Consider the following 243,462-nt stretch of genomic DNA (forward strand, 5'->3'; position numbering starts at 1 on the left):
CTATTTAGAAAAGACTAAGCTGTGGAAATTGCTCATCTTTTTTTTTTTTAAATCAAATTATGGTATAAGAGGTATGATCAAAAATGACTGCATTGTGTTATATATAAAAGTACAGGCAAACTACAAACTGATTCAGAGGAACACAGTCCATGGAATTACTCCTCCTTCTTGAACTATATGGTCACCACATAAAATATTGGATGAAAATTTAACATATCACTGAAGCACATGCCACTTTTGACATTATGTAAAACCCTAATGAGCTTCACTGCCTTGGATGATTGAGAGCATTGTGGCCTTGCTTTTTCCAAGGCCTAGAAGCAGAATCCTTAGTGATCTGGTATGTATTACATAAAGCAAGCATGTGATCAGATGAATTCAATTCCTTAAGTCAAAGCCCTAAGAAATTCCAGATATTTTTACAATATCTTTTGCTTTACATATGTTTGAGTGGAAGTTGGTGAAACCAGAGAGGTGTGATACATGTATGTCTGTGTTTATCAGCCCCACATTTTTGTGGTTTACAAATTAATATGCCTATACTTCCACACATTTAACAATACAATGCCATTTTTAGAACCAAAGTGCCTATAATGAAAGACAAGACACTGAACATTTGAGATGCTTCTACAATTAGAAGATGATAGGGTCTCAAAATGGCATTTTCTAGGGCAATGGTCCCCATATCTGTCATATATACTATAGATTCATTCTGGGAACCCAAGTAAGTGAAAATAGCCAACACGATGATTACAGGCAGACTGGTCATTAGCCATATAACCAATTAAATATTTTACATTTTCATCATCACTTGTGGCATGGAGAAGTAAAAGATGTACAGTAAGGCTTAACACTGAGTACCTGAATATTTTTAATATTGCCAAGGTTTATATTTCATGGTTGATCATATACGGCTTCAAGGACTGTATTATTGTCTAGGGTATGAGACAAGCTGAAGCAATTGTGCTGCTCTAAGGATTCCTAACCATGTCTGTCACACATTGTTAAGAGCAACTATTAATACCTACACGTTTTTATTTCAGATATTTTTGCTTTTCAAAAAGCTATTTAACAGAACTACAAAATACTCCTTTTGAAATCTGCATGTTGAGGATATACTGAATTCAAATGGCTTGCCTGCTCTCTAATAAACTCCCATTAATGACCAGTAGATTAGGACGTGATTGTCATGCTTGTTTTCTAATCTTTTTATAGGTCTCCAGGTGGCTGAAACATGAACTGAAACATCCTGGTTTTCTTGGGAATAAACAATCTAGAGGTTAAAAGGAAAAAGTTATGATTTCCCACATATTCGGATCAGACATATTCCATAAATGCAAATCCATCAGGTTTGTCACTAGTATTTAGAACACCTCTCTGAATCCTACTCAGACCACTGCAGAGTACATACAGGATTGGCACATCACACAAATCCCCTTTTAATATTTGGTTTGTATGATTCTCATGCCTGTAAACCACAGTCCACTAATATAGTCAAGGCTACCATTTCCTACATAAGAGCCATTTAATTGCAGCGATTCATATAGTTCAGGCAAGGTACTTGACTGGTTTACTTTCTAATAAAAGTGTCTTATTGTTCTTTCTATATTCCAAATTTCTCTTTTTATAAGCCGCTACATGTTATGTTTGTGTTACGCTTGATACATAACATGCAAAGACTACCTACAGGCAAAAAAACCTACACATATGAAAACTTAGATTTTTCTGGAATTCCATTTATTGCATGAACTGGGAGGTTTGCAATACACTGCAGGCCTACCACCAAGCAAATAATATTCTAATTCGATTTTGTGCATGATTTTGATTTTATCAAATGTAAATTTGAAAATTACCTTTGGTTAGTTGGACTGTCTATTCATTTTATGCTTCTTTGTAGTCTCATCTGAAAAATAGTCAAAAAAACAAATGATTACAGTTTCAATATATATAATCATGTCTAGATTTGGTTTCATCTAAAGTATTGCAATTGCCATGATTTCTTAAAATGCCAAGAGATTCCATAAAACCCAAGTACAATGTATCCTGGGCTTCAGCACCCACAGGGTTAAATATGCTAATTTGCATTTAAATGGAGACATGCCTGATAATGGGAATGCAAAATATGCAGAATCTGGAGGGGTTTGGGAAATTAATATTTTCTTTCTTCTTTTATTTTTAGCTTGGAAGGAAGAGGGACTCTTAAGAAACATTAGGGATTTGAACATTGTAACCTGCCATACAAAAGAGCAAGAAGAGTCTTTCCATGTAAAGATTTTAAGACTAGAACCAAGTCTTATTTTCTAAATGTTGAAGAGACTGAATTTCCAGGCCTTTCAAACAATGGGAATCCCTAGACAAATATCTAATCCATTAGAAAGATGCAAATAGTTTACTGTAAGGCCACAGCACGGTGAGATGTGCATTCATATCTATGGCTCCTGATTGGTCCTTTCCTCTAGTAAATCAATGAATAATGTAAAACCTGATTGCTGTAAAGTGGTAGATTTTTTTCCTTCCCTTCCCCCATCCCCTCGCAACCCAATATTCAAGAAGTCTTAAAAAAAAAAAAAAGAAGAAGAAGAAGAAGAAGTCTTACACCCCCTAAAATAGGTTGCTTTTCTTTTACGATTTTTTTGATGTTTATTGTTATTTTGGAGTGGTGGGGTGGGGCTAGTGGTTTTGCAAAATTAAAGTACTGTACTGGCTCAGTTATGCTGACTATGGGAGCTAGCTTCCTGAGACAGCGCCCTAATTACTGGTGCCAAGGTGGGGAAGGAGGGTGTCGAGCAGAGGTGGGCACTGGAAGAGGAAGGAAACTGGATCCGGCCTCGCCGTTCCGGGCCCAAGGCAGCTAGAGGGGCCCCCGGCCGTGGCCGTGACTTGACAAGGCCTCTGGTCTAACTTCTGATCAATTTCTCCGCCGAGCTGACCCCTCAGAATGGTCCCCTATTCAAGCACCGAGGGTACATTTGCAAGAGAAAACGCTGCAGGCACCAACGCAAATACGTTGCCCCTGTTCACACCGCCCCGAGTTACCGCTGACAATTCCGGGCCACGGAGGGGAGATCTGGCCTCCCTCGGCCAGGTCTGAGTTCCTAGCAAGCCGTAGAACCCGGCTCCACTCACATACCAGAAGCGTCTGAGGCTAAAACGCTCCAAGTACCGATAACTAACCGCAATGGTTGCATCTTGATGAATCTGAACTTCGGATAACCCCGTAAACCGGCCTCTCTCGTCTTCCAGAATCCAAAATGCAAAGAGAAAAAGGAAGTGGAAGTCCACGAAACCTAGTGAGCTACTATATATAAGTTTTCCACCAGGATCCAATCAGACCCTCACTTCATTGCCAGGTAATTGGAACTTTGGGGCGGTAAAGAGGAGACGAGTTCGTCAAAATGCGAATCTTGAATCCAGGAACGCAAAATACAACTGTATTTGGCTCTAGGTTTAAGAGGAGAAAGCCCCACCACAAACAACATAAAATTACATACAAAATTCTCCTTTCCAATGAGAAATTTTCCGGGCATTTCTCTGCGATTGGAAGTCAGGTCGCTGGATAATTAACAGTCCCGGCCCAGACAACTCACGAGATCAACAGGTTTAGCACCCGAGGCACACAATCAATTAGCTGCAGCAAAGCCCCGGACTGGCCCTCGGAGCGGCCCGCGGCGGGGTTCCGCCAGCAGTGGCTCGAGGGCGAGGTGGGGGGCTAGGGCGTGGGGCCGCGGTGAGCACGGTTGGCCCCGCGCCGCGGGTCGAGCTGCTGCCTGCGGGCCGCCACGATACTCACTTGCTGTCCTCCCTGCTCCAAGCAGTGATGTCCCCTAAATCCAGCTGGGCAGGATTGGAGGCACCGGCCAGTAGACAAGATCCAGAGTCACAGCGCGGCTGCAGCACACAAACAGGCTCTTGTCGGCGTCTCAAAAAAAAAAAAAAAAAAAAATTTTTTTTTTTTCTTCAGGTCATCCCTCTCCTTAGCACATTTAAAACTGCCGCTCAATTCCACATGGTGATTCCTGCTTGATTGCGTCTAAAATAGTTTAAACGGGCCTTCCCTTCTGGGGAGAGGGAGAAGGGCGCAAAAGACGAAAGGGGAAAAAAAGCCAACTTTCCCCCTCCCCCCCCGCATGCCAGGCACTTGCTCCCTGAGCCTCAGAGTGAAGAGTGAAGTGGTGTGTGCGAGGCTTGGCAAGTTTTTGGGGGGGCTGTCCAAGGTCTAGTCCAGCCCCCTCTGCCGAGGAGGACGTGCTCTGAAACTCAACCAATTTCCCCACTGCTTTTGTTACTGATGAACTGAAGCCCTATTGTTCATCCATTGCCACGGTCTTTTTCAGTCCCCACACTACGTTCTGCGTTGCCAGAGATAATGAATTTGCACCCAAACCTCTCATGGTCTCCTCCTGACAGACGGAACAAATTAGAAATGTCTCGTCTGAAGAAGGGCAATGGCTACATTTTCCTATTGTAGAATGCACAGCACACATTTCTTTGGAAACTTCTTTTGCCTTTTCTATCTTTTATTTTCTTCTCCCTCTTTTTCTTTTTTTTTACCCAGTTTTTTCTCTTGATTACTTTAGCCTCCTTTTTTTTCCCTAAGAATAGCCTAGTCTTGTTTTTCCAGTGCACCATTTTATGTAACTTGTCTTTTCTGCCTTCCGTCCTTCTTTCCTCTCCTTAAAGACTCCTTTCGCAATTTTATTTACAAACTCGGAGGATGACCTTTTGACAGTCGAGTTTTTTTCTTTCTTTTTTTTTTTTTTAAAGAAAGGTCTTTTGGTTCAAGCTTGCTTCCTCACTCCTCCCCCTTTTTGTTGTGGTTGTTGAAAGTGTTTGGCTAAAGACAAGCAACACATCATAAAGATTTTTATTCTCTAAACTTCAGAGGTATTCAAAAGGCACCAAGGACCCGCCATAGGGGTTATCTATTTGAGGAGGAAGAAAAAGCGTGCGTGTGCGTGTGCGTGTGTTCCAGGGAGACAGAGGGGAGATGTGGGAGGGTGGGGGCGAGAGTGTGCAGAGAGGGAAGGGTGGGGGCCTTAGGGGGAAGGTGGGCTTTCTGGAACACCGGGAGTGGAGACTCTGTCAAGGGTGTGGGCGCAGGAGGTGGGGTGCAGGAATCAACCCGCTGAGTACGGCCTGCGCCCCTGGGCCTGTTGGCGCGCCGCGGGCCGGCTGCCGCCTGGGCGCGGATGTCTGCGCGTGCGGGCGGTTGCTCAGAGCCTGCGCGAGTGCTACTGGGGGCGGGGGTGGGGGGCTGTAAAAATTAAGACGAGTGGCCCGTATGTAAATATCGCGGGAGGGGGAGGTAATGAGAGCCGCAGGCGTGCAGCCCAGCCAGCGGCCCCCCGCTTTCCCGCCAAGTGCAGTCTGAGGACAGGACAGACAGCCATGCGTGTCCTTGGCGGGTGAGCCCCAGCCTACTGCGCGCGCCCACCCCCCCCCCCCAAGCATGCACTCCCCTCGGCGGCGTGGGGCCGGGTGGCCAAGAGCATGCCAGGAAAACAAAGCTAGGGCTGCGAGGTGTAACGGAGAAGCGGCAGCCCTGGCAGTCCAGGCAAGGGCTGGGAAGCCGACACCGCGGCCTCTGGCGCCCCTTCCTTGCCTGCCCACAGCTCTGCCCTCCCTCCGCTCCCGGCTTCCCACGGCCCCGGCCCAGAGAAGGCCGAAGACCGTTTCTTAGCTATTTTGGACAGGGTGGCGAGTAGAGGCGGGGGCAGATGGGCATAGGGTGGTGCCAGCGCTCTCCCCGCCCGAGGCGCGGGCACGCACACGCACACGCTGGTGCGCGGGGCTGCCAGGGGGGTAAATCTGAAGGCCTCCCTGCTCCAAGAGCGGCCACCTCTCTGAAGCTGCTTAGCTCCAAGTAAAAAACACACCAGGCCAAATCCCTCAAGGCAGCGCCCCGGGCCGCGGCCCCAGAACAGCTTGCATCTCGAGCCTCTTCCCTGACAATGCAGTCGGGAGGGCCTTGCTGTTCCGGGGGAGCCTTCTGTGACCTCCCCCCTTTAAAGGGGTGGAACTAGAACCCCAGCCCAAGAGCTCTGGCCTGGATGGCCCAGGAGATAAGCCCCAGACGGGAGAGACACCGATCTCTCTAATCTCACTCACAGCGCCTGCTTCGATGCTCACCAGCCCAGGCAGCTTCCCAACACACACGCGACACTCCCATCGTATTAAAACGTGCGCTAATGGCCCGGCTGTTAATGAAGCCCACGCGCAGAATGAGTGCACAGGTAAATAGGTACAGAAACAAGAAACCCCCACCAGTCAGCTGGGCGATTTACCTCTCCCTACTGGGAACACATGTAGCTTATCGTGTTTTAAGAGTGATTTGCTGTCGTCTGAGGTCTCCCCCTCCTCTTCTTGTGGAGAGAAGCCATACCAAAAAAAAAAAAAAAAATGTTCCATTGTCAGTCTTCTTTCTGATAAACTACCCAAGCAATGGTTTAAAACAGTTGAGGGTTTGGTTTGTTTTGTTATCTGTTGCTGTTGTTTTTGGTTTGTTGGGGTTATTTTTGGTGTTTTTTTTTTTTTTTTTCCTGGGGGAAGCAAAAGAACGTGTATTTGGTGGGGCTGGAGGCGCAAGACAAGAGCCGGTACGGCCGGAAGAATGGCGAGACTGGGAGCCCGGCGGTGGAGAAAGAAGAAGGCGGCTCGCTCTCCCCGGGGGCCGGCGCAAGCCCCTTCGGTCCCCTCGGGCCTGGGCTCAGCCGCCGCCGCCGCCGCTGCTTGCGCTCTGGGGCTCCGCGGGCTGCCGCTCCGTGTTTTCCCCCATCCCGGCTTCACGTTCAAGGTTTAGCTGCGAGGTCACGTCCATTGACGTCAGCGCCCTGTCTCCCTCTACGTCCGGCTACATTTACATACATCAAGGAAATTAGGGCATTAAAAAAATATGCAAATCCTGCGCGAAGAGGAGCCGGTGCATTCCGGGCGCGATCGCCTTTTATTGAAGCTTTTAATTAAAGGGGCTAGTTGGCGAGCCCCTGAAACAACCGCCAAAACCCCCCAAAAGAGAAAAATAAACGCTGTAGCCTTCGGAAACGGTTGTTTCGGCTCCTGTTCTGTGGGCGGCTGAGGACCGCCGGCTGCCGGGCTCGGAGAAGAACAGGTTAGAGGAGGCAGCTCCAGCCCATGCATAATCAGGGCTCCGCGGCGCCTCCATTCTTTTCTCCTCCTCCTCTCCTCCTCCTCCTCCTCCTCCTCCTTCTTTCCTCCTCCTCCTCCTCCTCCTGCTCCCGCTCCTGTTGGTTCCAGCGTGTATTATTTTTAATACTGATGCATATGTAAAGATATATTTGCATTTTTTAATTCGCGAAAAGTTCAGGCTATATCCTTTTGTTGACCCCCCCCTTTTTTTTTTTTTTTGCTATTTTACTATGTGTATCTGTCTCTCTTGTCCTTTTCTGTCTTTATTTTTTGGCGAGTGTCTGCTGCTGTCTTTTGCCAGATAATATGCAGTTGCCTCCCTGCTTCTGTTTATTTAAGCCTCCAAATATGCACATCTGTCATGTATGCAATGCCAGCTGTATTACCTCCTGGTTTGGTTATAAAAGAAAAGACACAGTTTTTCTTTCCTGACATACTCCTCGATTAGCTGTAATGTCCATTGCTCAAGGCTCCAAGTTTGATTATCTAATTAACGTCATTTTAGCAAAAACACAGTTTGGGACCAGTGTATATGAAATAATGTATGTATAAGGGAAAGTGATTCCAAAGATTTCTGAAGAATTTTTAGATTCTGATTAACTGAAAGGTTTGGCATTCACAGCCCTATTTCTTCCTAGCATTTCTTATTGCAAAAAAAAAAAAAAACCTACTTGAAAATGTGTAGACACAGCAATGGACAGCCTTCTGCTAGGAAGACATTTTCAACCATGTTGTGTGTTGTGCCTTATCTGCTACATTCAAATTTTATTGAGTTTCTTTTTTTTATCTTAATATGGCTAGAAACAAGGTACGTTATCTGGATTGAAAAGGTTCTTAATTCCTGACTTTGCAATGAAAACAAACAAACAAAACAGTATAATATATTAAGCCAGCTGATTTGTCCTAAAATATACAGGCCTTGAGTTAGATTTCAAGCAATGGTAATCTTGTTTATAAGACTGCATTTTCCTTCCTGGTAATATATGTTGAGCATGAAGGCTTTCGAAAAATAGAGAGAGAGAGAGAAAGCCCACTTTAAAAATTCCCCCCAAGCTATCATTTTAAAAAGTCTGAATCCGTAATTTCATACCCACAAATATGCACAGATGCAGATTATTCAATTACATAAGTCGGAGTACATGCACAGGTAATTAGTTTTCTTATGAATGACTTACCTGCGCAGATACTCAGGGCAAGACTCAGCCCACTCCAAAGGCTTTCATGATAAATATTCACATGTATTTACCCCCATTTCAAACATACAGCTGTGTGCCATCTTTCATGCTGGAACATCCAGCATCCATTTTTAGCACCTTAATTCTTACCAGCATTTGCAGTCTTACCTCTGGCTGTAGTTTTTCCAAGCCTACCCCAAGTGCTCATATGATATGTCACCCAATAAAAAGTGGTCAGATGGCTACAGGTAAAACATTAAAAACAGAAATACACACTCATTCTTTAGGTTCATCCTTACCTTGCCATATATAGCAAGATTATGTTTCCTAAAGTACATTTTCAGCACGTTTTATGAATAATTGCAGAATTCCACATCTGGGTGCAGAATTATCCGTTCCTGGGGGGGTACCTGGCTGAGTGAAACAATTCGGCAGGCTAAGTGTCTCTTCGAGTTTGGCTGCAATTAAATCGTGCGTGGTGGTTTGTTCCTTCCTGGACTCTTGCACACACCTGCACGCCTTTATGCAGGGATCAGAACAAACACATTGGCCACGATGCAGGGCATAGAGTGTCGGTGCATATATTTAGATGGCAGTAGCCAGGAGTGTGTGCAGTATATAGGAGTGTGTGCATGTATGGGTGTCTGTGCATGCATGTCCGTACAGACGCATGTATGTGCGCGCGCTGTGTGACAGGGGACACAGAGAGGTACACCTCTTCTCTCTTATCTCTCTGTAATCTCCTTTTCTGTTTCTAATCTCCCTTATTGGCGCATGGTAGTAAACCGAAGCGTCGGAACCGTCACCTTCGCTGCCGTGTGCGCGCTGTGGCTTACCCCGGGGGCCCGTGGCTGGGTGGTTCGCTGGCTCGGTGGTTGTGACAGAGGGTGGGGAGCGCCGCTGCCGCCGCCGCCGCCGCCGCCGCGGATCCGGGTGCTCTGTCCCAGCCCAGCAGCGAAGCGCGCGGTGCGGGAGCCCCCTCCCACCTCGCCCTCACCCCCACCCTCCCCTTCCCTCCCCTCTGCGCCTCCCCCCCCCCGCCGCACATTACCATATGGAGGCCAAGTCCCTGCGAATCCCAGCAGCAGCGGACGGTATTTGAATAAGCCCCGCAACCCCTCTCAGACCCCAACTCCTCCGCAAGCAGCGTGACCTGCACTAAGGGCCACCCTCGGGCCGGGAACCTGGCAGTCCCCAGCACCTCCCCCAAAGTGCCCTAGGCCTGCGGGGAGAGGGCCAGCTACGGGTGCGTGTTCTTCCACTCGCTACTTTTATACTAAGTTGACAGATAAGATCAGAACAATAAATGAGAGAGCGAGAGACAGACGGAGAGGAGAGTAGCTGTAGGGAGGAGAAGACAGAGGCTGAGAAACGGGGAGAAGGAAGCCCAAAGAGTTGAGTGAAAGGGAGGGTAAAATGGGGAGGGGGTGGTGAAAGGATAGGAGGGGGGCGAGATACCCAAATATCTGAATTTCCAAGCTAAAAATACCATCTCACTGAACTTAACAACCTCCAATTAGACACGTGTTTCTCTCTCACACACCTCCCCCCCCCCCACGTCACCGAATGATTAATTCGCGGTCTCAATCAGAAATAATTATTTAGAATTGTATAACAGATATAAGATTTAACGGAAAGGAGCCAATTTTGTGGAGAATGGCAAAATGGCATTTAGGATGATGTTAGCCAGCCTCACGTTAAAAAAAATTAGGGCTTGCCTTGAAGAAGACCTGGCCACTTGTCCCACCGTGTCCTCCGGATAGCAAGACCGCGGTCCAGAGTAAGGAACGAGATATGTACCGAAATATTTTGGACTTTAAGTGAGAATTTTTCTTTCTTTCGGTTTAATATTGGTTACGTTTGATTTGTTACGCTTTTCTTCTTTAAGAATTGATCACTTTTACAAAAAATATACAGATGAAGTGTAGACTTCTTAAAATTTGACCGCAGAATGTCCCCACATTTTGACGGAAGGTATTCTTCTTAAACTGAATTTAAATTCCGAGCCATTTTCATTTTGTAAACGAACTCTTTCAATAGCACGATGTTCTGAATTTAGTCTTTTCAATGCGGTCCCTCCCCATCTTTCAAATTGGAGCAGTGATTTCCGCGTACAAAACAATCAGAATCATCGTAAAATTTCTAGTCACCTATTAGGATGTACCTATTGTAAATGTCCTTCTCAGTATTCATAAACCAAACCCCCTGCTTTTGAAACGCACACAAAAAGAACGCCGCTGATTAATAATCTCTTACGCTGCACACTGAGGCCGAGGCTGGGAGCCGCAGGACGCCAGAGAAGGGCGCAGAATTCTCAATACCTAGAATTTCAATAAAGACTCCAAAGAGGTGCTAACTGCTAGATTTCCGAAGGGGAATAATACTTGGCCACCAGTGCTTTCGGGGAAGACGGCCACAGTCCAAATACTGACTCCCTCCTGGGGCGGGGCGGAACGGGGGATGGAGATGTAGGGAAGAGCGCCATGCTACCCAGCATTTCCGAGGGCTAACGTGGGTTTAACGTGGGTACAAGACAGTATGTAGCTCACGCCTGCGGCCAGGCCTAGGTTTCTTTTCTTCCTTACTTGTTTTTCTTTTCGTTGGGGGGGGGGCGGGAAGAGAGAGGCAAGAAAATTGAAACCAATTCAACTCTTTCTGAGGCTAGCTCCCACGAAGCTGAAATTTCAACCTCTAATTTATTTTCAAAGACAATGTGAGACCCTAGTTTAATCTCCCGACTCGGGATTTTACCAGGATGCTCCTAAAGCCCCACCGCTGTCCAGCAGCAAGTGAGGAGAAAGAAGGTAGAATTAGTAGCTGCAAGAGTAGAGGGCTTTGAGCCGCTCACGTCGGGGCTCGGAGTTTCGCCCCAACTGCCCCTTTCCTTCCTCTCCCCGAAGGCGCTGCCCTAGGCTGGCCTGTGTCTCTGTGGTCGGGGCCAGGTGAGCGAGGGGATGGTTCCCAGAAGGCAGCGGCCCTCTCTCTGGGGAGTTCTGGTGGGTCTGTGAACAGACCTGGTGCAGGCTCTGGGGGCCAGCGCGGGCTCCTGGCTCCGGCCGGCAGGGGAACAGCGACACCTACCGGCCGCGCGGCACGCCCACCCGGGCCGTCGAGGCGGCCCTGGGTGGGGGGGGGGGCAGTCTCTGGCTCCCTGGACTTTGAAGGCTTTGGGAACCTGCGCCCATGCCTCCGCTGGCCTCTCCAGGCCTCGCTCGCCTAGAGGAAGGCAAAGCCACAGCTTCTAAAGATCCTAGGGGACTGTATACACACACACACACACACGTGCACACACACACACTCCGGCCCGAGGCTCTTTCTTTTGGAGAAACTTAGGGACCAGCAGATGCAGTTGGCCACTGTCTCCTGGTTTTAGGAGAGACCCAAGCAGAGATTGGAGCCCTGGCCTCTTCGGGTTCGTGACCGAGGCCTCTTCACCACCACCCCTATTTCAGTACTGACTAAAGATGATTATCTTTGCAAATTAGGAACCAAGGAGAGTTCATTATTCTGCCTTAAGAGGGGAAATGTGCAGTCAAGGACGGATTCACACAGTAGCTGGTGCCAGGCACTTGGACCCGAGAGCTCGCCTGCCCACCAGCCTCCCGCACCTTTAGCGGTCCCTCACAGCAGTCAGAGATTGAGATATGATAGCTTTTTAGTTTTTTTTAATTATGAAAAAATTATGATCTTGTTAATTACATTGGAAATAAAGGCAAATTTTGGGGGGAGTGATATTTTCAAATAGTTTTATACCTTTTGGCTACCAGCGGTAGCGCTTAACCACTATGCCACCAGGGTTTTCTTTTTTTGAGACCTAAGGATAGATAGATACCACCTACCACTCCCATAGAATGGATCCGGACCCCTATAGGACAGGTTAGAATTGCCCCCATAGAGTTCCCAAGGCTGTAGGTCTTCACTGAAGCAGACTGCCACACCTTTCTTTCTCCCTCAGACGGGGCTGGTGGATTCCAATCGCTGACATTCTGTAAGCATCCCAGCGCTGAACTACTGCGCCACCAGGGCTCCGAAGGATATATATATCTCCTTTTAAATGGCTCCGATTGTTAGCTTCTGTTGGAAAATATGGGAAAGGATGCCAAGGAACGGTGAGGGCCTGTGAAAACCTAGCAAGGAAGGATGAAGATGGAAAGAAGCCAATTCGAGTATCCCAGATTTACTTTCTCTTATCAGTCTTCTCAGTAGAAGCAAATCGCCCTTTCACATAAAAAGGAAATGTAGGTGGTCCTAGCAACGGGTGGAGAAGGGACCCACCTCAACCACCCTCACTCCCCCAGGTGCCTACTTTCTTCCAACCTGGTTCTGAGACTCACCTGGGCCTAAGAAACCTGATGGAGTGTGATTCCAGCATTAACCTGCTCAAATATTAAAACATCTTCCTTTTCTTAGATAGATTAGGGGTATTTAAACTAATTTGAATTCTTGAGCTTTCCATTTAAAAATTCCAGAATTAAAACAAACAAAAAAACAGTTCATTGAAAGTGCAACCTTGGAAATTATTTTTCTTAGTTTTGGATACTGGTTGAAACTAGAGTCTAAAGTGTTTTGAGGTGAGGGTGAGTCTTGTGAGGGCTAAGTTTTTGTCTGCAGTCTCTTAAATTACAAAAGTTTGCTAATTCTGTTTTATTTAAATAAAATTGAAAATTTTTAGTGTCCCCAAAACCAAGAGTTTTAGGTCAGGCCTTTTTCTCTTTCTTTTAATTAAAACACACACACTACACACTTAATTCTAAAATGTTTTTAAAGCCTACTCCTCAACTTGGTTTTGCAAGTGTTTTCTTTTCTTTTTCTGCTTGTGCATCCACATATGTTCTGTTCCTGTATGAATTCGTACCCCAGAACAGGCCCTTAAGCAGCTTGTACAGATAAAGCTGTAATACTAATAATGAATAAAATAAATCTATATCCTAATGACATTTCTCTCAATTAATCCTGAACCCCACTGCATATCAAAATTAACTTTCTCCTTGTAAAATGGAAACCTTCAAAGGAAAAGGAAATGATTACAGAAGAATTAGATTTCACTGGGCATACAACAAGCACCTATTAGCCAAACCCAGAGGTGCCTTTGGGTATTGAAAGCCCTTGAAAAATGCAGAGGTGGAAATTTCTTTTCTTTCCTAGGAAGCATTGGGACTCTAGAATGTAGCTTTATTTTAAGTGACTCCGAAATATCAGCTAGAATGGATTCCCATTGTTGTTTAATATCCTTTGGTTTTATTGACTCTAAGAATTATTGATGTAGTATTAAGAAGATAGATACATAAGCAGGATTTAAGTGTCAAAAATGGTGGAATTTCTCTGTATACCTAATCACCTCCCCAAACATTAGCATATTGAACCCTTACTAAAGGAATATTTCTTGATTTACAACAGAAAATTAGGCCAGTGAAGTTGTTTTTTAGTTCAAAAATGAGCATACATATATATATATATGTATTTCTCCATGGTTTTTATAGTGATGCCTATGTAAAGGTGAAGACAGGCTTTTCGTTCTGTTTAGGTTTCCCTCAATAAATTTCTCTTTTAATCCCTCTTTTTTAGCAAGAAAATTAAGGAATGAAGACAGGCTGAACTGTCATTAGGCTGTGCCTGTGTTCCTTTGTCACACGTGCCCTCCCTCTGGGCGCTCCTTTCAGGGTGTGAATCTCATCTTCTCCTGTTGTTGAGGACCATGAAAGAAAGAAGGGATGCATCAATGGAAATATTGAACAGAAAGGCACATCATTGCTTGTGAAAATGAAACATACATTTGAAACCCGCTAACTCTTTTTTTTTTTTTTTTCTAACTCTTAGCAGCTAGGCAGGTGTCTGGGGAGAGGGGAAGCTCCCAGGCTGATTGCATAAAGCAGTTGGTGAGCCGGTAGAGGCTCTGTGCGTCTGGGTGGCCTCTGTTTTAGCTGCGGTGAAATCCATGAGGGCCCACTGACGTTTGGCTTCAGGGAATAAAGCTCCAAGGACACCTGTGTGCATCTGGTTGGAGATACGTGCGTGTGAAGGGAGAGGTGGACGCTTCATCAAAACTACATTTGAAGAAACACTGGTCCTAACATTCTGCCATGTCATCAGTTGGAACTAGGCACCAAGTCACTAATGGGTCCCAGGTTCACTCATGGACGGCGGCAACATTATTGCATTTGGTGGTTCGAATATGGCTTCTTTCTTGTCTTTAGTTCTTTATGGTACTTCCTTAGAGTAGGGCGAGGCTCTAGCCTCTCTCTTCTCCCTTCTTGATACTCGCAAACAAAACCATTCTACCACTTGAGCCATCTGCCGCAGGTGTAATGGATGGCAGGGGGCCGACCTAACCGCACTTCAGTCTCTTCTAGGTCGTCACCGCTCTGCACCAAACAAATGAGTCCTGTTTCGCCACTAGGGTGCCGAGGTGGATGGTAGATGCCGGCCCCCGCCCTTGGCAGCACTCAGTGCTTAGAAACCAGAGCCAGCTGACAACACACGAAACACACAGGCACAGAGAAAACGCCGAGCCAACGCGCGCTCTCCCTGCCCCCTCCCTCTGCTCCGGAGGACACGTACACAGCCTTTACGCTTTTAAAAGCCCTCGCGACTCCCTCTGAGTTCTTGGTTACATACGACGGCCGCTGCACATAGCCCACAGTGTGTGTGTGTGTGTGTGTGTGTGTGTGTGTGTGTGTGTGTGTGCGCGTGTGCGCGTGTGCATGTGCGTGTGTGTTTAAAACGCTTACTGATAGGTCAGCATCAGCTGATCAGACACGGCGATACAATAGTCATTTTTGAATACATTCAATTTTTCGTTAAAGGTAATTTTTTTTCTAAGGAAAAAGGGGAACCTGCCAGTTTCCTGAGCAAATCTCAGGTTCCCAGTTTAGGTTCCAGAGAGCGGCAGAGCTGTGTAGCCCCCGCCTTGCCAAACTTTCTCTTTCCACGGTTTGGGCGAAACGCGCATTCTCACGTCAAGACAGAGCAAGGGTTCATTTGCACGCGGATGTGTAAAGGAGAGGAGCTATGGGGACTCGCTGCATGGGGAGAGAAACCCGGTAGCTGAAGGCCCTCCTCCACCCCCCTGCCCCCCGCCAGTTTGGAACCCGGGCAAAAAGCAAAGGGTGCCCAGGGGCAAGAGCCTGGGGCCCAAGATCCCAGGCGTACAGCGTCCGGTCGACCCCCGGCCCTCTCTCTGGAGTCCCCCAACCCCCGCACGCACCCCATCTCCTACTTTCTTCATGATTTTAGTAGCCCCGGGCAATAGTGCCCGCCACTCGGGCCCCGGCTGTGCGCGGTGACCGGACTGTGTCAGGTACGGAGCTCCGCGGCCCCCAGGTTACTTACCTTGAGCGAGGCCCTGGCAAATGGTGGCGTCAAGTTCCCTCTCCTTGCCAGTGTGCCAGATTCCCCTCCTGTCTGCCGCTCTTCTCTGCAGGCTCGCCTCATCTCTCTCTCTCTCTCTCTCTCTCTGTGTCACACATGAGGATTACTTGTGACTTTTAGAAGCAAAAGCTTGCTTATTCAGAGGAAGAGAGGGAGGGGAGAGGGAGAGAGAAGGGAGGAGGGAAGGAGGAGAGAGAGGAGGAGAGAGAAGTAGAAGGGGATAGAGGAAGAAGAGGAGGTGGAGAATCAGAAGGTAATGAAGGCGGTGGAAGAGAAAGAGGAGAAGGCGGGGTGGCCGGGCTAGGGTGGAGTAACCGAGGATGGGCTGGGATGCGACGGCGAGGAATAAATTGCTCCCCACCCAGCTGCAGTGCGACGCCCCCAGCGTCCCGGGGGAACCGGTGCGTCAGCTCACGGCTGGCCAAGGCGGGGCCGTACAAAAGCTTGAGCTGCGGGACCCCCTTCGCGGGCTTCTATCCGGGCGGACTAGCGCCCGCGGCCGCTCCACGCGCGAGCTCGGACAGCGGAAGTCTGTATGCCCGGAGAGGGGCGGCTGTCTAGGGGCTCCAAGCTCCATGGAACTTTGATTTCATTCCCGGGCGCCTGACCATGCTTGCTTGCCTCTCAGTCAAGAGCCGGAGGCCCGCGCAGCCCCCGCGCGTCCTCACCCTGGCCGCCGGCGCCCACCTTAGCATAGCACCCCGGTGTTGACGCCGGCCAGTTCCCCACCTCCTAGGCTTAGCCTGAGTCCAGCTCTACTGTGCACATTGGGGCATCCGGCTGCTTGTTTTTACGGAGCATGGTGTGTGTGTGTGTGTGTGTGTGTGTGTGTGTGTGCGCGCAGCGCGCGCGCTCCAGGCTAGAAAGAAGGTAAAATCCCGGCACGAAAAAGTACCTTCGGTTTCTTGCATCTCGGAGCCTAGGACCAAGTCGGATCATATCCAATATTTGAGATTAGAGTTCGCACCAATATCAAGGCGGGAATTCACCAGATCATTTCAACTGAGCTTCTATACAGCAAGGGTTGTTTGTGGTTATTATTATTATTAAGTAGGATGAAAACAGGCTAAAAATAAAGAATAGTTGCAGAGAAAAAAGGGGGAGGCATTCTAGGAAATGTTCAGGAGCCAAGAGTGGTTGGAATTGTTTTCTGGAAAAAGCATCTAGGGTGGATAAAGGTGGAAGCCTCAGACTCGCACAAAACCGCTTTATTACGTGAGGGGATTAAAAAACAGGAGCATGCTTTCCAACACAGAGGACCCATTAGTTCTCCGTTAAATGCATTAAACCAGCCTCACGGAATGATTACACGGCAGCCTTTAATGTACAAATATGGGGATACTACAGACGGTGCGCACAATCCGTTTATAGAATTCTCTGTATGAACACACACACATTCCTAAAGAGAAAAAGTTTGAACATCAGACCCCAAACACATCAAGATACACATTTTCTCAAACAGCTATCCCGTAAATGTGGTACTTTCTCTCCGTATGTCCTTGCTAACCTGTAGATGAGACATTATAGTTACACAGTAGGCTACCAGGATCAACATAATTCTGCTTACATTCACTGTGGATGGCACATCATAAAATGCCGGAGGGGACGGGAAACCTTGATGGGCGGAGAAGAGAAGGCTTCTATTAACAATTCTATTCTCCCACAGCAGTTTAACTGAAATGATACCAATGGCTTCCTGGTAACCATCTTCTTTCTTTTACTCCAGTGAAACTACTAGATGGTTTGGTGAACAACGCATTTGTATATTTAGTCAAGCGATTGTCATTCCTGTAGTGTTCTACATCTATCCTGTGGCATAAAGAATCTATGAACGTTAACTTGTTGAACATTGGACATGTTTTAGAACCCGTTTACTGTCAAATCCTATTTCAGGATAAGGAAGATAAAATGTTGTTTGCTTGTGCCCACCATAGTTTTGAAAGAAAATGGAAGAAACGAAGTTGTTCTTTGAAAATGATCTTAGTCATAAGCAAATAAAATTATATCCTCTCAACTGAACAAGCAGGTTGTGTAATCTATTTATTAACTGAGGACCGTATTTTACCAATCCAAAGGGGAGTTCAAAAAATTCTTTTGGGAAGCGTGATAGGAGAGGAAGTAGGAAGCACGAAGACCCCAACCCAGCCTGCACCTGGTGGGTCACAGCGCTAGGAGCGCCCACTCTACGCACTACCGCAGCCTCCCACCCCCGCCCCGCGCATTCACGCAGTTTGGGCTCGGGTTTCCGAAGTTGAGACGGCTGTCTCTCTAGGTCAGCCAGACGTGTGGCTCTGGTACAATGGCATGGTGGAAATGGAACCCTTATTTTTTCATTGTTTAGGAATCGCTTACTAATTAAACCGTCGCGTTTATTGAATACAATTTTAGGCAATTTGCCTATCTTTCTTTGAAATTATTAGCCAGGGTTTGGTTCCAACGAGGCCACAGGATTGGGTTCTCTTGGGGAGAGACTTAAGAAGGTATAGCTCTGAGGTACATAAAATTAATGTAAAAGTAATAGTTTGATTATCTGATAGGTCAAGGGGGGAAAAGGAAATTTTGGGTTATGCTTAAGTAGGGATCAGCAGTTTGGAAACGCTTTCTTTATATTTTGAACAGCCAACTTTATGTATTACATTCTCCCCCCCGTCCCACACACCCCTTTTAAATCCTCTACAACCTGGGAGATTTCATCTTCCTTACTGGCCAAATGCCTGGAAGGCTTGAATTAGACACCAAGCAGCCAATGATGCCCCAAGGACTTACAACCTGGCTTTCTGAAAGGTTTGGAATCCTTTATGAGGACCCAAGAAAAGCCAAAAAACACAAACAGCTGTATGGGGCAGGCACTGAGGGGTTTGTTTTAAGTTTATCAGTTTTTTTTAAGCACCACATGATTAGACAGAAAAGGTAATTTGAAAACACAACTGATTCTGGTCAAATCATTTTGACCTGTTGGTATGAAAATGTAGTTACAGCTCCAAGTTCCTCCCTGGAGCAGACTGCTACATGTCTGGGCTGGTCTCTACCCAGATCACTACCGGTCCTTCAGCTGACAAACGCAATCCAACAAATAGGATTCAGGAAGAAACTCATGTGGGTTTCAAAAAAGGGCGTAGTGAGGGTGTGCTGCTTTCTGATTCTTTCCTTCACCAAGAGCTCTTGTGGTAACAGTCAATGGCCCCAGTAGCAGGAAGGAAATCAAGAATAATTCACTGTCAAACAGTTTTGGTGACAAGGTATTTCAGGAAGCCAGTTTAAACTGTGTTTTAAAATTTTCTCCCTTAGATGTTACTTTTCTCCCTGCTTATCCCTTAATAAGATTTTGAAGTCCTCATTTATATGTAATCACTGCGTGGGATTGTGCTGCAATCAACAGGGACACAGAAGCAGTTGGGGGGGGGGGTCATGTGAATATCAGGGTAAAGGATCTGGTCAGCTTTCCTGTCTGTGCCTTTGCCAAAGGGAGATAGTCCAGAGAGAGACATGTTTACTTACTACTTCAGTATTTATAGGTATGAGTATTCACCTGAATCCATCAGTCCCACACTTGCCCTTATCTCCTGTTACTCCTTGGACACCCAGCCACTGGTCATTGCCGTCACAGTTCCCGTCATAACTCTCCCAGCCGCTGCTTTCATTCTTCTGATCACCTTTAATGGGCACTGCCTCAGGACTAAACGCGGCGATTCAAAAAGCCTTCGAGTTGGTCTTAAAAAAAAAATCCCTATTTCATAAAAAAATTTAGACTACTTCCCCAGATTGAGCATTTTTGACTGTTTAAGGATCAAACCCTTCTTTTGGTTTCTAAGGGTGCAAACCAGCCCTAGGTGTCGAATTCCAGAACAGCGTTTATTTGCTGTCCACAAATAAACTGACGGTCTGGAGAGGGGGACATCACCATTTCTAATTTTTGTTTGTTTCTGCATAATAAAATGGAGGCTGACAACGTATGCAATCCTTTCTGCTGTTTACCAGAATTGGTAATATTTTCAACATTCTGCTTGGGCAAGAGTCCCATAGCCTGGACTGTTAGAAAGGGTGCTGGACCGGCTCCTTTTGGCTGAATTTTAGAGACCTACGCCGGCGGAGGCTGCGCCAAGGTAACGCTCCCGAGATGAAGGCGGGGCTCCCTGTCGCCTGCGAGGGGGTTTTATCCAGAGTCTCCTGACTTTGTGTCCAAACTCACACCCAGCCACACTTGCGAAAGATCACTAGATTAATAAAAGGCAAAAAGTCATCGGGGTGGAACCCCACAATTTGTACCAAGGCGCTTTGACCAGAAACCCGAGAGCATGCGGGGGTAGCCCTCTCCCCGCCCCTCGCGCCTGGACTTCAGAGCTCCGGCGGCTGCGGCAGGCGGCCTCAGGTGTGCAGCCGGCAAAGGAGACCCAGAGGTTCGTCCCAGAGCCCCCAGGCCTGCCTCGGGCCCCTCTTGGGAGCGCTTTGACCCCTTCACCGCCATTCCTCTTGGTCTTTTCCAACAAATAATACCTGCTGCCGCGGATCGAGTACACCTGATACCAGATACAGTCAAAAGGAAAAGAAAAGAGAAAACCCCACCCTCCTTAATTCCGTTTGGTAAGAGCCCAGGCTGCCAAATCCATTACACAATGCCAGCTCAAGCTGACACCTGTGCCCGCGCTGGAGGTGGATCGGGTTCTCGCGGGGCCTCCAGCTTGGAACACTGGCTCGGCGGCGCCGGGCCAAAGGCAAAAAGGAGAAGCAAAAGGAACGAACTTTGGACTTCAGGGCCGCGCCTCGTTCCAGGTGGCGAGGTGGGGCCGCGCAGCGAAAAATCAAAGCCGCGGCTTCGACGTCTCAGACTCCTAAAGGGACACCCCGGTTTCCCTCGCTGCTCCAGGCTGGGGTGGGCTCCTCTGAGGCGCCCCCTCCGGCCTCAATAAGGGCCGGCTACTCCAGAGAATGACTAGGAGAAGCGTCTCACCTGCTGCGTGGCCTCTGGGAGTCCTCACTCCCGGCCCGCGCCTGCCCCCTGGGTGCCATTGATGCCGACCTTGGAGGTGCCCACGGCGTGATCTGACACGTAGACGTCCTCAGAGACCCACCTGGGCTGCGCCTTTCCATCTGGGGCGGACAATGGTTTCGATGATGGGCCATCATTGAGCCAACCCAAGAGAAGCCCAATCCCGCAACTAGTGCGCTTCAGGAGTCTTTTGCCTGTAACTGAGCAGTTAAGGCAAACAGTGGTTAACCCACTGGACCCCGCTGCCCCAAAGGCCTGAGTGTCCAGATCTTTGGAGTCCGCACTACTGATCCTGTGTAAAGAGGTCAGCCTCCAAAGGAAAGGGCAGGTCCCCTATAAACACCCAAACTACTAGGAAATCCACAATCCCCATGCCCAAATCTCCTGCTCCCCGGCTAAGACGAAAGACCCCGGGCGGTGTACACCCCGCTGTCAGAACCCGAGTTGTTTCCAAGATTTTCCTCCAAAAGAATTATGGGTTCCTGAGGTGACGGTCACCCACCAGGACATCGTGTCAAAGAAACTTGTCATGAAGGTTTACAAATACCACGAACTTGGACGGTGCTGTTGGACTAAAGTCAGGCTTCGTTTCATGCAGTTCTTAGGGATTTAGTTGAGACCCTGGAGACGTGACTCAGTCTCCCCAGCGCACAGTGGAAAATATTTGTTGGTCTTTGATTGAAAAACAAATAAAAGCTAGACCTCAACCTCCATGTGGGTCTTTCACAAAACACACGCATACTCAGCAAGAGGCAGGGAACTTCCCTGGACATCTTAGGCACCCTCTTCCTCCCCGGTTAAAATCACCGGGATCGATTTCTGGCGTCCACCCCCGTCCCCTCCCCTCTGCCCCATTCCGCCTCAGTAGGCATTCAGAAACATCGTCGTTTCTATTTCTTTCCTCTACCAATTTTAGACACCCGGGTAGTTTCTTGTACAACACGCAATAAATATTCTCCTTTTACATTCGTGTACGCCTAGGACGGTGTGAACCTGTGCCCTCGCCCCTGCAGCGGCCGAATTCGAGAAATCGGCCAGGAAGACCAACGTGCTGGAGGGCCCGGAACGCGCCCTGCCCAGCCTCCGAGAGCTCCGGGCTCCGGAGAACCTGCGCTCACTGAGTATGTTCTCTCCTCGGCAATTAGCAAGCCCCACCGAACAAAAGTTAAAGCGTGATGGCACTATACCTTTCCCTGGGTTACTCAGGCGCCTGTTTCCCATTTTGGACATGCTGGAAGTGTTGGGTTTGGGGAGGTTTGCTTGGGCTGGGTTTGGGTTCCCTATATAAGCCCTGCTGGGGTACTGTACTGAGGAACGCGCTTTGATGGACTCGGGTGTTAATTAACGCGCGGCTAATTTGAGCGCCAGGAGCTGTAGGCGGCGGGCCGCGCCGACAGCTGCGAGGGGCCAGTGACCTCTAGTGGACACGAGCGGATATGCAGCTCGGGAGAGACTGCACTCGGTCTCCGTAACTCAGCAAACTTCAGCCTGTCCCACCGACCGGCGATCTTCTCGGAATCCAGAGAAAGAGAGGGACGTGAGCTCCCAGTTTAAGGGAGAAAGAGCCCTCAGTAAGCGACGTCGAGCAAGGACCTTAATTCTTCTAATGTTTCTGAAATCTAAACCCAACACAGTTTTTAAAAAACGCAAATCGTTCTTTACCGTTCTTTTAGGCAAGAGAGGGAGCGTCAGTGCAAAAGGTTTGGGAAGTTAGCGTCAAGAACTTTGATTACTGAACCTAGAGAAAACCCTGCCATTCAAAGCTCTGGGGGGCTCCAGCCAGTCAGGGGAAGAAGTCGGAATGTAATTCAGTAAACAAAGTTCACCAGTCGTCCTAAGATCTATTTTTGCTTTAAAAAAAAAAAAAGGAGAAAATGCCTAGTTGCATGTACAGGGAACGCAAGAGAACAAATGATGCGTTTAACAGCCCAGATGCCTTGGAGTTCACACCCCTCAGGCAAAGAAGACAACACCGCAAAAATGCGAATAACAATAACACAAAAGAAACCCTACACTTAATAAAAATAAAGTTAAAAGACCGGGAGGATAAAATTACCCTATTTTTTCCCCTCCGCTTTATTTCATTAGTAAGCCAAACTAGTGCAGATGTGGTTTTGGAAAAGATGGTCCTGCCCCTGCGCGCCTCAAAAACAAAACATGGACCATTCAGACCGAATGCTCCTTTTTTGAATAAATATAAATCTGCATTTTATCCTCCCCTCATCTGGCAGACCGCAGCAGAACCCTGACGCTGTGGAACCCTCAATAAAATTCCACAACCCCTCGCCCCAGAGCGCAGAGTCCCAAGGTCTGGTTGGGATGAGCTAACACGCCTCTGCGGCGCCCCTCAGGCCCCTTCCTCCCAGGCTCTGCCCTATGGGCGTTTGAGGATTTCCTGGTCTCCATTTTTTTTATTCCTCACCGGCACCCTTCCCTGAGAGCCCAAGCCCAAAGAACCGGCCGCTCAGAGTCGGAACGTGGAGCCGGCCGGTCCCGGGCCCTCCTCCCTCTGTGCCAGGCTGCTCAGCAGGTACCCAAATCTGTCCTCAGGGGCTGGGGTCAGGTATAGCAGACCCGAGGCACTGCATTTCCCCAGACCGTAAATACACCCGCCGGGGGCTGGTTTCACACAGCTCAGGATTGGGAATCGCGCTTGGAGCGCAGTTGTCGGGTAGCGTCCGCGCGGACGCCAGGAAGCGCGTCTGGGGCCCTAAGTCAGGGGACAACCGCGTTAGCGAGGGACTGCGGGATTGGCAGGACAGTCACCTCCGGTGGATGGAATAACGTTTAGACTGCGAGAGGGAAGACGGGAGTAGGGCGCTGGGCTGGGGAGAAAGGTGGTTTTCTCCTTCCAAACTTTCGCCTCTGGTCTTTGCGCCTTCAGACGTGGCCTGGGAGGAAGTTTCCGAGGACCTGAGGCTATGTATGGAGCGAAGGTTCGCTCCGCAGAGCGGTGGCGGGGTCTCCTGGTGGGCGCAGGGCACTGGGGGAGAGGGGGTCAGCTCCGTGAAGAGAGGGAGCTCCCATCTCTTCTATTCTTGGCCAGAGACGTTGAGGTTCCCTCTGTGAATAGGACTGTCCAGAGTCCGAAGTGGCTACACTTGGCTCAAGGCTGTCGGATCGCAGTACTGGAAAAACAGTACCCTGGCACTGCGAGAAATGCGCGATGAAAATGAACCTACCCTGGCCGAATACTTCAAAGAGCTGTATTTCATTGTAAACCAAAGAGAAAAGATTGAGAGCTGCTTAAGTGACATTATAAGCCCTAAACATAAAATATATATCACACAGGCAAAAAAGAAAAAAAAAATAGAACTTTCATAGATTAAAGCCAATTGTAAGCTTTTAAGAAATTATCTCCTGAGTAAGCTAACCAGTAAAACAATTTTCAACTTTAAAACGCCCAGAGGCGACCCGTACAGCAACAGAGCGTGGGGTGGGCTAGGCGTCTTCTTTGACCTTCTCTCCACTGTGCCCCAGGAGTACCTTATAACCCCAGGGCAGAAAACCTCAGCAATTTCGGAATGAAATCAGAGAAATACTCGCGGCGCCCCGAGCAAAGATCGACTCACGTTACTGTCCCCCTTGCTGAACCTCCCTGGCCCAGGAAGTGGCGCGAGTCACCCTTGGCACCACTTGGGGCGCACAGAGCAGAATCACCGCCTGTTGGGCAAGCGACCCGGTACTGGGGCCAGGGAATGAGCTATGCCCAGGTCCTCCTCGGCTTGGGTTTTTCCAAACTTGGGAACTCACTTTTGATCACTTAGCTGCCCTTCTCACCTTGCCATTAGGGCAAAGAAAGTGCTCTCCTTAACCATTCCTTTCTCCTGTAAACTGGGACTTACTTAGGGCAGACCTGAGCCCACCAGGCCCCGGGAACCCCACCGCAAGCCCAAGCAGGCTAGTTTCACCCTTGCCGGTGGCGCTCACAGCGTTCTTGGCCAGCCAAATTCTCGGTGGGCGCAGAAGAAGAACAGCATGGAACTTGGCCTGAAGAGCATCAAAGCAGGAGCTGCGGGAGCTCTCTGTGTGGCCCTGGTACCCCAGGCCCTCTCCCCTCTCCGCCAGGGTAGAGTGACAAGGTTTATTTCCCTGTTGATGATATCCAGCAGCCGGGCACTGCTGTTAAAAGGGGTTGCATTCTTCTCAAATGTTTCAGATTCAAAAAATTTTTCGCAGAAAGATTTAGAAAAGACTGGACCTGAATCGTGGGCCCCAGAGCCTCTGACTACCTAGCCTGCGAGCGCGCCCACCAACCCCGGCCCTTGGCGGGGGTGAAAAGACTAAAAGGCTGGACAATCCCTAAAGCACCAGTTCCCCGGGGTATCTCCACGCTGGGAATAGGAATGACGATCTTGCCCAAGCAGTTTCTTTCGAAAATTTGCACCAGATTTGGAGGCCAGGATAATAGGTGACGAGCGTGGCCCTGGGAGGGTGTCGCAAGCTGAGGACTTTCAAAGCCGGGTTAACCCCTGGGTTGGAGGAGTGGGTGGGTATCCTGGGGCCCCGCGCCCATAGCCACGCCCGGGTTCTGCGCGGAGGTCGGGCTGGCACTGTCTTGGGGATTCTGGCTTCTTCCTTCCTTCTGCCTGGCTAGCTTTATAAATTTCATCTCCGGAGAGTTTTAAAAAAGTTAATTTGGACAATTTGAAATAGTCCATATAAAAAAGAAACCTGAAAAGCCTTGAGCTCTTTTTCCCTTGTTTTTCCAAATTGGACATTTTAAGCGCCCGGACGGAGGGGGAGAAGGACAGACAGGAGACTTAGGCAGGGGACCGAGGTCTGAAAGTGAATTTTCACTGTTTACCCTCAATGTTTCATCCGGTCATAAAAGACGACGATGATGAAAATCGTAATAATACGTAATCCGAGTGGTAATAGAAGTCTATTTTACTGTTCCTTGGTGTGTGGAAATCAAACGACACAGAACGTAGATTCCAGTTCTGAAACTTTTGAACGGAAGAGGCGGATACCCTGTGCCTCGCTTAGACTGAGGTAATGGGACCTGGCAGCTCTGCCCCTAAACCCCCTGAGTCCGGTCAGAAATTCTTGAGAGCATTTCATCTCAACCCTGGCGCTACCCTCCGGACGGACTTTCCAACTATGTCCTGTTCCATTTCCTCTACGGTCTCTCTTTTTTTTAAATCGCATCCTTGGAGTTGCTCTCTCAGGAGAACAGTCAGAGTGGAATTCCACAGTTTGGTTCAAAGATACATTTAGGACTCTCGCGGGAGGGCAAGGACTGAATTTTGAGCCGGGATTGCGGGAGAAGACACGGGCTTATGACCTTGAAGGGGCACTGAGTACTCAATACTCTTCCAGACAAAGTTATCTGGGTCGAGGGGTGGGTGGGACTCGTCGCCAGCAAGGGCGAGGCCCTAGAGAATGACGCTCCACCGCCAATGTGAGCGTGGACAGGTGATAATCTCCTCCTGGCCTCAGTTTCCACATCTGCATTAGAGGAACTTTAAGTTGCCTTATGATTTTAAAGCTAGTTTTCTGACATATATCTCTTGTCCGTCCACCTCTCCCAAAATGCCGTCATCTTTCTTTAGGGTTAATTTAAAAGAACCACAAAATTGTGAATAAGACAGAATCTACTTGCTCATGTATTTCTGTTGATTAAAGAAATGTTTTTTACTTGACTTAATTTTCATTTCTTTTCATGTTTAAAAAGCATATCTGAGAAGTTTTTGGCTGTTGAGCCACGTAATGTAATTGCCATTTATTTAATAAATTTTAAGTAGTAGACAATGAGCTAAATGCTTTGTGTGTTTCTTCTCCTTAAGCCTCACAACAACCTTATACAATTGATTTCTTCTTTCTCTTCCTTCCTCCCTCCTTCTCTTCTTTCCTTCCAATTTGAAAACTAATGCTGAGACATTAAATGGCTTTCACAAATGTTCAGAGTCAGTAAGTGGCAGAGACAAAATTTGAACACATCTGCCTCTAAGCAGAAATTCTGAGCAGAGGTCCACAGGGTTTTCAGCTGAGGCCATACTCCTCTGATACCCTCCCAACTATAGTTCTGGGCTGCCTTTTAAAAGGGGAACCTATGGTTAAGAAGCAGGAGAAGAGGTTGTTACCACTAGCTAAGATGGAGCTGACTTCCAGTACAGAAAGCCTGAGGCAGGTTTGCATTTCCACCATTCAGTGCTCATCACAAGGGCAGGGAGTCCAATCCTGTGTGACGTTAACTCTGTCAGTCTCCATCTCTTCTTGGTCATCCCTTCAAACTTTTGCAAGAAACTCAAATATTTTACTCCTCTGCTTAGTGGGTTATTTTTAAAAATCTGAGTTTAGAATTGTGGAAGGCATAGTAAAAAGATATAAAAAAGGTAAAAAAGGGAAAATCAAGCAGTAGGAATAAGGATCATGAAGGAGTTAGATCCTTAAAAGTTATTGTACTGGCCATAATGCTAACAGATAGAGAAAATTAAATTACAGTTTAATGCGATTTCATGTTTTTAAAGTTACTTTTAATTTTGGTACGGAGAATTTTGTATTTAAGACAAATGAGATAGAATTATAAAGAAAGACATTTACCCTCCATTTATACATTATGATAATAAAGTAAATAAAGTTTTTTTTTCTCAAATGTGTCAAAGTATTAGGGAGATTATATACGTACTTGAATAAAGTCACTCCCTATGACATAGATTATTCTTTCTCCTCTTCCTCCTGCCTTTTCTTCTCTTCTATCTTTCCCATCCTCTGCCTCCCTTTTTTCTCCTCCTCTTCTGCCCTTTATTTCTGAGACATGCATCCTTTATTTCTGAGACACACAAGAAAACAAACCTCATTAGTTTATTTTTTCCTCAAATCGGTGTTTTTGGAAAAAAAAGATCATCTTCAACTGAAGAAGGCATGACAGTTTATTTTTTATTTTATTGTGGTAAGTACATATCTGTATATAATAAAATATTTGCCATTTCAACATTTTTTACTTGAAGGCATGCCAACTTGAATGCCATTTCTCCTGTGACAGATACTCAGAACAATATGTAATATATTCCGAGTGTTTTAAGCAAATTCCAGAGGAATTAGGCTATTGCTTTATGCACACTTTAGATTTGCTATTAGGTTGTCATTGAATTAAGATAGATGAGACTTTAATATTAATAAAATTAATATTAATTATATTAATTATATATATTTAACATTGCAACCACTTTTAAAATTGAGGAAAGCACAAAGTCTGGTAAGACATGGCACACACACACACACGCACAAGAAAAAGGCAATTTATGTTAGTCCTAGAAAAAATTGTTTGTGTGCTCTCTCCTTTCATATATTCTGTTGTAGCAAGGAAACGTTTATACTTTCAGGTCAAAGTACTCTGGAACCACTATTTAGGATGGCCAAAATTTTTAGCATGAAAGAACTTTCCTCTGCCCTTCATACCTTTTTGTGTATTGTACTTTTCCTGCTTCTCTCTTTCATCAACAAACATACCGCTACATTCTTCAGGCCTTTTAGGGTCCTGTCCTTTGCCTTCAAAGGTGATGATTGGCTGATTTGATAAAATAAATCCACACTCATGGACTGATGGTTATAAATGTGTTAGTGTACAAATTTTAGGTCATAATCCCTTCACGCTTCCTGGCTCAAGATGTGAAATTTAATGACCGTGTTTGGAGGGAATACTCTTGCTTTGGTTGTCAAACTTATAACCACCAAGAAATGGGTACTTAGTCATACCACACAAAAACACTATACTAAGGCTGGCCTGTCTCAATGCTTAAACTGATCAGTGCAATTACAGAGAAACACATCAGGGAAAGAATTGGAACCTAGTATCACTGGAACACTAAAAAAAAAAAAAAAAAGGCAGAGGCGGAATTAAAATTTAGATGGTTTGGAAGATCAGTTTCTAACTTTTAGACATTATTTTTAAAAGAAAGCTCAATGTTAGTTTAAAAGTTTTTTTTAGTGTTAGAAGACTACTCTTCTCCTATGCTACAATCACACTTACCTTCTTTCTGTCCCTAGAACACTTGCCTCGTAGTGAAGTGGTTAAGAGCTCAGGCTGCTAACCAAAAGGTCAACGGTTTGAATCCGTCAGCCACTCCTTGGAAACCCTGTCTTATAGGGTTGCTATAAGTTGGAATCCACTCAGTGGCAACGGGCTTGTTTTTGGTTTTTGTACCTGGAATAGAATGGGGAAATTATCAAACAATATTATTAATATGACACGTAAGTAAAATTTTGCTGAAGATAATTAAAAAATGGTTGCTGCAGTACATTTACAGGGAACTGCCAGAAATTCAAGCCAGATTCGGAAGAGATTCATCCTGGCTGAAAGCAGAGATACCAGAAAGATGTTTACCTGTGTTTTATTGACTATGCAAAGGCATTTGACTGTGTGAGTCATAACAAATTTTGGATAACTTTGCAAAGAATGGGAATTCCAGAACACTTATTTGTGCTCATGAGGAACCTGTACATAGATCAAGAGGCAGTCTTTCAAACAGAACAAGAGAACACTTCTTGGTTTAAAATCAGGAAAGGTGTGCATCAGGGTTGTATTCTTTCACCATACTTAATCTGTATGCTGAGCAAATAATTGGAGAAGCTGGACTATGTGAGGAAGAACACGGCATCAGAATTGGTGGAAAACTCATTAACAACCTACAATATGCAGGTGATACAACCTTGCTTGCTGGAAGTGAAGAGGATTTGAAACACTTATTGATGAAGATCAAAGACCACAGCCTTCAGTATGGATTACACCTCAACATAAAGAAAATCAGAATCTTCACAACTGGACCAGTAAGCAACATCATGATAAATGGAGAAAATATTGAAGTTGTCAAGGATTTCATTTTACTTGGCTCCACAATCAACGCCCATGGAAATAGTGAAGAAATCAAATGATGGATTGTGTTGGGAAAATCTGCTGCAAAAGATGTCACATTAAGGACTAAGGTGTACCAGACCCAAGCCATGGTATTTTCAATAGCCTCTTATGCATGCAAAAGCTGAACAACGAATAAGGAACATCTACAAAGAACTGATGCCTTTGAATTATGGTGCTGGTGAAGAATACTGAATATACCATGGACTACTAGAAGAAGGAACTAATCTGTCTTGGGAGAAGTGCAGCCAGAATGCTCCTTAGAAGCAAGGGTGGCAAGACTATCTCGTGTACTTTGGATATGTCATCAGGAGGGACCAGTCCCTGGAGAAGGACATTAAGCTTGGTAAAGTAGAGGATCAGCAACAAGGGGAAGACCCTCAATAAGATGTATTGACCCAGTGGCTGCAACAATGGGCTCAAACATAGCAACGGATGTGAGGATAGCACAGGACTGGGCGATGTTTTGTTCTATTGTGCATAGGGTCGGTATGAATTGGAACCAACTCAACGGCACCTAACAATAACAACAATGCCTGGAACATTTCCCCAGAAAATAACATGACTGCATTTCTCTTATCACACTCTCAGGGAGACATTCCCAGGCCACCCTGGCTCAATAACCCACCACCTCAGTTATTCTCTATCATATTCATATTTTTAAAATAGAATCTTTAACAATCTGAAAGAGCTTTGTTTCCATGTTTGTTTGCACTTTTTTGTCTACCTCATTTTATTAGACTATAAGCACCAAGAGTTCAGGGACTCTGCTTCCCTTGCTCTCCATATGATAACCAAAACCCATAGCTGTTGAGTCAATTCCGACTCATAGTGACCCTATAGGACAGAGTAGAACTCCCGCATAGGGTTTTCAAGGAGCAGCTGGTGGATTTGAACCGCTGACCTTTTGTTTAGAAGCCAAGCTCTTAACCACTGCACCACCAGGGCTCTCATCATATGATAAAAACCAAAAAAACCTGTTGCGGTTGAGTTGATTCCAACTCATAGCGACCCTATAGGACAGAGTAGAACTGCCCCATAGAGTTTCCAAGGAGCACCTGATGGATCTGAACTGCTGACATTTTGGTTAACAGCTGTACAGTTAACCACTATGCCACCAGGGTTTCCTACCATATGATAGGTGTTCAGTAAATATTGAATAAATAGCTAAATAGGTTTACCTGAAATGTAGGTCATCTTTTAGAAGTCTCTATCATTAACTATCCTTCACTATAACATAGTGAACTATAACATAACCAGAAACTGTAACGGTATGGGGGAAGGCAGAATTTGGTTTAAAAATTTGTGCACAGGAATGACTAGTTGGAAAGAATATTTGCTGTATATTCCATATCTCCCTAAAGACAATTTCCTAGAGGTGAGAGGTCATGTTGTGTATAGATGCTACAAAATATCAAGGATATATTGATCACTGAATACTTGCATGCATTTATTCATCAATTCAGCAAACATTTATGGGGTGGTTATTGTAAAAAAAATTTTTTTTTAAATTTTTATTGTAAGGTTGGTGCTATATGTACAAAGACAGTTGACATGGTTCCTTCTCTCACAGGTTAGAGTTGTACAGCGATAGTCACCATCCTCTTAGGCAAAATTACAAAGTCAGGAAAAATTAACAGAAGTGCATTCAATCCTTTCTATTTCTCTTCTCCACTTGATTTCACTTTTTCCTTTAGGAATCTTTTGCATCTGGTTCTTCCTACCTCTTCAATCATTTGTAGAAAAGTATTTTTATCGGATGAAGTTTCATACTAAAGTGTAAAAGATTTACACTGGCTATCTCTTAGAGAGATTTATATTTTATCAAATTAGAAAGCAAAGGAATGAATCTGTAATTATGGACTTTCCCAACCAGAACAGAGAAAATGGATAAAATTATTTTCAAAGCCAGGGTTTCTTAAGTCACACCACCTAGGAACCTATTTAATTTATTTACTCATAAACTTTGAGAACCTAACATTAAGCAACAATAGGTGTTTTTTGTAGGGTCTAATAAGTAAGACCCCAAGCTACCAAGTATAAGTTTAATACCAAGCATAATATCAAGTATTACCAAGTATAAGTTTCTTCAACACATTTGACATTCAGAGATGGTGTACTTTTAGTATGCTCCCTTCTTCTTCTTTTAAATTCCTTTTCCTTTCTTCCCTTTCTCTCCTCCCTTCCTTCTTTCTCCTTTCTTTCCTTCTTCCCTTTCTGCTCTTCATCCTCCTCATTCTCCTTTTATCTATCTATCTATCCATCTATCATCTATCCATCCATCCATCCATCTATCCATCTATCCATCTATCTGTCTGTCTATCTATCTATGTATCTATCCATTCATCCATCGGTCTACCCACCTATCTATCTGTCTCAGGAATCTAGAAGGGATAGGAGCTGGTGTAAGAAAGTTGCTTTTGCCAAAACAAACATCCTTCGCCACAAAACAAATAAGTAAACAAATAAAAGTATTATCAGAATATTTCTAAAACTTACTATAGAAAAGATATATTATAGAAAGTGAATAAAAAAAGAGAAAGTGAATAGTTGACTTTTATTCCATAAAGTTCATTTAGAGTCATTTAATTTAAACATTAATTTAGAGTAATTTAAAATGTCATACAGACTCTTCATTGAGGAAAATAAGAAGTGTAAAAGCTTACCATTCAAATCTACTTAAAGTGGTAACTTTGGGCCTATTCTTTTTTTTTTTTTTACATAATAGAACTTCTTGGAAGGTGATGTCCTCACACCTTTCATTTGGGAATGCTGGTGGTAGTAACCTCTCTGATCGACCAGTGTTTTTGTTGATCTTAAAATAATTTCTACAACAGCACTCCTGATGCTTTACATTTTTTGAAACACAAGCTTGCCGGGAAACAGAATAAACAACATTTCTGAGTGCTGTTGAGATGATTTCTTCCTCTAACTTGCCAAGCAGATTATTCCTTTGTATTTTTTTTCTCGAAGTCTTGCACATTATATACATTAAATCCTTTAAGTGTTTGCAAACTTGAGGGTTATAAGCCATTTTTTAATTCAGACTTCAGAGATGAACAAGATAATCAAACTCGGATGGGAGGTGGGGTGGGGAGAGAGAGAGAGACAGAGAAAGAGACGAAGAGATTCTAGGCCTTAGTGTGATCAGGTAGTCAGTGCCAATGAAGGAATTTCTTGTGAGGAATAGGCCAGTCTGGGGTCTATTCAGTTGCTTTCTCCCTGACTGGGTACTGGCTAGTGACAACAGCAGGGTCTGTCCTAAGCTTAAAACGAAAAAAAAACCCACTGCCATCGAGTCAATTTCAACTCAAAGTGACCCTATAGGATGGAGTAGAACTGTCCCATAGGGTTTCCAAGGCTGTAAATCTTTACAGAAGCAGACCGTCACACTTTTCTCCTGTGGAGGGGTTGGTAGGTTCCAATCGCAGAGCTTGCAGTTAGCAGCTGAGCGCTTTAACCACTGTACCACCAGGGCTCCTCATCCTAAGCTTAGGGACTTGAATTATTCATAAGCAAAAGTAAACTACCGTTTAGAGGCAGGTGACACACATGTTTTCTGGAACAATTATTATCACTAATCATAATTTTCCACAGTAATTTGTATGCTCTTGTTATTAGCTCTTGATTTCTATGTAAATCCTTCTTGTGAAACTGCCACAAGACAGAAGTTTTATTTATTGGCTCTCTTTACCTCTTGATATGTTTCTTGGCATTTTTGCACTCCTCATCTGGCACGTGATGGTTGGGTTTTCAGATTAGGCTAACTGTTGACATGCCCATATAAAACATTCTTTCGTTGAGCATATTGCGTTTGTAAAGGAGGCCACCTTCTTCCACCTTCTGCCATATTGTACCCATATTTTTTTTTATATCAATTTGTCCAAACATTGATTCTCACATTTTCCCCTTTTTGAATTTCATTGTGTACCATATTTGACACTTTAACTATTTTACTAGTTGTCCATGCCTTGTCACAAAGACTGAAACTGACACAGACTTCACCCAAACAGTTGCCTTGGACAAGTACATTTGCCATATGGATTTCCCCTTCAAATCCTGTAGAATCGCCTTGGATATTTTCCTGCTTCTCTTTTATTATTTATATGGGCCCAGGACTTAGTTATGGGAAAAGAACTGTCCTTCTGTGTAACATTAATGTCATACCTCCTAGAGTCTTTTTTTTTTTTTTGAGTCATATTTTAAATGAACTTCAGAAAGAATTCTCAAGACTAGCTAGTTTATGGCAGCATGGGTCTGTGTCTGGCTCTTGAGGCAATAATGTAGTCTGATTGGAGATGTGCTTATAATGCTACTGACTTGGTACAGTTCCACTTTGGTCAAATATGATGATGCTTAAAATTCTTACCTTTAGAAGGAACCTTGTTAAGCTGATGAGGGAGGAGAAGACGCTCTAGAAGGGGTCACACATTAAGTCCCAGTATTTACAAGTTAGAGGTCAAGGTAGACTCAGACCATTTCATTTAAGTCCAGTTTACCAACTGTGTGACCTCTTGGCAAGTTACTTAACCCCTCTGTGCCTTAATATTTCTCATCTATAAAATAGGTTTAAGTACAAAGTAGTTGTGAGGATTCAGTGAGTTAACATATAAAGCACTTAGAGTACAACTGTGCCATATGGTTTTTAAGGAGCACCTGGTGGATTTGAACTGCCAACCTTTTGATTAGCAGCCGTAGCTGTTAACCACTATGCCACCAGGGTTTCCACTTAGTGTCTAGCATATATAAGTACTCAGGTAGTGTCAGCCATTATTATTATTATAATTATATATTTAATAATAATTTATACTTACACATTATAATGTATATTATAATAATATGTCACCATATATTATTATAATTACTACTGTCATGGAATGAATTTGTTTCTTGGGACAATATTGGGTAGAGTCTTGATGCAATGGGCATAAGATATATAGGTTTCCTAGAAGTCAGGTGAGAATGACCTAAAACACAGGCATTTGCTGTGGAAAGCAGGTTTAGGTAGGAATCTCCAAGAGAAAGTGCTGAGTGGCTCCAACATCATGACATCATTGCTGCCAAATGTTTTGTGCCTGATGCTTTGCAAGTGTTCTAATCAAACTCTTCCATGAAGCACTGCCTCTTCAAGACTCTAAGGAGAGAAAGATTTACAGAAGGAGTCGGGTGACTTTTGTCTAAAACATTTTATGGCCTTAAGAGAACTCTATTTTTCACTACCTCTTTCTGAGACCAGTTGTATGGACATTTCTAGTTGATTGACAATGTTCCGCTGCTATTCATAAGGTTTTCAGTGGCCAGTTTTTTCAGAAGTAGACTTCCAGGTCTTCTTCCTAGTCTGTCCTAGTCTGGAAGCGCCACCAAACCCTGTCCACCATGAGTGACTCTGCTGGTATTTGAAATACCAGTGGCATAGCTTCTAGCATAACAGCAACACCCAAGCCAGCACAGTACGATAAACTGACAGATGCCTGGGGTCGGTCAGTTTCCATATGAAAAAAATACTGTCTGAGTTTTTAGTTTTATTGCAAGGCTGGTTACACCAGGCTCTTGCCTGCCACGTTTTTAATACGTTAAAACTGTGTTCTGGCTGGTTGTTGATTCTTGTCATTTTTGTCAGGAGACGTAACCATAGTGCTATTGACATTGTCCTTTTTTTTTTTTTTTTTTACAAGTGTCTTTACATAAAATGCAATTTCTTAAATAAGGAAGAGAAAGGGCTGTAAGATTAGTGATACCAAGACTGTAAAATGAAGGTTTTAACTTCAAGACTTATGCAAACAGTTATCTGTGTCGCCGCACACATGCATGGGCACACACACAGACTTCAAAAACCACAGGTGGAGGAAAACATAGGATACATTCCACATTGTTATGGAGCTCCCAGAAAAATGAAGCCTAGGGACTCAATATTACAACAATGTTGAATAGTGTCACAATATCCAGTCTACCCCTCCTCCTTTTGACATTTCTGAAGAAGAAAAGGAGCTCCTGCTGTTCACCTAGGAGCTGAAGGAGAGGAACACAATGCTAGGTATGCCCAAAGGAATTCAGATTGCGCTCTGGGTTGAAATAATTTGCCTACCTTCACTTGGCAAATTATTTTTTTTCTATATAAACACAACAGAGAAACATGTCATTTCAGGAAAGCAGTGTTTCACGGACCCCTTAATCATTGCCATTGAAAACAAAAACAAAACGGAAAATAGCCATTTAAAGAGGTGTATAAATACAATAAGGAGGCCCTGGGTAGTGCAAATAGTTAAAAGCTCTGCAGAAAATTGGTGGCTCGCCTCCATTCAGAGGATCCTCAGAAGAAAGGTCTGGCGGTCTTCCAATAGACCCTCCACTGAAAACCCTACGGAGCGCAATTCTACTCTCACACACATGGGATCACCATGGGTCACAACTGGCTTGATGACAACTGGTTTATAAACACAAAGTTTAAACATCAGAAACAATAATAGCCCGCTCATTAATAGCCAGCAAGCACTTTTTTCTTTATTCCGAGGCTCTCGTGTTCGGAAAAATGTTGCTCAATCTAATTGAAGTGAAAAAAAATTACCTGTAGTGTTTTGCACATGAAAAAGTTTCCATGTGTCGTCATCATGTTTCTTTTCTTGCTTAACTTTGTAGCGTATATTTTATTTTTACCTAGAATTCCACTAATGGTATTATTTATGATAAAATCTGTGTGCGACTACATTGCCACCACACAGAACACTTAGTTCAGCTGGCAGAGAATGGGAATAAACTAGCCAAGATGTTTGGTTGGATTCCCTGTCCAGTAGGGACTTGTTGGCTTGGCTCTTTGCCACAGCCACAGATGATATTCCTAACTCTTCATGATATTCTAGTTAAAAAATGCCTTGAAAACTGGGGCTATACTTGAAAAAAAAAAAAATTTTTCAAAGCACTTAAAATAACGTTGTTCTGTACCCAGGATTTATTAACTATTTGTTTGGTGACAGGAGGAACAAAGAGCTGGGCAGCCATCTCTCAGTCATGTCCTTTGGTTGCAAATGACTGAAAAGACCACCTTCTCCTACTCAGTCATCATCTTCCTCAATGAAGAAAAATACATGGTTAAAGTCTAATTGAACTCACATATTCAGTTGCCTGAGGACTTGGTAAAAACTACTTCAGACTTTTTCATGATGTTGGCCTGTATTTCCTGCATATATGTAATTTTGTAAGGAACGGATAAGAAATCCATTAGCCCACTATTCCAAATTCCAGGTTCCAGATGATTTTAATCTGTAGGAAAAAATCCTAATGAATACACAATGCCTGCATGAGGACATGTAACTGCTTCTTCCTCTTACTCCTTTATTTAGCCTTCACATTTATATATAGTAACAGAGCACAAAATTATAAGAATTATGGAGATAGCACCTGGCCCTTCAAGTTAGAACTTGTTCAAGATTCTAACATGCTTTGACTAATTTTTTTTTTTAACCAACTTAAAGAACTCTGGCTTCTTTCGTCCTTTAAACACAAGTTCCTGCTGGCATAGCAGACTTACATTATTAAATTAGCTGGAAATCTCTCAGACAAGTTCCCTAAGGGGTCCTGTGAAATAAGATATAACATACAGGAGACTGGATTTGTGAGTAGACTACAACTCCTGATATATAAATGATTTGGGTTATGTGTAAGGTGGTATCAGTAACAAGGAACGTTTCTGTAGAATTATTCATTATTATGAGTGGGGTGATCACCTAGGTAACCTTTAAGTATCTACACATAATTAAGTTTGTTTGGAAATGCTGCAGAAATTAACTAGGAATGGGACAGTATTAGCCTCCCAAATAATAAGAAATGATCTTTTATAATAATGATACTAATAAAGCTTATAGGACTACAAATAAAATGGTAAAAGATGATAGTATTTCTCCTTAAAATCAACTTAATTTCGTTTTATTGCTAGGCATATAAAACTAAACAAACACTGTGGTATTAGAAATTCCTAGTTTTGAGCATAAGCGAAAATATTACGTTAGTGTACTAATCTTTGGTTGATCTTAAGTCCTTTTGTTTACAACAGTAATCAAGAAAACTTATTCAAAGCCAGAATATGTTATCATATTTAAAAATTATTATTTTATTTTTTAGTAGGAAAGATTTCAAATGTGCAGAAACAAAATAACAGAAATTCTTATAACCTCCATCCATGTTTAAAAATCTTAGTTTTTGCCTAATTTCCTATTTTTTTAGAAAAAAAGAATAAAAAGTTAAAGATTAGCTAACCCCTATCTTCTAATCCCTTCTCTTTCATTTCCAGAAGTAACCACTATTTAGAAGTTACTGTGTGTTTTCCCTGTGCGTTTTGAAAACCTTTTACTACATATTTATGTACCCAGAAATTTGCTTTATCGCTAAGCATTTTGTTTTTGTGATTTGTCCATGTTGATACATGCAAACTAACTGTCCATCAACAGAGGAAATGAAAAAGTGTGGTTTACTGTTGAAATGACTAGCATCAAGAGTTAAAATATCAAGAGTTAAAATGAATATACTAGATCTGACTGTATCAATACGTTAAGCTATTTTTAACCAATTAAAAGAATTCAAAAGTTATGGAATACTTTATTTTACTCATATCATTTATTCACTAATTCAAAAAATATCTTCAAGAGCTGATTCTATGCCAGGTACCATTCCAGCAGGTTAGGGTGCCACAGTGAACCAAATAGAAGAAAATCTCTGCCCGTAACCTAAAGAGGGGAAATAAATAATGTATAACATTGTAAATAATTAAATTATATTAGGTTAGAAGGGGGTGCATACTATAAGAAAAAAGCAACAGGGCTACTAAGATTGGGAGTAATAGGGGTTTGTTGCAATTTTAAACAGGGTGGTCAAGCAACATCTCAGTAAGAAGTGGAGAGTTAAGCAAAGACTTGGGTGGGGGTGAAGAAGTTAACCACAGGGATATCAGAGGAAAAAACTTTTTTTTCAGGCAGAAGGAATAACCAGCATTATGGCCCAAAGGTAAGAAAAGCAAAAGGCTAGACTGGCTAGAGCAGTGTTATCGATGAGATGCAGAGAGCAGCAAGAGATGAAATCAGAGAGGAAAGGTGGGGGAAAGGAGATTAAGGTGTAGTTAATCAAATCATTTTAGGCTGATTTAGGGACTTTGGCTTTGACCCTTTGTAAAATGGAGTAGCATTTGAAAGGTTTTGACTTGGCCCAACTTATATTTTAAAGGTTTACTTTGCCTGTTCTTTTGTGTTTATTGCAGCATTGCTTGTAATAGCAAAAAAGAGAATGTAACCTAAATGATCATTGATTGGGGATTTAAAACCTAGTCATGTACACACATTAGAATACAATGAAGCCATTAATATGAATAAGCTAAATCAACATGTACTGACCTGGAAAAAAAATGACAAAAATATAGTGTGAAAAAAGCTCCTGGCCAAGATGGATTGGCACAGACTAGGTTTACCCTTTGCCTTCATTATCTAGTGCTGCTTCAACAGAAATACCACAAGTGGGTGTCTTTAACAGAAATTTATTTTCTCACGTTTAGGTAAGCTGGAAGTCCGAATTCAGGGCATAAGGCAGTGAAGGACAATGAGCCCTGAGAGATGGGAAACAAATGAGGTGAGCCTTATGATTGCTCCAGTTTACTACCTTGAGAAAGTTTTGGGTCACAGTGCAAAGAGGAGGATCGCAGGCAGAGCCCATAGACCCTCTGAGTTAAGAAGATGGTGTTGAGTGTCTGGGAGACCCAGGTGGCTAGAGTTTGCAGTAAGAGTATAGAAGAGGAGGAAGCTGCATAGAGAACGATCCTCAGATATCTGCAGATGGTTGCCCAGAGTATTCAGTATAGTATTGATCAGCACAAATCTGTGAGAAAACTATCCAAGGCTAGGGAAAGAACCATCTGAAACGATTAGTAGGAACAGTGCTGGACTGGGAATAGTGCCTGTTATCACGAGCCAAACTAGTGAACACCATAATTCACAGGCCGTTCTGTACAGTACTCAGAATTATCCCCTATTAAAAAAAAAAAAAATAGTGAAGGACAATTAGCCCTAGACTAAGTGCTACTCTGGTCTTGTCTAACAAATCTTAAAGGCAAGATCTGAAACAGTTAAACTGCTTGCAAGTAACTTAAATGTATCCCAGAACAAAGATCAGGAATATTGACAGGAATACAAAATATCCATCACTCAGCAAAGTGAAATTCACAAAGTCTGGCATCCAACCAAAGATAACCAGGAGTGCAAAGAATCAAGAAGACATGACCCATGATAAGAAGAAAAATGAGTCAATAGAAATCAATCCACTGCTGACATAGATGTTTTAATTAGCAGACAAGGATATTAAAAGTTATTATAACTGTATTCCATATATTCCAAAAGTTAAGTGGAAGAATGAACAATAAAAAAATTCAAACTGAAATTCTAGAAATAAAAATTACAATGTCTGAGCTGAAAAACACTCTTAATGGGTGTCTTGGGTTTCTAGTGCTGCTATAACTGAAATACCACAAATGAATGGCTTTAACAAACAGAAATTTATTCACTCACAGTTTAGGAGACTAGAAGTCTGAACTTAGGGTGCCATTTCTAGTGGAAGATTTTCTCTCTCTGTTGGCTCTGGGGGAAGGTCCTTGTCTTCTTGCGACATTTGTGATCCCAGTGTTCCTTGGGGATATCCATGTGTCTTAGCATCAATCTTCCCCTGAGTCTAGGAGGTTCTCAGCCTAGATACCCTGGGTCCAAAGGACATACTTCAGTCCTGGCTCTTTTTTCTTGGTGGCAGTGAGGTCCCTCTCCTTTGCTCACTTCTCTCTCTTTTTATCTCTTGTAAATAACTAAGCAAGGGTGTGACTCGAGTAAGGGTGTGACTCGAGTAAGGGTGTGACTCAAGTAAGGGTGTGACCTGAGTCACACTCTCTTGTAAGGTGGTGACTCAAGATGCACCCCATACTGATCCTGCTTCATTAACACATAAAAGTCAGGATTTACAGTACATAACAAAATGAGGAATAATTACATCAGGTCACAAAATGGAGAATAATTACATGAGATCACAAAATAGAAGACAATTATATAATTCTGGGAATCATGGCCTAGCTAAGTTGGTACATATTTTTGGAAGACATAATTCAATCCATGACATTCCACACTTTGGCCCCCCAAAATTCATGCCCTTGCCACTTATATAATACATTTACCCAATCATATTATGCCAAAAGTCTTAAATTGACTCCAAGCCCAAAAATCTCATTTTCTAAGTCATCTAAATCAAATATGATTGAGACTTTAGGCATATTCCATCCTGGGGCAAAATTCTTCTTCATCTGTGAAACTGTGAAATTCAGATTACAAGTTATCTGTTTTCAAAGTACAATGGCAGAACAGGCACAAGGTAGACATTTCTATCACAAATGGGAGAAAATGGAGGAAAAAAAAGGGGTAACAGGCAACAAGCTAGTCCAAAACCCAGCAGAACAATTTACATTAACTCTCAAGTCTTGAAAATAATCCTCTGTTCTCTGAGACCATTTAGACAATGGCCCTGCCTTCCAGACTCTGGGTGTTCACCATGCTTTCTGGATTCTGAGTGGAAGCCCCTCAGTTCTGGGCTTCAAATCCACCTTCCAGACACACTGGGACAGCAGTTATGCTCCCTCAGCTTTCACTGACCCCATTTTCTAGTCTCAGGCAAACCCCATTCCTCTGTCCCTTGTACATGGCAGCCCAGCCCCCTCTACTTTGGCCGGCGGCCCCATATCCCTGTCGCACCTTAGTGGCGATCCCACACTCTGGAATTGAGTTGGTGAAAATCTAACTTTTTGAAATCTAGGAGGCTGTGACCCCCTTTTGGAGACCCAGGAGACCATGGTCTCACCTGTTGAAACCCCAGAGCACATGGGTCCACCCTTTGAGAATGAGGAAGCTCTGCTTCCTGTGCTCCCACACTCTGGAACCAAGCTGGCAAAGATCTGACTCTTTGAAACCAGGAGACTGTAGCCCCACCCTTTGAGATCCAGGACACAATGGCCCCACCCTTTGAAACCAAGAAGGCCTGCTTCCTGTGCTCCACCCAATGATTCTGCTGATCTCTGAGCTACTCCAGGGTTGGCCCTTTTCTCAGAGGACAACAGATGTAGATACTTTGGCCTGTTTCCTCCCTGAGGATTCCAAAAGGCATAAAGTGTTCTCTCCTTTAGTATTTCTCTGTCCTCTTCAGTCTAAGCTGATGGGTTTTCTGCTGTGGTAATTGGTTAGATTCATCAGTTACAGGTTTAATTTCTTTGACAAAGGATTGCATAGCCATGTTCTTAATGAAAATTCTAGGACATGTGTCCTTAGTTTGTACAAAAGAATTTTCCAAATCTTTAAGTTTTGTTTTTATTTTGCACAGTTCATTTATAAGTCCATCTCTTTCCTCTCTCATTTTAATATAAGCAGCAAGGAGAAACCACACGGTCCTTTTAAGACATTGCTTAGAAATATTCTCAGCCAAATATTGCATTTATCACTTACAAGTTCTACCTTCCACCAAACATTTGAACAAAATTCTGACAAGTTCTTTGCCACTGCATGAGAGTGTTACCCTTCTTCCATTGTTCAATCACATGTTCATCATTTTCTTTTAAAAGCCTCACTAGAATCACATTTAATTTCCACATTTCTAGCAATATTCTGTTGCTGGCACCGTATATATTCTCTAAGATGATAGAAACTTTATAGCTGTCCTCACTTCCTTCTGAGGACTCGCAGAATTACCTTTAACATCCATAATTCTACCAGCAGTCTCTTCAAAGCAATCTAGGCTTTTACCATTAGACACCTTAAAACTCTCCAAGCCTCTACCCATTACCCAATTCCAAAATTGCTTTCCCATTTGAGGTATCTGTTAGACCAGCACACAGGTCCCAGTACCAAATTCTGTCTTAGTTATCTAGTGCTGCTGTAACAGAAATACCACAAAAGAATGGCTTTAACAAAGGCAAATTTATTCTTTCACAATTTAGGAGGTTGGGAGTCTAAATTCAGGGCACCAACCCTAGGGGAAGGCTTTCTCTCTCTGTTGGCTCTGGGTAAAAGTCCTTATCTCCTTTCAACATTTGTGGGCCCAGCATTCCTTGGAGATCTCCATGTGTCTTGGCATCAATCTTCCCTTGGGTCTAGGAGGTTCTCTTTGGACCCTGGGTCCAAAGGACAGGTTCTGCTCCTGGCTCATCTTTCTTGGTGGTAATGAGGTCCCTCTCCTCTGTGCTTGCTTCTCTGTCTTTTTATCTCTTGTAAGATAAAGGACATGACTTAAGTAAGGGTGTGACTTGAGTAAGGGTATGACTTGATTCATACCCTCTTATAAGGCCGCTTCACACTGATACACCCCACACTGATCCTGCTTCATGAACATATAGAGGTTAGGATTTACAACACATCACAAAATGGGGGATAATTACATCAGATCACAATATGGAGGACAACTACACAGTACTGGGAATCATGTCTTAGTCCAGTAGACACATATTTTTGGGAGACACAATTCAATCCATGACAATGGGACTAGTGGAAGATTAAAATGCTGTCATTAATTAATTGTACTGCACAAGAAAATGCAGAAGAAAACATTGGTGAACTTGAAGATATATCATTAGAAATTATCCAAAATAAAGCAAACATAGATGACGTATGTTTTGTTGTTTATATTTTCACCATTAAAAAACAAAAACAAAACACACATACATATAGAAAAAGGAATTTGAAAAATAAAAAGAGCATCAATGACCTGTGGGGCAACTTCAAGCAGCCCAATATATATAGCCCAAAATTAGAGTCCCCAAAGAAGGAAAACAAAACAAAACAAAACAAAACACAAACCTGTTTCTGTCAAGTTGATTCCGACCCATAGAGACCCTATAAGACAAAGTAGAACTGCACTGTAGGGTTTCCAAGGAGTAGCTGGTGGATTTGAACTGCCAAACTTTTGGTTAGCAGCTGTAGTTCTGTGCCACCAGGGGTACAGAAAAATGTTTGGCAAGATAATGGCAGAAAATTATTCAAATTTGAAGAAAATTATAAATGTGTAGAACAAGAAACTCAACACATCTAAAGCACAAGAAACAAAGAAAAACACACCAAAGCACGTCATAATCAAATTGCTCAAAACCAGAGATAAATAGAAAATTACAAAAGCAGGCAGAGGAAAAAAGACATGTTACGTACAAAGGAATAAAGATAAAGATAATAGTAGATGTTTTTGCTGGAAATGGTACAAGCAAGGAGACAGAGGATCAACATATTAGAAGGACTGAGAAAAGAAATTTGTCAATTCTATGCCCAGTGAAAATATCTTTCAACAATGAAGGAACAATAAAGGTGTTTTCAGACATATAAAAGCTGGAAGGATTAATCACCAACAGAGCAGCAGTACAAGAAATATTAAAGGAAATATATTAGTTTTCTAGGGCAAGTGAGACAAAATACAACAAATTGGGTGGCTTTACACAACAATTTATTGCCTCACAGTTCTGGAGCCCGAGAGTCCAAACTCATGGTGTAGATTATGCTGAATACTTCTGAGGCTTTGAGGGAGAATCTTCTCCATGCTTCTCCTCTAGCTTCTAATAGCTCCAGCTGGCTTCCTCTTGGCTTGCAGCTACAGTGTCACATGGCATCCTTCCTCTCTCTCCCTGTCTCTGTGTATCTTCTTCTCTTTTTTAAGGACAGAAGTCATACAGGACTAGTTCCAGCCTACTTGAGTATGACATCATGTAAAACTAACTGATAACATCTTCGAACACCCTATTTCCAAATAAGGTAACATTCACTGGTACAGGGGTTAAGCTTTCAACTTATCTTTTTTGGGGACACACTTCAATCCATGACAGGAGGATCTTCAGGGAGAAGAAAAATAAACCCAGACAGGTCTACATTAATGAATGAAAAAAAATGTATAATAGTTTTTCTTATTATTTAGGTCTCTGATTATTTAAACAAAAAATCAACAATATATTTTGGGGCTTATAACATATGTAAAGGTAAAATGTATGACAACAATAGCATAAAAACAGGGAGAGGAGAAATGGGAATAAACAATAGTAAGGTTCTTATACTAAATATGAAGAGGTATAATATTATTTTTAGGTAGACTGTGGAAAGTTAAAGATGTATAGTATAAACCCAAAACATCCACTAAAAAACAAAACATGAAGGTTATAGCCAATAAAGCCAACAAAGTAGGGGAAGGGAAATAATAAAAAATACTAAACCCAAAAGAAGGCAGAAATAAACCAAAACCAAACCAAACCTGTTGCTGTTGATTCCAATTCATAGCAACCCTATAGGACAGAGTAGAACCCCCCTATAGAGTTTCCAAGAAGTGCCTGGTGGGCTCGAACTGAAGACCTTTCGGTTAGCAGCCGTAGCACTTAACCACAATGCCATCAGGATTTCCGAAGGCAGCAATGTTGTCCTTGTTAGGTGCCATTGAGTCGGTTCTGACTTATCGCTGCCCGGTCCTGTGCCATACTTACAGTCATTATTATGCTCGAGCCCATTGTTGCAGCCACTGCATCAATCCATCTCATTGAGGGTCTTCCTCTTTCCCACTGACCCCGTACTTTACCAAGCGTGATGTCCTTCTCTAGGGACTGATCTCTCCTGACAACATGCCCAAAGTATGTAAGATGTAGTCTCACCATCCTTGCCTCTAAGGAGCATTCTGGTTGTAGTTCTTCCAAGACAGATTTGTTTGTTCTTTTGGCAGTACCTGGTGTATTCAATATTGTTCACCAACACCATAATTCAAAGGCATCAATTCTTCCTTGGTTTTCCTTATTCATTGTCCAGCTTTCACATGCATATGAGGCTATTGAAAATACCATGGGTTGGGTCAGGTACACCTTAGTTTTCAAGGTGGCATCTTTGCTTTTCAACACTTTAAAGAGGTCCTTTGCAGCACATTTACCCAATGAAATGTGTCTTTTGATTTCTTGACTGCTGCTTCCGCAGGTGTTGATTGTGGATCCAAGTAAAATGAAATCTTCGACAACTTCAATGTTTTCTCCATTCATCATGATATGGCTTATTGATCTGATTGTGAGGATTATTGTTTTCTTTATGTTGAGGTGTAGAAATAGGGAAAATGAAACAAAAACAAGCAGAGGAATACAGAAAAAACAGCAAGATGGTGGACTTAAACCTAACCATATCAATAAAGACATTAAATGTAAATGGTCTAAAAAAAACCCTGATTAAGAAAACAGAAATTGTCAGATTGAAAAAAAGAAAGACCGAACTATATGCTGCCTACAAGTAACGTTCTTCAAATGTAAAGGTACAAAGGTTAAATGTAAAAAAATGGTGACAGTTATATCTCTTGACATTAATCAAAAGAAAGTAGGTATGGCTATTTTAATAGCAGACAAAGTAAATTTCAGAGCAAAGAATGCTGCCAGGGATAAAGCATGCAATTTCCTAAGGATAAAGGGGTTAATCAATCAAGAGGACATGACTGTTCTTAATTTTTACATCCCTAATAATAGAGCTCCAAGATACAAGAAGCAGGTACTGATAAAAGTGTAAAAAGAAATAGACAAATACACAATTATAGTCAGAATTTCAATACCCCTGTCTCAATAATTGATAGAACGAGTAAACAGAAAATCAGTAAGGATGTGGTAGACTGGAACAACACTATAAACCAACTTGATCTGATAAATACTTCTACAGCCTTCCACCCAACAAGAGCAAAGTACATATTCTCAAGTGCACATAGAACATTTATCAATAGAGTCATGTGTAGCATAATGTTCATTCAGGCAACATCAGATCACATACATGTCTGTGGTCCTATAAAGTTACAATAGGGTTCAGAAATCTTTTTATCAGAGAACAGGAAGCAGCAGACATAACTGGACGTAGCAATCACAGCAGCTTCTCACACACAACACGTGTATCTCATGCTCTTGTATACAAAGCAATTGCATTGCCAGATGTATAATATTACAGTCCACATAGAACCTATAACACATGTCTTGATAGTAATAATAAATGCCATGTTATTGGCCTATGTATCTATTGTACGGTACTTTCTATAATTATTTTACTGTGAACTTTCCTTACTTATGAATAAAAAGTTTTCCGTATAACAGTGTATACTTTGGCTTACAGGCAGCAGCATTCAATCTTGTGCATCAGGCATCTCTTCAATGTTGTTTAATTTTCTTTCAAAAACATTACTGTGAAGTGCACCATGGCTCCCAAATGCAGCAAAACCAGTGCTAGTGATAGCAGAAGCAAGAAGCACAGAAGTACTGATTTGGAAGTGAAACAAAATGCATCCCATATAGCCTTGCTAAGTATGTCCTGTGTTTGCACAATGTCCAAATCACATAATGTCCTATTTCACAGAAAGTATCACGGTTATTAAGCAATGTGTGACTGTATAGACCATATTCTGGGGCCGTAAAATAAGTCTTAGTAAATTTAAAAGGACTCAAGTCATAAAAGTATGTTCTCTGACCACAGTGGAATTAAATTAAAATTAATAACATAAATATCTCTGAAAAATTTCCAAATACCTGGAAAGAACACATGTTTAAATTACACTTGAGTCAAAGAACAAAAAATCACAAGGGAAATTAAAAAGTATTTTTAACTTAAAAAAAAAGTCAGAATTTTTAAAAAATAATATTTTATTGTGTTTTTGATGAAAGTTTACACAGCAGATTAGGTTCCCATTCAACAATTTCTACACAAATTATTCAGTGATACTGGTTACATTCTTCGCACTGCTCGAATATTGTCATTTCTTCCATTCTGGTTGTTTCATTTCCAGTAATCTAGTTTCCCTGCCCCCTTACCTTCTCAACTTTGTTTTAAAGTAATTGTTGACCATTTAGGAAATGCTTGTGGCGTAGTGGTTAAGTGCTATGGCTGCTAACCAAAGGATTGGCAGTTTGAATCCACCAGGTGCTCTTTGGAAACTCTATAGGGCAGTTCTACTCTGTCCTATAGTGTCGCTATGAGTCGGAATCGACTCGACAGCACTGGGTTTGGTTTGGCTTTTGGTTGACCGTTTGGTCTTATATAGATGATTTTTTAAAGGATTGCAGTGCACATGGGTGATATTCTTTATTTTGTGAGCTGATGTATTATTTAGCTAAAAGATGACCTCAGGGGATACTTTTGGTTCAAGTTTTAAAGATTAGTCTCGGGGGGTCCTCTAGTCTCAACTTGTCCAATAAGTCTGGACTTCTTAAGAATTTGAGGTTCTGTTCCATATTTTTCCTCCCATTTTACCAGGGAGGGAAGTATTGCGGCCCTGATTGGAAGGATTGTAGTGGTGGCTGGGTACCATCTAGTTCTACTAGTCACAGGGTCGATGAGATTGTGGTTCGTGTGGACTATCAGTCCTGTAGAATAGTTTCTTCTCTTTGAATCTTTGGTTTCCTTCTTTCTCTTTTGTTCCTGATGAGTACAGATCAATAGCTGTATCTTAGACAGACACTGCTCATCAGACTAAGAAGTAGAACATAAACTTTATGAACTATATTATGCCAATTGACTGAGTTGCCCCAGAAAACCAATTCCACAAGGTGTTTGGTTATGTCAGTAAAGTTTCCATATCTGTGCCCCCTATGTGCTTTATTATGTAAATGAATATATATGCATGCACGCACATATATGCATGTATATATACATATACACACTCATATACATACACACATTGATACTCTTCTGATGTAGTGTTTAAGTGCTCAGCTGCTAACCAGAAGGTCTGGTTCAAACATGCCAGTTGCTTTGCAGGAGAAAGATGTGGTAGTCTGCTTCTGTAAGGATTTACAGCATTGGAAAGCTTATGGGGGCAGTTCTACTCTGTCCTATAGGGTCGCTATGAGTCGGAATCGACTCTACGACAATGGTTTTTTTTTTTTTTGGTGTATATGCACACATATATACTCCATATAAATACCTATACACATATACACATACATACATACTTTTATACTCACACATATATTTTTTGTTTGTTGCAAAATTATATATGCCATAGCATTTACCAACAGGTCCTTTTTTTCTTGTGCACACCTTAGTGACATTGTTTACCTTGGTTAAACCGCTCGCATTTCATCCACATTTGATGTTACATTTCCCATAAACAAAAATAATAAGTGTTTACCATCTAGAGAGTGATGTTCCTCTTCCCCAAATCCCCTGTCCATGGTAACCATCAATGAACATTGGTCTCTGTATATATACCTATTCTTCTCTTTTTATAAAAGTAAGAATATACAATATTTGTCCTTTTGCAATTGGCTTAATCCACTCGGTATAATGTCTTCCAGATTCATCCACATTATAAGATGTTTTGAGGACTCACCATTCTTTAAGACCACATAGTATTCCATTGTACGTATGGGCCATATTTTTTTTATCCATTGATGGACGCTTAGGTTGTTCCCATCTTTTTGCTATTGTGAAAAGTGCTGCAGTGAACATATGTGTGAATATGCCTGTTTGTGTCTTTTCTATTATATCTCTAGGACATACCTGGAAGTGGGATTGAAGGATCATAAGGTAGTCTTATTTCTAGTATTTTGAGGAAGTGCCAGACTGTTTTCCACAGTGACTGTACAATTTATAATCCTACCAGCAGTGGATAAGGGCTCCAACCTCCCCAAATCCTCACTAGCATTTGCTGTTTTCTGTTTTTTTAATCAGTGCCGTTTTAGCAGGAGTGAGATAATATCTCACTGCAGTTTTGATTTGCATCCCTCTAATGGCTAACTGGAAATGCTGGTAGTGCAGTGATTAAGTGCAATGGCTGCTAACCAAAAGGTCAGCAGTTCGAATCCACCAGGTGCTCCTTGGAAACTCTGTGGAGCAGCTCTATTCTGTCCTGTAGGGTTGCTATAAGTCGGAATCGACTTGACGGCACTGGGTTTGGTTTGGTTTAATGGCTAATTATCTGCAAACATCTTTTTGTGTGTTTGTTGGATCCTTGAATGTCCTTTTTTCTGAAGTGCCTGTTCATATCCTTTGCTCATTTTTTAATTGGGTTGTTGGTCTTTTTATTGCTGAGTTTTTGAAGTTTTCCATATATTTAAAGATTGGGGCATAACTGAATTTGTGGAATGCTGCTAAATCCGTACTAAGGGGGAAATTTATAGCACCAAATGTCTATTTTAGAAAATAAATACGATCTCAAATCAATATCTTCAGCTTTCATGTTAGGAAACTAGAAAAATAAAGGTAAATTTAAGACAGAATATGCAGAAGAAAGGAAATACTATAGATCAAAACAGAAATCAAAGAAATAGAAGAATAATAGAGAAAAATCAGTGAAACCAAAAGCAGTCACATATCTGGCTTGCAGTGGTGGTATCTTCATCAGAAACATATTATTCTTTAATTTGTGCCTAGTCCGTGATGATGGCTATGTTGTCATGTCTGATAGGATGACAGGTGACATTAGTGGCTATCTGGAGAGCGTAAGCTTGATCAGCAGCTTGATTCCAGTCAGTCTTATTAAAGAATGAACCCTCACCATGGCATCTGTCTGAGTGACCCAGGTTATCTGATAAAACCAAAAAAACAAACCTCTTGCCATCGAGTTGATTCCGACTCATAGTGACCCTATAGGACAGAGTAGAACTGCCCCATAGGGTTTCCAAGGGGCAGCTGGTGGATTCAAACTGCTGATCCTTTGGTTAGCAGCCAAACACTTAACTACTGTGTCACCAGCGCCCTGATTAGCTGATAGGCAGCCACAATTTGTATTCACAGCTTGCTGCTCCAGAGAGGGCTGTCTTTACTCGGCCAGCCTGTAGTCTTCCAAATGGCAGACTAGAAGCCTAGGCCGTTGGCTACAGATCAAGAGTCAGTAAAAATTTAACATGCCTAGCCCTTAGAAATATTGATCAAAGCAAGGGTTATGGCTTTTAATTCATCCCATTGTGGTGACTGGCCCTCACCATAGTCAGTTTTTACTGAGGCTGGATAGTTGCTGCCTCCCAATGCATACTATCAGCTTTTAAGTTAGCCAAATCATCAGTGAGCTAAGTTCAAGCATTTGGAGAAACCTCTGTGAAATGGAGAGCCCTATTGAGATAGTGGTTTTTCTTCACATTGTGGAGTGTGCAATAAGGTGGTCCCCAGGGGTAGCTGCTGCCTTTTCATGTAAAGCCAAAATGCTGCTAGATCCAGGCTGCCTGCACTTTTGAATATACCATTTTCATTTGACTAAGTGAGGTCTGTTAGGCCTTGGTACCTTGTTAGTCATCAAATTACAGTTGACTCACCCCAAAATAAGAATGGCAGATAGAAAATCAAAAGCCTTCCATGGGCTATGCATTCAGTTTCAACAAGAGTTGCTGGCAGGTTATACTAGGTGACCATGTCAGTGACCTGATGCTGTTGTACTGAGAAATGATCTCTCTGAGTACCTGGCAGCCATTAGGTCTTTAACTAAGGTTGTGATTTCTTTTCCTCCTCCTGGAATTTTATTGTTCTTTACCACCTGGAGAAGGTAGTACATACAATGATCTTTGTACAGATCCTATCTGTCATTTATGGGACAGGGAAGGGCAGGGATAAAACACATCAATTCCATCATTGTGAGGCGTGGAATCACCTTGCAGAAAGCAGTTTGGCCTTTGCTCTTGGTTCTTTCAAGCTGGACCACATCTGAGGCTAATGATTGGGGGCTGATCAGACCAAGAGGGACCTGATGGCCTAATGTTGACTAGTCTCAGAAGGCATAATATAATCTATCATGACTGTGTGGCAAGGCCAATAAGACATTGAATATGAAACTCAGGGAGCTCCCCGATTGGTGATGGCTTCCCAGTTGGTAAGAATATCTGCTCTCAGGATGGTATTGCTCCCTTGGAATATGGAAGCTTCATGTTGGAAATCCTCTCAGACCTCACTCTATGCCTCTCTTCATTTTTATCCTTTTTGGCTCTAATGAATCTGTAGCTGTAAGTATGGTATACTCTCTGTGAGATTCTTTGAGTTGTTCCAGTGAATTATGGAAGCCAAAGGGGCAGTGGGAGCCATTAGATCAGGAAGTAAGGGTGTTGTGTGGACTACAGAGCTTGCAGCTGACTTCCTGAAGGAGTAGTGGGAAACCAACCCAGAATTTGTGGCCAGCAGGGCAGAAGGTTGGGTTGTCGTGTGGACTCCCCAAACTGTGGTCTGTGTCTGCCTATTTGGCAGTGTGAAGGACTGTGTCCTTCTAACTTGTGAGCTCTGACCCAGCTCTGGGTGGCTAGGGTTGCAAAGAGAGTGGCACATGGTGGCTAGTGATAAAGATGGAGAAGTGAAAAGGTGGGAACTAGATCAATCTCCACATTTAGGGATTGGATTTATGATAATCCTTACCACACAGTTGGCAATTCTGGTGGGATTTGCCCCATATTTAGGCCAACCATATATTTGAATGTGGAAGCCACAACAGTACATAGTATCAATCTAAAGACTCCACCTACAAGGCCACTTTAGTTTAACTTTCCCACTCTAAATCTTACCCAAAATGTGTCAGTTGAATTTGGATGCATCCATTCTCTATGGAATCCTGACCAGGGAGTCAAACACATGCACAACAGGGGCTATAGTGACTGCCACCAGAAGATCATGTATTCGCCATCTTGGAGCTTGGGGAGTGCAAAGTGGCAGGGGAGGCTAGTCCACTAGCATTGTTGGAGATGATGAAGAAGAAACTTAATTGCTGGGTTTTGTATCTCTCTTGATACCTTAGTGCCACAGTTCCGTCCTTCCCTGTGCACCTTCCAGCAACTGGTGAGTGCCTGAGTCCAGGGAACCCTTTCTTTCTGCAGTCTTTTATTATCTCAGCATCCAGCACCTCGTCCTTGTCTCTGGTCAGTTCAGGCTATGGCAGAAGCCAGGTACACAAGCAGAGCTGGCTCTGCACAATTAGGTAAAGCTTTTTCACTTCTGCTTTTGAGGGGTTATCTGCTTATTGCTCAACCAGACAAACTTCTGATGTTTTTCAGTTCACTCACTGCTCTATATTGATTTAAAAAAAAAAAAAAAACCCTTTTTGTGGAGTTGATTTTGACTTATAGTGATCCTATAGGATAAAGGAGAACTGCCCCACAGGGTTTCCAAGGAAAGCCTGGTGGATTTGAACTGCTGACCTTTTGGTTAAAAGCTTAACCACCAGGGTTTCCTGATGTGTATATATACACACATACACACAAAATGTAAATCAGGATTATATACATGTGTTTGGTTAAACCGCACACATCTGTCAGTTTGTTGTATTGTCAGTTTCTAGTACATGGACAGGGAACAGTCAGCTATTCAAGCTGGATTCAGAAGAGATTGTTGAATGAGGGATATCATTACTGATGTCAGATGGATCTTGGCTGAAAGCAGAAAATACCAGAAAGATGTTTACCTGTGGATTATTTACTATGCAAGGGCATTTGTCTGTGTGGATCATAACAAGCTATGGATAACATTGTGAAGAATGGGAATTTCAGAACACTTGGCTGTGCTCATGAGGAACCTGTACAGAGACCAAAAGGCAGTCATGCGAACAGAACAAGGGGATAATGCATGATTTAAAGTCAGGAAAGATGTGTGCCAGGGTTGTATCCTTCCACCATACTTATTAAATCTGTATGCTGGGCAAATAATCTGAGAAGATGGACTATAGAAAGAAGAACAGGGCATCAGGATTGAAAGAATACTCATTAGCAACCTGTGTTATGCAGATGACAACCTTGAAATGCTGATGAAGATCAAAGACCACAGGCTTCATTATGAATTACACCTCAACATAAAGAAATAAAAAAATCCTCACAACTGGACTAATAAACTACATCATGATAAATGGTGAAAATATTGAAGTTGTCATAGGTTTCATTTTACTTGGATCCACAATCAGTGCCCATGGAAGCAACAGTCAAGAAATCAAATGACGTATTGCAAATCTGCTGCAAAAGACCTCTTTAAAGTGTTAAAAAGCAAAGATGTCACTCTGGGGACTAAGGTACTCCTGACCTAAGCCATGGAATTTTCAATCGTGTGAGAGCTGGACAATGAATAAGGAACACTGAAGAAGAACTGACACCTTTGAATTACGGTGTTGGTGAAGAATGTTGAATGTATCATGGACTGCCAGAAGAACAAACAAATTTGTTTTGGAAGAAGTACAGCCAGAATGCTCCTTAGAGGCAAGGGTGGCGAGACCTTGTCTCACATACCTTGGACATGTTATCAGGAGGGACCAGTCCTTGGAGAAGGACATTATGCTTTGTAAAGTAGAGGATCAGAGAAAAGAGGAAGACCCTCAACGAGATGTACTGCCACAGTGGCTGCAATAATGGCCTCAAGCATAACAATGATCATGAGGATGGCACAGGTCTGGGCAGTATTTTGTTCTGTTGTACAGAGGGTCGCTATGAGTCAGAACCTACTTGATGGCACCTAACAAAAATATTTTGTTAAATGTATAAAACAAAGAATCCCTAATACTTCATGAAAAATATTTTGTGTTTTAACGCTTTGGGATCTTTTTTCCCTAATAATTAAGAGAAGAATGCAGTGTCCCCCATCCCACGTTCTACATTCCAGTATTCCTTATACTGGTCATTTGTTCCTACATGCTACATGTACTTTTCTCTGAAATTCATATAATCATGAATTTCCACTGGTAGCTTCAGAGTACTTAAGCAGATAGGCTTTGCACTTAATTTCACTAAGTGCACCTCAAAATGCAACTGGGCCTTTTGTTTTCATTTGTGCTGTCCTTTATTTAACCCTCAAGGGATAGGCGGATGGATGATCAGTTTGGCTTAATATTATTGGTTACACTGACTATCATTTTTGCAACTACAGATATCACAGGCTTCAAATTGTTTCCCTGGAGAGGGGAAGTAAATACAATCTTTTTTTTTTTTTTTGGACTGTCTAGAGACAGATGGTAAACATTCTAGCTTTCTTATTCTGTCTTATCTTCTGAGGTTTAATGTTATGTTCGGAAGAATATAGTATAAGACCCTCAATAGCGAAATCGTCAAGCCATTTAACATCCGGAATAAATAATTCCTTCATCCTTGAAGTAGTCAATTTATTTGATGTGTGTTGCTACATTACATGATCAGTCTTAAAGTAATCACATTGATTTCCCTCTGCTACCTTAGCATTTGTGATAATTTGATCAGGACTGAACTGAAGTTTACGTCCCCTTAACTACGGTAAATGAATAGTACAACAGACATTGTAGGTGAGTATGTTCAAAGTGTTTAAGAGAACTAATGCTTTTTGCGCAGCTTGTCTTGATTTGAATCGTGGCTCAGAGGAAGTAGGATGGTTATCTGTACTGCAGCAGGAGCGCCTACACTTCAACAGGAACCACCTTGAAGTATTAGTCCCTACTGCTATTTCTTGCGTAATATTCTGAATTTGAGATTTCTCTTTGCATAAACGTTTTATTGAGGTAAAATTCACACACAGTTAAATGCATAAATCTTAGATGGACAGTTTGATGAGTTTTAACAAGTAAATATACTCGTAATCCCTATTCTAATCAAGATATAGAACATTTTCATCACTCCAGAGAGCCCTTTGTGGCCCCTTCCATTCATTTCCCACCCCTCAATGGTGAGCACTATTCTAATTTCTACCTTCATTAATTAATTTTGTCTGTTCTCAAACTGCACATAAATGGAATTACCCAGTATGCTCTCTTTTGTGCTCAGCTTCTTTCACTCAACATAATCCTCACATGTACTTCGATGAGTCATGTTTTAATAATCGTTATCACAATTAACACCCAAATTGGTTACATTCTGGTTTACCTAATAACTAGTCCTATTTAATGTTCTAAATACAGATGTTCAATGCATCATGTCCCTTATTTCCTGATTCTGTTTTTCCCAGTAACTTTCTGTTCTATTCTCAGCTTTTACAAAATGCATCGTTAAGGGCAAGAAGAAAACTGGGTAGGTAAGCTCTCATGAACTGTCCCCACATTGTTGTCAGGATCTGTAAAGTGGATTCTGGAAAGGATGCACTGTTTAAATAGTTTTTCTGAGTTCTTTCTTAGTCATTCAACTCAAAGGACAAATACTATTACTAGCTGGAGATTTGGGGGAGTTGCTGTCAAGTTGACTCTGACTCATGGCAACCTGATGTGTAACAGAACAAAATATTGTCTAGTCCTGTGCCATTTTCACGATCTTTGATATGTTTGAACCCATTTTGGGGGAGAGATGGTAGAAACTATTATTCTTTTATCATCAACAGAACTCTGAAGTAAAGAATATGCCTTTTGATTTGGCCAAATACTTTCTTCAACGTGTTTTAAAGGTATTACCTTGTGTGTGTAAAGCACATAAACCAGGATATAAATACAGAGAAGGACAGAAAGATGGGGAATAGTGAACAAGCTGTATTATTTTGAGCCTTACAAAATTCACTTGGAAACTTACCTGATGAATTAGTAAGTACCAAAAAGTAACATAATCTCCCTGTCATTTCCCCTGATTGTTACGGACAGGGAAGTTGGTAAGGATGATATGTTTCTGTGTTCTAATACTATATCTGGGTTGATCACATGTGGGAGCAGGTTACAAAGACAATGAGCAAAGAAGCTGTGAGCTCAATGAAAATCCAGCCAGGACCCTTAGATTTTGCCATCTTAAAATTAGATGACTCAACAGGACAAACTGATTCCTTGATTAGGCAGAGTAAATTATATCTTAGAGAATGAATTTTGAATTCAGGGAAAAATGCAGGTAAATGTCTGGGAAAATGGGAAAGAAAACCCAAAATTGTCAGGAAATAATATGTGTGATTTAATTATTGGACATGGCTTGCTTTAGTAAGGCTCGTTGGCAGGCTAGGGTAGTCAACAGAGAAGCAAACTCCTAATCTTAAAGTTGTGGCCTCGTCATCCAGAGGTGACAGATGAGGGTTTCTGTCCCTGCAGAATCCTAGAGGCAGATCCACCAAGCTTAAGTTTTGCTCTACGCACTGGCATTTTACAAAGATCTCTTTGGTCAGTGGGAGCTGTCTATAGATCCACTTCTCTGTGGCGTTTACATGTTTTTGGAAGACCTGTTGGTAAACTAAAAACTTTTTCTTGAATAATCAGCATATTCATATGGTTCAAAATTCAAAGCAATATTAAAAAGCATACATTGTCGAGTTTTGCTTCCAACTCTGTCCCTGTTCACTCCTTGACCCAAGCCCCTAATGCTTTGGTGACTACTTTATTAGTTTCTTAGTATATGCTTCCAGTGTTTCTTTATGTAAACATAAGGAAATATATTGTTGTTATCACCCCCTTTCCTTATGTGAAAGGTGGTGTACTCTATGAATGGCTCTGTTTTTACTTTTTTATCTAACCATATATTCTGGAAATTTTGCATATTACTACATAATGGGTTTTTCTTTTTTTTAAACAGTTGCATAGTATTCCATTGTGTTGATGCACCATAATTTACTTAAACACTCCTTTATGGCTTGGCACCTCCCCAGTACTTTAGTGATAAATGCTACATATATAAATCTTTGCGTACAAACAGGTTGGTATGTTCAAGCAGGGCTCTTACTTGTAAAGAGAAACGAAGAACAGCATATGGAGTGTTTATGGTATAAATGACTTGCTTGAAGGAGGTTTTTCTTTTCCTGTAACTATTGCTTCTAGAAAAGTCTGTGTTGATATATTTAGCACCACTAGTGGGAGGCTTTGCTTTCTCCAATAAGTAATGTGCTTTGGGCATCAGGAAAGAAGGAGTCTATCAAATTTTCTTCTGGGGAAGAATGCAATACTGCAAAAGAAATTTAAAAAGCATATTATAGTCATCATAGAAAAAGCAGAGCTTTGTTGACTTCTTTACCATTACTTCAAGTGTAGGCTTGCAATTATTTTGAGTAACTTGTAGGGGAGTAGGGATCCCAAACTTTTCAGTGACTAGCACCTAAAAAAAAAAAAAGGGTCTTAATTGGGCCTTTTTCTCAGCTCATTAACTAAAGAGAAGCTTAAAATCTATGATTTTAGGGGACTTATGTTTTTTTTTTTATGGGTCTGGGTTGGGCAGAAAAAAATGAAACTTAAGGAAGAATAAGAACGTTTAGCTAAATGGTGGCTTTGTCTGTTTCTATTGTTAATCAGACTACAAAAGTCTGATTCTAGAGCACCAAATTCCACTAGTAAAGGACGTTGATGTCTCTGAAACCTGGTTTCCCCATCTGCCAAAATGTGGATAATAATATAAAGAATATTTCCTGAGAGTTTACCATATGCCAAACGCTTTACACATTACTTCATTTAATCCTCAGAGCAACCTTGTGAGTTACTGATAAATGAAAAAATGGATATTTAGAGAGGATAAGTAACTTGGAAAATGTTACTTTGCTTGTCAGAGGCAGAGTTTGTCTGATTCAGAGCCTGAACTCTCAACCAGGACACCAGATGGCCTCTGGGAAAAACTGCCCCCTTCTGACAGTGTCAATGAGGAGGTTAAATAGGATAATGTAGGTCAAGTCCATCGCAGGGAAGGTACTCAGTACATGCTAAGTGTCTTGCCCTCACTCACACACCAGGTTTGGCTTCTGTTTTCTTAGGTTGCCCTTGCCATTTGTAACCTTCCAGGTACTGGCACTCTCTTTGTGGTGGACAGGGAAGGGCAAAGGATCTGACATAGACCCTGCATTTCTGGTCTTGGAGTATTTGCTAAAGTGCTTTCTTAACTACTTTCTATTCAGTACAGAATTGTCCCACTGATAGTTCCTAGTTTCTCCTTTTCAGCCTGGTCCTTGTACTGAGATACCAGATCCAAAGGGTGATTCCAACTTCCATTTGGCCTTGAGCAGAAGTTGACTGCTATGGATGGGTACACCAGAGCCGGTGGTTCTTAAGCCTGAGGCCATTAAGACTGGAAATGTGATGAAGCTGATGATCTGGCAGGCAAGGGTGCTGCCAAAATCAGAAACCATTTTAGGGCTAGAAACTATAAAAAATTTCCCATGTTATTTTCTTAACTGCTCTCTTAGGCAAAAGTCCTCTCAGAAAGAGGTCACACCTGGGAGAGGAGAGGTGAAAGGAATAGTCTCATTCTCAGTGATGGAGACATTTGCTTTCAGGAAATAGGGACAGTGGAAACTCAAAGCACTAGCTAATGACACACAGTGAGGAAGTAAACTTGGCTTTCCTCTTTCATCATTGCATCTTGTTTAGAAATCAATCTGTAAGGGTAACACATGGGAAAGATGCCTCAGGAATATGCAAACAAAATGGAAAAAGGATTTTCCCAATTCACAAAATGGAAGATTCAGATACTCTGTTCTGGATAGTTTTCCTTTGTCAAACTCAATAACTCTATTTAATCTAGACTCCCAAATGCCACTCAAATAGAAGGACCACATCCAAATTGGGCCTCTGGGGCACAAAGTGTAATCCTCTAGCCATTGGTTAGGATGGTTCATGTCGGTATTCTGCTTACGTGGGTCTTCCCAGCCTACAAACACATTCAGGAACCACCTGTCCTTTAAAATCCCCCCTCTTGACCCTTGATCACACAAGTCCTTCAAGCCAGCTCTCTTCTTTAAATCACTAATTAGTCCATACTTGCTGTCTTGAAATTTCAGCAACGCCTATTACCCAGCCTCTGAGGTCTCTCCTTTCTCCCACATCACTTCATGAAATGATTCTATCAGGCTCTCCTTCCTCCCACATCATTTCATGAAATGATTCTATCAGGTAACACCAAAAGCCAAAGTTCGTTCCTCTATCTTCCCACTCTGTGTTCCAAAAAAAGCATTTGATACTGTTGAATGCTTTCATTTTTCCCCACCTGAAACCTCTACTTATCATGACAGCACTCTTTGGTTTTCCCTCTGTCTGACTTCACTGGTTCTTTTACCTCTGTAGGCGCTCTGTCAAATTCTGTTCTATATCTACTTCTTTCCTCTCCCTTCACCCTTCTCATGATAAGCTCATTCACTGGCATGGCTTATGTCTACTATCTCTGTGTTAGTTACACCCAAAACTTTATCTTCAGCATTAACTGGTGCCCTGAGTTCAAGTCTGTATTTACGACACTCTCGTATTCTACGTGGATATACATCAACCTCAACATGCCTAAAACTGAATTCATCACCTGCTCCACAAAGCAGTAACCTCTCCATTTCTAGTTTGAGCATTAAAAAAACCCTAAGTACTTGCCGTCAAATGGCTTCCAACTCATGGCGACCCCTTGTGATTCAGAGTAGAACTGCGCTACATAGGGTTTTCAATGGCTGATTTTTTAGTAGATTGCCAGGCCTTTCTTCCAAGGTGCCTTTGGGTGAAATTGAACCTCTAATCTTTCAGTTAGTAGCCGAATATGTTAACTGTTTGCACCGCCCACGGACTCCTCTGCCAATAGGTCTTATGAAATTGTTAACACCATTTTAATCTTGTTTACAATCTTTTCAGGCTATGACATTGGATAGGCTTTTAGTTTTCTGCCTTATTTTTTTCTGATAGGTTGGTGAATGGTTAACTGTTTGCCCTACCACTTTAACAATTTCTTATCTACGATCACTCCTATCTTTAACCTAATCATTTGCTGAATTCTGACAATTCCATCTCCACTGTATCTTTCAATTAATTGCTAAAACCTAAACCGCAGGCTTCTCAATTTGAAGTTACATAATCAAACCTGAGGCAACTCTTCCAATCTTTTCTCATGCTCCTCTACAAATTAGTATGTTGAACAAAATGGTCCACCTTCCCTGCAAATTTATCTCTTGCTTTCCCATTCCGGTGTCTTGGTACCCACTATGTCCTCTTATAGAATGTCTTCACCAAGGGCCAGCATCATCACTTGTGTGGTCCAGTGCAAAGTGAACATGTGGGACTCTTTGTTCAAAACACAAGGGAAAAGTGCCGCTAAAGGTATTAAAATACAAAGCTTCCCCCCTTTTTTGGTGTTTCTCTCCTCCTCACATGCATGCTCATTGTCCCATTGGACTTCACTTACAAAACACAAGTTCAAAGATAAAACTATTAACAATTTCAAGACAGTGGCAGCAGACGACTGAACCAAATACAGGGCCATGTACAATCACAGAGGTCGCATGCCCACGCAGCCAACCCTGCCCTCATCCATCCGGGCCTTTCTCAATCCTACCCACCCTTCCACGACAAATCAGATGTTCCTCTGCTGGACAGATAATGATGGTTCACCCCGAGTCTCTGTTCTGCTCCACAGATGGCCAACGTGGCTCCCTCTAGCACTCTGCATAACTTCTCTGAGAACATCTTTCAGTCATTTCATCTCCTGTTAGTTTATAAGGAGTCCCTGGGTGGCACAAACAATTAAATGCTCCACAACCTGAAAGGCTGGTGGTTTGAACCCACCCAGGGGTAACGCCAAAGAAATGACTGGGACCTGCTTCCAAAAGCTCACAGCCTTGAAAACCCTAAGGAGCAATTGCTGTCAGTCAGAATCGACTTGAGCACAGTCAACAATTAGTTTATAAGATTCTTAAGGGCGAGGGTTAAATATCTTCATTCATTCTGGATTCTACCACACAAGTTGCATATACTAGTTGATTAATGAACGCTTGCTGAAAATGAAAAAAAGAAAACAAAGAAAAAAGCATTGCTGTTTAGAAGCCATATGCAGCATTTCCCCTGAGGTGCACTCCTTTTTTTCAGAGCAGGAATCGCCGCTGATGCAAAAGCATACGTTCCTCCGTTGGCGAGCTGGGGCCATCTTGTTTTCCTTGTCAGTTTCCAAATTAGTCCTTATGAGAACATCCCCTTTCAAAATTATAATTGGATTTCAATAATGGATCTATTTTTAGTTTCTAAAATTGTATGAATTCACTAATTTACTCAGATAAAGCTAGATATAAGCCTGTATTTTCAACCTTTTTTAAAGTTAAACTATTTTGATGAAAAAAGAAAACTCAGGGAACAGTTTCTTCATATTTTAGTTTAAAAAATAATTGAACTTGTTTCATGGTAGTGCCTTTCCTGCTGACTTCTGGAAAATTCTGCGTATGAAACAGCTTATCAAAAATGCTTCACGTAACCACTTTGATAATGAAGTAAAGCCACTCAATAAAATCCTCGGACCACCCACACTATCTTGCCCCAAGAATCGTAAAACAATTCACCACCCAACACAGATATCCCCATCCCCTCTTTTTATAGTATTCTGAGTTGGAAACTGAGACAGTTTATCTGTGCTTGTAGCAGAAGCCACCTTTACAAAACACGATGAAGTGGAATAAATTTGAACATCAGGGTATTAATTAAAAAAATGCACCACGGACACTGCATCACTAAGAAAGCCAGTAACTTTACTGAATTGTCTGCAAAATACAAATTATACCTTATTTCCAGCAGGAGAAACTTTTGAAAATTTCCCACTTTTATTCACTACAGACAGCTGAATTAAGTCCCTTGAGATACACAGATGTGGTTTAACTTAGTTATAACATCTTGTCATCTAGTGGCGACAAAGTCCAGCTTATGCCGCTGTGAGCCTCTATTTGAGTATTTGTTGCAAATGCTTGTATGCCCTCATTTACAAGCTATTTTAATTACTGTCATTTATTGGAAACAAGTCCCCAGAAAAAGAAAAAGAAGAAAAATGATAGAGCAAACCATCTGAAGCAATCCAAGTCCTATGCCTACAGTGACCCAGGTCTATGTTTCTCCAGGCGAACACGGGTACTGCACTCACACCACAGCAAAATGCATCGCGTAGCTGACCTCTCTGAATTAAACTGAGGTATGAATCAATTTGAGGTATGAACAGGGAAGGCAAAATGCAATACTCGATTGTGAAAATAACCAAAATGGACAAATTTAATGTAAAAGATATGTGGTTTGGATTGCTTCACATCTTTGGTTAAAACATATTAAGAAAACCCTTTAATTACATCTGTAGTCTGAAGCATTCTAACAGACACCAGTATTCCATCAATCTTCAAAAGATCTGCAGTGGCAGGAAACTAACGCCATATAAGTGACGACATCACAGCAGATGGCACAAACGGGAACAGATGAAGGATGCCATGCTAAGGCAACAGCCTTTATTGAGGGTTCAAGTGGCTTCTTCTTCTTAAAAAAAAAATTTTTTTTTTTTTAAAGAAAGAAATACAAAGCATTTACTCTCTGGAAAAACAAACAGAAGGATAAAAGGGGCAAAAAAAAAAATGCTAAGTTAAAAGATGCATATTTAAGGAACACAAATACATAAAAGTGTGAGAGGGCAGATATTCTTTGAAAAATTGTATTGGATTTTTTTTTTTTTAAATTCTCTCATTTTAGTTAACCTTAAAATGATCTGAGCATGACAGGAATTTTCATATTCATCATTACAAAATGTTAAATTCCATCTTTGGGAAAAAAATAAGCCATTTTTATACTAAAAAACACAGTTTTTAAAAAGGTTGAAATGAACAGCTTCCACGCACCAATGCATACAATATACGGGTTGTACAGCTTGCGTATATTGCATCACTGTTTTCAGTATTTTAGCTTCATATTGTTACCAAAAATCTTGTAAAACAGGATTAGATAAAATAACAGGTAGTTATGGGAAATGCCACTTACGGTTTTTTACTTGCAAAGAAGAATGTTGCCTAAAATGTTACTCTAGGTCGGGTTGGTAAAGTAATAATACTCCCCTGGGGCTCTGCCCTAAACTCCTGACTACAAACGATTTACTGTGATAAAACCCAAAAACCAAACTAGCTTTGCAAATACAATAAATGGTAAATTACAAAGAAGGTGTAAGGGTAAAGATAGACGAAGTCTGTTTACAGAAAGTGACTCACCACAATCAAAATTGTGCTTCTTCTCATTAAATCATTACATTAAAAAAAAAATCTCAGATTATCCCTTCACTATCTTGCCACCACTCTATACGAACTCAGCAGTGGGAACAAGAGATGACTGGCATCCATTTTCAAGTGATTCTATTCTTTTCACGTTCTTATAAAACTATTGTCAGAACTGCTATAAATAGCCAAGGCTTCTGCTGGCAAGCTAGCTTACTTTATCTTCAGCTTTAGAAATTCACCTTTTCTTTGTTGCTGAGGCAAATTGCAGGTAGAAAATTAATATGGCTATTTCTTCATATTTTCATATAATGACCCTATCCCACCCACCGGTAAGTTTCTACTGATACTGATAAACTCAAGTGTTTTGAAATGACAAAGAACGTTTGTGACATGTTTGCATATTTTATATACATCAAGTTATAACGATGGGTTATAAAGATGAGATCAAGTTTATGGTAAGGAAGATGATTTTCTTAGCTTTTTTTCCCGTGTGCATGAGTTAACATGCGTGTGTGTGTGTATTTTTAGGGATGATATTCTGTTTTTCCTCCGCATAAATGTTCTTCTTTCATGTTCCATGGATACCTTGAGTAGTGGGATATATGAAATGGTTGATCTTTTTTTTTTTTTTCTTTTTAGTATATAAAACGTTAGTACAAGGCAGGCTAGCATCCTATATGGATACAATCAAAGGTGCATTGTGGTCTAATTGTGGATTTCAGATCAAGTTAAGAAAAATATAGCCCCGTTAATAAGATCTATTGGCTTCTGCCACCCAGCGGCAGCCTTTTACAACGAGAAACACATAGCAACTATGCAAGTGAAAGAAAAAAATGGATAAGAAATAGCTTAAACATGATCTAGCAGTGCTGACATTACTGTCTATATCTTTTTTTGCTGTGTATGTCAATGCATATGACTGGAGACAAATCGACAGATCTTCACATTCCAAGAGAAGGAAAATTATTCCTGGACTGAAACATCTTTTTAACGATACGTATCAACTTTTTTTTTTTTTTATGGCACTCACTTTTTAAAGGGTCTGAAAATTAATCCCTATTGATGAATATTAGACAAGAGTCATCATATTTTCTTGAAAAATTAAAAAAGGGACATAGAGAGGTTCTTCAATGGGATTTTTTTTGAAACAGCTATTAAATCTCTTTATTGAAGAAGAAAATAGATGACATACATGCTTTATGCAGAAGTGACATTTGGGGGTCCTGACACATCAGGATTGTTCAACAGTCCTATATTGCTGACAAGATGGTTGAGGGTCAGTTAAAATAATTGGCAATGGATGACGAAGCAACTATCCCTTTACCTGCTTCCTTCTTGTCTAGCACCCAGTCTTGCACATTTTTCTTCTGTGGGAATTTATAACCTATTCACCAAGTAAACTCCATATCACTTGTTTCTAGGGCCATATTTGCAGGACATGTGCCACAACAGAGCTTCTCTACTCTGGGCGTATCTCTAAAAAGCATATCAAATTCTAGGCTGAAAACCAACCTAATGGTTTAGGATATGGGCAAGTTGTGATATGCACTTACTGAATTCCAAGATGCATGGTGAAATGGTGAGATCAGAAAGGGGCCCTGCATTTGAAAAAAATGCAAAAAAAAAAAAAAGTAACAAAAAGAAAGCATGAAAGAAACCAATCAGTATATACAATGGATGTCAGGTGACCCAATAGATTGCTAATGTATTAAAAACAATTTAGGGTGTTGCAATGTGATATGTTCTAACCCCACAGGTTATCCTTTTAACAGCTGACCTTGAACTTATAAAATGTATGCAGAGTAAAAGAAAACAGAAAGAAAATAGTTACTTAAATGTGCAACTGCACAAATATACCCCCCTCCCGCTATTAAGATAACAAAACTTCTGCTATTACCATAATATTATATATATTAGAAAGCTATACACAAGCATGTTAATTTCACAGATTTTTTAAAAGATTCTTAATATTTTATATAATTAGAAATACACATTTCAAAAACAAAACTTCTACAAAGAGAAAACAGTTATCTTGGTTAGCAAAGCATGGAGTTCTTCATGGCTTAGGGTAGTGCTTTCTATACAAAAAGTCCTTTTTGGTTTTTTTCAGGACTGTTTAAAATATTAGCGAAGCTATCAAGGGGGAAAAAAAAAACACATTTTGGCTTAAGTAAACTACAAAAAGCCACAAATGCTTTGCAAACTCTGTCTTACCTTTTATATGAAAATAAGCAAAATGTAATGTACATATTTTTATATTTTTATTTAATAAGAGATGCAGACCCCGATTTATTTATTTATTTAATTAAATACGTTAGCCCTCAAACTCCACATTTTTTTTTTTTTTAAATAGGTATGGTCCTCTTTTAATGGTCTTTGATTCTTTTTAATGAGTGCCATACGCCAATGATATGCCTGCAGGTTTGTGAGCATTCTTGGGATGTTAGGTGACCTGGCCTGTTCCTAACATTTATTTACCCATGGCCACCCATTGCCGGGTCTGTCCAAAACATCTATACATTTTTCTATATGTTGCATAACAGCTGCTCTCTCTTTCAGTAAAGATCTGCCGCTTTTGGCAAATGTTTCCTTTTGTCTATTTACAAAATAACGTTGAACCTGCAACATGACACTATCTATTGTAACATACATTTTGCAAAGGAGCACAACAGTGAAAAGAAGTTAGCCTTAAAATCTATTTTGTACAAGTGTTCTGTTGTACAACTCAAGTGCTAAGCTTATCTCAGCATTTCTGTTTATCTTTATACTGTATCACTGAGGCAATTTAAAAGTACTTTTACAAAACAGAGTACCTGACTTTTTTTTTTTTCCACACACGGCACATATAATGCATATCGACCCCCCTTCCCCGTTAAGGTATAGCACACACACACACTGCAAGAAAAAAAAAAAAAAAACTATTAAGTAATAATCTGATCATGTTGCCCATCCTTCAGAGAGTCGCATGCGCTTGACTGAGGGACTTTCCCTTTCGTCCGGCGAAGGTCTGGTGAGTCCAATGGGGGAGTGGAATTCGTTCCGGTGATCCTCTCGGTCGCTCCCATCATACGAACTGCTACAGCTGCTCAAGCTGTCAACAGGAGATCTCCCCGCCTCGTGGCGCGTGTGTTGTGGGTATCTCGAAGGGGTGGTGGTACGGTCTCTAGGAGGAGAAACAGGTTCTGACTTGATGTTGAGGCTTTGAGTAGAAGGCAGGGAGAGATTTGAACTCTGAGATAAATGAGTGCTAGTGCAAGCTCTGTAGGAGGAAAGGAAACCCAGTTACAGATGGAGGAGGCCTGGAGCCCCCAGGAACTCACAATTACATAAAACATCAGCTTAAAGACTCGCGTAGACACCAGAGCACACCCAGAGGCAGGACAGTGTACTTGGAAGCACTCAGGGCATCGCCTTCTTAGAGTGATTTAGGATGCCTTTATTGATATGGCTGGTAGTGATTACAGTATTTAACAGGTCCAGGCCTCATGAATCATAGCTCTCGTCTCTGACAGGCTCCCCAAACACATAGGCTACCATTTCAGAAAGGTTTAACATGACACGCAGGGAAAAATCATTTTGTGTGTCCATGGAGTTTCTCTCTACACTAGTTCCAAAATTAATGCTGTAATCCTTTACATATAGTATTCAGCTTTTGAATCAGAGTTCTTTGATTTATTAATACCTGTGCTTGATAATTATTTCCAAATGCTCATTATGGATATAAATATTTCCCTCAAGCTAATAAGCATGTAAAAATTAAGTTACATATTCTTCAGAGAAAACGAAGAGAGTTCAAATGTCAAATGAACAGTCCCATAAAATGTTACATAATAACTGTCTGTTGAAAAGTCTGGGAGAAGGGAAGGAAGGGAGAGGAAGAAGGAGGTTGAAATTTATCTGTAAAAAGGGCAAACCTTGGTTTAAAAACAGACATTCATTTCCACTAAGAGTGATAAAAATGTGACTATCTTCATCCTTCCTTAGTTACACTGGATAAAAATACTGTCCATTTCCACTACCATCTCAACTTTGCTATTGTTGGTCACCCCCTGCTGGTTACTTGAGATACCATTCCTCTTATTTTTAATTGGCATTAGTTGATGAACTGGGGTTGCCTAAGAAAAGGCTGCTGCAAAGGAAAGCCTCCTGTGATTTTGCTGTGTTTATAATCCTTAACCCTCTGGTTTTTATTCCTAGAGAGTTTAATTTGCCCTTCTTCCAAAATGTGGGAGAACTTGGATACCTGAAATTCTGGAGGGAAAAAGTGTGAAGCCCTTAAGTGTAGATTAGCAAGCCAACCTCAATGACTTTGATCAGGACAAACCAGAGTAACACTGCCACATCAGTGTTACTGTCCTCGCATCCTGGTTGCACTAACATCCATGGCTAGGGTCACGATAACTTGACCATATTGTCAAGAGAGTACAGAAACTTCTTTTAGCGAGGAAGAGTCAAAGAATTACCCGTACAGACGCACCCATTTTAAACAAAGGGAAGCAAGCCCATCTACTAATGTTTGTAAATATGTTACTTTCCAGTGGAGAGGAGTAGGTGGCATTAAAAACATGATTATGCGGAGGGAGAGAACGATTATATATTCCAGAGGAGAAAGTGGGGTAACTTGAAGCTGGTGTTTTGGCAGATGCAATAAAGGCTAAAGATGTATACAGATATAAAATTAGTCAGAAATGAGTTTATCTTTGAGTGATGTTTTATACAAAAGCACCACCTACTGGCAAAGAATTACTTTCCTCTTATTAATCGACAAGCTAATATAGAGAACGATATAAAGGAAAATTATTTGTTTCCCTAAAAGCCTTGCTTTTTCTGGCTTTTATAATCTTATAGACTCAAACCAGTCTTGACATTTAAATCAAGATACTACGTTGAGCATATATAATTTTCAATCACCTATTTATATTTATTTATATTTGGAGCTAATTATTTGTAGTTCATTCTTTTCTAGTCTACATTAGTATACTAATTTCTAAGAGTTTTAATTAAATTATCTTTAAATCAAGAAGACATTAAAATGGGGGGGTCACCTGTATTTCAAAAGAACCTATAAGGGTAGGCTATTTTCTCTTGGTTCAAAGTTACTTAATGATTCATTTTGATGTCAGAGGAAATCATCTTTTGATTTCTGGAAGAAAGAATTTTCCTGGCCCTGGATAAGAGAGACTATTTCACTAAGATTTAATTAAATGCTTCTATCATGAAGCACATAACTGTTTCATAATGAGTGTCAATTAGGAGACTGAAAATAAAGTAGCAAATAAACGCTTTTGTCTGCCCTTTGACATTTAGATTGTGTCTTCACAGGCAGGGTGACATGGAAAATGAGAAAAAAATATTTGGTCAGCCAGACCAGTAAAGGCAGTTAATCTAGATAAACTGAGCAAAAAACAATATATTCAACATGGCTGCTTCTTTAACAAAGGTTTTAGAAGCTGAATTATATCTTGGTTTTAAAATTCCAATGTCAACTGGCTATATAGGTTTAGCTGCATCTTCTCCTTATAGAAGATACAACAATTATTGGTTATCCCTTTCTATAAATAAATAAGTCAGTCCCTAAGTTTATCTTTCAGTGGCACTTCATTTGACACTGAAAGCACATATTAAACTTTTTGAGTAGTTCAGGGGGCTAAATCCACAGTAATGAAATGTCAATAATATCATAGATTAGCTTCACTATACCAGGATATAATGGGATATGGGACACAAAATAGAATGGAAATTTAGTTGTCCACTCGGTTATCAAAGAAACATTGTCTTGAAAAGAAAAAGTAGTATTAAAAGAATTTCTTTTTTTTTTTATTTTTTATACATGCTAGAATCAGATATAAGCATGTCGGTCTACTTGTTCTCGAGAACAACATTTTATAGTCCTAAGTAATCGTCAAATACTTCATATGTGTATGTGATAAAGAGGCAAATGGGCAAGATTAAGAGCCAGGCATGCAAGTTGTCTGTATCAAGTCCTCTGTGCAAGTTTTCATCTACTACAGATATGTGCTTTAGAACTGGGCAAACACTTGTCCTTCCCCATAATGGTCCAGAAATTAAACATGACTAGATAGTTTATTCAAATTCCTTACTGCCCCTGCCTGGAAATTAAGACTGTCAGACTATACTTAATCCAGCCTTTTAAGAAACATCTCTAGTCCAGGTTATCTCTCTCAGTATGTACTGAACGTCCACATCAACGAAGGCGACGCACAGAAACGCTTTCAGAAAACAGATTGCCTTTTTGTTTAGGTAATAAAAAAAAAACAAAATACTTAAAACTTGAGGGTCATTTCCTCAAATATTAGTATTCAAATGAATGTCACTAGCCCTTATTGACAAGTTCCTGCTGTCAGTTCTCTCTGCTCCCCACCTCAAACCAGTTTATGTTACTGGGCTTAGCATATTATTAGGCAAGTGAATCATCCCCAAACTTGGTTAGATAAAATCAGATACTAGAGCATTTTAAAAGTATAGCTTTGAAGACTTAAAGGAATTTCCAAAGTACCAAGAGCTCTATTATACTATTTTATTTGAGAAAGAAGTATGGTAAACCTCTTGGGAAACCGGGAATATATACTTAGTAAAAGGGAAATATATTCTACTCTTTTAGAGGGGAAATATATTCTACTCTTTACTTTTGAATATTGTATCTATCTGAAATAATTTGAAACCACCACAGAAGTATATAAGAACACTTTGGCTTTGAAAACTGTTTAGTTCTTTTAATTGATTTACATGGAAAGAAATTATCCATATAACTTATTTAACATAAATGTTATACCTTAGAGTTTTTTTTTTTTTTTACAGGTTAGCATTTAATTGTGTGAGCATGAGTAGTTCATTTGAGGAATTTTCTTTTTAAAAGCTACTGTGCATGTGTGAGATTAAAAAAAAAAAACCCAAACCCATTGTTGTTGAGTCAATTCCAACTCCTAGTTGGCCCTATAGGACAGAGTAGAACTGCCCCAGAGTGTTTCCAAGGAGTAACCGGTAGATCTGAACTGCTGACCTTCAATTAGCAGCCATAGCACTTAACTACTACACCAGATGAAGGAGGGCCAAAATTGGAAGGACTAGGAGGGCTATCCATTCTAGCATTAAGGGAAGAGATTAAGTACAATCAAAACTCATAGGCCAACTTCAGAGTTAAATTATACACCATGAGAATCAGTGTTGAAATAAACCCAGTGCCAAACAAAACGTTTTATCCTTTGCTGTTGTAATTCAGTTCCTCTCTAGTGCAGGGCTGTCTCATTTTCTGAAACCTGTTAGGGGCAACAGAGAACTGGATTCTTCTCATGTAACAGAAGACAGTTTTAAAAGTATGGCATAGTTAAAATATGTAAATAAATATGGATTTTTATGTACAAATGCATATTATCAGGTATTACTGAAAACAAAAGAAAGCCACGTTCAAAGAGAATATGGCTTTTTACATATCATTGATAGTTTTTAAGAAAATCTAGTCCTATAAAGGACAGGTTTTGTGAAAAATAAGAAAAAGTAAGAATGAAAAAGTTAACCTTTTTTTTGACAAGCAGCATGGACACTGGATTTGCCACTGAACCACAACAGTATAACGCCACATGTCAATAAAATCACCTGGATGGTATTATGTGCTTAGTGATAATTCCTTGGAAAGGTTATTACTGTGGTTCATATCTACTTGGATGGTCAAAATTCCGGAGAAATTTTGAACGTCCTAAAAGGTGAAACTATCGCTGATGAATTTTTACTGTATTTTCAAAGTTAACGGTTTTCTCAAGAAAGTAGGTCAACAATGTCATGTAGAATTTATTATTTACACGAAAGGTTAGGTTTCCAATGACAGTGATTAGTGAGTAAGATGTACATAACCAAACTGTGAAGGGGTGAAGATCCCATAATCAGACCACTAATCTCTGCTAAATCAATGAAAGCTAGCAGGGGGCTGGGAGTGGGGAGCACTAAGGGACATGAGCTTGTGCTATCAATCAGTGGTTTTTATTCTAAGAAATGTTTTTTTTCTCCTTAGACATATGAATACAGACCTAGCTGCCTATTCTAAACAAATGGACTAGGTTTATAGAATGTTTCTAAAATCTAAAACCTTGTTACTGTCAAATATTTTATATCTTCCTAGTATTTTCTTTTGATGATGAATTGAAGTTTTGGAGTCATTAGTTAAAGTCAAGTCCTAGGTCCATGTTAAATTTCTCTCTTTTTTTTTTTTCTTTTCAAGATTCCTCTGATTTACAAGAAGGAGTGTGAGTTGTGAATTCAGGGCTTCCTAAAGTTTGAATGTTTCCGTAGACAAATGACAGCAGCCATGTCTATGATAAAAACGTATCTCAAAGCTACCACAAGAGGGCAGAAATTCATATCCACTGACTTCAGAAAACAAAAAAAATTATTTTTATATCCAAATTTGGTAACTGATATATATATATATGTATGTAAAAAAAAAATCAATACAATATCTGCAAATACACAAATATACTAAGAATCCATTATAACTATATGAAGCCTTTATGTTGATTAAATAGCTTTTCCTATGAGTATTTGGTTAATATTAGCATAAACTCTACGGTTTATGTTAACTGAGAAGGATTCTCAAACATTTAAAAGACTTGTAACTATAAATGCCTTCTTGTTCCCCAAATGAACTACATGAAAACTAAACCAAATGAAAATTCTACCCTTTATGGATAGAAGTGGAAACAAATATAGCCTAAAATATAAGGAAAAGAATATGCCTTATTACCACAAAGCTCCCTGTCCTCTTAAAGAATAAGGAGAATATGTTTAAGCTCCTTGAAAGGTATTGATCTGATAATTACTTTCAGATTTTGATAACATAAGTAGAATTTTACACCCTCTGTGGGACATTCAAGCACATATTTGGAGATTGTCATTTATTCTTTAAAAATACACTGGAACTTTATATTATAAGAAGAATAATATTGCTTACCCCAGTTGACTGAGGGCGGATGGTGGCATGTTATGTAGGTGTTGCTGTTGCCAGCCAGTTACTGAGCCAAGGTGAAGTGCGCTGGCAGTGTTAAACCCAGAGAGAGATGACAGGTCTGCGCTACTCAGAGAATACTCTAGATTAAAGAACAAAACAACAAAGGAAAATTATTTCATTTGGAAAATTCTCAAATGTTGAACCATTCAATTTCTAACATATTCTATTCATATTATTTATGATTGCTATTGTATATTTTTTGACTCTTTTAGGGGAAGAGGATAAAACAGCAGGGACAATTTTAATGTAGAAAGAACAGATTACAGCAAAAGTAAGTGTTCCATGATGGCTTCTAAGTAGAACAGCCTGCAATTTCTAGTTTATTAGAACTACACTCTGGTATTATAGTACATAGGCATTTGATGATGGAGAAATATTTAACTATCTCCAGAAAGTAATCTTTCTATTACACCAAAGAAATAACAGCTCAATTTCCTTGACCTGGTGCTTCTATTTTGAACTTACGTTGGGTTAATTAAACTTCCAGTCACTTAAGAAAGACAAGATATGGATACCACACTTTGTCTTCCTAAGGAACCGGTAATGGTACACTGACTGCTCTGGATACCACAGCCACTAAATAAAGCTTCCAAACAGACTAAAGAGATAATATTGCTTTATCTTGCTTTTTAATAAAAAAAATATTTAATGTACTATTTACACATGGTGAAGCTACTCACCGGTACCATATGTTGTTGAAATGGCTGATGGATATCCTCCCATTCCTTGTCCTGGTAAAGTAGGAGTTGCTACGGAAACCACTGGGGTAGCCAATGACTGAGCAGACTGGGAGTTATTTATCCTTTGATTCTTTTAAAGCAAATAAAAAAGACATTATTGATTGATTTTTTAAAAAAGTTAAAAATACTGTATTTCTGTATTAGTTTTGCACATAAAGAGATAACTTGGTATAAATCTCATGAAATTAATCATTTAACATGTGTCTCTATGAACTCTGCCAACCCTATCATTTACAATCCTTCAAGAGACCAGTTGTTGCCATAGTAACCCATTACATCAGTATCTCCTAGGCAACTGAACTAGTAAAAGTACCATAGCTTTATTATGGGTAAAAACAGACTATGTTGAAAACTGATGAAATATGTATACTGTACTTCCATTGTTTCAGCTTTTATTCAAATGCAAATTAAAAAATTAAAATCAACCATGGTGGTTTTTATGTTCAGTTGTACGTACAGCAGAGAGCAGATGGGTAGAAGTTCATGCTGTACTCTGACCAGCAGGTGGTGCTCTGACCACTTTTTTCAGATTCTTTTAAACTCTCAAACTAGATGGCAAAGCAGCTAAGGCTTATATTTAACTCCTTACAGCAAGGAGATTAGAGATCCACAAATACATAAAGATCATAAAAATCTAATTACTAGAAAAAAAAGTATCTTCAAAAGTTTTTTAAAAAAAGTGTTATTTTTGTATTCAAATTTTACTCTAAGTGCTAAAATACTGAAAACAAGGCTATCCCTTACAGAGGCTGAGCCAGAAAAATAAATAACCTGACGTTCTTTTCACTTGTGAGTTACACTAGAAATTAATAGCACCGAAACATTTAGCAATATTGGCATAATCTTGTAACTTCCAGAATTTTACACTTTTTTTTTTACCACCTCCACCTAAAAGTCGCTTTAGATTTTTCCCTTGTACTCGTCATTTTAACAGAAGCACTCTCGCCACTTACCAAAAGCAGGTCGACATCCTCAGACTGAGAGCATGAGGAAGGAGTTTTATTCATTAGTGTCTGTAAATATTTAGAATTGGGCAATATCTTTTCAACAAAAGGAAAAGCATCTTCTGATAGTTGCACGAGTTTAAACAGTTTTAAAACTCAGGCTGTAAAGATAGCTCCCTACAAAGACATCCTTTGTCTCCTTTAATGAGCTGTTTGTCTCCAATGTGAAGACACTCTATCCAGTTTTCAGCACAGGTCAGTGTCTCAACATTCATTATGTCACCACCACATTTTGAAAATAAGATTGTACTTGGAAACCCCACTTGCTGGAGGAGGGGGAGCTGCACCTGGCTGCTGGGGACCTGACCACTCACAGAATCCCTGGGAAAGCATCAGTTTTAAGGGACCTGGAATAAATCTCCCGATTGCAACAGCATGCCACGGCCCACACTGGTTGGCTGTGGCCCTGTGGGAGGTTTTATTTATTAGACCTAGTCTTTTCCGAAGGGAATGTTGCATATTATGTGATTTTTTTTGGTCGATATTCAAAATTAATCTGCACTGTGCCATAATAAACTAATCAGCTTGCAGGACTGTTTTACCCTGAAGCTTGCCACAGAGCACAAAAAGAAAAAAAAAAATGTATTTGCAGAATGATCTAAATTTGTCTGCTGAATCTTGGTTTTAAATGTACTCTCTCCTAAGCAAAGCTAATCTGGAGAACACTGATGTAAGTCTCTTTGTTGTTGAATTTGGCCTCAATATTATTTTAATCTTAGGCATGCAGGCCCAGGAGAAGGACAGGTCGATGAATATTATGTATATATTTATCTTTTATATTTTTTCTTAGAAGGGCCCACAACTCTTTTTTTTTTTTTTTGATGTAAAATATAACCCTTGTTCTCAGAATGCCTAGGATTTTAAAACAATTTGCTTTTGAGAGCTAGGTATATGCAATAAGTACGTATGCGCAAAGATGAGTTGAAGTCATGCATAGGAATGTGATATATAAAATTATCACAATATACCTAAAAAAGGATTTTCAAATTAATAGGGGAAAGTACATCAGGAAATTATAGAAAACATTTTTTATTTTTGCACCTTTAGGACATAAAAAATTGTAAAAATCTAGTATGTAGTATCTCATTCATGAGTCCGATTCTACCACTGGTCAAACCATATGTCCCACAAGCAGGGTAAGAGATACTTTTTTTTTTCCTAACGGTAAATTGGAGGCTTTAAAAAGAAATGTTTTCTTTGTCCCAGAACACCAGATCATCTACAGGAGTTCACTGGATCTTGGTTATTTTTAACATGGAAAAAGCAAAAGCTAACCAATTATCAGAAATCATAGCTACATACAAACAGGGCTCCAGCAATACCATTGAGGTGTTACTTTTCTGGGAGAACTTAGGTAGTTCATAAAGTTAGACAAATACAGGAATGACAAAACATATAACAAAATATTGTCAACATTTATTTAAAATGTAGTTTTGCATTTACCACTGATGGCATCGTATTCTTGCTGCCTGGTGGAATAAGAACTCGGAGATCTGGTTTACGGTTGTTCATCCCTAAATTCATGGGTGGGGGAGATTTTGCTTGCATATTCTTGTTCAAGTTGCCAGGTGAGACCAGCAGACCTGGCGAGTTTCGGGGATTGCCATACCCATTCCCTGTTCGAACAAAACAAAGAAAGCATTCAGGGAGAAATTTAGACTCAAATATGGCCCTAGAGAATACACTACATGGGATTAAAAATAAAAGCTTCACAGGGTAAGCTGTACAATAAACACATATGGGAAGATCATAAGATGACTGGCAACTTCCATGGAAGAGTAACCAAAACAGTTAATTATTTAGTATCCCTCTGAAGAAAGATTAAAAACTTTTAATGAGGAGAGACCTAATAATATTCATCAACATGCTCAGAAGTCAGTATATACTTCTTTTCTGTTTAAAAACAAAACAAAACAAAAAACAACAGGAAGAAAGTCAGACAGTTGCTCAGGGTCTAAGAAAAGCACAGAATTGGTCCTGCGCTTTCATCGACTTGCTCGGCGGAGGCCTGGCTGGTGTGACTCACTCTTTCAGTCAATTGGTTTGGGTTTTATTTTCTCTGTCTGTGTGTCCTTAAATGAAAAGGGGCATACCAGCAAGACTGTAATTTCTAGGACATGCAGGAGGAGGGGAAGCTTCAGACACATTCGCTGTTCAGTGTTCCTTTTCTCTGCGCGAACTCTCTCTCTAGTTTTCCTTTAGTCAGGTTAACCCTCCTCACTAAGTTCAGCATGTAGCCCCAAATGAAGCTTTGCTTTCCTGCTCACACAGAACTTCAAGAAGCAGGACTCCTTCTCAGGAGCTCAAATGAAGTGATGCCGCCCCCAGGAAACTGCTGACTCACCAAGGTACAGGAATAGCCATTGATTGAGAATACTGCAAAGGTTTTCTTAGGCCTCTGATGTTTAGCACCCTACTAACAGAAACATGGATATCTGAAGGTCTCCATTTCTCATGCTCCAAAATATGCTGCTGCCTGACAGGGAGTTATAGGGGGAGTCCATGGGAAACGTGACCTGAGCTGGAAGGAGAGCCGACTCAGAAAGTCCTGGGCTGCCTTCCTCCCCTGCCTTTGATTTGGAGAGTGACGGAAACCAACCACCAGGTTCAACAATCCTTGCTAGAAAACCAGACAGTTGTTTGCAGAGGCTCTCTGAAGGAGGCAGTTAAACCTCATTGTTATTATCATCATTATCATTATCACAAAACACAAGTATCTATTACCCTTGGATCTATGATACTGTGGGGATGCAAAGCCAAGGCCCTGGCCTCGAACGCCCTGCAGTCCCTTCTGGTAGTGCATAGACATGTAAAAGGTACAGATAATACCAGACAGCCCAGGGTGAGGTGCCTACAGAACGCTCCAGATGAGTGTTGCTGAGTTCATAGGAAGGAAGAGATTATCTGATAAATATCCAGGGAGGAGGCAGGCCTTGGGCGGGGGCAGGGGGGGTGCTTTGAAAAAGGACAAGAGACAGAGATATATGCTAGGTTTGTGACTAAGTACTGGGAAAGGACCGCGGTCACAGTCTGGGAAGGAGCCCTGATGGTGCAGTGGTTAAGCACTGCGCTCATAATTGAAAGGTTGGCAATTCTAACCCACTAGCTGCTCCATGGGAGAAAGAGGTGGCAGTCTGCTTCCACAAAGATTTACAGCTTTGGAAACCCTATGGGGCAGTTCTAGCCTGTCCTATAGGGTCACTAGAGGGTCACTATGAGTTGGAATTGACTGATGGCAATGGGTTTGGTTTGGTTTTGCTTGGAAGGGAGCTAGAGAAAAGAGAGGGGTGGTGGAGGCCCTGGAGGACATGGAGGCCAGGTTGTAGAAGAGATACTGAATTCTAGGCTAAAATGTCTTGTGCTTACATGATGGAAATATAGAACCATGAAGGTTTCAGAGCAGAGGTATAACACAGGTCTACAGATGGTCTTTGGGATACTGAGGAATTACAGAGTCCTGGCAGTGTGGACGGAGCCCTGAAGGCCCAGTGGTTAAGAGCTCAGCTGCTAACCAAAAGTTCAGCAGTTCAAACTCACCAGCTGCTCCTTGGAAACCCCATGGGGCAGTTTTATTCTGTCCTAAAGGGTATCTGAATTGGAATCAACTTGACAGCAACGGGTTTGGTTTTTTTGCTTTTGATAGTGTAGACAGAGAACTATCTGGAGACCACGGTGCTGGTCTGAGATAGAGGCAATGAGGAACTGGGAAGGCAAAGCACAAGTATATTTTAGCAGATATTTTTGGGAACATCTTTTGAATTAGGATATATTTGAGGTACACTGTGTAGAGCATATTTGTTCTTCATATCCCATTCATTTACCTGTCTCATTTTATGCATGAATAAACAGGCTGAATATGTAACAAATAACTACAAAATTAAATCTGTCAGTTGGATTAGGCGTAAAATTCTCCAAGTTATTGGGGGCGGGGGCACTCAAAAAATAAAACAAACGAAACGCCTCTAAAGCATGTATCTCGTACATAGTAGTTGTTAAAGGTATGCTGGTTGAATCTGAATAGAAATTACTCTTCTACAATAAAACTTGGAGAAAATTAGTTACATTCTCTGAAGCCAGCTAAATATGTCAGAAGCCAAATTTTTCTTTTTACAGTTAATTTGGACAGTTTTCTGTGGCAAAAGTTATTACATGAAACATATTTACCTTCTCTCAGCAGGAGAAATATAAAACAAAGAATACACTCATTTTGAAAAATGCTTGATAAAATGGAGTGCTCAGAGAAGTCCTGTATTTACTGTGTCTTACTGAATCATTATTGTAAATATGTCAGAGCCTTAGTTTTAATTAATAGATTTTGTTAGATAAAAAGGGAATTGAGGAAACGAAGGCAAAATCGCACTAGACTTTCCCGTCAGCTGAAGTTCAGACTGACATGCTGAATACATACGTCACTTATCCATTAAGCCTGTATGTGATCTGGTTTAAATAAACAATCAAATGGAAAATTAGCTGGGTAATTTCAAAAGAAGGGGGAAAAAGAAGTCAGTTAAGCGGTGCAATGAAGCTTGAATAGATCAGAAGAAACTAAAACCCCGGCTCGGTAGATGCCGATACTGGTTTGCATGGAGGAGTAATTTTGCTAAAAGGAAGTAAAACCGCTTCGTGAAATGTGTTGTCCTATGATATGACAAGCCCTGGGCCAGTGTGCGAAAATGGAAATGCTTCACAGAGGCTCTGCGAAAAGGGTTTTTTAAAAAAAAAAAATCTACAGTAAACTTTCTGAGAAATTCCAACAAAGCCTACGTCGTTTTGCCCACATTTTAAACAACGATCTGGGGAAGACGCATTAAAAAAAAAAAAAGAAAAAAGTAAACAGACATTGTAGTTTTCCACCCAATAAATCCATCAAAAGGTAAAAAAAAAAAAAAAAAATGATTTCAAGAGCCTTCTGCTTTTCTCTTGGAATATGTCTTGTTATTTAGAAACGAAGCCGTTTTAGAAGATTAGTCACATATTTTAAGGTGTTTACATATTGAATGTAAAATATTTTGAACCATGATGACACTTCTTAAATTCATATTTTTAGAGCCTCAAGTTATTTTTAAGAACAAATAAATTTTGCTTTTTTACTGGTGAATTTCTGCTGTTTTTAGCATATTGTGCCAGCTAGCATTTTGGAGCCGTATAATAACCATTTCTGTTTCCAGCCACCAAATTGTTATTCTTTTGGCATAATACAGATTCAGGAATGCAAGACTGTGGATTCTAAGCCAGCGATATAGAAACCTATCATTTGAAAATCAATGATGAATACATGCGTGTGGTTTACTGCTAAGAAGAGCCTGCATTTAAACCAGCTCAGAAACCGCAGTCTCCTCCTCACTCAGAACGCTGTGGCCTGGGCTGAGCCTGCTGTCCCACCTTAAGATAAATTCACCAAAGAGAATGGTCTCATTTAAATTCAGGGGTTGCGAGGGGGCTGGGCAACACCACCCCTCAACAACCTTCTAATATACAGATTAAGCCTTTCTTCATGCTATGTTTTAAAATTACGGTCCGCCTGGACAATTACCAATTTAGATGTGACGGCATGCAGATGTCACATTCCCCGACCACTTAAAAGCACAAAAATTATATAGCACGAGTGAATGGATTTCCTGATTATAGATTATAAGAAAATGAAGAACAGACCAACTTTAGAGTCAGTTTGTTTTACAGTTGCAGTTGATTAAAAATATTGTTTCATTAGAAAAATAAAACAATTTAGGCATTCCTAATTTAATTTGTATAAAGGAATAATAGAATCTACCTCTACTGGTTGCAAATTTCTAAACACTCATGTTAAAATTAGTGTAAATACACTGACTTGAAATGCGGTGTTAGGAGAAAAAAATATATGTATTTTTTTGCCTTCCCAGTTAACTTGCAAACACTTGCTGCTGGTCTTTTTTTTTTTTTTTTTGGCTCCTATTTTAAGAAGTTGTAAATTCAAAGAACATATTCCTGGCTTAAGATGTTATGAGGAGGACATTTTGCCTTGTCTCACAGAGCTCAATTGAGCATGTAGCTCTCTTTGAGCCCAAAGTTCTGGAACTTTGTCTTATTTGGGTGTTTAGACATTATGAGACTTCTTACTTTTTTTTTTTTTGGCACTTTTCTGGACTCTCAATTATAAATACAAGCATACAAAACTAATAAGCACAAAACAGAAACTAGTCCCTATAAACCAAGGCCGATTTCTTCACTGGACTTATCTTTTTTTTTCAATTTCCCAAATTAACCTTCACCCTTCCCTCCTCCTTTTCAACTGCGTATCCACTCAGATAACAAATCTTGTTAAATGTTCTTCAAAAATGCCTTCTGGCTACACCTATTCTTTCCATCTCCACTACCACCATCCTACTTTAGATTTTCCTCCTCATTTGACTAGGATCTTTCAATACCTCCCCATCTGGGTCCCTAGTATCTAGTTGAAGGCTTCTTCACCAGGCCTGAAGATGGGTTTCAGGAAGGCTGTGAATTCCTGAAAGCTGCATGCAAACTTTTGTGTGTACGTGTGATGATGCCAAATTTAATGTACAGTCCCAATCCACCCAGGGGAATCTCTCTCAACCGCCACTTCCATTATGTTCCTTTTTCATATATTGCTTAACCCTGCTGGGTCAGTGCCCTGCGCCTGGCTCTCAGGACTGTCTATAGTTTGACCCCCTCTATCAACCTAACTTAATTTCCAAAGTCCACAGCCAGGCTCAGTGTCCTCTTAATATGCCCGAGTCTCTTCTCTAGCAGTTCCCCAACAGGGAGTGCTCTCTCTCCTGTCTAATTGAATTCATCCTTTAAGGAACAGCTAAAAGTCTCAACTGTTTCATGAAGCCTTTCAGACAACTTCAGCCCGTGCTGAACTCACGTTCCTCTCAATTCCTGCCACAACTGGAGGTGGTGATAGAAAGTAAAGCGCTAGTTTAAATGTTTCAGGTGCTCACGAAACAGATACATAGAATATGTTGGAATTATTCTGGAACGACACTAAAAGTTACTGAGGGAATGTGGGGTAAGAACTGAAAACGTAATGAGTAATTTGTTAATTTCAAACAAGACTCTCTCTTCTTCATAGGCTGCTTTTGACAATTTTCTGTATCAGATAATGATTGCATAGTGATGACCAGGTATACGATTGAGACAAGCTGCTTATCAACCGTATACTGTAAAAGCCAAGAAATCATGCAAGGACCCACTTACTAAATTTGTTTATAGAGAGGTAATTTGAAGAGTCTTTTCACCTGTTGCATTTCACAGCACATTACCTTAGCGTAAGGGGAAGTGGTAGAATCAAACAAAGTGGAAATATTCCCTAATGGAAATGAAAACTTTAATAAGACACTAGATCTTTTCTTCCACACTGACAACTGTTTATTGTCATGGGTTCTCTTTATATTAAGACAAATCTCAGTGATACTCTATTCATACAGAACGTTCCACAAAAAGGTGGGCTGCATGGTATCCTAAAAAAAGAATGATGGGAAGGTGGCCATGAAAGGTGAGTAGAATTTTATTCCATGGTTTAGGGACAGAGACTTCCCGGAGACAGGGAGTGCACGATGGAGAAACCTCAGAGTCCCTACTGTATTTGAGAAGGAGTCGCTTCTTGATGCAATGAGATCATTCTTCTCGAATGAAGATGAAATACCAGCTATTCTAGAGTATGCAGTTTCCAGAGGTTGGAGAAGTTGACTTGGCCAACATCTGGGCCTCCTAAACCATGTTAATGTTACACTAAACTTTTACCAAACTTTATACTATAGAATATGAGTAGCCAAAGATAGCTTCTGAGTGGTGGGTGACATCATTAACTCTGTGTGTTGGCAATGGAAAGGTGATGAAAGGGGTTAGACTGCTCTTCGGAAAGCAAGTTAGCATGCTCCTGCCACAGAGCACATGAGAAACGGATCCGGATGAGGCTGCAGGGTGAAAAGATTTACAAAACAGTCAGGAGTTGAGGGCAAGGGAGGATAAAGATGTTGAATCTAGGTTTCTGTTAGAGTTCCTTCAACACTACCGAGCCCTAGTTTTCTCAATGCTAAGTAATGATTTCATTAGTGTGAGAGAAGCATAAAAGTAGTCATCTGAATCAGAGGCCCCCAGATATGTCTAAGGCAGTCATTACCAATATGGCCATGCAATAAAAATATTAATAACAGCAAACACTATATGTGTTATACTACACCAGGCACCTGGTAAATGCTATATAAGTGTTCATTATTATATGTGGATTTAAAAAATCTTTAATCCTCGGAGGTACAACCTTATAAGGTACAAATAGTATCCATATGTTACATAATGATAAAAGTGAAGAACAGAGAGGTCAACTAACTTGCCCAACATCAAACAGCTAACAACTGGAGGAGCCATGATTTGCAACTAAGCAGTGTCCAGAGTCCATGCCCTGAAGTCAACACTGCCCTGATCCTCAAGAATCAGTCATGCTGTGAGATTTTGCAAAATTCTTGTGAGTCAAATCTCATTCTAAAATTACAGGAACAAAAAGGAGGAGGGGAAACAAATGTGAGAACAGCAACAGGAGACTCAAAGGTCCTCCTAAACCAAAGGCAATATAGAAGCTCGAGGGGCACATTACATGGTCAACTCAGGATCATAAATACAAGTTCAGGTTCAGAAGATGCTGAATGTACATGAAAAGGCACAGAAGGTGATGTTCCAAGTCATATTTCTGATATCCTTCTGGATAAATATTTACTAATAGGGAATATTGGGTTTAGCTACATTAAATACCAGAGCAGCTATTTAACTTTCAACGTGCTATTTTAAATGGATGATCGAATATGCTCTTAAAGGTAGATTTCATAATATTTTAGCCAACAATCTTCTTTTCTGCAATAGACTCAGGAGGTGAAGATACTTAACTATCTACTATCAATTTAGGAGACCAGCTTTTATCAGAACCACTCAACATGATAACAAAATGTCCAGTAGTATACAGTATCTGCTATTAGTTGTTATCTGTAAAACAGTTTCTAATGTACGGGTGAATACAATTGCTTTCTTTAGTAATTTGTTAATGGTATCTGATTTTGGGGAGCAAACTGCCACAGGAAAGCATTAAGCTCCCTATAGTTGAAACTCTGATGGTATTGATTTGCTTGCTTTTACTTCAGCCAAGTGTTTTACCCTCTTAGATTTTTTTTTTTTTAAGAACAATTTTGAAAACCTTTATAGCATATTGTCTTGGTAAAGCAAAGGTGTTATATGCATAACAATGCTCACAACTATCAATTAATTTTATATTTGACTTTTAAAATGTTTTTAAAATTAAAAGTTAGTTTCCATATCAGGACACTGTTTTGTGTCTCAAATGAACATGTCTTTTCCTAGGGAATTCCCTCAAATCTTACGTGATAAACTTGCACATTAAACCCATTACTAGCAGTGATTCTTTTAAAATATTTTTTTTTTCGTCGAAAAATATTATGACTTTCTAGACTTCAGTCCCGTAGTCATTCTCCCCTGACTGCCTGAAAGCCCATTAAAAGCTGGAGGAACGACATGTGATTCAGCTGGTGTGAACCATCATTAGTGTTTTTTTTTGGAGAAAAAAGGAGATCTTCTTCATGGGATGGCTCTGAGGGAAAAGGCAACCACAAAACACTTGGGGTCAGAAATCTGGGAATGATGAAAATTTCAATATGCTTAATGTAGAATGGGGGCAAATCAGATTTCTGATTCGTATCCTGCTAAAGACTTCTGATTTCAGATTCTTAAACATAAAATCAAGTCTCTACTCTTTCTGGGGGTTTCTTAGGGAGCTAATAATATAATTGCATATAATTCTATACTCTGAAGAAAATCCTGTGAAACCTCAGCGACTGCTGTGGTGTATTCTTAGAAAAATACCCCAAGAATACACCAATGCCAAGACTATTCTTGGCTGTACCAGTTAGAGGGCAGCAGACATTCTAAAAAAGGACTTGTCTCTTCTGCTTGACCAGGTCATCCTGGATGCTGAGCCAGAACTTTGTGAATTCAACATCTAGCCTACTTGTTCTGCGCTTTGTTTAGTGATCTTCAGTGAAATTAACAGTGTACCTGCCAACTAGATACAAAACTTTAAATATACAGCATATATTATAAACTCTGGACTGTGAGGCAGAAGTAAACAATTTTTACTTATACTCAACTGGTTTTCCAAAGATTGAGAATGTCTCTGCTAGTTTACCACTCTCATTCGTCCGAATAGTCATGCGAGTCAGGCATTCTTGCTCCAGCTTTTGAGAGTTGAGGAAATTGAGTTTCAGGAGAGTTCTGTGACTTGCCTGAGTTCTCCCCGTCAGTGGGCGGGAGAGCTCTGATTTGAATCCAAAACCCAGGCTACTTCCACTACGTTATTATAAGAGCCAGCTGTTTCAGATTTAGAATGCATCCTTGAATTCCACTCCCTAAATAAAGGCTCCATTTGCACATAAGGAAGAAATGGGCAAGCTGACATTTCTAGTACATGAAAGCACTTGAAATATATTGCTCCACCCTGGGTACTGATTTACTGAAGGGATAGTTTTAATTGCACAATAAAAGTGATATTGAACCTTCCTATCTTTAAAAATTCCACTTAACAATGAATGATAGATTTATGACTCATTTAATTGTTCACTTCTTGTGAGTTTGGGACTGTCTCTTTGCTAAAAATGAGGGGGTGTCTTCATTATTGACACAGTCGCTCACTCTTTCAGTCATTTTTATAAACAAAAATATTGAGACAGCATAAATTAGAGAGAACGTGACAGAAGAGAAAGAATAATTACTTGTGGTTTTAACATTTACACAACTGCTGCGAACACATCAGAAGTTCATAATGCTCAAAGTGAAATGCGTTGCACTGCGCTGTGCTGCGCTGCTTTCACATTCTGCCTCAGATTTATTACCCTATCTGCTTCACTCCCGCCCGTGAGTATGGGGGCCATGCTGGACAGCTCCGTGAAGCCTACAAGAGAGCCACTCACTCGCCAGTCGCTCACTTACTGCACATTTGATACTGATTACGGGAACTGCATTGAATTACCTTTTTTTCGGGGGGTTAGAAAATCAAGGATATAGGTAATATAATATTAACAACAGCTAATATTTACTAAAAGCAGGGATTATGCCCTGGGTGGTACAAACTGTTAAGCGATTGGCTACTAACCAAAAGATTGGTAGTTCGAATCTACCTAGAGGTGCCTTGCAAGAAAGGCCTGGCAATCTACTTTTGAACGGTAACAGCTCTTGAAAACTCTGTGGAGCACAGTTATACTCTGACACATATGGGGTTGCCATGAGTTGGAATCGACTCAATGGCAACTGCTTTTTTTTTTTTAAACTCTGTGGTCTGTAGTGGGATCTATGGTAGATGCCTTGCATAGATATTCTGGCATAGTTCTTACAATGATCCTTCAAAATGGAAATTCACAGAACTTCCAAGGGCAATATGTTGTCCGGCAATATGTTGTCCCTAAAGGAGCTGGTATGTCATGCATTTCCCTTACTTATTTCAGTATTCTGAATAGCTATCTCTGGAATATTTTTCCAAATTATAGCTTGAGCAAAAAATTCTCCATGATTTTATAATTTTCTCTGAGTTGCTTAACATTAGAGTAAATCAAAGATTCCCTTATCATGATTATTATGTAAATTACTGTTACGTTCAAATATGTAAATTAACCATAGATTTAGATTTGCTATTTTACTATACTATTTTTTTTTTTTTATAGTAACCTCTATCAGTATGAAAAAAAACCAAACTCATTGCCGCTGAGTTGATTCCGACTCATAGTGACTCTCTAAGACAGGGCAGAGCTGCCCCACAGGGTTTCTAAGGAGCAGCTGGTGGATTCGAACTGCTGACCTTTTGGTTAGCAGCCATAGCTCTTAACCACTGTGCCACCAGGGCTCCTATATAAGTATAGCAGAGCTTTTTTTTTTTTTTCTTATACTACAAACACAACGTAATCAGTTCTTTACCACAACTAGAGGCTTTAAGAGGGGTCTAAGGTCCTGGAATTGTGACATGAAGGCATGGTGTTTAGAAAAAGTTAGCTAGTAAATACTGAGTCCAGTTTAAACACTTAAAATGGAACACTAATAAAGAAATGCCGGGGCTACTTGGCACTTTATGGACATGTCTACAGATTAGGAATTGAAACAAACTATCCAAGGTTTTGGTACAATATAGTTTCCTTTAAAGTAGCAAAGGACCTTTCAAATATGGCACTGTAACATTACTCTCTCTGAATTGAGATTCTAGTGAAATATATACTCTGTAAGTCTAACTACAAAATCTAAGAGATTTTGGACAGTTGTTGACTAAAAACAACAAATTATCCTCCTAGCTGAAAATCTTGAAGCACCAAGCGAGAAAGTCCCTGGTAGGTAAAAACTGATTTCCAAAAAAGGGGGTTTTTAACCACACCCCTCCTTTAGCATCTGCTGTCTGTTGATGTACAATTTCATATCACTGGTAATTATGAAGAACGCTTTTCTTTCCGTATCATCTCCAAATAGAATCTTATGCAGATGCCAAAAATACGGAATAGAGAAATAGCAAAAGTGTATAAAGGAAAAAGATTGGCTGGAGGGAAAAAAAAAATTGAGTAGAACTAATATTTCAGGGGAAAACATTAACTGTTTGAATTTAATATTAAAAATGGTTAAATCAATGGGGGTATGAGTGGATTTTCACATTGCTTTACTGAATATAATCGAATAGTTAGAAAAAAAAGGGACACAATTTGTGAAGTCAGAAACCATGATAAACTAAAGGACTCTAAAATCTGCTAAAACACTCTGTTGCTGTGTGCAATCAGGCGATTTCAACTCATAGCAACCCCATGGGACAGAGTAGAACTGCCCCACAGAGTTTTCTAGGCTGTAATCTTTATAGGAGCAGATCACTCAGTCTTTCTCCCGTGGAGCTGCTGGGTGAGTTTGAACGGTCAACCTTTCTGTTAGCAGACAAGAAATTAACTGTTGTGCCATCAGGGCTCCTTAAACACTATCTAGGAAGTTGTAATTTGAAATGCTTTTCCCTCTCAAAATCAAACTCCTGAAGAGTTAAATCAAGCCAAAGGGGTTGAAAGCAGATTTTATGATATCCCGACTTAACCTGTAACATTCTTGTCTGTCTTCTCTTTGACTCACCTCTCCCTCTTCAACATTAGCCCACAGAGAATGGTGTCAAGGTACTGCTTTATCTATAATTTGTCAGCTCTTGTATATGGGAAGTGGGTACTGATTTTCTTGGCAGCGGCTACATATCACATGGTGTAGATCATCCAATTAGAGGGCTAAATTTTTTCTTCCTTTAATAAATTTTTTTTTTTGTGTGTGTTTTTTTTTTAATAAATCTAGATAGCCTTGGCTTTAGTTAAAATATAATTGTTACTTAATTTCATAGGATAATAAAAATAAAGCAATGTCACTGGAGCTTTATTTATGCCTTGGGTCAACTCCCAAGGCAAAACTATGAATGAATGGAGAGTCTTCACTCAGAACAATTCAAACCAACAGAATACTACTTTTAAAATGAAAACAACTATTAACCTAGGTATTCCTTTTTTTATTTGATGCTTAAAGATATTTCAAGGAGTCATATAAAAATTATATCTTTATACTGATAAAAAAACGTAGTTTTCTTATTTGAGAATAATTAAATACTATCCTTCCCCCTTTCTTGAATACTGCCATCTGAATTTGTGTTTTGTTAGGCAACAAAAACACAAACTCATTAAAGCCAATTTTTTAGACTGAATTTTTAACCACTTTACCAACATTTTAAATTTTCAGGTAAGAACTGCAGAGAAGTCTTTATGCCTGATAAGAAAGTCAGCCAAAGTTTTTTTGATAAGTATTCCTAAAAACAAATACTTAGAAAACAATGACACTGGTGGCGAATAACTAAATATCCTTGGCCTTTTCCTCTTTCCACTTAGTCCTATTTTGTAATATGATAGTTTTTCCTTTTCCAATGCTAAATGAATTACAAAATCATGATGTAAGTAAAGTTTATGATTATATGATCATAAAATATTTGGATGTGAATGGACCCTAAAGGTATTTGTGTGTTATCCCCAATATGAGTACTAAATTCAAAGGTGCTAAGTCACTGCCCATGGTCTGACTGGATGGAGTCCTTTCTGGGTCTGAAAAGCAGGTCTCCTCATTCACTCCTCAGTAATTTATCCAAAGCAGTACATTGCCACCATCAAGTCTCCATGTATTTAGCTGATATAAATTAAGCATTCCAGAAGTGACAATGCTTGACAACCAAATGCATAAAATAGTAAACAATTAACAATCAAAATAAGGAAACAGCTGTTGGTTTCTTTTTATATAAAATTATATCTAATTTACAATAAATGCCAATTAAATTAACCAATATACATAAATCTCTTCTGCCTTGTTGTCAAATAGCTATGTAGAGTGTAAAATTCTCCTAAATTTTCAAAGGGATTCCTAAAGGCTTTTTTGGGGGGAGAAGGGGGCTCTCAATCATGCGTCAGTTGCTCCTTGAGCATACTGGTAGTGTCTACTCAATAAATGTCAAACCATGTTATCAAAGTGAAAATAAAGGGCACTAATATGGTAGTTTTTTTTTGTTTAATATGATAGTGAATAATTTCCACACAAGGCATTGCTGTGCTAATGGTTATTTCCATTAAATTTAATGATTAAAAAAAACTCAACTGAACATGATCTTACAGTCATCAATAACCATTAAGATTAGCACATTAAAAGCTTTAATGTACAAAGATGTGACAAAATGTAGTTTTAAAAGCAGTGACTTTCATTTTGGTTGTTGAGAGAAAAGGATTAAGTGGTGGATGAATAACTGTCAATTGAAAACCCTGGAAATGTCACTATTACTAACATATTATAATGCCTCGCTGTATGTTTTCCTTATACTGAGAGTACAACCCCATCCTGTTACTTCTTTACCATTTGCCTTCGTCTTTGAAGTTATTTCACCTTAAGCGGCGGTAAGAGGTTCATTATTTTAAAAGGTGATCTGTGTTGATCTGAGATACCAATTTCATTTCATTTACTTCCATATGTCAGTGTTTTAGGTTTTGCACGTTAGAAAAGTTAGAGTATCTTTGAGTCAGTAAAACTTTGCTTTATGGGCCCACGGTGCTCAGTCATTTAATTGGATGGTTAATTAGATATTCACTGTATGTAATATAGCAGAACTCAACTTTTGTGAGGTCAAAAGTATATATTTTCCTATTTAAAATTACATTAATTTCCTTGAAATACTCTCTCCATTTTTTTACATCAACACTATTAAAATTTTATGTCTAGAAAATCAACTTTTCCTTTATTCAGGTAACATACATTGAGTATCTTCCAAGCCGTAACTATTGGGCTTTGGGTTGGGAATACAAACTGAATAAGACTTGTTTGTGCTCAGAGAGCTGAATATACAGGAGAGAGACATGTGCCCAGACACTGCAGTGACGAGACAATAAGATAAGTAAACGTAGGTACAGGCTGCCATGGGAAGAGCCTAGAAGAGTCAGAAAGGGCTTTCCTGAATGGCTGCACTGAATTCTGACAGATGATAACGGGTGCTCAGAAGTAGGGAGAGGGAAAGACGCCCTAAGAATGCATATACAAAGGCAAGTGGCCTTGACTCTGGAAAGTGGCAGCATAGTGTAGCGTCTAAAAGCACAGACTCTGGAGCCAGACTGGCTGGGTTCTACCTTGAGTAACTACTTGTGCCTCAGTCTCGCCTGCTGTGGAAAGGGCATAACATGAGTATCTACTTTAAAGGACTATTATGAGGATGAATGAGTTACCTTTTAAAGCATGAATTTACCAAGACTGAAGAGACTAACTTGATTGCCGAGTCCTGCTATTTGGCCTTGTCATTCCTAACTTTATCTAAGACCTTGGATTTCAGTGACAATATTCAAAATTCAGAAGATTTCTTTTGGCTATTTTGCTTTAGTTTTCTTTTCAGAAAATGTAGAGACATTCTGGCTGGCCTCATTTTCCCCTGGTGTTATGTGATTCTCTGACATCACCAGAGATATATTCAACTTCGACATATGATACTGGCTGGCATGAGAAAGAAGGGGAAGACGGCTGAGCTTGTGAGCAGGACGTGACAGCTAAGCTCAAGACTAAGTGGCATCGGCAACAGGTGTTCCTTGGAACCAGAGTTAGAAATGGCTTCTTTCTCTATTTTTAAAACAAGGGGTAAGAAACTATTTCACAACTACATAGAAACTGAAAATTACATGGTCACTGCTATAAGATACAATCATCAAGATATGGTATTTGTTATCTTCAGGGTGGAGCAAGTGAATCTCTATTTTTTTTTTCTTCTCTATATTTGAAGTAGAAGATTCTCACGCCTATGGCAGTGGTCCCGAGGTAGGAGGATGGATTAGCCAAGCTCTTAAAATATTTTTAGCTCTATGATGCTATATCCTATATGTGGCCAACTTTTATGCTTACAAGACTGTCTTCTCTGTCCCTGGAGGGCCATTAAACTTAGTGGCCTGTCAGGGAATTGACAATAATAGCATAATTGAACAACCAAATGTTTATTTTCAATATAGGATTCTAAAGTATTATAGCTCTTAAGCAGTAACAAGAGGCCACTTCCATCAATGTTGAGCAATCCATTTCACCCCCACATGTTTTTTACTACTTCTAATAACTTTTTTTTTTTTTTTTTTTTACTACTTCTAATAACTTTCACCACCACTATTGGCTGTTCCCACAACAGCAAACCAACTGGTGCAGTGAGATACTGGATAAAATACCAAAAAATTGAAATCATTTTCTTATATTATGTTTTGTTCTTTGTGACAATCTAATTCTTAGTCCTCACAATTCTCTCTAACCATGTATTTGGCAGGGACTTGAATCCAAGAAACACTGTTCTGGCTTTGACCTGGTTTGATTAGTAATTTTGGGGCAACTAACCACAAAGTATTTTTTGAGGGAGAAGAAATGAGCATTTGATTTTAGAGTCCAGCAAAATAAGGTATTAAGTTTACTTATTAATTTAATCCTACTTAATTTGCTGTGTTCTGAATTTTCCAGAGATAGATAATACAGGGTTAGTGCCATTCATTCTGTTTGTTAATTCATTGTGTAATTCTAATATTTTTCTTTGTTATTCACTGAATTAGTGAGAAGCCTAAATCAGAAGTGAGAAACATCATCCCTAAATGGATATATTTACAAAATGTTTTTGTAAGCCAATTTTCTTCACCTTCTTTCTTATAATCAGCAAGCTATTATATTTGACCCTGGAAAAATATTTTAATTAGGCTGTCCATGGATATTTCAATGCACTTGAATTTTTTTTTTGACATTTCAAATATAGCCTTCTGTCATTCATGCTTGCCTTCTACTATTTGAAATGTATAGCATGTTCCAGCTGCAAAAATTACCATGGTTACTTCTTATGCCAATAGTAAACTGCAGTTGGCATTGAAAAATATTGTGTTGTCTTGCCTCTGCATTAAAAATGACATGAATATCTCAATAATTGAAATATTATTAATTGATATGAACCCCTGAAGAAGTGTGACTATGAGACAACTGGCCATAGTGTAAGGAGTTCTTAAGAAATGAAATATATTTAAGGGGCTTTAATATGGGTACATTACATTTACACTCTCTAAGAGCTCATCTTAATACCAAATATGGCTGTACTTTATTAGCAGTATTATTGAATGGTTATAAGTATTTCACTCTCTCCTTCATGTACTCTCTTTTAGAAACACGCACAAGAAATATGCACTTTCTTTGGGTGGAAAGTGACTCACATGTAATGTGAAATGATGAACAGGGAACACAAATGGTATGGCTTGCTAAAGGTATTGTTATGTCCAGGGCTGGTACGCAGGATTTATTTGATCGGAACCCTCAATTCTCTGATTATGTTAACTAGTTGAAGTTTTATTAAGGAAGGTTCTAGTCAATAAATAGTCTTCTTCTAAGTTCTAGTTAGCCATTCGTACTTCAGAAAAGTGCTTTAGAAATTCTCGGGGCCGTTTTTCCATGCTTCTCACAGACCTCTCAACTTTATTTTGTTCAAAAGACTTACTTCCTGCCAATCACCTGGTAGAGGAACCCTGAACTATGGTACTGCAGTAGTCAAGTCTCTGCTTACCTGCACTGGTGCCCGCACCGGATGTGAGGTCTCCACCCATCAGACCACCTATGGATTAAAGAGAAAGATCAAAAGGAGACAGGCTAAAGACCCACTAAACAAAACACTTTGCCTTTAGCAACCTTAGTATTTTGTCCTTTCCCAAGAGTCACAAAACTGTAAAGTACTGCCTAAGTCAGACGTAACAGCTGACATTTGTTTTATTGTGGCATGCTGTGCTCAAACATTAAAAATACATTCAATCACTGACATCTAGCAAGATTTTTTCTTTTAAGAAAGATTACATTTAAAAAATAGTCTTTGAAAGGTCTCTGCATTTTTATTATCTTGAAGTTTAGTTTTTCCTAAGAAGGTATTTTATAGTCAGTAAAACAAACAAACAAACAAACAAAAAAGTCTACCATACGCTTAGATAACAGTTTGTGTTCTTTGTAGATATGCTTTACACAATTAATTCTGTGTAATGCTCTTTATCCTGGTGTTTCGCCATTTCATGAATCTAACAACAATGAATTCAAGTACTACTTACTACCTGAATTTTACCGACTGACAAGATAAAACAAGTTTTCACTGGCCACAAATTTATAAACATATGCTTATTTACCGCTAACTTAAAGAAGCACATTTAAAATTTGGCAATGTTTAACCACGAATGTCAGAATGTTCTAATAAGATATTGACTATAATAATTATTTTTAGTTTTGAAGGAATAAAGTTTAGCAGAAAGAATAACAGTGAGACTATCATCTAGGTTAATTTCTACTTGCTTTTAATTGATACTCTCTAATTATTTGTTGATTTTTGAAATGTTCACTACATTTTAAGAAAATGTTTATTTCCAAAGAATATTTTGAAAATAAAACATCAAGCTTAAAAAATTAAATAAGCATGAATTCATCAAATGTGAAATTCAACTGAATCTAAGTATTATTTGAAACAAATACATATGGCTATTGAAAATTATGAAAATTTCAAAAATATTCAAAATCAGAGAGGGAATGGCGCAACAACTCCTTTATGTGCATCAACTAGATTCAAGATTTATCAAGATTTATTTATTTGGCTGATTTGGACTGTATTTTCTACATAAAGGCAGATATTTAAGCATTCTAAAGGAAAAATTCATCTATGAATAAACACTCTTAATATAGCTATGTGCCTAAGTAATATTAAAAACTTTCTATGAAGTGATTTCTTAAAAATACAATGTAAATACATAATGGTTTGCTATATAAGATTTAGAAATACAATTATTTTTGATGCTTCTTTTGGATATATGATGGAATAATTTAGTGATATTCCATCAACATTTACTTAGTTCCTATGGCAAGCCTGGCAAATCAACGGGACACTCTTCTTCTCTTCAAGGATCTTTAAAATGCAGTAGTGGAAATAGACATGTTCTATAAAGTACACCATTATATGTTTTCACTTCATTTGAGTACTTTATAATAATCAAATTTCTCTGGAACAATGATTTACTTTCTCTGGGACACTGCTGAATTATATAACAGTAAGGATCTCCTCGAAGTGTAGAGCCAAATTTGTGGCAGGTGTCCATGCGTTTATCAGGTGCTCTTTACTTCACTTGTGACTCAATTTTTTTAAATCTCACACTTACACATTATGCTACTGGCGTGCCTTTGTGCCTTAAATCCTTTCTGGGATAAGTTAGCATGTAAATAAATTAAAAGCTGACCAAAATAATAACTAAGTGGGATAAATGCTATCAATGTTAAGAACCAAGAATACAGAGGGAGGCTTCCCAGGAGCGGTGGTATGATGTTCCAGGCAGGGGAGGAGCATAAACCAAGCATGGAGCCAGCATATTTAGCATGCAGCTTGAGAAAGTAAGTGGTTTAAATGTAGCCACGTGAGGGACTGGTGAAAGACAGGCTGAAAAGATAAATTGCAGATTATGAAAGATTTAGAAAAATATGCTAAAGGGATTAGGCTTTATCATGTACAAGACCTAGCAGTGGGTAGACGGTAAGCAATGGAGAAACGTGAATGGAAGACTGGAAAAGTTGACATTTCATTGATAGAACAGTCTTGGCTCCTTCTAACGATTTAACATGAGCTCCTTATGAGGACATACCTGTGTTACCCGCACTCGGAGGTCGATGTGTTACACCAGGAGACATACTATTCCTCTGCAGAGAAGGGTGGGCCAGTGGCAAAAGGTTGGGGTTTCCCAGTGAGCTGACGGGGTTGCTGTATACCAAACTGTTGTGGCTGGACACTGGGATGGAGACTGGCATCTCAAAGTTGGGAGGTGGAACAGCCTGTGAAGCAGGAAGAAACACGGGTGAAACAAAAGGATAATAACAGAAACCGTCAAGTATGGACAGCTTTTACTTTTTCAAGAAAAATTCCAAATTCAAAACCACTTGGTGTCTAGAAGACCATAAAGAAAACTCTCAAGATGTTGTAAATTGATTTCTTTAATATGCTTAGAACACTTTCTTTGCAACTATTAGAAAATGTTTCAATTTTGTTTAAGACTAAGCCCTGTTTCATTAGACTCCATTGTCTTTGAATTCCATTCTATTAAGTAATAATTGTTCATTTGTGATAACCTGAATCTGATGCCAGAAATGACTGCAAGATCAAAGGTGCACGATTGTGATGACTTCACAGAGAAAAAGGAGGATTAAAATGCAAACTGGAGCCTTTGGTTTTAATTGCTTATTGAAGCATATTTATACAGAAGTTTAATGATATAAAATCATTTCCAGGCATGTGAATAGCACATATACCTTAATTACTACTTTTTAAAGTCTGTCTTTAAAAGTAACTCTAAAGATAACAGACATTTTAAGATACCAGATTCAACAGAGCATGTATCATTCAATAATTCACATTTTAAAATGATAGCTCATAATATATGTTACTTTTCACATTTTGGGATATACTGCCCTAACAAATGACGAGAATTTTCTCTCAAAATGAGAGTTGGCAAACATTTAGTGAACTGAAGATGTCTAATGAAACTAATTCAGGTCCCCATTACTGAATTTTTTCAATTTTATTTTGACAATTTAAGCAAGATCATGTTTATTTTCTGCTTGTACTAACTGATCATAGTTGTAACTCCCTACCCCCATTTTTTTTAACATTAAAAATGAAAATATTGGTTGAATACTTCCAGAGGACTCATAGAGTCAGAGCATGCAGCATTCTTAATATGAATGTATGATAAATACACTAGAAATGGGGTTTACATAGAGCATTCCCTTGGGGGTTCTCAGGTCATTATACAAATTTAAACACATACGTACATGTGGCCCAAAGACGTCTGTTTTAGTATTCTCTCTCTCTAGCCCTAACATGGACCTCCTGTTACTGAAGGGTTGGCTGGCCTGCATCATATACAACACTTTGCAATAATTCTGTTTATGCTGGTGACGATTACGCTATGAGTTATGCTCCCTTATTCTCTGTTTTTCTTTTCTTCCATGATTTGGACATGTCAATACTGCCAAGAGCAGATGTTTCATATTTCTTTTCTTTCATATGTTTTTGATTTTTCATCGTTTTAGAGGGGAATTAAAGAAGTTCAGGTAATACGTTAATACAGTCATTCTTTATTAGGCTTTACCTGATGTAAACGGGAACAAAAGATAATTTCTGGATAGAAACAGTGGTATAATGAAACATAAATGTTGATAAAATACAAGGAATATATCATATGTTCTGTGTAAAATATAAAAGATTATACCAGCAAATTTCTAGAGCCTTTCTGAACAATAAAAAATATTAGTGTAAACTGTAGAATAAGTATCTAAAGAGTGAATACAATATTTTATTCTTTTGTTAGAAGGCCAGATAGGAATTACCCTAACACCTAAGAAAACAAAGTAAAGTAACTACGCTAGGTGTTCTCCATTTGCCTCTCCAGATGCACTCTCACTCCTCTCCACTCTGCGCTCAGGAGGCTGACCCCTCCAGACCGCATCAACCAGGCTCCCCTTGCCCTCTGGCTTCAGCTTGGCCAATGGAGGCACCAGCAGAAGTTCAGAGGATGGGAGAAGAGAGATATCAGATTATTATTTTATAATAACAACCTAATCTTCCTGCTGGGCACAGATTGGCAGAGTCTGGATTCCCCTAGTGAAGACCATGGCTCTTTCTGAGTTGCTCTCTCCTACCTACAGACATACACCTTGATATGTTCTGGTAATTTCTCCTTCCCCTTGTTCCTTCAGGCCTAGGGTGGTAAAGGCTTCTTGGTTTCAAGCACTGACATACTTCATTACTCATTTGGGCTTCCTTCAACTCTGTCCATTCATAAACAGTCCTTTTTAATAAACTCTCTTCTGTTATTCTTTTGAGTATGCCATCTGTTTCCTGCTAGAGCCTTGAGCCATACAGCCACTCTCTAGATCCAGAATAGTGGTACTCTGTGGCACTCTACCAAAAAACCAAACCCATTGCCGCCAAGTCCATTTCGACTCATATCGACCCTATAGGACAGAGTAGAACTGCCCCATAGAGTTTCCAAGGAGCAGCTGGTAGATTCAAACTGCTGACTTTTTTGGTTAGCAGTCCAACTCCTAACCACCGCCCTACCAGGACTCCATGGTACTCTACAGAGGAGTAACTATCTCCTTACAAGTTTACTATTTGTAAACCACACAATGAACTGAATGGGTTCTCATGGAAGGTGGATAATCGTCCATGCTGGAGTGGAGTCTATGCTCACTAACTGCCAGGGTATGACTTCAATTTAGGAAAAAAAAAAAAAAAGCCTAAAGATTCCCTTCTTCCATATTTACTCAGAGTTGGTTTTTTAAAGATATTTACAAATGTCTGATTTGTTTAAATGTTTAACTATTTCGGGGTACCTAAGGATCTTTGTGAGAAAAAAACTCGATTTGGCCCTTTTCTTTGGTTCCTGAAAGATCCAAACCTACTGATAGCGACCCTACAGGACAGAGTAGAACTGCCTCATAGCATTTCCAAGGCTGTAAATCTTTATGGAAGCAGACTGCCACACCTTTCTCCCCTGGAGCAGCTGGTGGGTTTGAACCGTCAACCATCTCATTAGCTGCGGAGCTCTTAACCACTGCTCCACCAGGGTTCCTTTCCTGAAAGATAGCTCCTGAAATTTCCCAAGTAATCAAGGTGTCTTTGTATCTAAAAGAGTCAGGCAACACTTACAAATTTGTGCAAATAAGTGGGGGTTACACAGACCATACCTGGACAGCTAACCTCAGGAAGAATGCAGGGGGTTGGGGGGGGGGACATGATTCAATTAATCATGCATTATCTATGATTGAGTAGATCTTGTCTACACAACAAGGCTCCAATTATGACTATGGAATAAAGGCAATAAAAGGTTTTGAACACAGATGTCCTTGGCCTTCCTGATTGGAGAAAGACATCCATGTATGGGACAGGGAAGCCCGGTTGGGACCACTCCCGTACTTTTTTCTCTGTGCCTCTGTGTTTGTATCCTTTCTGGTTATAATAAATCAGTAGCTATATATATGTATACCCCTCAAAACCAAACCCACTGCCACCGAGTAGATTCCAACCCATAGCAACCCTATAGGACAGAGTAGAACTGCCTCAAAGGGTTTCTAAAGAGCAGCTGGTGGATTCGAACTGCTGACCTTTTGATTAGCAGCTGAGTTCTTAACAATTGTAGCACTAGGGCTCCGCTGTAAGTATCCCAGAAAAACCCAGTGCTGTCAAGCCGACTATGCTGTAAGTATAGATACTCTTTTTGAATTCTGTGAGTCATTCAGGCAATTAAGGAACCCACAAGGGCAGTGAGAGCCAGGGAGGGCCTGGCGTCTGCCTATTTGGCAGTCTGAAGGACTGTGTCCTTTTAATTTGTGTCTGGTGACCTAGCTTGGGGTGACCAGGTTCAGAGAAGAGGCCAGCTGTTCTGAAGTGGAGAGAATCATGTGGATTTCTGAACTTTCGGCCAATGCCCAAAGACCTCATCTATGGTGGCTAGGGATGAAAGAGAGAGAGCATTGGCTGGTCTAAGGTAGAGAGAGTCATGTGGACCCCTAGACTTGTAAATGGTGCCCTAGTGACCTAGCCCTGGTGGCTGGGAATAAGACAGGGCTTCTTGGAGTGGCTTACAAGGAGGATGGAGAAGTAGGAAGGTGGGGACTGGATCCATTTCCAGTTGAGAACTGGATTCACGCTGATCTTTACCATGCAGTTAGCAGTGAAGGTGGGATTTGCCCACCGTGCTCCTTGCTTAGCGCAATCCCCTATAAAACTACTTATCCCCTGAATATTCTATAGAATGTTGACTGTATCTCATTAGGGAGCAAAACTCATTTTTTTCCCTTGAGTGAATACATGCACAACCAAAATAAAAAGAATGATTAATAATCATGTAATGAATTCTTAACCATTCTAACAACCAGTTCAGTGAAAGTCTCTCTACTTCTCCTCTCTTCCTCAGACTGTCGCCCCCCCAAATTATTTCGTTTCCAGTGTTCTGGACTGTAAGTAATTTGGTGACGATTGTTACAAAACTCATCTGTGACTGGCTAAACAGCAGTCAGATATAATTCTGTTATCAAGAGTATACATTAAAAATTTAGAATTCATAAAATATGCTAATATTCTTTGGATTCTTTTTACCTCTTTATTTTCTTATCAGTATCATAAACTAGCCATAATACTTTTGAAAGCAAGTTGTAAGTTTAAAAAATGATCACACTGAGAAGATATCTCAGCAAATCAGAAAGAACGTCACCTTTTATATTAGAAACCCCAGTCACAGTCCAGGCTGTGTAATAAACTGCCACTTAACCGGGCAGGTCATCTCATTTCCTTGGACCTTGATTTCCTTAGGTGAGAAATGAAGTGGTTGCAGCCATGAAGAGACCAAATGGCTCTAAACATTTTTGTGAATGCAAAGGGGCTAAATTGTTGTTGTTGGGGGCCACTAACTCAATTCTGACTCATAGCAACCCCATGTGACAGAGGAGAACTGCCCCTTAGGTTTTTCTTGGCTGTAATCTTTATGGAAGCAGATCACCAGGTCCTTCTCCCCCAGAGCCGCTGGTGGGTTTGAATTGCCGCCTTTTCGGTTAGCAGCTGAGTGCTTAACTACTGCATCACCAGGGCTCCTTAACAGACTACAATAACGTATAAATGTTAACAAGAAATTTGTGTTATTCATTTTCTTCTTGCCTTTTCAAAATTAGGAATTGTGAAAGTATCTAAATTAATTTTGTTTCCTAAAAAACCGAAAGCCAAGAAGTAGTGAAAAATTCCACACTTGCAAAGGTCTTAGAGCCAGGCTCCAAATCTTTGGAACACTCAAGAGAGGAAGGAAGAAGGAATTTGGGGTGATTAAATAAAACGCTGTAGGCAAGACTAACTACATAATTTGCAAGGCCCAGTGCAAAATGAAAATGTGGGGCCCTGTGTTAACAATTATTAAGAATTCCAAGATGGTGAGAAGAGAGCACTGAACTAAGTGTTGGCCCACTGAGAGCAGGGCCCTGTGCAACTGCACCGGCCTCAGGCCCATGAAGCTGGCCCTGGCTTTAAAGAGATACAGGTATGATAGCTAAAAAGCTGGTAATTTCTGTCCCTGAACAAAGAAATCATGGTTACTGACGTGAGTCATCATGGCTAGGAGTCATCGTGGTTAGAAAGGTATCTGAACTCTTACCCAAAACCCACTATTTTCCCAAACTTACCACAAGGAAAAGTCCAATAAAAAGTCCAATAAAATATTTTTAATAAAATATTTGTAGTTAATGAGCCTTCTTTCATTTAACGTGAATGACTGATCTGAATCCATTTCTTCACCACTAATGACACCCTTAACGTCTGAGCGACCACTGCCAGGCTGGTGAGCACTAGCAGGGAAAGCAATCACGTATCTCTGACAACTACCAATTTCTGATATCCAAATGTCCTCAAGGCTGCCTACAACTCTCTGGCCTATACTTGCTCCTTCCCCCTCCATCTCTAATTCCTCCCAACTTCCAAACCTTCATCATTCTCAAGACCTCTTTCAAGCACCTGATACCTTCTGTCCTGTAGACGCTAAATTAAATATAAAAAATAGGGGCCACTAGTTGGTCCTCAACCCAAGTGGTGCAAGCAATTTGTGACTGGCTACTAACCCAAAGTTTAGTGGTTCCAACCTACCCAGCGGCTCTGTGGAAGAAGGGCCTGGCAAACCGCTTCTGTAAAGATTACAGCCAAGAAAACCCTGATGAGCGGTTCTATTCTGTATAATATATTGGGTCGCCATGAGTTGGAACTGACTTGACTGCAAAGCATTTGTTTGTCTCTTTGTTCTGGGTGGTCCCCCACTCAACTTCACTCTATCTACTTAGCACCTTAATTGCTCTTGGGCCCATCTGCAACTCCCTCCTGTTTACATTCCATCCCTCTCTCCTCTTTCTTGGTCCTTGAGGCACCTTCTTCATTTCATCCCCATTGTATATACATTTTCAAAGTTTTCCTTTCTTCAAGCCTTCTTCCTCTGCACAAATAATCTCAAGAGCTTTTCATCTGAATGCTTCCCTCTATTCTAGTTACAGCATTATTTCTCTCCTCACAGTCTTGTTACTTTGAAGAACATATACACTGTTCCTTTCCACTTCCTCCCTCCCTGCTCACTCTCAATCAGTCTTGCATTTGCTGCTCCTTCCTTCAGCCTATTTCCTAATTCCTGGTTCCTCAAACGGAGCTGCTTTTTCTTGCTGTGCAGCCCAATGTGAACCATGCATGGCAAACCCCACATGAGGAAATGCTGGTCGACAAGATTCCACATCATCCATGAATTATTTCATGTAATTGAGGAATATGGGCATAAATTATATTACACCAACAGGTGACTGCAATATTAAATTTTCTATTTTAAAAAGGAAACTCTCTAAACTGGGTCTCTGAAACAGAAAAATAATCTTGTAATGTTTTTAAAGAGGTGGAGACACTCTCTTCCACACAAAGGGCAGAGTGTCCTTGCCCTGCTGTAAATGTTTTAGCAGCTGTGGAAACTTTCAACAAAATTTACTTCCAGCAACTGAAAGCAATGTGCAAAAACTGGGCTTTTCATCGTGGAGGCCGAAGCACTTACTGACGAGATGAAGACTCTGAGGGTGCAGGAAGGAGCTGTGTGGCTCCTTCTCCCAGCTCGGCTTGTGCACTCTAATGTGGTTTTCATCTTCTACCACACACCGCTGTACCTCTTAAGAAATCATGTTTCTTGATTTTGAACTCTTTACATGACAGGGTAAAATAGTGTGAGGGAATCCAGGTATGCATCACACCTCTTTTCCGGAAAGCATAGGGGATAATGATCTAATGTGCAAATATGTGCATTCCCCCAGAAATCTGGGGGTGAAAGCTCCACCTACATTTGGCGTGGCTTCCATCCGAGAGTGATCAGCAGTATTGTATGTATTTGCCCTTTTGCTGACGTGCGGGCGGGGGAGAGGGGGGATTCCTCCTACCTGAGACATTTAAGGGCTTTCACCTTAAAATCCCACGTTCACAGACCTCTGTGTAAAGTTGATCCGAACCAGTGTATTACATAGCAAGAGAAACTCAGGTTATCGGAACTAAAAATAAGCTCAGAGGTGCTACTTTTTTCCTTCTTTTGAGCAAAATAAAATCCCAATGGATATTTTACCATTTAAGAATTTTGGGGGTAACAAGTATGCATTGTGCATATGATAGGAAATATTACATTTGATCAAGTGCTCATGGTCAATGTGCTGTACATAGTACTCGGTCTGATGAAACCTTTAAGAATTCACAGCACTTAGTTTTCCCTCATGGTTTAAAGTCAGGAAGGGTGTATGTTGTATCCTTTCACCATACTTATTCAATCTGTATGCTAAACAAATAATATGCTGAAGCTGGATTACATGAAGAAGAATGCAGTATCAGGATTGGAGAAAGACTCATTAACAATCTGCAATATGCAGATGACACAGTCTTGTTTGCTCAAAGGGAAGAGGACTTGATGCACTTACTGATGAAGATCAAATACTACAACCTTTGGTATGGATTACACCTCCACATAAAGGAAACAAAAATCCTCACAACTAGACCAATAAGCAACATCATGATAGACAGAAAATATTGAGGTCGTCAAGAATTTCATTTTACTTGGATCAATAATCAATGCCCATGGAAGCAGCAGTCAAGAAATCAAAGGACATACTGCATTGGACAAATCTGATGCAAAAGACTTCTTTAAAGTGTTAAAAAAAAAAAAGCAAAGAAGTTACTTTGGCGGCTAAGGTGTGTCTGACCCAAGCCATGGTATTTTCAATCGCCTCATATGCATGCAACAGCTGAACAATGAATAAGAAAGACTGAAGAAGAATTGATGCCTTTGAATTGCGGTGTTGGTGAAGAATACTGAATATACCATGGACTGCCAGAAAAACAAATAAATCTGTCTTGGAAGAAGCACAGCCAGAATGTTGTTAGAAGTGAGGATGTTGAGACTATGTCTCACATACTTTGGACATATTATCAGGAGGGACCAGTCCCTGGAGAAGGACATCATGCTTGGTAAAGTAGAGGGTCAACAAAAAACAGGAAGACCCTTGATGAGATGGGCTGACACAGTGAGTTGCAACAATGGGCTCTAACACAGTAATGACTGTGAGGATGGCGTAGGACTGGGCAGTGTTTTGTCCTGTTGTACACAGGGTCCCTATGAGTCGGAACCACTCAACGGAACCTAATGACAAGAGCCTTTCCTCAAGATACAGTGTATTAATAATTCTGATTCAACAAAAGCTCTATTTCTGGCATGATTTCACTTAACAAAAGAAGCGGACATGTATTTATGAAGATAGAAAGTTGAATTATGCATATATTTTTTAAAAATAAGTTTTAAAGTGTTCAGTTTAATTTGATACAGGCTGATTGTGTACCTACTAAGTATAAAACATCAATTTATCTTGTGAGTTCAGTTGTGGACTGACTTAGAGCTTTTGTCCCCAAATAGCTGCACTTGTCATTGGAAAGCACATTTTCACTGCACAGTCTCTCTAAATCTCAGGCTCACGTTGTTTTGCTACCTTACAAAAACATTCCTTTTTGCGGAAGGAATTAATTACCTCTTAAGGAGCTTATATACAACGAGGCTTCAGACACTAATATTAGTTATTCAGAAAACATGTACGTCTTGAGTTTCATCACTTTAGGTCACAACATTAACATCTCTTGGTTGGTGATAGAATATAACAAAGGGCATATAGTTTTTTTCTCTATTGAGGTGGGCAAACAAAATAATACATGCAGAGTTATTTCTCTTAAATATCTGGCAAGGCATATGACCGATTGTTAGAAAAAAATTTTTTTGACTTGGTTAAGACAAAATTGAGCCAAATGTTAAAGCATGGAAAATGTTGGTGTAGGCAAAGCGAATATTCTGATAAAGCTTTACAATCACCCCAGCACACAAACATGTTGAAATCTTACCATTAGGTTTTCATGCAGTCTGTCTCCCTGCAGCGAGCGTTAGCTTTAACCCTTCAGTGCTGTTGCGGGATTGCATGGACAGGGAAAGGGCTGAGGTTTATTCAGAACTGAGTTTTTATTTAGGGGATGACTCTCAGCTTATATGAGACGATTTCAGTTCCACTCGTGCGTCTGGTCTCAGGACAATATATATACGTGTAACAGGGCATCTTTAAACCTATTCAGAAGGAGATTCTAGTGCTTTCATTTGTATGGGCTTTGCATTTAAAAGATTGTGCAAATTCAGGGTGTGTCACAAACTCTCTTCCTCTTCCTCCTGTGAATTTTCGACCTCGGAATGCATTTCATGATGGCAACTCTTTTAGATGACATAATTTAAGCATCCCCTGGGATTGCTTTTCAAATGAACTGCCTGTAGGGTGAGATGGCTCTTTTATCTGTTTGACTTTCCAATGCTTCTTAGAGAAAGCCATCACTGAAAGGGTTAAGGTATGTTACTGCAGCAGTTATCAGCAGACCAGCCATCTACCTTCGGTACTTACAGGAATTTTATGACTCTTGATCATATTATCAAATTCTTCATTAATTTTTTTGTATTTTTCTTCAGTGCGTGGGGTGAGTGCATAAGAGGAGTCGGGATCGGGGCTTTCACAGCCTTTGTTTTCCTTCTTGTTCAATGCCTGCCAGGTTCAGAGAAATATCAAGAGTAAAAAAAACGAAGGGTGTGCTGAGTACTTACACACAATCTTTGCCTGCTGATCATTAGATCAATATCTTCGTTAATTTTCCTGTACTTGTCCTCAGACTCAGGGCTGTGACCTACTGAATCGTCTGCATCAGGGTCTGGACTGTCACAGCCATTAAGGCCCTTCTTTCTCAACGTCTGAAATACATAATTTGGAAAGTTCAAACCTAGACAAAGGCTGCAAGAAACATTCAGGGGTGTTACAGAAGTTCAAGCTGTCCAGCACTTCAGGTGGTTATTACATTGCTATATTAAAGAAAGCACAGAGAGAAACCATGAGTCATTTCAATTGCACGCTCATTAAATAAATTAAATAATTAAATATTAAGAGAAATATTCATCTTGCAACTAAATTAAGTCCATGAACAAAGAGGGTCCGAGGGCAGCAGTTTCGTGATAGGGAGTTCCTATGTGCTTCTGAGATCTGGGGAGAGACAATTGCAGCAGAACACAATGAAGGAGGCAAACTGCAACACTCTTCCCACAGAAAAATTAGAAGTCAGGGCATTTCACAATGAATTTAGAATCTGTGATCGTGACAAAAGCAGAAACACTGAAAACAGATCCCTGATTTGAACTGAACACAATGGTTGGCACGAAGGTGGCCTGCGACCCCATTCTGATGTGGCCTTCACAGCAAAGGGACATAAGAGGGCCTCGCTAACATGCACCCAACGCTGATGAAGGGTGTTCAGGTATTGCACCCATTGGGAGAATTACTTTTGTTTAGTCTGGTTAGAGTTCTATGCTTTGTGAAAATCCGTACTGAAATTTATCATACTGAGAAGATACCTGCCTAAACATAGGCTGAAAGAAAAGTCAAAACAGCTGAGCTTAGGGCTTCATTATCAGGAGCTGAGTAAGGAAGCCAAAGAACACTGAAAATAGGTAACCAAGTCAGTAACGACCCAACTAGCAAAAGTTCCTCCTGGTTTCAGCTGAGCAGGAATCACCCAGAGACTGTCTCCAGACACATGAAAGTGAAAAGTCAGTACCTTATCTTGAACCTCCTCTCTCCTGAATGCAGGTCTGGTCTAGTCTCAGCTGTCACAGAAGGGTAAATACTAATGTAATGCTGTAACAGCTAGAAAAAGTATGAGTCAGGAATCCTGAGTTTTACTTTCTCTTTTTTGAAACTAATGGTTGTCAATTTAATTGTACACAATCTGATTTATGGAGAAAATGTTAAGTTTTACAGATTATAAAACTTATTAATCATGTAGCTTGCCATGTTAATTATTAATAGACTAGCAACATTTCTGAATTTTCCTGGTACTCCCCCAAATTGTTGTATAAAGAGATGTGACCCAAAGTGCCTCTCATTAATGGAAAGTTCTGCAGAGCTCATCTTTATTAAAGACAGAATTCACGTACAAATACAGCAAAAGCTGTGACATCAAGCTAAGGGATTCAAAGCTGAGATAACACCCCATCTTTAACTCATGCAATTGGGGAAAATAAATAAAACAACATGGGTTAAAAAGGGGGTGTCATTCTTAAAAATTTAAGCTCCTTGGCTCTTATTAACGTGTAACAAATGTAACATCATTTAAAATTAGTTTCTGAGGCACTGATGATTTTCACTTAAAATCAAACTAAGAGAGCTACCATTTCTAATACATCTATGATGCACTGCAGCTCTGTAAATATTTATTAATGTTATAGCGGTATAATATAACAAATAAACATATGGTTACAGCTTATTATGTGGTAAAATGTTTGAATATTAAAATGAATATTTTGACACAAGATGATAAAATATACATTTACAATCTTGGGGAATTTGTAATTGGTGGGGCCACCTGTCCCCCTATCATGGATCTAGAGGCATCAGTTTCAACCAAAGTACTTCTAGAGGGTTCCTACAATAATGCTATAAAAGATGTCACAATATAGTATAATAATAATTTTACTGGCTAACTTAATTTCCTATGTTTTTAAGTCCTTTGTTAGTATTATCTCAACCACAGAAGCATTCTTCTGGATGATAACTACTTGTATTATGATGTGTTTTTGCTTTGATCTCTGCATGTCCTTGAGCTTTTAAGAATGATTTCTGAGTGTCTTGCATCATACACCATAATTTTTTTTTTAATAAGAATTATGTAAGGAAGAATATGTACAAACAAGAAAACATTATCTGATAGTTTTCAAAATGTACTTCTCTATATTTCCATAAAGCATGCTAAAACATTCTTATATAAACCTTTAAAGTCTTATATATAATATTAATTTATAGTCTTATCTAGACAGATTTTTTTTAATGTGAACTCAAATCTTTTATCCAATAAATCTCATTGTAAAAATTATAGTTGTTTTGATGTACAGATTTTTGACAACAGAACGCAAGGGTTAGGAGAGGCCTATCAACTGTCATTACCATCCATCTGGCACATGCATGTGTGCTAAATATTCTTACAAAGCTTTTGGGGGTAGATGTTGTGTTTGGCTTATAAAAATTCAAACATCAATTACACTTTACTGAAAGATCCCTGCAAATATTAACTCATTATCTCTCATAGGTCTCCTATGAAGATTTTAGGGAAACCTTACGCCCAGTTTCAGCATAGACAAGCATCAGGCAACATGTTTTCTCCTCCCCCTGGGAGCAATACGGGGCCTGCCTTTCCCTTGTCCAAGCTGTCACATCTGTGAAGTCGGGGAGCGGAGACTGTGGACTAGATCCCTCTCGCTTATATTCAACCACAGTAGTAGACTGAGGAGTCCTTGGGTGGTTCAAACAGTTAGCATGCTTGGCTGCTAACTGAAAGGTTGGTGATTTGAGTCCACCCAGAGATGGCTCAGAAGAAGGCCTGGTGATCTACTTCTGAAAAATCAGCCATTGAAAACCCTATGGAGCCCAGTTCTACTTTGACACACATGCGGTCTCATAAGTCAGACTCAACTTGCCAATAACTGGCTTAGCAGACTGAAGCATGAAATAAATTAGGTAGAATTTTTTAGAAATTAGGCTTTGGGAAAATTTTGAGTATGAAAATATGGCTAAAATATCAATACTTCTTAGATGTCAAATTTTAGTTCGAGTGGAAATGGCTATTAGTCAATAAAACACTTAGAAGTTACGGATTAAGAAATCAATTAGATCAACAGCTCACTTTGTACCTGAAGAATTATATCAACTATTAAGCACACAAAGGAGGTGGCATGAAATCACAAAGGAAATGGCGAAGACGAGGGAAAAAACAACAGTGGCTCATTTTCTTCTAATAAACTCTTCTTGTATTTGACTACTCTATCCCGTAAAGAATATCACCATTAAGTAATGAAATATCCCTGCCAGTTAATGATACGCTCTTGTCTTACTTTAAGTTAAACTGTATTATTTAAAGAAAGAGCATTTTGAGATACACAGACACGAAACCCAAGAGCAAATTAATATTGGGTTCCAAATTCTCTTAACCACATAATCAGAACATTGAAAAAAAATGTTCAAAAATATTATCTTCAGCTGAGAGCTTCTATAATACGTTCCTGCCAAGAACAAATGATTATGGCAGAATTATAAAGCTCTGAAAATGGAAGTGATGGCACAAACTTGAATACTGCAGTGTGAATGTGGAGCTCTAAGAACTGTTCTATCTTTATTATATTAAAAATCTACAGCTGTTTAATGATGACAAAGGGATTACTGTTAGATTAGCCAAGTCTGTCTTTATCACAGTAATGAACATTCGATATAAACTAAAGGGATTACTAAATGAATAAATAAGCATTATTCCTTCAGGCTTTTTCTAGCAAAATCAAAACCTCTGCTGCTGGCCTCCAAAAGCTCTTCTGATCTTTTACAAGTTTCACTGGTCAGGTAATGTTGACACTTAAATCATTATTCTTTTGCAGAGGCTAGAGTCCTGGATATATATGTATAAAGTGTCTCTCAGCGGACTGACTCTGTTTTGAGAAGATTTATCCTGTATGTCAAGATACAGCAAGAGGTCTACTGAAACCACCAGCTTCTCTTGCTTCATATCCAAAGACACTCTTCACTTAGAGAACTCTGCAAATCTTCAGTAAGCCTGTATACTGAAGTCAGCTTTCCGGGTGAGAGTGACACTTTCGGGATACATCAATTGACTGCAGAGGCTTCTGGGATGTTTTCACAAGGCAGCAATTGTCACACAGTGAGCTGAGAACAGCCGCTTCTTAGAGAAGTAATTAGATTGACAGAAGGTGACATATTCCATACAGTAAACGGGAAAAGAAGTCCAGACAGGTAACTTAAAAACCACGTGGAATTTCCCCTCCCAGGCATGTGGACATATGGACCCTGTGTTATTACATTTGTTCATCAGAAAAACTTGAAATATGTATAAACTGACGATGATTGGTGACAGGTGCTTCAAAAATTCTAATGAAATAGATGTAGGGGAACAGATTCTGTTTCATTACTGGAAAGAATATAAATGAAGAAAAAAAGCCACATGGAGCTCTCATTTCTGGTCTCAGGCATTATGTTATTAACTAGAAAATCCTTTCCACGTAAAACCAAACCAAACCCATCGCTGTTGAGTCGAATTCCAACTAATAGCGACCCTATAGGACAGAGTAGAACTGCCCCACAGGGTTTCCAAGGCTGTAAATCTTTTCAAAAGCAGACTGCCACATCTTTCTCCCATGGAGCGCCTGGTGGGTTTGAACTGCCAACCCTCTGGTTAGCAGCTCAGCGGTTAGCCATTGTACCACTAGGGCTCCTTCCTTTCCACAAACAGGAGTTAAAACTAGTTTCCCCTTCTTAATTATTTCCTTGGTCTTTTCCAATTGTATGTAGCTATGTATTTTTTATTAATGCTACCTAAGTAAAATTCAATTTCTTTCAGAGAACAACCATCACAGATTAAAAAACTTCCAATCTCAATTCCTATATATTTTCTGTGTGTGTGTGTACCTACCCATTATACAACAGAAATCTCAAATCCCTTTGTGAAAAACCCCAAAATACTCTTATTAATCTTGGTTGAAATGCAAAAAAATTCACCCTTTCTTGCACGGCTAGTGCTATCCTTACTTTGGATTGCTGATTTGTCAAGAAAACGCATACTAGAATCATTAGTATTAGTTGCTGATTGTTGTGCTAACAAAAAAGCCAGAAATAAGGAAAACAACTTAGAAAAATAATTTCTTTTCCTCTGATCCTAAAGGAGCCCTGCTGGCACAGTGATTAAGATCTCCACTGTTGACCAAAAGGTCAGTGGTTTGAATCCACCAGCTGCTCCTTGGAAACTCTATGGGGGCAGTTCTACCCTGTCCTATCTGATCTGTATGGTTGCTATAATTTGGAATCGACTCAACAGCAATGGATTTAGGGTTTTTCTTTTTGTGTGTGTGTGGCCTGATCCTAAAACTTATTTTTCCTAATCTTTTACACAGTTTTATGAAGAAAAGCACCTACTCTAACAGGTAGAATAATCTTCAGAAAGTAGCAAATCCACACAGGAATAAGAGGTGCAGCTGAAACGGATACTGCCTATAAACGAAGTTTCTGCGACTGTTTCATAAACATTCTACCACACTGGTGTGCTGATACACATGATGCTGCTGGTTCCAGTCCCTTTGCTATCTGGGGAGTGGCCACCCTGAAGACTGCGACCAATGACTTATTTCATTTAAAACATATTCAGCAAACAATTGTTGGAAACCTACTCTACACCAGATACTGTTCTGTGTGGTTGTTTTTTTTAAAAATAATTTTTATTGTGCTTTACGTGAAAGTTTGCAAATCAAGTCAGTCTGTCACACATAAGCCTGTATACACCTTACTACATACTCCCTTTTACTCTCCCCCTAATGAGTCAGCCTGCTCCCTCCCTCCAGGCAGTTGTTTTTTAGTGAAGCAGGCAATACAAATTCAAACTATAAAGCTCCGAACTGACCTATAATATTGTACTGTCTCTGTGATTTCCAGCTAAGATTACTTAGGCTGGGAAATGATGAGGTGCCAAGAAATTTCTCCACAGGTTTAAATAATCAACACTGTAAGCACTGTTCATACTATTTCTCCCTGTACTTTAGCTCTTCTCTTTGTTCTTAATATAGAAATGAAAAAAACATTAAAATACTGTGAACTTAGTACAATCAGGAGGTAGATTTTAATTAGACAAGCAAATCATATGAAGTACAGAGTATGAAAAAAGGAATTTTACCAAAAATTATTCTTCTGTGGTAAAATGTTTAATAAAAAATTGAAAGTATAAACCTATCAACAATATTGCATTACACTAGGATATTACTGCTTCTTCTAGCCAGATATGAGCTCTTACTGGCAGGGAGTAGCTAGAGATTTTCATTTTTTTCCAATTCCTCAAAAGACAATCTAAATATTGGATTCGGAATTGTCTGCATTGAGTTTTTTTTCTTTCCTCTTCGAACAATGAGAATAAAAGACACTGAAGAGTTGAAAGGCTTTTAATTCATAGAACATAAGGAAACATCTACCAACTGCTTCCTAATGGCCACAGATTATTTCATATAAACATTCAGATGGTGATAGCATGGAATTATTGGTATTCTAAGTCCCAGAGCTCCTGGGTGGTGCAAATGGTTAAGCCATTGGCTACTAACCAAAAAGTTGAAGATTCATATCCACCTGGAGGTGCCGTGGTAAGAAAGGTCTGGTGATCTACTTCCAAAAGATCACAACCATTGAAAACCCTATGGAGCCTAATTCTACTCTGAAACATATGGGGTTGCCATGAGTCAAAACTGACTCATGGCAACTGAGATAATCTTAGAAGAAACCATAAAAAATAATCTGGTCCTTCTTCATGCCTTCTGGAAGGGGAGGAATAATGGTGCGTAAGCAACATGCTCTTTCATACCTGGTGGTCTTGCTCAAGCTGGGCTCTCCTTTGAGAATGAGCCCACTGGTATTTGTCCCCCAGATAAGGACCGTCATCCTTCAAGGCAGAGCTGACCTATCAACTCCTCTCTGCAGGCTTCTCTGATCACGCAGGCTGAATTAATTTCTCCCTCAGTTATGCACTCATTTTATTCTAGGTATTTTTCTTTATCACATATTAATGATACTTTATGTGTCCGCCTCCTCCATGAGATTAAGAAGTTCTTAACATAGCACCTTCCTTTATTCACTATATAGTTTCAGTATATAGCACAGCCTGACACACTATAGCTGCTCAAGTAAAGCTTGCTGAATGAACAAAGCAAGCATTTCCACTTAGTGTTAATGAATGTAGATGTCTGCAGTTTGACTGAGGTTGTCTGTTTGGTTGGAGGCAGAGAGGGGAGTGGAACCCAGATTTCTTGATACACCTTTATATTAACTACTTACTCTGTGTTGGGTGTTGTCTGTGGTCCTCTGTTTGGATGTAAAGATGCTATCACCAAAATAATTTGTTTACATGCTTTTCTTCCTATAACTATGAGCTCCTGGATGCTAGGGATTGCTTGCTGGTCATCATTTATTACTAAACCCTAGTACAGGGCCTGGCACGTGATAGGAACTAAATGTTTGAGGCATGAATGATTGGCTGACAGAATGGGTGAATGAACAAAACAGGAAAAAATGTTTGGATGCTAGAAGGAGAAAGAGAAGTCTCAGTTCAGTATTTTTTTCAGCTGCAATTTCTTTTTCACCATTGTATTACTATTTAACATTATATTAAAACCTACTTACTATTTTATTCTTCCTAAGCTATTGTCATAAATTTATTATTTTTGAAATGTACAGTTTTTAAGTTAGAAAGCAACACAGTAAAGACATAATTTGTACCAAGTATGAAACTGATTATAACTTGGGAGTTTTATATCATCAAATGCTTAAAAACTGAGGTATTGGTCTAAATATACAGGTCCCTGGGTTGGAAACCCTGGTATCATAGTGGTTAAGAGCTACGGCTACTAACCAATAGGTCAGCAGTTCAAATCCACCAGGCACTCCTTGGAAACCGTATGGGGCAGTTCTACGGCAGCAGGTTTGGTTTTTGGTTTTGGGGTGGTGCAAACAGTTTACGCTCAACTACTAGCCTAAAGGTTGATGGTTCGAGACCACCCAGTACATGGTACCAAGGAAGAAAGGCCTGGCAAACTGCTTCCATAAAGATTATAGCCAAGAAAATCCTAAAAGCCATTCTACTCTGTAACTTCTGTAACACATGGAGTCACCATAAGTCAGGGTCAACTCAATAGCAACAAGTTTGTTTTTCCCACCTTTGGTCTAAATATGGAACGTCAGAAAAACTGTGAGCATTCAAGAAATCTTTACAGCAAAAAAGTAATATGCAAATAACCTCAGTGATTTAAAGGGTGGGAAGAAATGGCACAGAATTCAGCATGGAAGGAGAAAAAGGGAGTGAATTTTAGGCAGAATATTCAGAGGTAGCAAAGGGAAAACAGAAACTATGTAGGAAAGTGCATGGGGAAAACTTCTGTGAAGGTGAGTCAGATACTATAAATTTAAACAAGCATTCTTTACAGTTCTTGGAGAAAGTTCACCTTTGTTCCCCATTCTTGGATGCTAGTCCACTACTCCATTATTCTCCTGGGCTGTGGCTTCAGTCTTATCCTAGGTCAACCTTAGCCTGGGGGGAATTCATGGAAAATCAGGGTGATTCGAGGGCCAATCAGATGATTCAGGCTTTCTCGGGCTGCGTCAGTGGTTTGGCTTTTTAAAGGATTCTTCCACCACCCCTCTTCTGGAATCTGGACAAGACATGCATCATAAAGCTGGCCTAGAACAGGACTGAGATGGGGGTGTTTGGCAAACTTTAGCCATGAAACACTTTCTGACATCCTGAATCCAGGAGAGATCTGAAGGGAAAAGGGAACATTTCAATATACAATTGAAATTCATTACAATACATGCAGTTAATCTTAATAATCTAGGTAAAGCAAGTTAAGTGAATAAAGGCTGGGAGACAAGATAAACAGCTGGAATACAAAGGCTAAAACTGTACAGATGGTTTGGAAAAATGGATGATGTTGGCCAGTACTTAAACAAAGGAGGAAACGACAAGACAGAATGAGAAATTAAATAAAGGTTGAGAGACAGAGGAGATGAGTAAATTAACCAAGACCAGGAAGCAGAATTGTTGAAAGTATAAAATGTGCATGGTACGTCACATACGAACTTTTATAGACTCTGGCATTTTACGTGCAGATGGGTTACAGGGACAAAAAGGCAGAATCTTGGGGCAGTGATGCTTTAAATGTAACTCTCTGAAGCATCTTTTATAAACCATTAATGACTTATTTTAAGAAAAGAAGAATATGTTATCTTAGATAACTAGAGTAGGGTAAAACCATTATTTTTGTTTCCATGTAGGCTCTTAAATCTGGTTGTAAAAGCCTTTTTATTCAAGTTAAGTCAATGCATGATTAGTCATTTGAAATGAGAGAAATCTAAACTCTATAAAAACCAGTTGCCATGCAGTCGACTCCAATTCATAGCCACCCTAGAGGACAGAGTAGAACCGTCCCATACAGTTTCTTCGGCTGTAGTCCTTATGGGAGCAGATAGCCAGGTCCTTTTCCCATGGAGCAGCTGGTGGGTTCAAACCACTGACCTTTAGGTTAGTAGCCAAGCGCTTAACTACTGCACAACCAGGGCTCCTTCAATTTCCTCTACTACATTATTTATTTTTCGTTTTATTTTCTTGAGTCCAATCTTTCCCTTGTTCATTTCCTTCTTATCTTTCCCTTTAGTTGTTCAAGTCTGAAATGCAGAAATCATTCTTGATTCCATCCACTCTAGATTCAACTATCGTATCAACTATCGTTACTTTCTATTTGGTCTCCCATCCTTGGTCTGTTTGGCCCCTGACCCTACTTTCCTGTGAATCATCCTTCCGCTATTGGCAAGGTCTCATTAGAATATAAATCTAATAGTATTACTACTGCCCTTATAAATCACGGGGGCTTCCAACAGCCACATCTACTACAGCCACACCCACCAGCTTGGATAGCAAGCCATCTGCCTGCCTCTCCAGCCTCATCTCCCCCAGCACTCCGTGTTTTGGCCAAGAGGGAACTTCTTACCATTTCCCAAATGAGGTATGTCCTCTAATAACATACTTTGACATGTGCCATTCATTTCTGTCTGGAATATCCTTGTTTATGCCTCCTCTCTGCTATACAAACCTTGTCATCCTAGAACACCTATTACTAATGCCATCACTTGCTTGGTGAAGCTTTTTCTTCACTCTCCTAGATACTCAGGGCTCCCTTCTCTGTACCCCTACAGTCCCTGACCTTTTTTTAAAATCGTATTTACATATAATATAGTAAGTTATAAGTGGATTCCCTGAGTGGTGCAAATGGTTATTGCACTCAGCTGCTAACTAAAAGGTTAGAGGTTCAAGTCCACTCAGAGGCACTTGAGAAGAAAGGTCTGTCCTGTCAATTTAGTTCTGAAATATCTGCCATTGCAAACTCTAGAAACACAGTTCTACTCTGACATATATGGGATGACATGAGTTATAATCAACTTGATGGCAACCAGTTATATATCATTTTATATATCTGCCTTACCACCAGATGTGAATTCCATTAGGATTGGATGTCTCTGGTCCCTAGCATGGGCCTGGCTAACATATGTGGGCTCAACATGGGTTTCTGGTAACTGTTCACTGGATAAATGAATAACCAAACAAACTGTACAGTCCTACTTTCTGACAGTGACAGATTAATTGAAATGAGTTGGGTGGTCTCCTAAGATGACCACTTTATTTGTTTTAGTCAGATTGCTCTGTCCACATGTAAGGAGTACAAGTTCCGGTAGGTTAAGGCAATGTCATCACTTCACTGTGTGGGAATGGAGGGAATGATGCAGGTGATGCTGTCTACTCTACCTGGGCAAAATGGCTGGATTTCTCTCTGTTAGGAGCTACTCAGAGCCCTGGGCATGGTAGACTGCTCCTTTCCAGCTCCCAAGCCTTCTGTAGTTAGGAAAGTGCTGAATGACCAGCAGGAGGACAAAAACATCTTGAAAACCAAACTTAGCAAGAGATGCCTTCGTGCATTCTCTCCTGTATCTAAGGTTTCACTCTGAAGCAAGGGCATTACCCTCGAAGTAACTTGAAGAATCTCTGTTAGTTAGGATCTCCAATTTATCACCAGCTTATCAGAAAAGCAGAGTGCACAAAGAATAGTCTATAAGGTAAAAAAGAAAGTGGAGTTGGAAAATGACAGACTTATGAAAATTTTGATCATATCTGAGGATGGGACTAAAGATACCAAAATCTTAATTTCTGACACAGCCATGGACTTCTGAGATGAAGGTTAAATCATTTCCTTCTAACTGCCCTCTCCCACTGTGGGGCCCCTGCCTGGCTGAACAGAGGTGAAGAGCTACAAAGGGCTTGACCCTGGCCCACTTCTCTCCTGGGATGTTCACGGCCTCAGAGAGAAACCCGCTCTTTGCTGTTCATCCTTGACACTGTAGTTTCCATGTCTTATGTCACAGAACCAACATGCATCTATGGAAGATTTCAGTCTGGGAGAGCATCACCACTGCATCTACAGCAACTTGAATGTACTCAGTGCACAGATGACACTCACCAATACTGTAGTTAACGAAAGAATAATGATATCCAAGGCTGCAGTGACACAGATTCTTACTTAAAATGGAATTACAATGGCATCTGAAAACACGTAGGGAGTAGTACTAGGTCTGTTGTTGATATTGTTGTTGTTAGGTGCCATTGAGTCTGCCCCTGGCTCATGACGATCCCATGACACGAGGCTTTACGCATAAAAGCCAAACCCATTGCCGTCGAGTCAATTCCGACTCACAGCGACCCTATATATGCAGCTTTAACTCCTAGCAATTCCCCCAGCCCTGCCCCCATCCTCCACTCATTCTATAATATAAATTATAAAAGGAAAGAATTACGTGGCCTAGAGAGTTAATATGTCCCTCTTTAGTGCTCCCCAGAACTCTGTGATTAACATTTACTTCATGTTTTTGCTATTGGTATTCTTGGTTTTATCTCATTTTCTAGATTATAAGATTCTTGCAGACAGGAAGTGTCTCTTGTGGGCTTTCTAACCTTGGCAACTAGCATAGTCCAATGGAAACAAATGAGTTAACTATTCTGGACAGGTGTCCTATAGGAGAATACCGCTAAGTATGGCTTAATGACATAGGAAAAAGAGGCTCAGAAATATTAAGCAAAAGTTAGTGGTTAGAAATCCAAGCTTTCCCCCCTTTTATGCTGAACCTTCTCTTTCTCCTTTTAGCATTAGTAATTTTTGCAACGTCTGTCAAAAGCTAGCAGCCTTGGTCTCTACCCTTACTCGTATTATTTGTCTCTTTTCATATAAAATCCCTCCTGGGACTTGGTTAATGCAGTATTAATGGTTTCATTTTAGTGGTTGATCCATTGGTAAACTTTCTGCTTAACAGTGTCCAATATATAACAGGTGAGATGCTCACTGGCCAGGGGCCAGGCCAGGTAAGCCAGTAAACTGAATACACCAAGGTGTTCGTCAGGCCTGGTCCGTGGACAGGAAACCAGACAAGCACTACCCAGTGAACAAGGGGCCAGAAAGCTGGCAGGAAACCAGAGATCTGGTTGACCTCAACATACAGGATGCTATACTGGACGTTCTGTTCGTAGGCTGTTGTTAACTGATCAGGGAACAAACCTCCACCCACAATCACATCAGGCATGAAGAAAGTTCCACTGGCTGCATCTCCAAAATACACAGCAGCACACTTAAAATGACCACTCCTTTCTTTTCTGCAAATAAGTTTATACTGGTTTACACCTATCTCCTTCTCTCCCATCACACACTATAAACTACTTGAGGGGAAGGATTGAGTTTAATTTATCCTCTACAGCTGTTATCTCATTACCACAAACCTAATATGTGAATTGGTAAGAGATAGTGGGTATTATATTGAGTTGCACTGGGTGGGTGTCCAATGAAGGAAGTTTGATAGGATTGTATTTTTTTTTTTAATAATCAACAATCTTCAGGTTAAAAAGAAAAGATGCTTAAACATAAAAGTGCTTCAAAATTCTCTGTCAGGGAGTCACTCAGTCTCAGCCCTCCTTTTAGGCTTCTGCTGTGTTTACAAAGTACACTGACATCATTCTGGTGATGGTCTTTATTCTAAACTAGCCCTCTCTGTAGTCCTACCACAGTTCTTCACACTGCACTGTGGCAGTGTGTCCACCTGTGTCTCCACACAAGATCAAGCTCCTTGAGGGCAGGGGGTAGGCCTTCTATCTGGGTATCCCTAGGACCTAGCATAGAACCTGGCCCTTAGAATTCCATAAATGAATGTGAATTTTGAGTTCATTAATCAAAAAGCCTCTGTTTGCTTTCCTAACTGTATAATTATTTCCAGCTGGTGCCAGAAAAATAACCAAAGAGAGTGTTTATAGGACAGACATCAAAAGTGCCAGTAGAATTTCAGAGTAAGGAGCCTTAGCTTCACTTTCCACAGGGATTTGCCCTCTGGTTTCCTGGCTCGTTTGTTATTGGGGCCGCCGTCTCCTGGACTCACATTGTAGTTTCTGCTATTTTATAGTATTGATGTGAACGGTCCTTTCTCATTAGTGTAGGCAATTGTGAACTGAGTGTAATGATTAGCAATAAAAAGGATGCGAGCCATGTGCAAAACAGATACCGAAAATACCAAATATACATTCCATTATGGCAAACTGGGATCTTCTAGATTAAACACTTATAAATAAAATATAATTCATAAGAAATGTTTCATAAAGCCTAGTATCATTAAAATCAATTTAAAATAAAATAAACTCATTTCAATTTATTTTCCTTACACCTTGAATATTATCCACATATGGGTCCGTGGTCCCAAAATCTTGGACCAGCTCATAGTTCACAAAATCATATTTTCCATGAGTTCATATATTATAAAGATAGTAATGCTGTATTCTTAGATTCTACATTCAATTGCCTTGGATTTCATACAATGCTACAAAAGCTAGAGAGTTCTGAGAAATGAAAAATGGAAAGGTATAGAGAGGGTCACTGTGATGAGGAATCAAGTTGAAAGCAATGGGTTTTTATGTAACAGAGAGTAAAAGTTGGAGAAAAGGAATGATGAGAGAGAGAGACAGAGAGACAGAAAGACAGAAAGAGACAGAGACGGCATGAGAATAAATTGGTGAGAGAAGTTGAGGGAGTTGTGAAAGAGAGGAAGGGGACAAATAATCAAGTGAGCACATTAGGTGATCCCTGGGTATGTGAGCCGGCCTGTCATCATGTCCAGGCTCAGCACTTTATGCTCTAACAAGAAGCTTTATCACAAGCTATCAGCATTTTTGTTCATCTTGATACCCACCCATACCCCGCAAAGTGGCTCGGCACCTGTTGTCCGCCTCAGTGAGGCCAAACAATGGCTGGCATCTGGCCGTAAATGGTCTTCTCTGTGGAGTCCGTGAATTTGGGCTCCTGGCCCCATGTCGTTTAGCTGCCTACTTTTGTAGTCGTGCTGTCTTCAACATTTCAGACATTATCAGTGGAATTGTACTGCAAACTGATTTTTAAGTTCGACAGTTCAACTACCACACCTTAAGAAACCTTAGTGAGTTTGTTAAGTTTAATTGTGAACTTAGCTTTTTCATTTGCACAATAATTTCTTCAATATTCCTCAGTAGGTAATTTTAAAAACAACATCTCCTCTTCTATGGCAAGAAAAGGAAATTAAACTCATTTCCTGCACCATCAAAATATTGATCCCCCCCTCCCCTTAGTTGAACACATCCCTCAGCAGTAACAACTACGATTTATCGAGCATTTACTACATGCCAGGATCTGAGCCTGGGGCTTTTCTCGGGTCTTTTTAAAAAAGTCCTCACAACTACTTTTCCACTATGGCTGCCATTCTACAGATGAAAAGAGGCCCAAAGTGGTTCAGGAACTTGCTGAAGTTCACAAAGTTAGTGATAGAACCAAGTTAGTGAACCCACATCCTCAAGCTCCAGAGTTTACTCTCTTAGCTAATGCACTGTTTTGCCTCTGCAAGTCTGTCCAATTACAAAGACTGCCTCAACTTCGCCTACTTCTCCTTTGAACACTCACCTGTCAGGTGGAATCAGTGAAATGCTTGACAAATCTTATTTTCTTCACAAAAAGATATTCTGTAATAGAATTCATTCTCTAACAAATAATGGTATCTACAAATGTCTGTTTTCTTGTATTATAATACCTGCTGATATCACCTAGGCACAATGAAGAACATGTTGTTGAAAACTGAAGGAAGAGAAAGGCACACAACAACAACAACATATTCTCAAGACAAGGAAGGAGGTCCTTTGCAATAACCTTTAGGCTGTGTCTACCTGAGTAACATGAAGTGTAGGTTTGTTGCATTATTAAAATAATAGCAGCAAGAACCTTAAGTCTCTGTTATTAAGAGAAAAAAAAAAAGGTTGCTTAATTTTTTTTCCAGTGCTTATATTCTTTAGATTCAGAAGCTAATTGCTCAGCTCTTCACTTCAATTTGCTTGAGCAAATGAGGGATGCAAAATTACATTTTTACTGAGGCTGAGGGGGTGGGCTGAGGAAAAGAGATAAATGTATTTTTTTATGGAGAAACTGTTGTTTCTCTCTGGGTAAAGCTAGGGGATCATGGAGAAATATTGCATCAACTATAAATGCTCTTTTAATCATGGGGGCATAAATTCTTTTTTCCTTTCTTTTCAAAATGATGTGGATAACACTATTACTATATACGCTGGAAGAGAAAGAAAGAAAGAAAAAAAAAAAAGACTGTAGAAGTCCCAATTTCTTTCTAACAGCTATAAGGGAGACACAGCAAGATGTCATTTCCTTCAGTGAAAATTTCCCAAGGTCCCAAGGAAAAGGGGAAAACTGCAGGAGAGTTTCAAGAACAACAAAGACTTGGGTTTTTCATCTCATCAGAAAATCCACACTGCTAGTAAGAGCCTGGGGAAGGGCTGGCGTGGACCTGACTCAGCAGAGAAAATGCCACCCAAGGAGTCACTGACTTGGCTTGGCTTCCGCAGTAGCCCAGCTCCCCTGTTTTCTCTGCAGGCTTCCCACAGCCAGGCCAATACACGATTCTCTCAGATGGGAAACTGGAGTATTCTGAAAATTAAAAATCGACCAAGTTGCACATTTTCTAAAAAGAAGTTTGCAATTATGATACTTGGCTTCTTTACATGGGTTTAAAGTCAACTTTCTGTTGAATAAATAATATTAACCACATATCAACCACCTAAGAGTTTTAGAACGCCTCAAACGGCCATCACCACCATTCTGAGTAGAATCTCACTTCTTTTTAAAGATCACTGTTAACAGATGAGGGGAAACAGTACCATTAAAAGAGGAAGCAAAACATGGTTCAAAGTCTGTTTCCATGAGGTAATGCACACTATTGACTAATTGTCAAAGTAATCCAATCTATACCGAGATGAAGAATGAGGTTAAGGCAGGTGGCTGGGAGAAGTTAGAAAACCCCTTTTCCCTCTTATCGCATTACTTTATTGCTGAAGCCCAGGGATAGATAGAAATCAATGGCAGTTTTGTTGGTCTGACGCAGGCACTTGTGCACGGTGAGGTGGAAGTCAGATATCTGAGGTTCATCTGCTGGAAAATGTGCCGATTTCACATTAACTCTGTGTGTGTATGGGTGTATATGTGCTAGCAAGTGTGTGTGTGTGTGTGTGTGTGTGTTGCAAAAAGCTACCAACTTTGAAAGAAACTTCCAAATTATTTCTGAGTAGACGTATTTCTGCATAGCTGTTTTTACTTTTCCTCCGGAAGGAAAGTTTTCAATTTAGGAATTTGGACCCCAGAAATGTTAGGTTGTTTTATTTTAGTGTATTTGCAAACAGAGTGCTGATTTCTAATGGAAAACAAATCTCTCCTCCTAATCATATTATAACAAATAATTTGCTCTCATATAATTTGCTACATTTCTGTCTAGCATAAATCAAATCTTTCATATAGGTAAGACATCAACGGTGGGAAACTCTGAGATGCTTCCCTATCCCCTCTAATGTTTATCACCATGCTCTGACCTCAGCAGACAGACACAGGTGATACAAGCAATGGGCTATGTTTTTTTTTTTTTTTTTTAATATGCAGGGACACAGACCAAAACTATAAATTTGTTGCAATTTTTATTGGTAAAAGTAAGGCTCTGATGGCCGTCTTTCTCCAAATAAACAGTTCATCTTTGCTAATTCTTCACAGTGCAAAAGAGGTGTGGTTCAGAACAGAGTGTCAAACAAACATCAGTGGTTCAGAAATGATATCTTTTCCCAGTAGCAATATACATTGTGGGTATGTGACTGGAATATTTAAAACACCTGTTCACCTGGAACTGAGCCAAATGTGTAATACGTGAGAGCATGTTTGGCTCATTTCCAAGAATATGCAGTGTTACTGCTATCAAAGTACTGAGGAAACCAGGGCAAAGATAACTTAGACTCACACTAGAAGCAAGATACATAGTTTTTATTGTTAACAATACCATGACACTAAACACTACTGACTGGCTAGTATTTTAATGAAATCGATTATTCATTTTTGTGGAAAGGAATGGAATTAGCAGTACAGGGACACTTGTTTTAGCTTTGCTAAATCCTTTCAATCTCAATCTCTCCTTCCTTCTCAGTCTTACCGTGTTCTTCCCTGGACACATTGTAGTTCAAAGAGGACATCAGAGAATAAATTATATCCTAACTCTATCTACCAGAGTTCACCAACAGAACGTGGGTGAGTCCCTCTATTTGACAGGACGCCACCTATTTTTTTTTTCAATTCTGTTTTGACTTAACAGAGTTACTTTATGACTCCTAGCTTCTCATTTCTGTACCTTTATTTAAAAACTGTACCTCATTGTAAAATCTGTACTGTCAGGATCTTATCTCTGAAGAATTTCATAATTTTGTGACACAGACACACAGAAATAGTTATATGTGTTACATATAACAATTTATAAAATGTGATATTTTGCTTGAGTGTGAGCACAAAATACATCTACATGGAGAATCCTATTTCTTTTTTGTTTTGCATACTGACGATTTCTATGTCCAAGGAATGTATGTTAGTAGAAGATAAAGAAAATGGTAAAAATTTTGCCTAAGTGTTAATGTGAAGAAAGGAGTAGCAGGAAAGAAATAACATGTTTATCATCACCATGTGCCCAGAAACGTGCTAGTTGCTATGTATGTACATTACACAAGTTAATTCTTATAATGAACTAAAAGTGAGATTTATTATCCCTATTTTATTGCTTAGGTAGCTGAAGTTCAGTGGAGGTTTAGAAACTTTGCCCAGCAGAGTTTTTGAAAGTGGTAGAGCCAGCATTCAAAACCAGGTTTGTCTGACTCTAAAGTTTGCGTCTGTCCCATATGCTATACAACCCTGTCTTTAACAATGCAAAGGCTGAGCTTTTAGGTTACAGATGGGGAAGTGTACAAGAAGAGTTTTTACACCTGGCAGTATTGTATTCAGAATTCTGACTTGTTACTGTGGTCATTGAAAGTGCATGTACTTCATTAGGAATTTTTAAATTTGTAGATTTTTTGATTTTTTCTTTGGTTTAATCTAGATAAGCTTATATGGTTTAAAATACACCTTCTGATGTCTCAATCATTTGCTTCTTTTGCACATTACATATGATAAATAGTCCTCAGTCAAAGAAATGGATGTGTACATTACTGGTGCAAATGGAAATTGTATGCATATTAAAAACAACTTGTTTTATATTATAATCATATTTACAGGGTGATATAAATGGCTTAAAATATATAAGCATAGCACGAAAGGTGTTGGGCTTTTAGCACACACATATGTATTTTACTTATGAAAATTACAATGATACATTGTCATATCCTTTTTACAACTAAATTGTTTCTCTCTAGAGATACTTATGTATTTAGAGATAGCTACATTTTTTGGTAGAACCTTTCTCAAGAATTGGTTGTCACACATACGTATTTTATCTAATCCCACACCAAACATTTAGAACGCTTATTTTCCTGTCTCCCTTTCTCCATTTATCTTGCCATTGTTGTAAAAGGTCTTTCTGTATGTGACACTTCTATTCAGATCAAGCTAATTTTTTTCCCTCTTGCTCATTCCTCCTTGTGGACCTTTGCAAAATTGGTATTTTGAAAAAAGTTTGTCCATATTCTTTACCAATTCATAGCCATCTCTCTGAACTTGTTTGGGGCTAAAAATAACTGTCTATCACACTTTCCTTTCCTGATTCTTTTATGTTCTACTCTAGTGGTTATCACTTGATTATATAGTGGCACCATCATCATCATTATAAACCTTACTATGTCAGACCCTGTTCCAAGCATTTTACAAATGTTCAATCATTTAATTTTCATAGTGACCCAATGAGGTAGGCACTATTATTCCCATTGCCATTGAGTCAATTCCAAATCATAGTGACCCTACAGGACAGAGCAGACCTGTCCCATAGGGTTTCCAAGGAGTGGCTGGTGGATTCAAACTCCCGACCTATTGGTTAGCGCCAAGCTCTTAACCACTGCACCACGAGAGCTCCAGTACTATTTGTAATGGTGAGGAAATTAAGGCACACAAAGTAACTTGTGCAGGGTAATATAAGTAGCAAGTAGTGGAGTTGGAATAGTCTCAGGCAGTCTATCTTCAAAACTGATTCTCCCAAACGCTACACGATGCTGCCCCCCCACCAAATGTCTCACAGTTCTTGTTATGTTGTTTTACACACGTATTTTTTAGCTTAGAGCTAGACTTTTAAGTTTTGTGAGATCATAGACCATCTCTTTCAAGCTTATATGTTTTCTGGAATCATTACAGAGTTCTGTACACACTTCTTGTTCTTACGTTAAGTGCCATCCAGTTGGTTCTGACTCATAGCGACCCTATATACAGGATTGAAACATTGGCCAGTCCTGTGCCATTCTAACGATTGTTGATATGTTTGAGCCCATTGTTGCAGCCATTGCGTCAATCCATCTTGTTGAGAGTTTTCCTCTTTTTCACTGACCTTCTACTTTAACAAGCATTCCCCAGGGACTGGTTCCTCCTGATAACATATACAAAGTACGAGATGAAGTCTCATCATTCTCCCTTCTAAGGGGCGTTCTGGCTGTACTTCCTCCAAGACGAATTTGTTCATTCTTTTGGCAGTCCATGCTATATTCAATATTCTTCACCAACACCACAATTCAAAGGCGTCAATTTTTCTTCGGTCTTCCTTATTCATTGTTTAGCTTTTGCGAGTGTATGCGGTGATTGAAAATACCATGGCATGGGTCAGGCGCACCTTAGCCCTCAAGGGGTTATCTTCGCTTTTTAAAACTTTAAAGAGGTCTTTTGCAGTAGACGTGCCCAATGCAATGCATCGTTTGATTTCTTGACTGTTGCTTCCATGGCATTGATTGTGGATCCAAGTAAAACGAAATCCTTGACAACTTCAGTATTTTCTCCATTTATCATGATGTTACTTATTGGTCCAGTTGTGAGGATTTTTGTTTTATGTTGAGGTGAAATCCATAATGAAGGCTGTCGTATCTGGTCTTCATCAGTAAGTGTTTCAAGTCCTCTTCATTTTCAGTGAGCAAGGTTGTGTTATCTGTGTAACTGATACACAGGTTGTTAATGAGTCTTTCTCCAATCCTGATGCCACATTTGTTCTTTATATAGACCAGCTTCTCGGACTATTCGTTCAGCATACAGATTGAATAAGTATGATGAAAGGAGACAACCTTGATGCACACCTTTCCTGATTTTAAACCAAGCAATATCCCCTTATTCTGTTCGAAAGACTGCCTCTTGGTCTACGTACAGGTTCCACATGAGCATAGTCAAGTGTTCTGGAATTCCCATTCTTCACAAAGTTATCCATAATTTCTCATGAGCCACTCAGTTGAATGCCTTTGCACAGTCGATAAAACACAGGTAAACATCTTTCTGGTATTCTCCGCTTTCAGCCAAGATTCATTTGACATCACCAGTGATATCTCTTATTCCATGTCCTTTCTGAGTTCAGTGTGAATTTCTGGCAGTCCTTGTTGATGTACTGTTGCAACTGTTTTTGAATTATCTTCACTATAATTTTACTTGCCTGTGATATTAATCATATTGTTCAATAATTTCCACATTCTATTGTATCAACTTTCTCTGGAATTGGCACATATATGGATCTCTTCCAGATTTCTTGGCACAGATGAGTGAGCTCTTCCAGTGTTGCATCCATTTGTTGAAACATCTCAATTGGTACTCTGTCAATTCCTGGAGCCTGTTTTTCACCAATGCCTTCAGTGCAGCTTGGACTTCTTCCCTGAGTATCATTGGTTCTTGATCATATGCTACCTCCTGAACATTTGAACACTGACCAATTCTTTTTGGTATAGTAACTCTGTGCATTCCGTTATCTTCTTTTGATGCTTCTTGCATCATTCAATTTCTTGCCCACAGAATCCTTCAGTATTGCAACTTGAGACTTGAATTTTTTCTTCAGTTCTTTCAGCTTGAGAAATGCCAAATGTGTTCTTTCCTTTTGGTTTTCCAACTCAGGTCTTTGCACATTTCAATATAATACTTTACTTTTTTTTCTGGAGCTACCCTTTGAAATCTTCTGCTCAGCTCTTTTACTTCATCATTTCTTCCATTTGCTTTAGCATTCAAGAACAAGTTTCACAGTCTCTTCTGGTATCCTTTTTTTTTTCTTTTCTGTGTTTTTAATGACCTTTTGCTTTCTTCATGTATGATGCCCTTGATGTCATCCCACAACCTGCCTGGTCTTTTGGTCATTAGTGCTCAATGCATCAAATCTATTCTTGAGATGTTTCTAAATTCAGGTGGAATATATTCAAGGTTGTACTTTGGCTCTTGTGGAATTGTTTTAAATTTCTTCAGCTTTGACTTGAACTTGAATGTGAGCAACTGATATACATCCTCTACATCTTAGGAATCGAATAATTGTTGCCTGAATACAAATAACTGCCAATGAAAGTGGAAGTAAGTTTCTAAAATACACACGTTGGAAGGACACTTTTAGATCTGAAGGTAAAAATGAAATGAAAATCTTTCATGCTTTAAACAATAATTCAGAAAATACATCTAATTATACTAATTATCACTAATGCAAAGGCCATATTAATTTATTTGCTATTTAATTTAATAGTTTTAATTGCCATTATAAACATTTTTGCATAAAATAAATGTACTGTCTCTTGCTTAAGTCAGCCTTCGTGCACTGTTTTGAGTTCTATTACAGATAAATAATATTGTAGACATTTTTAAATCCATGATTAGGAGATAGTCAAATCGATATCAGCTGCATAATACATAAAGGATGGATGCAAATTTTATAGCAAAGAAATTAATAATTAATTCTGTTTACTGTAACAAAATGTTGTTGTCAGCTTTTTCTGAAGTTTAACAATGCTTAACACCAGATCAATAAATTGTATAAGAAAATATCACTATTTAAAGTAAAAATGCTATGAAAATAATTAATGTTTCTGAATGTAATTAACGTACTATATTCTCTCGATATAATAGTCTAGCATAGTTAATACAGCTCGTATCACTATTATATCTAGCAATATTAAAATAATTTTATTTCAGCAAATAAAAATAGCCAACATTTTCTATATGACAAAGGTTTTGTTTAAGAGTCAGAAATGTGTAATATGAAAGGTAATTATTTCCAAAATGGAATGTATACTGCATAGTACAAGAGACTTAACAATGAAAATTTTGTTTAAAAAGTGTGCATATAAAAGGCTTTGTCCCTGGATTACAGCTCTAAGTGGTTTACTATCTAGGTTGAAAATGGTTCTGCAGGGTTGTATGTCCTATTTTTCCATGCCTGCAGTAAAGATACAATATGGGAATTCAGCTTGGTAATTACTAATACACCACACAGACACAATTATACCCTGTACACTGCATAAAGGAATCACTTGTGGTCTGCATCCATTACAAAAAGCAGTAGGGGGCCAACATGCAAGATGACAAAATGCTTTACAAGACGGAAGGAGACCAGAAGAGTCGATGTACATAGATACAAGGACCTTGATTCTTCTAGCAATGATTTAAGTCTCTTTCCATCAATTATCGTCCTTTGTCTCAAGACTCTTATCACAAGCAGCTTTACAGGAACTGAACATAACAATGCTCAGACCCGTGTCACCCCATGAACTGTGCTGACATTTCCACACCCTGTTGCTATGTTTGACCTGGTTATTCAGATTACTTAAGCAAAACAAAGTAGAAAAAAAAAGTCACCATTGTAAAACTGGCCTATATATACATACATGAGTCAGAATCAACTCGACAGCAATGGGTTTTATATATATATATATATATATATATAATACATATATATATTATGGCTTACTCATAATTCCATTTCTCTAAACTGAAAGCCATCCTCTTCTCAGTGTTATTTTTCCAAGTAGTTTTTACTCTATTTTAAAAATTAAAAGTGAAAATCAGCTTGGGTGAAAATTATCATATTAAAAAGAAACTAAATATTGGCATATCAAAAGGGGGGGATATATATTCAACAAAGGATTTTATGTTTCAGGGAGCTAAACTAAGTCATCTGCTCTCTCAAGCTACAATGAGTCACAGGAATAATCTTTCTGTGAAGCTTTTTAAAGTTTTAAGAGTTTAATCACAAGCAGTAAGCAGTTATTATAACAAAGTTTCCTCTGAATTATTACATGATGTACGCAATTTCATAATACTTTCATTTAAGATGCTTTTTTAAAATGCATCTTACAATTATGAATTTTTTTTTAAGACCTTCGAAAAGTTAGTTAGTTATGGCAGTTTGTCAGGGTCTGTGAAACAAAGCCTTGTCTTTCAGAAAATGTTTACAATCTATGAGGAAAAAAAAAAAAAAATTCCCTGAGGCTAAAATGTTTATTGGCACCTAGAAGTCTGAAAAGAGAGAGTCAGGCCTGTGGTTTTTTGAGGGCACTTTATCATCGCCCGCATTCTCAAAGGTTTCTCTGAATGAATAGAACTGGATTACTCAGCCTTCTACTCCACGCCTATTCCTCTCCATTTTCCTTGGCACGACTGGGAGCCAAGCTATTTTTAGTTAGGCAGTTTTCTATTTTTAGACAACTACCAGTTTAGAAGACATTTGTTAGGGAAAAATTAAAACACACACACACACACACACACACGGGAGGAGGGAATGAAGCTTCCCTCCACATATTGTAAAGCAGTCTTCAACCTGTAACTCCAGGCATTTCAGCTGCTTTCAATCTTGGAAAAATAAAGAAAAATTCAGAGTTCAGGGTTTTAAAAATAAACCTACCCTCTGGCAAACAGACCCAAATACAACAAGCTGTTACTATGTGAAACAGTGACTACAAAAACAAAGAACATTTGCCAATGATTAAATTTTGAGAAAACTTGTAGAACTATTAGGTTATAAGAATGTTACACAGGCATGTACCAATTTTCCAGCCTCTCAGCCAGATGTATCATGTTTTAGAATTTAAAGGGGGGAAGATAACAACAACAAAATTCATTTGTAAAGTTAAACCAAGGATGTGGGATGCAGTTTTAAGGTTTTCATTCACAGCACAAGAGAATTTTATATCAAACTTAAAGGCAATTATATTCCTTGCATTTTTCTAACATTTGCATTCTATAGGATTTCTCTAGAAATTATAACCACATGTTTACAAAGAAACTATGTATTAAAAAATCCAATGCCAATGGGAAACCAGAATAAAGGCTGCTACATATATTACATGAGTCATATATTTTTGGGTGTGTCTATACCTACATACTGTATATACACACATATGCATTTATGTATCTATATATCATTACTTTTATTTAGTCTCACTTTTACTTTAAATGGGACTGTATGGCTCATGGACTGATTTATCATGATCAACTTATTCTACTTATTGTTCAAGGTCATATGTTCCTCTAAAATCCACCATGAGGTGTTTCAGATGCATACACGTAAAATTACTTTTGTTCTGTTATGCCAACTGCACCTTGTCTGTGTCCTATTATGATTCAGATTATTGGGTATCACGATCATAGATGCATCACGAGCAACCAGCAAAATACGTGGCACGTGGTCTTCATGCTCACCACTATCTTCCAAATGAAAGGACAAATACTGCGTATGTTTTGTCCACCCTGGACTATTGGCCTTGGAGGGCAGTGAAAAAGTCATAATCATTGTATCTGCTGTGGCATTGGGCGTAATGCCTTGCATGTACAAAGCATTTCATAAATGCTTGTGGAAAGAGGGGAAAAAAAAAATCAATTCATTGACCCTGATAGATTGTCTTAATTTGTATAAAACTCTATATTGATTTATATAATACTATTTTTTATATTTAATTATTAAATGAAATCTTTATGCATTTAAAATGTTATACAATCATTGCAAAATTAAGAATTTGTTTCCTCTCTTCTTTGTTTAAACATGTTTTAGAACCTAAACCTTCCCTTGACGTCAAAAAGAAAAACACCTTGTATAACTTTACAGGTTATAATGGGCTCTGACATTTTTTATAACCTGTAATCCTCAGTAATCCTCACACTAGCCCTCTGAAAAACACAGGGTAGACAATACTAACCCACAGGAGGAGCCAGAAGCCCAGTGAGGTTAGGGAATTTGCCCCAGGTTAGAGAATTAGTGTGGGACATTGCTATAACTCAAACTTAATTTCTAATCTCTATCTTTCCTCCGAATCTGTCATGTGTTTGAAGTTGCAATTCATAAACTTTACATGATGACATTTCATAACAATGCTTCAACAGCATTCTTTAGAAATATCACTATGCAGCTTTCTTTTCCCCCGCCCCACATGAAATTAATTCAGAACCACCACATTTAAGACAGACCCAAGCATAAAGCCCGTATGAAGATAAAATTCCTTACATATCTAATTAGGGAAACTCAGAAGAAATTGTGCGGACGCACGCTCTTTTCCTTTCAGTTGGAAAAGTTCAGAATCTACATAGCTTGTTTCTGTCTATTTCTTTACTACTTTTCTTTCCTGTCCCTGCCTCCATTTTCTCTTCTTCCTTACGGGAATTCCAGTCCCAGTGTTCCCTCCATCTTCTCGTCTTGCTCTGAAAAGTCACATTTACTTTAACAAATATTCTGTTCTTTGCAGTAAATACTGACGGAGTGACTCAGCTTTCCTGATTGGATTCTCTGTCTTGGCACAAGTCTGCTACACCATGGGCGTGCAATAATAGTGCTGCAGCAACAAAAGATACAATGGCCGTGTGCATCCTCTCCACACTACATGCCCTTTACTAGGTTGAGTCCATCAACCGCCATGCCAGTTACTTCAATAAACAATAGCACTAGGTTTACCAGTTTCACCATCTACAACAGTACTACTGTCCAAAGCAAGGATTTTTTTGAGGGCAGACATGTTCTATGCCTGCCCTGACCAATATGGTAGCCACTAGCTGCATCTGGCTACTGAACACTTGAAATGTGGCTAGTATGACTGAGAAACAAAGTTTTTAATTTTATTTAGTTTTAAATAATTTAAATAGCCACATGTGGCTAGTGGCTGCCTTATTAATTGGTACAGTTTTGTACCATTTCATCTGAAATCTGGGTATATTATCCAAAGAGGATTCACATAACAAATAGAACTGGGTATGTAATTGTCATATAATTTATTTACAAACGTGTACAATAATCTTGAAAGGAATTAGGCTTCTGGAACCAAAAAGCGACAGAGATTGGAGTTAGTTTCAGAGCAGTGGCTCATTCTCACTGTAACTGGGGCTTCAGTTTCCCTCTCTATGAAATGGTTTCCTTGAGGTCACAGGGAGGACATTTATTTATGACTAAGGTGGAATTTGTATGCTATTTTGGAAAAGAAGTGTCTAATTCAGAAATTCTATAATAGGAGTTACTATTATTAATTCAAACATCAGGCTTTTGGTGATAACGTTGTCTTAGATGTGAGGAAAAATATAGGTACTCATTGTACAGTTTACTGTTTACAGTGTTTCTTATCCTGAAATAGTTGCTCTAAATAGTTATTGAGTTTATTTACTAAAACATAAAGATAAGAGATTTAATTGATATGAAGAGGTTTTCAGAATCTAATTAACCTCCTAGCTAGTCATTAACTCTATGACCTTTAGAAATAATTGACAGAGAATTTTTTTTCCCTTATCTAAAACTTCCATCAGGTGACTAAATTTAAGAAATAACACAGAATACAGCAATTGCCTTTGAGACGTGAATGCATAGTATGAAAAACAGCTATCTGTAAAATGGGACATAAATATATTTCCAATAATAATATTCTTTCCACTTAATCTATTGTATGCCTATGCAGCATTTGCCTAATTACAATCTTTTTTAATGACCAAGTCCTACTAAGTCTTTTCCCAGAATGTCCTATGAATTATGTTGGCAATGAGGATCACAAGGAAAGGATAGCTGTCAGCACCCCTCCTCACCATGGTGGACATCCCTAAGCAATCACATCACAGTTCCCCAGCGAGTCTGGACATGGACTCATAGTCCTCCTCAACACGTGCTCCCAGCAGCCACTCCCTGGGATGGACACTCTCCAGGGAGGGAGCCAGGCCAGAAAAGGCAGTGCTCCCAGCAATCACATACCAAATTAGGTAATGATAGGCCTCTTTATAATCATATTTCCAAGGAAAACTAATGTTCTTGCTTTCAAGAATTAGTTTCACCAAATATTGGTTTAATGAATCAATTTTAATGGTATGATCCTAACCCTCAGTAAAACTACCAAGAAGAAATGCTCTAAGCTCCATGCTGAAGAAAATGATGTTCGGAAAAGGAAGCCAAGGTACTTGCTACTCAAAGTTTGGTTCACAGACCAGCAGCATCGGCTTCACCTGGTAGCTTGTTGGAAGTACAGACTCTCAGGCCTTATGCCATACGTACTGAATGAGAACAGTATCTTAGCAAGATTCCTAATGATTCAGACCAGTCCAGAGGTGGTTCATCGGAGACCCATGGATTCCTCCTAACAGATCGCAGTCAAAACACTAACAGGTTGCCTCGCTCCTCCCCAGGAATCAGTGTGTTTGGTCTGGAAATTCTTTAGTTTTCTACTAGTACTACAATCAATATCGCTATTTCATTTCCTGCATCTTTTTTAGTTTTTTTTCTGACACAGCAACAGCCTTATTCATCTCTGGTTTACTTGAGTCTCATTTTTATTATTACTAGAACACGGATGATTTTAACAGAGAAAACTTTGTAAAATTTTTTTCTCCATACTATAACCATTATCGGCATGTTGTTAAAGTGAAGAAATGAATTTATCAGTTCATTACATATATATACACATATACACACATACATAATACACACACACACACATATATATATCTGTATTTATTGAATGTCTACAATGTGCCAGACATTGAGCCGGCAGCTGGAGTTACAGAGATGAATAAAACATTGTCACGGCCCTCAGGGACAGGAAAGAGACTTGTAATAAAAAAATACAAAGGAGTGAGGTAACTGAAATAATAAACACTCCTCTGATTAAAAGAGCCGTCATCTTTTATTCTGACTCTCGGCAGAACTCTGCAATCGTTCCTAGAACTTAACTTTTGAATATTTTACAGCTATATATTCACTAACCAATCCTGAGAAACTAAGACTGCTCTATTCTTGATATCTTATTTGGTATGTTTTAAAGTGAAAGAATGTCACTTTTGCTTAGGGCCTATCAATGGCTAGAAGGCAATCTTTAGTGCAAATATGCTGCTTAACATCAAGTTCCACGTGCCCTGAAATCTGTTAACTACATTAAAAATTGACAATTATAATCCAGTCTAAATATTTTTCCCCTTCCACGTCCAGATATTAGGGAAAAAACACATGAGAACTTTGGTTTGCTCTATTTCAAGAAGGTTCATGTAAATAATAGTGATAAAATGGTAATGATTAATACTGATAAAGAAGTCACATTACTGACAAAAAGGCTGTATTTTGAAACCTATTGTCTTCCCTGCTCCTACTGTTATTAAATAATTCTCTGTTGACGCTGTCTTAGCAGTAACGCCTATAAGCCATTAGAACTGTGCAATGACAGATGAGAGGAAATTCAGTTTTACTGCCTTGTACATGCAGCTTAAGTAATCTAACATGCACATTTACTATTTGTTGAGCAGTGATTATTTTCTTAATAAATGAGATGTGAAGCAGCTTTTTATGTTTATAAAACATATGCAAATTAAGCGAGAACATTATTTTTAAAAAGGAATGGGTTTTCTAATTTGATATATAAAAATCCACTGTGGTATAGTTACGAGGAGTATGTATATATTTTTCAAAATTTGAGACTCATTTCTCCTTTTAGACTTTGGGCAATAAATAAAAATATGATTTACAGGTACTAGGAAAAGTCTTTTAAAGATACGTCAACAAAAATGAACATTAAAATACAGGAAAAACATTGAATTTTTTTTTAAACAAAATCCCTTTTTCACCCTTTTCCTTGGAGCCTAAACACTGAAGGTTTAAATCTTTATGGCGTATACAAATTCTTTGTTCATTTTTCAATACTACCCATTGAAAAATAATTATATACTTGGTTTAACGGAGGACAAGGAAGATTTACTAAGCCACTTGCAATAAGAACTGTTTTAATTATGCTTCACAATAAACCTAAGATTTTTATTCTACCTCAAGAATGCCCCTGCTTTTCTGGAAAAAACAGTTCACTAATTATAAAGCTAAATAGTGGCCCAATGTTGCCTCAAGAAAGTTTAAAATAGTAACGAGGAAGACCTATCATCTTTCCGTTCACAGCTTCAAATAAAAAACCAACAGACACTACCTAGATCGCATGGTTAGTGCTCCCAGTCAGCTCTGACAACCTGCAAGTGCTTTCTGCCCAGACACCAAGTTTACCGACCGACTGCATGGTTATTGGTTTAGGGGTAAAACGTGCGTTTAGTTTTATAAAACCCAAAAACCAAACTCATTGCTGTCAAGTCGATTCCGACTCATAGTGACCCTATAGGACGGAGTAGAACTGCCCCATAGAGCGCCTGGTGGATTCAAACCGCTGACCTTTTGGTTAGCAGCCACGGCTCTTAACCACTATACCACCAGGGTTTCCTTAGTTTTACAGTGAGTGTTTAAATTCATATTTGTCTCTCTCAAAGACAATGTTTATGATCTGCATTCTAAAATTACAAGGCTACATAGTTTTTCACTTCTGAAATGCACTGCTCAAATTTTACATTAAAAAATTAATCTTGGTGTTAATTTGAGAACACAATTAGTTTAAATGTCTCTCTTCACGTTTCAATAATCTAGACCAGTGCAGTGTCACAGAATTTTCTGTGATGATCAACACACTTACATCAGCCCTGTTTAATTCGGTAGCCACTAGCTATATGTGGCTATTGAGCATTCGAAATGTGACTAGTGCCACTGAGGAACTGAGTTTTATATTTTGTTTAATTTTAACGTATTTAAATTTAAATGTGGCTACAGCCCACCATACTGGACAGCATAACCCATTGCCGTCAAGTTGATTCTGACTCATCGTGACCCTACAGAACAGAGCAGAACTGCTCCATAGGGTTTATTGGACAGCATTTTAGATCTGGATTATTTCAGTGCTTTAAAAAAATTTATCCGATTCTAATTGAACTGTTTCTTTGGAGCTATAAAGACATTTTTCTTACTTCAAATGAGTAGCATGTTATATGACAATCATTTGGTAATTTGTCTGTCTCTTCTATGTTTATTGTATCAATGCTTTGAGGGCCTGAACTCTCTAGACTTGTAAAACACTGGGGATATGATGGTGAACAAAACGTGCACAGTCCCTGCCTCCAGGAATTTAAAATCTATTGTGGGACAGGCAGTTGGGTAACAACTTCAGTGGTGTTCTGAGGGGAAAGTACACCTTATTATGGGTGTGATACAGGAAATGAACATAGGTTTATGGTAAGAGGAAAGTTCAAGGAAGACTTTGCAGAAGTATAGAGTGGGATCTGACTTGAATGAATGATAAGTGAAATCCAAGCATAAATCTAGTAAGAAAAGTTTCAGACAAAACCAACACAGAGAGCTTGGAGAGGTTAAGGAATACAAACATGTTACAGGCTAGACCAGGGGGATGGTGGTGTGTGGAGGGTTGATAAGAGGGAAACAGAAAAAGGTGAAGATGGAAAGAAAGAGAAATACAGGGGTCAGATCACACATGGCCTTGTGAACCATCTTAAGGATGGAGTATCCTAGAGGGGCCTTGTTAAATTTGTATCTCTAGTCATTCCATGGCATGTAGCACATAGCAGGAATTCAGTAAATGTTTGTTAAGTGAATACATTAAGGAATTCAACAAATGAGCAAACAAATAAGTGAATGTAGTTATACTTCTAAGAGAAATATCTGTGTATAATATATATCTATATATGCCCCATAGCTCCACTGCCATTGAGTCGATTTTGACTCATAGCGACCCTACAGGACAGAGAAGAACTGCCCCATAGGGTTTCTAAGGCTGTAAATCTTTACAGAAGCAGACTGTCACATCTTTCTCCCATGGAGTGGCTAGTGGGTTCAAACTACTGACTTTCCAATTAGCAGCTGAGCACTTAACCACTGTGCCACTAGGGCTCTTATACATCTATAAAAAATCCAAAACTAAAGCCATTGCCGTCAAGTCGATTCCTACTCATAGAGACCTTACAGGTCAGAGTAGAACTGCTCCTTAGGGTTTCTAAGGAGTGGCTGGTGGATTCGAACTGCCAATCTTTTGGTGAGCAGCCAAGCTCTTAACCATTGTGCCACCACGGTTTCATATATCTATATAGCACCCATAAAACTAATGTTGCATATCTATGTAGTATAAAATTGAAGTCTATTAAATTGGTCTAAGCTCCACTGGTTGAAAGCTGAATAGTCACATTGTATATCTATCCTTGAAATTTGTATGTAATACAGAGTTTATAAAGATGTCCAACTATACTATTGGCTATATTTGCTTTTCAATAAAAATTGCACTTACCAATTTTCACCAAACTATATAAGGGTAGTTAGTGTGTTGTTAACCCCCCATAGCACTGTGAAGCAATAAAGGTTACAAGTTATTTTAAGGCCTTTCCAGTCCTAATTTAGGCCTAGAATTTTGCTGAGACAACTGTTCTTAGTTGTGTCTAAATCTAAATAGGGTTCAGGTGACAACATAATTCATGTAGATATTACCTCTCAAACACAGATACATGCAATTCTTTCCATTCTTGTATCTTCAAAAAAAAAAAAGCCAACAATTCTCTATGGAATGAAAGGTTTCTTCCCCAGTAGTTCAACCCATGTTTGAATTTCCTGAGGAGCAGTGGAGGCCTTGTGTTTTATTACCCTCCCATGCTTAGTCACTTCACTTCAGCCCTACTGGAGGAGCAGCTCAATAGAATCTCTGAGTCACTGAGGGGTGAGAGGCCTCTTCCTGGCTGGGTGCTAAGTGACACTGCCATACGGGTTTTGTGGCTAAAGAGCATGTGCTGGATATGGCGGTAATCTGTCTGGGACCTCTGTTGCTCCAAAGATCACCTGGAAAGATCTGGCAGAACGCATGACCTGCTCGAATGAATGGTTGAGTTGTTTTGGCCTAGGCTACTATTAAGGTTACTGCTCCTTTGCCCTCCAATTGTATCCAAGCTGATGTCTGCATATGTTTTATAGCCTTACTAAGAATGCCTGTCTTCTTCTTTTTCAGAATCCCTTGCACAGTGCTGAGCACTGGGCAGCACTTGCTAAATAGCTGCTGAATGAAGGAATGGCCTGTAAGCATGTTCTGTGGGACTTGCATTCATTAGGTTGTCTTGACTGCGCAACAACCGCGTCTCCTTCCAGGAATAGCGCCCAATATAAACTGTTAGGATAGGAAAGCAGCTAAAAGAACGAGGAGTGGAGCTAGACAATTGGAAGTAATGAGGGGGGCAGTTCATGAATGTTATCAAAATCCCTACTGAATTTCAACAGCCTCATAAACCAGCATTTTGAGTAAATACCAAGTATACATGTCACAGAGTTAAATACAATGGACTTTCTTCAAAAGAAGTGTTTTTAATACAATAACTTTCTGTTTGCTTTTTTTTTTTAACTGAAGGATTAAAAATTTAACACATTTACTAAATCTGGCATATTTATATATTGTATCTAAACAGATATTCATGCAGCATTATAAAGTAATAATAATAAAAAAAACTATCTCAGTCTGTCTGTTAAGCCTTTGTGAGTCTTTGTGCCATTGCAACAGTAGTGCTAATTATCAAGCAAAGACATGATAATTATGCAGAGCTTTTTTTGCTAAAAGGAGGAATCTTTTTCAACACCCACGCGCCACACAATTTCCTATGACCCTGTAACATTACTCTGGTATGGCCCAGAAATTTGTATTTCAATCTCAATGTTGGGAATCTTATTATTTCTCACTTTCCCTCCCCACCTCCTTTTTTTCTTTCTTGTGAGTAAACTGTTTTTAGAAGGTTAGAGGAGAGGGGTAATGGTCCAAATGGGAAATATAAAACTAATGACCCTTCATGAAACATATTATGCTCCTCATTAAACTTACTCAGTTAAATGCATTCCATTAAATTAAAATAAATAGGATTTAAAATTTTACCCAGGAGTGGTAAACTACCTTAACTCTCAACTTGATGTTAGATCTAGGAACAGATTCCTCAAGTCCCTGACGTATCACAGGTTCTTAAGCTTCCAACACACTTTATCTCTTGGTACTACAGAGTCTTACAAACTTCCTTGGCAAACCTATTTTAAATGCAACTTCCCACCCAGGTCCTCTCTTCTCCACCAAGTGACGATTTGCACTTTGAAAAATGCTCCAAGTGGGAGTGAGGTAAAATTTTATCAAGCTTGCTTCTTTATCATCTCTGTTATTATGAAAAAGTAGAAAGGTCAAATATGTGAACAAAGTGTGACTCAGGCAGTTGAACCAGGCAGACACACAATGTCTCAGACTTACAAAGTCTTATGTTCATCCAAAGAACTGAACTGTCGAGTCTCTAGATTTGGCCTAGAAGGCCAGGTGTCTTTTTCAGAGAGTCGGAAACTTTAATCTGTTGATGTCAAACTCAAGAAATCGAAGCTGCTGTTTTACTCTCTTTTACGGTATTGCTTTTTAGAGAATTATAATGTTCAGAAGGACTTTTAAATTAAACTCCTTTACTTTTGAGATGAGAAAAGTTAAGCCCAGCAAGGTAGTTAACTTGTCACATGGTATAATATTGCAAAACCAGGATCAAATGCAAGACCTCTGACTCTTAACCCAGGGCTCTTCTGACAGCTTCTATAAAAAAGTCTGACTTTCAGATACCCATCTGCCCAAGAAAATGAAGTCTCCTACAGTATATGGAGTTTTAAATTGGCCTTTAGGTCATATTAAAAGAGTTTGTGTACTCCCGAGAAAAGCCTTCAAAAGATGCATTTTCTAGAGTTTCAACTCCTTAAAGAAGAAAATTTCTTGTTTCACATATAAGGACTGGAACAGTTCAAGTTTAGTGACAAATTCCAACTCAAATTCTTTTGTTACTCTGAAGATTTATTGTAATGGTTTCCATACCGAGATGGAGCTTTGAATGTAGACTTGTTTTGTTTCTAGAATTAATGTTAAATATGTGTGAACACACACACAAAAGCACTATGCAGTCTGACAACTGACTAGTTATGTTCACCTTTACATACGTTTATGTATTTTTTTATGTTTATATGTGTACATGGATAAAATACCACCTGAAATACATGGCACGTAAATTTTATAAACACTCCTGAATTTCAAGATCAAGGCAAGCAGAGAATTTAATGAAAAGCTACCTAAAATGATGTGCAGCAACGCGAATCTGAAAGTATTTTAAGTACATACTACATTAGAGGTCTACCTACTATCATTTTAGTTTCTCTGAAACTATTTGCTTGGCTTTGTTAGGCAAAAATAAATTTGTCATCTCTACACTTTTGAAAAGCTTCCAAATAAAAGAAGAAAACTGAGAACTAGTTTTAGACAGTCAGAATGTGTAAAAGGAAGATGGATGTGGTTGGTAGATTAATTTGATCAGCATTAGTACTAGGTTTTTCTCATAGTATAGTGGCATGAAGGACTTGTACTCTGGCAAACTGGCCCTGAGCACATACTTTTGAAACATTTATTAATTTTCTTTTAATTCTAGGAAAGCAGGCACAATCTAGGAAACCTGCAGTAGCTAGATAAAACCAAAAACCAAACTTGTTGGCATTGAGTCCATTCCAACTCATAGTGACCCTACAGAACAGAGCAGAACTGCCCTATAGAGTTTCAAAGGAGCAGCTGGTGGACCTGAGCTGTTGACTTTTTGGCTAGCAGGTGACCTCTTAACCACTGGGCTATGAGGGCAGTAGCTAGATAAAAAAAGATAGGTGAGGAAAATAGGCAGATGGGAACAGTTCTCATTATACCTCTTCTTTTTCTGGTTTAGTATTCATTGCTTATAAAGGGTATTATATTGAAGCCCTGAGGGTGGAGTCAGAATTGACTCAATGGCAATGGGTTTTATAAGGCCATAGCATTTAGATCTAAAGATACATATTGGAAATGTTTAAGTTGTATCAACCAAAATCGTACGGCAATATCACTTGTGCTAACAAATCTTTTAAAAAAAAAAAAATGAGTCTTACAATGAAGTTTATTTTTAGCACAATTAAACTATTTCAAATCTCACTTTACAAACATGAGCTAATACTGAAAAATTAATTTTCATCAGATTTCTGATTCCATGTGTACTAAGAGTTTTCACTGCTATAAAACATTTCTAGGAGAACAATTGTCTTTACTCTTCCAGCAGCAATGGGCTAGGAAGAATCAATCAGAAAGAAGAAACATTAAGTGAAAAATTGAAGGGTAGGGTTTGGGTGAGCTCATATTTAAATATATTTTTCTTTGACTATTTTGGAAAATTATTATTTAAATTAAAAAAAGTCATCAAAAGCAATCTAAAATATGGTTAGCTGTCCCCTACCCACAGTTCCCAACTATGGTGTCACACTGGTAGGCAATGATCACTCGTGAAGGATGAGGCAAGTAATTTGATACTGGTATTTGAATTCCATCAAGGACCAGATTCAATGTTCTCCCAATTATAATATCACTCTAATTTGCATCTTGAGGGGGACAGAAAAGCACGGAGTTGGGGTGGAGGAACAGCTGGGGTGATAACCCTTATATATCTGTGGGAATATGAACATCATATGAAAAGGAAGGTACGTATGTGGGTACATGTGCCTGCATGCGTGATTGCATGCGTGCATATGTGTGTGCGTGTGTGGTGGGGGAGGCCCAAACACCAGATAGCTCTGCTGGAGCTCGGGGCTCACCAAGCTTGCCCTCTCACCTCCACGATGTCTGAATTTGTCCGGCTCTCGTGCGGCTCGTTGTACTCCGTGTACTTGAGCAGCACCTTGTCCATGTCGGTGCTGGCGTACTGGAACAGCTTGTTGGTGCTGTTGAAGATGATCAGTGCAATCTCACAGTCACACAGCACGCTCAGCTCATAAGCCTTCTTCATCAACCCAAATTTCCTCTTTGTAAATGTCACCTGGAAAAAAGAAAGCACGCGTTTTTTGTTAAGGGCTAAAAAAAAAGATCACACACGCAATTTTTTACAGTACTTTTTTTCTTTGTAAAACAATGACTTGCAGTTGTCAGAGCCCTTGGGCACTAACACATTTGGAAGGAAAGCAAATAAATCTAAAACTAACTTCTCCTTAGAATTTGAAAATGTGTGATTTCTAGTTTTTGCCAAATGCGAAACCGTAAATGCAAGATTTCAGGTAGGGCATTTTAATGAAGATTACCAGGAAACTGTTCATGTTTCCTTCAGCAATTTTAGATTAAAAAAAAAATTTAATTTCTGCATGGTTAACATCGTTCCCAATTATGAGTCTGGAGCTTGTTTTTTGACGGCTTAAGGACTGGACATGGCATTATGAACTTAACATTTTAGGTCTATGCTCTAAAGGAATCTTAAAATTGTTTAGTCTCATGCCATTTAATTGAAAACACTTGAAGGGATATGACTGTGCTCTCAGACAATGTTGTGTTCTGTTTTCTAGAAATCCAGCAGGGTGTTGGGAAGTACTTTAGCCATAATACTGTTAGGGTTTTGGCTTCATTCTTCTGTGTATCTTTTGTCCTCTCCCAGGCCAAAAACTATATTGTTAACATTGACCTTTTCTCTTTTTAATCTAATCTGTTACCAAGTCCCATAATTCCTTCCCTCAAAATGTTTCTCAGGTTCAAACTTTCCTTATGCTTCCCAGGCAGCTCTATCATTCAGGCCCTTATCACTTCATTCTTGGACAGCCTAGCAGCTTCCTGTCCCAGCTGATCTCCCTGCCTGGAATCACCCCCTCCTCTATTCATCCCAGTCTTCAAAACCCCACTCTTCTACTGCCTTTCTCCTAATGAGCAGTCTACAATGGCTCCCTTTCTGTAGTTTTGAACACATCCTACCTACCAATCCTACCAATGCAGAAATATATTTCTCATTTAAACCTTCTGTTGGTTAAATTCGGAGCCCTGATGGCACAGTGGTTAAGAGCTACAGCTGCTAACCAAAAGGCAAAAGGTAGGCAGGTTAAATCCAGCAGCTGCTCCTTGGAAACCCTATGGGACAGTTCTCCTCTGTCCAATAGGGTCACTATGAGTTGGAATCGACTCAGTGGCAATGGGTTTGGGTTGGTTACACTTCGGCCTCACTCTAGTCTGCTCACCAAAAAGTCATGAACATTCTTAATTAGAAGACTTTAAACAACAACCCAGCGTTTCCTAATAGGTCTTCCATAGAATACCATTCGTATAAAATCTGTCTCTACCATGAGGGCACCTGAGATTTTATTTTGCTTACTGGTGCATTTTATTTTGCCCCAGTGCCTAGAAGGAGACACATATGGGCACACAGTAAAGGCTATGGCTTAAAAAACTGAATAAGGGAAAATTGTTAAGTGAAATTTTTAAAAACATAAAATTGATGTATGTTAGTTATATAAAATTATGCAATACTTTTCCTCACGATATATATGAGTAACTCAAATATAATTTTTAAAGAGATAAGCATGTACTTAATAATATTACAGTTAAGTGATTGCCACACCTTTCTCCTGCAGAGTGGCTGGTAGGGTTTGAACCCAGACCTTTCAGTTTGTAGCTGAACACTTAACCACTGTGCCACCAGGGCTAGTCATGAGAAATTCACTTTACCTGAGTTTGAGTTTTCATTCATAAAACAGAGCTAACACCTACTCTCAGTATTAGCCTAAGGACTATGAAATAATGTCTGTACTACATCAAGCACAGGGGTTAAAGTAGATGTTCAATAAATCACAGTTCCCTTCCCTATCTTAGCTGACTAACAGAAAAAGAACTAAAAAAATACATCTGTCCTGGTGACTTGAAGAGTCTATCAATTAAGGGTATTTGAAGTTGTTACTGTTGTTGATAGAAAGATAATGCTGAGCTGTGGAATCCTCAAGGATCACTCTTTAAACAATATCGCATTTAGATAGTTACCAATCTAAATCAGCTAGTCAATATCCACTCAGACATGTTATTTTACACTTCAACTTGGGCAGTTTTTCTTTGTAATAATTGCCAATGTCTCACCTTCTGTTTTACGTTCACTGATGGTCTTATTAAAGTGGTTCTGATAAAGTACAGCTAATATTTTGTTTTCATATCTGAGTGCATATTTGATTTTTGTATCATACTACTTTAGAAACTTAAAATTTTGGTTCATTCAAGTGAGTCATGATTGATATTAAAGATGATCTAAATAAAGATTATCTTTTTTGGAATGTATAAAGAAATGTAATAATTAATTACATAGATCTATATGTCATTTAGTATAACTTTTAGATGCAATTTAGTCATGTAAATATACCTGCACATTGGTATTTTATTCAGTGAAATAGGTCACAGAATACATTCAATACAGAAGGCATTAACCCAAAATACTTTCATATATCTAAAACCACTCTTAATCAGACTTCATGACCACAAACTGTAGGTGGAATGTCTCAATACAGCATGGTTTCTGTTGTACTCAAACCTCAGAATTTAGCACGTTACAACACTCACCATCAAAGTACATTTCTGTGCAGAAATATCATTAAAGCCACTATTTGTGCTTACTTTCAGATGCTCCTCACCTTTTGTGTAACCAAACAGGCTGCTGGATAATGCATACTTATTTGATAATACCCATCAAAAATAAAATAAAATAAATCAGTGCATGTAGCTTCTTTTCATTAAAACTACAAACTGAAATGATGACTGTATTAAAGCATTTAAGGAAAATCTTCAAAATCTACTCTTAATTGCTCTAAATTTAATTCTGTATTGTGTTCATATTCTTCATAGCATACTCAAAATGTATTTTATAATGCTTTTTCTCATTGTTCATCGTTAGATAAAATTGTTTTTTAAGCATTAAGCTTTCTAAAGAGACCTGGGATATGACTCTTTGTTTAAAATATGCCACTCAATGACAAAGATTGCAATTCAGAGCTTTTAGACTTAAATATAATAATGCAATGATTACATTTTTTCATAACTTGACAATAGTCTGTAATGGGGACAAGTCCATATTTCAGTTCCAATAACATATTTTGAACCATAGGTAAGATTAAAAACCGTTTTTACAGTAGTTAGGTGGAGCCACGCATGCTCTTTTTCAGTATTTACATCAATCAAAGTGCATCAAGAAGAGAATAAAGTCAATATTATTTAAGTGGGCACTATAACCTGACATTTAGTTTTCAGAATCAAAGACTTTTAATATGTGATATACATGTGGAAAGCAAAATTACTGTGTAAACACTGACCATTTTATGTTATTACTTTGCTTCTTAAATCTTTAAACAGCTCCAAATAAAATAATGAGGTTGTATTAAGACGTTTTCCTGCTAATTTTTTTAGTAGCCCTGAATTTTAAATTCTAGCATTAAAGGACAGGCGTCACCCATCTTCTGTTGACAACTGCTCTAGGACTTATAAGGTATGAGTCAGAAATTGAAATAAGAGTTTGAAATGGAGAGATGGTACATTCATTAAATACAGCTATGAACAATTCAGCTTTAAAGGCATTGGGAAAATCTCTTCATGAAAATTTAAAAAATAATTAAATCAATATTTACTGAGCATTTTATACATACTAAACATTGTATTAAGCAACATTTATTGAGCATTCCCTATGTCAGATATTTGTGCTAGGTGTTGTGGCTTTCATTACATGTATATCTTCCTTGTCCATGTCTCTTCTTCATGGATGGAGAAAAGGAGTTACTTAATTCCCTAATGCTTAAAAAAAAATTGCTTTCTTTGAAACTAAATTATTTGGCCAATCTAGTTACATTTCAGTATTACCTAACGACCTGAAATTGTATTTTTATCTAGAGTTGAATGAATTCACTTATTGCTTTTTTGACCAACTCTTTCTCTAGATTAAGTGAGAAAAATAATATTAGATTCATCCAGTCAAGATAAATATGAAATGAAACCTACCATACTGGTTATTTCTATCTAGGACTTGGTGAAAGCTGACTGTGGTACCATGACCATCCCTCTTCCCATGTGGCCCCTGGCAGGCTCGCATCATGCTGCAAGGATTAAATGCTAACTTCTTCTATCAAGCTTTTATTCTCAGATTCAGATAAAATTCATCGCTCCCTCTATGTAGTCCTATAGCATTTTTTACAAGCCTTAATTATGAGACTTATTCTAATATTACAGAGTTGGTTGTTCATGAGTTGCCCTCTCCTGCTGGCTGAGTTCCCAGTAGATCCCACCTAAGGCCTCATTAGACTCTGACCAGTGGACAAATAATGAACCTTCACTGAATGAATGGATTAGAGAATGGAAATACTCTATTTTATAATGTCTCAATATAATTTTCTGCTAAAACTAGACATTTTTTTTTAATTGCCTTTTTGATAATTTAATCTCTGAAAAATAAGAGATTCTGAACTCATTCTCTCTTTTTAAACTAAAAAGTTGAACATATTAGCAATACTGAGAAAGGGTAATCATACCATCCTGGAATTTGTAACAGAGAAGCAAAGAGAAAGTCTGAAGAGAAATGTGCATGTATATAAGCTCTAGCTTTCAGGGAAAAAAATATTTCAGAAAGTTCAGAGAAAAGAGTGGTCTTTATTCCTTGACTGGATGACTCACCATGAAGGATGGAAAAGTCTGAAGATAAAAAATTAATTTTATAATCACAGGATACAGAGAGAAAGGGGAGGATTTAAAGAGTTCGAGATGACTGCATTTGTTGAGCAAAAAATGATTGAACTTTCAGATGAATTCAGATTTTCAAAGAACATATGAAATCCTCACACTCAATATTATGTATCTGAGACTGACTAGTACAATTTGGAGTCCTGGTGGCACAATGGTTAAGAGCTTGGCTGCTAATCAAAAGGTCAGCAGTTCAAATCCACCAGCTGTTCCTTAGAAATCCTATAGGGCAGTTCTACTCTGTCCTATAGGGCCGCTCTGAGTCAGAATCAACTCAATGGCAATGGGATTTTTTTTGGGTACAATTCAGATGATTTAAACATAGCTGAAGAACTATGCTTAATGAGAGCGAATTAACCGATCAGCATTAAGTTAAAGGGACAATTTCTTGTAAAGTGCCAAGGAGTTCAATACCCTTCCTTGTTCTAAGCAACACTTTCATTATTGACTTAGATAAAGATACAGAAAGTATGCTTATCATATTCACATACAACATAACTTTGGGTGATAGAGGAAACCTAATAGATAGTAGTACCCATATTCATAGCTCCCACGTCAGGCTAGAAAGCAGATCACAACTACCAAGATGAAACAAGCAGAGCTAATTTTACAGTCTGCATTCATATTAAAAGCATAACAATAACCAAACAATTACAAAGCCTCAGGCTGAAGGCAAATTAGTGCAGTAGATGATTTGTGGAAAAAGAATCTGAAGTTATAGTGTTTCCTAATGGGAAGTAGATATCCTATTAATCTATTTGTTAAAACCATCTCTGGTACTGTATTCCATTCTGAGAGCTAGATCTTAAGAAGGCACTGACAAAGTCAGAAAGGCAAACAGGTTGACACAGGGCTTGGAGAACAATTTTTCATGAGGAACTTCTGAGGGAATCTGGAACATTTAACCCAGAAAAAGTACACTTAAAAGTTAAACTCCAAACGCTTTCAAACGTTTGACGAATTGTGGTCATGTGAAGAGGTGGATGAGTTATTCTATGTTGCGCCACAGAGCAGAATTAGAAAGCATTGTTGCAAACCAAACAAGGTTCAAAATAGAGGGAAACCAAGTGATGGGAACTCTGTAAGAGTGGCCCTATTTCACAAAGCAGGAAGCAGCTCATTCCTGGACCTGTTCAAGTAGAGCTACGTATCCAGGAAGGCACAGAAGGTGTTCCAGAGTCAAGCAAGAAGTCAGCCTAGAGATTTTTAAAAGATTTATTGCAGTTTTCAGGTGTCGAGATTCTATGCCTAGGTAGCAAAGATTTTTAGGTAAAGAGGTAGGTAAGAGTGAATGGTAATATGGTTTAAAACAATATCAGCGTCTGCAGTTTCACACTATACAACCTGTCTTATATTTTGTTTACTCGTTCCCATAAACAGGTTAGCATCATAACGTCTAATCTTCATATTCTAAGAAACAAAATGGAATATGCAAGTTCCATTTCTTTTTGTAGAATAGAAGAGATGCAAAAGGTTGTAAAGAATTTGAGTAGAAAACATTAAATGATACACAGTGACGAAAATGCACAGGAAAATAATAGTCCAGACTGCTAAGGTAGAAAACTCATGATTAAAATATTTTAAAAGAAATAGCATAGATGCATCATTACTGGGCAGTGTGGTGTAGAAGCAAAAACTTCGGAATTGAAAATCAAGCCTGGGATCTGCCAATTATAAGCTATGAGCCCTTAGGTAAATTGCTTAAACTTACCTGAACCCCAGTTTCCTCACCTGCAAAATGGATGTAGTAATAGACATCTTATAGAGTTGAATGAGAATTAAACTAAGGGACCCGATACAAGTGTAAGTGACTTGTTGACTGTGAAATTCTGAGAGATAAGTAGTATCTTTTCTCTGATGCGCCAAGCTCAGTCATTTCTTGTTATATACTGTAAAGACTGCTCTGCTAGGACCTGTCAAAGTGCGTTGCATTATTTACCCATGTCTGACGAGTTTCTCTACACTAGACCCTGGGCTTTCCTTGAAAGCAGGGGCTATCTAACCTGAAGTCCAAGAACAATACTTGGGCGAATGTTTGTTGAATGAAGGGATAGATGGATGGAGGAAAGATCCATTTTTTGGAACCCAAAATAAATAGCTGAAAATAAATTTCTTTGTAGCTCAGGCTATCCTAATAGAAAGTTTGCTACTGAGAGAGAAAAAATTCACACAGCTGCTTTTTTTTTTTGTCATTTTTAATTTACAGTAAAACCTTATATTTCATAAAGTTGAGCAAGAGCAAAACTGGACTAGCTCAGTTTTGCTCCTGTGTGCGTGGGCATGTTTGTTAGTGAAACTGGAGCATATCATATTTCTTATAATTCTGTTTTTAGATAAGTGTTGACTTTATTTGGTAACTTTTTCTTTCAAAGAAGTTCAAAGACTTTTTAAGTTATCTTGCCATGTTTGACGGTATCTCTTTGAAGTTAGTGTTTAGCACAGTTTATCATCCCCATTTCTCAGATGAATACTATAAACAAAGACATGAATTGCCTTATCCAAGGTCACAAAACTAGTCCCTGGCTGAACAATAAACAGAATACATAGATAACTATGCATTTCATGGGCTGAAGTTAAGCACAATATGTATTCAATCAGCTGTTTATGGAGCAATCGACCTGCACTGTAGCTTGTAATGCGCCATTAAGAATTGACAGAATGCTCTGGGGACACTGAGCTTCTGTTAAAAGTGATCGTATAATCTGGGGACAAATAAGGGTGATGGTTGAACAACACGATGAACATGTCTAGTGTCACCGAAGTACATGTGAAGACTGCTGAAATGACAAGCGTTGTGACATATGTATTTACCACAATAAAAGAACCATCAGAAAGTCTGATGAGGACAGAGTAGTGTATTTTAATTAATGTAAGGATAGCTTCCTACTAGGTTCAAGTAACAAAATAATATCAAAATTGAGAAGAAGTTAGCTTCTAGGTTCCAACCAAAATCCAACACTACTTTTGTGTGGACTCTGTTGCCAACTGTGCCCTCAGACACTTGAGCCATTCCTGCTAGAGCCAGTAAGAACCACATGTGTGCACCAGTGGGCACAGACTAGTTCTATATTTATGGATGTTTGTTTAAATTTAACAAAATGAGAAGTATTTTGGTTAGGAGCAAATACAGGTCTGCTTACATCCAGCATAAAAAAGGTGGGCCTACGATTTACACACAGGCAATGTAAATAGCAAGTTCTAAAAACAGAGGACCAGTCCTGTATCATTTCCTAAAGGGCAGGGAAATTAGTTTGACTACTGTGTAACGAAAAGGGCATTTCATAAGGAGTCTCCACTGCACACACATCCCTCCTCCATTCGCCCCTCCCAGTCCCGGCCCCATTCATAAAGTCACCTCAGAAGAACTTTACTGCTTTATGAACTGTGGGAGTTCTTGCACCTTACAGGAAAGAGTTCTGAATAAATGAGAAAAAGAACCTTTAGAAATAGCGGCTACCCACATTTATAAGAATAATTTAGGCCTACCCCCAAATGGCTTCAGATGCAAAAGGGAACTGTTTCCCTATCACTAAGGAAAGCAATGATAATTCTTTCTATGGATCCCAAATACTTCTTTCCAGCAACTGAGATAATGTTGATCTTACCTTAATTGAACCTTAGTCTGCTTGGTGAGTGGGGGAACATTTTAGCCATTTTCTTAAAACTCATAAAGTAATAATATTTTTTTTTGTTTTAGAGTGTGTTTGGGACGAATCTAGCCAGCTAATTCTAATTTCAAAGTTCTGAAATTTTATCTTTTTTTTTTTTTTACAAACGGTATCACAATCAATATAACCCTCATTCTACGAAAATATTTTAGATCCCCTCCTTCTCGTGGCCAACCTAGTTTGGGAACTGAATGACTAATGAGTGACAAGATGAGCAGTTAGTAGACACAAATGCACTCTGTAATCCATGAGCTACAAGGTCTTCCTATGTGTTTAAAGGGTTAGGGATGGAGTCAAGAGTCTGCAAGGACAATCTCTAATTGGAAAAAAAAAAAAAGGAAATGCCCTGTTAAATGCTTTTTTTCTTCCTCTGTCTTGTTCCTGACAGTAAGTAATGGTACAACTGTTCTAAAGTATTCCTCTTCAATTTTATTTTGTTTAATTCAGCCTGTCATTAAAAGGCTTGTGAGCTTTAGGCTTGATGATTACTCTTGGTGGGAGGAAGCAATGCCACTGCAGACTTGTGTTCTAGACAAGCGCCCCTTTATACAATGACGGGGCCTGCCATCATAAATGAAAGGCTCTTTAAAGACCAGTGAGGGACTCTTTTAAGCAGACTGCTACCATGTGCTTGTAACCCTCCAGCATAACTCGAGAGGATGAGACAGCAGTGTGTTCTGCTGCAAAGAGGACTATTGTCCTCGTTAGCCTCAAGCAAACTGAGCCGTGTTTCACTGAAATGTAGGAGCATTTCCAAAGAGCAGGGTTTTCAAGCAGTAGTTCCTAAAATTCTGAACATGATAAAAGGATTAAAATAAAAGGCTTAGAGTTTGGGATTTAGAATTCTCTTCATCCCTCACCCTAAATCAACACCCCAGATCCCTAAATAAAATGTTAAATCTCATGCATCACACACTATTTTTAGGAAAAAAAAAAAAAAACAAACAATAAACACTGGGTTAGCTCACAATTGAATAAATTAATGAATATTAATAAACTTGGGTGTTTATTAACAAGCTCACAGAATCTGGGTTTTGAAATTTTTGACAGCTGACTTCGGATACATTTGTCTACATGCGGAAAGGGAAGAAGGATGATGTAAACTATTAGCTTTATCAGAATTTAAGAGATTTTATTTTAACCTGTCTTTAAGCCGAGAAATATTTTGGAGTTTAAGAAGAGACGACTATAACATAATATGCTTCTAATTTTTTATAATGTGCTGCACAGGTCTGCTTGGTTTGTTAAAGGGATAACTTACATCCTAAGTCCAGTCAGTTACAGAGCCATGAAATAAATCTCTCTGTTCCTCCACAGTTCATAAACATAAAATATATAATTTGAATCCGGGATGAAGCAAAATAGACTAAGATTTTGGGGGCAAAAACATGTTTACTATTTCAACAAAGCCAAAATGTACCTAAGGTAAAGGTCAAAGAATACTTCATTCCCTGCTGAGCAAATGCGCAGGAAGCACATTTGTCTACGTTTCCTGTCATAACAGGAAGAGTGTAACTTCTTCCTTTCCACAATGGCTTCAGTTTTACCTCCTAACTCCAATATTTTCTCCCTCAGGGCCTTCCAAATCAATCCTTGCAAGACAGAAGGCAGGAGGCTGTCTCTGTTGCAGTTTCCAAACAGTTACATTTGTTGAAATGTTATTTAAATGTTAGTGATTTCTGAAGCTAAACTGTTCCAATTTAAAATTAAATGTCAAACTTCCAAACATTCAGATTGGTTCTCTTGTTCCTATTAATGGTCCAACATATTAAAAAAAAAACCCCACAAATATATACCATATATTATAGAATTTGAATTTATTTGAGCTTAATTATGTTATTTATTTTTGTGCCAACACCATTATTCTCGGAATAAAAATATTTCCAAATTGTCTTCAATAAGAGTACCCTAGGATATAAACTTTAAAAATACTTTCATCATAACAATTTTTGAAGAAAATGAGCTCATTTTAAAAGAATAAATTATAAAGTTAAAGGAAATCAAGAATGAAAAGAACATGGCTTTTGAGACAATTAGCAACATGTTCTTTAATTTACAGTTTGGAAGAAACCTTTGGGTTTCTTCTCTTGGTTTATGTGGTCTATTTATAATGTTAATATTTTTAGTGTTGGTTTCCCAGTCATACAATGTCACACATAGTTTGTGCATTTGCAAAGCAGAAGGTGACTTGTAGCAAACCAAATGGTGTATGCATGCATTCACAGACATGAAAGGGGTCATTCAATGCTCCCCTTTGCTTGAAATATAATAAATAAAAGTGTCAGAATTTTTTTTGTAGTCAGACTTTGAAATAGAAACTATAGCAGATACACAAATCAGGAATGCAACAACAAAAAAACTCGAAGCCCTGAAGTTCAAGGAAGAGCTTATTTTTTAAATAGATAAAACAGTGACAGAGTTGTACAGAGTTATCCTTTTCCTTGTGAAAATTTTGGTCTCTTGGATTTCCTACCAAAGGAAAGCTAATGAATGAGTGTGATGGCAGTTGGGACAATACCTTTCTAGCAGTAAAGAAACAGATGTAGCTGACATAAATATATGATGCCACATGGTGTACAGAATATACAGTAAGTGTGTGGTGTACTATTGGTAGGATTCATCTACCAATAGTTGGGAGACCATTTGTGAATTGTTTTCAAGTTGCTAGGTAAGGAGCAGAAATGAATGGTCTGATGTCATAACTGTTAAATATACATCTGAACACTCCGGCTACTGCTTTCTTTGATCTGGAAACTCACAAGAGTTTACCTCATGCCACTTCTTTCCTTCTGGTTTTCTTTTCCAATCTCTTCAATCACCAGTAATTCCAGTTGTTTGAATAAGAACTCCCCACTGTGATTTTAAGATTAACGAAAGAATGATTTAACTTATATGCACGGGGAACCTTTAAACAGGTGTCCACATTATCCACCAATATACCCTACAACTCAATTACAGGATGTGCTATGTCCTACTATATTACTATAAAAAAATACACCCTAATTTTATTTGTATAAAATCGGTTTAATAAAAAATTTAATGTAAGTTTAAAGGAGGCAGTCAGATGTTAAGTTATGATACTAAAAAAATGGCATAATAATCACCATTATGAGGTATTTGGAAACTTATTTTAGATTTAGAGATAGAAAAATCAATGCTTTTATGCTGATTAAACTTTTTATTCACTTGATCTGAAACAAGGTTCCAGATACCCCTTGACTAGTGTGGATAACTCTTCTATAGTAGTTAAAATGAAATTTCCTATCAAATAATATATGTTTGTTTGAATTGCAGACAAACAACCAATGAGGCTGGAATTCTGTTTGTGGAGATGGCAAAAGACATGCATTTTGATACTGGGACTGGATCACTGTTTTCATAACTCATGGTTCAGATTTCATCACAAAGTTATTTTCTTGAAGCAATTAATTTGTATTTCTAAATTATCTTGTATGCCTAACTGGGCAAATCTGCTGCAAAAGGCCTCTTGAAAATGTTAAAAAGTGAAGATGTCATTCTGAGGTCTAAGGTGCACCTGACCCAAGCCATGGTATTTTCAATTGCCTCATAACCATGTAAAAGCTGGACAATGAATAAGGAAGATGGAAGAAGAACTGATGTCTCTGAATTACGGTGCTGGTGAAGAACACTGAATATACCACAGACTGTCAGAAGAACGAACAAGTCGATCTTGGAAGAAGTACACAGCCAGAATGCTCCTTAGAAGCAAGGATGGCAAAACTTCATCTCATGTACTTTGGACATGTTATCAGGAGGGACCAGTTCCTGGAGAAGGACATCATGCTTGCTAGAGGGTCAGCAAAAAAGGGGAAGACCCTCAACGAGATAGACTGACACAGTGGCTGCAATGATGCACTCAAACATAGCAAGGATTGTGAGGATGGCACAGGACTGGGTAGTGTTCCGTTCTGTTGTACATAGGGTCGCTGTGAGTCGGAACCGACTTGAAGAAGGCACCTGACAACAACAACAACATGTATATCTAAATTATTTAGCATTTAAAAAGCAAATACATCTCAATTCCAACATATTTTATCTTCAGTTATTAGGAGTAAATCCCAAATTTAGAGCTGAAATTAACTCTTTTATCTGCTTATATTCTGCATATCGCTTTGAGGAAAATTCCATTAACGTTCTAGCTAAAATTCTAGGAAGAGCCTAAAACAGTGCATAACAAGAGATAGGAAGGAGTACAGCTTTTTTTTTTTTTAAACAGTGTCATGGAGGGAATCAATACATCTCTTTTTATTTTTTTTTAGTTTAGTTCAGAAAATACTAGATTTTGTTTAAAGACATCAATATGCAGAAGCTGTTTTGTTTTTCCTAGGCCATTTAAAATAATCTATAAGTCATGTAAAGAAACTGAGATAGGGATGTAACACAAGAATAAAAATCAGGAAATTTAACAGTAATGAATTTTGAATTTCTTCTGGCCATGAGGGAATTCTTCTATTAACAGGAGATTGTTGTTAATTGTCTTCAATTTGTGCTCCAGTTACTGCACTGATAATTGCATGAAATTTTGTTTTCTGGCAAAAACTATTAGTGTTCCAGTTCTGACGGAAGCAAAGGACTCAAGGCATTTAAAAACCTTTCTTGCTTTACTTACTATATTTTAGATCCTGTGTTATTTAGCAAGTATTTTTTTCTTATAATTAATTAAATGCTTAATGTCTTTACACAGCAAGTCACACAAACTAATTTTTAGTTTATGTCTCTTGTCCTTTTCAAAGTAGGAAAACTGAAAATTTTAAATACAAACACACAAATAAACTGGCTTAGGCTAAGCGTGCCTAGTTTTTCTATTTCTTTTTAATTGAAACAACAGATATAACCGATTTCTAAGCATATCCTGTTTGTGAAAGCAGTCATAAAAGAACAAAACGAGGCGAAATCAACTTGATGGCAACCAGTTTTGGGTTTTTTTTTTTTTGGTTATCCTTTCATAGCACTTTGGTATTTCATTTTTAATAAATTTTTGATACACTTTTGCATATTCCATGTCTGTTTTACCCTACTAGATCAAGTGTTCACAACTATGGCCCACAGGCAAACTCCAGCCCATCCCAATTACAAATATGGTTGTTTCATGAGCGTAATTTAAAAAATGGTACTATATGAAAGAGGGTAAGATTACAGTTACTTAAATGGTGAAAGTATTTAAAGGGTAAAAACAAAAAACTCAGATGGAGAGATTGAAATAGTAGCATTAGAAGAGACTGGAGGCCATATGTGGTAAAAATGGTGATTAGTTCGAAGTAACTTGGTCAGTGATATAAATTTGAAAATAAGTTCCCAAACCAAAGAATTTAGAAATTTCCTTCTTCCCACCCTTGACATGAGCTCTTGGTCTGCAAATGTCCTGTGGGATCTTTTCTTCCTGTCCACAAACCATCCTTTGCCATCAGCTGGCTCTTGTTGTGGTATGGTTCTCTAGCCCCGCTGTTAGCTTCTGAAAGATCCTTTATGCTCCTGCTCTACTCTGTTCCACTCCTCCATCCATTTCCCCACACCCTTTCAAGGTAAAATCCTCTTGAAACGAAGGATCAGGTACCATTTTTCAGTGTGCTACGTACTGCAGGAGTTGCTTTAATGGAAATTATATTAAATACAACAGCTAATGGTTCAAAGTACAGGATTCTCAATGGGAACAGTTAATAAGTAAAAGTATTGAGGACTTAGTACGTGCTAGGCACTTTGCATTTATCAACTCACTCAATTATCTCAATGACCTAATGAGGTCGGTACTATTTTTAAACGCTCAATTCTACCCATGAAGGAACTGAGGTTCAGAAGAGTTAAGTAACTGGCTGGAGGTCATATAGTCAGTAAGTGGCAAAACTGGTACCAGAATCAGGTTTATGTCATTCTAAAAACCACGCTCTTAGCTATTGGATGCAACATAATTCAGAAAAGCATGGGCTTATTTTTCTGAAAGATTTGGGCTCAAATCTTGGCCAGTTTCTAGGATTAATTGTATGACCTTGGGCCGGTTACTTAGAACTTAAGAGGACCTTTAAAGCGTTGCCAAGACTTGGGACCTGTCTACTCTCTAATCTCTTCTCTCATCTAAGGTCAGACACCAGTCTTGAATCCCACTGGCCTTCCTTTAACTGCTCAGCCAAGCTCGTTCCTATCTGAAGGATCTTTGCAAATACTATCCCCTCTGGTATGCTGTTACCTGCCAACTCTGACTCATCTTTTACCTCTCGACTTAAACAACATTCCCTTATAGAGGCCTTTCTCTGATCCTCAATTTAAATAAGTCACCTCTTGTTATTCTTTCATAAAAGGTCCCTTGGTGGTGCAAATGGTTTGCGTTTGACTACTAACCTAGTGGTTGGTAGTCTGAACTCACCCAGTGGCACCACAGGACAAAGTCCTGGTGATCTGCTTCCATAAAGACTGTAGTCTGGCACCATGCAACAAAGGCCTGGTGATTTGCTTCCATAAAGATTACAGCCAAGGAAACCCTATGGAACAGTTCTACTCTGTAACATATAGGGTTGCCATGAGGTAAAACTGACTTGAGAAATGGGTGTGGGGTTATTTTTTGGTTATCCTTCCAAGGCACTTTTATATTTTCATTTATAAGCATGTATGAACAAATTTTTGATACACATTGGCATATTCCATGTCTCTTTTATCCCGTTAGATTGGGTGCTCACAACTATGGGTCACAGGCAACATCCAGCCCATCCCATTTTTGTCAATAACATATTATTGGAACACAGCTACTCTCATTCATTTACATATTGTCCATAGCTACTTGCACACTGTAATGACAGAGCTGAATAGTTGTGACCCAGATTGTATGACTCGAAATGCCAGAAATATTTTCTATCTGAGCTTTTACAAAAGAGGTTTGCTGGCCCCTTTAGTAGACTATAAGAATTGAACACTTAACATTAGGCACATCATAAAAAAAATCTAGTAATATTTGTTGGTTTAATAAATTACTTAGCTTTAAAATGGGATTAATAAGGATTACGTAGAAATATACATATATAGTTCTTGGCACATAATTGGTAGATGTTCAATAAATGTAACTATTTTTATTTAGTTATCTGGAAAATTTCCATAACACTGAAGTTGGCAATTCATAATTTCGATTATTTTTAGACACTAGCTTAAGAAAGACATCTTCTTTTCACATTAGAAATTGAGACACAGTGTTTATAAACTTGGTAACTCTAAAAAAATTTAAAAATAAGTTGTTGGTTTATATCCTCTCCTAAATTATTTTACATATACAATAAAAAACCAAACCAATCCAAATCCGTTGCCATCAAGTCAATTCCTATTCATAGTGACCCTATAGGACAGAGTAGAACGGCCCCATAGGATCTCCAAGGAACAGCTGGTGGATTCAAACGGCTGACCTTTTGGTTAGCAGCCAAGCTCTTAACCGCCGCGCAAACTTTAGCTGTTCCAGACTTCCATTATTAAAGAGAGTCAACGCAAAGGCAAAATTCAAATTAAACAGGTAGCCACTCTTATTCAATAATTTCATTTCTTAATTATAAACAACTATTTACACAAGCTCTTTAATATTTCATTTCACACTGTAGGTCTGCATTTCTCATTCCGGTAAAAACATCCTGTTCTGTGTATAGCCAAATAAACACTTGCAATGGCAGAGCAGTCTTTTACTACTTCTAAGAAAATATGACAGCGAGTAATTGTGCGAGGGTCTACTGGAGAGTCTACAGTGGGGGCAGCTTCATAAAGAGCAATGCAGGCAACACTTTTCTTTTCAACACGTGAACACACAGTTTAAAGGAAGCCCATGCCCCACACCTAGCATGAGGTGCTGCTGAAGATTTGCTGGTTTTGATTATAAAAAAGTTATCTACATCTTTCAGGTTTTCTCTGAAATGGCACCTGTGACCACTCACACAGGAGGTGAGAGGCATACATGATGAACATTTACTTATAACATGGCTCTTTAGAATGTTCATTAGCCAACTAAAATAATCACCGAAATATACAGCAAACAGGAAGGTTTTCATTTTTACTAATTCCAATTAAGAGCACTGAATTAAAGGGCTTATTGTACCTAGATAAAAGTGAAATAAAGAATAAATAGATTCTAAATCAAAAAATCTATCTAGAATTAAAAAAAAAAAATCAAACTGAATTTTTTTTTTCTTCTCTTAAAATTATTATGACTTCTAACATGGGTGAGAGTAACAGCAATTGTAGATGCAAATACACTTAAATCAAGGAAAGACGTTCAATTATTAGCTCAAAAGTATGGTGTTAACATTCTCGTATCCACGTGTGACTTTTAAATTCCTTTTATAAAGCACAAAGAAAGCTCATGAATTCAACCCACAAAAATTTTCTTCTCCCTTTGTAACCGAAAGGAAGATACAATGAATCTCGTGAGCCTAAAAATTAACTAGCATCATTAACGAAGTGCTAAGTGCTAATTCATATAATTTCTGACTGCGCCCAAAGTAGGTTCTAGTCCAAATAACAAGGTCTAAACAGTCAGTGATACATAATGTTCAATATTTCAGCCTTAATGTCAATTTCAAGCTATAAACGAATTAAAAATTACTGTGGTTTTATTGACAGAATTATTGCTTTTTGACTTGGCCCATAAGAATAAGCAATGTGCAGGGAAAACACTGAAGGAATCTTTGCATTATTTGTTCTCTAGTTCAATTTTCAGCTAAAAATAGTTCAAATCATGCATACCTTAAAATATGTAATAATTTAAAGGACCGTAAACTTAAAAACTAAGGAATAAAAACTCCTTTACTTCTTAATTGCATACAGACTTTGATGACATAAATAATAATTTCTACTTGTCATAACTTGGAGCCCTGGTGGGACGGTGGTTAAGAACTTGGCTGCTAACCAAAAGGTGGGCAGTTCCATTCACTAACCGTTCCTTGGAAACCCTATAGGGCAGTTCTACTCTGTCCTATAGGATCGCTATGAGTTGGAATTAACTTGATGGCAATGGGTTTATTCATTATAATTTATACATCTAGCAACATTAATTTTTTAAAAATTAAAAATTTATCAGTTCTAGTCTCATTTATAGGTCCAAGAAGATTTAAAAAAAAAAAAAAAGACGAGAGGGGAGATGGAGTATCTTTACTTGGGGGAAACTATAGTCTGGTGGGGTGCTCCCAAGGCTGACTGTCCTCTTGTTTGTCCTCAGTATAAACGGGCAATAGGCAAAACTCTCTTCTCTCATGGCCAAGGAAGGTCTATTCTGCAGGTTCCAATATCCATATGTAACGGTCAGAAGCCACGGGATCCTGCACACTGCAGTTTCTCCCAAGGATCATGATTTGATATTTAACATTAGGATGCTTACAAACCACCCAGCTATCCTTACATCACTTAATTAAATCCACTTGTCTCAAGTATGAAGGAAAATACAGCCAAACTATAGTCTTTACTGCTGAATAGTGTTTGGTTATGTAAAGTCTTCAGATAGATTAATTACATCATACAAACATTATCACTTAAGTTGTAGAAAAAAAAATCATTTATTTCTATGTTTATAAAATTCAGGGTTTCAAAAAATGCCATGAATTTACTAACCAGTACCTGCCTATATCGATGGCACTGGGTGGGTTTTTACCTGCCTATATGTTTTAAGTTATTAATATATTGTGTGAGTTTCGTCGTTGTTGTTGTCGTCAGCACACTGTTTTGAATGCATTTCAAAGTCTTATGCTGTGACTAGAATGAAAGCCATTTTTGTAAAGGATATTTAGCTCATCTTATAAACCTTTAAATGAATGACCACAAAAAGTCTAGTTCCCATGAATATAAGAATATCTTTGTTTGATGATGCGTGCAGTGGAGCAATGATATGCAGTGGAGCAATGATATGCTTAGTAAGTCTTAATTATTAAGCTACTCGTGTTACACAAGTATAGCTCCCATTTAAAATTCATGTTGAAGCAAAAACTGAATAACTTTATGTAAACTATATTTCTAATGTATAAGCTATATAAAAGATAAGGTTTTATTTTTTTCCTTTACATATGAGAGATGATTGACCCTTAAACTGGCCACATTTAATTTGCTAAAACTTCTTTTAAATTCAATTAATAGGTATTTATAAATTCAAAACGTTTTCAGTATCCTTAACCTATCTGGAGAAAAATGCAATAAATAGTCCACGTAAATAATGATACAAAGAAAAGTTTACCCTACTCACCTGTCTGTTACGTTCATCCATAATCCTTGTAATCTGAATCTTTTTTCTCCCCATAGTCCCCGTTTTTCTTCTCTCTCTCGTCCCTGAAATTATGTATTTTTTCCTTCCTTTTCTTTCTCTTTCCTGTTTCCTCCAAACAAACCTCCTTCTTCAGCACTTGCACAGCTCAGTTCCCAAGTTCCTGCATTCGTTCCTGCTAAACAAAAAAAAGAGAAAATTAAATATCAGAGGTAAAAGTAAACCAGTTTCGTAAGAACTACCACATTCTAGTTTTATAAAGGAAACAAACCACATGGAAATAAACCAATAAAATGAATGAACGAAAGTAAGTGTTTATTAAAAGTACGTGGTATATAACATGCAGGAGCATATCAAATAAGAACGGTTTGTTTTTATAATTAAAGTAATCTCGTAAGTAGTTTAACAAGTCATTTAAATGATGAATACCAGGCTTTAAATTAAAGCCCAACACTTGAAATGTATCTTTTGCAAAGAGTTTTTTAAAAATATTTTTTAATGAAATTAGGTGACTATTTTCACCCTTCTGTTATGAAAAATTACCCAAATCAGAGAGTTAATGAACCTTTATGTACCTGTGTATGCTAAGTAGGGCAGCTAATTCATTTCTGAAGGGAAAACAATCTTGTGTTTTGACAGCAGAGGTGATAACGTCCCTCGTTATGCAAATAGGATGGACTATTATGAAAGTGCTAGCTGATATATGGAAATGTCAACTAATTTAAATCTAAATTCTTTAATCTTATTTTTTGTTTTTTTAAATCACTGCTATGAGAACACTGTAAAAATAAGGAATGTTTAATCTTACATAACAAGCTTCTATCAGCAGCGAGATCTTTTCTTTTGAAAACCCTTAAGCTATATCTTGAATATAGAAATTGAAAAAGACAATCATTGATAGAAAAATAAGAGTACTATTCCATTTATAGGCTTTTTTTTTTTTAAATAAAGATGTTAAGTCCTTTTAACTTAAATATTTAAAAAAGACACACAGTATCTCCTTGGGGAGTAAGAAAATTACAGAAGCTTGCTAGTATACACTGGAGATCTTTAGGTCATGAATTGAAATGAAAGAAATGATCATCAATACCAAAAGATAAACCTGAGAAAACCAGAATATCAAGAGTATATATTTTATTTTGTTTTAAGTTCTATCTGGAAATATTTCAACATAATGAAAGTGAATTGCTGTGAAATGTGGAATTTAATAAGAAAGAATTCCTCAATGGCTTCTTCATTTGCAAGCAACAGCTTCAATTATTCTCTTCCGTCTTATGTTAAAGAATGCAACGACTTTACACATCGTTGAGAATTTCCCTGTTTATTTTAGTTAGTGTTTGACAACCAACCTGATAAATTCCCACGTGTATTATGTAATGTTAAGCCAATGTGCGGGCTATTTAATAGATTATTTGGCTCCAATTCAAAGTTATTAGTACAGGAAAGCTGTTATACACTTGGTCTGATCATCAGTTGTCCTTTGATCTCTGTAACTTTATTCCTAAGTTCTTTATCACCTTGAGTAAAATTTTTTTTTTTTTAATATTTAAAGTTTTCCATTATTGTCTAATTGCAGAAGCTGTCATGATATAATTAGTTCTGGGGGGTTAGCACCGCTTAAATACTATCCCTTCTCCTTTGCCAAGTACCCTTCTGTGAAAAACTGCAGCTCAGTTCTGCTTCTGAGACTGCATATACATACATATATATGTTCAGTAACATCATGACCACACGGTGCTCATCAAAAACTATTACACCAGCTGTATTTTTAAATGTTGGAAGTAGTTCAAAAGTTTAAATCGGATACACTTGGCAAATAAACACATGAAAAAATTAGCTATACATATTGTATAGTTATTACTAAAGATATATTAAAATCACGTTCAAATATTAAAGATCCACAAAGCCAAGTGCATCGTATATTCACTGTTGCTAAACACTATTTTTAGAAACATTCTTAACTATCACTCCACTGGAAAACTTTCCTGTGTTTCCTATAATCTTACCTTAGAAGCAAGCAGTATGTTAGAATGGTATTTCTCATGCATGTGCAAGACCCCAAGGAGACAAGCAGGCTTTTTCTATCACAGAAAAGCCAATGCAGGAATCCACAGTAAACGCATATGGGACAATTTCCTTTCCTTTCATTTAGCTGAGGCCGGTGGCACTATCGGCTTACAGGACTATGCCTGCCTAAGCGCTTACTCACTTTAAGGTGGAAGGTCAGGGTGAACAGATTAGAGCATGGTGACAAGGCAGGGAAGATGAGAACTTCTAAAGATCCTGGTTTCAAAATATAAATAACAAGTAGAGAAACAACCCTGGGAGAAAAATCTCCTCAAAAAGACACAGCTCCTGATGAACCAAACTTAGGAACTTCCTCCCTATCACTACTGTATTTCGCAATCTGGAAACAAGAGACTTTTTTTTTTTTTTTTTAAAGACAGCAGCAAGAATTTCTTTTATTTTATTCTTAAAGCTTGATGGGAAATATTTTGCCAGAAGGGGGGAAAATACATACACATAATGAATAAAAATGCCACTGATTCTGTTTTCCTTTTTGAAATACACAAGGAAATAGCGAAGCAAGTTTAAATTTCCTTTTGATTAAACATTTTTTTTTTGCTTCCTGTAAAAGTAGGGATCTCTTTTGAAAACATACTGATATTTTTAAAATGCAAAATTGGATACTATCAAGTTTCTATGCAGACTGATATGTGGTGGTGATGTAACTGAGTAACTTTTCACGAAGTAAAATGTGTCATGAAACGTGGCTTACAACATTTGATTATGGGTCATGTTTCCGGGTTGTCAGTATTCATTCAAAGAATTACAAAGGTCCACAATAGCCCACCAGTTGTTTTTCTAACACACCTATTTCTCTAAACTGATTTTTATGCAAAAATGATATTGTAAGGCAGGTTTCAAGTATTAATTTGTAAGAGGCTAGAGAGGTTGAGAAAGATTATATAATTTTAACAATTTATAAAACTGTTTTGTATGTATATGAGAAAAAAAGACCATAATAACTAAAATACATGTAGTAAAATTTCATGTTATGCTAAGAACTTTCATTATGTACAATCAACCATAAGCTTAAAATAATTCCAGCAGCCTTGCCGCTACTTCTTTCCACATGAAAGAAGCATTCTTGGAAAATAACAGCGTTAAGTATAAACAATCAGTAATTAAAAAAAAGAAGAAGAAGAAGAAGAAATGCTCTACCATAGATACGCTCTATAGAGTTACAGTCTTCTGCAATTTTTTTTTTTCTTTTTGCCAACTTAAATGTAAGAAAAATAAAATCAGGCTGCTTACTAAAAAGGGGAACTTCATTATGGCAGGCTTCTGTTCACTGTGAGTTTGGCATAGCAGGCAGAGGAAGGCAAAATAGTTTGATACCTAAGTAGAGTAGAATTTCTTCTGGACAGATGCTAAAGATCATTCTTCCACCCAGGCTCTCTCATTAATAAACAAGTTCCCTTGAGTGACACACACCGCCCCCTCCCCTCTCCCTTCTCTCCCTCCCTCCCTTCTTCTTACTCTCTTCCTCTCTCCCTCCCTCCTACAAATCCCTCCCAGTTAACACAGAAGAATCTTGACAGAATGGCAGGAAACACGCACAGACTGGTCAGGGAAGGATATGATGTCAGCAACCACGAACAATAAAAGGTGTAAAGGTGCTTCCTTCCCTAAACTGTTCCAGAAGTGTAAAATGAGAACCAAAACTCTCCACTTCCTTCTCTGAGCAGAACCGTCTGAGTGTGCAGTGCTACCAAACCCCGCAGAGAGAGGCCTTTGAGAGGTTCAGATAAGGGACAGTGAGAAAAATCCAGACACGGGGACGTAATTTTTTAATTTCTATTTTTAAAACACCTGAGAAAAATCCTTTCGGCTTTAAGTTTAGTATTTTGTGTGACTGCTTTAAGAGAAAAAGAAGAAAACAAACAAGTCACTTTGGTGAAGTAGCAGATACACCACAATGAGCGTTTAAAACATACCATGCCTTATTAAAAAAAAATCATTTTACATAGATTAAGCAGACATAAAATCTGAATTTATCCTTTGAGGCAAGTGAAGAATTCTATACAAGCAAAGACCCAACAAAGATAAATTATTATTTTTGGTAAAAAACAGGATTATAAAACTGTCAAAATATCAATGTTTGTTGACAGAGCACACTGATTACATTTTTTTCCTCCACAGTTTGAAAAAAAAAGTTACACTTTGGAGGTGGGGGGTGGTGGTGGCGGTGTGGGGCTTCTGATGTTATTGCAGCTTTCCAGGTTCTTTAAAAAAAAATCAGACTAAGATCCAAAGTAACTAACATAAACTTGCAGTACCTAGCGCAAACTATTCAATTTAATCTCATCACTATTAGGTTCTTTCTAACATGGAAATGGCAGTCTACCGTACGGTTTCTGTAGGAAGAAAACCACATATCAAGTGAATCTGAGTCATCTTCAGATTTCAATCATCTTCCCACAACACTTTGATTTAGAAATTAAACATAACCTTCAGTTATATGTTTTGATCTGAGAGTGAGACTGCCATGCTACATTAAAAGATGTGGGAAGAAATTAATTTTCTTCTGCTAAACTTATCTTTGCAAAGCATTTATTTTGTTACAATAAGCACAATGCAGCCACTTAAAAATAGCCTATGAATAATGATAAAACATTTAAGTATGTGATGTCAAGTTGCAAAGAAGAAATTTTGGTTTTCTTTTTCTCATATTAGCAAATAACTCTTTCATTGACTCACATTTTCACTAACATCTTCATATAATGTTTTGTAAAAACTCAAGCTGAAAATAGAGCACACTATGTCACACAAGAAATAATACTGTATAAATAAATACAAGCTGAATAATACTTAGAAAGGGATAGAAATGATCATAAGCCCAGTTGCTTCAAGCCCAGTATTACTAATTCAAACACTTAAATGATTCATTATCATTTTAAAGTGGAAAACTTTGCTCATTATGGTGCATCTAGATGCATTTAACTCTCTATGATTTGTTTGAAAGACATATGAAGTGCGCAATCATATCTGAGTTAAAAGGAACAAGTAGAGCTTTATCCCCTTAAGAGCTAGTCTGAACTTCAAAAGAAGTAACCAAATTATTATTCTTATTGGTGCTTAACTACGTGATGCCTTATGAGTTGAGGAATACTTCCTTAGTCCTGAAAGCCATTCCGTTTCTCTCTAAGCTTACCATCTGTCATATAGAATGTTATATTACCCTTGCTTTGAGTGAAAGCTGAGTTTGTTTTAAAGTAACACAGTCAAGACTCAATCTGTAAAGAGAAACAAAAAGAAGAGCCATTCTTTCTCCCTGGATAAATACTATTGTGTCACAGATGAAGTTATTTTCCCAATTTATTCCAATTTTGTGTCAATATGATAAGTTTTGGAGTCATCTTCAAGTCTCATAAATCAATATCACACATACTAATAACAAATAACTTTGGTTATCTTTCAGTTCTTCACATCTGCCATGTCCAGTTCCTACCACAGGACCTTTGCATATGCAAATCTTTCTGCTTGGAATGCTTCTCTCTCTCCCCTGTGCCTCCTTAACTTCTCTTCCCTTCTGTCTCAGCTCCAGTTTCACCTTCTTAGGAAGCACTCCATGCTCTCCTGACCATATCATATCCTCCTATTATAGGGTCTCACACTGACATGTCCTTTGTAGCATTTGCCACAGTTGAAATCCCACATTTGCCTGCCTTCCTCAAAATCTGCGGGTCAAATAATGACAGCTACCAAATCTGTTTTGTTTCACCTTTGTAGTCCCAACAACTATGCCAGGGCCAGGCACAGAGTAAGAATTCAGTAACTACCCACTGATTAGCTGAATTAATTAATGTTTATCTCCCAGCTGAAGTATAGTCTGCATTCACCATTTTAATGACTACTACTAAGAATCTTTTCATATTTTTTGTTGTTTATACAGAAGCAGACTGATAACCTCACTTAATCCTTTACCATTTTTATTTAGCATCTCCTATGTTGCATTTTTTTTTTAAATAATTTATACTGAGAAGTAGAAGCTGAATTAATTTTAGAGTTTAAACTCTAACAGGGTACTTAGAATCTGGGTAACTACAGACTAATTATTCAATCCCTTCCAACCTTTATTTCCATGCTCTACAAAAAATGGGAAAATATTTCTTCATTTTCAGGATGGTTATGATAATTAAATATGGTAGGTGCTGAGTACACGGTACTACTGGGAACATGGCTTACTCCTTGTAAGACTACTTCAGTTCTGAGGCATAAATTTAAAGCCATATAGTAAAGCTATGAAATAAACTGTAGTCCTTACATACACCATCAAGCCCTCACTTTGCAAAGCTAATGAGCAACTTCTAACTGAAAATGCTTCATTTATCCCTTAAAAATAATCACCATATAAAGAAGAAATTTACAATGGCATAAAAACTAAGAAGTTTCTCTTAAGTATCAGCTACAGAAGAGCTTCAGGCTGCAAAAGTAGAAATAACTAGGGAAATATATCAATTTTCCCAATGACCACAGCTGCTGAAAACTCTACGTTAATGCATCTAGTCCTACATTTAATATCTTTCCCCAAGGACAAAAGGAGATGAAATGTATGTCAGAAATATAATAAGGCTAAAAAGGAATTCGTTTTGAAAACCCCTGCAATTAATTTAATAGGTGGGCCTAACCTGCCATTATCACTGACATAACTCACTTTACACAGTTCTAGAATTTAGGAGACACATACCTTTAAATGACGGTATTATATTATAAACAATTTAATCAACAAGAGGAAAGCACAGTTTCCCTCATGTCAGAGTTATCCATGGTATATTTTGGTCTTGTACGTTTTTTTCACACTGCAGCTAAAACAGCATTCTCCAGTCCCCACGCCAAAATAAACTCCAAATGGTCTAAATATGTCAAAAGCCTCATTCTATCCAACCACACCACGGTTTTTAGTCTTTCCACATCACACTAAGTAATTAATTCAGGCTCTATCATTTTTTTGCGTTCCTAATTTTTCACAATAGGGCCACCACCAAGTTTTCTTTCAAAAGCCACTTAGTGATGCGGCAGGGCTTACCCCAAAGGAAAATCTTCCACTGTCTTCATCACAAAGCAAGAGCTACTATTTAGCATCCCAGATCGCGGTCTGTTCCCAGCTGTAACCTCTCCATAAGCACATGCAGCCGGAATTTTTTGTTGCTATTATTGAACAAAGCAAGTTAAACACTATACCACACCAACATCAGTGAAATACGAAATCGTCAGCCTTCAAAGCAAGCTGGGCTTGAAGTAGGAGACACTGCTATTATAAATTTTCATCTTATTATGACAAAATCTGAATTCCCAGGCAGCTTATGATGCTGGTAGAAAAAAATAATTTTATGTTTATTATTTTTTTATCTTTAATATATCACATTTCATCATTAAAATGGAAATTTTCTACTTTTTTTTTTCAGAAGCCTGTATGTGGTAGACACATTTTTCAGCCTCACTGATAACGTTTGTTTGTGAACACTTTCCTACAAAACTGTAGCAAATGGAAAATAAAACCATTTTATTCTTCCACAATGTATAAATGAAACAATAAGAGTAAATTTTAAGACACTCAAATACTCTTAAATATTACACCAGTAAATAATCACATCTATTCAGATGGTGATATCAGTGATTAAAAGGACAGTCTTAAGTAAAGGCTTTGTTTTAGTCTGTATCAAAAAAAACATGTGAAATGACTGACAATTACATCTTTGAAAACAGTTTACTTCTTGTTAACTGCTTTGCCAACAGATGACCTTGAAATCAAAGAAATGCTATCGTCTTTTGCCAATATTTTCTGGGAAATATTAAGGGGAAAACGCTTGATCGATCACCTGCTGTTTACACAATGTTACTTATTTTTGTTTCTGGTTAAACTTTAGAATTTTAGAAAGTTTACATGAAACCTTATATGTGTGTGTATGTATATATATATACATACACACACACTCACATATTCAAAATGCTCAAAATAGAGATATTTGATATTGCTATTATATGGGGCTCAACATGGAAACCAGTGATTCATCAATTCTTCTATTTCTCTTCATCTCTTTTACAGCATCCTAATCAACCTAATTAAGGCTTTGTTCATCTGAAACCTCTGATGACAATTTGTTTAACTCTATCCCACTGTGGTCTTCTTATAAGGAGAATTAAATCTGATCTTCTGACAGCAATCATTAAATGATCCCAACTGGCCCCAATTAAGCCACATGGCTCACGGGCTTCCATACAGTCAAGTGCCAAGTTCTCTGTTTCATTTACACATCATTCTTTACCTTGGTTTATTTTGTTAAAGCCAATTAAGTACGTGTCTTATCAAGTGAAGATGAATTTCCCTGTATACACTAGCTGGAGATACAGTGTATCAACTGACTTTTCAGTCGCACTGAAGTATCATACAGGACTCCTGAAGCCATTCTCTCTCATCTGCTCATGCTGAACTTGACCCACAAGTACCATCTCAAAATAATATGCATGTTTAAACAGTTCTGTCTAACGAATTGAAAATAACTTTTTATTTGGCTTGTTTACAATAATACTTTAATGGAGTAGTATCTACACGATAAGTTGGGTTTAACATCCTTTTTTTAACATGTGAAACTATCTCTTTATCTCCTAAAAAAGCAGTGCCAAAGTAAGACTTCCGAAGTTAACCTTTATTACCCTTAATTTCTGTTCTAATTTTTTCACGTATGCTCAATTCTAAGTTCCGTAATGATGTTCCTGGGCCTTCCTACTTGAGCGCAGGTAGCCTCAGGATTTAGAGCTCATTGACTGTGCGCTGCTCCAGGGAAATGACTGATTAAAAACAGCCTCATGAGGAGGAGTAACTTCTATTCACAGCTGGCTCATCTTAGTCTAAACTCTAATACCTGTATGGAAATATGGCCCCTAGCTTTGGCTTTGGAAAACCACAGTTTACAAAGAGTCCTGTGCCTTAGACATCAAGGCAAAATGTAGTTAAATTAATCCCAATATGACTGGTGTTTGACACAGTTTCTGAAAGCCTTAATCAATTACCCTGGCTACTTTCCCCTGAATATAAACAAATGTACTGTAGCTTTATATTTATTCTAATTATAGCTATCACTGATCATCTATTGGTATCTGATACAGACTATCTGTTACAGTTCTCAGAGCAAATGGATTAGAACCTATCTGCTCATCCTAACCATACACTAAAAACTGACATTAGGATAGGAAGTGGAATGGATGCTATGCATCTTCTAGAACGTTAACGTTGATGGAACATGTACTTGGCTCTTATTACTTGATCAACAGATGTAACTAAATGCAAAGAACAAAGAAAATACAATGGGATCTTTAACATACTGACATGATTGGCAACACCTAGAAAAAGACTATGTGCATTTTTCTTTATGATAACTAAATATATCCTTGAGCCATCCGCTTATTCAATAAATGTTCTTCTCCTCAAAAAAGGAAAATTAAAAATATTTGTTGCAAAACGCTGACGACTTAGAAAACGCTTACAACTTCACAACTGACTGACTTTTTAAAAATGTGTAATAAGTGTTCTAAAATTTTAGTAAAGTGGTAAAACAGACACTGGGGTGTTGTATTATATTTCTCACAGTATTATAGTAATCTCCAATAAGATTTGATGTTAATTTTAGAGCATGGTTCTGCTAAAAAGGGCAAACCCTGCAACAGATTTAGTACAAAGAAGCTGAAAATATCCTGTGGAAAAAAAAAGAATCTGTAGAGAAATCAGCCAGCCCAAATCCTGCCATTACTCAGCACTGCAGTGACGTGCGGATGTTTGTAGTGGTTTGAGGAGCCAGCAGGGGTGGAAACTCTACATACTCCACTCCAACATGATTGCAATTGAACCTCATCAAAGTAAGAGCTCATAATTTGTCACAGAAAACAGCCAATTAACATATGTTAGAAAAAGGCTTCATAAAGATAATATATGATTAAAGACCCAGTGCAGCTGTTGAAAATCAAAACTATGCATTTAAAAAAGAAATCTCAGCCTGAGCTTCCATATGGTTAAACTGATAATGGCTACTATGTTTTTTTTTTTTAGTAGAAAAATATAATTACAGTGTGTCTTATAAGTTTGGGGTTACGGCAAGAGAGAGCTGGGTACTGTGGTACTATTTACTATGCCTTACTTAGTTCTATAAATAGTTGAAGCCCTTGCCAAAACTCTGTAGTTACTTTGTTGTAGTGCTATTTTAAAACACAGACCTTCATTGTGAGCTAAATGGCCTTCAGGATGCACTTTGTAGTTACTGCATTCCTCTCAAAACTGTATCCTCCCTTTATCTGTGCAAAAGTCTAGCACAAGAGGACTCTAAATGACTGCCCCTCTCACTGTAAAACACGCTAGGACAGTGTAACATGTGGTTTTAATACTTAAGAACTTTTGTCAGGGGTGGTGGTCAAGAAGGGTGACAGTGGAGCGTCAGAAATGAGATTCAGGTGCGTGTATGCAGTACAGATTCTCAACAGGGTGCAAGCCGGGCCACCTGCTACAACTTTCAGAGCAGATAAATGACATGTAATATATGTGGTGTATTCTAATTATAGATTTTTAAACTAAGCTTGGACTATAGGGATATTCTAATCCTAGCTAAATTGCTGTTATTGGGTATCAGGAGCCAAAATCATGGTGCTTAATATCACAGGTATCAATGAGAAAGTCTGGACATGAGACAGTCACAGAGAGTGCAAAATGTGTCAAGCATGATGCTAGGTGGCAGGGATACCACCGTCAATAAAACAAAGAAGATTCCGGTCATCATGATGCTTACGTTCAAAAGGGAGAAAGAGTCAAGAAACAAGCACACCCATATGATGATTTTTAGACAGAGAAGTGCTACAGAGAAAATACCACAGGAGAAGGGGCAAGAGGGTGACTGAGTGGGAAAGGGCAGAGGTGAACATTTGTTGGATGGTGCAGTCAGGGAAGGGTTCTTTGAGAAGATGACATTTGAGAAACACCTTAACTACAGAGGTAGCCAGGCATGATTGGAGGGGTGAGTACCTCAGTACTCTGCCTCTCACTGGTGGTATGAATGTTGCCAAATCAGTTTCTTGAATCTTAGTTTCCTCCTCTGTAAAACGGGACTAAAAAAGAAAGAAACAAACCAAACCTACTGCCGTCTAGTCGGTTCCGACTCATAGCGACCCTATAAGGACAGAGTAGAATTACCCCATAGACTTTCCAAGGAGCACCTAGTGGATTCAAACTGCTGACCTTTTAGTTAGCAGTGAAACTCTTAACCACTGTGCCACAAGGGCTCTCCTGAACATACAGTATAGTGCAAAAGGTTTCTAAAATCATATCAATTGAATGCAAAGGTGCACCTTCCCTTGAAATGTGGATGTTTCATTAAAGCAAGGCTCACTAGGTGAAGCAGTCCTTGGGGATATAAAGCTCATCTCACAATGCTAAATATTGATAGCACCATGTACAATCTGATAAATATTGCAAAATGTCTGCAAATCTAAAATAGAATTATAAAAAACAAACTTTTTTAACTTTTAGAAATAATCTACAAAATTACTAACGTAACCTACTCACTGAGTTAGGTTGATTTATTTCTTCTCTCAAATGCCCTGACTCCCAAGCAGTCAGCAGAGTTTTGATTAAGATCTCAGCAATATTTGAAAATCTCAGTGTCTCACTATATTGGAAATATTCACATAACTCTGGACATCCCCATCTAATGAGAGTTAACTGTAGCCTCAAGCTAAACAGATTAATTTCCAACTTGGAATGAACAAATTGAATCACCTAGTATTTTTTTTTTTCATCAGTGCCTTCTTAAAAGGAAAAATAAAAACTTTAAGGGTTATGAATTTTTATAAATAGGAAATTAGAGTAAAAGACAGTAGATTCATACCTTAAAAAGTTGTGAAATGGAAATGTACAGTGAAAAGCTATAGTATTTTAAGGGGAGGAATAAAAATTTCCTATGCAATGAAACGTTAAGGAATAGTGGCTGTACATTTTCAATTCTCCTTCCCTACCATTTTTGGAGGTAGTATAAACTTGATCCTTTATCCCAAACCATTTTCTTTTTATTTCCTATTTGGTGAACATAATTTATTAGTTTTAAAATAGGGTAAGTTACATAATTTACCATGAAGCCTAAATTAATACTAACCTAATTCCATTTATGATTGATTAAATACCCTGAACAAGAATTATACCTTCAAAAAGTATTTTTTTTAAATAAAAACTGTCTTTTTTCCTCTCCTAAATGAACCATAGTATAGATACGCATTACAATAAAAAGTAGCACAGCGTTTGATTTTATTCTCAACACTGACCAATGTTTCACATGGCATTCTCACTTTCCTCTCATCTAGTAAAATGATCTTTAGAGTGAATTTACTTCACCCTCCAAAGCCGAGTAATAGCTGCCTATAAACCAGACACGTAAATACGAGTTTCTTCTCTCTACTTGTAACATTCCCCACTCCATTTTTTCATTTCATCACCTTTCTTTATCTCTTTTTCCACATGTTTAGAACTGAGGGGATATGGAAAGTGAAACTGTCAAAGAGCTAGGAATAGAGGTGTTCTCAGACAAGCAAAACGTTTCCTCCATATGGTCCAGGCAAGGCGAGGGCAAGCATACTGCAGAGCACAGGGTCGGCGCTGTGGCCAGGGCTAAGCTGACACAATCCCTAGGTCGGAGGCCTGGCAGGAGGCTCCTTATCTTAGCATGTCTACACATTCTGTCCTGGGCTATTTTCAAGGATAGCCCAAGTCATCCTTGGCAGATAATGCTAAATTGAAAGTATTACAGTATTTCCTCTGTAAAGAAGACCACGATACTATAGATCAGAAGTTATTAAAATGGGTAGTATTTTAGCCAGATTCCCTAAAATCTAGATCTAAACAAAAACACCAGTGGGTGGACACAAGCCCATGAGTCTCCTCAAAGATCTCAAAGTGCTTAAGTTAGTTTTCCCCAAAGTAGATTCCAAAGATCACTGGTTCCTACGGCTGCTAACAAGCTGTTGCTCAAAAAAAAAAAAAAAAAGTCAGGAAATCCAATAAATTTGGAAAACATTTCTTTGCTGTCGAATTTTCATATTCCTCAATATGCTGGATGCCAGAATCTGGAGTATTTCCCAAATTATCTGGAATATCACTTGGGAAATACTGGCTTTAAAGAAAAGGAACCAACTTCGAACAAGCTTCTTCCCTCTACTGATTACACTGAACTGCTGAAATGCCCCAAACCAACACTTAGCTCAGTGCCTGGTACAAGGAAAACATTGTTGAATAAATTAATAAATGATGAAACAATGGAAAACTATTCTTATACATTTAGAAAGAAGTAAAAACATGCTATCAAGTTCAGAAAATTGCTGTTCATTGAAAGTAAAAATATTAATACAATATCTAGCAATTAAAGAGTACAACTTGTTTCCAAAGTCCAAAGCACTAAGAAGCAGTAGATACAGTAGAAAGAATTCTCTGTTTGGAATCCAACTTTTGGTAGGGTCTTGCTACAAACTAGCTGTGTCTTTGGGCCAGTCAACTCTTCTGGTTTTCATTTTCGACATACATATAAAGGGAGCTGGATTCAACATCTAAGGCCCCTTTCAAGATGCTACAAATTCAATAAGTAGCCCTGGTGGCATGGTGGTTAAAGTGCTCAACTGTTAACCGAAAGGTTGGCAGTTCAAACCCACCAGCCACTCTGTGGGAGAAAGATGTGGCAGTCTGTTTCTGTAAAGATTTACAGCCTTGGAAACCCTCTGGGGCAGTTCTCCTCGGTCCTATAGGGTCACTAAGAGTCAGAATCGATCTGACGGCAGTGCGTTTGGTTTTTTGGTCTATAAATTCGTTAAAGGTATAAAACAATGACTTTGGAATGCTTCTCAAAATAATACATTTCTAGAAAAACAAATAAGATGATAATGGTGTTTAACTGCCTGAATAAAAGATTTTTTTTGTATTGAAAAGTTTGTTCACCTCAGCCTCAACAATACAAGCCTGAGTTAAGACCAACGTTGTATTATACACTTTGGACCCCAATCATATTCAGAAGTTTAAAAAATAATAACTAGGAATGATAAAATACTTACTAGGGCGGTAAAAGCTTTCCATACTTTAATGTTATTCCTCTCCACAGCCTATGAGGAAGGCCCTATTGTAACTCCTATTTTATAGAAGAGAAGGCTGGAATACAGAGAGGTTAAGTAACTTGCCCAAGGTCACACACCTCGTCTTAGATCTACAATTCGAACCAGTCCCATGCTCACTCTGAACTACATTCTCTGCTACTTCTCCATGTTCCAAGGTATTATTCACAAGAGTACTCAGAAATTAAAATTACATGCAGAAAATGTCACGCTCCAAGAGATTTGGCTGAATCTAATAAATACTTTAACAATCAGTGTTCCTTAATTCATCTAACATTCTCTAATTCCTAAGACAAAAATGAGTTTACTTCACTGCATCAGTAGGGGAACAGAATGGAACTTGAGTCAGATGTTTGTCATTAGAACATTAGGATTTACTGGCTGGTCATCAGTAGTTGTTTTCCCCCCCCTTTCCACAAGTCAATGTGGCTGCTCACAAGTAAAACCAGGTAAATGAATCACCATATATCCATCATGACTATTGGGAAAAATATTCAAAACAGGTGTCTTCCTGATGATGGGTCAGGACAGTCCACTTCATCCATGATGACGATGAAAATTACAAACAATGACATCTTGTTTCTAGGCTTTAAGCAGATATCTTGCCCCCCTTGAAAGTACATTTGAGTAAGTTTCTAAATTAGACCTACCCAACTCTGGTATGGCCTTGATCATTACCTCTCCCCACCTTCCCTTTCAACTCCTTTTCCTAGTCTTCCTTCTCTTTATGCTCTCTTCTTTTCCCTTCATCTCCTCAAATTAAGGCCTACATCAATATTCTTCCATTTTAAGCCAGCACAACTTGTACAAGGCAAGGTCATGAAAGCTCCATAGACACATCCAAACTCCCTGAGGGATCAAATAGCTGGGCTGAGGGCTGCTGGGACCAGGGAATATCTAGCTCAAGTCGCATAACACAGCTTATGATGAAAATGTTCTGCATTCTACTTTGGTGAATAGCGTCTGGGGTCTTAAAAAGCCTGTGAGCGGCCATCTAAGATACTCTATTTGTCTCACCCCTTTGGGAGCAAGGAAGAATGAAGAAAACTAAAGATAAAAGGGAAAGATTAATCCAAGAGACTAATGGACCACATCTGCCACAGCCTCCACCAGACTGAGTCCAGTACAGCTCGATGTTGCCTGGCTACCACCACTGACTGCTCTGACAGGGATCACAATAGAGGGTCCCGGTCAGAGCTGGAGAAAAATGTAGAACATAATTCTGACTCACAAAAAAGATCAGACTTACTGCCCTGATAGAGGCTGGAGAAACCCGGAGAGCATGCACTCGGACACCCTTTTAGCTCAGTCATGAAGTCACTTCCGAGGTTCACCCTTTGGCCAAGGGTTTACAGGCACAGAAAGCAAAACGAAACTAAAGGGCACAACAGCCCAAGGGTGGTGACTAAAAGGCAGGAGGGGACAGGAAAGCTGGTTGTAGGGAACCCAAAGTTGAGAACGGACAGTATTGCCATGTTGTGGGGCTGTTAACCAATGTCATAAAACAGTATGTGTACTAACTGTTTAATGAGAAAATTTTTTGTTCTGTAAACCTTCATCTAAAATACAATAAAAAAAAAAATATATATTCTTCCATCTGAGGTGGAGTTTCCACTTCAGAACTTTGTATTATTACTTACTTCTTTAGAATTCTTTGTATTTGGGTATAACTGTGCAATTGAAACTACTTAAATATACTATTTTAGAAGTAATTTTATGGCTATCAGGTTTGTAAGACACACACCTAATAAAATACACTAACTATATAAAAACCGTTGACATAATTGGTCATATATTTATAATTGTTGAGGAAAAATTACATACTTTAGTGCAGTATAGAAGTTCACACCAGTATTTTTTTCACAATGTATTGTGTAGCTTTGCTCCATCAGAGTCCATAGTGTGTGAAGAAGTAATAGTTTGTGTATTTTTAAAATGTGCCAGGATTTTTTTTCCTACTTTCACGGGCAAAAGACATAGTGGTACATACATATTTACTCACACATTTACATATGTTACTGTTATACTAGTTGGTAAATACAGTGGGTGGGAGATAATTAAAAATTCATAGGCAACAATGACATATTATTAAATCCAGGACTGAACTCAATTTCTGATACCAGGCAATTGATTGTGCAAAGAGAAAGCTCAAAATGGCTGCTTCCGTATCTCTTGCACTTTAAAAAGGGCTCTTGGTAGACAGGAGATCTCTGAGATTTCTTATTCAGTAAGTACAGACCTGTTGGCAAACACTGCCTTTCAAAGTAAAGAAACCGTTGGAATAATTTTTATATCAGTGTCACCCATATCTATCAGTGGGTCTAGTAGTAAAAATGTTCAGGCGTAGGGGGGAGAACACATTACTTTCAGAGGCTAGAGAGCAGCCATTCTTATCAGGTAACTAGTTAACATACTAAATGTTACTTAGCTACAGAATTTTGCTGAGGATTCTGAAATCCAAAATGACATCAAATTTTTCATCTTCTATATCTGACAAAATAGAAAAACAAGGAACACAGCAGCACAACCTCTATCAAGTTCCTTTGAAGAAAATCAGCTAGGGTATTTAATAAATATTTTCCTAAACTTATTAAGCAGAATTTCAGGATGGGCTTGGAAAGATCATTTGCCTTAAAATGGATCTTTATGAGAAAGATAATTTTTGCCATGACAGAGAAGAGCAAAAGATCTTTTTTTTTTTTTAGTAGAAATAGTTATCTATATTTCTATTCAGCCACTAAGGGTAGAAATGTTAAATATTATCTCTGGCAGAGGCTATGCAAGGTCATATCATTTTTCCCTCCTTTGGATAATATCACACCCAAATTATTTCACAAAGATTCCACCTCTCCTATTTTTAAGGCCTTCCGGAAAAGGAACAACACAACCTTCCTCAGTAACCTATTTTGATATTTCACAACTCTCACTCTCAGGAAATTCTTACTTATAGCTAATCCCTCACTGAATACTTTATGTCTACTCCTCTTGTTCTGTCCTCAGTACAGAGAACATTTGGTCATTACGTCCTCACTTCATACCGTTGAAGATTGTGTATTAAATTATACCTATTTAGAGTGGCTTGTAGATTTGAACTCCTGACCTTCTGGTTAGCAGCCAAGCTCTTAACCACTGCGCCATCAGGGCTCCAGTTAAAATGCACATAGTAATAATAATAAAAAAAAGGGAGCCCTGGTGGCAGCACAGCAGTTAGCGCTTGGTTGCTAACCGAAAGGTTGGCAGTTTCGAACTCACCAGCTGCTCTGAGGGACAAAGATGTGGCAGTCTGCTTTTGTAAAGACTACAGCCTTGGAATCTCAATGGTGAAGTTCCACTGTGTCCTATAAGGTCGCTATGAGTCAGGCTCCACTTGACGGCAATGGTTTCAGTTTGGTTTTGGTTACTCAAAAAAAGGCACCTGTATACTTCTACCAATAACATATTTTTAATGACCCACACACTGCACGCATTTTTAAGTAAATGTTTACCTTCTCATTAACTCCAATCTTCCATTTTCTCCCCTATCAGATTTGTTTCTACCCAATTCTTCTACATTTTGTATTTAGAGATTTAATTTACTTTCCTCCCTGGTTTCATGATTTCTGATCACTTCTCCAGTTTACCCAGGTCACTCCGAGTTCCGCTCCTATCTTTCCAGGGCCACACTGTGAACTCTCTCTTTACACAGAGCTTGTTAGCATTTTTAAATTTAATGAATAAGTTATTTACTTTAGTATTCTTTCAGCTACCATTAAATTCTATGTAATTTAGAGGATATTTCCCCAATTTATGGATGACATCATACACAATACCAAAAATCTTGGAAAGATGAGATGACGTTGGTCCCTTCTCTTTCATCATCCGTTCTTGATACTCTTATCATGGAACATTAAAATACTGTCACAGGATTGGTTCTTTTATGATACTGTGTTGGTTCATATTCATACCATGGTATGTTCAGGATATATATACACATGAATTTCATTGGGATTTCCCCTATATATTTTTAAGTCTGCAAATAAGAGGCTTACTAACTGAGGTTCTCAGGATCATCTTTGGTTTCCTTTAAAAGTATATCACTGTGATAGTTTTATCTTTTAGTCTTTACTCACAAATTTTTAAGAATAATAGGCTTGTGGACCTGAAATGGCATTATGTTCCAACAGTTTAGGCATTGAAATTATTATCTTATGTCTTAGCCAGACCTGCCCTGCCATTCCATGAAATCAGCTTTGTTCTTAGTATCGCTTGATGCCACAAACCATACATACATGTGCTACGTTTCATGTATGTGGCGAAAAACATAAGCTCATTTCACTACTTAATAAAGACAACAAACAACAAAATACATGTAGCAAAGAAGCATTTCATTCAACAAATATTTTTTGTGTTATTACTATGTTTCAGGCACTGCTCTACGGGATACATTAGAGAATAAAACAGATAAAAATCCATGCCTTTGTGGAATTTATGTATTCCTGGTATTATCTATTTTAACTTTCACTTCCACACTGAAAACAAATGGCACCTTATTTTATTCTTTGTTATAGTTGTCATTTAAACTGAGTGTATTTGTAAATAGCATCTCTTTTCATTTCTGATTCTCCTTATTCAACTTTAAGACTTCACTATTTCTTCAACTTCTGTTTCACACTATTTTTAATTTCTCTTTTTCTCATTATATATATTCTTAATTTCCACTCTTCATGCAGGTCTTTCTTTAGCCAACCAGATACCTTCCTCCCATTTCAATGTTGGTGATTCAAGATGATGTGATCGTTGGCCACTTTTGTGAAATCCTCCATCCTACATACTAATTTTCTAAGACTAAAACAAAAAACCAAACCAGTTGCCATTGAGTCAGGTCCAACTCATGGTAAGCCCATGTGTGTCAGAGTAGAACTGTGCTTCATAGGGTGTTCAATGGCTCATTTTTTGAAAGCAGTTTGCTAGACGTTTCTTCTGAGGCACCTCTCGGTAGACTTGAACCTCCGACCTTTCAGTTAGCACCCGAGTGCGTTAACTGTTTGCACCACCAGGGACATTTTCTGAGAATACCTTTTGAATATTTCTAAGTTTTTAGAAACTGTTCCATTAAAATTCCGTTTTCCCTATTGTTGAATTCTTTGGATATTTTATTCTGGGCTGTGTTTGGACCCTAAAATATTGTGAATCTTTGGACAATCACCAGGTTTGATGAAAAAGTAATTAATGAATAATATATATATATTTTATTGTCTTAGCTTTACTGAAAGAGAAAAAATTAACATTCATATTTCCTGACATTATATGTCCAGGTAATCTGTGACTGTAATATTTAGATATTTCTATTATCAGAATGAGAGCAAGTGATCAATGACTCTCAATTGTATAATAAAAGACAGCAGATTAAAAAGGGAATGCAATTACAGACATCAGCCACATGAAAAAAATAAAGGATGCACAGTGAATAAAATTCCTTCCTGCTATATAGTACCAAGTCAGCAAAATTACAGTGAATAAAAAAGTGGGAAATATTATGATGATTTCTTTGTCACAATTTTAGTTCTCCTTAAACATGCTGAAAACTTTCTTAGGAGGAGAGAACAGTTGGAGATAAAGGAGGAAACATCTCTTATCTGCACCTAGTTCTCTAAATCTCTGCCAGCATCTCAAGTTTCCTAGGCAAATCTTTCATGTATTTATGAGAATCTAAATAATAATTTTTCAAGGTGGTATTTTAGATTAGGATCTCATTGATTTTTTTAAAATAATTTTTATTGTGCTTTAAGTGAATGATTTTTTAATAATATCAACTTGTCATTTTCCAGAAGTCTTGAAATTAATGACAGGTATCATTCTGGCAGTAAAATGCCTGAAATGGAGAGAGGCACGATGATGCTCACCACAAGCATCGACTCATGAAACTTACCGACCCCTCTCCAATGCCACCCCAGGAGGAGAAGGGTATGGCGGAGAGACAGAAACGTCAGTGGCAACCGACCAGGAAACACAACAGACTGAATTATTTTGGAAGATCCTAATACGTGGGGTGGTGATTCCTTGTTTACCTTTATTTTTTTCCTATTTCATTTTTTTGGATACAGGGCTTTGTATAACATTTTAGTTGTGTGTATGTGTGTGTTCAAAATAAATCATGGCATGAGAAATATTTCTGCTCGGTTCTATTTATTCCATCAGCCATTGTGCCTTTCCCCAAAACTTTACCTGTATTCTATACTTAAACACCCAAACACAGGCATATTTCATCACTTAAAATACTGCATGTGTGTGCACATGTATGCATATTATTTAAATTATGTTATTAAAAACTCAATGGTGCACCAACAAATTGTTGGAACTGAGCTAAAAAAATTAAAGGCTATCTTTGGAACTCTACTGGGACATTGTGCAAAAAAGAGACACATTATTATGCAATGTATCCTATATAATTACATTTAACCTGCAGCTTTCCTACCTATGAAATTAAATTTTTGTGTTTTTTTTTTCCTAAGACTCAGTTTCAAAGTGAGAGATTATTAATTAGGTAATATGTTTTTTCCATTTCTAACAAAAGATTTTATCATCTATCATCTGCTAATACTGATGACTTTGTCTGATCCAAAAAAAAAAATTGTCATGTTAGGAGATTTTATTTCAGATTGGAAAGAGGGGGAAAAAGAAAAATCTGAAGAATTGTTCATTTGAAATTTTGGCAACAGAGTTTTAATTAATTAATTAATTTTTAAAATTTTATTCTTGTGAAATCATATTAAATAATCCTAGTAACAACAGACACCCTGATGGCATAGTGGTTAAGTGCTATAGCTGCTAACCAAAAGGTTGGCAGTTGGAATCCACCAGGTGTTCCTTGGAAACTCTACAGGGCAGTTTTACTCTTTTTTTATAGGGTTGCTATGAGTCAGAATCGACTTGACGGCAACAGATCTGTTTTTTTTTTTTTTAATTTTTATTTTGAGTAACATTTAATGAGGATATACCATGACTCAGAGACGTTACCTCTGTTATTTAAATTGGACCTTGTACCTGGTAAGTAGGTACCATCACGGTCATGACCGTGACCATCATATTTCTGTTGAGGATATTGAGGCCCAGAAAAAAATACAGAATGTGCCCAACAGTACACTGCAAGTAAGTAACAAAACTGGGTTTTGAGTTCAAGGAATCTGACTCTAAATTCTAAGCTCTTAATTGCTTGGCTATACTGCCTCATGTGTTAGGGGGTCTTGCAAAATTCTAAGGAAATATTTTCATTGTCCAGTTTAAACTTTGTATGTTACAGTTCTAAATCAGTTGCCAGGGAAACATATCAAATTCAAATGCATCAGTCCTATTATCTAAAAATAAACCTTAAAGTTCAAGTCTTACTAGATTAAGGTGTTTTTGTTTTAATTTGTGTTTAGCTTTTTCACACCATCCTTTGAAAATTAGGTTAAAATATATTGTTATTTGAGCTTAAATATAATACACCAAAAATACTAAGTAAATTTGACATTTTTTTCTGATTCAAATTATATTTTTTAATGTTCTTCTATTGACAGTCATTTCAAGGACAACTCTTTTCTCCATGGTTAAGATTTTAAATGGTGATAGGCTACCGGCCATAATTTACTTATAATTTATAGCCAGAGGTATTTTCTATTTGGGGCATGTCTTAGTAATGTAAACATAATTAGGAACTTTGGTTATATATGTCACCTTGAATACACTGGAAATAGACACTGTTAAAAATTAAATTTATAGGTGAATTGAGAAATACAGCATATTACGCTTTATGGAACATGCCTTACCTAATAAATTTCTATGTCCTTCTTATCAAAGGATTCTTAAGAGTTCTATGCATGAGAACAATTCACCTTGTGCACTTGAGAAAGGACCCATTGATTGAAAGCAATTTTCTAATATTTAGATTAGAAAATACGTATATGCGATGCTCAAAAATGTCAATGCCCAGTGACCCTGGCTTAATTGGAGAAATTAATGAATTTGGACTGCTTGAAAACTTTTAAACTAGAATAGACATTACAAATAACTAACACTGAACCTAAACTGTCATATCCTCCTGTGTCAATGGCTCCTATAAATGCTGCTGCCAACAGCTGGTTGAAATGGTCAAAAGATTTTAGAGACAATTCAGGAAGATGTAGATTTTAAATGGATTCACATTACAGAAAAAAGGACTCTTCCTTTACAGTCACTGCTCATTTCCTGTGTTGAAATATGATGTTAAAGCAACTGTAAGTAAGAAATTATGATCTGCTTAGGGTTTTTTTTTTTTTTTTTTTTTACTGAACCCTACCTCATTATGTGAAACTTCTTTTATTGTAGGTGTTTCAGAACCGATTATCGCTAAATATGAAATTACAACAGCAGTAGATTAATAAGATTACCATTTTAAAATCTGTCATCATATTTTCCATACATTTACCTGAACCTTCTACACAGTACAGCTCCTTTGCTGTGTGTCATAAACTGATATCAAGTAGGAAATGAGCAATGATATACTGGAATCTTCTACTGTAAACACCCAAGAAGTTGTGATAAAATACATATTTCATCTTAATAATAAAATAAATCCTAAATGGCAATACTAATCATGCTGCCAATAATTTTTATAAAATATACAATAAAGAATTTTCTTCAACATCAAGTTTTCAACCGGTACCTTCTCCACATGTGCTTTCTCCTTTTTAGAACTTTTGGTCATGAGTGATGTAATAAAATTTGACTGTAGATTTATACCTATAATAAAAATAAAATCGACTTCAACCCTCTATGAAAGTGCTACTAAATATACGGCAGTCCCCACGAAGAGTGAAAAATGACAGGAGCAATGCCTTAGAGTAAACTGTCTCTTGTGGGAACAAAGGGAAAAAGAAAATCATTGCAAGAACCGCTTTTAAAATATTTTTGTTAGGATAAAAGAAAATTAAACAGTAAAATTTCAAAGAGAACTCTTTTTATGCTCAACATGGTAGAAATATCATTCAAACATAGCTCATTCCTACAAGGAGATCGCCCTATAATGCCGCCAAGGTCACTGTCAAGTTGTATTAATGGCCATGTGCAGTATATGTCAGTCACATGAGTTAGAGCTTTCTTTTTCTACTGCATAATGACCAACCTCTTAATGCACACTGACAAATTGAGGTGAGTGAGTATGTTTTTCCAAAATATAGACGGAAGAGTTCCATTCCACCACTCTTCCATTTTAATTGTACCAAACAAGTGACTGTAAAGTCTGGCGGGAAAGAGGTTTTAAATATTCCATCTTGAAAATTGAACCATTTTTGAAAATGGCAATTTGAGTCTGAAAAGGAATTATTTGGGGCTGCATTGTGAATTTTCTTTCAATTGCACATTTGCTTACCCTGCTGCAAAAGCACACAAAATATTTTTTAAATGTAGGAATGGCAATTTTTACCTAGAAAATGTCACTGGAACACAGAGTTGGTAACAGAATGATTTAGTACTCAATAGTTAAGCACTATTGCAGATTTGTAGTTTTCATTTATCAATATTATTTATCATTTACAGAAAAAATGTGACAGTATATGCATTTTGGCTTCTGAATACAGCTAGTGAATAGAGTGTAGCAGACATATTTATGTACTTAGAGTAAAAACAGATTAACACATCTCCTTTACAGGGCTTATATTTAAATAGAATAAATCACACCCTCAAAGAATAAATGATATTCTAGTATGTTATAATAAGACTTGCTTGTAAGAGACATCTCTATTAAAAAGTTACCACTTTAGTCCTGGAATACCAATTCAGTCCTGGTCTTGAGATTAGCAATACATTAAAAATATCTGGGGAATTAGCAACTTCAATTTTCAATTTGATATTAGAACTCAGCACTGATTTCTTTGTTTCACTTATACGTTTTAATTCATCAAACCATTATTGAGATGATTGGGAAAGAAAGAAGACATAAAGAAGTACTCCCTGCTCACACATCAGCTGACCTGGACAATATTTTACAACTATATTTAGAAAAAGATAGAAAGAGCTGAGTACAGCGACAATTCTCCATGCCAACTTCCCCTATTACTTTTTTCATTTAGTAACTCATGTATAAAACGGCAATGTTAAAAACAAAAGAATAACCTAGTATCTCTAAGTACAATTTTAACAGATTGATTGGATACATAATTAGTTAGGAGACTAGAAGAGACACACAATCTATAGCTTTCACATAAGACTACTATTTGTATTAACACAATTTGTCTAATGACTTGGATCACAAATGCATTACAAAGGGGTTTCTCAAATTTGAAGTTGAATACAAACAACTATTATCTCAATTACAAAATTAGATTCAAATAAATTCAGTTTCTAAAGAACATGAGTAAAAACTGGCTACACATAGAGTGCAAATCAACTGTATTCTGCAAACTTTCAATTACAACTAGTGATTAAGCACAGGATGATGTAACTGAAATTAATATATGAATCTTAGTTGAGATTTATAATCTTTTTTATTATCAAAACTGTTACAAGATGATATGGAACAATTTCCCATTAAAAAATTTCCTCAAAGGCAGTGCAGTACAGTGAATTACTTAATCTGGTTTGTGACTCACACACAGTGATTGAGTGGGGCTATGCAAATAAGGTATATGAAATCTGTGATGGTTGGGGTTATGCATCAACTTGGCTAGACCATGACTCCCCATATTGTGTGGTTGTCCTCCATTTTATGTGTTGTGGATCCTGACCTCTACATGTTGATGAGACATGATTGGTATAAGGTGTCTTGGGTCACAGCCTTCCAGGAGGGCATGACTGAAGCCCCACCCTTACTAAAGTTACACCCTTCCCTGGAGTGTGGCCTGATATATGTGTGTGTCCTGGCAAGGTGCTCTCTGCATCTGGGTACCATGTCCAGTTTGGTTCGGGATCAACTGACCTCCCGACCGGACTGGTGTTTGATCTGTCGGCCTACTGTGTAACCTGGTTTGCCAGCTTCCTCAGCCTTGTGAGCCAGCAGCCTGTTGCCTGAACTGCCAGTTTGGGTTCATCAGCCCCTGCAGCCCTGTGGGTCAGGAGACACCTACGTCTGACCCACAAATTTGGGACTTGCCAGCCTCCAGAACCATGTGAGCCATTTCCTTTAGAGATGACAGAGTTTTACCGCAGTATAGAAACGTTGGACATTCGGGACATCTTTAACTTCTGCCTCACAGGAACCAGCTTTGTGTGGATCCTTGTAAAAGAAATTATTCATTTTGGCAGGTAGCAGAAGAAGGTGGTAGAAAGAAGCTACATGATTTAAAAATTTAATCATCAATATTTGAAAATCCAACACCACAGTGGCTGAAAACATTTTAGTAGAACATAAAAATCCTACTTCTGGGAGTCTGGTTGCATGGATACCACTTTCTAGTTATGCAACACCTCTTACGTTACAGAATACTGTGCAACCATATAAGGATGAAAACCATCTCCTTAAGATAAAAACAAACTCATATTTATACTTACTTCTATCCTTTAAGAAATGATAATAATGACTAACATTTTATAGCCCTTATTGCAGATCCGGCAATATGCTAAGTGCTTTACACGTTATTTAATTCTTGTTATAATTATTCTAGTCACAATATGGTAGATAAACTGAGACAGATTCCGAAAACTAGTGTAACTTCTTACTCCACACTGTTAACCAGTGATTTGCAACTCGGGTAACCACATTTAAAAAAAATTAAAAAGATGCCATGAATTCACCCCCACTTATATTGATGAAGGGGGTATACTGAGAGGGGAAAACGTTCAGATTTTGGTTAAAAAATTGGCATTCTTAGGACTAAAATGTCACCGTTCTCTGTGAAAGAGTGGCTAATAGATTCCCTATGTCAATGAACTGGTTATTTAGCCATGTAGCATATTTTGTTTTCTCTGATACAAAAATTCTTCAACATTGGAAAACATTTTTACAAATAATATATGATTGTGCGAAACACTTTAAAATACTTTCAGTTCACTTGTATCTAAATCAGTTAATCTGAAAATAAAATGCATTCATAAATTCACATGTTCCAGCTGTTTAAATGTTAGAAGTCACATATCTAAGAGCCAGCCACGCATGGTTTTGGCTATTCTATTAAATTCTATGGGAAGTCTCTCTTGTTTAATCTGCAAAGATCATGAGACGTGTTTGTTAAAAATAAATACATAAATAAATAAGGCTATATAAAGAGAATGAGATATACTGAAAATGAGTGTGATATCTGGCTAGTCCAAGATGCTCAATTTAAAAATCTACAATAATACAACAATAATACAAAAACGCTCAATTTAAAAATCTACAGTAATACAAAATCCTATTTTGTGTCTAAAGGAGCCCAATGGCGCAATGGTCAAGTGCTCAGTAGATAACCATAAGACTGGTGGTTTGAACCTCCGTTGAAGAAAAGTGTGGTAATCTAAGCTGTAAAAATTAAAGAAAAAAAAATTACAGCCTAGAAAATCTTATGGGGCAGTTCTACTCTGTCACGTGGAGTCACTATGAGTCAAAATCAACACGATGACACCTAACAACAAGTGTTTATTATCAAATTAATGATGACCTCTATTAAAGCTCCTTTAGTTTTCCTTGATGATCCAGGGACATGAATCCACAAGCTCCTTCAAGAAATTATCCAGTGTTAATCGACATTTCAAAACTCAGAAAATTCCAGAAATTGGTAAATCTGGTATTCCCTAGTTCCATTTTTAATTTGCTAATTTGAATGGAAACCATTACAATCCCACTTCAAGCATTAAAAAAAAAATTTGAAAGGCAAAATAAAAAAGTAATCTTCAGTGACTAGCTGGTAGGATAACGCAGGATACCAAAGGCAATTATAAAATCTATTCCGCAGACCTTACGCGCAAAATGCAAAAACCAAAGCCCTTCAATGAAATATTTGATTGTAAAAGTTAAAAAGGATAAGAATTGATAATCATCGCTTTGTGTCATATATATATACATACATATATACATATATAGTCACGTACATACTAAAAAAAAAACAAAAAACAAACCCATTGCCTTTGAGTCGATTCTGACTTACAGCGACCTATAGGACAGAGTAGAACTCACCCAAGGGTTTCCAAGGAGTGGCTGGTGGATTCAAACTGCTGAAATTTTGGTTAGCAGCCAAGCTCTTAACCACTGCGCCACCAGGGATGCACACACACACACGCACAATATTACAACAAGGTTATTATGAGAATTCCATGAATTAATGTGTATAAAGTATTCTCTCTATTTTACAGATGAAGAAATAGGCAATGTGAACTCCTCTAGCCCAAGGTAAGTGGTGGGGCTGGGACTAGAACCTATGCAGTTTGACTCCAGAGTCCGCCCTTTAACTGTAGTGCTAAAATAATCCAACATCTTAATGAAAAATCATGGCTACTTCGATCGCTTTAAGAATACAATACCTGGATGGTAACTGCCAAAGCTGATGAGAGAATGGAAGAATGTAGAATTGGAGTAGAGTTTAGAAGGGCAATGTTCTTCAGAGCCACTATGACACCTAGGATGCCCTTCACTTTGACATGGAGTAGCAATTGAAACATCCAGGCCTCGTGCACACGCTGACTTTAGTGATCCCTATGATATGTATGTGTGAGTATGTATATACATATATACACATATATATGTATAAATGAAGAACTTTGTTTCACTGTTAGACTAATGCCAAGATTTAGCTTTGCTTTCCAGTACATATTCACACATTTTGATATCAACTTCTCTAGTAACAAGTATTGGATATGTTGTTAGTTGCTATCGAGTTGATTCTGACTCATGGTGACCCTGTGTGCAGAGTAGAACTGCTCCATAGGGCTTTCAAGGATGTGACCTTTTGGAAGCAGATCTCCAGGCCTGTCTTCAGAGGTGTGTCTGGGTGGGTTCCAACTGCCAACCTTTTGGCTAGTAGTCAGGTACTTAACCGTTTATGCCACTCAATGATTCCTAGTAGATTTACTCAGTGTGAACAACCTATCTGCCAGGATTTGGCTAATTTTTCAGCTAACTTTTAGCTTATACATTCTAACATTCTATAAGCCACTATTGTTAATAATTTCACATTCTGGATGACTAGCTGGCTAACTTACAGTATAAAAATTCAATATTTAGTAACGTGCATGTCTCTTATACCTTTTTAAATTAAAGTAATTATTTTATGCACTTATATTTATGTGAATAAACTATGTTTGCCCTAAGTACTTGAAATCATAAAATCCATTTTCAGCATCTCAAAAATATTAAAGCATTCTAATTATACTGAAAAGTACTGAGGTGATTATTGTTGGAAGTTTCATTTTTTTTACTCATAATGCAATCAATACAATCAGACCCAATCCATACGTGCTGTAGATATCTAAAATATAAGCAAATTATCAAACTATATTTGTATTTTAGGTCACATCTCCATAACGAAAAATGAAAATTTGAGTAACAAAAAGTGATTATGCGTGGAAGTAATTTGTAGAATGCTTTACATTCATTTTTTCTATAGTGGTAAAAATAACATTGGTATCTTTCTTGCTATAATAACATGAGTAAAACAATGTTAGAACCGTATATTGTAGCATCTGTTCGACACTGGCCAGCAACAATAGGAAACTCAAAACTTATATTTAGGAAAATATATTCTTTTACTACATATTTTAAATCTCTTCTACATAATCAAAAAGTTAATCTTGAAACTACTTATATCAATAAATATAAGTAAAACATAGTACATATGAAAGTACCAACGATAGCGTTGAAAGTAGAGACAAAGAAAGGACCTGAAGTGCGACGAGAGAAGGTAGGTAGAATTACATTCTACATCAATTCCTACAAAAGAACATTCAAGGTAATTTTCAAATTATTTTAACACTGGACTCTGGCTATATTAACTATCATTTGAAGTAAATGTACTGTACACTGAGAAAACTCTATCTTAACAAAGATTTTTTATCATAATTATTTTCTAAGTGATAATTAAGACATTATGTATGCTGATTTTAAGAATTTAGCTCTTCTGGGCTGGCTTTGTATAGTTTTGGACAAGAATCAGTTGTCAAACAGCCATGTGCACTTGGTAGTCAAACTATCCTCCATTAAAACTGCTTAGAAGAAATGCTTCCTTAGCTATCTAATGCCTAGACATTGAGTAAATTGAAAACAGTAATAAGTCACTGCAATTAAGTGAATACAAATAAATAAATGAAATCTAGGCAAAATAAAAATGACAAATATTTTCAATAACAATATTACTAAAACAAACATATCAGTAAGACTGCTAGTGAAAAGTAAAACTTTATGATTGGAATATAATTTTGTTTTTCTTACTCCTACTATCTACTAATGCTAAGGCATGAGCTAACTTTTGTTAGATGGCTACATAGTAGATTTACAAATGATACAAATCTTTTCTAATGTTCCTGAACTCCTCATATATTTTATAGGAATAAGAGCTCAACCTAATCAGTTACTCATCACAGAACAAAATAAAAACAATGAACATTACTTGATCAGTAAAGCTTAAACTAAGAACAGAATAAGATAAACTATCTTTTAATGAATCATAAATATGTCTTTCAACATTGTTTTATCAGTTACAACACCATTGTATCCCATGATTTTCACTCATATCAAAAATGAGAATCACAAAAACTTATCAGCCGGTGGGGGGGATCTTATAAAGAAATGTAGGATTCTAATTTAAGGATGATGTAAACAAATTATTTGTCTATTATCTACATACAAGATGGATTAAAGGCCATTGAGAGCAGCTTTCTGCAGTCATATAAGAGCAACAGCTTCTAATCAGAGATCAAGGTTTTAATCTATGTGGCTCCTAAACCTTAGCTTCCCTGTCTATAAAATGTGTATTCAAAAAACCAGTTGCTATTGAGTTGACCCTGACTCCCTGAGACCCCATGTGTGTCTGAGCAGAACTGTGCTCCATAAGGTTTTCACTGGCTGTTTTGGAAGTAGACTGATACGCGTTTCTTCCCAGGTGCCTCTGCGTAGACTAGAACTTCAACCTCTTGGTTACCAGCTGGAGCCTTAACTGTTTGCACTACCCATTAAAACCCCTTGCTGTAGACTAGATTCTGACTCATAGTGACCTTATAGGACAGAGTAGAACTGCCCTATAGGGCTTCCAAGGCTGTAATCTTTATAGAAGCAGACTGCTACATCTTTCTCCTGCAGAGCAGCTGGTGGGTTCAAACTGCTGACCTTTCATGTAGCAGCCAGGTGCTTAACCACTGTGCCACCAGGGCTCCTTTTGCACTATCTAGAAACTCTAAAATGTGCATTAGGATACAATAAATAGATATTATTACTGTGAGTTCATACAGTATCGTATTTTTATACAAATAACGCATGACTTCTATGTCTGTTTGCCAGCCATGCCCTCTCTTCTGGGAGGTATTTTTGTAAGCACACTTTAAAAAATTAGCATATCGCGCTTATGAAAACACTTCACAAGGGAGGGCGTAGTCAGCAAACAAATATAGGAGGCACACGTTATTTGCGTAAAAACACGGTAGTATGCAGAAGCATTTCAAAACAGGAACTGAATGCCTACCCTAGAGGAAGGATCTTGGTTAGGATCAACATCATTTGCCAGTCAGGAAGTATAACAAATCTAGAGCAAAAAATACTATTTTTTTCTTTTTGAGAGATTACATACCCATCAGGGAGTATACCCTAGATACAAAGGTGAATAAAACTTAATCCCTGTCCCTCAAAATCCTTAAACTTTACTAAATTGAAACAGACACTTTAAATATTAGCTTTAGTATAAGAAAGTAGTAAACACCATAAAATAAATATAAAGTCCTTCAAAAGTCAGATGTGGGAAAAATAACTCCATTGAGAAAGACCTCATGGTAGAACTGCAATGAACTGTTTTTAATAAGTCTCTCTTATGTGAATTGGGAACAATTATTATCCTTCATTCAGTTGTTCCAATTCAATTCAACAAACACTGATGGAACATTCATCATGTGCAGTGGACTAATTTAAACCAGTGAGAAAAGAAAGATGAATAAACTGCAGTCCTCAACCAAGCTCAAGGAGTTTACAATCCAATGTGGGTTAAGAATAATTTACATTTGTACAATATTTTCATTTTACAAAGCTACACATGTATCGATTCATTCAATCTTTGAAAAGCACGTTACTGGTCACAAAAGTTGACATTCTTCCTATTGTGATATAAAAAAGAATTGCAATGAATCATAACTATCCTCAGTAGATTCTTCGGAGCTTCACTTTCATGTGTCTGAGAATGAAGATTAATTCCAATATCAGCGTTTATGTGAATGGAGAGACCCATCTACAATAGCTTATATGTGGCTTATTTCCCAGAGTGGTTCAATGTGCAGGAAGGGAGCCCAGCAGGGTGGGAGGCAGCCTGGAAGGGTATAGGCCCCCTCCCTTCCCATGCTGTCTTCACTGAAGAAACCTGGAGAACAGACACCCATTTAGGAGGAAGCTCTGGAACGCTTTCTCAGATTTACAGTCTTTCTTTTAAACCTGGCAATCTGAATGAGCCCTGATCAATGCTATATAGAATACTTTGATAAAAAATATTTTAAAATATATACCACACTGAAGTTTATATTCTTAAATAATCTGAAAATACTTTTATCCTCAAAACAAATAGCATTAAGTTTTTAGAAAAGCATCCAGAAAGTTTTTAGGATAGTACTACCTATAGTAATAAAACGATACATTTCTTTTAAAATAATTTTGCTTTTTTTTTTTTTTTTTTTGTTCCTTGACTCTTCACAGGCTTTTTTTTTGGATCCTTATCTGAAAGGATAAAATACCTACGTGAACTGATGAGTAATTTAAAAGACGGTCGATAAATAACGCACTTGATGTTACATGAACTTCCGTTCCCATCCTTCAGATTTCCTATAAAGTGGCTCAATGCGTACACAAATCATGGTTTAAGTCTAGGTGGTGTGGAGAAAAGTCTCAGTGGAGGATTTTTAAACTAATGATGTTAATAAAACCCTACTAACAAAAACTCTGACTTAAATACATTGAGTATTATTTTTAAACTCACGAAAATATTCAGCAAAGTGCTTTCTGTGCACTTAGTTTTAACAAATTTAGGCATTTTCTGGTAACAGAATCCAAGTTGTAAATGCCTAATTCAAATAAACTCAGCGTCTACATCACCACTCTTTGCAAAACTCAGCATCCTCCTCCTTCCCTGCACTTCTCCGCATATGCAAATCACCTCATGACCACGGTTTAGAACTGATTCTAAATTCAAGGCTCAACCTCTTTTTTTTTTTCTCCCTTGAATCAATCCAATCCAATTCAACACAATTAAATTCACGTGTAATAACCACCTATGGACACCCTTGTGGCGTAGTGGTTTAGAGCTACAGCTGCAAATCAAAGGCAGTTCGAATCCACCAGGCGCTCCTTGGAAACCGTATGGGGCAGTTCTACTGTGTCCTATATGGTTGCTATGAGTTGAAATTTACTTGACGGCAATGAGTTTGGGTTTTTTTTTTTTTTTTGCTTTTATCCACCTGTAATATGTTCAAAGCACCAAAGCACTTTCTCAGTCATATCACCCAAAACCCAGTGGCGCTGAGTCAATTCCGGCTCACAGAGGCCCTATAGGACAGAGTAGAACTGCCCCATAGAGTTTCCAGTCATATCAGGGGATCCCAAAATGAACAAGAGTCCACAGAGCTTATAATTCAGAAGTTAGGGGAGTGGCACAATTCATTTGTTCATTCGTTTAATAAGTACCTACCTATTAACCATTTGCCTGGGTTTTGGACATATGGGAAATAAAACCAACCTGGGACATTCACGGAAGAGGCAGTCCAGTAAGAGTTCACTATGGGACAAGGAAGGCAGCATCCTGTAGTTGTTAAGAGTACGGCATCTGGAGTACAGCCACCTGAGTCCTAACACTGGTTATGTCATTCTCAGGCATGCACACATCCTTGTTAATCCCTGTCTCTTGCCTTCTTTGGTTTTTGCTCAGTTATCCCTTGGGGAGATATGTTCCTCATATGCTCCACATGTTAGATAGAGACAATTAATAAATACTTAGAGTGATGCTGATTCATTCCTTTATTAAGGAACAGAAAAGCCATTTATAAAAGAAATTATAAGCCAGAAGGACTTGCAATTTTTAAACAATAATTCTCAAACTCCAGCAAACATTCTAATCATCTAAAAATCATTTTGAAATGTCTATGCAGGGAAGTTGTGGCTGAGAAATCTGCACTTTGAAGGAACATTAAGAACAATTCTGAGGACTATGAAATCTAGAAATTTTTTTTTCATTATTTCCACAAAAATTCCGATGCTTACCTTTAGCTAAAGGTTACTAGTGAAGGTAAACTTGAACAATCTAATCCACTTATTTGTATTACAACTATAAAAATTCCTACTATAAAAAAAAATTCTATTGTAAATCTACAGTGGGTTTTTGTGAGTTACGTGAAAAGTTAATAACTATTTAAGAAACTGTTCCATGAAAAACTAAATTTTTCATTTCCCAACAGTGATCTTGAAAGAGACTTTTGGGGCTCAAACTATTTGTAATTTGGGGTGTGAATGTATTATTGGGTACACTGTGAAACGCTGGAGTCTATACTCAAAAGGCAAAACACGTATCAAGACGAGACAGCTTCAAGCTTTAAGGTCAGTTCAAGTGTTTTTCCCCTGTGAAGTCTTTCCAGTATCCTCATGTAGTGCCGAATAGGCCTTTATTTCCTGTGTTATCAGAGAATGTACAGCCAGCATGCAGGAGAAATCAAGGAGATGTCATCTAACACAGGAAAGTTCATACATTAAATAATTGAAGAATGCAGTGCTCCATAATAGAAGGAAAGCATTTAATTTTTTCAATCTCCTGCATAATTTCCAAGTTCAGTTCATAACAGACAAAATATTATATATTCACTGTTACCTCATCCTATGCCAATAATTTGGAAACTAGAGAGACAAAATTAATCATAAATATTCGGAAGTTTCCCTAGAAGAGAAGAAAACTTCCTTTTACAGATATGACCTAGACGTAAGGCTGATGGCTATAAGGCCCTTGGCTGGAGATACATTTGCTCACTTAGGAACAAGTCCAAAAAAATTGAGATTTATTTTCTGTGGAAGTGAATTCAGTACTGTTCAACAAAAGATACACTTTAGTTTTTTTTTTTTTAAGAAGAGAACAAACATGGAATACTGTAACAGATGTTAATACTTTTCTTACATAACTCGATAAAGTTCTTCAGTGCATTCATGATAAAAAAAAAAAAAACTTTAAAGCTTAAGGGCCTTATCATTTTATTAAATACTTTCTGCAAGTATGAAAAAGTTTAAGTTTCCTTTACATAATGGAAATAACGTCGCATTTTTATGGCCAGTTCAACATTCTAATCATGACCAGAAACATGAGTGATACACTATGTTCCGCAGGTAGAAAAGGACAACAGTTCGTTTTACGTGACAGAAATACAATGCATTATACACGGGGCTCACCATGCTAATAGCGATGAAAAGCGCCAGTGAAATGAATGAAGCACCTTCTAATTTTCCGCCACATCCCTCAAGGGCGGAAAAAGAACAATCCCGCCACTTCTAATGTGAACACTTGAATAAATTAGTGAAGCCATTCACTACTTTGTACATTTTTCTTTCTTCTCATCTTTCTTTTTTTGATGGTATGGTAGGTCTTTTGGCAACCTCCTAATTACCAAGAAGCCTTACCTTCTGGCCAGTACACTGGACTTGTCCTTTCCCCATTTAACATTTTTCCTTCTAGAATCATGAGGCAAAATGAAGTGTGTTTGTTTTGCTATTTTATTTTTTGTAATGACAAAAATTTTTGTAATTTTTTTTTCCGTTAAAAAAATGCCATATTCCTGAGCGTACCTTTCCGACAGAGCCTTAAGTCTTAACCCTGTGCCATCTGCAGCCTGGCGGGGGCGGTCAGACTCAGGCAGCCAAGCTGGCTGCTCAGCAGAGCCGGCAGCCATGTTCTGGAAGCGCCGGGCCGCACCACGTGCGTGACATTAAGATGATCCACACAAGCCTGCAAGACTACATTTCAAGTAGAGCTTCCAATTTGCTGTGGTTGGCATGGCCTAATTTTGGCTCGAAAGGTACATTTTTTCCCCCTCTGGGTTTCACTGACTACACATTGGAGGGGAAAAAAAAAAAAAGTTCTTAAAGGGATTCTTACTCTTTCCTTTCTTCATGAAATGTAGAGAATTCAACAACTGTTGGCTAATACCCAAGCTAAAGTCTTCCAGCTTCGCCTACATCTTGACCCCTCATGCCAAATATTTTAGGCAAAGTCTATTTATAAAGTTCATCACTTCCCCTGTTACTTCATTTTTAGAAATGTCAATAATTTAGAAACTGGATTGATGCAGCTGGTCTCATAAACTGGGAAGCAGAAGATCCTATGGAAAAGATACTTCTCCTGTGACAACTTAAGAAATCAATTTATTTTCTTTCATTGCAATTCTATATTCAAAAGGGAAGTAATAGTAATGTCCCTTACATATTACTTCACCTTAGTTGAAAGATGATTTGGAGTTTTAAAAATTTTGAATGTTTTGTTAAAACAACAGCTCTTAACTCCAATTGCACACTTAAATCACTTAAAAAAAAAATATTGATACTTAGACCCACACCAGACCGATGAGATCAGAATCTCCAGAGATGGTACCCCAGCATTGTTATTTTGTAAAAGTTCTCCAAAAAATTCTAACGTGAAACCAGATCTGAAAATCGTTGTATTAAACTCTCTTAGAAATATATCACCCCAATACGAATGTGTATAGCATCACCTCACATGGGTATAGTATGTTTTTGAAATTTACCAGTCTACGCATTTAGGAGCCAATTCACCTGAAAAAGCTTCTTGGTTACTGCATGACAAGAGAGAGAGAAAAAAATCATCTGGGTAACCTTGCTGACTCTTAGTAGGTTTATAAGTTACAATCATAGAAAGCTCTGCCTTTCTGAGGCAAGACAGTCCTGACAAAAATATCCCTTTCCTGCAGAACCAGCATCGGGAGCTTTCAAGGGCTTAAAAGCACTAGTTTTCACCTAGGTTGTATGAAATCTTTGGAGGGTTTCCACTTGCATTAAAAAAAAAAAAACCTCACCTTATGATATTTACTGACTTGTAAATCTCTAATAATACGCTAATTGAATTCAATGCTGTATACTTAATTTACTCAAGGTAATAATTTTCTAATTACATAGGTGGTGTTAATGTATTATCCATTTGAGATCAAATTCACTAAATTTTATAACTTCCAGAAAACAAGTCAGCTGATTTGATCAAAGTTCTCCATTTTTTCTCAACTGATCTAATTCACTGGGGTATGATACAATACGATCAAACAGTGCAGCCCAGTTTCCCCTCCTGCTTCCGCATATGAAACTGGACTTATTTTATGAAGAGTCTGGTTTGTGGATGAAAAGTTGTCTAACAGCTGGAACCAAGAGATTTACAGCCTTCTACTTTTGTCCCTGGATGGCGTGGTCAAAAGGCTGGTGGCTCAAATCCACCAAGAAGCTCCTTGGAAGAAAAGTCTGGTGATCTACTTCAGAGAAATCAACCACTGAAAATCCTTTGGAGCACAGGTCTGCTCTGACGCACACAGAGTTGCCATGAGTCAGAATGGACTCAAGAGCAAATTTTTTTTTTTTTTTAATATAACTAAGACCACCCTTACATAAAATTGGATGTTTCATTTTATAGTAAGACTTCCTATAAAGTAATAAAACATTTTTCTATGGGACGTGTGGGACTAGTATATTGCTTTCTTGTCATGTCTTATATCTTCTGTCTTGTGATATGTACAGTAAACCAAATTAAAAAAAAAAAAACCCATTGCCGTGGAGTTGATTCTAACTCAGTGACCCTGTTAAGTCAGAGTAGAACTGCCCCATAGGGTTTCCAAGGCATGGCTGGTGGGTTTGAACTGCCATCCTTTTGGTTAGCATCTAAGCTCTTAACCACTGCGCCATCAGGGCTCCGTATATACAGTAAAACCCATGAAAGCCAGAACACGGGTAAGGTAGTAAACTGTCAGAGAAGGAAACTCAGATATTTTCCACTAAAATGAGCAATAGAAAAGTAAGACTGCACCCCATCAAAGGCAGAAAACTCGTGAAACCCAGAAAAATAAGGCAGTCCTGCTGAGTTCCAGGTCTCATAGGTTTCACTATGTTTGGCAATGCAAAAATAACAAGCTCAGTTTCTTGGGTTCTATGTGTCTTGTAAGACCATGGTTTCCTATGTCTTAGAGATTTAGTCTCTTTTATTAGAGTTCCTTTGAAGTGCACAAGATTTTTTCCTAAGAGTATGATATCCCTCAAGTTATTTATCTTATTTATTTAGTTATGCTTTTCTAGAACAAGAATAAAAGGAGAAATACCCCTTAAAGTTTTTTTTTTTTTTAAATTACTTTTTGTAAGAGATAAAAATTGAGTCTTCTATATAAAGCATGCTTGTGGTGTTATCTCCCTGTTGGTGCTCTTATCCCTCATTCATAACTTGTCTCATATCTCTTGTCAAAATAGTGAATTGCAGAGGAGTAACTGGATCAGATCATCCTTCCTTTCAGCTGTGTCTAGGAAATAGGCCATGAGTGGGGGTGGAGGAGGAGCAAGTCCTTCAAATTACCTGGAGGCTCATACAGGGAGGTTTTTCTGTCATACCGGGGACGGACAGGGGATTAGCTAGGTCTTCCTACTTCCGGTTCCATCCTCACAGATTCATTAACCCATTGTCATCAAGTTGATTCTGAATCACAGCGACCCTATAAGACAAAGTAGAACTGCCCCACAGGGTTTTCAAGGCTGTAAACATTTACGGGAGAAGACTGCCACATCTTTCTTCCACGGAGCAGCTGGTGGGTTAAATCACTGACCTTTGGGTTAGCAGCTTAGCACTTAACCACTGTGCCACCACCAGGCTCCCCACAATTTCAAAAAAAACCTAAAGTGCTAAGCAAGGCCTGGGAAGATTTTCTGAATGAGGAAGCAAAGTTAAAAATATGGTAGGTCAAACGAAAACCTGTCATATAAGGTCTGTTATGATTTCAGAGGGGAGACTAGACAAAAAAATTCCATTTCCAGAATACTGCCAGAATTTGACACACGATGTAAGATCATCTTTGGTGTCATTGCCTCTACCGAAGACTTACCTGACCAGCCATCCTCCGAAATAGCTGAACATTCCATTACTTAAGTATCCACTTCACCTTGAATATACTTGTAGTATAGTATTTACCACGTGACATTTATAATTGCATTTGGCACGTTCATCTCCCTTATCAGACTGAATTCCTCAGGGGCAGAGATTCCATTTTTCACCTCTATATTCCTAATGCCACTCCCTCCCCATTATTTAGTGAATGAATTGATTAATAAATTTGTAGTTCATGATCAATGGGGAGTGCTGAGGAATAGAAATAAACGTTTTCTGAGCAGAGCTCAAGATAGTTTTCAAGTTATATGCTTGTTTCTTTAACTTTCAGTATGCATGGAGTTGTATGACCAATTTCAAGATTCACATTTCTCTTTCTCTAAATAGTGATTCTATGGGCATTGATGGAACCCCTGGAAGTAGCAGTCAGGAAATCGAACAACCTACTGAATTGGGTAAATCTGCTACAATAGACCTCTTTAAAAATCCATTGCCATCGAGTTGATTCCGACTCATAGCAACCCTATAGAACAGAGTAGAACTGCCCCATACAGTTTCCAAGGAGCACCTGGTGGATTCGAATTGCCAACCTTTTGGTTAGCAGCTGTAGCACTTAACCACTATGCCATCAGGGTTTCCTAAAGACCTCTTTGAAGTGTTAAAAAGCAAAAATGTCACTCTGAGGACTAAGGTATGCCTGACCCAAGCCATAGTATTTTTAATTGCTTCATATGCATGCGAAAGCTGGACAATGAATAAGGAAGACCTAAGAAGAACTGATGTCTTTGAATTATGGTGTTGGTGAAGAATACTGAATATACCATGGACTGCCAGAAGAACGAACAAATCTGTCTCGAGAGAAGTACAGCCAGAATGCTCCTTAGAAGCAAGGATGGTGAGACTTCATCTCAGATACTTTGGACATGTTATCAGGAGGGATCAGTCCCTGGAGAAAGACGTCATGCTTGGTGAAGAAGAGGGTCAGTGAAAGAGAGGAAGGCCCTCAACAAGATGGACTGACACAGTGGCTACAACAATGGGCTCAGGCATAGCAACGATTGCGAGGATGGTGCAGGACTGGGCAGTGTTTCCTTCTGTTGTACATAGGGTCATCATGAGTTGAAATTGAGTCAACAGCACCTAACAACAACTAGTGGTTCTCAACTAAACTTTACATTAAAATTACCCGGGCAGCTTTGAGAAACAACAATGAGAGGACTGCAGGCCAACTTAAGTGGAATCTGAGGGTGGGACCTGGACACTGGTATTTTTGAAAAGCTGTCCAGGTGCACCTGACACAAAGTCTGGATTGAGAACCACTGCTCTCAACTAACTGGACAAAGGAAATCAAATATTTTATACCTATAATCTTGTGATTTAACATATAAAAAAGAAAAAATATACCCAAGATTAATTACAATTCACAATTTTTGAATTTTTGGATTCTGTTTGTGAGAAATTATTAGTTGACTTTAGTCCTTGGATGATTAAAATTTTTGAAAAGGCTTTTGAAATGCAACATTATCTATATTACAATAATCTTTCAGAAATATCACTAATAACTTCATGTAATTATCTTTTATGGAATTAGCCAACAGCTATGACTTCCTCCGTAGCCTTTGGGCAATCATAGTGGATACTTATTTCTTGCATATTTAGAATGCAAACGAACACTAAATATAAATCCAGTGTTTATTATGGAGTCTTAAGAGTGTGGTTGATTGTCAGAAGGTCTCAAAGATAGGGAATTCAAACGGCTCTAGTCAAATCGCATTAGGAGGTAGACATAACTGGCCTCAGTGGTTTCGTTAGCCAGAGAAGAAGGAATGCTGAGTATTACCAGTTACATGTACTACTGCATAAGGCAAACAAAACTCCCCCTGATAGTGGGCACCACAAAGTGACACAGAGGTCATTTATCACTGTATCCAATTAATTCCAAGTAACACATCTAATTCCCCAATCTCCAGGTCACATTTCTAACAAAAACATTTTTAAGCAGAGAGACCACGACTATTTTGGTGTTTGCATGGCAATCCAAATACATATTTCATTCTTCTTAACAGTGAAATAAAGCAGAGCCAAATGTAGTTTCTAAAATGTACTGTGGAAATTTGGGAAGGAAGCCATAACTTTAAAGATACAGTAGCTATTAATTCTGAACTCTAAAACTTATATATTTGGTAATTCAGAAATATATGAGTCCTATTTGACCTCTGACCAGCCTGTCCTCCCTTCTAGTCAAGAATGTGGCAATACTTTTATGAAAAAGCAAGGAAACTATTATAGGAAAGAAAGTTTGCGTTGTTTCTCATAGTATAAATTCTAAAAATGATCTTTTTCCTTTTCAAAAGGCCTTTTAACTGAACACAGAAATATCCAATTAAAAACGAAAAATCTTGCATTTGATAAACACATTGGATATAATACTTCCTTAGTTTCCAAATAAGGAAGACCGAAGAAGAATTGACTTCTCTGAATTGTAGTGTTGGTGAAGAATGTTGAATATGCCATGAACTGAAAGAAGAATGAATCTGTTTTGGAAGAAGTACAGCTAGAATGGTCCTTGGAAGTGAGGATGGCGAGACTCTGTCTCATGTACTCTGGACATGTTATCAGGAGGGACCAGTCTCTGGAAAACGACACGATCCTTGGTAAATTTGAAGGTTAGCAAAAAAAAGAAGACCCTCTTTTGGGCTGAAGTAGTGGCTGCAACAATGGGCTCAAGCATAACAATGATTTTGAGGATGACATCTGACTGGGCAGTGTTTCATTCTGTTGTACATAGGGTCGCTATGAGTCGGAACTGACTCGACGGCACCTAACGACAACAGTTTTTGAATATTAGTTATTGTTGTTGTTAGCTGCCACTGTGCCGACTTTGACTTACGGTAACCTTATGTACAATAGAACGAAACATTTCTGGGTCCTGCATCATCCTCACAATCACCACCATGTTTGAGTCCATTGCTATAGCTACGGTGCCAGTCCATCTCATTGAGGGTCTCTGGTGCCCTTGTTGGCCCTCTACTTCCTCAAATGTGTCCTCCTCTAGCAATTAATCCCTCCCGAAGACAAAGCAAACAAATTGGACAACGTTCTCTTGGGATCCATAAGGTTTTCAATGGCTCATTTTTGGAAGTACATTGCTAGGCCTTTGTTTATAGTCTGTCCACCGAATCTGTCCAACGATGTGACCTTGTTGGTATTTGAAACACTGGTGGCATAGCTTCAGGCATCATAGTAACATGCATGCCACCACAGTACAACAAACTAATATTATTTATTACACATCTATCTCTGATTTTAGTTTCTTTTTTTTAACTACAAAGGAAAAGTGAAAAGCTGTGCTTGAATTAAAATTATCCAGAATACACACCTACACTAATTAAATTAAGTGCTAAAAATCACTTAACATCCATTTATAGACTCTATCATATAGCTCATATCCTTAAATTAAAACTATATACATTACTATGATTCTTAGCAAGTGAAAGTTAGAAATTACAACTGCTGAAACAATGAGAAGCAAGCTGGAGGTCACTAGACAGTGAGGACATAAGACTACATGTTCACATACCAGTTAAAGTTAATACTGTAGCTGGAAAAATGTAATTTCAAAAACAGTAGTAAAACATTGCTTGTGAAAAGAAGATCTAACAAATAGTGGATAAAACATATTTTTTCCCACCAGATTAACAATATCATGGAAATACATCATAGACCAAGAAGTAATTTTTTTCTTTTTAAAAATCATATTCACACATTCTGAGGTTACTGAATACTTTTCTCCAATATGCCATGCAAAATTAAGATTCAATAGTTGAGTCACTTCCTTTTTCTTATTTAACAGAAGAGAGAATGTATGTGAGATTTTGGCTTAGTGTGTAAAAGAGTTGATTCTGGAGACTTTCTAACTTGAGGTTCTGGCTCTGCCACTTAAGTGGGTGACTTCAGGCTAGTTGCTTCAATTTGTGCCTTGGTGTCTTTATCTGTAAAATGGGTATAGTAGTAGAACCTACATCATTAGGCTTGTTGCAAATAAATAATATGTATAAAGCCTCATGCCCTTAAAAAATGCCCAGTATGCAGTTAAGCTCTTAATAAGTATTAGCTGTGATTGTTACTATCCAGAAATAATTACAGTTAATAATTCTTTCAAGTTAATAATACACCCTCTCCTCACTTATTGACATGGTTAGCTTCCAAAGACAAGGTCATTATGCAAAATTGGCATTACGTGAAAATGAATGATGACCACATCATTATCTAACTGCCAAATTACATCATTACATAAAGGTCAAACTACTGAGAATCATGGCCCACCCAAGCTGACACATAACCTTAACCATCAAAGCCAGCATTACTCTCATCTTGCACCTTGGCGTTCTTTACTGCCAGACACACATCATTAATGCGCAAAATTGTGGGCTAGTACATTTTTTACCATTGTCGTAAATGTGAAATGTCAGATAACGAGATATTTGATAAGTGACAGGTGTACAAGCTTTTACACATATCATTAAAGTTACTAGAATTATAAGAAATATTTTGAGAATGACACTGGATAAAGGTAAAATGGAATTCCTAAGTCATAGTCGAAAGTATCAATTACATTTATGGAAAATCTGCCCTATTTCCAACCACCAACGCAGCAAGGACTGAAAACCAACTGGTCAACACATGTTGATGCAGATGGAAAAAGTGTACATCTGTCTTTAAATTCCCTGAAGAAGGCTGAGTGGAGAGTCTTCTGGTCATTGCAGTCCAACCTATCACTACATGTGTAGTGAGACTCTCTTTCAGCCTATGAATAATATATATTTTGGGGACAGCTTCGCAAAAATAATGTCTTTGCTCCAGAAAGACCTATGACTAAGTAAATGCAAAGGAAGAATTACCTCCCAACCACAAAAGAGGGTGGTCCTCCCCATGTTGGAAATTGAGGCAACTGGCAAGGTTGAAAAAAGTATTTTTGAGATAAAACGGTCCCACAGTTCATACCCTGGGGAACCCAGAAAATTTCAAGTCTTAAAACTACTCTTCTAATTTAAAAAAAAATAGTATTTGTGGGAAATTCTGATTATTTATTTGTAAAGCAATATGAAACAGCCTACCTTTTTAGAAGATCTGGTATTTAGAAGTATATCACAAGGCAAGCCATATTTGCAAATATTCTCTAAGTTTTATGGCTCTTGCTAAGAAAAGTAAGCTCTTCCACCTTATGTTGGAATCAACTCAGTGGCAATCGGTTTTGGTTTAACGTACTTTAGGATTGTACTTACACTTTGAGTAGTAAGGTGGGGGCTTGAAGGATTAGTAATTCAGAATAAGTACAATTACGTTTGCCAATGGAGTTTTGTCTCCAGATAATCTTGTCGTGGTTGTTGTTGTTGTTTGTTCTTGAGTGGATTCCAACTCACGGTGGCCTGATGTGTGCAGAGTAGAACTGTGCTCCATAGGGTTTTCAAGACTGTGACCTTTCGGAAGCAGATCACCAGGCCTGTCTTCGAAGGCAACTCTGAGTGGGTTCAAACTGCTAACCTTTCAGCTAGTAGTTGAGTGCTTAATTGTTTGTGCCACCCAAGGACTTTTCCAAAAGGTCTTAGGTGAATTCAAATTGTAGCAAAACAAAAGATTCTGATTCTCCAAGCCTGTGTGACCTCTCCCCAGTACTTGCAATAGTCAATAAGCAGGGCTAAGTGTAGCATCCTGTAATTGTCTCCCAGCCCTACTGCCGATGGCTTTGAGAGGATGAGTGGCAACGTATGACATCTCATGGGATCCCATCTGAACATTCTTATCAGTTCACCACCTGATATTCTCGGTTTAGATTAAGCTTTTTATGCCAAGGGCAGGAGTACAAAAAATAGCCAATGATCTACGGAACAGTTAAAAAATAATCTGACAAGTAACATCATGGAAAAATTAAAAACGTTAGCAGAAAAAAGTGAACTCCAAAATGGTCCTTTATGACTCATCCTAAGTATATGCTAAGTTCACGACATCAAAAACATTACAAAATCATCTTTTGTTAGGCATGTATATGTTGTCATATTTGAAATACAATGAACAAACTTCCTCTTTTCTTAGGGATTAAGGAAACTTAGTATAATAATCATGTGATACAACTCTAGAAAGGCAACTTAGGAATTACTTTATATAATGTGACAACTGAGTTCCAACTGTAAATTATTTTCTTGTTAAAATGTTTCAAAATGATCTTGATTTACCTTGCTTGAGTTGTCTTTGTGAAAATATATCAGTTTCATAATCAGAGAAACTCCGACACAAATTATGCCTTAAAACATAATTCATATATTCTCTTTATGCACAAATCTAATAACTAGTTTTACTAGATAAATATATATATAATTAATGTTTAATTTTTAAAAGTGATTATTCCTTAATATAGTTTCTGAGTCTGAATTTTTAGTTCATGTGAATTATAACTTTGAAGTAACAGGTTTAATTTTCCTGAAGCTTGAAATTGTTTTCTGTATCAAAAATCACTTTAAAAATATAAAATTTGAACATTTTAAAACCTTCAATTCTGGGATTTACTTAAATGTTCTGATCTTTACACATAATGTAAAGGTGTCCATTATCTATTTGCATGTGCACATAAAACTGCAAATTCCACTGATTTATTAAGTCCATTAACTCAAGATTAAATGAAGATTTCTAGTGCCTGATTTTTTTTAATTTATGTAAAACCAGGGAAATTCTTTTCTTTGAAGGCGATAACAAAAAACCTGAAACGTTTATTCTTAAGCATATTTGATAGGAATCGAGAAACATTAACAAATAAAAATTAAGTTCAGAGCTATTTACCTATTTGGTTTTTAAAATATAAATATTTACAGACAAAAAAGGTCACATTAATTAGTGAATGTATAGTTTATCAAGTTTCTCTACACACAATAGTGGAGTATTTTATACTCCACTTTTGGTTAAACTTAATGGTGTCAAAGACATAAGGACAACAATATTATCAGGTCAAATAATTGGCATTTATGGTCATAGCCTAAAAGCACCTAAAATTTTTTCAACTAAATATTGATTTGAGGAAGAGAGTAAGTTTGCGTTTAATAGGAGAGTATGTATATTTAAGGAGCCCTGATGGTGCAGTGATTAAAGTGATCAGCTGCTAACCAAAAGGTTGGTGGTTCGAACCCACTAGTGGCTCCATGGGAGAAGAATGTGGCAGTCTGCTTCCGTAGAGATTTATAGCCTCTGAAACCCTATGGAGTCACTATGAGTTGGAATCAACTCGATGGCCAGTGGGTTTGGTTTTGGTTGGTGGTGCAACAGTTAAGCACTTGGCTGCTAACTGAAAGGTTGGCTGTTTGAACCCACTCAGCAGCAACTTGGGAGAAAGACCTGGTGATCTGCCTCCTTAAAGATTACAGCCAAGAAAACCCTATGGGGCAGTTCCACTCTGTCACATGGGGTCGCTATGAGTAAAAAAATCCACTCAACAGCACCCAACAACAACAGATATGTACTTAATAGTTATGCAGTAAATTTCACGATTGGACACTTGATAAATTTATTTCAAGAAATCCTGGGGTTACTGAAAACACTCCTATAAAAATCTACTCTACTATTTAAATAATTTGGTTCAACATTAAAGATGTTTGTGAGCTTTAAAATTTTATTTTTATTGTATTTTTTAAATTTTATTTTTAATAAAAAGTAAATATTTGATCAAAATATGTCTGGGAGATGAATTTTGGTCTATGAGTATCATAAAAGTTTCTTAGAAATCTCTTAAGGGCCGAGCGCAATAAAACTAGGGCAATGCATATATTCTCAGTTACTCTTTAAAAAAAACTGTAAAAGTGACTATAGTGGCATGTTCTGACACATTCTTTTCATAAACCAAACCCTGTTAGTGACAGCAGAACAGATTGTGTGCATCTGCTGGGAATGAGCCAGATGACAGTGGAAAAACGCACATGGGTACCTTGGCACAGCAAATTAAAAATAGAGGGAAAAAAAAGACCTGGAAGAGAAAGTGCTTAACTCTAATTGAAACATTCTTTCCAACATGATGAACTTCATCCAACCACCTCTTGTAGCCTGTCAATTTTACATATAAGAATGTATTTTAAAAGAGTTCTTTGAAAATTAGAGCTGTTTTGTCTTCTCTTAGCACTAACACCAAAGATTGACTCAGGTTTTGGACTATTTCTTCAGATTATAGCAAATGTAATAAGCATTAGGGTAGAAAAACAGGCCAAACCACCCCACCGCAGTCTGGTACAAGAATGTTAAACTTCTACAAACCTCTTCAGGTTCAAGTCAAAATTTAAAAATCTGGGTTAAGTTGTGAATTATGTGGGCGCTACATTGCCAAGTGCTAACGATGCCACAATTCAAATATTCTGCAAGTGCGACTATCGTAAATGTTACTTGCACTCAGTAGTGCTAAAATATTTTATTTTACGCTGATCAGCCACAGTATTGTTTTAACAGTTGGCTCCATAGCATCAGAGAGGACCATATATATAAACAAATATGCTTCTATAAATTATATCAGGAAGTTCTCTTGGATGCTCTGATTACAACGAAAATTTATTCTATACAGTACACAATGCAAATTTTAAACTGGAGACGAAGTTGTTTAATAGATTAGTAGTCTGACTGAAGCAGCTGCAGTCAACAACAAAAAAAAATCCTGGTGATTAACAGCCATTTTCCAGTAATCATAACCCTGGAAAGGGCTACTAAGTAGAGGGAGGGGGTTGCAGATGGGAATAATTCTCTAAGCCCATGTGCCTTAGATGGCTCCATCATCTTCATGCAGATTTATTATTATTATTATTTTTAAATTAAAGCTTTTAGAAGCATTCTTGATTGCAGTGTTGGGAGCTGTCCATGCTATTTTACCATAGGGAAGTCCACTCGGTAAGCTTTCCTGACATTGACTACTCTTAGCCAGGCATTGTAACAGGATTAGGACGGAAAACTGAAATGCAAAGTGTACACTAAAAAACAAACAAACAAAAAACCCCAAACCTGTTGCCATCGAGTCGATTCCGACTCAAAGCGACCCTATAGGACAGAGCAGAACTGCCCCACAGGGTTTCCAAGGAGCACCTGGAGGATTTGAACTGCCGACTTTTTGGATAGCAGCCGTAACACTTAACCACTACACCACCAGGGTTTCCAGGTGCACACTAGACAGGGATTATTCAATAGTGTGAGAATAATTTCAAGTGGTTGGAACTCCCCAAGTTCTACAAACTGAGCAGTCCCTACCGACATTATGTGTCCTCCAAAACATAAGTTTCTTGAGAAATTAAATGATTAAAATGCTGAACAAATAAGTGATAAGCAGAATCTGAGACCAGAAATATTCTTATTTTTAACCACAGCTTACCCAAGTTTATCTGTGTTATTAAAAGGTGTAATCCTCAGGTAAAATCATGCAACTTCTATACTATTTGATATTTCTTCCAACATAAGGAAAAACACCCAAATCAAGGTAATTTTGTTTGCTCATCATCTCAAAGTTGGTAAACTACAATTAAAATGAGCAATCCTTCAAATTTGGAAAATAAAATAGGACTATAGGAGTGCCATTTACTTGACTTAAAAAAAACTACTTATTCAAATAAAAATGATTTTATCTTTGAGTAAATGCAATTCATTCATTCAACAAACATCTATAAAATACCTACCATATAAAAGAGTGATTGTGAAGTATATTCAGATAAGTAAAACGATACCCATTCGTCATAAATTTCTATCTTCACATATGATAAAACTGCACCATAAGAAAAATAAACTACAAGTACTAGGGCATCCTTCAAAAGTGGGTAATACAATGCTAAGGAGAAAAAAAACTCTAGAATTCTAGACAAGGTGGTTTCACTATTAAAAACTACTAATAACTCTATGTATATCAAACATTTCCTCTAAACTGAGCTTAAAACTAAGCATTAATACATCAGAACTCAAAACTTTCAATAAATGACTATTAAAACTCATGGATGAGATTATTTTGTTTCATCGGTTCCTTTTCTGGTTCTAAAAACAATGTACTTACTTAACATCATCTAGTCTCTGAAATGGAGCCCTGTTGGCACAGTGGGTAAGATCTACAGCTGTTATACTAAAAGATCGGCAGTTCAAATCTATCAGCTGTTCCTTGGAAGCCCTATGGGGCAGTTCTAGTATGTCCTATCGGGTCGCTATGAATTGGAATCGACTCGATGGCAACAAGTCTCTGAAATGTTTTGATTTTCCTAGAGGAAAAGTATATTGCCTTTAGTGATCATCAGAAATGACCTAACACAGCATCAGAATTGAAGACATGGCCTGAAAGTGACCCGATTTTAATGGCCTAAAAGAGGATTATTAAAAAAAAAAAGTCCAAAATAATTATCCCACCAAGCATTTTTTAAGTGATCATAGCAAGAAGATAAAATGATTAAAATATGGTATACCAAACAAAACCCAAACCCATTGCCATTGAGTCAATTCTGACTCAAAGTGACCCTGTAGATTTGAACTGCCAATCTTTGAACTCTTAACCATTGCACCACCAGGGCTCCAAAATATAAAACCAAAACCAAAAAACCAAACCCATTGCCATCGAGTCGATTCTGACTCATAGCGACCCTACAGGACAGAGTAGAACTGCCCCATATAGTTTCCAAGGAGTGCCTGGTGGATTCAAACCGCTGACCTTTTGGTTAGTAGCTGTGGCTTTTAACCACTATGCTACCAGGGTTTCCAAATATAGTTTATAGTGCTATAATAATTTAATAATAATAATTACTGATCACTTACTATGTGTCTGCATTGTGCTAACTTTTCTACGTATTGTCTTATTTAATCCTATAACAACTGTAATAGGTACCCGCCAAAAGAACCTGCTGCTGTCGAGTCGATTCTGACTCACAGCGGCCCTATAGAACAGAGTAGAACTGCCCCATATGGTTTCCAAGGAGCACCTGGAGGATTCGAACTGCCGACCTTTTGGTCAACAGCCATAGCTCTTAACCACCATGCTACCAGGGTTTCCACTGGAAGAGATAACAGGGTTTCCACTCTAAGAGATAGGTGCTATTATTATTCCCATTTTACATATCAGGAAACTAAAACTGAGGTTTTCTGGTGATTAAATAACTTGCCTAAAGCCACTGACCAGTAAATGGGAGGCTGGATTTTGAGTCGGTTTAGTCTTTGCTCTTAACCATTACTTTCCATTGCTTACTGGCCCATTTGTCTCAGAGAACATATACACGTAAAGAAACTACATGAAGTATGGCTATGGGGTCTTCAAACTCTTTATGCTTGCTTAATTGATTTTCTCTTGCATTTATCCTCATTCTCTCAGGCTTTATGTCTCTCACTCTCTCTGCTCTCCTTCTACCTATTTCTCTCTTCTGCTCTTTTCCTCTCTCTCTCTCCACACACACACACACACACACACACACTTGAAGGCTTGTCCCAACATTTCAGAGACGATCATGAATGCCTGAATTTGGTTCAATTTGTCCAGTAATTGTACCACCTCCTGAGGCTTCACGATGCTCTGCAATTTTGCTGTGGGTATACCATTCATCGACTCTAAAGCTGTCAGAAGTTCCCTACAAAGGCGCTATCCTATAGCCTTCGCTATTTCAAGATCAGTGTCTGGTGCTCTTTCATGACATGACATTGGGCTCTGATGAACCACATCAAGCAAGAAGATAAGAAGTTAACACCTGAGACAATTCTATGACCTCACATGTATAGTCAAAATAAGTTAAAAGTGCGCTTGCTTTCACAATACCAAATGCCTTGAAGCAAGCAGGAAGCTCAGACAGAAGCGCATCCCAAAACAATAAAATTGTAGGAAAAAAGGTTGAAGCCACGAATTCTTTGACTTTTGAAGCTATAAAATGAGAGAAGGAAAAAAATCACATAGTGCTCACTCAAGATGAACACAATCCTAGAAGGGACACTGCCAATTCTTTTCAGTCAAAGGGCCACAGGGAAACAAGCAACGTGTACCAAGTTATCTTACACGGCTCCCTCTGTGAATCTATTAAAGTCATCGTGGGAATTTCTTTTTGGCTTATGTAAAGGGAGAAAAATTCACACATGAAAAGAAAGAAAAATGTAGTCAAAATTATTTCTTTAGCCTACAACCTACCAGACTCTAAGTAGGCTTTTGATAAATGCTAGAAATCATAAAAAGATACATTTTTTCAATAGTTAGATTTGTTAGCCTTCATTTATTTAAGAAAAATAATTCAGAACAGAATTAGGTCAGGATTTATACCTTCCTAATGTTAACTGTTCCAGAAGAAGTGTGAGACAATCTACTTTCTAGACCACAAAACCTTTACTAAATACCACCCAACAATTTAAGCCTCCTCAAATGTGGGTGGAAATCAGGCACCTTAAAGAAGTAATTGCGAATTTATTGGTTAACACAGTTTAAAAGTTTTGCCCACAGAATGACCTACTACAGGAACATCTAACAGATTCATGATTTAATCAAATAGAGTTTTATAGAATTTAATAGCAAGAGAATTTATTTTCTGGTTAAAAATTTCCATCTAGTACACATGTTTAACAACTGAAACTTTACCATGTGTCTAAAAATATTTATTGAGGGGCAATGATTCAGATTATCCCATTGTTCAGGAGAAACTTCAAGAAGCTGAAGAAAAGCATAGTTTTAAAGGTTTAATCTGAGTTTTAAAATATTTAATTTTTTAAGTAATAAACATACAAAATTATTGACTCCTGTATATATTAACATATGCAAGCACAGAAAAAGTTTAGCTTTTTCTTCTTTGCAAATACGCCTCCAAGAGGAATTCGCCATTGTGATCGCATTCCTCTTACAGGCTACCTTTTACATTTTAAGATCTGTGTTGTATTAACTTCCTGACACTCTTACTAGGAAACATTTGTATCCATGAAAAACAGTTGCTTGATATTTAAACATAATGAAAATTATCTTTCTTATCTATTTTAAATAGAAAATTACATTGCATTTAACTATTAGTCTGACTTGCTAAATTTTAAGCAGACAATTAATAATTGGTTTAGTAATTTAATGCCTATACTAACATTTATACACTATTCCTATACTGTTAAATCAATAATTAAGTTTAAAAATGAAGTTGAAGAATATTTATGACATAGTAACACTTTTTTTACTCAAGGCTCCAATTAAATACATTTCTAAAAGAGAAGGCTGGTTTTAGAAAGGTGTGCTGGCAAGAGTTTGACTATACCTCAGACAAATGAGAATTTTGCTACAGACTGAAAGGAACCGTGGCAGCTAGAAATTATTTTTTAATAGGATTTTAAAAATTCACACTGGTAACAGCTGAAACTGTAACTGGTAATTAAAGACTGGTTTGAACAATTTTTGACTTTATTTTCCAAGGAGAAGTACAAGTTTTCTGTTGACAGTTTCCAATGCAAGGACCATAAATGTAGGTATTTAGAAGTTGATTTATTTGCACGGCAGTAAGTGCGCTACTTGCACTGTACCTATCAAGTGAAGAACATAAACCAAATCTGAAAACTAAAGCCCATACTGTCTCTCTCTGTACTCTGTATTTGGACCTAATAATCATTGAAAGTGTGTGAGTGTTTGTCAATAAAAATTACTGTAGTATCACATACTGGGGTGGCACACTGCTATTCCCAGAGAAGAGCACAAAAAAAGCTCCGTGTTAATTTGCATCACAAAATAACCTATCTGCAATATAATGTACAGGCATCACTGAAAAGAAACCATTATATCTTTCTCTGCAAAACAGAAAAATACAGACATCTGATTGCGTCTGTGTGTGCTGAGGGTGGGGGGTGAGGAAGAGGTCTCATTTTCTATCTTGCACCTATTGTTTTATGCATTCTAAACGGCTCTATGGGAACAAAAAGGAAACAGACTGAGTTCACTTTGCAGTTACTGTCTTCGTGACTTCAGAGGCTGAGTTTTCAAGTCAAAGAAGGGAAACATGCTTTTCCTTTCCCAAAGCTACTGCCCAGGAAGAAGGCCCTCTGCTCCTTTGCCTGCACAGGGGGAAAAAAGGACATTACTTCAGGCTGAAATCACTCCGAGACAGAAGAGGGGGAGTATATGATGTGGCACTGTGCACTGTATCTGGTCTGCGGCCAGGAAGTTTTCATTTTGTAGCTCTGCTGCCAGTACCTGCCCTGCATATTCAGAAATAAAAATACACTAAGCTCTACCTCAGAAATGGTGGATGTTACAAAGAATTAAACGAGTTTATTTTTCCTTCTTTATCCTGAGTGTAATTACTGTTTTAAAAAAGAAAGAGCTGAAACTATAGTAACTGGAGGTTTCTTCCTTTTTTTTTTTCTTTTTAAACACCTTAAACTACCTTCCCATAAAGCCATTTAAGTTAAATGGTACATTTACAGACTCACCTACATGAAGAATATAACTTAAAACATCTGCTTAGACACATACGTTCTGTTCAGATATAAAAAACGTGGCAAAATTTTTAAAAAATATAGAGCCATTATATTCCTAAAATGTGTGTTCTTCTGTGTGTGTTCATTCATTAAAGAGATCTTTGGCTGCAATTAGGTAGTCGGTCCTATAAAGGCTTCCTTGTGTGACCATTACTGCTAAAAATAAAATGCTCCAGTGAATATTTCTCCTAAATAATCACATCTTCAAAATTACCTTAAAGAAATCCCAATCCCTTATGTTACATTAAGCAATAATACCAGCTTTCCATAACAAGCTTTGGTCGCACACCTTATACAGGGTCAACAATTAATTAGAAGGTCAAAAAAAAAATTCCTCTTTATTAAGTAGTGGACTCATTTCCTTGTCTGTCCCCACTTATTTATATTAGTGAATCTATTTTCTAATTTTGCAAATAAATAACCATATCTTAGGCGAAGCTGCCTGTCTTTGGGGTTTTGGGAAGGTTGCACTTCCTTGCTATCACTCTAACTTGCTAAAAGAATCACAGGCTTGTTAAAAAAAAGACAGAGGTAGTTTTTTTTTTTTTTTTTTAACACTTCACATCATTTCAAGGGACCACATCTACTGCTTTTTAAAGCCAATATGCTGGAGAGCCATAAAATCTGAGAACAATTCCTATGAATTCTCCACATGCATCTTATCTATGACAACAAGATACAAGAGGAAAACCAGATGACAATCAGGATGCTATTTGGAAAAGGCAGGTTCTCACTAGGGACTGCTTCAAAGATCAGTTCCTCCAGTCTCTAAAAACAAGTTTAAGGTGCTTTATTTAAATCATTGCTTGAAGACTTGCACTGTCATTCTACATGAATCGAAACCACCTGCAGCATGAACAACATTGCTCCACTCATTTCAAATTTACAGCATTAAGAATTAATAAAGTCTCTATAACGTTTTTTTTAACGTTTGCATTATTAAAGAGTAATGATTCCTGCAGAAATCTGCCTGTAATAGGTTTACAGATTTTATTGCTTATAATGTCACCAATTTCCTTTATAATGCCCCCAAAAGATTCTCTTCATGTATACTCTGAACTTTGTTTACACTGGTTATATTTTAAAAATAAATACATAGATTTCACTTGGGCAATAGAATGACAATGTACAACAAATGGATTAGGACGATGACAGACAAATGTTTTCCATATCATCACCTGAAACCAAAAGATGGATTTATATCCCAGGTATTACATAATTTCCAAATTTAATAATAATAGGACTTTACTTTTTGCAGTAAAAATAATATCATGGAAAGGTGAGGTAACAATACTCTATCAGGTAACCTTTTTTTAATTTTTTATTTTTTTTTTGCAATGGTATTATTGTCATAGGATAGTCTTTAACAATTTCTTCTTGCGAGGCAAAAACAACTAACATAAGAACACCAATGCTATCTACTTATTCTCAAAAGAGAGTAGTGGAGAATGGGTGTTTCCAGCTTCCTTTATTTCTACATGCCTTAATATTGTCTGCAAAAGAGGATACTTACTATTGAATTCTTGCTTTGTGTAAGGCAAAATTTATTCAGGTGCACTTTATAGTGATTTTGCACATCAATGTTAAATAATAATAAACTCACAGAACTTTCATAGACTTTTTTCAACATTCAGTGTAAGAGGTTATCAGTAAAAGTCGCTTGTAAGAAAACCTGACCATTTACTTGGTTCAGTAACTATAGTAGATCATTATAAATTATGTTCTTTCTCATGCTGCTACTCACTTACATACTGCATGTTTGCTCCAACTCTCCAAGGGAAGAAATGTGGCTCTTGTGGGAAAGGTCCACCCCTTTCTACATGTTTGCTCCCTTGAACGAAAGGAACACACCCCCTTACATTCTTTGAAATGTGTCCAACATGGACAGAATTGTAATAGTGGTGTATTATTGACAAGGCAGAAAATCCTAAATGATAGTCAAATATTATCAATATGTTGTGCATTTTGAATCAGGAGAACTAAATGACATATACATAGGTAATAGGAATGAACTACGTTCAGTCTAGAATCGACATTTGACTCTCAGAACACTTAAAAGTGTTAATGGAAGAAATTTGTGAATATTTTGTGGACATGTGTTATGTGACAACTCATGAAGAGGCCCATGGATGTTACAGGTTTTTGAACACATCTCATGAATATAAGACCCATTAGAGGGATACTTACCCCCTTTCATAAATATTTAAAATTATTTTCAAAAAACTAAAGTATCCACCTTCGCAGAATCTGAAAGCTGTCTGAAATCACCGGAGGGCAAAAATATTACAAGTTCATTTTCATCCCAGTAACAGAAAACTCACAACAGTTGGTGTCCACTAAATTTTACCTCATTAAGGCAAGTTTCTAGTCAGGGAAAATTATGTTTCAACAAGTCTTCCTTCCATTATGTAGAATATTATACTCCCAAAGTAAGTTTTTGTTGTTGTTATTTTTTAAATAAAGTGATGTGCTCCATATCTGTGCGAATTTCTGTACTTATCTTTGCTCTTTTTTTTTTTTTCTAAACCCCCTTTTTCTTTATTTTACTTTCACATAGAAATTTGCGGGTATAAAGATACAGAGTCACCATGTATATATATATATATATATATATATATGTATGTATGTATTTTAATATATTTTAGTGTTTAAATGAAATGGTCAGCCCTTTTGCAATTTGTTCATCAGACATTTCAGGATGAACTCAGCTATATAATTTCCAGGCCTACAAAATGGAAGCTCTGCTATCCTGCCCATGCTTTTCACTTGGAATGACAGTGAATACAAACAGGGAATATATAAACTGGGACTGAAGGTAATAAACTTATTAAAACTTAGTAAGATATTGTTATGGTCAAAGAAAACCTGCAAGTGTGTGCCACAAATCCACTCAAATGAAACATCTCATTCACTAAAATCTCCTATCTTATTATAAGACTGCGTAGAAAATTAAACACATAAATATTAATTTTATGTATCACAGAAGATGTACGCAATGAAAACGCAATGTTTACATTTATGGGTGACTCATTAGTGTTTTATTGTGTAAAACACTAGGAGGCATCAGTTGGGTAAAAAAGGACTTCAATTTTAGAAGAAGCAAGAAATTACCGTAGAGTTGAATATGTAAGAAGTTGGAGTTTTCAAAATGCTATTATGTAAACCAAACTGTTCTCTGAAATAAACTCTCAAAACATCACATTTTGTTGTAAAGGATGATTTTTTGATAACATGATCAAATGCATATGATCTGACCAATAAACACCTATCTCATATATATTTCAGATGTATGGACTTACAGATTTATAATTACACATTTTTAAAAGACTATTATCTGGTAACAGAATAACATAATGGATATCGACTATTGTGCATTTTCTGCTCAATTCCTCCATACCACGGGTGTATGTTTCATTTCTGGCAAATTCGGTTTTTAGTGCTTTCCACAATACTTCTGGAAATGTCTAATGCATTTAAGTTTTATACTAACTGCTTCATGCAAGTCGCCAGCACTTGATGTCTGTTCATAAAGAAGCAATGGAACTTAAAATTTAAGCAACAAAGACGTATATAAAAAGGGCAAGTTTTCTGTCACTTCACTATTGAAAACCTGTCATTTGAAAACTGAGTTTTCCACTGTTTGAATGGCTCTTCATAATGATGAAGCAACAGGGTCGTGGTACACTTATCTAGCAACCATTTAAAACTGGAGTGTCTTGCCATTCCTCAGCAATCAGTTTTTATCTCTGACCTATCAAAATAACATGTGAACTGTCTAATCTGCCTTTTGTAAGGTGCACAGATTCTGTTGTTGCTCCTGGTTTTGTGAATCGCCTCTGTAATCTGGTTTGATTTCCTAGAGATGACAGATCTCAGTGAACAGCCAAGCTCTACTAAGTGCAGGGCAGTCCACGCGCTCATGAGATTAAGGTACAGTGCTGAGGGTGAGGATCGTAACCACCTATCCTTCCCCATGCAGCCCACTGACTAACATCGGTGATTAAATCCTTTCACTGAGCCCAGGCAATCGCTATCTTTGTAAAATGAATATATGCATTCTCGTAAGCTTTAGATATTAATTTGTGTGGTATCTTCTCAGCAGATGTGCTTTTGGAAAAAAGTAGCAGTTTATCAATAATCTCTTTAAAGTCCACTTTGCAACCCTTAAATGGCATATTAAATTCTGCCATGTTGCTCTGAATAAGGTCCCTAAAGCCAGTGTTCTCTGTTTAATAACTATTGCTTTGTTTCTATGTAGCCAAGAATTGCTGCACAGATATTTCCCCATTTTTGTCACTTTCTGAGATTTCATAGGCTCAAAATATACCACACACAGAGTTAGGAAATAAAACCACAAAATATACAACAATAGCCAGAAGAAAGGTTTAAAAGATAATGTTAACACATGCCAAGGAGGTATTTAATCTGGTTCTTTATAAAAGAAATTTAAGTACAATCAATCATTTATTGGAAAGATATGGCCGTGATACCAATGCAGTTTACTGACTTGGTAAGGTGAGGGCCAAAGAAGAAATACATAGAAATCTGAAAAATGTAAAACATGATAACTTTTTCATGATTTAATTTTGAATCCTCTTTAGAGCCCTTCTCCCCGTTACGATGAGCCATTTCCCCCAAATTTTGCAAAATGAACATGCTTAAAAGAAGAGGCAAGGTGCAATAAGTCCTTGTTATTGAAGTTTCATGTAGTTATTTAATGTCAATGTGTTTCTATTCTGAAAAGTTAGTATCTGTGGTTGCATGCTTTGAAAAGATGAACGGCTCAGGAAAGCTGACTTTTTCTTATAAAGTACTCATTTGTTATTTAAACCTAAGAAATAACATTTAGTCAAAGTTCACCTTTAATATTATCTTTCAATATATTCCACATTCACAACAATCAAGGATATAAATAGTGTAATAAATGAAAGAAGAAGCCAGGAAAATATGCCAAAATACTGTTTGACTTAAATTAGTAAAAATGGATTTTCATGAAGTTTGGTAAAACTTGAAGTAAAGATAACTGTGAACTACTATCTCCCCAACTTGACTGGGTGACCAGATTTTAAACAAATGTTAAAGTGTGCTTTGATGAAAACTTTTAGAATTGAGTTACTAGTCTAATATACAGCTACATATAGAACAAGATATTTAAGAGATTTTTTTCCCCGTTGAGATAGAATGTTAGACAGGGGTATCTCATTTTATCTGTCAAGTTCTGAAGCCACTTCTTTTGTAACTACTTTCTCTTAACTTAATAAATAATTTTGTGCATATGCTGGAAGACAATAACACAGTGTATCAACTGCATTATCTGTGACAGAAACTGACCGAGAAACACAACTACTGCTTGTGCCATACTGTTAACATACTGAGCATTTCCAAAGGCTAGCCAGAACTGACATGATTTTTAAAATTAAAATGTTTTCACTTCAAATTGTACTTTGTTGATCTAATTAAAGCTAAAACGAGTATGCAATACAGAGGTTAAATGGGGTTCACAGGTGGTCACATTTCCACGTTCTACCAAGTCTCTAGGGATTGGAGTTGTTGTGCTCTCCATAAACATCTCCGCTCTGCAACCACAATTCCATTGCAAGGTGCCAGTGAAAAAGAGGCTGGTATAATGAAGTGGCTGGAGTTTCCTTCATAGCACTTACAAAATGTATGCAGTCACTAAGCATTTCATAAGACAGTTACTATTGGAGTTAGTATCAGATTCACAATAGTAAGATGCACTTTGTGTCAGAGCGATTCTCCACTGAGGACCAAGATCGGTTAGAGAGCTGGCAGAGAGCCTGATTCTACTGATTACACTGTCAGCCTTCACATATAAGGGTATTTTATACAAAAGACACACATTCCTACAATGTGAAGAAAGAAAAGGTTTTCCCCGAAGCATGATAATTACTAGACCAAGAATTGTTAGAAATAATTCAGATATAAGATTTCCTTTAAGAAGCATTAACCATATTCTAGAAAGGAGTTAAATCGGTATTAAACTTAAATACTTGCATACTATTTAATAATAAAATAAACAATGTGCCAGTGTATGCTTATATAAGCGTCCTTTGTGCCAAACTTTATCACTGAGTTTGGTAACTTTCATCCAAAGTCCAAACAGAAGGCAATTTAAGTGACTTAACTTTGTTTTTAAGCAGCTATGCATTTGACCTGACCTGAACAACAATGCATATGCTGAAATCCCAACACCAATTGTGAAATGTATAGATTACAGACACCAGGGTATTACTTTTTGTCCACACCAATTAAGAAACCCTCTATCAAGCCAGCACTTCGGTGAGGGGAGGAGATGCACAAAGGTATACTCTGACAGACAGCCATGCTTTATCTCAAACTAATCCCAAGTATTAGTGGTTTAGGAGCATAACCCAGGGCAAATTAGAGTCTTTGGGGGGACTCGCGGCAGCATCTTTCCACAGTGAACTAACTGCTAATTCTTGTGGCATATACTTCAAGGTCACAGAACATTCTGTGAAATATTAAAATCCACCAGGCTCCACACGCTCCACCATACCAAACATGCTAATGACGTGAACTAACTTCATGAAACTTTAAACACACTGGTGTGACAGGAACAAGTCAGGAGTGATTTCAATAGCTGATGGCAAACGGATACGACTATCTAAAAAGTTACTTTTAGCCACAGACAAGAAAATCATGGGGCATCTAACAAAAAGGCTGCACAACAAGCCTCAACTCTAGCCTTCAGAAAAGGCACAGGGATAGCCCAAGTGCCGTCGAATAGAATGATGCATATTTCAGAGACAATACCCCGGCTATTTCTATTTCCTCGAGAAATGTCAGAGGTACTTACATGAAGGAGGACCGGATCTGATTAGTCCTTGGGATATTTTCCTTTCTTAAGAAACAGAAAGAGGGGGAAAAAACAAAAACAATAATCTTTACTTCGTCCAGCCTTGAAGTGCTTCTCCACCTGATTCAAACATGCAGCACGGCGACCCACACAGAACCTTCAAAGTCAATCCAATAGCAGCCCGAAGATGTCTGGGTGTACGCGTGTGCTCAAGTGTCTGTGACTGCGAGCAGAGCGAGCAGAGAGCTGGAGACGATGTGTGCGTGTGCGCGCGCGCGCGCGCGGAGGAAGGCGCGCGCGGGGGGGAGGCGCGCGCGGGGCCGCGCATTCGCGCGCGCCAAGGCCGGTCCGAGGAGGAGGAGGGGGAGGAGGAGGAGGAGGACTACGAAGAGGAGGAGAAAGTGGCTCTCAGCGGCCGGCCAGATTAAAAGTAACCAGACTCGTCCAGAAAACTGCGTCCAGGAAGGAAGTGACAGAAGACGAATGGGAAAAAGAGAGCAGCTCACAGCCTTTGAAACATCGCGTAAAAAAGGCGGAGGTGTGGGGGTGGGGAGGGGTTGAAGGATATTGGGGCGGGGGGGGCGGTGGCAAGGAAGAACGGTGCACACAGGATTGGGGTCCTAAGCAGCACGTCCGATGAAGTGCCTTTTTCTTTCCGTTTATTTTATTTTACCCTTGCCTTTGCCTCGCGCTGCCTTTTTCCTCTGTCTGTCTCTCCCCCACAATCCCAAACCGTTGACTCTCTCCTCGCGAGCTGGAGAAATCATCAGTTTCACTCTTGCAAAAGGGAGGCGGGACTAGATCTCGGAGCATTTTAATAAAACAAACATACAGCAGCTCTCTCCTCACCCCTCCAGTCTCAACTAGATTGATAAATTACTCCACTACACTACTTTAATTATGTATATGGTATGCAGAATAAATCACTGAACATCAGTACCTCAATCAAGCACTTTTAAATGATAATTGCATCTTGGTGAATCAATCTTTCCATTCCTGACATTTTGCTAATTTTAGTTTTACGGTGGGGTAATGGCACATGCCATACGCAAACCTAATGACAATTCTTTATTGCACGAAATGAAGACAACACGGCGAGCTGCGGCTCTCTGCTTCTCCCCCGGCGCCGTCGCCGAGGACGCTCGGAGAGAATCGAGCCTCCTGCTGCAGCGCGCTCGCTCCCCGGGGACGCCGCGAGCCCGCCAGCAGAAAAGTCCTTCCAATCTCGGGATCTTTCCTTTGACCAATAGGAGCGCGACCCTAATAGTTACCCTTGTGACTTTTCCTTCCTTTGGAGACGCGTTAACCACTTCATTCCTCCACCGGTCCGTGCGCTCCTCTGCTACTCACGCGTGAAAGCCACGGTCCAGGATGTCTGCAGCACTCGATTCCAGCGCGCTTTTCCTGCCCGCCCAGAATCCGCGGTTTTTGGCCCTTAGAGGTTGGAGGGCTTGAAAGGCGAGCCGAAATGCTTCTCGAGTGTTAGTAGTGTACAAAATAATAAAGAAAATTACTTGTATTTGAAATATCCAGTTCACGACGGGGCCATGAACTTTTTCATCAGTTTGGAAACATGTACGGAGGCTGCAGCTTCCTTGGAGATTTCCCCTTAACCCTATCTCTTCCACACCTTACTGGACTTTATCCAGGTCATTAACATGTAAACAAAACCAACTTCCCAAATGCATTAGGCTTCCCTGTCTGATAGCTGATGACTTCACTTATCCTGAAGAGTTTCAGCTTGCACAGGAAGCAGAAATAGAGACTGATAAGAAAGTATACTTATCTTCAGGTTTAAGCATAGCAAACACGTTTCCTTAGAAAAAATAAATTAGGTTAATATTCAATATTTAGCAAAGGCTACCAGCGATTTTGAATTATGGTGTTGGCGAAGAATATTAAATATACCATGTACTGCCAGAATCTGTCTTGGAAGAAGTACAGCCAGAATGCTTCTTAGAAGCGAGAATGGCAAGGCTGTGTCTCACTACTTTGGACATGTTATCAGGAGGGACCAGTTCCTTGGAGACGGACATCATGCTTGGTAAAGTAGAGGGTCAGTGAAAAAGAGGAAGACCCTCAAGAAGATGGATTGACACAGTGGCTGCAATAAATAATGGGTTCAAACATAGCATTGATTGTGAGGGTGGCACAGGACAGGGCAGTATTTCCTTCTGTTGTATGTGTGGTCACTATGAGTCAGAACCGACTCCATGGCACCTAACGACAACCACCAGTGACTGGGGACCTCTCCTCCCTAGCCAATTTCACCACATCCAATAAAGTCAAAGATAAAATATATCAACTAGTATACAGATCATAAAAAGACAAGACTGTATGCCAGTAGAACTGTAGATTATAGAAAATCTTTAGCCCAATTAAAAAATTTTTTTTTTAATATTGTGAAAAGAAGAAGGGAAAATCAACAGTAGACAACAGGAGTAAACTGAAATATCTAGCTAATTAAAGGTATCGCCTCATTTAAAAAAAAATTCCTTTCAGTACTGTGTATTTAACCCAATGACTGGTTGCATTTCCTGTTAAGTTCTGTAGTATGCCTCCAGACTACTATTTTAATGCATGAGGACAGTGTGGTTTTAAAAGCCTCCTACTTCACTGTAAGGGCTATTTGATGTGAGCAGTTTCTCTCAGAAGGGTGGGCTCAACATTTAGGTGGCATCCCCAGGGCTTCAACTGAAAGGGGAAGGTAGATTTCACAGGCAAGTACAACTAGATCTGAACAGTCTTCAGGCTTCTGGCTCACCCCATGGTGACTATCAGCACAGCTAAAATGAATCCCCTTGCTTTTATTATAAGCAAGCATGGCACACTGTCACAAAGCAAAAACCACCAGAAGCAGTATTATCTTTTATTAGTATCTACAACGTATTTTTTGTCTCTTTATTTTTCATCAGGTGAGTTTACTGTTATAATCAATTCATCTTAATACGGCATAGATAACCTATATCAGGTTTTCACTCAAGGCACAACTTCTAGAAAAAAAAAAATTTAAAGGCAGATTTTTAGTACTAAGATATTGTCTATATATAGTGGTAAAAATGGAATTAATTTAGTCTTCTCAAGGTTCAGAAAGGCCCTGATAAAGCAAACCATATGCAGGGCCATCTGAGCTGATTGCCATAATGCCTGAAATTTATGTAATGAATTGTAACAGCCTATTTTACGTGAGCAAATAGACATAGCCTATACATGACTTTAAACTACGGCCACTTTTAATGCATTTTAGAGGGTATTTCTATTTATCACAGTACACTTCTATTTTAGATTGTTCCCCTTCAAAGAGCAACTATTTTTCTTTTTCCTTTTATTTGAAGAATTTTTTAATAATAAACATTACAGCAAACCTATAATTACCAATAATAGTGCAAGCATTCAAAAGTGTGTATAACCCCAAACTCTAGAAAATTCAAAAATAATTTGGATCTGGACTATATCACAGCCTTTAAAATCGAAGATTTCCTCCTAAGCAGATGTAGCATCTTAATTATGTGTACCCTAAGTTAACGTTAGTTTTCTTCCCAAGATCCTTTATAGTTGAAGTGGAACAGAAGAGGTTGCTCAGAAATATACAATAGCAAGTCACCTGAGATATAAAATTATTCATGAGTAATCCACAAAGTGGTTCACCCAGAGTGTGCTTCGTAATCTTTAAATACCTCTGGGCTTTCCCCCGCTCCCCGCCCCAACCAGAGTCATCCTTATCCTTGCCACCTAACGGTTCTTGGCTAGGATCAGATTATCTCCTGGTATAGGGGGAAGCCTGGGCTAGGTGTTAGGAGACCTGGATTCCCTATCCAGTTCAAGATTTGTGCCTAACTTATGTATATGTCCTTTCTGGGCTTCAGTTTGTTTATATGTAAAATGAGTAACAATTCAACTCCTAAGACTGGAAAACAGAAAATTCTTACACCCTTTAAACCAGTTGAAAGCTACTGGTCTTTCCAGTATAATGAAAGGTGACACTTCCTTTAAGAGAAAACTATGTCATATTGATTTACCATCAAGCCAGTTTTTTTTTTTTTTTGGAACCACCAAATATTTCTTTCATTTACTGATCATCATAAATTCCTTTATTATAAATGTAAATATATATGAGCTTGTTTTTCTCCAAAAGAATTACATTAGCAATCCATTTGATTAAAGTGCCACAAAAGTTACAGAGAGCATGATCCTTAGGATTTTAACTCTTGGGAAAGCTCATTCCAATTTCTGTTCAGCATAGCATCTTACACCACCGTCCTCTCTTTCTACCACCTCCCTACATTAAAGCAGCAGTCTACCAAAGCCCTATGCACTTGGTCTGCCTGCTTTTAAGCTTGGCCCACGCTGGGTGTAGCTCTTGAAGTGAGCTTTAAAAAATTATTTTAAAGTGAGCTGGGGCGGTTGCCACAGCAACCCACCCTGAGATGAAGAAAGACTATAGATTAATCTACCCCTCAAGATTATTCAACTGTATAGTATTTGCTCTTCAGCCAGAATACTTTCAATACATATATGATAATTGAACATAGAAGTTCAGAAAAAAAAACTAAGAAGTGGTAAGATAAAAACCCCAAGAACATTAAACATATTTTATATCTTTTTGTAGTTACAGTGTAGATGATATATGTACCTTCCTCTGAAATGGAATAATGGTAAAAGATACTTGCAAAGGTAGGCCTTTAAAGGTGACATGTGACCTTTAAACAAAATGGTGTGGCATTGCTAAAATGGCATAAAGTAAGGCATGTAATGCTTATATCACTCTATCACTGTTACACATGTCTGTACTTCAAAACACCTAAAGACAAAGAGTTTGGCAATTTTATTTTTATGAACTAACTTTGTGGTAGATGATATCACAAATGTTAAGCACTCACCACATACACTTCTTTACTGCCACAGTCATTTGCCTTCCATTCTTTACTTCATCTCTTCATAGAAGTTACTTCACAGTTTGCAACTCTTTTTTGGCACCTTAAAATGTATAAGTATAAAAAAATAGAAAGGTTTATATATATATATATTTTAAAGAATACTAATATTAAAGTACATTAAAATAGATTTATTTCTAAAACATCTAATCTGAAGTAACACAATATTAGTTCCGATTTCAAACCAAAGTTTGAGTATAAAAGATTTGAAATTACTGTTGATTTTCACAGCTTATAACCCTTACTATACTATCAACCGTCTGAATTTCAAAAATTAATGAGGTTCAGCTTTAGCCCGCGCAGAGTATACACTATAGGGACCGATTGTGACTGAGAACTCTGCAACATACAAAAGATTTTTGTTGTTCCAGGCAAAGGTTTAATTGTGTCTAAAGATTATTTTTGTTTTTCTACCTTTAATTTTATGTCTGATGAAGAACTGCAAGGAGGAAAGTAAAATGCATCATATCCCAAACTAGCAAACTTTATCAAGTTGGGAAATATTTGCATGCAACTGAAGTTGCTGAAAGGGCTTACGTAGTTTGTTGCCTAAAGGTCAATGTTAAATACTTTAGGATTAGTGATGTGGATTTAGTGAGTTTTGGAGTTCTATTACCAATAAAGGCCTTATCCTTCCAGGCAGTGTTTAACTGGACTAAGCACAAATATTCCTGTGTTCTAATCTCTGGGTGAGACTCACTTTCCATGACTTTTTAACACACAAATAAACCCTTCCTTGGCTTCAGCCTGGGACTAGTCCCAGAAAGAGAACCAAGCTTAAGAGTATCAGACTTTGATGGCCAATATCCATTTTTCCCATTTGTATTAGAAGGTGGACTTTCCATAGTAAAGGGTCATTACAATTTATGAAGCCTCTGTATTTAGACTGACATCCTCAAGATTTATTTTTAAGTCATTTCAGAGCAAAGAAAAAGAAGAATTTTGGCCAGTTTCATTTTAGGGGCGTTAGCTGAGTTTAGTCTTTTGGGCTCAGGCCCACGGTGAGTTCAACTTGGTGACTGATAATAACTACCAGGTGACCGGTTGGTTTCCTTCCTTCCAGTCCTGCTTGGCTTTACAGTCTACTAAGTGAGAATCAAAACCCAGGGCCTTTTCACCTTAAAGAAATGCAACCTTCATGAAAAATGTCTGAAAGATATGTTAAGGCTTTTTAAAATGCCACTACAAATTATGATACATTTCTTCCTTTTCCGGTATCATCAGTATGCCCAAATAAGGCTTGATCAGTAATTTGCTTGGGGGCGAGAGCGTGATTATTAGCGTACCCATATGCGTGGCCAAGTTTAATGGGACTTTACCTCAATTACTTATAAAATTGTTAAATGTTCATTGGAACATGGATTCTATCCCATTTCTAGAAATAACACAGAAGCCTTCAGTTCAAAGAACGGATTTTCACACTTTCCCTTTTAACGGTTTCTTCTAAATACCAGAGTGTGTCCTTTAATTTTTAAAGATCTTTACCCTGAGCAGGGGTGAGGGTGGGGGTTAGAAAGCCCGTCCTGCCTTCCGGTGCCCACTTCTTTGTCTGGGAAGCAGAGGGTTGGGCTTCAGCCCGGAGGGCACCTTAAAGACCCAGACTAGGAACGTCTCTGGTTCCAGCAGCTCACTCCTCTGAGTTATCGATTGCAGGTAGCAACAATCCGGATGATTTCTGTGGAAAGTGAATCCTCGCTGGCTGGGCGTTCGGCAGAGGCGCAACAGCCGCACGCCATCCAGTTATTGTCGGTGCTCGCCGGCAAAGCTGCTCTCACCATCTATACACTCCTTTCTGTGCCCGTCTCCGCTTCCCCCCCCCCTCCGCCGCCCCTCCACTTTTCTCCCTGTGGACGGAGATGAGGGGGCGGGGGCTCCCTCCCGAGAGTGTTTCTAGAGCTCCGAGGCAGCTCGTAGAGGGTGAGTGCGCCACGTGCGCGTGCCACGGGCGAGGAGGAGGCGGGCTCGAGCCCGCTTGGGGGGCCTGCTGGGCCTGGGTATTTGGAGCGGACGGTCGGGCAGTCTCGGCGCGGGGCTGGAAGGGGTGTGCAGAGTTGCGTCTACGTGGGACTGTCACGGCTTTGGGGAAAGCCGCCGAGAGTTTGTTTGTAAAGAACCCGCGTGGTAGGGTATGGGGAAAGGAGAGCGCAACGGCGATGGGTGGGTTTTGGAAAAGGGCGGTGTCGGTGCCAGCAGAGTTACCCTGCTGGTCTGGTTTTGGGATCCTGGTAGTATTTTTCCTGGGTTGGCTAGAGAATGACTATCCAGAGAACCAGGGGTGAGTTCGGAGCGATCCACGTAGAAAAAACAATCCACCCACGCACTGAGCACAAAGCGCTAGCGCACTCTCGGCTTCTCGCGGCGCTGTGTCCCAAGTGCTCTGAGCGTTTTGCAAGCCTAGGAGCGCGAGAGTGGCTTTGGCAGGTCCAGCCGCCGCCCGTGTCCCGCTCTAGCCAACCTTGCTTTATTGTAAAAGACCAATAGGAAAAGTCGGGGTCTCGGAACTGGATAGTATAGTTCAAATTCTCAGGGCTTACAGGATTATTAAAAAACTAATAGCCAACCGCTGTCTCTACCGGTAAAGCTGCCACGGTGGGATGTGTGTGAGCTTTGGCTAGGAAAAACTGCAAACTAGAAGGAGAGATGGGTACTAGGAAGAAAACATAACCAAAACAAAGAAACCGAAAACTCCCTTTCCCCTTCCACCCCTCCCTTATTTGTTAGCAGGTGGGAACAGTGTTGTGATATTTTGCAAATATGCCATCACATGTGCCCCTAACATGGTGGAAAGTTAAGTGCTCCAAAGGCATTATAGACTACTAGGCAGAACAAATCAAGGAGGTGACTATGTTACCGTGCTCTTGAAGCTATAAGCTGCTACCCATATGGTAGCCACAAGCCACATGTGGCTATTTAAATAAAAAATAATTAAAATTAAAAAATCAGTTCCTCAACCACACTAGCCACATTTCAAGGGCTCAATAGCCATACGTGGTTAGTGACTATTAAACTTCGAGATGTAGAACGTTTCTATCATTTCAGAAAATCCATTAGAGAGCCCTGCTATAGAGTTTAAAATGAATGTTAGTTTAAAAAAAAATTGCTTTATGATTGATACGGTGAGGAGCCTTGGAGGCACAGTGGTTAACAGTTAGGCTGCTAACCAAAAGGTCAGCATTTGGAATCCACCAGGTGGTCGTTGGAAACCCTATAGGGCAGTTCTACTCTGTCCTATCCTATAAGGTCTCTGTGAATCAGAATCCACTGGAAGGCAATGGCTTTGGTTTTGGTTTATGATTGATACCAGCCAGACTTTAGGATCCTCTCTGCATTTCTGGTACTCAGCACTAGTGTAAAAAGTTTTAAAGTCAAAATTTTAGCATCTTCATGCTAAAAGAGATCTTGGGGGAACACCTAACACAAGCACCTGGTTTTTTACAGGGAAGGGAAGTAAGGTCTAGAGAAGTTAAGTGGTGCATCCCCAAGTCATGCCCTAGATTTGGAAAGACGGTAAGGTCCCTGGACAGGCTCCGCTGCCCTTTGTGCCAGACCAGGGCACCTTGCCTTGGGTAGGCTAGGCCAATTAACTGGACAGAAAGGTAACCTGACTGAATATTTTAGGCAAGAGTATTCTTTATCAAGAGAAAATACTTCTAAACATTCCTCCAGGAAGAAATTCCATTTAATAAAGAATAAGGTGCACGGGGAATAATTCTGTCTCCAAAGCTGTGTTGTTGATAACATCACAGATTCATACAACGCCTTTTCTAAGAGACTAATTGGGATAATATTGTACTTATACTCCAAAAGTGTTGGAGAAATGGGATCATCCTTTTAAAGCACCCTTAGGAGCTGAGAGGCAAGGTGTTACATAAGGTGAGGATGGTTAGCAAACCATGATCTTCCTCAAACTCTATACAGACACCAGAAACATTGATTAGGTATTAGACTGATATTACTAGAGTGGAATTTGACCACAAAATGTTAATAACTTTTTAAATAAAAATTACTTAGACAATCAGAGATATGTGAGGCAACATACATCATAAAGATTTAGAGAAGAAATAAGCTTTCTAACTTCAACATTTATTTTTTGCCATGGAAGTAGTTGTTTATCTCCTATTTTTCTTACGCCCAATTGGGAGTGGAATATTTATTAACTATGTGTTTTGCCCATTTATGGTAATTAGCTTTTCACTTAACCCATAGTGAGGGATCCCCTTAATGTTCAGATAAGAATGCTCATGAATGGTAAATAATTTTAAAACAATAACAACTATAAAATGTTATGAGAGCTTGGACTTCTCCCGAGCTGTTCTGTATTTGAATTATTGTCCTTAGTTCTCTTATTAAGTTACCATCTTCATGTGGTTCATAGTAGAAAGGTTCCTTCTCATTCACCCTGCAATCCAATGACCTAAAAGAAAATACTCAATTTTCTAAGTGCTTACAAACATGCTAGAAGGCCTTAGCCTGTCCATGACTGACTACTGAAAAGGCTGGACTGACTTGGAGAAGGCCGTGTGGCCAAAAGCCAGTTGGCTCCATCACTTGGAAACCGTATGATCATGCACAAGTTACTGAAACTCTCTATGCCTCCGTTTCCTCATCTATAAAATGTAGATCATAAAGTGCTAACCCCAAAACTTTGTTATGAAAATTAAATGAGCTACATGATGTAAAGCACAAGGCTGGGTAAGTGAAAACTTCAGTAAAAGTTGTTGTTGTAGCTGCCTTCGAATCAGCCCCTGACTCATGGCAGCCCCGTGTGCAATGGAATAAAACACTGAGCAGTCCTGCACCATCCCCATGATGGGTTGCAGGTTGGACCCTTGTGATCCGTAGGTTTTCATTGGCTGGCTTTTGGAAGTAGATTTCCAGGCCTTTCTTCCTGGTTTGTCTTAGTCTGGAAACTCTGCTGAAACCTTTTCAGCATGATAGCAACATACAAGCCTCCGCTGACAGACGGGTGGTGGCTACACAATGGCCAGAAATTGAACTCTAGTCTCCCACATGAAAGGGGAGAATTTTACCACTGAACCACCAATGCCCTCCAGTAAAAGTTAGCTGTTATTATTCTCATGCGAAGAATTTCCACTTATATACCATTAACTTTTTCAGTCACCCACACTGGGGCTGTCATAGCAGAAAGAAGTAGGTCCTCAGAGAGGTGGGAGTTGGTTCAGGGTGAGAACTGCTCTTGGATTTTAACTTTGAAAATGTAGAGATTTCTTCAGCCCTGAAGCCCCATGACTTAATAGGTATATTGTTGTTAGCTGCGATCAAGTCACATACGTACAATGAGATCAGACTGTTGTGATTCACAGGGTTTTCATTGGCTGATTTTTCTCAAGTAGATTGCCAGGCCTTTGTTCCTAGTTTGTCTTAGTCTGGAAGCTCTGTTGAAACCTGTTTAGCATCACAGCAACACAAAAGCCTCCACTGACAATAGGTGGTAGCTGCACTTGAGGTGCATTGGTCAGAATCGAACCCAGATCTCCTGCATTGAAGGTGAGAATTCTACCACTGAAAGACCAATGCCCATTAAAAAAAAAAAAAAAAGACCATTGCTGTAGAGTTGATTCTGACTCATAGTGACCCTCTAGGACAGAGTAGAACTGCCCCATAGGGTTTCTAAGGAGCACCTGGTGGATTCGAACTGCCGACCTTTCAGTTAGCAGCTGAACTCTTAACCACTATGCCACAAGGGTTTCCTTAATAAGTATAGGTTGCTTTGTTTCCCTTTTACAAGCATGGTGTCTCTAGGATACTCTCAGCCTTCCTTTGTTGTTTTTGTTTTGTTTTTCTGAGCAATGCTTCCTTATACTTGTTAGCTGTTTGGTTGCTGAAAAGGCACTGGAAACTCCAAGTCCATCCCCTTTTCACCCTGGTTGACCTTTGGAATGCTGTTGTCAGCCAAGAAGACATTGATATCTTCAGTCTCCTGCTAGCTTGAATTCTTTAGGGCAGAGCCTGCTCAGATTATCTCCTGATGTCATTCCAAAATGTCTGATGGCCATCTATGGCAACTGGGCTGGGCAGAGGCCTGCGGGGATGGGGGAACCCATGGAATGCTTAATGAAGCATTCTGTTCAAGAGAGACCTAGAGGTGGTTCCATAATGGACTCACGATCCACATTACAGCTATATCTAAGGGAGTGTTTACCACATCTTCAAAAACAGAAGCCATAGACATTTTGCTTTTTTGATTTTAATAAAGTCCCATTTGGGATGTTTGTGATTCCTATTGATTTCTTGGTTGGGATAAAGATACATTATGGAAAAAAACAGCTCAGGGAAAGTTAATTAAAAATACTGTGTCTTGTACTCATGCTGCTTCTTAACAGCACCAAGTTAAGATGAAAAACAAACAAAAACACAAACCCGATGCCCTTGAGTTGATTCTGACTCACGGTGTCCGCATGGGTTGCAGAGTAAAGCTGAGCACCACAGATTTTTCTTGGCTGTAATCTTTACAAAAGCAGGTTGCCAGGACTTTCTTCCAAGCACCACTGGGTAGCTTTGAACTGCCAATCTTTTGACTAGTAACAGAGTACAAGTTGTTTGTGCCACGCAAGGACTTAAGACAAAAAGGGTCTGGAAATAAAGGAATGACTCTACCCCACTGCAAAATGCCCCTTGTTTAGTCTATCTTTGTAGGTAATTTTCCAAATGACAGTATTCTACGTAACTGAGGGCTTGAAAAACATTATAAAACTTTAGTTAATCAAGCAGGAAAGATCATGTATAGACTTATATGCTTCCAACACATGATAGTTCTATACATATTTAAATACAGGAAGATATATAATTATATCCATATTCTAATTTGCTAGGAGGAGAAAGAATTTTCATTGTTTGGACTGCAGTCTCTAAATTATTTTGCAATATGTTGAGAATTAAAAGTAAACTGCAATAAAACTTTTAAATTAAAGTAAGTAATTAAAACTGGTTTATTTTACCCCAGTATACTAGTTTATTGAGTCAAAGACCCAAACCAGACAGGACTAATTTCCTATAGGCTATTAATTTTTAAAATTAAATTTGTGGTGTAAATCTTTTTAACATTAATAATATCATTACTATCTATTGTATTTAAAGTGTATGTACAAAAGTGATATTATCTTACTTAGAATGTGTATTGGTATAAGTTCTAAGTGCCTAAGATGTCTAAGGCGAGGACTAAGGTGTACCTGACCCAACCCATGGTATTTTCAATCACCTCTTATGTGTGCAAAAGCTGGGCAATGAATAAGGAAGACCGAAGAAGAATTGATTCATTTGAATTACGGTGTTAGCGAAGAATATTGAATATACTGTGGACTGCCAGAAGAAATAACAAATCTGTCTTGAAAGAAGTACAGCCAGAATGCTCTTGAGGAGCAAGGATAGCCAGACTTCGTCTCATGTACTTTGGGCACGTTATCAGGAGGGACCAGTCCCTGGAGAAGGACACCATGCTTGGTAAAGCAGAGGATCAGCGAAAAAGAGCAAGACCCTCAACGAGATGGATTGACGCAGTGACTGCAACAATGGGTTGAAACATAGCAACGATCCTGAGGATGGCACAGGACCAGGCACCTAACAACACCAACAAAAAGTGCCTAGTATTTTATGGCCACATACTATTTGTCATAATCTATATTAATTGCTTTATAAACTTCATCTCTTTTTATCCAAACAGCAATAACAATCTTCAAGACAGGTATTGCTCTTATCCCCATTTTACAGATTTTGAAAACTAAAGCTTAGAGAGGTAGCATTTCCTGCCCAGGGTTGTAAGTGCTACTCAGGACATGAAACTAGGTTTGTTTGTTCCCAGATACTCTGCCCTTAGTTGTGACGCTATACTGCTTGCTCGTACTCATAACCTTTGCTTCCTTACGGTGATAATGCGAGCAGGAGATGATACAATCAATATAATTCCCCCCCCAGAAAATATTTTAGAAATCCGTGGCTGAAAGTATGTGATCCTCTTCAGTGTAGACATTTTAGGAGGTAATTTTCTTAGTAATGTTTCCTTTGCCCGAGCCTATTTAGAAATTTCCTTAGGGATATGCTATAGAATCTATTAAGGAAAAAAAAAAAAAAAAAAAAACATTATTAGGGATGAACTTGTTCCCAAAAGTAAATCCAAATCAAATGTATTGAATAATGTTCTTGGTGAAAACTAAGATGTGATTATAAACAGCATATTTATTTAATCGCTGGCTCATAAATTTGACTAATAGCAGATACAAAAGGAGAAATCAGGGTATCCCTGGTATGAATGTATGTCCTTTAAGGAGACAGCTTTAAAAAATAACATTTATAAGAAATTGAGTAATTTTTTAAAATGTTAGTTTTACTAACTAATAGTTACATGTCACATTTAAAAGCAGCTCTGGTGGCGCAGTGGTTGAAGAGCTGGGTTGCTAACCAAAAGGTTGGCGGTTCAAACCCACCAGGGAGAAAGGCGTGAAAGTCTGCTTCCGTCAAGATTACAACCTGGGAACTCCTGTGGGGCAGTTCTACTCTGGTCTATAGAGTCGCTGTGAGTTGGAATGGACTTGACAGTAGTGGGTTTGGTTTTGCCACATTTGAACAGCATGGGAAATGTCCTTTTCAAAGAGTGTACAGCAGGCAGGGGAGGATAAATCAGAGATCCTGGATTAGAATCTAGGCTCAGATACTTAATAACCATTTGACCTTAATTTTCTCAATGTTTTTTCTATAAAATGGGGAAGGTGACAGAACTTATCCATAATTATAATGCTGCTGAGAAAAGGACATGAAATTCTACTTCTATAGCCATGTACTGCCTGGCATATAGAAAATCCTCAATAAATGTTAGCTATCATTATATTATTCTACTTTCAAGGAGTATCCCATGTCCCATACATACATTTTCTATCAGGTTTGATGCTTCAAAGCAATTTTTATTTTGATAGAACATTTGATATTTAAAATAAATATAAGACATAGTTAGGATAGTATGTTGATTAAACCAGTATAATACCAAGAAGTGTTACATTTTTTGTTGCTACTTAATATTATTTAAGTCAGTGGTCCATATAATATTGTTTTCAGAGAAGCTTTTTGTGTTTATATTGAGTTTTTATCAGATTTATGAAAATAAGTATATATCCATTGCCCAGCATAAGGCTCCAAGATTTTATTTTTTAGTTACCACAGACATCTTCTAAATTGCTTATTGATTAAAAAATCTTATACTTAAATCTATGGAATTTAGCCTAAATATGTAGAATTCGTGGTTCCCCAGTAAATCTGAATTTTTAACTCATTTGGAATCAACGATACTATCCATGTAGTATAGGCAACATTGTAAAGTTGCTGGAGCTTGCCTTTGCCTTACCTCCTTCCCTATACTCACCTTGAACATGCCCTTCTCCCTGTCTGGCATGCTGCACTTACTCAGCAGCAATTTTAAAAATCAATGGCAGCTCTTCATTAAGTGCCTCTACCTCCTCAGGGCCTTCCACGGATATGACCCACAAGGTCCTTTCATTCCTCAGCAGCCCCTTTATGTTCCAGAATTCTCTTGACTATGTTCTCTCTGAGAAGCCAGCCACTCCCAACAACCTAATTTATGCTACAGTATCAATGTGTTACTCCTTTAAATGAACCTCTCTTTAAACTTTCTGAAAAAAGTTCATAATCCAAAGGAGTGTCTATGATCACACAGATTCCAGGCCCTGCTGTGTTGGTCAGGAGGCATTTTAGGGAGGACACATGTCTCGAGTCAGAACCACTGGCACCCACTTCATTTGCCAACATATGAGTCCCTGGATGGTACAAATGGTAAGCGATCAGCTACAAGCTGATAGGTTGGTGGTTCAAACCCACCCAGAGGTGCCTCAGAAGACAGGCCTAGCAATCTGCTGCCGAAAGGTGACAGCCTTGAAAACCCTATGGAATAGTTCTCTGCACACATGGGGTCTCCATGAGTTGGAATTGACTCTATGGCAACTAGCAACAATAACAGGTAAGCCTTGGGTGTAATCAGATTATTTCTCCAGAAATATTTCAAAGGAAGTATAAGAACCCTGTGAAGAGAATATGTGATGCTTCCTGGATGAAAGGAACAGTTTGGAAGGGCTGGGGAGAGGCAGGACTAGAAGGCAAATAGCATTCTGGCGCTTACCTTCTCTGTGAAATTCTAGGTAAAGCATCTACCTGTGTGGCATAGTGGTTAAAGAGCTTGGCTGCCGACCAAAAGGCTGGGAGTTTGAATCCACCATCTGCTCCTTGGAAACCCTATGGGACAGTTCTACCTTGTCCTATGTCGTTGCTATGAGTTGGAACTGACTTGATAGCAATGAGTTTTATGTGCAATGTTGGAGCATTAAAAAAAAAAAAAAACCTTTTTAGATACCTCCCAACTTTCCACAGTGGTAAGCCTGTAAATATGGAGCACCATATCAAACTGAATGCGTTTTACATTAAAAATCACCACTCTGAAGGGATTCGGAAATAAAGAAATAGGATTGTAAGCCAGTGATTCTGAATACTCTCTAAAGAAGACTAAGTGAGAAATGGAAACCCTGGCGAAGTAGTGGTTAAGAGTTACAGTGCTAACCAAAAGCTCGAGAGTTCAAATCCACCAGCACTCCTTGAAAACCCTATGGGGTAGTTCTCTGTGCTATAGGGCTGCTGTGAGTCGGAATTGACTCGATGGCAATGGGTTTGGATTTTTTTTGGAAGTGAAAAATAGAAGAAAGGCCTGGCAATCTACTTCTGAAAATCAGCCACTGATAACCCTCTGAATCACAACAGTGATAGCTGATCATGGGGATGGTGCAGAACTGGCAAAAGTTTCGTTTTCTTGCGCATGGAGTTGCTATGAGTCAGGGGCCTGACTTGATGGCAGTCAATAACAACAGTAAGTAAGGAACATTATTACTTGTTCCTTTTGACTCCTTTATCAGTTAAAACCTGTTGCTGTGGAGTTGATTTCAACTCATGGTTACCCCATGTGCACAAAGTAGAACTGTCCACCATAGGGTTTTCAATAGATTTATTGCTTTCTTTTTTCCATTTCTTGGGGCTTATTCATCTCTTCCTTACTTTCTTTCCTGCTCTGTCTCTTTGTTTTCATGTGTAAACTCAGTTTACACACACACACACACACACACACACACACACACACACACAGAAAACTGACTATGAACAATTGTTGTTGTTGTTAGGTGCCATCGAGTCGGTTCTGACTCATAGTGACCCTGTGTATAACAGAACAAAACACTGCCTGGTCCTGCGCCATCCTCACAATTGTTGTTATGCTTAAGCCCATTATTGCAGCCACTGTGTCAGTCCATCTCATTGAGGGTCTTCCTCTTTTTCGCTGACCCTCTACTTTACCAAGCATGATGTCCTTCACCAGGGACTGATCCCTCCTGACAACAGGTCCAAAGTATGAGAGATGTAGTCTCACCATCCTTGCTTCTAAGGAGCATTCTTGTTATGCTCCTTCCAAGACAGATTTGTTCATTCTTCTACAACACCACAATTCGAAGGCGTCAATTCTTCAGTCTTCTTTATTCATGGTCCAACCTTCCTGTGCCATAGGAGGTGATTGAAAATACCATGGCTTGGGCCAGGCACACCTTACTCTTCAAGGTGACATCTTTGCTTTTGAAAATTTTAAGAGGTCTTTTGCAGCAGATTTGCTCAATGCAATGCGTCCTTTGATTTCTTGACTGCTGCTTCCGTGGGTGTTGATTGTGCTTCCAAGTAAAATGAAATCCTTGACAACTTCAGTCTTTTCCCTGTTTATCATGAGGTTGGTTATTGGTCCAATTGTGAGGATTTTTTTTTTTTTTTTATGTTGAGGTATAACACTGAAGGCTGTGGCCTTTGATCTTTATCAGTAAGTGCTTGAAGTCCTCTTCAATTTCAATAAGCAGGGGTGTGTTATTTGCATAATGCAAGTTGCTAATGGGTTTTCCTCCAATCTTAATGCCCCGTTCTTCTTCATATACTCTAGTTTCTCAGATTATTTGCTCAGCATACAGATTGAATAGGTATAGTGAAAGGATACAACCTTGACACACGCCTTTCCTGACTTTAAACCACACAGTATCCCTTTGTTCCGTTCGAATGGCTGACTCTTGATCTTTGTACAGGTTCCTTATGAGCACAATTAAGTGTCTGGAATTCCCATTCTTCACAGTGTGATCCATAATTTGTTATGATCCACAGTCCTGTGCCTTTGTATATTCAATAAAGCACAGGTAAGTGTCCTTCTGGTATTCTCTGCTTTCAGCCAGGATCCGTCGGACATCAGCAATGATATCCCTGGTTCCACATCCTCTTCTGAATCTGACTTGAATTTCTGCCAGTTCCCTGGCTGCAGCTGCTTTTGAATGATTTTCAGTAAATTTTTACTTGTATGTGATACTAATGTGATATTAATGATATTGTTCGATAATTTCTGCATTCGGTGGGATCACCTTTCTTGGGACTAGGCATAAATATAGATCTCTTCCAGTCAGTTGGCCAGATAGCTGTCTTCCAGATTTCTTGGCATAGACGAGTGAGCACTTCCGGTGCTGCATCCGTTGGTTGAAACATCTCAGTTGGTATTCTGTCAAATCCTGGAGCCTCGTTCTTCACCAGTGCCTTCAGTGCAGCTTGGGCTTCTGATTACCTCAGTGCTTTGGAATGTAACATTTTTTTTTGTTTCATAAACATAGGATATTAAAACATTTTTTTCTATTTATCTCAATCGCTTGAAAATATTAACAAAACATTTCTAAACAATTGATTATGTGTGCTGTAGACAATATTGTCACAGAAGTATTTCTAAGATTATTTTTATTATCAAACCACTGTAACTACTCTGGTCACGAGGAGGATTAGCTCGCAACAAATAAGCCATATGTTTATATTGTTTATGTAGTGTTTGTGCAGAACTTACGTTGATGCTTCTTCACATTCTCACCTCACCCTTACGTAGCTGTGAGGTTGTAGTCTGTGTAGCCTATGGCCACAAAATAACTTGCCTCCAGGAGAGTAACACCTGTGATTTTCCTCACGTTATTGCTGGGCTGTTATATAACCTCTTAAATTCTCTAGGTCAGGGATGATTGAGTATTCTAAAACTTTGTGAATATGTATGAATACATACTTCTCATAATAAGTACTGTCCATGATGTTTTTTATGACTTCCCTTAAGAGTCACTTAAAGCCTTTTTTTTTTCATATTTCAAGATGTTTTATTTAGTGCCTTAGACTCAAGTAGAACTTGAGTATGATTTTGGCTTTTCACTAGTATTAGATGAACCTTATTATTTGCCAATTCACATAAAAATGATTAAAATAAGTGAGCTACTTAAGGATAATTATATCAGACAATAAAAAATCATAATATTATTCTAGCAGATAAGACATAATTAACTCTAACGCAGCCCACATCCCTTTGATCTCTCAGAACCTGGGATCAAGTGCTGGCTTTCTTGCTACAGTAGAGCAGGAGAAGTGACCCTCTTAAAGAAAAGAAGGCTCTTGAGAAGATGCAAACAGTTTGGGGCAGAAAATGGTTTGTCAGAGTGCCCTAGAATCTATTAAAATGCAGATTCCTTGGCCCCACCTCAGGCCCACTGAATCAAAGATTGGGAGTCTGCATTTTAATGGACAGCCCTGGTGCTGCAGTGGTTAAGTGGCTCCTAAACCAAAAGGTCACTGGTTTGAACCCACCATCCACTCCGTGGGAGAAGGATGTAGCAGTCTGCTTTCATAAAGATTACAGCCTTGGAAACTCCATAGGGCCGTTCTGTGCTGACCTGTAGGGTCGCTATGAGTTAGAATCGACTGGACAGCTATGGGTTTGGTTTTGACCTGATGTAAGGACAAGCATAGGATCCACAAAGTCCTTTTATTTCCATAATCTTTTTGTTGTTAGTTGCCGGGGAGTCGGCGCAGATTCACGAGGACCGTATGTACGTATAACAGAAGGAAGTGTTGCCCGGGCCTGTGCCAACCTCATCAGTTTGGTATATTTAAGTGCACTGTTGTGACATTAACTTTCAGTTCTCTGCTATTCATTACTGTTTTCTCAAATAATCTTAAATTTTATGGAATGTTTAAATTAGTGAACACCTTTCAAAAAAGTAAGAATGAGAGTTCAAAATGATATAGAGTTTTATATTGCCTGTCTTGGTTCAAATTGTAAATAAAAGACATGCCACATTGTATTCAGACCACTGTAAGAAAACATAAAGCAATAAAAGCCAGTTGCCATAGAGTCATTTCCGACTCACAGTAACCCATGTGCTTCACTGTGCTCCATGGGGTTTTCAATGGCTGAATTTTCCAAAGTAAATTGCCAGGCCTTTCTTCTGAGGCACCAACCTTTTGGTTATACTTGCATCACTCGGGCTCCAATTAAGAAATGCGGAAACCCAGTTCTTTCAAATTTCTGTACAATTCTTCATCTTTACTTCTATGAGGGGTAGCCCTTATTTTTTTCTTGAAAGGACTATGCTCTTTGGATCCTTGCGTCTCTGCAAAACCTGTAAAATGGGCTATGGATTCGGGGACCTCTACCACTGCTGACAACTGACCCACAAACACGTTCATGCTTCAGTGACTGCCAACTTGTAAGCCTAGGTTACCTGCAACTAGAGCTGGCCCTTGTTACTGGTCTTGATCCCTTGAGAAATGTAGCTTTACTTTCAATCAATACAAATGTTTCTATGATCTTGGTAATTATCTCCGTCTACTAAGCAATCATTAACGGGCCTTCACAACATTGCCATCTTAGACGACATGGCAATCCATATTCCCAGTCCTTTGGTGGTGTTGTTGGGTGTTGTGGAGTCGATTTTGATTCACAGCAAACCCCTGTGACACAGTAGAGCTACCCCATAGGGTTTTCTAGGCTGTAATCTTTAAGGGAGCACATCACCAGGTCTTTCTCTCGCAGAACCAGGTGGGTTCCAGCCACTAGCCTTGTGATTAGCAGCCGAATGCTTAACTGTTACACCACCAGGCATCTCTCCCCAGCCCTTTAACCTGCTGTCGTTAACCTCTCTGGGATCCAGATATTTTTTAACAATTCAGAATAGGGATTCTCCCATGTGCCTGTTTCTCATTCCAATGCTTTTCCGACATGAACAAACATATCCTCATGCTGGCTACAGAAGTGTGTGTGGTGAATATGTTTTTAACTTAAAAAAAAAAAAGTCTCCTATTTTATAGAACCAAAATATTTAATGACCATTTAGTCCATTCTGTCAACTCAGACCTATACTGTATACAAAACTATGTGCGATAATACAATTTCGAGGGTGAGACCTTATATGTTTTGTTACCAAGATATCTAAGTGGAAAAAAATATGGCCAGTTGGTTCAGTAGCGTATTGCAGAGTGACTTTCTTTTGCCCGGTGATTTCACAGGCTAAATACTGGTGTCAGTTTTAATTATTTGAAATGCCTACAGGGTGGGCTGCTGATAGCAGTAGGGAGCAGGCAAGGCACTCTGTTGTAGACAGGAACCCATCAGTATGGTTCAGCATCCTTTTGGGGCTTTTTCACACGAAGCAGAAGAAAGACTTTCTATATATAAAAAAATATATAGGATGACTAAAACTTCTATTCCTATTTTGCACATTACCCAGCAAAAGTCCTATCCATGCAGTAGCCTCACAGAGGGTAAATGACTTGCTTCCATCATGAAATTATTTAGCAGTAAAGCAGAGGCTAGGATTCAAATTTTCCTACTTCTGCCCTGGTGCTTTTTGGACAGCACTCTTCAACTGTAAAGAGAAAACATCTATGATCTTTCAAAAGCAGACAATGGACAAGTAGTCACTTTACTGAAGTCCCTTTGATGATTCAGGGCGGTATTTGAACTTATTTGAAAGTCTGCTGCTTTTGCTTTGACACCTCTGTCTTTCATAATTGTTAAAATGGATGTTATTTACTGATTATTTTGCTTGTAATTAATTTACATATTGTTATTGCATATTGTGAAATGGTTTGCTGATTAATGACTAATGTTGATTTGGACTACATGTAATGGAATAAGCAAATACATTTATAAATTTAGATTTACAATTTGGATATTAAGTTCTGTTGTTAGTCATACAACTGATGGAGATTATTTTAGACAAATCAGTTTTAGGATGCGAAATCCCAGCTACAATTTCCTCCCATATCCTATATCAATATTTTAAGAATTTTTCCTCCTCCCCCCTTTTTTTCATATTCTTTTGCACGTCTGGGTTTTAAAACTAACATTTCTCACAGGCAAGTACTCTTCCAAAGCCCAGGGTTAACATAAATTCTTTTGAATTCAGAATATGGTAGATTTCACCTAAACAATGTCTTTACTAGAGGGCCAGAGGAAGAAAATTAAGTATTTAGTTTGAATATTTATATTTTCACAACTTAGACTGAATCAGTATATTATACAGCATTATCAGTAAATCATATTATGTCAATATAAAATGTTAATTAATATAATTAATAATTATTTAAATTAATATAAAAATTTATATGAATTCAGGGTTATTGAATCTTTGACTTTTAGAGCTATTGGGAGACACCTGCTATGAGGGTTCCGATCCAGAGCAGTTTAGTAATTTAATTCAGACTCGTGTGTGCATGCGTGCGCACACACACACAAACACACACAAACACACCACAACCTAGTTAGTTGTTGAGTCAGTTATAGGAACTGTTTAGTATATTCTGCAGGTGAGTATATACATATGCTTATGTTTTGGTATATTGGGTATTTTTGGTATTTTTCATTATCCGCTGATATTTAAAAAAAAATCGCAACCTGACTTTTTGATTTCTGCATTCATCTTCTTTCTGCATTCATTGCCCTTGAGTATTTTTTTAATCTCTGCTATTGCATACACGAAAACCCTGGTGGCGTAGTGGTTGAGTGCTATGGCTGCTAACCAGGAGGTCAGCAGTTCAAATCCCCCAGGCACTTTGTGGAAAATCTATGGGGCAGTTCTACTCTGTTCTATAGGGTCACTATGAGTCGGAATCGACTTGACGGCAGTGGATTTGGTTTTTTTTTGGTATTGCATACACATTCACAAATATTTTCAGTTAGGAAGTAGGTTTAAATGGTGAAGAGAATCTTAAAAAAAGAGTATGCACTATAGATGTTTTAATGTGTTTGTGGCCTTCATTTTTTTAGAACTACATTTTAATATGTCTGGATAAAAATGAGTATTTCCCTATTAAAGTATTCAGTTTTGTGACTGAAAACAAGTTCTCGAAAGGAGTGGAACTCACATTAATGTCTCATGTTATCTCTTTTACTTTATAGTTTTGATAACCCACATGTTTAAGTCTAATGGAATAATCACTGGATATGAAGCTGGGAGACAGAACAAGTCTTCATCTGCCTACCCACCTCAGTGACCTTGGGAAAATTTCATTTTGTGCTTCAGTTTCATTTTCTTCAAAATGAGAGATTGAAAGCTTCAAAGCCTCCTTCCAAAAACTCTTACAGATTTCATAAGCTCAAAACAAGGTTGGATTGAAAGAAATGTGTGGGCACCATTGCCTGGCTGCACAGTATGTTCATGGACACGCACTTGTTACACACCTCTGGAAGTTCCTTTAAGGAAATTAACTCTTTGTAGTTATGGGGTATGGGCATCAAGAGAATTAGGATAAATACGAAAAGGAAGGGGGAATAAGTTAAAGGCAAAGGAAGAATGTAGGCAGTCAAAATGATTCCCCTTTTACTTCTTTATATCTACAGTCTAGTTATTCCTATTTGAAAGCCCACTGGCACCAGGTATTATCAACAGGGATGAGTAATGTGTAATTTTTATCTTTACTGGGTTACATTTGGCCCACTGACAGTTGACAGCTGTCAGTCAGGTGGCTGGTCAATGAGGAGATACACATGAAGCTGCCAAAATATTTTTGTTTCTTTAAATACTTACAAGTAAACCATTTTAGCTAGAGACTGTGTTGTCTTGAAATTAAATAGACTGATATTCACAATATCATTTATTAAAATGAATTGCTGAAAAAAATCAAGGTTTTTCCTAGTCACATATAAGATAAATGAAATGTTTTTCAAATACATTTTTGAAATAGAAAATACAAATAAGCTTACATAAATATAAATAAACTCTTCTTTAAATATGAAAACACACTGCAAAAGATGCTTAAAAGCATATGTTTTAAAATTAAAATTTCAGGGCAAGTATAAATCACTGCTACTGTAAGCCACAATTTCTAATTAAGAATTATTAAAAGAAATCATTCCCATTCATTGAGGGAACTGGTGTAGGTATTTTTGTGACATAAAAGTTGAAGGATTATGAGAAGGGATAAGCATGTAGCTGTATGTTGAGATAGGAGTTAAGGTTTCTTCTCATAATTCAAAGAAAAATTTACAGGATTTTAGAGTAAGCTCACAATTTAGGGTACAGTGAAAATGATTATAAATTTTAGTTATTTTACAATATTTGGACCATGTCTAACCTTGTTTCTAAGAGGTTCAATTACACTTAAATAATTGACAAAGAGTCGTGAATAGTTTGGAAGAAGCTTTTGTATTGCTTCTATTTAGTACTAATGAAAAAGTGTGATAATTAGAGCCAAGAGTAATGCACATAAAAACTTAAACATAATTCTGAAGTTGATTTAAGTGTATACTGTTAAGTTTTGCAGTGGTTAGTGATTACCTTTAGAAGTGAGTGTTTTGATTCTTTAGAAGTATCTACTAGACTAGATAAAAAAAAAAAATCAAGTGCATGGAGTACATGCTTATTCTTTGAGAGACTAATGAAGTTATCTAAAAGATTCACAGTGACTGGTTACTCTGTTGCCAGAATCAATATAATGAAGCATGACAAAATATCATATGAAAATAGTAGTTTGAAACCACAATATAGTCTTTTTTTTTTAAGATAAAATATGCTTTAATTATATGAAATGTATTCTACATGTAATAAAGACTACGTTTTAAAAATATCAGATTCTTTGGTTGAGTGGATGATTTCTGGTAATTTTTTAAACCACAAAGATTTACATAATTTTAAACAGCAATTAAGCTAGGCTAAAAGTATGATACTTAAAAATTTGTGGTAAATCTGCATCATCGTTGCCTTGAAAATTGTTTTAGATATAGCAGTCATTAAAAAAAGTCAAATATTATTTTTTTCCCACTACACTATGATTTATTAAGGAAGTAAATTAAAAATTATTTATGGTATCATCAGATTAAAACAATTGCCTCAGTAGTATCAGTAATTTATATTGCTAGAAGTCT

General features: G+C 38.4%; 1 protein-coding gene across 9 annotated transcripts; it reads right to left on the minus strand.

The window, feature by feature from the left end:
* Positions 1-61,824: 61,824 nt before the first annotated feature.
* On the minus strand, positions 61,825-219,539 carry MEF2C (myocyte enhancer factor 2C). Of its 9 annotated transcripts, XM_049867377.1 has the most exons (11): positions 219,274-219,539; positions 159,553-159,748; positions 140,768-140,971; positions 104,420-104,563; positions 104,223-104,360; positions 94,337-94,523; positions 92,239-92,286; positions 75,543-75,715; positions 73,036-73,165; positions 72,299-72,434; positions 61,825-66,595 (listed from the first exon to the last, which is right to left on the minus strand). In XM_049867377.1, the coding sequence occupies exons 2-11, from the start codon at positions 159,604-159,606 to the stop codon at positions 66,274-66,276; spliced, it is 1,536 nt and encodes a 511-aa protein (XP_049723334.1). In that variant the 5' UTR covers positions 159,607-159,748; positions 219,274-219,539; the 3' UTR covers positions 61,825-66,273. The 9 variants fall into 9 exon arrangements, with proteins under 9 accessions (XP_049723334.1, XP_049723326.1, XP_049723309.1 ...); XM_049867369.1 differs by lacking the exon at positions 104,420-104,563 and having other exon boundaries at positions 61,825-66,499; XM_049867352.1 differs by lacking the exon at positions 104,420-104,563.
* Between the last annotated feature and the right edge of the window lie 23,923 nt (positions 219,540-243,462).

This window comes from Elephas maximus, chromosome 2 (assembly GCF_024166365.1).
Source record: "Elephas maximus indicus isolate mEleMax1 chromosome 2, mEleMax1 primary haplotype, whole genome shotgun sequence".
Lineage (NCBI taxonomy): Eukaryota > Metazoa > Chordata > Mammalia > Proboscidea > Elephantidae > Elephas > Elephas maximus.

Coding starts and splice junctions, on each gene's coding strand:
- MEF2C (XM_049867377.1), bottom strand. CDS start 159,606: ATGGGGAGAAAAAAGATTCAGATTACAAGGATTATGGATGAACGTAAC. Junction 75,716..92,238: donor CGGTGCGGGCACCAGTGCAG/GTAAGCAGAGAC, acceptor TTGTTCGAACAG/GGAATGGGTATGGCAATCCC. Junction 73,166..75,542: donor AGAATACGATGCCATCAGTG/GTAAATGCAAAA, acceptor TTGCTTTAAAAG/AATCAAAGGATAAATAACTC.